The sequence below is a fragment of the Podarcis vaucheri genome, assembly GCF_965113315.1.
Source record: "Podarcis vaucheri genome assembly, chromosome: 15".
Taxonomy (NCBI): domain Eukaryota; kingdom Metazoa; phylum Chordata; class Lepidosauria; order Squamata; family Lacertidae; genus Podarcis; species Podarcis vaucheri.
The window spans coordinates 36,307,209-36,595,566 of NC_138753.1; the positions used below are offsets into that span (position 1 = coordinate 36,307,209).

At 46.2% G+C, this 288,358-nt stretch overlaps 5 protein-coding genes and 2 long non-coding RNA genes across 13 annotated transcripts; 3 read left to right on the forward strand and 4 right to left on the reverse strand.

Moving 5' to 3' along the window:
- Positions 1-19,324: 19,324 nt before the first annotated feature.
- Positions 19,325-25,486, forward strand: LOC309519493 (transcription factor IIIB 50 kDa subunit-like). 2 transcript variants are annotated; one of them, XM_082200556.1, is made up of 5 exons: positions 19,325-19,372; positions 21,395-21,557; positions 21,744-21,803; positions 22,480-22,801; positions 23,471-25,486. In XM_082200556.1, the coding sequence occupies exons 2-5, from the start codon at positions 21,404-21,406 to the stop codon at positions 24,177-24,179; spliced, it is 1,245 nt and encodes a 414-aa protein (XP_082056682.1). In that variant the 5' UTR covers positions 19,325-19,372; positions 21,395-21,403; the 3' UTR covers positions 24,180-25,486. The 2 variants fall into 2 exon arrangements, with proteins under 2 accessions (XP_082056682.1, XP_082056681.1); XM_082200555.1 differs by lacking the exon at positions 19,325-19,372 and adding an exon at positions 20,382-20,438.
- A 1,935-nt stretch (positions 25,487-27,421) lies between these two features.
- ADGRA2 (adhesion G protein-coupled receptor A2) lies at positions 27,422-143,045 on the reverse strand. Its single transcript, XM_082200242.1, has 19 exons — positions 142,499-143,045; positions 104,549-104,620; positions 58,242-58,313; positions 56,592-56,663; positions 55,081-55,152; positions 53,437-53,600; positions 52,435-52,648; positions 49,661-49,825; positions 42,632-42,827; positions 42,099-42,248; positions 40,613-40,774; positions 39,423-39,632; positions 37,853-38,057; positions 36,780-36,988; positions 34,829-34,956; positions 34,386-34,509; positions 32,605-32,750; positions 32,129-32,218; positions 27,422-31,005 (listed from the first exon to the last, which is right to left on the reverse strand). Exons 1-19 carry the CDS (start codon positions 142,702-142,704, stop codon positions 29,766-29,768), a joined length of 3,897 nt encoding a protein of 1,298 aa, XP_082056368.1. The 5' UTR covers positions 142,705-143,045; the 3' UTR covers positions 27,422-29,765.
- An 11,975-nt stretch (positions 143,046-155,020) lies between these two features.
- PLPBP (pyridoxal phosphate binding protein) lies at positions 155,021-167,570 on the reverse strand. The gene is made up of 8 exons (XM_082200654.1): positions 167,426-167,570; positions 165,005-165,112; positions 163,291-163,326; positions 162,691-162,766; positions 161,594-161,728; positions 159,577-159,719; positions 159,382-159,480; positions 155,021-157,137 (listed from the first exon to the last, which is right to left on the reverse strand). The coding sequence occupies exons 1-8, from the start codon at positions 167,519-167,521 to the stop codon at positions 157,000-157,002; spliced, it is 831 nt and encodes a 276-aa protein (XP_082056780.1). The 5' UTR covers positions 167,522-167,570; the 3' UTR covers positions 155,021-156,999.
- A 2,214-nt stretch (positions 167,571-169,784) lies between these two features.
- ERLIN2 (ER lipid raft associated 2) lies at positions 169,785-199,128 on the reverse strand. The gene is made up of 12 exons (XM_082200642.1): positions 199,056-199,128; positions 191,187-191,308; positions 188,196-188,277; positions 187,462-187,508; positions 184,675-184,736; positions 183,587-183,712; positions 183,143-183,216; positions 182,537-182,595; positions 180,797-180,888; positions 180,177-180,266; positions 176,264-176,343; positions 169,785-175,431 (listed from the first exon to the last, which is right to left on the reverse strand). Exons 2-12 carry the CDS (start codon positions 191,291-191,293, stop codon positions 175,243-175,245), a joined length of 1,008 nt encoding a protein of 335 aa, XP_082056768.1. The 5' UTR covers positions 191,294-191,308; positions 199,056-199,128; the 3' UTR covers positions 169,785-175,242.
- A 1,602-nt stretch (positions 199,129-200,730) lies between these two features.
- Positions 200,731-214,751, forward strand: LOC309519622. 5 transcript variants are annotated; one of them, XR_014213896.1, is made up of 5 exons: positions 200,731-201,052; positions 201,430-201,488; positions 201,630-201,755; positions 202,828-202,888; positions 206,593-206,778. It is a non-coding gene; the product is annotated as an uncharacterized lncRNA (long non-coding RNA). The 5 variants fall into 5 exon arrangements; XR_014213894.1 differs by lacking the exons at positions 202,828-202,888; positions 206,593-206,778 and adding an exon at positions 214,261-214,751; XR_014213895.1 differs by lacking the exons at positions 202,828-202,888; positions 206,593-206,778 and adding an exon at positions 214,261-214,751 and having other exon boundaries at positions 201,692-201,755.
- A 39,716-nt stretch (positions 214,752-254,467) lies between these two features.
- ZNF703 (zinc finger protein 703) lies at positions 254,468-258,663 on the reverse strand. Its single transcript, XM_082200458.1, has 2 exons — positions 258,136-258,663; positions 254,468-257,182 (listed from the first exon to the last, which is right to left on the reverse strand). Exons 1-2 carry the CDS (start codon positions 258,424-258,426, stop codon positions 255,725-255,727), a joined length of 1,749 nt encoding a protein of 582 aa, XP_082056584.1. The 5' UTR covers positions 258,427-258,663; the 3' UTR covers positions 254,468-255,724.
- A 6,304-nt stretch (positions 258,664-264,967) lies between these two features.
- On the forward strand, positions 264,968-275,834 carry LOC309519629. 2 transcript variants are annotated; one of them, XR_014213906.1, is made up of 4 exons: positions 264,968-265,211; positions 265,412-265,512; positions 273,457-273,685; positions 275,623-275,834. It is a non-coding gene; the product is annotated as an uncharacterized lncRNA (long non-coding RNA). The 2 variants fall into 2 exon arrangements; XR_014213907.1 differs by having other exon boundaries at positions 273,469-273,685.
- Positions 275,835-288,358: the final 12,524 nt, after the last annotated feature.

Genomic DNA, 288,358 nt, shown 5'->3' on the forward strand with positions numbered 1-288,358 from the left:
CATTCAGTACCTAATTTGGAATTCAGCCTTATCTGTTGCTAGTTAGGAAACAATGGCAATGTCTGAGATATGGTTTATCTGATTTCTAGGGGGGAAAACACAACCTTAAATCTCTAAGGGATGTAACAACTCTTCAGTATAGCAATAACCTGTAATATTAGCCATTATAGTTAATAGTTAACTTTGTGACTTCAGCCTGAAGGAAATAGCACCAGCAAATGGTATCTAAAGTTCTTTTCAGGTCAGACTAAATTCTAGAGATTGTCCTATCCATGCTATTTGATGAATAAGTAGAGGTGACTGCCAACCATTAGCTGTGAGATGCAGCATATAAAACAGGGTAAGGCTCAACTATTCATTAAGATATTATTCAGTGCTTTCCTTTTCAGCGACCTGAAAATAAAAAAGGAACCGATTCACTTCTCCACCCAGTTGTCACAAGTCTCAAATGAGTTTGTAACCTGCACACTTAACCCATCATTAGAATTCCAGAGAACATCCCTCCACCTACCAAAGCTAGGGAGAAAAAAAAGCGTAACAACGGGCTCTAGCAACAAGGTAAAATGTAAGATTAGACCAACAACAGATAAATTAAGGGGATATGAATTTGCTGAATTAATTTTTAAAAGGGATACAAGCACGGGAGATGTGAGGAAGTCAAGAAAATATGTGATTTTAAGATATAAAATCAAGAAAGAGGGATTTTTTGTGTTTTTTCTATATGTGTTTTTTCTTTTTTCTTTTTAACTTGTAATGTATGTATTTTTGTATTTTTTGTGTTTAATGTTGGTATTTTTTGCATGTATTTTGGGACTTTGTATTCTATGTGTTTTTGTTTTTTGGATTTTTCTTTTATATATCTTCTTATTGTTAAAATCTAATATATATATATATATAGCGTAACAACAGTATTTAAGCATAGCATGCCCTTACCAAATGTTTCAATTACTGAAGTCACAAGATCTATACAGTACAGCATGTTTTCAGCTGGTATAGCATGAGTGGCTGGCTCAAATTTAATTTCTTCTAGGTATTTAAGTCAAGCCACTTTTACTTAGCCTTTGCTCCCATCTCTAATACAGGAATATTGTAATAATACCGATCTACATTTTAGGCTATCATTAAGGTTTACAAGAAAATAAAAAGTGTGATGCAAAAATAAGGTACTATAGAGATTCTTTGTAACTGCTACTTAGAATACAAGTGGAGAACCTTAAAAAAATTTTGTGGTTTATTTCCTAACAGGGCTCCAGCAAGAGATAGCTCAGTCATCAGAGCATGAGACTCTTAATACTAGGGTTATGGGTTCGAGCCCCACATTGGTCGAAAGACTCCTGCATTTCAGGGAGTTGGACTAGATGACCCTTGTCGCCCTTTCCAACTCTACAGTTTTATGATTTTACATGTGGCTGTTCAAGGCCTGTAGTGTTAGTGAGGAAGATTCACCTAAGCACTTACCATATTTTTTGCACCATAACACTCACTTTTTTCCTCCTAAAAAGTAAGGGGAAATGTCTGTGCGTGTTATGGAGGGAATGCCTACGGATTTTCCTCCTCTAAAAACTACGTGCGTGTTATGGTCGGGTGCGTGTTATAGAGCGAAAAATACGGTAATTGCTATGGGAGAGAAAGGTTTCTGAGAAGGGTAGTCTTTAACTCTAGCCCCAAATCTCCCCACTCCTCCAATTTGGAGGTCCTTGCTAAATTCTGACACATTTGGTTTTAGTGTTGCAAGGAAGCTCGGAATCCACAAATCTGCAGAAAAACATACCTTTGCAGAGTCCTGCTGTTTACAAAAAATGAACCTGGCTTGCCAATGTTTTGCCTCAAGTAGCAAGGAAGTATAGTCCCTAGCCACTCCACAGCCTGTTGCTGTTCTTCAAGTTTTCACACAGGTATCTCTCAGGTGCTGTCACAGCCAGATGGCTGGGAGTTGCATGTGAAGGAGGCAATCAAAGGCATCTCTTCATTAGTGTCTGTGTCTATAACTGTGTGTCAAAGGCAATACAGTACCAACAGCAATAAACTGTTATTGGCTGTTCTATCTACACTCCCACTGTTTTCCTCAATTATTGCCTACACACCTGGATGGTGTTTCACCTGTCATCTTCTTAGCAGTAACAATATTTATAAAAAGATTGAACTTTATCTCTTTTTCTTGTGCACACCCATCCTACCCTAGGTCCCTATTCCCACGCTATTTACTATAAACTGTCAAGGCCAACAGGCTAATCTGCTCACTTTCATCCTCTAATCCCTCACTCCCCACCCCAATCGACACACACGATATTCTGTAGGAGAAACAGAGATCCTTTGATTTTTAATATTATAATAAGAAGGAAACAAAAGCAAACATCCATCTAGTCTTAAATTATGGAATTAAAAAATGGTGTAAGGTTGTAAATTGTTTTGAGAGCTGTTGTTCCAAAACATAATCTCAATTTGATTTTTAAGCTAGTACCTGGAAAAGTAAACCAATTTAATTAATAAAGTGATATCTTTAACCCTATCGAGCTATTCCAAGATTTGTGTGATTTCCCCCCAGGTTTGTGGGCTCCCTCTTTTAAATTGACAAACTAATGGGCAAGATTCATCTAATGAGCCCAGCCAGCATTTCAGCTTGCCAGACACAACAAGCCTCTCTCTACTTCTCCTGCACTTTATTTTGGGATTTCTCCCAACCCCCTCAAAGGCAATTTCCACGGTGTGTGTGTGTGTGTGATTAGATGAATCCTGTCCTTACCCTGAAAAATCCATAAGTAAAAATAACCCATCATACATCTGAAGTAACCAGTACGGAAGAATGTGAGCATTTTTAAAAGGGGGCTCTCTGCCACATGCATGGGAAAGTTTTCAGTGGGTGGCCTCTAATTCCTCTTAATTTCTTCTTCACTGGAGTAGAACAAAGCCAAGAAGTATCAATTTATTTGCATCTGCCTCAATTATTTTGACACCTTCTTTCTTCTCATGGTAGGTGCAGTATGTATGGCTAATTAAGTGGTTATTTCGGTGAATATTCTCAGAAATTTATATTAGATTTTAAACACAAAAAGTTAAACTGCAAACTTACTATTTGATATCTGAGCCCTAATGCAATAATGCAAAGCTACCCTTTACCTCATGGGATGCGGGTGGTGCTGTGGTCTAAAGACCACAGAGCCTAGGGCTTGCCGATCAAAAGGTCGGCGGTTCGAATCCCTGCGACGAGGTGAGCTCCTGTTGTTCAGTCCTAGCTGCTGCCGACCTAGCAGTTCGAAAGCACGTCAAATTGCAAGTAGATAAATAGGTACTGCTCCGGCGGGAAGGTAAATGGCGTTTCTGTGCGCTGCTCTGGTTCGCCAGAAGCGGCTTAGTCATGCTGGCCACATGACCTGGAAAAACTGTCTGCAGACAAATGCCGGCTCCCTCAGCCTGTAAAGTGAGATGAGCGCCGCAACCCCAGTGTCGTCCGCGACTGGACCTAATGGTCAGGGGTACCTTTACCTTTTACCCTTCACCTCAGAGCAATTGTTCTGACATTTCAAGAAAGTTATCGTTTATGAAATATTTATAGATAGATAACTATTTTCTAAGGAATGCATGTTCACCCCCTTAGCCCACATCTTCACTGCCTTAAAAAACAAACAAAGTGGGGACAGGGTCCCCAACCTCCATTTAACAATTATGCCTGTATAAAGATCACACTCTTGTTGTAGGGTGATGTGATCTGCCAACATAGCAACTTTCTCTTTTGCACTGCCACTGCAGTCTCTTCTCCTCCCATCTGCCAAAGAAACTGACATAATGCCTGCATAAGCACTTTAGCTTACAGGGCTCAATATTTTGTTTTACTAATTTGATTCTGGATTTTTATCAACAGTATAATTTTCATTATTTGTATTCTACCCTCCATTTTATGGTTTTCACTTTGTAACCCACCCACCCACATATCTATAAGTTCATAAAATAAAACACCATGCAGTATCCTTTACAGTTCTTACTCATAGTCACAACCACCATCGTCACAACGTTCATTGCTCAACTGGAATTACAGATGTCTGTACCAGGTGTGAAGTGTGTTCATAATGAGATGACACTTGAAACCAGATCCCCGTAGGAGCTTGTAGAAGTTTAAATTACTGCAAAATTTTGAGACACAGGCACTTGCTGGAGATGCACATCATAAAAGGAACTCAGCACATCTAACAAACTCAACATAAATGGTTTTTTTCTGCTAAGAATCTACACAAACTGGAAGTCAGACAGCCTAGATAAATTATATATGTGTTGCTGTATTGTTTTTAACACTCGACTGGGAGCCACCCAGAGTGGCTGGGGAAACTCAGCCAGATGGGTGGGGTACTACTACTACTACTACTAATAATAATAATAAATAACAACAACAACTTTCAGAAAAACTTCACTGTGCAGAAATATTGGCTATGCAACAGTTAATCATCACTCACTAGTCTAAACTATGATGAAACTACAGAATGGTTGCTTTACCAGAAATCTTTTTAAAACAAAGCTGGGAATTCATATACAGCTTTTGAAAACAGTGAGTACTTCTTTCGTTCACCAACATTTAAATTATATATGAACAGGACAGTTCAACACATTATGCACTGCTGCTAAAGATTCCTGCACCAATTGCACCAGAAGTAATGCATAAAAGTGCACATATATACTTTCCAGACATGGACACAAGGGTGTTTAAAACACCTGTATTACTTTCACACTCAGAATAGTTCTGTACCAGTTTCCTGCAGCAACAGTAACTTGTTGTAGTTTAAATTAGTTTAGCTTACCAGGATTCTATTACCAGTGGCTGCAATGCAGTATGGATTAGTTGAAAAGGAGCTCAGCTGTGAAACTATTAGACTAATTATAGTTGTGTTTTGCCTTGCTCTGAACTACTTTCTAGCTCTCTGTATCCCATACACCATTTAAGTTGTTCTAGTACTTGTTCTTGATCTACCTCCAATCTGGCCTTATGCGAACCCAGATTATACTGTGCCATTGCCTTGGCAACTGTCCTGTCATAGCTAGTTCTACAGTAAGCCAGCAGTTCCGGTTCTGTATGCAAGCACTCTTTGACCTTCAGACAGGCAACTGGATTTCATTACATGTTATCTCAAGAGACATGGACTACTTTCCCCGATAAAGTTTAGAATTCCTAGGTGTTGAAAGCATCTTGAGCGGTGAACTCATAGCAGCTCAAAGGTCAGGGCACACACCAATACAATGTCATTATGCTGCAATGTGTACAACCCTGCAGTAGAAAGGTTCTTTCCTATGGGTATGTTCAGCAGATGAGCCTCAGAAGTGCATTTCTTCCAAATTCATGAAAGAAACCAGTTCCAGTAGAGATAAGGATTACAGAGCTTCAGAAACAGGTTTAGCTATGAATCTCAGACTTGCGATTGACCTTCTTTGGTATTTAGGGAATCCAGAAAGCAAGTTACCATAAATATTAGTAAATCACCTCACTGCCATGCCCTGATAGATAAATCTAATGAGCTTATTATAGCTTACTTGCCTAGATATCCATATAGTAGGATATATCTGGTATATTTATGCTTTAATAGAAAAAGAGCAAATAACACATCTGTGTAATTTAAGAAAGCTAACATCTAGAGGAGTTTTTTTTACCAAAGGCTACCAAGCAAGTCTCAATAGACAAACTAGTTAACAGAAGAATGTCCTGTCTGTCTTACACAGAGGGTGCTTAGTTTTTTATAATCTAATACTACCATCTAATGTGAAAACAGAACATACAATTTTTAAAACCAACCCATAATGCAAACTAAAAAGTGCTGGTAACACTAAGTCAGTGGTGGAGTGTCTCCAGGCCACTGGGAACATGTGCGCGTATACATGGGCGTGCCCAGGGGGAGAGCACAAACGGAGTCCACCGCCGTGATACCAGCTCTGAGCGGCAGCTCCTCTCCACAAGCATTGGTTCCTCCGATGTTGGGAGAGGAGCACCGGGCTGGGACACGCTGCAGGCATTTGCTACACACACCCTCAAAAATCCATGCCCGGGGCCATGGCTCCTCTGGCACTCCCCCATGCTGCGCCACTTCACTAAGCACAGAACAGCCAACTGCAAATAGCAGAGACCAAGGTCAAACAGTCCAGTTGCAACTACACACGTCAAGTAATTTAGCATTTGTTTCCTTGTTTCAGTCTCATACTATATCACTTGCGTCACATGGGGCTACTGATGAATAGCTAACAAATTATTTGCACAGCATTGACAGAAAAAGGGCACCAAGCTGGTTCCCCACCTGAAGGCAGATGTGAAAGCGAAATATGTTTACATGAAACCATGAACACTGCCACACTTTAAAACTGCATGTCATGGATTATTTATACCAGTTCACTGGTGTTCACTGTTAAATACACAAAGAGGGAATGAATGTTCATTGATGGTTCGGCATAATATAAATTTGCTGAAATGAAGTCAGATGCTTTCTCAAACATATCAATATTTAAGTACACTGAGACAACAGGCTAGCATGTGTGTCTTCTCTGGGTAATTATTTTTTAAAAAACATTCTATGCTGTCAGTTGCTCTCCACAGCATGGACAGAAAAAGGTATGTGATAGCAGATTCTGCATCAGATTCTAGAAACTATTTAATACCTCCCATTCCATTATTGGCATGCATTAATTTCTACTGGGTATGTACTATGATCAAAGTACTTTTCACTCTTCTGTATACATGTAGCTACTCCAAAACATGAAGTCTTACTTAAAAGGGCTTGGGAGCATGACACTCAGATAATGGGTGTACCTGAACTTGTAGCAGAACAAACTAGGAGTCATGTGTAGCTATATCTTAGCAGAAAACAATGAAGCCATAATTAAAGCTGTTTCTCAAATGTGATAAACGGCTAGCAATATAAGTCACTATTCATGCAGTATGACCAAGTTTAAAATAAACACACACACACGTTAAATCCATGGCTTAAAATGACAGACACGTGAATGTGGTTGTTGTTTACACTATAAACAGAACTGTTCCTATACAAAAGGAGACCTGTCTCAATTACTTCAAAAAGGAACATCAACAGCAGCTCAGCAATTCGTCAGTGGACATCCAAGAAGAGGAGTTCATCCTTCTTTATATCCATGCCAAAGCCAAGAAGATTCCTCAGGGGGAAGGCGGTCATAAACTTTCCAAATTCATTCCGATGTTGATTCTCTCAGTGCTATTCTTTGTCAGCAGAGCCATTTCAATTTTTGCACAACTGAAACTGACTGGATTCAGAAGGTTTCCAGGTTCTTCTTCAAGTTGTCAAGTTGGAGCTCACTCTGACAAAATGCACTTACCTGAAGACATGAGAACCAAAGTGTAGAAGAACAGGCTTTATTCTAGGGAGGCTGCTCCTTACCTTATGTACACTTTTGGGATTTTCCAACCAAGCATAGTACATTTCCTCCACATAGTTTGAACTAGTCCCACTCAAAAATGGCTCAGCAGCAACAGGTGCACTGTAGCACCTGATTTGTTGAAACGTCCTTGGTGCTGCTGGCTTGTTCTGAGAAATTGTCTTAACAGTCTGTGAGGCTGTCAGAGGCCTCAGTTTAGTAGCACAAGTCCTTAAGTGAAACATTTTTGTTATGAAGCAGACGGGCTCCTGTTGGGAAAGAAGAAATAATGATTCAGTCAGAAAAAATGCACAGGTTGAAAAGATAATCATTTATCTGATTAATCAAGTTTATCTGTTGCAATATCTATACTAAAGTTCCATAGCAAAGTTAATATCCTGATGTTCACTTAGTACAAAGTAGGACAAGCTAAAACTTGCTGCTGGAGAAGAGGAATGAAAGGTACAATCCCTTGCACAGTTTAGTACACTGTTTTAAGGTGCCTTAGTCTTTGTTGTATTGTGATCAGTGATACAGGAACACTTTAGACAATTTAAATTCCAGATAAAGGAATAAATTGATGAAATGGACCAACAATACTGCTCAGTGACAAAGCCAATAAGTCAAGCATTATCACAGTGAATGATCGTGAGAAAGACAACTTCTAAAATAAACTCTGGAAGATATAGCACTACTCAGCCAGAAAAGAAGCCCTGCGGGATCAGATCAAGAAACTATTTAGTTCAGCATGTTACTTCCAACCCTGGCCCACCCTGTGCTTCCCAGAGAATAAGAAGCTACTTTATACTAGATTAGATGTATTGATCTCGCTAGTTCAATACTGTCCAGTCTCACTGACACCAGCTTTCCTAGATTTGGGGCAGAACTCTTTCACAGCCCTGCCATTGTTTAGCTGAAGATGCAAGGCACTGAAATTGGCATATGTCTATCAAAGGTACTGGCATTTAGTTTCCACAGCCTGCAGTTCTCTCCTGTCCCAACATTTTCCACACAGTGTTTGAAACTGAGATATAAAAGCTAGGAGCTAAACAGCACCTTAAACCTAGGTTATGGACGCAACAACAGAATGTCTAGGTGCGCTTTTTTATAACATGAACTGCAACTAAAATTCATGTTCATTTTTCACATGGTCTAGTCCTTCCCCTGCCCACCCCCCAATATTCTTAAGAGGGTCTCTTCTCCAGTCTTCAGAGAGTAGCTGGAAGTGGGGAGGCAGAAAAGAAGAAGAGGAGTTTGGATTTGATATCCCGCCTTTCACTCCCTTTAAGGAGGCTCAAGCGGCTGACATTCTCCTTTCCCTTCCTCCCCCACAACAAACACTCTGTGAGGTGAGTGAGGCTGAGAGACTTCAAAGAAGTGTGACTGGCCCAAGGTCACCCAGCAGCTGCATGTGGAAGAGCGGAGACGGGAACCCGGTTCCCCAGATTACGAGACTACTCCTCTTAACCACTACACCACACTGGTGTAGATCCTTCTTTCCTTCCACTCTGCAGTTTTAATCTGAAATCTTTGACGCAGTACTGCGCTCAGAGCTCAGAAACTGCTCATGCTAATGAAATTCCCTGTCACAAAATTCGCCTTAGAACAGTGGGAGTTTCAAATACTGTTTCTATGTTATCAGCCCAAGTTTTTCCTGCAAAGGCACTATAGATGTAGTTATTGTAAAAACACCATACTACCCCTCAGAATGCATTCCACAGTTCTCTGCTTACATCAGCAAGGTCATCACAATGTCAAACTTTGGAAGATCCAATCTCTAGGACAGGAAACCAAGTGCAGTAGAATGCTCTTTGAATCAAATAATGCTGAGCAATGAGGAAGAGCAGAGTAGCCAATAATGTATTTAACTAATTACTCCTTTAAAACCTTCACTATTCTACTGACAAGACCTGCATTTTGAACAGCTTTGTTTTCTAAAAGGTGGAAAGTAGCAAAGCAACCCACGCTGGACACAGATTAGTTTTGAAGATTTGCTCCTTAAGAATAGCTCTCTGCCAGCCTGAAAGTAGATTATTACTAATGGCATCTACAGCACAGAATTCATGTAACATCTTTAGGGTAACAAAATACAAAACAATTTAATTAATGTAATAATGAAAACTAGCTATTTTATTCAGTAACCCTGCTTGAACAGGAAACAAAAAGGGAAACATTTTATGAAGATAACTATAGTATAGATTCTGATGCTGTAAATGATTTCATACCAGTTTTAAGACGGGAAATGCAAAACACTGAACAATACCCTGCTACTGTAAGATTTACAAGAAAGAGGTTCAGTTACATAAATTCTTATTGGAAGTATTACTCCATTCCTATTTATCAAACACAAGTTTTACTAGCATAGTGTTCACCTCTTCCTTTAAAGCCAATTGTGGCTGTATAATTCACCCAAAGTAATTATACTCACAAATCATTGCTTAGTTTAGACAAACTGTACACCTAGGATCTCAGTCTGTGACAGTGGAATCTTAGGAAAGGGGTTTGAAAATTGGGTTAAATTTTAGGATTAAAGGATTGAGGATGGTGTGGAAGAAGTGGAAGAAACTGCATGGATAAAGAAATGAAGGACTACCAGAGTACTTCCTTCCGAGTAAGAATGTGTGGCTTCCTTTTGATATCGGTTAAATAACACCAACAACAAGTGTCACAATCTCATTCAGTGTACTATTTATTCAATAAAATTTATATACTGCTTGACTGCAAAGCAACAGAGGCAACCTCAAAGCAGTTTTAGAACAATGATACTTGGTCACTTTACACAGTGCTGGAACAAGATGTGTCAGCAGCGCATGGCAAGAACAAGTTCTTTTTATAGAGTGAGGAAGGGCAGCACAAAGTCAAAGAGCTAGATCTTTTCAGCAGCATAATATATGCTAACAAGTTGCATAAAGTCAATTCAGCCATCCAGCAGTTCAATAAACTTTGTCACAGATTGACCCATGGTCATTCTGTCCTCCTTATTCAACTAAATAGTTTCCATATATGATACTTCTGCAACTTTCAGAGTTGTATGTATTAATTAGGGTAGAAGATCACTAATAATGACTTCCTGATTTGAAGATGTTTCTGTTGTTTCTAGTTACGGTACACTTACGGTATTCAACTGTGTCAGGGTCGATAGAAGTTTTTTTAAGTGGAACTTAAAATGTAAGTCACATTGTATTAAATTCAGATCAACTTTAAAGAACTTACATTTACGGTTGATGATCATTTCATGTGGGGTATCCATTCCTGCCCCCTGCCCCCCCAGTGGTGCGTATATAAGTGCAGCACACCCTGCCATTTTTGCGAAGTGTTCAGTGACGTTTTCAGATCATTTCTGGGTTCGGTGCCGATCATGCACCTTTTGGACACACATCAATCAGTTCTTTAAATTGAATCAATGATTAACCAAGCAGAAAAATTTGAGCTAATGTCCCCAATTTTTAAATGCTGCACAAATATCAGTACTTTAAAAAAACAAAAACAAAAAAACTCCCCTGCTTTTCTATGAAAAAGGAAGCACTTAAAATCCCTTGCCATTACAGAACGAGGTTTATGATTCTTTGGATCCTGCTATAAGTACATGACCTATTTGGTGCCCTTAAACATATAGATAAAGCTAAATAAATAATTATTTTGCTCAGTTGCTCCTTGCTTCCAATAGATATGGTAAGTGTGTAACACACACGAGCTATTTGATAAAAGGTTTTCTTTTTTAAGTAATCACTTTTATTAGTTGCAAGACAATCTTTTTTGTTCTTGCACCCCACTTAGCAAGCATACGTATTCTGAGAATTATGACTTACAAAACTGAAGCCTTCGTTTTTAAAGAGGATGTGTGTACTTACAAACAAAATAATAATTAAAATTCATGATTTAAACCCATATTTCCATAATCTGGTAATAACTGAGCTGCGCTTTTCCTGGCTAAGCTATTTAGAATGATGAAATTCATCTAAGCCAGGAACAGCTTATTTTGTGTGTTCTTGAACAACAGGAGTTTTCCCGCCTTACAACTTGGCTTCAACTGCCCAACACAAGCTGAAAAACACTTGGGCACCCATCTCTCCCTCTGTCTTCACAAAGGCCTCTAGGACAATTTCTAATTTCCTGATATGTTGACAGGGGTGATCTTATGAAGACACCCCCTCCACCTACCACAGTTTTAGTGAAGTTGGCTGGAGAAACATCCCAACCCAGAGCAAAGTAGCCCCAACTAGCTTCACAAAGGTGGGGAGGATCTTCATGTGGATATTTAGCCAGGAATATACTTTTCTTCCGTATCATGGCTGAAAAACCTCAATCTAGTCCCCCCCCCCAAAAAAAAAGTCTGAAGATTGTAATGTATATAATAGTTATACTGACCTTTTAAAACTATATTCTTACAGCTTCTACAAGCCATCAATGCGAGTTATCTGGGAATATTTGAATAAACAGCCAACCACTAAACAAGCCAAACTTTGTTTAGTGATTGGTTAAGTAAAATAACAGCCGCTGGTTAAGCAAGAGGTTGGTGCTATGATACATTATTTAGAATATTTATTCTAAAGATGTTGTTGAAGTATCAAGAATGTGCCAATGAGCCAACAAAGGAGTGGCAGCCTACCTTTTAAAAACAAAGTGTACAAGTTCAGTGAGTTGTCATCTCTTGTATGGTCAATTCACAGATAAGAGAATCAAAAAGGCTAGTGTACCTCCACACTTTAAATGGTAAAGGTAACTACTGTGAACTGCAGATTCCTGCAGCAAATATAAAGAACACACAGTACATGTTCCTGAGACCCTTCAAATAGGCAGATGTTTCCCAATGGATGTACACAGGTGTTCGAGGACACATTATTTCAATGCTTGCTGCAAGAAACACTAGTGTATGTACAGCAATTATGCTTGGCATGTAAATGTACTCTTACAGAAAGAGAATCTGGTGCTTCAGTTTTACTTCACTCACTTAGGTTTTATTACCCAAGTCATTTTGCAGTGCTCTAGTCCTCATTGATGTCCAGCAGGACATGTCTCTTATATGGATAACAAATTATGGTGAAAGAATAATGCTCTTCCGCTATTTTATCTCCCATTATATCTGTTTTATAACAAATTCTGTGTCCATGCAGAAATATATTTGTTAGGATTTCTTTCAAAGCTCTGCATCTGAACAAAGAAGTCACAAGTCCCTCTTACTGAAATGTGTTAACTTAAAGAGTTATAAATTTCATGGAGGCTGCCTGCAGGAACAAATGCAACCCTCTACTATCAGCTCAGAGTGAAACTTTTGAGAAAACTCTATGCCTAAATTCCTTCCTTCCACAGACCTGCTTTTGAGCGAAGATGAGGACTCAGCTTTTCTTCACCCCGGATATGTATTAGCTGGAAGCATTCCTGAGAGGCCTGAATGTTTTAAAAATGTGATAGTTGGTCACGTAACCAGAAGCAGATATGTGTCAACGGCAGAGGCCTTGGTATATTTGCCCAATATACACCAACAACAGGCTGTTATGAGAGCAGGAAAAAATACTTCAGCCCAAAGTTGGAAGTACAGTTTGTATGAGAGAGAAGTCCCTAGTTTTGACTATCTAAGAACTAACTGAAAACTGTCACAGAACTGACAGAAAAGTTTACAGCAGCACCTAAAAAAAGTTCCAAATTCAAGATCACATTGTACATTGCTTACAGTGCTTCATGAACCATCTTGTAATCAACCGAATCAGGATGGAAAATGCCAGGCCAACAGATTTCTTCTGACATAGATTTTACATACAGAACTGTATTAAAATTTTGACCACAGATGCAGAAGGTGGTTGACTCCTCAGACTGAATTATTTCTAAATGTTAAAAGAAGGCGGTCATCTCATGATAGCAACACCTAAAACAACACAGGACATCTCAGCTGATCATAGCTATGATGGGAAAGTGCATTATGTGACAACTTCCTTCTCCATATCTCTGGGTACTGGGCCCCTCTAAGCTCAGAGGAAGAGGTCAAATACAGGGTTCCCAGACTTATAGTGGTTTGTGAGCATGAAACTGGAGAAAGCCAGTTCAAATCTGTACTTAGGCATTAAACTTATTAGGCGAAAAGCATAACAGCTGAAAAGGAAAAATAATAATCAATGACTACTTATTCACTTCCAAGCCCCATTTAAAAGGCTGGTGTTCATTTTTAAAACCCTAAAAGTTTGGAACCCAAGCACTTCATGCCTGCTCCCATACCAGCCTGCCTGTCTTCATGATAAGGTACCGGTAATTTGCCAATGACCTTCTCCAAATGCCACCTCCAACAAAGGGTAGTTACAAAAGAGGCCTGTCAGCTGGCACCCCAGCTACAGAATGGACCAGAGGATGGATGTGGGGAAAAAAAACCTGTATCACCATGTTCATTACCCTTGCCTAACCATGCTACAAATCACATTTCAGGAGGCGGTTTGGGGATGGGGTGGGGTTGGTGACTGAACAAGTCTACAACCCTGTGCACGCCCACCTGGAAACAGGTCGTACAGCGAGAGCACAGTGGGACTTACTGAAGAAGTGTGCATGCACAGGAAAGCTCATACCAGTAACAAACTTAGTTGGTCTCTAAGGTGCTACTGGAAGGGATTTTTTTTAATTTTGTTTCGACAGTGGGACTAAAGCAGACATGCATAGGGCTGCGCTGAAAAAAAAGAAAACATTTAGTAGTCCAAAGTACCTTCCCCCCTTTTCTTTTTAAGAAAATCCTTTTTTCAAAGGGTAGTTTTTAAAACAAAACAAAAAAGGCTTGAAGCACCCCCCCCCAAAACCCGTCGTTGTTTCCTACCCCCGCCCCCAACCCCTCATGCAGACGTAATGGCTCTTGGCTTCATTGTCCGGGGTTTGAAGAGGGCTGTAAGGCCAGAGGCAAGGCAGCCAGACACCCCCATATCCTCTCCCCGCCCTCCAACCAGCCCGCCCGGCTAACACAGGAAACGAGGCAAGTCGGGAGAAGCCGGCAGCCGCCCGAGCCTCCTTCTCCCTCTCTCTGCCTCCCAGAGAGAACTCAGGGGAGTCCCGGCTTGGCGCGCGCTCCAGCTCCCACGTGGGCTTGAGGGGGGAGGGGGCGCTCGCGCTCTTCCCGTCACCCCCTTCTCTCTCTCTCTCTCTCCCCCCCCCCCGCTCGCCCGCGCGACCACGGTCGGTCACCCCATTCCGAACAGCGTCGCGCCAAGGACACTTCGCTCCCCGCTCCGAAGGCCAGGAAAGGCGGCGGCGGCCCTCCTCACTTCGCCTCGCCGCCCCCAACTCCCCTCAGAAACCAAGGCCGCGCCGCCTCAGGCCCGCCGGAGCCCCCGCCATCGACACTCGCCCCTCTCTCAGGCCGTTACCTGCCAGCGCCTCGACGTTCTTCCCCCGCCTCACGGGCTCTGAGCTGCGCTTGACAGCGCCAGTCGCTGGCCCCACCCCTGTCGTCCGCCGCGCGCGTCACCCGGGCTGCGTCACCGCGCCACGCCGGTACGGCCTCGGAGAGACGAAACGTGCAGAGCTGCACCTAAGCGCTGAGTTTCCGAGCCCGTCACTCTTGTGACTCTCCAGGTTCAGATCACCACCCCCGGACCACTGGCCAGGGGATGGGGCTGATTTGGGGGGGGGGGGGTAGGAACAGTATCTTGAACGCCCTAAATTCCCTGGCCCTGGCCTGGTTTCGGATGTTATGAACGGCATTGTATTTGTGTAAGCTGTCCTATGACTTGCGCAAAGGGTGGGATCTGATTAATTAATCAAGTAAAATCAGTCAGTATTTTACTAATAATTATTTAAATTAATTAACCACTATTATTATTAGTAGTAGTAGTACTGCATCCAGTGGGGCTCCCAGAAAGTGTAGTTAATTACTTAATTAGTTACTTAATTAATTACTTAATTAGTGCTGCAATCCAAAACTACACTTTCTGGGAATCTGCATTCAGTATTATTACGATTATTTAAATCTTTATTCGTTCCTCTCCTCTCAGAAGTGACCACGTAAAGCCGCTTTATAGAAGCACTAAAACCGAGTATCACAAGCAACCCATGAAAGAACCCGTAATAATACAATTCTCAACGGAATCTTTCTCCTGGGCAGAATTTAAGAGCTGCCCATGGAAAGCCCGGAAATGCCATGGATATGTCTACCCTTTTTTCATCTCCGTGGAGCCAACCCGCTCCCTCCGATTGATCACATGAGGGGGAAATAAAAGCCCCTCCTTCCTTTCTCTGCTCCCCGCCGTATCCGCAGTTGTAGAGGTAGAAACAACTGTGAGGGATTCCTGAACCCTCATTTACGGTACTGCAGCGCGCTCAGGTGTAACTCCTGCTGTGTTAAATGGTGCTTACTTTCTGCAAACGAACTCCGGTGATCTCTCTTGGAATCAGCCCCGACTGCCGGACTGGCATCGTGTCGAGAAGGATAAGGATGAGACTTGGCTGCTGCAAAACGCAGCGGCTATATTGTTTATTATTATTATTATTTTATTTTATTTTATTATTTTAAATGCACTGTATTTTTATTAAAGATTTTCTTGATTTACAGAAGTATGTGCAATGTCTCTCTCTCGTATTTTTCCCATGTAACATTTTTACAAATCAGTTTCATTTGTTGAGACATTAGGAAGAAAAGGGGGAAGGGGGTGGAGGGGGGGAAAGATGGGTGGGGGTGGGGTCGGGTGGCGATGTTTCTATTTTACTTAATATATGCAGGGTTTGGTGTCAGCGTTAGCGGTTATATTGTTGATGCGAAACAGAGTATTGCCAACACATGACTGATGCTACCCGGGCAGGTTCAAGGTCCTAATTTATAATGCCAAATTCCTGCAACCACCAAGGGCTTTCCAGTATCTCCTTAAAGACTCACAGCGTCCACACATAGAGATTGCTTTCAGGAAAATGCGCATATATTGTTTTAGCGCACTACATTTGCACGCCACTTTTCCTCCAGAGAAGGGGACGCGGGTGGCGCTGTGGGTTAAAGCCTCAGCGCCTAGGGCTTGCCGATCGAAAGGTCGGCAGTTCGAATCCCCGCGGCGGGGTGCGCTCCCGTCGTTCGGTCCCAGCGCCTGCCAACCTAGCAGTTCGAAAGCACCCCCGGGTGCAAGTAGATAAATAGGTACCGCTTACCAGCGGGAAGGTAAACGGCGTTCCGTGTGCTGCGCTGGCTCGCCAGATGCAGCTTTGTCACGCTGGCCACGTGACCCGGAAGTGTCTCCGGACAGCGCTGGCCCCCGGCCAATAGATGTGAGATGGGCGCACAAACCCCAGAGTCTGTCAAGACTGGCCCGTTCGGGCAGGGGTACCTTTACCTTTACCTTTTCCTCCAGAGAGTTCAAGGCTGGGCTGGGCTGAGAGGTAGCGACCGCTCAAAGGCACCCAGTTCCGTGGCAGCCAGGCCGGGTTTTTTCGAATCGGGACCACCAGGCTATAGGGCTGCAGCCTTGCAGTACAATGCCATCCATGCACGTCTCCTAAGGAGTAAGTAAGCCTAAGGAATAGCTGTGACCTGGCCGCCGCTCTGCTAGCCAAGACTGCAAAAAGAGCCCCCAGGTCTGGGCTGTGCACAAAAGAACCGTCGGCCTAGGTCGCGCCTCGGCCCGCCCATCCCGTAAGAGTGACGCGCCTGCCCGGGCTGCTCACCTTGTCCTGCCCGCCGCGTCCTCACGTGACTTTATCCCGCGAGCGTGGGCTACAGTTGCAGCCGCTTGTTGGCATGCGGCGGGCTTGCAAAAGGGGTGCGGCCGCTGGTGCAACAACAACTGGTTTCGTGGGCAAGCAGAAGTCCCCGCCTTGCACAGCAACCTGCCTGGCCTTGTTTGCTCCGAGTCGCGGGCAAGGCGGCCTCGCCCCATCGTCCCAAAACGACTTTCGACCTCCCCCACCCCCTCTGGCGGCCAAAAAGACCAGACACGATATAGCAGTGAACTTAAAAAAATTCCTTCCAGTAGCACCTTAAAGACCAACTAAGTTAGTTCTTGGTATGAGCTTTCGTGTGCATGCACACTTCTTCAGATACCGTGTGCATGCACAGAAAGCTCATACCAAGAACTAACTTAGTTGGTCTTTAAGGTGCTACTGGAAGGAATTTTTTATTTTGGCTATGGCAGACCAACACGGCTACCTATCTGTAACTAGCAGTGAACTGTAAGGGATACGCAGAGATCTAAATAGAGACTATTATTTTTACGGCGCAGCAGCATCCCATTTCGTGGATTTGCTTTTGATTCAGATTTGTCATGGCTAATGGCACGTACAATAAAGTTATTTGGATTGGAAGGGCTAGCTGGCTTATTTTGGCAAGAGCCACAATCATTTCCAACAAAACTACGTAATGCTCAGGCCACAGTAAGCGGGTTTCTCTTAAGTTGCCACAGAATTTGTCCCCCCCCCTTCTTTCTCCAGACCTACGTGGCTGCTGTTCTGGGTTTGATTTCTTCTTGATGAGCCAGTTATTTTCATGAGGATTCTGTACTAGTTATGATTTTCGTTATTTTTATATAAGGCTACAACCTGTGTCAACGTGGCTAGATCTGCAGAGTATGTCCCCCTGCCCTCCAAGATTTCAAGCATTGCTTAAATGAGAACGTTTTTGAATTTGTTGTATTCTGAATGCCCATCACTGCTGCACTCTCATAGATGCTGTGTGTAGCAGCATCTTAGAGCTTCAGCTGTATTTTGGAATTCTAGGGTCCCCTGCTGCAACAAAAATCAGATATAAGCTGGTTAACACCTTTGTTCAATGGACAAATTTATAGAAATGTGATGTAACAACTTTTAGGGAGAGCACCAAGTGTAAAGTAAGGGCGCCATCTGCTGGTTTGAGTTTTGCTCATCCCTATTTTGTTCATAATAACGTAGCATTAAATTCCCTTGTGTGCAGTGCATGGCTCATAACTATATGGTGTGTGCATATGTAAGTTTCTATAGTCCTCCATTCCTTTCTATGAGGGTTGCTGAAGGTTGAGGGCTTGTGCAAGTTAGGCTAGGAATGGAAGAGAGTGTCTTGTAATACTTCTCTTGGAGATGCCACAGGTCCCATAGCACAGATGTGCAATTACATCCCCACAGTAAAACTTTCAGGTTCCACTTGCTGTTGCAAGAATTGTTGTTTACCCATGTTTTAGGTTTACCAAATGGTTTAGGTTTTAGCTGTTTGACTGTTAATAAACATCAGTTCCCCCAAAGTGGAAGCATTTTGCTGCTAGGATTATTTTATCAGGTCTGGGAAATGTGGTGCCAGTTTCACAACCACAGCATGCGCAACTGCACAGCACTGAAGCTATTATCAAAGTGCTAAACGATCGGTCTGATTGTTCTATCCAGAATATGACATTACTTTGACATAGCACTCTTGAAACACCCTAAAATAATAGGGCACAAACTTGCTCTCTGCTTCCCTAGAGGGCAAGACTAGATTTAAGTCACAGAAAGGTAGATTTTGGTTGAATCCAGATTAAGGCTGCAACCTGAGTCAACATGGCTAGATTTGCAGAGTATGTCTCCAGTCCTACGTGTTGATATTAATATTTCCCCCCGTTACATAAGGAGCTGGTGTCTCCCCCACTCAAAAATCTACAAGTATTCCAAGGGGAACTTATTTTAAATGAAAGATCAGGAAAGATAGGGTGAAAATGAGACAAAGGGAGGCTGCTAATGGACGATTTACTACAAAGATGGAAAAGGAAGTCTTCAGCTTTCCTGGTGTTGTTGTTTTTTAACTTTTTTATTAAATTCCAAGAATAAACTCCGAGAAAATGAGCTTAAAAGGCTGGAACTTCAGCTCATTCCAGTTGATCTGACAACCCCTCAGTCCAGACACAAATGCTCCGCCTCGCCGCATCTCTAACGCCCTCGAGCTGAGCGGCTCTGGCGGAACCTTTGTCCTGCGCTCCTTTGTTTCTTTCCGGAGGCCGCTTAGCGTTGGAGCGTGTCTGGGCCCGATTGCCCCGTTACCATGGGGATTGCCCGGAAGGAGCGTGTGCGCTCTTGAAAAAGCTCCCCCGGCTTTTTCCGGTGTTGCGAAATCGGCGGCGAGAAGGTAAGTCAGCCCGCGTAAAGGGGGAAAGAGGCTCCTGGGTGGCTGTCTAGGAGCCAGGCCGGGTTTTTTGGGAGGGATATGGGATTATTTTGGAGGGCATGCAAGCCGCGAGTGGCGTGGGCAGAAACCCCCTTCACCTGCCGCTGATTCTGTGAGCACCTCCAGCAATCCTCCTCCTCTCCATTGTTATGGATCATGGACTTAGGGGACTCAGAGTCCCATGGGGAGTTGGGAAGCAAAAGCCAAACCCCATTTCAGAAGACCTCTTAAGGCTTCAGGGAAGTTTTTAACGTGTGATATTTTACTGTATTTTTGTTTTTTATGGAAGCCGCCCAGAGTGGCTGGGGAGGCCCAGCCAGATGGGCGGGGTATAAATAAATTATTATTGTTATTATTATTATTATTATTATTATTATTATTATTATTATTATTATTTACATCACCATTATCAAAATCACACAAGTCAGTTTCCCCCTCTTTTTTTTCTGTGTCCCCTAACCAGCCAGTAGTTCACATCTCTTCCCCGCACTCCAGGTTGCCCTGGCATTATTCACTTGCCTTTAGGAGCCTCTGGAAAAACAAAGGAGGAGCTTTCCACAACAACTTTGTCTCCGTGCCCTTTTTTAAAATTACGAAGCACTTGTTTAGCGAATGGCTGTGGGGCAAGTCTTGCCAGGCCACCAGAAAAGTGTTTATGGTGCTAGGTGTTTCTTAGCACCAAACTCTAATGGAAATGCTGGTGATGCTTCAAATGCAAGAGGAAAAACCGCTAGCCCCACATCCAGGCTCCCTCCAGTTTTGGACAAACTGTGACACCCCCCCTCACCCCCACCAATACAGTCATACCTCGGGTTGAAGTGGCTTCAGGTTAAGCATTTTTGTGTTGCGCACTGCGGTGACCCGGAAGTAACGGCGCTCGTTACCTCCAGGTTTCGCCACTTGCGTATGCACAGACGCTCAAAATGAGGTCATTCGCAGAAGCGGAGAATTGCGACGTGCGGACGCAGGTTGCGTTCACTTCAGGATGCGAACGGGGCTCCGGAATGGATCCAGTTCGCATCCAGAGGTACCACTGTAGTCTTTAAATACAGTAGTTTCCAATGACAAGACAGGATCAGGCCCTATGTAATTTGAGCTGAGTACTTTGAGAGCGTTTCCTTCCCTTCCTAATCAAAGCTGCATTCTATATATCAGAACTGAAGACAGAGCCCCCGCAAATCTCTGGTAGTCTTTGTGGCTCTTTTCAGAAATGTAACACTGTACAAAATCCTCAGACTGATTTTGTGACGATACTTTTCAAATGTGAGAGTATGGTAGGCCTTCAAGCTAGGGGACACCTTGATTTTGAGGGAAATAAAAAGACTTTGTTTTCCTGTCTTCTCCATACTTTTTGTCCTATTATGTCTTCTAACATTACGGCAGTGACTGTGGTTTTCGAATAGAATTTGATATACTTTAATACTTAGTAAAATGATAAAAAATCAACAATTCTGTGGGTAATTCCAACTGGTTAGGTTGATACTATTCTTTGAACCGCCCTGAAACCCCCCGGGTATAGGATGGTATATAAATTCTATTATTATTATTATTATTATTATTATTATTATTATTATTATTAATACAACCAATTTCATAGAGTTGTTGTAAGAATAAAAATTGGGTGGGGAGAGAACCATTATACCACCTTGAGCTCTTCAAAGGACAGGTGGGATATACGGTAAATGTAATACATGGAAGTACAGTGGTACTTCTGGTTACGTACTTAATTCGTTCTGGAGGTCCGTTCTTAACCTGAAACTGTTCTTCACCTGAAGCACTACTTTAGCTAATGGGGCCTCCTGCTGCCGCTGCGCCGCCGCTGCACAATTGCTGTTCTCATCCTGAAGCAAAGTTCTTAACCCAAGGTACTATTTCTGGGTTAGCGGAGTCTGTAACCTGAAGCGTATGTAACATGAGGTACCACTGTAATTAAATAATTCCAAAATATCAGTGACCAACTGTGGACTTGATTTATGCTTTCAGGCTGCTAAAATGTCAAGCCAAAAGAAGTGTCCAGACTGTGGCTCCTTCGAAATTGTAGAGGACTCTCATTATGCTCAGAACCAGCTGGTGTGCGCAGACTGTGGCTTCATTCTGACTGAAGGGCTTCTCACAACCACATATGCAGATGAAGAACATTTACAAGGTGAGGCAAAGAATAGCAAAATAGCTCAAAACTCTTTGTATTTTACAAAGACATAGGATTTGGGATATTACTTGCAAGCAGTTCTCAAATATAGACAGGCCCTACACCATTCAACGGTTTAAAAATGGGTGCATGTTTGAGAGCTTGGACCAAAGTTTGGCTGATATATGTGTTTTTATCTCGTAGAAGTCACATATTCACGGAGTACTGGTCAGAATGAGCAAACGAGCCGTTGTGTACAGCGAGGTAAGTATTCTGCATTACTCCTTTGATGCTTTGTGGAAATTAATATGCCTGTCATCCACAAGAGCTGCATTTTTTCACTTTCTAAAAGGAAAGAGAAATTTGCATTTTTAAAACAGTCTTACCTATTTGCTGTGGGGCCAACATCAAAACAACCTATTTTAGAGTTTTAGAGGTGCACAGAGTCCAGAGTTCAGTTTGATTGCCTGATCAAATCCCACCTGAATCATTGACAGACTGGTTAACCATGGACCAGTCTGTTTCTGTTACCATTAAATGGCCATTATAATTGTGTGTACAGCTGCAAAAATTAAAAATCAATACATAACTAAAAGCCAAATTAAAATAGAAATATTGAAACAGCAATACTAACAGCCATTCTCAATTAGAGCCCCCAAAGACTTTCATTGGAAAAAGTTCTCCATAATATAAAAAAAAAGCCAAAGTAGGCTTGGTTTGGACACTCCAGTTACACTACCACAATTGAAAATACGTTGTCCATGATTGCCACCCATCTAACCTCTGAAAGTGGGAGCATGTGAAACAGAGCCTCCACAGATTATCTTAGTATATGGGCAGCTTCATACAGGCAGAGACCTACCCTGCGGTTAGATTTGTCACTGATAAATGTGTATGTGGAAACATTTCTTAAGTACTGCTGTGGTATTTTCCCCCACAGGAGTCAAACGTGTTCGGGATCTCTGCAAAGTTCTGCGGCTTCCTTCTCTGTTTGAAGATACAGCCGTGTCCTATTACCAGCAGGCAATCAAACGTCCCTGCTTCAGTTTAGTCAGCTTGGCGAAGAAGGAGATGCTTGTGGGCTGTTGCGTCTTTGTGACCTGCCGCCAGCACAACTGGCCCCTGACCATGGGCACAGTCTGCCTGCTACTCTATGGAGACAAGGAGTTGTTTGCAAAGACCTATCTACGCTTCCTGAAGGAACTGGCACTGGATGTGCCTACTCTCAGCTTGATGGATATGGTGAAAACCCACCTAAACGGGTATGTTGAAGTTCTTATGATCTTTCCTTGACAATACTTCTCAAAGTTGGTGTGCAATTTCCATATTTCAGAGACAGAATTTACAAGTATCATACGGACTGTGTGGTATATTGATTGGAAGGCTGATGAAACAGCAAGCTTCTTAAAGTTCAGCAGGGATCGGTGTGGTCAGTGCTTGGATGTAGGAACCCTGTGTGTGCTGTGTGCTTCCATCATGGAAGAAATGGGTATTTTCATATGTGCATGTATACTCCAACTCCCTGATTTCTGAGATTTCATCTGAGGCACTTCAGGCAGGTCCAGGCTTTTCTCTTTAGCCACAGGGGCAGCAAACTTCCTTTTTTAAACAAATCATTCTCAGAATTGCTTGGAAATCCTTCCCATTATTATTAAGGGCAAGAAGCCAACAAACGGAATTTTGTTGAGCACAAGTTCGGAAGAGTGTAAATTCAGCCCTGTCCATATAGTGCTGGTTAATGGAAGATGCTTGACTTTTTGATTCAAGCTGCTCAGCTTGCCTTTTTGGTGTCCTTGGAAAATGCAGGGCCTTCTGCCCTTTGCCCTTTCACAGAATGCTTCTTTTTGCTCATGTCCCTCTTTCACCTATTTGTCTTCTCCATCCTGCCACATCTCCCAATCCAATGGCTTGTTTGATTTTCATCTTTCCAGCTTCAAGATTTTCCAGAATTCACCCAGCGTCCCGACTAAGTTTGTGGAAGAAAAGGAGCAGCTGGTGGCAAGGACTATCGAGATGGTGGAACTTGCCAGCGACACGTGGCTGGTGACCGGCCGGCACCCCATCCCCATAGTGACAGCAGCAGCCTTCCTGGCTTGGCAGTCTCTCCGGCCTGTCGATCGCCTCACTTGCACCCTTTCTCAGTTCTGTAAGCTTGCTGGTATGGAGGCTCCCCGGCCAGCCCACCAGAGACTGAGGGAGCTGCATAACATCCTCCTGCAAATGGCTTCTCAGCTGGGCTGGTTGCGAGTGCTGAAAGTGGACCGTCGGAGTGTGGCAAAGTACATTGGTGACCTGTTGCGGCACCGCCGTGTGCTTCTACAGGCTGCCTTCCGCATCGTGGATACTACGGAAGACCGTGACCTAGAAAACTCAGCAGCTGCGCCGCTGCAGCTAATCGATGAGAGCGCTGCAACAGTAGAAGAGGCCTCCCTTTCAGGAGAGAAGCAGAAGTTCAGCAAGCGGAAACCTTTGCTCCCACCCTGCGTCTTGAACCCTGCAAAGAGGCTACGAACTCCTCAGCTAAGCCTTGAAGATTCTGCTATCACTGGGGATGAGCCCATTTTAGACAGTGAGATAGAGCAGTATATCCGGACTCCAGAAGAAAAGGAGATGTTTAGCAAGGCTCAAGCGCGCCTGTGACCTCAAAGCTGCAAGTGATTCAGACAGGCGTGCAAGCAATAGCCTTCTGATACATATTTTGCTCTAGGAGGCTTAGTTTGGTAAGAATAGAGTATACACTTCCAGAGTTAATGCTAAATACATTACTTCTGGTAAATGAGCCATCATAACCACTAGAGGATTGTGAAAATTTGTGTCCTGGGCTTTTTAGACTTGTCTACTGTCTGAAGCAAAGGGATTCATTGGTTGCCAGATGTGATTCCCCCCCCCCCAGCTCTCCTGTCCCACTAAGAATCTCCTGCATCCTTCAGGCATGGCTCCTCCCACCCTACTGTGGTAATAATTGAAGACAGGTTTGGGTGGCCTGGATAAGTTTGGTTACAGGTAGGGACCACTAGTAACCAGTTGGCAAGGTTGATTATTTTCTTTCAACTCTGACAAGAGGTATAGGAAGTGGCCACATTGCAGTGGTTTGCATGCTGTTTAGGACAACTTTTGGTGTAAAGATCGGCAGGCTTCCATGCGTATCTCGGTGAGAAGTAGTATCCACTCTTGAAGGGTTGGGTGGAGGCAGTCAGCCAGCCTGAGCAAGAAATACCTCTTTGAGTTGGCGTTTGACTTGAATTAATGTTTGTCTGGTCTACTTATGGTCCTCATAGTTAGGCATGGGAGAGTGGAAGAGTAAAAATCTAATTGCAAGTTGTTTCAGACATTCATGCTTTAAACCTAGATCCAGAAGAAAAAGTTGTGGCTTTGCAAGCATCTCTTTATAGAACATGGTGTGGTGGTTCCTGAACATCATACCCGTGTCACAAGAGAGGTGATGAGTCAGTCGCTCTTATTAATGGAGCTGCTTAATTAATTTTTGTCCCTACATGCATGTTGAGAGACAAGCTTGTATGTCACATTAATGACATATGTGATTTGTTCAGTTGCTCAAATTGTTGCCACACAATTCTGTTTATTGCTCTGTAACTGTGGCCAAACTCTTGTTACTGCCAGATTTGATTTTAAAAAAATGACTTTATGACCAACCAGATACTGAACTGTGTGAGGTATCAAGAGAGCCAGAGGAGTAAGAAAGCAATAGATAACTTTTTGGATGTTGCAAATCTTTAATATATTAAACAAGAAACATCTGCTAGAAACACTTCATTTTTATAAAATGCAAAAGCCCTATTAAATGATTTCTTTGGCACAGTTGTCTCTCAAAAAAGCTCTCTGTTCTTTGGCACAGTTGTCACTCAAAAAGCTTTCTTTTGTGATATGTCATTTGCTCATAATGTAAACAGACAAAATAAGGTAATAATACAAAGCTTTTCTGATAATACTGTTTTCAGTGTAGCAAGCATATATAACAAGTTCAGCATCGGCAATATCATGTGGGTTGTAGTACTGACATATAAATGATTTAGGCCTTTATTTAAATATAAAAAATATAAAACCAAGAAGGAATTTTCAGAGGTAAGGGAAAGGAGAATAGATCTGCTCTCAAGCTAAATAGGAGGAAGCAATTGTGAAACCATTGTAGTTGCTAAAGAGGTGATGGAGGAGGAGAAGGAACAGTTCTTGGAAGATTCAGGGATTGGGAGGTAATAAGTGCTTCATGGCCCTTTAAGGGCTCCAACTTTCCATGCCAGCTCTTAGAGCCACTGTGGATCCTACTGATTGCCTATGGCTCTGCCTGTTTGACTGGTGGAACCAATAGCATGAGGACCAAAACAATCCTTGCAGCTCCTTTTGAGGTAGGTGGTGTTTTACTGACAAAGAGACTGCGTATGCCTGCCTGTCTCTAGGAGTACATTGATCTTCTGTCATGTTCAGAATAAAGACTTTATTTTTAGTAATCACTGCACAGTTGATTTCAAAGGAGCAGTAAGAATTTTCAACACGTGTGCGTAAAAATTATACATTTATTTATAGTACCCAGTTTGTGTCTTCCCTCAAGGCTATGGTTCTGTTGTGGAGATACCTCCTGGCATCCACCCCCTGCTTGCATTCATTGCTGTTACTTACTGTAGTGAATGTGCTTTCTCTTCTAGCAGCTGTTTGTTATTGCCTGTGATATAAATTGCAAAAAGTGAGAAGAGGGGCCTGTGCAGATTTCTTGCACACACACCCTTGAAAATGGACAAATATATTCTTCAGCCGCTTCTGACACACAGGTGCCCTTTGTGGGAAGTGCTTTTCTATGCATTTACCCCACAGACGTTTCAGTGCTACCTTTCTAGAAAAAGAGGTGCCGGAACGCGCAATGAACACCTCCCTTGTTCTCTTAGAATGGCAATGGAGCCCACCAGAGAGGTGCCGCAACCGAGTTCCAGCTGAAAAAAAAGCCCCAGATGTTCATCTGGCCTCGTGAGACACACCCACATGGGTAGGGCTGCTTGCATGAGAAAGGCCTTTAAAGGTTATGCTAGAATCGTGGGGTGAGCTCACTGTAAAATCCCTCCCACCATGTTCCTGTAAATTCTTAAGGATACTTAACTGTGGCTCTCGGCTGACTTCCCTCCTTGCAGGATGCCTACGTCTTTAGGAGCTGGATGCTCCTCCCCTTTCCCAAATATGGAAAACCCATGTTTAGTCCTCCTACATCTGTGGCTCTCATAAGATCTCACTGTTCTTGCTCAGTGCTTGTTAGTATTGCATAAATGATGCAGAAGAAGGTGGCAGCATGTCCTCGGAGGTCAATGGGGCCGGAGTGTGAGGAGACAGCATTTCTAAGCGCCTGTCTGGATTTTTCATCCAGTCATCAATACTACAAATTCCTCTGTCGTCTTTTTAGCTTCCCATATGTTTGCGCCTCTCACTCTGCTGCTTTAAGCAACTTCTACACCCCCACCAGTGTTACTGACAGCACTCATCTGGGTATAATAATGGTTTATGGGTGTGAACAGAAAACCCTCACAAGTCTTCTCTCTCTAAACAATGCACAACAATGATCCTAAATAATAAAAGAATCTCTCTGCCTGGTCGGAATTTATAGCGGGTTGGCTTGTTTTAATTCTGCAAAAACGTGGGTGTGATTTATATGATCCAAGTGCTTTGCCAATAGCCTTTGATCGCCCACTGAAATGTTCCTGTCTCTGTTCTGTTGGCCAGTCTGTGAGCCAATTGCACAATGCGTTCCATGTTGATTTAAATTAATAACACACCTTCCCACACCCTGAAACACGCACTTTTCTCCCAAAAACTTGGAAATCCAGATGTTTATCAGTAAGTAGAAAGGAGAGAAACAGGAAAGAAGAGAACTTGTCCCCCCCCCCCCCCCAAAGCAAGCTGTAGTCTTTGCAGACTTGAGTAGATTAAGGACATATGTCCTGTCTCCGTGAACAACTCTTGGGTTCCTTGTGCAAGAGCAGTTAAATGATTGGGTGGTGTTGGCCTTCTTAACATGGATAGAAAAACTGCCATACAGTGTGCCATACAAACAAAGAAGCTATGCTCCCCTTTTTCTTTTTTTCTGCAAGGCCAAGTACATGCCATGAAAGTGAGGTAAGCACACTTGTAGCTGATACTTTGCTTGATTGCGTTTTGACTATGGCTTTTAAAATAAACACTTACGTTAGCTCTGTAATTCGGTGGGCTAAATATGGTCACTAAAAAGCTACATTTGCTCCCTCTTAGGGTGGGGGGAAATGGCTTATTGCACTGCGTCATGCTGAGGACCTCTTCTCACTTTGCATCTCAGTGTGACCTTCAGAGGTCATGCACCTTGCACCAGGTTTTGTAAGGCTATGGATAGGGAGAAGAAGAATGGCGCAAAAGGTTCGGGCCGCTGCTTCCTAATGAACTACATGTTTGACACGAAGTGGCTAAGGCCAGGTGTGAACAGACATCTGCCTTGCAGAATCTATCCTGACCCCTACTGGATTTTTTCTTGGTCTACCAACTGGAGCCAGTCTAGAGTCAAATGCAAAATGATGACTCCGAAGGTGGCACCAACTGCCTGTTGGTACCCTACAAGCACAAATCTACTTGCAATCTATCAGGAACTTCAGCAGCCTAATTCAGAGGCAGGAGGAGTGGCGGTCTTTTTGCTGCTGCTATCATTAAACAATTCTAAGACAAAGCTCATGTCGGGGTATTGCACATCATCTTCTTTCCCTGACCCTAGTCTTCAGTTGCTTCAGACCCCAAGACTCACCTTTAACTACAGATCCACTTTGATTTGACCCTCTATGTGCCCTTTTATCTTTAGCGAATCTGCAGTTGACCCAATTCCTCCTCTGAACATTTAATGCATTTGCCCCCACCCACTGTTCTTTTTAACAGGAAAAAAAAAAAACTTTTTAAAAGGTTGATGTCATTGGTGCAACCCACCTTGGCAAATCACACCTTGACCTCAGTCAAGACTGACAATCTTTCCTCTTCTTCTGAACCTCTCTCATTTTTCCTTGTCTTTTGAAAGCGTAGGTACAGTTTTACAAGCTTGGAAGGGGGGTGTCTGAGGTCAGCCAGACTAGAAAACAACACATTCTCACGGCCAGTTTTTCCCATGTCTAACAAGTGCAATTATCTGTGGGATTGCAAAATACAATGCAAGAAGTCCTCTGCCTGGCGTGGGCAAGGAGTGATCAGCCTGCTGGCAGGGATTGCTGCTTTTGAGAAAGAGCCCAAGGACTTAGTTGGCTACATGGAGCTCATTGTTGACGTAGCAGATTCAATAGGAGTTTGATCATGCGACTGCTCATTAACTTGATAAAACACCCATAAAAAGTGGACTGTCCCCGCCCCCCTTGGAACTAAGCAGATGGGAATGTCTCAAAGGTGTTTAAACGTGCTCCCCCCCCAAAAAAAAATACTTAAAAGGAGCAACATGGTTTGAGCCACCTCCTTGGTCAGCCCCATGAGCACAATGATGCCTTACTACCATCAATTCTGTTAAAAATGACCAACTGTCTCCAGCTTTGGTGGTTTGTTGGCTGCATGAGCCACAGCGTAGCCATGAGAATTGGCCTTGAGGTATGTTGGAGGAGGGGGGAGTGGAGAAGGCAAGAGCTCTTTGACACAACATTGATGGCTTTAACATAAAGTGTGTAGGCACTTCAGTTGGATAGCAATTTTGCCTATACATATGTACATACAATGCTAGAGATTTCAGCTTATAAACACTGCTTTCCTTGGTATGCCATACCAAAAAAATAAAATAAAAAAGCACCTAGGATCTAAGTGACATGCAGAAGGGATATAATATAGATTGCAATGCTCCAGAACAAATGATTGTCTTTCACCATACAAATTAGGCCACCGCTGCTCGTTCGGTGGGGACAGGAAAAGATCCCCAGGAACAAAGAGCAGCCGAGTCACCTGGTGCACAGGATATCGGTGATGGAGAGCATGGTGTGGTTCCTAGGATGTGACGCACATACCCTCTCCCTACCCTGCCCCCTTGCAACTCAGATGTCAGGTGACCTTTCCTCTTGACTGCAGGGCAGGGGGTCTGCGAACGTGGTCAAGCAGACACTGCCCAAGCCCCACATAGTGCACACCATCAGCCTCTGCAGCTTGCGTCAGCAGGCTCTGGCAGCAAGATGCCAGTGCCTTGCTAATTCCTGCCCGAGGCTGGGGAAACCTGCTCCAGCCCCCTGGCCCTTTGACCCTTCCCTACACAGTCGTCTCGCTCTTCCAGAGACCCGTTTTCATGCCGGCTGCACTGTCAGCCCCGGTGAGGTTTATGTCGTACTCGCTGCCCTTCAGGCCCCCGTTCTGATTGGCCGTGTTGAGGGGGAAGGAGCGCCTCTTAGTCTCTTTTTCCGCTGCGGCATTGGCCTGGTGCTTGAGGTTGTCTCTGCTGGTGCTCCTCCGCTGGCCTTGGCTGAAGTCGGCCCCGTGGTGGTGGTGGCCGCCGCTGCCGTCGCTCAAGTCGGACTGCGTCAGGGCCAACTCCAGGCTTGGGACCACCCCGTGGCGCCGATTGTTCAGAGGGCTGTTCCGACTGCTTTGGTAGCTCTCCGAGTGGCTGGTGGGGAGGCTGCCGCTCTCGCTGGTCGGGTGCTCTGAGGAAGGCCCCCGCAGAGCCTTCAGGCGCTGCTGGTGTTTCCCTTCTCGGTACTGCTTAGTCCTGCTCTTGTGGTGTCTGCTGCGGCCGTGCAGGTTGTTGGCGTACCTGGCCGGCGGGGTGCTCTTGCTGTTGCAAGGCTCGGCGTCCTCATAGCAGGCCGTCTGCGAAGGGCTGCCATCCGCCTGGCCGAGGGCCACTTGCAGGTTGTTGAGTTTGCAAGGCCCCGGGGCGGAATTGCTGCTGCTGGGGGAAGAGGAGGACTTGATGGACTGAGCCGCCTCGGGGCTGCAGCCAATGAAGACCTGGGAGCCGTCCTCCACTCCCGCCCCGGGGTGCACGTAGGCTTGCATGGGCAAAGCATTCCTGTAAGAGGGGCAGCAGGCGAACCACGAGCCCTGCACGTCTCGGCGGCGCGCGCAGTGGTGGGCAAAGATGAAGAGCCCCAACGCCACAGCCGTGACTCCGTAGAGGCAGCTGAAGGCCACCTTCAGGAGGAACCAGCGCTGGGACACCGCCATGGCCCCGAAGGTCCAGAGAGTGATGTACAGGAAATGGGTGATGACAAGAGCCCAGAATTGCACCCCTAAAGAGTAAACGCCGTCGACGTCGGCACTGTGCGGGGCAGAATTCAGCGTGACCAAGATGGACCCCGAGTCTGTCAAGAGGTTGCTGCTGCCACCCAGCCGCTGACGCATTTCCAGGGGTTTGGGTGCCTCTTTGGGGTTCTTGGCTTGACACTGCAACCGGATTCCCGCACAAAGGAAGTAAATCCAAGTGACGAGCAGGACGAAAGCCGCAGGCACGTAGAAGGCCCCAATGCTTGGCTGACAAGCCAGCCAGCAACTGCAGGGAAACGGGGAGAGGGGGAAGGTTCAGCAGAACTATCAAGTGGGTCTGAAGTAACTGGGAGAATGTAGGGTGAGTCCTGGGAGATCAACCCAAAGGTCTGCCACAGCAATGGAAAGCCCATGCCCCTCCATTTGTTGCTAATATGGTTACCAGATTTTTTTTCAATGAATCGGGGCACTTTTTCTTTCCTTTTTTTTTTAGCTGAGTCAGTAGTGGGGATGGTGAGGCAAAAGACCCTGGGCCCAAGCACACGTGCATATTGTATAAAGGTGCAAAGCCCTTCTTTTGCACCCTGTGAAACATAAATGCGCAGTTTTAAAAAAACTGGGCAACGGCCGCCCACCCGCAATGCCCGAGCCTCCCCCAATCTCCTTTCCCATTCCCCCTTTCTTTCGACTAATTGGGGGAAGGCTTGGGAGTCATGGGCGGGTGGCGGTTGGCCAGTTTTTTTTTAAAAAACTCTGCAGATTTATGTTTCACAGGGTGCAAAAGAAGGGCTTTGCACCTTGCCTGGCAGAGAAACCGTGCACCTTGCGCCCCTCCTGTGGCTAATAATTACTGCATTGCTTGGCTGTTATGTATTTCCCAAACAGGAGTTAACCATAGGAGTGTTACAAAGATTTGGTGCCTGGGCTTAGCATAGCTGCCTGTCAAGTCCCATGCTCTAGTAGGGTGACCCTATGCTAATCCCTGAAGCCTCTTGCCTTGCCTTCTCCAAGCATGAAACAGCGAGAGGAGAAGGAAGAGTAACCACTGTAGGACTTTTTCTCTGTGGGAGGTGAGATTTGAGTCCAGAAGCAAGTGAATAATCTCTGCCGATAGAGGCACACTAAGAGCATTCAGCCCAGCAGCAGCTAATATGCTGGCCTCCAGATTTTTTTTTTTTTTTTGGGGGGGGGACTACAACTCCCATCTTTCCTGATCATTGGCTATACTAGCTGGATCTGATGAGAGTTGGAGTCCTGCAATAGGTGGAAGGAGCAACATTGGCTAGTCCTGATCTATCCCAGGAATTGGCACTTGTGAGATGCCACCAGTTTTCCAAAGTCCTGCCCATAAATGGGGTCCTAACACGTGAAGCCTTGCTGTATAAAAAGGAGCATTTTGGATTACTTACTAGGAGTCATGATCCCCGTAGTTATGGATATTGACTGCTGCTGTAATCCCACAGATGATGAGGGGGATCCCACCAGCTATCAGGTAGAATCTGAAACACAAAGAAAGTCACCACTGTTGATCTCCTGGATGTGGGAATTATACCTGCAAACCTTCCATGGGCTGGAGACGGAGAGAATAAGTCCCCCTCTCTTGGTTCAAAAAGGAGCAATCCACTCCCCAAAGGCACAAGAGTCGCCTTGTAAGAATCGCTGCTGGATCAGGCCAGTGGCCTGTCAAGTCCAGCATCCTGTTCTCATATTGGCCAGCCATTGAGCACAACAGCACTCTCCCCTTTGGTGGTTTCCAGTAACTTGTATTCAGAAGCATTACTGCCATCATGACTAGTTTCCTCTTGAACCCAGTTTTGTAAACTTGGAGCAGGGGCGTCTCCTGCAGCCTACAGCCCCCTCCCTACGAGACCTTCTTCCTCGGTACCGTAGCATTGGGCGGGGGGCTGGCTGGGGGGCTTCCCCTTCCTGCTGCTGTGGTGCCTTCCACGTGGCCTCCTTGTAGATCACTCTCACCATAACCGCCATCCACAGAAGAGTCGACAAGGCAGAGTAGTGCAGAATGATGCCAACCTGTACAGAGTAAAGGCAGAGGACACAGTCATCTCCTGTGGGTCAGTTGCTCTCAAGGGCTGGGAGACACTTGCCGGATCTGGGACGGAATGCCCCATGACAACGGCGCTTCCAAGAACGCTGTCGGCAATGATGCCATCTCCGTGTTATTTATTCCATTTACAGTGATGCCCTGCAAGACGAACGCCTCGGAAGACGAAAAACTCGCTAGACGAAGGAGTTTTTCGTTTTCTTAGCCGCTTCGCAAGACGCATTTCCCTATGGGCTTGCTTCGCAAAACGAAGCTTGCCCTGCAAGCTCTGGGGATAGCGGGGAAGCGCAGCGCGTCTTCCCCGCTGTCCCCGGACCTCTTTTGAAGCAAGGGGCGGCGGGGAGAAGATCGCTTCTCCCCGTTGCCAGCCCCACAATCTCCGGGGACAGAGGGGAAGGCACGCGCAGACCTGATTTAAAGCAAGGGAAGGGGCAGCGGGGAGAAGCGATCTTCTCCCCTCCGCCCCTTGCTTCAAAAGAGGGGACAGAGAGGAAGGCGCGCGCACCTTCCCCTCTCTCCCCGGACCCTTTTTGAACCAAGGGGCGGCAACGGGGAGAAGCGATTCTCCCCGCTGCCCCTTCCCTTGCTTTAAAACAGGTCTGGGGACAGAGGGGCAGGCAACGGGGAGAAGCAATCTTCTCCCCACCGCCCCTTGCTTTAAACAGGTCCGGGGACAGAGGGGAAGGCGTGCGGCTTCCCCTCTGTCCCCGGACGGTCTCCATAGGAACGCATTGATTGATTTTCAATGCATTCCTATGGGAAACCGTGCTTCGCAAGACGAAAAACTCGCAAGAAGAAAAAACTTGCGGAATGAATTAATTTTGTCTTGCGAGGCACCACTGTAATAATGTGATGCCATGCCCACGGGGCATTCTTACAGAGGCAAAAGCAGCCGGCTGCCGTTTCCTTTGGGTGCAACACCAGTGTGCCACTGGAAAGACAACTGCGTGCCCACACGATGAGGTCCTCCTTGCCACACTCAGCAGTGACTACATTATTACATGAGCACTGTTCCACATCATTTTATATTTTCACTTACATACGTTCATTCGGAATAAGATGGGTTTATGAAGCAATTCTATATCCTCCCACCACACTGACGAAGAATTCTACAAGACAGTGGTCTATATCCGGAATCACTGTTCAGTGTTGGATATCATATTTGCTGAATACACAAAGCTTCGCAGCTTGTCTTTCATCGTACAAAGTCTGGTGCCTCACTTCATTTAAAGATTTTCAGACTAAAGATTTCATTTTGGACTTGTTATGGTTTGAAGGAATTCTATAAAAGATTGCTTATTGCGCATGTAGAAGAAGAAGAAGAAGAAGAGTTTGGATTTGATATCCCGCCTTTCACTCCCCTTCAGGAGTCTCAAAGCGGCTAACATTCTCCTTTCCCTTCCTCCCCCACAACAAACACTCTGTGAGGTGAGTGGGGCTGAGAGACTTCACAGAAGTGTGACTGGCCCAAGGTCACCCAGCAGCTGCATGTGGAGGAGCGGAGACACGAACCCGGTTCCCCAGATTACAAGACTACCGCTCTTAACCACTACACCACACTGTACACGGTCATCGTGTTGCCTAGACATTGCTGACATACTCACCGCTTGGCAGATGACCACGTAGTTGGTAAGGGTGACGCCCCCCGCAAAAACGGCCGACGTCATGGCAATGTGAAAGCAGAGGTTGAGCAGCATGTGCCAGCACTTCCGGGAGATGTGAATGGTGCTGCGGGAAAAACAGGCACAAAAGGAAGGTGGGTGCACAAAAGGAAGGACCACAGGCGGGCGGTGGCTGGTGCCCATTGTGGCAGGTAGGGCGGAAGGCAAGGTACACCAACAGCAGGTAGATTCACGGCCAAGGACAGTGAATTCTGGATCGATCCCCATCCCCCCCCCCGCTGAGTCCTACAAAGGTGACACTGAGACAAAGGAGGAGGTGGGAGAAGCTGGCAGGCAGTGACACCTGCTGGCCTTGTTGCAAGTAAGAAGCCAAGGACATGGGGGCAGGATGAGGCCAGGCGAGGGAGATGGGGCAGGATACTCACCTGTGGTTGATGATGTACGTGATGATGGTGGCGAAGAGGCACAGGAGGAGGAGGGCAGTACAGCTGTAAATGACAGGGTGCAGCACTTCAGCTGGGCTCGGGGACTCACGTGGAAAGTTGCTCAGTTCCTGTGTTTGAGAATAATAATAATAATAATTTATTTCTTATACCCTGCCCATCTGACTGGGTTACCCCAGCCACTCTGGGCAGCTTCCAACAAAACACAAAGCGGGGAGGGAAGCCTCAACTATGAAACACTTCCCAAAACAGGACTGCCTTCAGGTGTCTTCTAAAAGTTGTGTAGTTCTTTATCTCCTTGGCACCTGATGGGAGGGTGTTCTGCAGGGAGGGCACCACTGCTGAGAAGGCCCTCTGCCTGGTTTCCTGCAATCTCACTTCTCACAGGGAGGGAACCGCCAGAAGGCCCTCGGCGCTGGACCTCAGTGTCCGGGCTGAACGATGGGGGTGGAGACACTCCTTCAGGTATGCTGGGCTGAGACTGTTTAGGGCTTTAAAGGTCAGCACCAACACTTTGAATAAGGTCCAGCAGAGTGCAGTGGTTAGAAATTAAGGCAGCTTAATTTAAATTAAAACACTGAGGGGGATCTCGGTGTTCCAGCTCCTGTGGAGAGTTCACTACCTGCATGGCAGCCTTAGCTGAATATGTTGGGAAACTGTGTACGTGCAGCTACTCACACAGAGTCAATTAAGGTTTGGCAGACAGCCAGAAGGCAGTCTGAAGGAGTAAGTCTGCCTGGTGATAACAGAGACATGGAGACAGCTTCCTGATTGGTCAAGCTCTCTCAAGGGAGTAATGGCCTATTAACTGGAATGTGTTAGTTCAGTATTTCAGAGTTCAGTAGTTCTGTGTCAGTGTAGGAGTTGTGAGTGGTGTATGAGAGAGCTAGCTAAAGATCCATGTTCTGTTCCTGTATATAGTCCACTGTATATAATAAACACCTAACTACAAGTTCCTGGTTCCTGCTTCGTCTATCCTGTCTGCAGCCAAGTCACCAATTGCTTCCGTGGATTCTGTGTGTACTCTGCTAGGTCTGGCTAAGGTCCTGCAACTAGTCAGAAAGTTGCGAAACACCAAATAGGTTTTGCCAATAGAATATACCGTATTTTTCGCTCTATAACACGCACCCGACCATAACACGCACATAGTTTTTAGAGGAGGAAAACAAGAAAAAAAATATTCTAAACGAAACAGTGGATGTATGATTTTTGTGGTTCATGCTGTGGCCACAGACATGTGATCTGACGGTGAGTTTGGGGTAGCCCAATGCAAAAATCCTGAGGATCCATGTGGATCCTTTGTAACCACGTTTTAAGTGGGGAGGGAAGGAAAAGCACTCAAGGGACAAGGAACACGTGTGGGGTGGGTGGAGAAGGATGCTGTTAATAATGCAGAGAGGAGAAGGCTCCTCTCCTCTCCCGCTTTGCTCCTTTAAAGCAAGCAGGTTCTGCTTCTCTCCCTCCTCCCCGGCTCGCTGAAAAACTTTGCTGCTATTTAGCCAGCTGAGTGGGGAGGAGAGAGGGACAGAGACCCTGCTTGTTTTAAAGGAGCCAACAGGACAGGAGCCACTTACACTCGTGTAAGCGGCTCCTCTCCTCTCCCGCTTTGCTCCTTTAAAGCAAGCAGGGTCTCTGTCCCTCTCTCCTCCCCACTCAGCGGCTCTTCTCCCGCTTTGCTGTTTCAAAGCGTGCCATGGAGGAGGAAAGGAAGGGGAACCATGAATCCTCTGCTCACGACTGCAGCAGATCCCCCTGCCACCTGTAAGCATTCCCTCTATAACACGCACAGACATTTCCCCTTACTTCCTAGGAGGAAAAAAGTGAGTGTTATGGTGCAAAAAATACGGTAGCTGGGCAAAGCAACCCAAACCTCCCTTGGGCTGGACGGGTGCTGGATTAGGTAGACCAGCCCACGCCACCCCCCAGGCCTCACCATCAGCACAGCGACGTTGCCAAGGTGCCGGCAGCTGACGGTGGTGACGTTGGGCTCCAGGCCAATCAGCTGGCAGCCTTCAGCTCTCCAGCCCCCGTACCCAGCGAGCACGTCAAAGTCCCAGGAAGCGGCCATGCGGTCGGTGCCCTCGCCCAAATGCCGCAGCGAGATGATGACGGGCTCACTGAAGTTGCTCGCTCCACAGCCATCTGGGGAAGACCAAACGAGGAATGGGCAAAGAGGCTGCAAGCTGCCTTCAGACTGAGTGGAACAGATGCTATCTTGCACAGCAGAAAGGGACAGAGTAATATCCCTCCCCTAACGCCCCATACACCCTAACAACAACAACATTATCTGAAAAGAACACACATATATATTTCCGGATCAGTTGCCTGCTTCATTTGGTTATTCCTTTCCTCATTCTTAAAGGAAAGACACACAGTATGAATGCTGGCTTTCAGACATGGGTTCTTAAGCAATGCCCTTTGAGGCAGGAGTAACCAGGGTGGAGAGCGGGCGGCACTGTGGTCTAAACCACTGTGCCTCTTGGGCTTCCTGATCGGAAGGTCGGCGGTTCAAATCCCCATGACGGAATGAGCTCCCGTTGCTCTGTCCCAGCTCCTGCCAACCTAGCAGTTAAAAAAGCACACCAGCGCAAGTAGATAAATAGGTACCACTGTGGTGGGAAGGTAAATGGTGTTTCCGTGCACTCTGGTTTCCATCACGGTGTTCTGTTGCACCAGAAGCAGCTTAGTCATGCTAGTTGCATGACCCAGAAAGCTGCCTGTGGACAAACGCCGACTCCCTTGGCCTGAAAGTGAGATGATCGCTACAACCCCATAGTCGCCTTTGACTGGACTTAAACTGTCCAGGGGTCCTTTACCTTTTACCTTCCAGATGATTTGGACTACAACTCCCATCATCCCCAGCCAGTGTGGCCTGTGTTTAGGGAAGATGAGCTCCCCACCCCCCAAAAACCCATCTGAAGGACCCCACGTTGGCTAGCCAAACCAAAAGAGGCAGACCATACAGCCTGTTCCACACAGCCACTGCCCGGGCACTGAGATCCTTACGTGTTCCTGCATAGATCACCGGAGTGGCCACACTGCGCCTTTTGCCATCATCTGCCAGGTGTGAAGAGTTTCCAGTGCTGCAGAAGAGCTTGCCGTTGCGGAATGCCAGGAACTGGAGCTTGTACTTGTGAGCTGAGGGGTAAGGAGGAGCCGACGGGCAGAAGAGACCAGGAGGCAACTGAATGGAGGCCAGAGCAATGCTGTTCTGATGGGACAGGGAACAAAGGGGTCACCCAGCAAAACAACAACAACCCAGTCCCAGCTTGGGGACACACGCAGGAAACTTGACTTCTACCAGTTCAGTTTCTTGTCCACGTTGCCAGGTACAGCTGGAGCAGCCCACCCCCACCCCTTCATTCATTCATAAATCCATTCCTTCCTTTCTTTGCATTAAGTTACAATGGGTTGCGTCCAATGCCAGTCCCACACAGACTAATTAAAGATAATAGGCATGTCTAACTTGGGATGCAGACGGTAATGTGGTCTAACCACAGAGCTTAGAGCTTGCTGATCAGAAGGTCGGCGGTTCGAATCCCTGTGACGGGGTGAGCTCCTGTTGCTCGGTCCCTGCTCCTGTCAACCTAGCAGTTCAAAAGCACGTCAAATGCAAGTAGATAAATTGGTACCACTCCGGTGGGAAGGTAAATGGCATTTCCATGCACTGCTCTGGTTCGCCAGAAGCGGCTCAGTCATGCTGGCCACATGACCCGGAAGCTGTCTGCGGAGAAACGCTGGCTCCCTTGGCCTATAGAGCGAGATGAGCGCGCAACCCCAGAGTCATCTGCGACTGGACCTAACGGTCAGGGGTCCCTTTACCTTTACCTTGGGCCCATTAATTTCAAAAGGTCTGTTCTGAGTAAAGCTAAGATGGCTACAGACCATTTATTTCTCTGTTTATTTAAAAAAACAAACTGCATGAGAATTTGTTTTTAAATATGTGTTTCTCAACAGATTTCCTCTCAAACTTTTCTAAACACATTTCACCCTAACATACAGGTTGGTACTCTCCTTAAGCCCCAAAACTGTGTTGCAAAAGTTGGAGTAGTGCGACATCTGAAAGACAGCTACATTCTGCTCCGTACATAGCATGGCAGGGGGAGTTTTGAGAAATAGCCCAGCTTAGTGGCAGACCTTCTGCTTTGCCTACAGAAGGTCCCAGGTTCCATCTCTGACATCTCCAGGGAGGGCTGAGAAGGACCCTGTTCTGAAATCCTAGCAAACTGCTTCCGGTCAGTGTAGACAATACTGGTCTCAATGCGCCAACCGTCTGACCCCGTATAAGGAAGCTTCCTACGTTCCCAAATCCTTTCCCCTAGTGTTATGGTGCTGACCCAAATGCCTCCTTCTCAACTCAGTGGTTGCTTTTTTAGGTTGTGAGACCTGATCATGGATCTCCCACTTCAGGTCTGGTTTGAGTAGCAGACTCTCTGAATTCAGTTCATCTGCACTTGCCCTGCCCATGCAAGGGCTGCCTGGATTTCTGCTCTGCTTACTGCATCCTATAATACTTTGCCAAGATCCTTTCCTCTCCTTTATCCACCCTACTTGACCCTGCCCTTCCCCACCTCACCTTGATGTGAAAGCTGGCCAGGGAGATGTTTGGCCGGCCCGTGGCACACCGGAACTTCAGCTGCTGGTCTGCCAGGGACTCAGCATATCGCTCCTGCCGGTGCGGCCGACTGCTGAGCACCACCTCGCGCTTCTGAAAGGCTGTGCAGCTCAGGCCCACATAGCTGTCTGGCTTGATCAGGTAGGCCTCAAAAGCGATGTTCCTCGTGTTCTGCCAAAGCAAAGGTACCTGACTTGTGAGACCCAGGATGCCTCCCAGGAAGCGGTGGGCAAAGCTGTCCTTTCCACTTTCCCATTTTTTCCTAGTCTTGAGCTTAGCTCTTCCCATACATTTGCAATTTATTTATATATTTATTTTTTTAAGCCCTCCCGAAAGTTCATTGCATTTTAGTGCATATTTTTCCTAATATACGGGATGTTTGTATGCAATTTTGCCTAAGACCCACATATTTACACAGTGATTTCCCCCAATATAACACATTTTCTGTGCATTATTTTCACTAATATACCCATTTCTATGCATGCTTTACCCCAGTATGTGCAATTTTTTGGGGGGTAGACATTACTTGGTGGGACAGCTGCATTGCAAAAGTGCAAATTTTGAAGGAAGGCGGTGTTTCAGTTTTCATATTGTTTCAGGAAGTGTGAATAAGGTAAATTCTCATTTAAATCATATTTCTCCCCCATTTTTTACTCCCAGGTAAAGAGTATCATTGTTAGGCATGGTGGCACAGATCCACACTCTTGTGTCCGTCCATCCCCCCTGTTAACTTGCAACTACCCCCTTTGTCTCAATATGAATATTTCTTACTACCCACACCTTAATATTATTCCTCCGATTGATTTGTTCCAAGCTCAACTAGTCCCTTAATAAATTGCCCTGCAGTGACCTCCTCCATCCCTCATTCCCTTGCTCTCTCCAAGCGTAGCTGGTGGTACCAGTCGCCATTTCAAGTTCCCACAATGCTACCATGGCCGCTCCAGGGCACTGTGGGAAATTCAAAATGGCAGGCAGCTCCCACCCAGATAAGCCCATGGACAGGTTGCTGGATGGGTAACTGAGCTGACTGTCAAAGGGCTTGGTCCCCAGCAGCTGCCCAAGAATACTGGGTGTGTCCATGCCTCCCATGTTTCTTAGTTCCAAACAGCCCGCAACCCCCCCCCATCTGAACATCTCTCGGTGTGACCTACCACGGCTATGTACTGAGAGCTGGTGCTGAGAGTGTAGGCGGCAATCTTCTCTAGCGAACGGACGATGCTGGTGCAAGCCTTGTCCTCAATCTGAGCCATCCACAGAACGTGGTCGTCCACAAGCATCATGTTGCTGGCCATCTCCACAATGACGTCCGTGAGCTGCGGGAAGGCAGACAAGGGTGAGATCTTCCCAAAAACCCCAGGGCTGCAGCAAAAGAGATTATTTAAATCAGGGACGGAGAACCTGCGGCCATTCAGATGTTGATGGATTTCAGCTCCCAGCATTCTTGTGCCATGCTGCCTGGGGCTGGTGCAACTAGGAGTCCATCAGAGTCTGAAGGCAGTGATAGAAACTGGAGTAGAAATGGCTTCTAGGACCTGGGTGGTGGGCGCCAAAACAGAATGTCTAGTGGCCACTGGCGGGGTGGGGGACGGGGAGATCAGCAACACTTTTTATTTATTATTTTGATAAGCATGAATTAATATGCAATTCACATAAGCAACACATCGTTAATATCACATTTTTAGCAGAAATTGTTCATACATGTTTAATTTGGTGTTTACAATAAAAATACAGTGGTACCTCAGGTTACAGACGCTTCAGGTTACAGACTCCGCTAACCCAGAAATAGTACCTCGGGTTAAGAACTTTGCTTCAGGATGAGAACAGAAATCGTGCAGCAAGCAGCGGGAGGCCCCATTAGCTAAAGTGGTACCTCAGGTTAAGAACAGTTTCAGGTTAAGAACGGACCTCCAGAACGAATTAAGTTCTTAACCTGAGGTACCACTGTATTGGTACCATACTTCAGCTCTCAAAACACTCTACTCTTTATTGTTAAACTCCTTAACATATTGTCTATCCTTAAGATATACTACGAGGCTTCAAAACACATACATTTCAGTAATCCTTGAGTGTCAGCCAGGCACAAAAAAAAATTGGCACCCAGACTTTTTGAGGTGCTTGCTCATGGAGAATCTTTAGGCGCAAAATGCGCCTGATGCCCTGCTAATTTCGAAGCCTGTCTAGAGGACCTCAGCTTCCCCACCCTGCTTTAAATGCAAAGAGCGCTCTGGACAATGCACAGAACATGGAAGCGACACCACATCCACCCAGCATTAGAACCCTGCTCAATCAAAGAGACCAGATGGCTTTAAGAAGCCTGCAAGCGAGGCCTGAGCACAACCTGGCATTCCCAACAACTTGTGCTGAGAGGCATCAGGGCCTTGTCCACTATTGCTCCAATCCACCACTACGGAAAGAGGAATGCAAATGGATAAAATTGATGGTAATTGCAGCCAGATAGGTTATAGCGAGCAACTGGGAAAATCCAGAAGAGCTAGGGGTGAACCAATTCTCTAGGGAATCCTCTGTGTTTTGAGGCACAGAGGAAAAGACAGGAATCGCAGGCAAGCAGCTTACTCCCTGCATTGCATTTGGGGAAAGCAAAGAACGTAGGAATGCGGTTACACATGACTCAGTTACCTGCTTAATCTGATCCACGTAACCAGTGAACTTCTCAATCATCTGGGAAACGTAGATGACATCCATCATGTCCGAGAAATTTGCCGCCTCAGCTGTGTAGACACGCAGCTGGTGTGCCAGGGTCAGGGCGTTGGAGGCGTTGATGGGCATCTGGGAGCACAGAAAAGGGGTTGGGGCCCATGTCAACATAGTGCTTGATACATAAAATAAGAGAGGTAGCCCAGGTGTTATGCTCAGTGGCAGAGCACCCACTCTGCAGGAAGGTCCCAGGTTCTACCCCTAGTGCCTCCACCTGGGAATACCCCCTGCCTGAAACCCAGGAGAGCTGCTGCCAGTCAGAGCAGGGTATATAAGACAATATTGAAGGGCCTCCACATTTGCTTCTCTGGGCCAGGCCAACCACTCCTAACATAGAAAAGGACATTGAAGGCACGGCTGGCTGGGAGCTGGCATAGCCATGCCAACTGTGCAGCTGCAAGGGAGGGCAAGGCAAGCCCCTGGCAATGACAGGGGCACCCCGAGGAGCAACCCACCAGCACAAAGGTGTAGAGGACACGGGTGATATCGTTGGTGTACAAGCAGTGGGAATAGTCCCCTTCCTCCCAGCGGCCTGTGCGGTCACAGCGCCTCCACGCTTGCTTCTCCAAGCCAGGCCCCCCGTTCCCAGAGGCGAAGGGGTACTGCAGACATGACTGGTAGGCGGTGATGCCAGCCAAGGTGCGTGGCCACCTGCGGGCAGGGGGGGAGAGAGGCATGTCATGAATTCTACACAATATGATCCAGAGCAGAACTCCAACGTATCGTTAGCAGAGTAAAAACTTAAACACGTTGCAGAATTCCAAAAAAATAGTCCAGAGGCAATTGCATTTCATCCAGCAGAGCTTAGTGCTACTGAAGGCAAATGAGCATAATGGTCACAAATCCAGTACATTCAGGATTGGCCCTGTCCATAAGAAATCCAGTTGCAGCAGACTTAATTTAAACTTACAGTAACTTATACAGTCATACCTCGGGTTGAAGTAGCTTCAGGTTAAGCATTTTCGGGTTGTGCTCCACGGCGACCCAGAAGTAACAGAGCACATTACTTCAGGGTTTCGCCACTTGCCCATGCGCAGACGCTCAAAATGATGTCACCCACATGCGTGGAGGTGGCAAATTGCAACCCACAGACGCGGGTTGCATTCGCTTCAGGATGCGAATGGGGCTCTGGAACGGATCCCATTCGCATCCAGAGGTACCACTGTAATAAGTATAAACCTTAACGCTAAGCATCCTATCTACAGAACACCACACCAGAAGGAAAAGAGATAGAAAGAGAAAGTGAATCCCAGGCTCCTTCTGGCCTTACTATTATAGTCAGCATAACCTTGACAGAAAGAGATAACAGAACCAGTTTAAGCCAGCTGTACTCAGCTTCTCTGAAGGAATAACCCAAACATCATGAACCTTCTGCTTGTTTCTTTCACGCAGATAAGCTTCCAGAACCCTCTTGAACTAATTAGAATAGGAAAGACCTCTACACACCAGACTTTCTGTACCAAGAAATGCAAACTGACAAGGTGGCCATTTGGAGGGAGTGCTTCTGTAATGGGAGCCCCATCTGGCGACTTGTCTGGAGGGGAGACAGGAGGAGATTGCGCAGTTGAAGGGAGCATGAGACGACAGCAGGGATGGGGAAGGTGTGACTTGTCGGTTGGGAGACCAGGAGGGTGGAGGGCACAGGGGATTAGCTGGGTACCGATGGGTTCAGGAAAGCCCTTTCCAACCAGATGTTCTCTAGGCGTCGCTAGGCTGCAACTCATGTTACCCCTGACCATTGGCAATGCCGGCCAGGGCTCATGTGAGTGGACAGCCAGAACATCTGGAGGGCAGCAGAGGCAGAACCCTGCTGGATTTGACCAAAGGTCCAACTAGTCCTTTTCACTGGCCAACCAGATGCCTATGAGAAGTACAGTCCTCTTAACTGAGAGAGAATTAAGGGCCTCGGACGTGAGATCTCCAGGCTGATAGTAGATTAAGACTGATGGATACTTGTGGAGGCTGAAGCCGGGAAAGGGGGGGGTGGAGTTTGGGAATCCAAAGGGTTCATAACTACAATTTATTTTGTTTTTACTTTGTTTGTTATTGGTATGTAAAATGGGAAATTTGTGGAAGGGAACTTTTGTTGACCTCAGGAAAAAACGTTTTAAGAATAAGAATCAATGTATAAGTTTGAGGTTTAAGTTTGGATAAGGTAAAATTTGGATTTTTAAAATGAACTAAATTAAATGAAAATAAGGTTTGCAAAAATAAATCTAAGATAAACTATTAAGTTAAAGTTGAGAAATAAGTAATAAGAATTTGCTGAGCTAATAATTAGAATTGGAACACAAGAAGGGGAGGTGCGAGGAGGTGTGAGAAACAAGTTAAAAGAAAATAAGCAATTGAAATTCTACGTGTTTTTAATCGTGTTTTAAGTTTGGAAGTAAGTGAGAAGAAAATAAGGGATTGAAATTATACCTGTTTTTTTGTTTTTGTTTTGTTTGTACTATTGTGTATTACTGTTTTTTCTTTTTATATATAATTTTTGAAACCTCAATAAATATCTTTTAAAAAAAGAGAGAGAAGTACAGTCCTCTTATGGCTGCACCAATCTGTTTGGATGCTCCCCTGAATTTTAAAATAATAATTCAACATATGGGGTGGGTGGGGATAAGAGAGCGAGCTACAGATCCTTCTCCCCCTCCACATTACCTTTCCATGTGTAAGATGGTTGGTGGCTGTTGGCTCTTTATGGGAGATGTGCTCAACTGTACAGTTCCCCCATCCACAGTCTGAGGACCTTTCCACACAGCCAAGGTAGTTGTGGATTCTGTGCTGCTCATACAGGAATGCTTTTGCCCACAGCTCCATGAGGTCTTCTTCATCAATATGCCACCCCATATTAACTGCTACCCTTCTGAACCATATTTACCATTTCCACTGGCTTTTTTCTGTACCGGATTTTTCATGTGAAACAGCAAATCCAGATTAAATGGGGAAATTAATATGGGATGCCCTATTCGTTGAGAAAGTCAACCTGTGGGTGCTACACAAAACTCACACGCACAAGCAGCAAGGGAGGTGCAGTGGCCACACAAGGAAGGGTCTCCTCAGTGGTGGCTCCCTGGTGGGGAATGATCTCCTTAGGGAGGCACGGCAGGTGCCATCACTATCTGCTTTTAGGGGCTAGGCAAAAAACAATTATTTTGCCCAAGCTTTTGACCTTTCACTCTTTTCTTTCTTTCACTCTTTTCTCTTTCTTTCTTTCTTTCTTTCTTTCTTTCTTTCTTTCTTTCTTTCTTTCTTTCTTTCTTTTAGGGGCTGCCCTGAGTTGGATCTCCTCTTTTATAAATATTATCATGGAGTGTTTAAGGTTGTTTCTACTCTTGCATTTATACTTGGTTTTGATGTTTGTTTCTGTAAGACATCTTCTGTTAACCTTTGTGAAAAAGTGACTTATTATCATTATTATTATTACCACCACCACCACCAACAATTCCACAAGAAAGTTCTGTGCACTTGCCCTGAATCTCCCACATATATCTCCCCCTTGCCCTTTAAGGGAGGGCTACAGCTATGCTATATGCAGAAGGTCCCAGATTAAGTCTCTGGCATCTCCAGGTTTAGCTAAGAGAAACCCCTGGAGGGCTACTGCCAGTCAGTGTAGACAGTACTGAGCTGGTTGGACCTTGATATAAGGCAGCTTCCTATGGCAGGGATTCTTTTTCCTGCCTCTCCTCGTCCGCATTTGGAATAAAAATACTGGTCAGTTAATGAATGTTAGAAAGATGTTGGATAGAAACTAAGCAGTTTCCAGCTGTAATGCTTTAAGAGATATGAAAAAAGGATTATAAATGGGTAAAAGTTTAATGGTAAGGATTTGCTGAACTAACAAACTGAAATGGAATACAAAGAAGGGAAGTATGAGGAGGTCAGAGGAAATAAGGGTATGGAAGTTATGTTATTGAAAATTAATGTGTGTTTTTAACTGCTTATTATTTTGTATGTTTATTTTTATTTTTTCCTATATTCAAAAATTTTTCTCAATAAATATCTTTAAAAAAAATAAATACTGGTCAGGCTGCTCCCTGATAAATATCACACAGAGTAAACGAAGGGAAGAATGGGGGCATTGCAAGCCAGTGAGCATCAAGGAAGGAGACCCCCGCTGCCTGCAACTGAATGAGAGGGTGGGGTTGGGAGAACAGGGAAAGGGATAGGGGATTGTGTCTCTAAATAGGATGAGGCCCCACAATGGGGGGGGGTGACTTTCATGCTGTGCCACAGGGTTTGAAACAGAGAAGAAAAAATGTCTGATGCCAAATGTTTTATGGAGTAATTTATTTGCCTCCCTGGAACTCTCTGCTTGGTCCAGCTGCTTCAACATCTGGCTTGCAAGACTCTTCCTATGCCTTCTCCCTCCCATGCCGGCGGGAACAGCTGGATGAAGGCATAAGGCTATCACATGGCTCCCTCCACACACACCAGACGCAGACATGATACAGCACACCCCTTGGGCTGCCTCTGCAAAGACAAACCCAGTTCCTCCTTTGTTTTATTTATTTTTTTAAAATAATATTTAATAAGGTTTTTTTAAAAACACACACACACACACAAACCCAGTTCCTCCTTTGGTTCTCGCAGCCTATTGCCCCAGAACAAAACTGGCATATGTGGTTGAAAGCAAGCTCAACCCAGGAGAACCCTAGGCTGTGTACACACCAAAACCTTGAAGTGTGTGACTTCTCCTGAAGAACCATGGGAACTGTAGTTCCAGCACCCTTAGCAAACTACTGTTCCCAGGATTTTTTTTAGGGGGAAGCAGTGTGCTTGATGTGTGCTTTAAATGTAAGGTGTGAGCTGCAAAAATGTTTATGCCCTCCTCCACCATCACCGAGGTCTCTGTCTCCTCCCGTTAGCTCCATTCGATTAGGAAATACCAGAGGCAGGGGCAGGAATGGAATGGAAAGAGGCAGTGGCTTGTATCTCATCCTCTGTTTGTTGCAATCAGCTCTGTTTGCCTTCCACTACAGTTCAGCTTCCGCTAAAACTTCTTCACCTCACTATTTGCAATGGCTAAAAGTGATGTAATTGATTTCAATGAACGTCAACAGAAGAGAAACGTGAAAAAAATGCCATTTTTTCCAGACTGGAAAAAAAAATACACCAATGGCAAATGGTGCTCATAATGGCTTGCATGATTTACATTTCTGACGTCCGAAGAACGTGCAAATTGAGGGAATTTCTGCTCCCTGCTGGACTTCTCCAATATTTCTGGGCAGGGGATGCAATCTCAGGTCATCTCATCGGCTTTGGTCCTTTAAGCTCTTTTTTTTGGTCCCAGGCAAGAGAGGACCAAACAATGAGGACATCTAAACCATTTCTCATCCATTCTGGGATTTAATCAGTCTCTTTCCAAGTTTTCCCATGGGATGGGAATCCTTCTGCTCTCCCCCACCCCTTCCAAATGCCTGCAGCGCTGCAAAGCTCTTCTGTGCTTTCCTAGGGTGTTGCATTTGTGTCACGCACTGGAAGGATCAGGGGTTTTGGGTGCTGCTCTTCCTTGTCTCTAACCCCAGGCCATATCCTGCTCATGCAGAGTGCGGAGGCGGAAGGGGCCGGGATGGGGGGGGGGCGGAGGGAGAGAAGACAGGCCCGCTGTTAATTTAAGCCACATTGACTGCGCAGTAATTTATATTCCATCAAGACCCTGCCAAGGTTACAGCGGGCTCCATAAGCCTTTTTTCTCTTGCCAGAGAAATTCCAACACCTCTGCTTCTGGAGCCTGTCTGCGCTGCCAGAGCCGGGCCTCTCTCGGACAGCCTCCCTCGCAACGGACCCTTAATCATTCCCAGATCCCGGTTGCCAGAGAGATCCTCAAGCCCATCCCCTCCCTCCCCTCTCCTCTGTGCAAGAGGGGCTCTGGGAGAGCAGGGATCAGGCATCCGAGGGCTGCCTGCCCCCTAGCCGAACCCTCCTGCTCAAAGGGAGCTGGAGACATTGGACCCTGCGGGGCCAAGAGGCAGCAGCGATGGCGAAGAGCAAATGAATTCTACCATCCTTCCCAACAGACAGCACATCTGTGGAAGCCCACCTGGCAAGCTCTGGAAAGGGTAGGGAAAAGGTGGAGCTAAGCGGCAGAGCAGCTGCCTTGAACGCAGACCGTCCCAGATACAACCCCCACCATCCCAAGGCAGGAATGGGAGAGCTTCCTGCCAGAAACCCTTGAGAGCTTCTGCCTGTCTGTGTAGACAATACTGAGATAGCTAGGTGAACGGCCTGACTCCTATAAGGCAGCTTCTTGCGCTTCTGCGGAAGGGATTCCCAGCTCTTTTCTGATGTGGTTGGCACAGCAAGAAATAAACAAAGCAATGACCTCCCCCCCTTTCCCCAGCAAGTCCAATGCATCAAGCAAGAAACAAACACTTTTTAAAGTTACCCTATTATTATTATTTTGTTACGCTGGCTTTCCTTGCAACTCCACCAGGAAGACAGGAGAGGGCGGACAAGAGAAAGCCCAACAATATTAATTTAAGCAGTTCCTGCTTGCAGCCTTCTTAAGGAAATCAGCCCTGAGTGCTCACTGGAAGGACAGATCCTGAAGCTGAGGCTCCAATACTTTGGCCACCTCAAGAGAAAAGAAGACTCCCTGGAAAAGACCCTGATGTTGGGAAAGATGGAGGGCACAAGGAGAAGGGGTGACGACAGAGGACGAGGTGGTTGGACAGTGTTTTCGAAGCTACCAGCATGAGTTTGACCAAACTGCGGGAGGCAGGAGTGCCTGGTGTGCTCTGGTCCAGGGGGTCACAAAGAGTCGGACACGACTAAACGACTAAACAACAACAAGAACAACAACAGCTTGCAGCCTAGGAAATCACCCTGCCATAATACCTCTTGCACATTACAGAAGGGCGAGGTTCTAGCTTCTAGGTACTGGCAATACTGCTAGGAACCAGACTGGTATTTCAAAGGTTGGGATCATAATAGTAAGTCTGTTTGTCATTCAGCCACAACTTTCATTCTTCTTTTGAAAGTTTCCTAAAACAGGGCTCATTACATAGCCCTACATTATATGGAGTTAAAAAAGATCTCCCGTGCAATGGTACTTGGGACCACATCAGCCCTGGCAGTTGCCTCGGCCACCATGCAAACACACCAGATGAGATACCAGTCCTCCACATTTGATTTAGCGCATCCCTTCTTTCGTCCATCATGCAATCGTGAAGTCTAGAAACCTGACTTAAAAATAACAGCAATGGAAGTTGGTGTTCCTTACACACGGTCTCGTGGAAGCGGGCCCGGCACATATCAGCCTGACTGGGAGTCAAACAACTTTTATGTTGGAAGAGGTTTAAGAAACGCCCACTGACGGATTCTGCTAGCGACTGAGGCAGCCACGAAGTGAAGGGCTGCCCAGACTGAAAGGTTTAGCAAGGCAACAAGGCCTGGAGAGGGGGCAACTTACGCACGAGCAACCCCATACCCATTACACCTGCCATTCCAAGGCCCTCTCTGGTCCAGATCCCCATAGACTCTCCTACCTGAAGTCTCCACGGTTGTTGGTGACGCGCTCAGCTGGGCAGTATGAGGCCGACGTCTCCAGCACAACTATTTCGACCTTCTTGCTAACGTTGCCCTGAGCCGTGGAGATGGTGCACTCCCATTCGCCGCTGGCTGAGACATGGATATTGGACAGGATAAGCTCGCTGGGGACAGAAAGGGCTTTTAGAAACCATACGAGACTGAATGGTTGATAGCTTTTAGGAAACAGGTATGAGGGATTTCACAACTCTCAAATTCCAAAAATGAGGGGTGCTAAAAAGCTATAACGTGCCTGAAGAATTCAAAAGGCATAGTATAATTAATATAATTTAGCTTTGCTTGGTAAGTAAAACGTGTGTAAAATCACTAAAAATGATTGTCAGGTACTTGCAGTTATATTATATATTAATATTATTGGGTTTTGTTTTTATTTAGCATTACCTGACATTTTCTGAATGTAAAATTAAAATTCTTTGGTTTTTTGAAAGCAGTTTCTGTGCTTTTTCATGAAAACGTAGACTTACCAAGATACATGTTGTCCAATCACAAAAATATTATCGGATTTGAATTCCTCACACTCAAAAGAATTTATTTTTTTTTTAAGACCCCTCACTGAAGAAATGTGCAAAAATTAAGTTTCGCCCCCTAAAATGCAGGAGAATAACTTCCTATCTACTTTTGGTCCAAACTTCTAACGTTTCTTTCACACTGTAGAGCCTGTTGTATTCTGGAACTGTGGCTTTTTGATCAATATGCCACCCCAAATTTAGCTTTTTCATCAATATGCTGCTATGTCACACTAAAGTTACTGTAAAATGGCAGGGAAGAACTGTATGCTGGGATACCACCCCAAATTGAGTCATGTGAAATTACAATGTGAAAATACCACAATTTTCCAAGTTAACAAGGTTGCAAATTGATTCCCCCCCCCCCCCTGGAAACAATTAACACAGAAATGAGTTCTAAACATCTTCTAGATTGCACTAGATTTTCAGGAACGGCTTTTATATCATGTGAAAGATCACATAATATGCGGAAATTATCAGGTGAGAAAACAACAGGAAAAGAGAATTAAGTGCTGTCTGAATACAGTCTAACTTAGTCTCCAATCAACCCAAGCATACGGAACTGAAACAAGGCAGCTTGACACATGAAAATAAATACAGTAAGACACAGGAATTAAAAATGGCATATAAAATCAGCCAAAATGTATTGAGGTTCCTTAAAGAGTAGGGATAGGAGAGAAACTCAATTCAGTTTGCATTTAAAGGCAAAACTACTGTATTTGTGTTTTCTGAAAAAAATGTGTGTACTGAAAACACAGCCATCCTTTGAGACTTCTCCAAATGTTTCAATGCAGCTCTCCATTCAAGTAGGGTGGTAAAAAATGCATATACTGGGGTAAAGTATGCATGGAAATTAATATACAGCATATGACTGAAAATAACATACCAAAATGCATGATAATAGGGGGTAGTGCTTGCTGAAATTAGTCAAAACCACATACAAAATGTTTTATTAGGAGAAATTCACACAAATATGCTAACAGATTTCCACGACGATTTTTTTTTTTAAAGTCACAAATAGTTGTGGAAATGTGCAGAACTGGATTTAAGACTGGGAATGTTAGAAACATGAAGAACTGAAATAGAAAGATTTGTCCATCCCTCTTAAAGGTTAACAAATTTATTATGGCACAGCTTTTCATGGATTCAAGCCCATGAAGGCTTGCATCTGATAATGATAGCTTGTGCCATGATAAATTTGTTAGCAAGTTTCTCAGGTGCCTCAGGAACGCTTTTGATTGCTTTTTGCTTTGTTGTAAGTGACAAACCTTTTCGTAGCAAACGTATTTGTTGCAAGAGGCAAAGTTTTTTGTCTGCTGCAAGACTGGGAACAACAACACGTTAAAATAGTGTGATTAGCTGTTATTCCTCTGTTGTAGGGACTTGGGTTAGATAGCCGTTGGGTCCCTTCCAACACTACAATTCTATGATTCAGAATATTTTCAAAAGCTTGGGAGATTTTTTATTTGGGGAAAAAAAAAAGGATTTACCTGGCATAGAAATGATCACAATGTTGGCAGCAAGTGGGTCTCCCCAGTGCCGGATTTACATATAAGCTAAACAAGCTATAGCTTAGGGTCCCACTCTCTTGGGGGCCCCCAAAAAATTTAAAGGGAAAAAGAACTTGATGTACATTTCCAAAATATAAGATAAAGATAAAAATAAAATAAAACCTACATATAGCAACAGTGTTTTGTGTTGTGTAGTCTCCTATTTGTTAAGTGCAAATGGCTTTAGATACCTGTTAGGTCCATAAATTACCATATAGCATATATTCAACACAAAAAAACAGCGACAATTTGCTGTTGACAAAGGACAGCTGGACATATAAAGGGTCCCATTACCTTCAGTAGCTTAGGACCTCATCAAACCTAAATCCGGCCCTGGGTCTCCCAGGGGTGTGATACCCAAAAAATGAGGTGCTGCAACTTAGAATATTCTCTCTTGATCTTTGCCTGTTACCTGTCTAACCTTGGATGGGATTAGACTTCCATGCAACCTGTCAAACCCTGAACTGCTTATTTGTCCTGATCTGTATCCTTCCCAGGAACTTTGGGAACTACAGCTCACCTCTCAACAGAGCTGCAATTCCCAGCACCCTTCACAAACTACAATTCCCATGATGCTTGTGGGGAAGCCATGTGTTTTAACTGTATGGCGCAGTCGTGAAGTTTCTCCCTTTCCCCAAGGCAGCAAAACCCCAGTACCTCGTGATGAAGGTGCAGTCGTGGACAAGGCTCTCCTCCAGGATGATGCCATTCCGTTCATCCCCCTGCACCAAGGCGCGGTTGTGGTACCACAAAATGTGTGTGCTGTTGTCCAGGTAGCTGGCTGTGCACTGGAAAGGGAGGCGATCGCCTTGGAAGACCACTTGCCGCAAGGAGGGGATCAGCAGGTGGGTGTGCAGCTCTGGGGTCCCTTCTGCGAGAGGGAGAGCGAGATCCCACTCAGGTTGTGTAGGGAGGGAGAGAAGGGTGCTGAGACCAAGACACCAACTTGCACACAGGTGCCTCTAACACAGTTATGTCTTGCACTTAAGGTGGAAAAGTGATAATCAGAAGTTTACATAAAGGAAAGCTCATTTAGGCAACCAATTATAATTACATAGAATGAGCAAATTTCCCTCTGCTTCTGTCAGCTATGGAGAGTGTTATGTACTGAGCTGAATCCTAGAACAACAGAATCCAGAATGCAGCCGTCTGATTGGTCCGCAGGAGCCACCCAATCCAGCTCCAGGTGGAAGTGAATCAGTGACCTGATTGGCCTGCAGGAGCAGCCAATAAGGCTTCTGGAGGAGGTGAATCCACAACCTGATTGGCCTACAGGAGCGGCCCCGAATTAGCCAATCATGCAGGTCCCGTTGCGTAAATAATGTATATATAGCTAGACGTTTTGGGGAAAGTTTCATTCATTGCTACTATGAGCTGAATAAAGAGCATGAAATTCACACTCGACTCCAAGAAAAATACTATTTATAAAGGGAAGCCTAGGGGTGCCCAAAGTGCCTCAACGAGGCCTGAGCATGAACTGAGCTCGCTCTGTTACGGCAGGATGCTGCCCGTTTTCAGGGTCAGAAGGAAAGCGGGACGGTGTGTTCTGCAAGACGACGTGGCTGGCGAGCTGGAACAGGGCCACTCCCACCCTGCACAGGTTCCTGCCGGTCCCACTAGTAAATGAACACACCCTGCCCGTCCAGCTGGGGGCCTCACCGCAGCGCATCTGGCTTTCCCGGATGTTGCGTAGCAGCTTCCCGTGCAGGCTGCCAGGGTAGATGCACAGCGTCTTGTCGGAGATCTGGATGGAGCGGTTTTTGGACCAGGCTGAGACCCAGCGCATGTTGCAGTCGCACGTCAGGTATTCGGTGGCAAAGTCACTGGAAGGGAAGGAAGAGAGCCACATGCTGGGATTAAGCAGAATTGTTGTGCGGGGAAAGGGGTTGTAGAAGACAACAAGAGGAGGCCTATGTAAAGAGCTCTGTGTGGAGTGAGCTGTTCTACCTCAAAGATCGGATGGGTAGCGAACAGTCATACCTCTTGTTACGTTCAGTTCAGGTTACGTCTTTTCAGGTTGTGTCCCGCGGCGACTCGGAAGTACCGGAAAGGGTTATTTCCGGGTTTCGCCGCTGGCGCATGCGCAGATGCGCAAAATGAAATCACACGCACAGACACGGGTTGCGTTCCTTTCAAGTTGCGAATGGGGCTCCGGAACGGATCCCGTTTGCAACCAGAGGTCCCACTCTATTCTGCTTTCAGAATTCCAACCTGGTCCAACCAAAATTTGCATATGTGTGTGTGCACTTTTCTTTGATGAATGCTTTTGGGGGAATTTGCAGGGGGGGGTTTGAGAAGTGCATTGCAGAATTTTGATAGGTGTGAACCTTGAAGGGAAGCTGTGTTTTGCCTTGTGTATTAGTTTGTGAAGCATGAACTCTGGAGGCATGCATTAAAATGAGAACTAAATGGATTTCTACCCACCCCTTCCCTACTTTGGAGTTGATAATGGCTCTAAGAAACGGCCAGTAAGGAAGTTTGGCACTGCCAGTGGTGCCCATACATCGGCTGCTGAACCATCTTGTCTCTCTCCCTCCTGGTAAGTTGTTTATGTTGCAATTACTCTGTTTTTCAGGTTTTTATATTTTGTAAACTGCTTAGAAGCCAGCTCTGGTATTATGTGGCACAATATTTAAATAATTATAATAAAATGGCTATGAAGAATTCTCTTCCCCCTGTGTTGTATTTGCAGCATTTTAGACATGTTCTGCTTTCTCCTAGCTAGTGCTTCCATTGCCATTATGAAAATGGGTTTAGGCGCCCATCAGTTTACCATTGTACTATCAATAGGGCTGATTCTGCTTCACAGGAAAGCTGAGCGACCACCTATGGCAACACAGTTCAAAAGATGTCCACCACAGTGGAGGCAACACATGAGTTCAGGCTCCCATTCTCCACTCCTTGCAGAAGCTGAAAGCATGTCCCCGTGACTTCAGAGACAACCACAAGAGGTTCTGAGGAACACCCTCATCTTGCATGGGGAAGGGGGATACTCTCATCCTCTCAGCCCCACCCTGCTTAGGACAGCAAAATAGCACGATCTGGCACCAGCCCTGACTCACATTCAACCCAATCCCAGCACCAAATGCTTAAACAGCAATTCTCAAGCTGTGGGTCCCCAGATGTTGTTAGACTACACTCCCATCATCCCTGAGCTCTGACCTTGCTAGCTAGTGGTGATGGGAGTTGTAGTTCAACAACATCTGGGGACCCACAGGTTGAGAAAGGCTGGCTTAAGACGAAACTCAGTTGCCTCTTCCCTGCCTGCCCCTTCTTTCAACATTCAGGAGGGGATATACTCACAGAACTTTCAGAGACAGCAGCTCATCAAAGACCCCACTCTGGATGCTGGAGAAAATATTCCCTGACATATTCCTGTGGAAGAGGAGAATGAACAAGTTGTTTGAGTGGGCCAGAGTTGGCCAAGCATGCTCTCTCACTTGATGGCATGACGGGAACATGATTTCTGTTACAGTGTTGGTGTTTGCATGTTCTGGACAGGGATAGCCTAGCTCTGCTCACCTCAAGGTTAGATTACTGGGATGTGTTATATATGCAGGGCTGCCTTTGAAGACAGTTCTGACACTGCAGCTTGTGCAGAATTTAGTGGCAAGATTGTGGACTGGGAATAGGAGGACTGATCAAATAACAATGATCCTAGCACAATTGCATTGGCTGCCAGTTCATTTCCAGACTCAATTCAAAGTGCTGTTTTTGACCTATAAAGGACCTTAATACCATAGGGACTGCTTCTCCCCACATGAGCCTAGCCAGACCCTGAGTTCATCATCTGAGGCCCTTCTTCATGTGCCCCTTCTGATGGAGCTGCAGAACGTGGCAGTATCAGAATGGGCCTTTTAGTGGTGGCTCCTTGGCTGCGAAATGTTCTTCCAAAACTGCCACCATCATTACCAGTTTTGAATAACCAGGGCATTCCTGTTCACCCAAACATTTGGGGCTTGACTGAGTCACAGGGTATGATTATATCCAAGCTTGAATTGGTGTTTCTTTTTTGTGGGATGGGGTAGGATTTGTTCTTTTTATGCTATTGCAAGATGAATGCTTCTAGTTAATTAATGTTTCTTAATTCATTTTTATATATTTGCTAAATTTTGTATTATGTATGCTTTTATAATAGTAAGTTGCTTTGAGGCATTTTTGCAGCAAGCAACAAATAAATGGAACATAACATGTGTTTTATCATATGGGCCGTAGCTTGGAATTGCTGGCCACATCCTCTTTGAAAGGAACTCCTCCTCATAAGCAGCAATTCAGTGTTGTCTGGCTCAATGCAACCAAAGAGTCAAGAACCCAAGAAGAGCCCCGTTGGTTCAGGTGAAAGGCCCACCTAGTCTACTGTCCTTGTTCTCATAGTGACCAACCAGATGTCAGTGGAAACCCCAGAATCAGGACCTGAGCACAGCAGCACTCACCCCACCTGGGATTCCCAGCAACTCATATTCCTAGACCCACTACCTCCAACAGCAGAGTGAGAACATAGCCATTGAGGCTAGCAGTTATAATAGAAGACCAAAGCACAACATTTTGCAACTTGCATGGACAGGAGGTATATCTATGACAGCAGGGGTAGACAACTTGGTGCCCTCCGGATGTTGTTGAACTCCAACTCTCATCGGCCCTAGAAAATATGTGGTCAGAGATTATGGTCATTGTAGCCCAGCAACAACTGGAGTGCACGAAGTTGGCCACTCCTGCTTGGCAGCCAAGGAATCGGTCTGCTGAGCAAAGATTCAGTCACTAACACAAATGCGGAAGACTTTGGGCCAAAGGACGCCCCCACCACGAATACTCACAAGCGGATGAGGCTGACCAATCCCTGGAAGATGCCAGAGCTGAGACACCCAATGCGGTTGTTGGAGAGGTCCCTGTTGAATAATCAGAGGAGGCAAAAGAGCCGTGAGAGGACGGTGGAAGCCACGGGCAATGCGAGGAGGAAATGCAGCCCACAGGACCCCGAGGTCAAACTAAAAGGGGCATGTTGGCTCAATGAGTAGTCCATGGGCAAATAGCAGCCGCTGCCATGTCACCCTGATGTTTTGCAAGCTGTCTTCTCCAGGATATCTGCTTTTTTCAGTGGTGTCCAAACTTTCTTCAAAGAGGGCCAGTTTTCATGAAGTGAAGGGCCATGAGGGCTGGCCAAAGTTGCTGACCTTTCTTTAGAATTGAAGTTGTCGAGCTTTTTTAGGGTTGAAGTTTTTTTAGGGTTGAAGTTGTCAAGGTTTTTTAAAGGATTTTACCCCCAGGAAATAAACTACCACAGGGGCAGGATTAAACCGACTAGCGGGCCAGATTAGGCCCCCAAAACTGACTTTGGACATGCCTACTGCTTAGCAACATGGAGAGGGTGTGAGAAATGATGTCACTAGAGGTGGATTTTGTTGAGCATGAAAATCTAGGTCTCTTCAGGAGCCATTCCTGAACAGGGTATCCTGACCGCTGGAGGGTGTGGGGCTGCAGATGCCAGCCTCTACACCTGGGTGTGCCATCCTCACTCACACTTCTCACAAAGGGGCTTATAAGCCTCCCCATATTTGGGAAACCAGGTGGAGACATTGGGGGTGGCACTCATGTAGTTGGAATGCTGTGTACAGGAATAAAACTGGAACGATTTGTTCTCGTGTGCTAGCATCAATTGAGATTCTAGCTGGGAACTCACTGGATGGTCAGAGTGATGTTGGCAGCAGCAGATAGGAGGAGATCTACCATGGCAATTCATGGGGGTGAAACGACGATTGAATGGGGCCATGCCAGAGATGGCCAAGGGTGGAAGAGAACAGCCCTTTGACATTTACTTTCTCCCTCCCTGCCATAGTCTCCAGTGACAGAACAGGTAGACAAACTGAAATGGGTTCAGAGAACAGCAGCAAAGATGGCCAGGGATATGGAAATCAGCGCCCTGATGTTTTATGACATGGTAATATATAAATACTTTTTGATATACTTTATATAAATAAATACTTTAAATGCTTAAAGGGATAAATCTAATCTCATAGACAAGAGTTTGGAGGAAGTAATGGAGGAGGGAAGGCTGGAGGGGGGGAAAGCATGGTAACATTCTTCAAATACACAAATGGTTGCCACGAAAGGCTTGTTCACGCATCACACCGAACTCAGGTACAAGCTGTCTCTACACATGTGCAACTGTTTGTGTGAAACAGCATACACTTGTTCATTGGCACAGCTCAATTACTGTGCCCACTGATAAAGGAATGTGCCCATCAGCATGTTGCATGAGAAAAACTGTACACGGGTGCAGATATATTTGATTGTACACTCATTGAAGATCACGTGGGGAGGGCAAAGGTTTGTTCTCTGCTGACCCAAAAGGCAAGATTGGATCTAAGGGGCTTAAATTCCAAGAGGCAGTTCCAGCTGAGCATTAGGAAAATCTAATGGGCTGCTCTAGAGTTGGGAGGGGGGGGGGCTTTGAGAGTGGTACTTACAAGCGCTTCAGGTCCGAGAGGCCTAGAAAAGCTCCAGGCTGGATGATGCTAATCAAGTTGTTCTTCAGGTCTCTGGAAAAAAAGGAGGAAGCCACAAAAAGGTGTTAGGAAGGATCTGAGTGCCATGTTCCCGATGGGAACGTTCTTACTGAGGACTGGGTGGAATTCCTCACTCCGTATCACTGCAACCAGGCTGAGCCCAGAGGTGGACCAGAAAGCAAGGAAGCCAGCGGTAGCAGAGCTGGAACCAATGACAGGAGGAGCCAACTAACTCACGTTTTGTCCCCATCCTTCTCCCTGCTGTTTCCTAAAAGGGCAAAACTGAGATTGAGGAGGAAGCTGACAGCCAGGCCCCTCTTGGTCTGGCTTAAGAAGGCAGGCAGACGGAGTCTGGCAGACTTAGGCTGGGGGGCCATTCACCCAAACGGACCAGTCTCCACAGGCAATGCCAACATTTTCTGTATATACATATATCTAGCCATTCTAATCAACCAAGTGGTTTTAAAAACAATTATTACAGATTAAAGCCCATATAGCCCCCCCCCACTTCCAGCAGGTGGTTGTCTCTTGTTTGCTATGTCTACAGTGCCATGATTTGTGATTTTGTTTCTTTCACTTTTTATTTTTCCTGGCAAAAAGGGGAGATGACAACTGCATTTTTAAATGAATGAATGAATTCAATCTTTGAAGTGCTCCCCCTCCTGGCCCATGACAAAAAGCAACTACCGCATTTTTTGCACCATAACACTCACTTTTTCCCTCCTAGAAAGTAAGGGGAAACATCTGTGCGTGTTATGGAGGGAATGCCTACGGGTGGCATGCCTACGGATTTTCCTCCTCTAAAAACTACGTGCGTGTTATGGTCGGGTGTGTGTTATAGAGCGAAAAATACGGTATTTTTTAAAAAAAATTAAGGAGAGCCCTGTTGGTTCAGACCAAAGTCCTTGTGCAGCTTAGCAGCATGTATCACACAGAAGCCCAAGGTGCCTATGGGTTACCCAGGAGGAGGACACAAGAACGTGCTGTTCTTCCCCTGCAACTGGTGATTCAGAATCACGACGCTTCGGATTCTGGCAGTAACATATAACCAGAATGACTAGTAGCCATTGATAGCTTATCAGTCATGAATTTATCTAATCTCCCTTTAAGGTCAGTAGCATCTTATGGTAGTAAATCTGGCTCTCTGTCTGCCTGTCTCATTCATATGTATGTGTGTGATTTTTTTTTGGGGGGGGGAGGAGGTGGGTGGATGAGCAAAATAAAACCCTGAAAATGGTGGAGGTAGAAGCCAGTTTCCCACAAATTAATCAGAAGAATGGTGCCAGTACATTTTGCCACATATCTCAGGTTCTACAAACACTGGAAACTTTGGGCCATATCCAACCAACTTGTACTCATAGTAGACTCGTTGAAAACGACGGGCCTAAGTTAGCCATGTATATTCATGGGTATATTCATTGGATAGAATCATAGGATCGTAGAGTTGGAAGAGATCCCAATGGCCATCTACTTTAACCTCCTCCATGGCAGGAATCCTGGGTGGGCTCAAACCACCAATGTTCTGATTGACAGCCAAACACACTGCCCCATTGATAACCCTGTGTGTGTGTTTTTTTAAAAAAATAAAGGTAGGAGTCCGTGGGTTGTAGTTCGTCCAGAGTGGATCGGTCTTCCTTCCCTTGCTCCCCACAGACACGTGTGTGTGTGTGTGTGTGTGTGTGACACAGTGGTCTCATCACCTCCTATCTCACCTATTACCTGTTTCTTTTGCATCAGGAGAGAGGGATGGGGGAAGGGGAAGGGCGAACACTTGTGTGAGGGGGAATTGCAGTTAAGCACACGTTCACTGATCTTCTGGATAAGAAGCCAGAGCAACCCCCAGGCTCCTGTTCATCAGACAGCAACTTCCCCCTTTCCTTTCCTTTGCAATATAGTGGTGGATTTCCACCGCACGGAAATTAACTTGATGGGTAGAGCCTGAAGGCGCTCACTACCGTTAACCTCAAACATCAAAGGATGTGTACAGCTTCAGGAGGTTCGTTATTGTTTTGTAATTCATTAAAAGCCCTTGTCTGGGTTCTTCTTGCCCCAGTAATGGTGGCTTCTTTTCACCGCTCAGTGTTTACACTGTGTAATAAAAAAACAAACAGCAACAGGGACAGACTACCCAGCCCACCCAAGCGCCCAGAAGATCTCGTGTTTTAGCATTATAAGAGAGGGAGGAATACTTCTGTCTACTTTTTATGCCATGATATAAGAAGTATGTATGAGTGGATCTTTTTTCCTGGATTAGATGATCCTCTTAGTGACCAGTGGTGTCCAAACTTTTTGAGCTTTTTTTTACGATTTTACCCCAAAGTTGTTGAGGTATTTTTTAGAATTGAAGTTGTTGAGGTGTTTTTTTTTTATTTTACTCCAGGAAATAAATTGCCACAGGGTCCGGATTAAACCGATCCGGCCCAAATGCCTTCTAAATCCGGCCAGGATGGTCCACCATTCAGCGTGTTTTTCAATGAGTTGGGCCTGCCTGGTATTTGTACATGAGTAGGATGTGTCCTTTTATTTAAAATGCATCTCTGGGTTATTTGTGGGGCATAGGAATCCGTTCATATTTCCCCCCCAAAATATAGTCCAGCCCCCCACAAGGTCTGAGGGACAGTGGACCAGCCCCCTGCTGAAAAAGTCTGCTGACCCCTGTCTTAGTCCCTTCCAACACTACAGTTTTATTATTCTATGATATTGCATTTATACCCCCCCCCAAAAAAAATCGCATTGCATTTCCTTTACACTGAAATGAATGGGGTGCAAGAATGTAACAACAACCTATTTTACAAGATGATGCAAGTTAAACTGACACAGCAGATGGTGATGCAAAGAGTGTCGTTTTCAGTGGAAGGTTAACTGCAGCAGAATGGGAACAGTGCTGCATGAGGTAAATACAGAGCAGACTAGAAAATGATGCATCCTTATCTCCCTAGTGACGCAGCATGCAATTCAGAGAAGGGCACCTCATGATTACAAAGCTGAGCAAATCCCTTCCATCCATCGCCACCTCAGTGTCTCTAGATTCAGGGCCAAAGTGCAGGCACTTGGCTCTGCAAGTTACTCATTTCAGAAACTCGCTAGCGATAAGATCTTCCTTCCAGACATGAACCTACTGCCGTTCTCTCTCCTGCCCCCGAGTCTCTACAGAGTTTTGCAAAAAGAGGAGATGAGCAGAGTCACGCAGACCACATTGTGCACAGCTGCTACCCTAAATCATACTTTAAAGGGGGAAAGAACAAAAGCAGCAGGAGAAACCATCCCCATAATCCCAAACAGACAGCTGGAACTAGAAATCAGGGTTGGCAAGCACTAAAAAAGCTCTTCTTCAAATGCTGCCTGCCCTGCCTCCCAAACGTCTGTGCTGGGAAAGCCGTTTTCCCTGAGATCATAGAGAGCCACATCATTCAACAATCCTCAAAGGGAAACAGGGGCGTGCTTGCAGCATCCTGGACTAAGGATCATTACACAAGCTCACCACTCCATAGTTTCATGGAAGTGGGACCTTAACAAAAGGGTGCAGCACAGAGTGCTGACATTCAAGGTCCTAACCAGTCAGTCTGCCCATTTCCAGGAGACTCCATTCCACCACTACTACTTTTACTCTTTGCTTGCAACGATCAGGCAGCAACTCCCATCAACCCCAGAAAGTGTGGGCAATGGTATGGGGTGATAGGATTCAGAGTCCAGCCACATCTGAAAGGCCACAGGCTCCCCACCCCCATTTTTAATGCATGCAGAATAGACCTATTTTCACCTTCTAAACATGTCCGCTGGACATCTGTGAGCCTTTGTGGATGGTCTTGCTGGCCCTGGCCCTGATCTCCCCTCTGTAGTTGCTGTATTTGGGGCCAGGGAAGAATTTGCCTGCAGACAGATTGGGCTGGACTGGGTTTTTTGCCTACCTCATTGAAACAGTCACAACTTGCTGGTGGAAAAAGGCAGTGGGTCACATCCTTAGTCTAATAGAAAGGTTGGGTGGGTAAGGAGCTCCACACACCCCTCTTTATAATCAAAGTAAGAAAAGGGGAATCTCAGATCAACTTGCTGAGAAATATCCAGCCCAGTCTTTCCTTCTTGTACTTGAATCAGAAGACAGGCGTAGGACCTATCAAAGCCCACCTGAAACGTGATGTCTAGCTGCCACTGTTGCTACTATTCCTCAGAGGCCACAGAGGCAAAATACTACCTTACTGGCAAAATAGATGCTTGGGGAAACGACAGCAATAGGAGCAACTCAGAGTGGAACGGGTCTTTGACAGTCCAGTGGAGAGTCCCTCCTTGCCCCTTCCTAAGGATGGAACCACACACTGCACAATTCTCATGGGCTGTGCAAAGGGGATCAAGGAGAACTGTTCAAATGCCACAAGCGGCCTCAGGGCAAAGTTGTTTCTTCAGCTGGGACTATCTCATAAGCATGTGATAACTCTGAATCAAGGGCCCTTGTCAATGCAGCCACAATAGACCTCTGTCTGGAGTTCAGCTTGGAGGAAGCTCAAAGGCTTTCATTAGCTCCACTTCAAAAGATCCGGTGGCTAAATCACAGATGCAGGAGTCCGCTATGGAGCTGCCAGAGCCAAGGGTTCAGGGTGCCACTCACAGCCTCTGCAGCGACAGGAGCAATAGGGAGGCTTCTCCACATTTGACAGGTGGAAATAGATAGCCTTGTTTGATGACACACTTCTGCTGTGTCCAGAAAGCAAGGGTCCAAGCGATTTCCTCTTTGCCCCACTCCATTCCAAGGGAAAACCCACTGTTTACAAGAGAGCAGAACTAATGGCAATCCAGGGAAATATAATTTGCTGTTTGCTCCAATTGGGTGCTAAAGAATGGTTCCCTGAGGAATGCAAAAAGCAGTTTCCCCCCCTCTCCATGCGGAAGATCCCAGGTTCAATTCTACCATCCCCAGGCACGGCTGGGAGAGAACATCTTTGCATACAGTGCTCTGGAGGGTTGCTGCCAGCCAGAGCGGACAATGCTGAGCTAAATGGACCAGTGGTCTGAGGTTAAGGCATTCAGGTCCCAGACCATTTTGGGCTCAGGAACAAACAAGCAACTAGTGTAGCTCACTCAAAATTGGCACAGTAGCGTCAAAACTCCTTGCGCCCATCAGTATCCTGGCTGCAATATTTTGCCCCATGTAGCATTTCAAAGCAATTTAAGGCAGCTCCATACATTAGATTAAACATGGATGTACAAGTAACATAAGCATCTCTCTGAACACCCATACACAACCGCCTGTCTGAACCAGCAGAGCTCACAACAGCCACATCAAGACATGAGTACACACTCTCTGGCAGCCTTCCTCACCCCTCCAGATGTTGTTGGGACTCCCAACTCCAGTCACCTTGGGCCATGCAAACAGGGAATGATGGGAGTTGGAGTCCCAACAGTGACTTGAGGACACCAGGTCAGGGAAGGCAGCTCTGTGGGAAACTCTGATATAACCCCTGTGTCCATACAGAAAACATGCTTGCTGTGTTAATGGTGGCACTGCCCTGTGTTTTCAATGGATCTGACTCCACTGGGGTTAAAACAGCAGTCTCTGGAAATTTAGCAGTCCCTGCTTAAGCATGGGGGGGTATGGAAGGGCCATGTCTCACTGAGAGAGCATCTGTTTTGTGTGCAGAAGGTCCCAGGTCCAAGCCCTGCCATCTCCAGCTAGGGTGGGAAAAGCCTGAGATCCTGGACAGCTGCTGCCAGACAGTGTAGGAAATACTGAGCTAGATGGACTCATGGCCTGATTTGGTATAAGGCAGGATCCTATGCTCATAAGGAAAGGAGGAATGTCATGGATCAGCTGGCCGGGGGGGGGGGGGGGGACGGGACGACAAACCCTCAGCTTCTTTGTAAACTTCTGGCTGCTGAATTTATTGCATGCATCTGGAAGGAGCAGCTGGGAAAGGATTCATGAATTCAGCAGACGCAGGAAGGAAATCTATCCAGATTTTACAGGGAAGCAAGCAGGAGAAGGGGGTGGTTCTGCTGATATATGGTGGTTTCTTCTCTCTGCATAGTGACGTTTGTATCAAATCCACCTGGCATTGGAATGAGTTCTCTTTTTCTTTTCTTTTTTGAGGAGATATCAACCACCCCCGCAAAAAAATAATAAAAGACAGGGAAAGGAGGGATTTTGATCTCAGTGGAAAGCAGAGAATTCTTTGCAGCATCGTTTTTGTCTCATTCCCCTGGTACATGATGGACAGGGGCAATGGCAAAGCAACCCCCAAATGTAGCAGGGCTGAATTAGCACATTTTTGAGTAAGTGAAGCAATATATGTGGCCACTAAAGAACAACTTGTCCTAGAACTAGCTATCTGCACCACTAGTGATGGGTATCACTAATAGAAATGGGGGAAGGAATTCAATTAAGTTTGCTGTTAAAGGCGAAATCTGCACTTTCCAAAATAGTATTACAAACTGAAACGCAGCAGCCCTTCAAAATTCACACATCTGTGAATTCTGCAATGCGTTTCTCCAGTCAAGTAAAGTGTACAAAAACGCACGTGCTAGGGTAAAGCATGCCTAGAAATGCATATTGGTGGGAAATGCTTTGCACAAAATGTGTGTATTAGGCAAAATTGCATGCAAATTTTAGGAGAGATTTGCATGAAAATGCTGATAAATTTTCATGATGATTATATATTATATTTTATATATATGAAAAACGTCTGTAGAAACATAAAGAACTGACTTTAAGATTGGAAACATGAAAAAAGGAGCAAACCAAAATTGACACAGCTACTCATCCTGAATTACCAATATGTTTTTATGACAATGGTGTTGAAGATGATTACATTTTTAACAATACATAGTGAAATGTAAAACAAGCATGAAATATAAAATACTAACTAACCAAATAAAAATAAAATAAAATAAAATGAACAGTCGTGATATGAGTAATCACAGGATGAATTTTTATGAGGGCTATTTAAATAAATTGCCAACTGATGTGAAAATGGGGGGAAATGATCTAAAGAACGGAAAAATGATAAACAGGAAGAAAGTTAGACTGACAGACTGGCCTGTCTCTCTACACAGCAATACAGTGGTGCCCCGCAAGACGAAATTAATTCGTTCCGCAAGTTTTGTCGTCTAGCGAATTTTTCGTCTTGCGAATCACGAAATCCCATAGGAATGCATTGAAAATCAATTAATGCGTTCCTATGGTCAAAAAAAGTCTAAACAAAGCCAAATTTGGTACAACAACAGTTTATTAACTGCTCTTTAAAGTCACACATACTGTAAAGAGCAGTTCAAAAATTGAAGGGAAAATAAATTAACTTTATAAACAAAACATGTCTTTGTTTTTAGACAAAGGAAAAAAGTCGCGAGACGTTTTTGTCTTGCGAAGCAAGCCCATAGGTGAAATTCGTCTTGCGAGGCAAATCGAAAACGGAAAAACCTTTCGTCTAGCGAGTTTTTTGTCTTGCGAGGCATTCGTCTTGCGAGGTACCACTGTATTTTGTTAGCGGCCACACTTGTAATGACTATCCCTAACAGCCAAAATATCCCCCTCTGTCCTACTGATCCCCAACACTGTCACAAACACAGAGCTGACGAACAGACTGCTGAGCCAAGCAGACCCGGGCTGTGGCCAAGGCATTGCAGCAGCAGCAGGTTGCCGTGTTTACTGAAGCAAACGGTGGGTTAGGACCGACCTCAAATGCTCAGGCTAAGTGGCTTTTTCCTTGCGTCCGACTCAGTGGCCCAGTGCCACGTCTCAGAAAGCTGATGTTATTGCTGCCAACTACTTCTGCAGCCAACAACAGAAAGCACCCAAATGGAAAATGCAATGCGGATGTCCTCCTAGATCTATTGGGTGAAGCAAACGCAAACTCTGAGAGCCCAATGTAAGTCAGGACTGTGCACAGAAGGTACTGTGGATTCTTTCCCTCTGAAGCCATTCCATCTTCTTCCAGTGTTTGCCATGTCAATGACCAACATACATATGCTATCCTGCTTCAGGTGAGCTGCCTGACTTCTTCATTTATTTATTTTTAAGTGTTCCATATGATAGGAAAAGGGCTGATCTCATGAAACAACCTGCCACACATCAATAGACCAGCTAATGTTCCTGGAAGCTCTTCAAAGGATGCCACTGGGGCATGAGTCAAAGGGTACAATGGGCACATGACACGGGACAAATAAACTCCGGGCCCATGCTGCCACCCTGGGCATCCAGAAGCAGGGCTGGATTCAGGAACAGCCCCCAAGTGACAAACCCATTTTTTTAAAAAATGCTTTTAAAATTAAATTTGAAAAATATGAGGGTAGATCGGCACTGCAAACTGTTCAAAAGAGATAGTCTTTCAGTACTATACATAGCTCAAATCAAAGAAGAAGAGGATTAAGAAGAAATGTATACAGCTTAAGCATCAGAGTCCTTTTTATCTCTTTTATCTTTTTTTACAGGGTTCAGTAAGTACAGTTGGAAATACTTGTGGCATAGACTCACATAAGGTCTAATATTGCTAGGAAGAATTCCATATACCCACATGCCTAGCTGGGGTTGCTGGCACTTCAATTCCTTCATTGATAAATTTAATAAAATCAAACCATGTAAAATAAAATGGGTTTTTTTTTGGTCACACTTTTGGTCACACCCTCTTGGGTTAACAGATAGGGTTTTTTTGTTTTGTTTTTTTAAAAGACCTTATTGTACCAATATTCTAAAGTGGCATTTTCCAAATACTTCCAGATTCGTGTAGCAGTTAATCTTGGCACTAATAACAGGAAGCTGATTAAATCTTTACTGTTGCAGTCATTTTACCCGTCGCAGATATTTGTAAGCTATCGGAATGGAATCAGTGATGGCGGTTGTTCTTTTTTCCAATCAAGTGTTATACAAATTTTGTGAAATAAATAAGTAATTTTGGTGTAAACTTGAGAGAAAGCATAACCCCACCCAAAAGAAGCTGGGAATTCACCCTGCTTTGCATCCTCTTTGAATGTTTTTGCCTGTCCCCCACCCCGACCTAACACTGCACAAGGTCTGGAAGGGAGGGGGTGTAAGAGGCCTCCCTCATTTTCTTCCTCTCTGCTGTTTTCTGCTGCCACTGCCAGAACAGCAACATCCAGGTGAGCAAGTGAGGAGGAAAGATGGGGATGGAAGACCATGGATGGGTGTAGGTTTGTGGGCTGGCTGGGACAAAAGAGTTAACTTATTTTGTATTAAAATGTGCATCAGCAAGGAATTATGGGTTTGTAATTCTTATCTTGCAGAGCCCCTCTTGAGAGATATGTATTTCTGAGCACAAGTAGATTTGGGTTTAGCAATTTCTTGGTGTTTGCTACAGCAGAAGAGGCTCTGTTTCAAGCATGCAATACTGGAAGGCAGCTGCCCTGAAATGAAACAATGCTGAGAAGTCAGTTTAAAATAATTACTGGCAAGGATGTTGGGTGTGGCAAAGGTTGAGTAGCCCTACAATCACCATACCCACCACTCTTTACCTGGTGAAGGTAATAGTGCATTCAAGACTCCAGATGAAAGCTCTGAGCCTCTTATCGATCTCCAGATGGTATTCCTCAGCCTCTTCCAGATCTAGAGATGGAGTTCCTTAGCCTTTTCTAGATCTCAATACAATCTTTTATCTTCCTCCAGATCTCAGCCTCTTGTAGGCTCATTTTGCCTCACAAACCTGAACGCTTACAGAAAAGGGCGATGAGGTGCACCCCTGTTTTGTCAAGGGCTGGAGATGGATGAAAGCATCCAGCTGCAAAGAAAAAACCATATCCACTGCATACGCGGTGAGACCCCGCCAACACATATGCTCGGCAAGGAGTCAACCCACAGCAGCCCAGAACAAAGCTTATCCTGTTCCCTTGCAGATCAAGACTCATTTCCTTTGCGACAAATAAAGGCCTTCCCACCCACCTTGCTTCTGCCTGAAGTTGGATGGTAGACTTCAGCTAGCTGAAGGCCTCCTTTGTCTTCTGGGGACTGTTGCCTCATTGACCTACCGAGCCACAGCTGCCAGCAAAAGAGCAATTTTAACAGCAGGTGGGTTTGGGTTGTTGGGTGGGTTTTTTTGGTTTTTTACAAGGAAGGTTACAATTCTCTAAGGAGAAAAGTATCCAGGCACTGCTGGTTTTACTAAGTTGCTCATCAGCAGGCCCACCTAAAAGGCATTTAAAAAGTGGGACGCTGCAGCCCCTTAGAGAAATGAAAGACAAAATGGTGTGCTGTGATCCACAGTTCCTGAGCCAGCGTATCACCAAGCAGATCTCCATCTCCACTGCAACTTGGAGGAGACTTAGTGTGAGCATGGAGGCTCCCAGGGAGTAAAGTGCACCTATTTTGCTTCTCTCTGTTTCTTTTGGCTTAGTGTGGAATTGCAGCTAAGCCAAGGTTTGTTCTTGGTTAAGGAGTCTAGAGCTTAACTAGACTCAGGCAACATAGTAAGCCAAACCTTTGCTCAGCTGCTGTGCCAAAATGGGCTTGGGATGAGCAAAAGTGAGTGCAAGCTGGTCTCTATGGATCAAGAGTTTTATGCAGTCTTGGAAAGCCACAACTTGTCTTACAACAATGTGTGAAGCAGGCCACTGAGGAGACTCACCTCTGAGTAGAGATACATAAGTTTGCACCGCTAGTCGCAGATGTGGAAAGAAATGCTGTAGTTATGAAAAACAAATTTAGGAAGAGATGTTTTAATTGTTGGCATCCTCCCTAAGGGAGCAATAACATGCCAAAGAATATTAGAAATGAAACAGAAATAGTTTGCTTTTCTATAATTTACTGCTGCCTTCCCCAACCTGGAGAAGGACAGCAGCCGAGATTCCTGGGGGCTGACAGGAGTTGTAGTCCAAAACAGCTGGAGGGGATCAGGTTAGGGAAGGCTGGTTTACTGAGATCTGACAGAAAACAGATCCCCTGCATTTTGCAGATGCTACATTCCATTTTGAAGAAAAACTGTCTGGCAATCTGTTATTTAATTTCATTGGAGGTAGTCATGCTTAAATGTTCTGATGCCTGTTTATTTTACTTATTGACATAACTTTTTTAAAAAGAAAATGTAAGCTATGGATGTGGAGACCTCTTAAGATACTGTAACCACATTTTGCATGGTGGTTCCTGAGCAGATTTTCATCTATGTTTGGGTATGATTGCAGACAATGCTGAATCAAGATGGCAGACTGGACCTTTCAAAACTGTGTTGATTTTTGTGAGGTTTCTTAGAAATCCTGAGCAACGTCAAGCATGAAGCTGCTAGCATCTATTAAAGAACTGGGTTGTGCAGCTGCTGCCAGGGTAGAAGAAGGATCCTTGTCTGTGGCAGCCCAGGTTCTGTGAGGCTCCTGGAAAAGAGGCCATAAGTGGGGCCTTCTCTCTGTGTGGGCCAATTTCTTCCTTGCCATTGTCATTTTTTTGCCCCAGAAGCCAAACCATGCAAACATCCAGGGTCAAAAAATAGTGCTCCACCTCCTCACTCTGCTTACTATTTGCATCTTCAAGACAGGCTGGTGAACAAGCAGTGATGGCAATAGGACCAGGAAGCTCCATGGACTGGCAGTAGCTCCCCCACAGGGGTATGGACCTCAGTAGATACTTGCCTCCTGACAATGACCCTTTGTCTTGAACTTCCCTCAAGGTTTCCCATGGCTGCCAAAGGTTTGGGGCCAATAGGCACTTTTGTAATTTTGAGGAAGTACTGTGGGCATCAGTCACAAAATGGCTGTTGTAGGGAGTGTGGCATAACACAAAATGGCAGCTGTGAGGCTGCATCCTAATGCCCAAACCAATCTAAGCAGGAAGAGAAGTCTCCGATGAATTGTCGATTTTTGAGGGAATGTTTATTATTACTTTGGTGTTGTTGCTGCTCTCCTAATAGACCAATATAGCAACCTCCAATCTTCAAAACTATTCCAAAGGGAGGGTGGATGAATTAGTTCCTGATTAGGATGGAATCATATAATCATAGAGTTTGTTCCATTGCTGTTAAAACTGACAGAGTAGAGGAGGGAAGAGAACTAACATTGGGTTCTTTCTTCTTTTTCATGGGAACTGATGTGCAACAAAATCCCATTTGCAAAGAGCGTCAGAAAAACACTCCTTGTGGCTAGGTGGGCGGTGGTGCTGAAGGGACAGCTCCAAGTCACCTGGAGAAATTATGACTAGGTAAATAGGTGAAATCATAAGAGAGATAAAACACCTACAAAAATTGGGTGAGGTATAGCTGTGGAATAAAAGACAGTACATTTTATTCCTGGTATGTTTCTAGATCAGGGGTAGCCAGTGTAGTGTCTTCTAGATATAGCTGGTCTCCAATTCCCATCAACCCCAGCAAGCTTAAAAATGTAAAGGTAAAGGACCCCTGGACGGTTACCTGTAAGTCCAGTAAAAGGCAACTATGGGGTATGGCGCTCATCTCACTTTCAGGCCAAGGGAGCCGATGTTTGTCCGCAGACAGTTTTTCCGGGTCATGTGGCCAGCATGACTAAGCCGCTTCTGGCGAAACCAGCCGTACTTATTTATATACTTGCACTTTGAGGTGCTTTTGAACTGCTAGGTTGGCAGGAGGTGGGGCAGATCAATGGGAGCTCACCCCATTGCGGGGATTCGAACTGCCAACCTTCTGATCAGCAAGCCCTAGGCTCTAAGGTTTAGACCACAGCACCACCCGTGTCCCCAGCAAGCATGGCCAACAGTAAAAAATGATGGGAGTTGTAGTTTACCACATCTAGACAAACTCTCAAGGAAGACTGCCTTTAGAATTTTGAAGTTAAGAAATATTGTTCCATTCTTCAGCAATATCAGCGTGTATTGGTTTAGGCAGAGGATGCTGATAGCACTGCTGTAACTATTCATTTTGTTTTCTGTATTATTGCTCACTGTGATTAAAGACACCAACCACACAGAGAGTCTTATGAATGAAGTGGAGGAAAGCTAAATCTTCATGCCATTTCTTACATTATGGTATAAGCCAGGAAGGTAAAGTTAAGTGGATCAGTAATATATTTGCTGCATGCTTTGACATGAGTCCAGCTCAACCCATGTTTACCACACAGCAGTTTTGCAGTAGCCTAAAAATATCGGTGGATTAGAATACTAAACAGGCAATTTACACAAGGGCTAGGCAGACTTCAGTCTTGTAAGATCTGGGGTTTTGTGTTTTTTGTATGTTTTTTATATATATAAAAATGCCAAGATCCACAAAACAGAACCTGATGCAAGAGACACACTTAGAATTAAAGAATTCTGTGCCCAGGAATTTGTTCTGAGTACCAGAACTGAATGGAGATCATATTTCATCCACACAAAAATCCACTCTTGATAACCTTCCCCAATCACTTTCTCCATTTCAGCAATATAATTAGGGAGGGGGGGGAGTTATTTTGTTGGTATTGTTGAAGTCCAAAATCCTTGCCAAACTACTGTAAATCAGTCAGAGATCAACCAGTTGCCTATCCATGACATACGGTATTTTTCGCTCTATAAGACGCACTTTTTCCCCTCCAAAAATTAAGGGGAAATGTGTGTGCGTCTTATGGAGCGAATGCAGGCTCCATGGCTTCAGGGATAGCTTCGTGAAGCCTCCGGAGGGCAGCAGGAGCTCCCGCTACACTCCAGAGGCTCAGCGTTGCTTTCGCTGAAGCCAGGAGAGCAAGACTCTCCTGGCTTCAGGGATAGCCACCTGAAGCTAGGAGAGCGAGAGGGATCAGTGCGCATCGATCCCTCTCGCTCTCCTACCTTCGCTTCGCTGGAGAGGCACTGCGCAACTTTCCCTCTCTGCGCAGCGCCCCTTCAGCGAAGCGGGAGGAGAAATGGAAGGGGCTCCGTTTCTCCTGCCGCTTCGCTGAAGGGGCGCTGTGCAGAGAAGGAGAGAGTTTTTCCCCCTTGTTCTCCCCCTCTAAAACAAGGTGTGTCCTATGGTCGGGTGCGTCCTATAGAGCGAAAATTACGGTACACAGAAATCTGTATAGATCAAACCAGCCCACATTCTAGTACAGTGGTGCCTCGCAAGACGAAATTAATTCGTTCCGCAAGTTTTTTCTTCTTGCGAGTTTTTCGTCTTGCGAAGCACGGTTTCCCATAGGAATGCATTGAAAATCAATCAATGCGTTCCTATGGAGACCGTCCGGGGACAGAGGGGAAGCACTGCACGCCTTCCCCTCTGTCCCCGGACCTGTTTAAAGCAAGGGGCGGCGGGGAGAAAATTGCTTCTCCCCGTTGCCTGCCCCGCAATCTCCGGGGAGAGAGGGGAAGGCGCGCGCGCCTTCCCCTCTGTCCCTGGAGATTGCGGGGCTGGCAACGGGGAGAAGCGATCTTCTCCCCGCCGCCCCTTGCTTCAAAAGAGGTCCGGGGACAGCGGGGAAGTCGCGCTGCACTTCCCCGCTATCCCCGGAGCTTGCGGGGCAAGCTTCATTTCGCGAAGCAAGCCCACAGGGAAATGCGTCTTGCGAAGCGGCTAAGAAAACGAAAAACTCCTTCGTCTAGCGAGTTTTTCATCTTCCGAGGCGTTCGTCTTGCGGGGCACCACTGTAACTATTTAAGCTGCATGTACTGGTAACAAGAGTGCCATTTTCTTCACTTGCTCTTCACTTGTCTTAGTTTACGAATGACTTTATTTACCGTAATTTATTTCTCTTTATTTCTAACAATATTTCTGCCTGCCTTTGAATTCTCTTCCATTTGCTGTCAATCAGTTATGTTCCAGCGAAGAAGTTCAAGTGCCTCTCTCATCTCATCCACTGGCTGCAAAAGTTGCAAGGATGACGATGGGATTGTTTGTGATGCTGTCCTTCTTAAATCATTCTTATCTTTGTTTTTGTTTTTAATAAGCTATCTAAGCTACCAGACATCTTATGAGGTTCCTGAATCTATGTGATGTGTTGCATAGAGAAATAATTCTTACCCTGAGCTAAGTGCAAATACACTTAACACTGGATGACCCCAAATTATTGTAGTGCATGAGAGAGAGAGAGAGAGAGAAATGCCTTTATCTACAATCTCCATTCCATTCAAGATTTTGCAACCTCTGTCATATATGGACATAAAATATATATGAAGAGCTTGATGGACCAGAACAAGAGCCCATGTAAGTCCAGCATCCTGTTCTTACAGTGGTCACCAAATCATGTACACAGTGGAAAGGCAACTGAGGGAAATCCATACAGGTATTTTGCCTGCCTGCCTCCCTCCTTCTCTGGATAAGGCATTGCTGTTGTAGGTGACAGACACTGCGGTGGCTGGCTATCTCAACTGTCGGAGGCAGCACACCTCTCAATGCCAGTTACTGGGAACCACAGATGGGGAGAGTGCAGGCTTTCCACAGGCATTGGGTTGGCCCTTGTGAGAACAGGACTGTCAGGTGTGCATGCAGGAGCCAGGCCCTGTGACCAATAGGACTCTGCAGGGCTGGGGCCTTCCTAAGTTTTTTCTGAAGAGGCAAGGCGCGGCCACACAGGTGAAGCTGATTGGTAACTCACTGTACCTGGTGGCAAGAGCTGAGAAGGGATGTAAGGTCAGCATTTTCTCTTTGGCTCTTTGCCACAGCAACATGTTCCCTGCCTTGCTGCATTTGACTCCTTGCTTCCTGAACCTCGGACCCTTGGCTTCTTGACTCCTGGCTCTTTGACCTCGGACTCTTGGCTTCCTGGCTTCTGAACCCCTGTTCCTGCTCCCACCCTGCCATCTTCTCCCCCATCCTGACGTCCCCTGCCGGGACTTTGATAGCCTGTGAACCGGACCGTGACAAGGCATGATCCAGCAGGGCTTTTGTGCTCTGCTCTTCAGTGGGAGATAATCAGATCTGAGCCTTCACATGAGGGGTTAAAGAATCCTGCAACTGTCCTCTTCCCTACCAGGCTGGCTGGCAAAGAGATCACAGAACAGGGCTCATATTCTACCAAAGAGCTGAATTTGGACAGAAACCAGAGACTTTCATAGTCTGAACATAAACAGCCCGAGATAATATAAACTCCCCCCTACCCCAGTTCCCTCGGGACATCTGTGTCTCTGGGACTTTAACCCAACATTCCACCAAGAGCATAAACAAGGGACGGCCCCAGGAGCCGACCAAAACAGCGCAAGCTCTGTTCAGCTCAGCCCTCACTTCCCAGGAATGCTAGAAGCAAGTGCAGGGATTTGGAACCAAGGAAGAAAAGGAACAGGCAATGGGCAGAAACAAGGAGCTGCATTCAGAAGGGCTGGGGTTAATGACAAATGCCATTCCTAGACCAGCTGCGAAAGGAAGCAACAACAGGCGAGGTCCACAGCTGGCATCAGCTGGCACATGCCGGCAGACTGTGAGACCGTCCGGCCAAGGAATCCGAGTCAGCGATCTTAACAATGTGAAACCAAACGCCACTGGCTTCTTAGCTCATGTCTTAGTACTTTGAAAGCTAAGGAGTTCCTCGGGATTCACATTGCATGTCCTGGGGTGGGGGAGGACAAGAGGGCAGGCGGAAGGAGGGAAAGAGGCAATCCAGTCCAGTGGCTGAAGAGACGGACTTGGAACTGGGAGATAAAGACCAAGGAGTGGGGAGCCTTTTTGCATTTCCTTCTGGGCAACCTTCTGGGAGCCAGATGCTAATGGTGGGCGGAGCCAGAGGCAAAAGAGGGTGGAACAATTAATGTAAATGTTGCCTTTTTACAGTAGGCTAGTTTCTACACACAGAGAGATGGTCACATTCCCCTTGTCCAGTTTTTGATTTAGCTCAACCATCAGTGTGGCGAAGGCTGGTTTGGTCCCAGATTGGCCAAATTTGAATCCAAACTGGAATGGACCTAGATAATCCACATCATCACAAAATGCCTGCACTTGCCCCACCATAACCCTCTCTACAACCATCTCTAGGAAAAGTCATTTCAAACCAGTCGGCACTTAGTCCAAAATAATGCTGTCTCTTTCAAGGAGATCATACAATGAAGCATTTAGCATGCTCTGAGTCCAACCAGTTAGCCAAGAAGGACTGGGGTCATGCTCAGGTGTACAGCTGCCCGCAGTTTGTCCACAACATACAACAGATTGTGGCATTTGACACTTTGATCAGAACTGCAGCAAATGTGTGGTCAAGATCTCTCCAAAATCAAGCAACTTTATCTGTCAAATGTGCAGCCAGCTAGTCATGGCAAATTGCACACAAAGTCCATGCATGTGTAAGCTGGGCAGACTGGGGTGATCACTGCCTTTTCATGCTTCTTAAACTGTCGTCCACACAGGGCATAGGAACACAGGAAGCTGTCACTAGTTCATCTAGCCCAGTATTGTCGACTGTGATGGCCTGGGACTCGGACTCGGAACCAGAGGAGACGCAGTCTGCACCGGATCCTTTGCCTCCGGCACCATCTGAACCAAGTCTGTGGCCTGATCCTGAAGAGTCACAGTCTGCACAGGTTCCCCTGCAACAAACACCAGCTGGGCCGAGTCAGGGGCCTGAGCCTGCCCTGGCTCCAGATGTGGAGATGACCTCGTTGCCTTCAGCTGGGCCATCACTTACAGCTGCTCCTCTACCAGTTTGGTCAGGGGAGGCTGAAGTGGCCCCTGGGTCTAGTAACCCACCGACGTCTCCCGAGCTGCAGAGACTAAGGTCTGAGAGAAGGAGAGACCTGAGTACTCGCTGGAGGAGTGCTTGCCTTTGGGCGAGACAGGGAGGTGAGTCGCCGGGAGATCAGGACCGGCTGCTACCCCGACAAAGATAAAAGGCTGTAGGACCCCGCCCCAGGTTGCGGGAGCTGTATGCTACAACCTGCCTGAGATCCTGTACCTGTCCCTGCCTGGTTTCCTGCCTCGTGTCCTGTCTTGGCCCTGTCAGACTGACTTCCAGCGGAACCTTCAGTCTGGACCAGTCCTGGACCACGTTTCACAGGTTACCCCCAGGGCCAGCACATTGACACTAATTGGCAGCAACACTCCAGGATTCCAGGCAGGGTCCTTTCCCAGCCTTACCTGGAGCTGTGGATTAGACCTGGGACTGCCTGCTTGCAGAGTAGGTTCTCTACACCCTTTCCCCAAACATACATGCAGTAGTGGCATGGGAGCACTTTAAACGCACATTTTGTGGCATCCCAAAGCATTTGTTTTCAGGCCAGAGAATCAAGCCGCTTCTGTCTTTCCTCACTCTCATTTTATTTGGAGAGTTCAATCATATGCAGATGACAAAAGGGGGGGGGGAGAGTAGCATCCCTGTGGCTAACTAGTTGATTTTAGCATGAACTTCCCTAGGTAAGAGCCTACTGCGCCAGATGCATGAAGTCATCCGGAAAAAAATAAAACAGAGCAGGGACCAAATAAACAACTCAACAAGCACATCACAATTCAGAGGGCAAGAATCCTAAAGGAGCACATAAGCTAAACATGTGCTCAAGCAACAATCAGGAATATTGAAACAAACTGCTGGAATGTTAAATGCAAATGCAACACATAAACAAATTGTGAATGGTTACACATTAAGCTTATTCAAATGCTCAGCAATGTTACACTACTCGTGTATTCTGGCTCTCCAGCTGCTCACTGTACTTAGCCTTTGCCTTACTTTATTTTTTTAAAAGAATTTTAAGTATAGAATCCCTATGAGCCGAGATAAATACAGTCAAGAGGAGACTGAAATGAGGCCTTGATGGTTTCTCTGTGTTCCCGTTTTAAACACAGAGGGGCAAGTCGGTAACCAAAGCTTCTAAAGGTCACTTGCTGCTGGTGGCTAGTCCTACAGTCCAGAGGGCTGCTGACAATATTAGCTTCCTTCTGACGGTAACCCATCTGTTTGATGTCTGCAACATGATCCTGCAGCTAATGATCATTTTATTAACCACTCCTTAACACCATTACTCCACGGAACATTAATGTGTGACTGAGCTGTGCAGCTGACAGCCTTGTAGGCACCAGACCGCTCTTGTCACCCCAGGGGCTAACTTGGGATGCGCTCCTGATGCTGCTTACAGAGACCAATTATAGCAGGGGTAAGGAACCTTTTTCAGCCAGAGAGCCACATTCCTTTGTAGGCAAACTTCCGGGGGCCACATGCCACTGGTGGGGGGGGCAGAGGCAACAAATGTGAGGAACGACAAATGTGCCTCTTAGCCTTTCTTAGCCCAAAGAAACCCTTCCAGCTGCACTGCAATTCAGATACAGTGGTACCTCGGGTTACAAACGCTTCAGGTTACAGACTCCGCTAACCCGGAAGTAGTACCTCGGGTTAAGAACTTTACCTCAGGAATCTCTGATCAGAGATTCTTAGAAGACTGGAGTAAATATATGAACTATCTGAAAAGTAATTGTGATGAACAGTTCACACTAGTAGGACTGCAAGAAGTTTTGTAAGGTGGATTATTTGAAATACTGCAAGAAAGACTAAGCAAAGAATTATTAGTTAAGGATAATTAAATGTAATAGGAAATTAAGAAATGCAGAATAAGTGATAAAGAACGGAAAATCATCAGAGGTGTTGACAGAAGTCAAAAATATTGTATAAGATGTGAAGATATGTTGTATGACTGTTGGAACTGATATATATGTTAAAAAAAATCAATAAAAGTGTGTGTGTGTGTGTGTGTGTATATATATATATGCAGGTTTTGGTGTCTTCGGGTGTCTTCCCGTGTAAGAGTCGGGGTGTCTGGGCGACGTTTCGACGAGGTCTCACTCGTCATCTTCAGGCTGGTGCTTTCGGCTTCTTGTTACTGGAACAGAGCAGAATCTGGTGTTTGAGTTCCTATAAATACTGTTGAGGGGTGTGGTGTATAGCCTCCAACGTTCTGGGCAGAGAGGAAGTTCCTAGATTAGTGTGCCTTTTCTTCTTTTGTTCCTTAATTACTTGAGGGATATCTTGAGTGATTTCATGAGTGATATTCTGAATACCACTGGGTGGGTCATTAAGTGTAGATTAGTTGCTAAAGCTCTCGTGTCTTGACCTCTTGAGCTTGTGAAGAGTTTTTCTGAGAAGATGGCTGTGCTGCATTTAGTTGTGCTCTGGCTTGGCTTCGTGTATAGGGGCGAGCTATGGTTTTGTGCCTTGTGCCAGCCAGATCTGTGTAGGGATTGCAGGGGGGTGCAGCATCCGGAGGTGCCACTATAGTTTGGTTGCTGGATGGAGTCTGTAATATGTCTGTGGAGAGGGTCTGGGTTTGGGTCTGGTGTGGTTGATTGGTGACGGCGTTCTGTGTGCCTCTGGTTCTGGTGTCGGTTTTTGTGGGGAGGGCTAATTTCCAGATGTCTGGCAGGCGGGACGTGTCGTCACGCTTGTTCATGTTGTGAGGGTGTTTCTCTATCTCGATGGCTTCCATGATTATTCTCTTGTGGTGATGTTCCATGTTAAAGAGCAATTTGGAATCTGCAAAATTAATTTCGTGTCCTGTTTCTTTCATGTGTTGGAAAAGAGAGGAAAAGAGAGGAAGAAACACCCCCCAAAAACCAAGACACAGAAGAAAACAATGGCATGGCCCTCCTTCCTTATATCAAGGGCACTACAGACAAAATCAGCAAAATCCTCCATAAACACAATATCAAAACAGCCTTCTGCACCAACCAAAAAATAGCCAATATCCTCAGAAACCCAAAAGACAAAATCCAGCTGGAAAACCAAGGGGTCTATGAAATACCCTGCAAAGTCTGCCCAGCCACGTACATTGGACAAACAAACAGACGAATAAATGCACGTATCGCAGAACACAAGAATGCCGTTAAAAAAGAAGAAAAAACTTCCTCTCTTTTCCAACACATGAAAGAAACAGGACACGAAATTAATTTTGCAGATTCCAAATTGCTCTTTAACATGGAACATCACCACAAGAGAATAATCATGGAAGCCATCGAGATAGAGAAACACCCTCACAACATGAACAAGCGTGACGACACGTCCCGCCTGCCAGACATCTGGAAATTAGCCCTCCCCACAAAAACCGACACCAGAACCAGAGGCACACAGAACGCCGTCACCAATCAACCACACCAGACCCAAACCCAGACCCTCTCCACAGACATATTACAGACTCCATCCAGCAACCAAACTATAGTGGCACCTCCGGATGCTGCACCCCCCTGCAATCCCTACACAGATCTGGCTGGCACAAGGCACAAAACCATAGCTCGCCCCTATACACGAAGCCAAGCCAGAGCACAACTAAATGCAGCACAGCCATCTTCTCAGAAAAACTCTTCACAAGCTCAAGAGGTCAAGACACGAGAGCTTTAGCAACTAATCTACACTTAATGACCCACCCAGTGATATTCAGAATATCACTCATGAAATCACCCAAGATATCCCTCAAGTAATTAAGGAACAAAAGAAGAAAAGGCACACTAATCTAGGAACTTCCTCTCTGCCCAGAACGTTGGAGGCTATACACCACACCCCTCAACAGTATTTATAGGAACTCAAACACCAGACTCTGCTCTGTTCCAGTAACAAGAAGCCGAAAGCACCAGCCTGAAGATGACGAGTGAGACCTCGTCGAAACGTCGCACAGACACCCCGACTCTTACACGGGAAGACACCCGAAGACACCAAAACCTGCATTCCTATACCCGTGAAAATCTACGAAAGCATATATATATATATATATATATATATATATATATATATATATATGCAGGTTTTGGTGTCTTCGGGTGTCTTCCCGTGTAAGAGTCGGGGTGTCTGTGCGACGTTTCGACGAGGTCTCACTCGTCATCTTCAGGCTGGTGCTTTCGGCTTCTTGTTACTGGAACAGAGCAGAATCTGGTGTTTGAGTTCCTATAAATACTGTTGAGGGGTGTGGTGTATAGCCTCCAACGTTCTGGGCAGAGAACCACACCCCTCAACAGTATTTATAGGAACTCAAACACCAGATTCTGCTCTGTTCCAGTATATATATATGAACTTTACCTCAGGATGAGAACAGAAATTGTGCGGTGGTGGCAGCGAGAAGCCCCATTAGCTAAAGTGGTGCTTCAGGTTAAGAACAGTTTCAGGTTAAGAATGGACCTATGGAACAAATTAAGTTCTTAACCAGAGGTACCACTGTATTTCTTTCTATGCATACAGATCTCACCATCCTCACTCCAGGCAAGCCAGAGAAATTTTCAGAGTTCACTTTCCAGCCAGCCCAAAGCCCAAAGGAGGCAGCAGTGCAAGCCCACTGAAGGATTTGGGCCCAGGGAGCATCGTAAGGGTCAGACAAAGAGGAAGCTTGAGGGGCACATTCAACCACACAGGCCTAAGGTTCCCCATCCCTGAATTATAATCAGCAATCAAGAGTTTTGCCCAGAACAACTATGCACAGATAATTGGCGTTCTTGGTGTACAACCTAGTTTTTTGGGGGATGGAATAGAAACTGCAAACACTCCTGTCTGTAGGCAATACATCATAAGCCTTAGTAAACCTCTGTTAGGTCTCTGGCCAAATCCAGTCCATAGACAGAATTTAAGAGTAATATTTAAAGAGTAATAGCCAGCTTTCCAATCTGAAGAAAGTTCCTGATGTGGTAACAATAAAAGCAAAATGTTTAAAAGCAAAAAAACCATAAAAGTAGCAGATTAAAACAGCAACAAAATAAAAATAAATAACCATAAAGATATAAAGACAGTGTACATCAGATAAAACAGTAGTGTGCTGAGTGTGAAAAGGCCTAAGGTAACTGTTCAGTTTATTAAAGAAAAATACAAAAAATAAATAAATGCCAGGGCAAACAGAAAAGGTATTAAACAGCCATCCAAACTTTAATCATGAGGACACCAGATGCTATCACCACTGAAAAAGGAAGTCAACACTGACTTCCACAGTTGCAGTCAACTTCACATTGCAATGGCAGGACCACTCGGAAGTACAGATCTTAGATTTCATGGTTGGAGTCATAGTTCCAGAATATTATGGGGGGAATGATGTTATGATGACCCCAATCCTTCCCAGAAGGTTGCACTAGGGAGCAACGCCTTTCCCCCTTGGCCTCTAGCCTTTGGGCACCATAGGGTGGTGCTGTGGTTTAAACCACTGAGCCTCTTGGGCTTTTCGATCGGAAGGTCAGTGGTTCGAATCCCCACGATGGGGTGAGCTCCCGTTGCTCTGTCCCAGCCCCTGCCAACCTAGCAGTTCAAAAGCACGCCAGTGCAATTAGATAAGCAGGTACCGCTGCGGCAAGAAGGTAAACAGAATTTCTGTGCGCTCTAGTTTCCGTTAGTGTTCCATTGTGACAGATGGTTTAGCCTTGCTGGCCACATGACCCAGAAAGTTGTCTGCAGACAAACATCGGCTCCCTTGGCCTGAAAGTGAGATGAGCACCATACCCCATAGTTGCCTTTTACCGGACTTACTGGTAACCGTCCAGGGGTCCTTTACCTTTCCATAGATTCTAACTTGTCCCCTATGCTGTTTACTTTAACCAGCTGACAGCAAATGCATTAATTCTGTGACCAGCACCCCTAAATTCTCTTCTATGAGGCATAATGGAACTGCAGAATTGAGAGGAACAGGAGAAAACTGCTCGTCACCCCTAGATTGATTGATTGATTGATTGCACAGGCCTTGAGCAAGATGGGCTGAGAGATGGGTGCTGGCCCTTTGTCCATGCCAGGCATAGGCAAACTCTGGCCCTCCAGATGTTTTGAGACTACAATTCCCATCATCCCTGACCATTGGTCCTGTTAGCTAGGGATGATGGGAACTGTAGTTCCAAAACATCTGGAAGTCCGGAGTTTGCCTATGCCTGGTCCATGCCTTACCCTAGATTGGCACACCAATCCAGTTGCCAACCAATGCCAACAGCAGCATCTAGAGATGCACATATTTCTGTCCTTGCCACCCTCCTCCTTTTCTTATGGAAATGTGATCTCTTGCCTTCCTTGGGGATGTTTTGTAACCTGCTGAGATACAAAATGCAGAACCTGCTTTGACATTTTCCCTCTCCCGACAATGCATAAAGAACACATTAGCTCTTTCAAGGGAGATGGTACACCTCCCCCACTTCCTACACAGGAAAACTAATGATGGCTGTTGCCCAGACTGAGCCGCCAGCCAGGCACTGTTTACAGAGGGCGGGATCCATTTACTAGGAAAGCCATTCTGCTTTCATACTCTGGGCATTTTGACACCAGCCTCTTTCAGGGATACAGTAAAAGAAATGCCTTCAGCGGTACTCATGTTACTGCCTCCTCCGGCTCCCCCCTCTTCTCCCTAATTTCCACATTTGGGGCCTAAAACAACAAAAACGAGCTCGCTGTAACCTGAATGCAAGCTCTCAGTTCTTTCGCCAGGTATTACGCCAGACTTTTAAAAATACTTCCTCAGCATGGAAAAGAAAAACAGGAACTAAAGGGCTGTACCTTGCTCAGGTGTGTTTGTGTGTGTGTATGTGAGGACTAAACCTTTGATGACTGAGCACTTAATGACTAGCAGCCGAACAGGGTGAATTGCTACCATCTATTACTGTACTGAGCTTGGCTGAGCTGGTTGTAGTGGCACAGAACATTCACTAACTCTCCAACTGAATGAGGTAAGGGAGCGGGAAGCTAGCGCAGTGTTTGCAAGTCCTGGTTCTCGGAAGGGGAATTCATTAGCTAGGGTGGAAGCAAAAACCTCACCGCAGGCACAAGAGAAAGGAGGAGTTTTTCCGGACAGACTGTGCTCCTAAGCATTGGGGATTGGTCCCAGGAAGTAGAGTAAGGGGCAGAGAGTCACAATGCAAAGTAGCTTAGACAGTGGGGCTGAAGGAACAGGAACCCGAGGGAAGTATATGTGGAAGGAGCCTTGAAGATAAGGGCAGAGGATTACAGGGAGCTTAGGCAAAAGAGAGAGAAGGCAAAGATCTAAATTGAGAGGGGCTCAGAAGAAACTCCACAGTGCTTAACGTCAGGCGGGGGCTGTATGCTCCTGAGGTAAGAGAGAATTGCAAGAAAGACTGCTTAAGAGAATTGTGACTAAGGTCAAATCCACAGCATATATTTAAAACACTGTGCTATCACTTTAACAGTGATGGTTTTCCCCAAAGATTCCTGGGAATGGGAATTGTTAGAAGACTCCGAGTGCCCTCACAGAGCTACAACTCCCTGGGTAGCTTAAGAATCAGTCCCAGGGAATTCTGGGAATTGTAGCCTTCTGAGGGAATACAATCCAATCATCATCATCACTATCATCTTCCTCAAAATAATGCAATCCCACTGGAAAGGGAAAAAGCTTCCCTTGCCACTGCCTTATGAGAATTATTTAAAGTAGGATTGTCGTATGTCAGAATTTTCTCAGACATATCTGGAATACTGCAGTCAGCAGCAGTGTCCTTGCGGAAATCCAGGAAATGTCCGGGAAAATCCGGATGTATGGCAGCCCATGTTTTTGTTGTTTTCCCATAAAAATGGCTTGACACCTTTTTTTTAAAAAAAAGAGTCAACTTTTCTGTCTGGCTTTGCAGTGTTTGAAACATGACAACCCTATATAAAGCGGTTCACAAGATAAAATCATTAAAATTATTGTAGAAGGTCACATCTGCATGTAACCTTTAAAGCACAATAATACTACTTTAACACTCTCCAAGTCTGGCTTCCCCCAAAGGATCCTGGGAGCTGTAGTTTGTTAAGGGTGCTGAGAGTTAGGAAAACCCTTATTCTCCTCACAGAGTTACAATCAATCCATATTCCCAGGGAATTCTGGGAATTGTAGCTCTGATAGGAGCTTCCTTACAACTAACAGTGCTCCTAACAAATCACAGTTCCCAGGAATCTTTGGGGAAAGCCATTGCTGTTTGAAGTGGTGTAATAATTTCTTTAAATGGTATGAATGTGACCAACGTAACACACATCACACATAAACCGCAGCCAGCAGTCGAGACCACCATAAGCTTAGTAAACACTATTTCAGCCCAGCATCACAGCACAGATTCACCAGTTTCGAGCACAGTGCAGCTGGGAGGCAGATTTCACAAATCTCTTGCTCCCATTTACAGTGGTACCTCGGGTTACGGACGCTTCAAGTTACGGACGCTTCAGGTTACAGTCTCTGCTAACCCAGAAACAGTACCTCGGGTTAAGAACTTTGCTTCAGGATGAGAACAGAAATCGTGTGGTGCCAGCACGGCGGCAGCAGGAGGCCCCATTAGCTAAAATGGTACCTTAGGTTAAGAACAGTTTCAGGTTAAGAACGGACCTCCAGAACGAATTAAGTTCTTAACCCGAGGTACCACTGTATTGCATTGAAGGCCAGCTCACTTCTAACACACACATGCACACTCCTTGCAATTGTTCCCGAGTTTATCTGCACCGGACATCTGGATACTATCAGCCACACTTACTTACAAGTTCAGTGTGAGAGTTCACAGTCGTCACTCTCCATCAAAATTAACCCTTTAAATCACACACAGGCTTCTTTGCAACTCCCCTTAAAACCTACGCAGAGCGGAAGCCGAACATCATGAGCCGAACGGCAGCTGTTGCTCTTTTTAGAATCTGCTGCTCTAACCAAGTGCTGGAGCAGTACTTCACAAACTCTGTCCATGTGTTAAGCTAGGGAGCACCATGCTCCCACACATGTCTGTCTCTGTACATGGTCAGAGGTATTCTGTAAATGACTTTCTCGAAGTGGTTGCCACATTTAGCTGATGTTCTGCTTCCACTCTAAGTAGTTCCACTCTGCAATGAGGATGGGAGGAAAACCTGAGATATATACCGTATTTTTTGCACCATAACACTCACTTTTTTCCTCCTAAAAAGTAACGGGAAATGTCTGTGCGTGTTATGGAGGGAATGCCTACAGGTGGCATGCCTACGGATTTCCCTCCTCTAAAAACTACGTGCGTGTTATGGTCGGGTGCGTGTTATAGAGTGAAAAATACGGTATATAAAATTTCAATCCTTTTTAGGATTTAATTGGTGCGCTCTCTCTCTCTCTCATTTCCTCCAGCTGAGACTAATAAAATCCAATTGGGGCATGGGCATAAAATGAATGTGATTTAATATTGGGAACTTTACAGATTTTTGTGCCTGATCCGAGTTATTTCTTTTTTGTTTATCAAGTGCTTTTGGAAATTTAGCTGCTGCAGCACCATCCGGAGTGGTGCAAAACAGCTGCCTGACCATAGAGCTTATCACAAAAGGAAGTGTTGCCCCTGAGTAAAACCGTAATGAGGGCATGTGTGCGTGGAGGGAATCCTAGTGCAGGAACTTGCCCTGGAAATCTGACTAGGACACATGCAGTAATTACTGAGAGAACAATGGGGTTAACATTTGGAAAGAGGCAATTAGCAAACAGGAAATGCCATTTAGTTTGCAATGGAACAGAAACCCCTGTCTGCTCTTGCGATCCCAGACATGGGTGTGGGATCGTGCATTCGGAAGGCCAAAACCCATATTATACAAATGGTAATTTGCATGTATGAAAATGTATGAGGTTGTGCGGGTGACCACACCAGAAGATTCCCACCCACTTGTCCTGCATCTCAATGCAAAACTTGGAACTAGGCTTCCAATGGGCGTATCAGAGTCAAGGCTGTCAAGCAATTACATACCTTAACGGCACAATCCTATGCATGTTTACTCAGAAGCAAGTCCCACTATGTCCAACAGGGCTCACTTCCTAGGAAGTGTGTTTAGGACAGCAGCCTGGCTCCTTGGTTCTATGCATATCTATTCATAAGTAAGCCCTATTTGATTCAAGGACACTTTCTTTTTTTTATATAATATTTTATTAGGTTTTATCAATAGAAAGTTTAGAAAAATACAAAAACAAAAAAGATACAAAATTACAAAATACAAAAATACAGACATTAAACACAAGGAAAGAAAAGAAAAAACACATATAAAAAAAACCAAAATTGCCCTCTTTCTTAATTTCTCATCTTTAGTTAACTTATTTTCCTGACTTCCTCACGTCTCCCATTTTTGTATCCCTTTTAAAAATTGGTTCAGCAAATTCACGTCCTATTAGTTTATCTATTATTAATCCCATCTTACATTTTACCTTGTTGCTAGAACCCCTTCAATTCATTTCAATGTCATCAGCATTCAAAAATTTTACAATATTTCTGCAAATAAGTTTTAAATTTCCTCCAATCTTCTTGGTTCAAGGACACTTTCTTCCAGGTAAGTACAGTATGCATAGGACTGCAGCCTGACAGAGCAAGTACCGTATTTTTTGCCCTATAGGACTCACCGGCCCATAGGACGCACCTAGTTTTTTGGGGGGGAAATAAAGGAAAAAAATTTATTCCCCCCCCAGCCGTGGATATCTGCCCAAAGCACGGGGCGCTCTGCTTCAGTGCGCCCCGCGCTCCAGGCAAGCAAGCTGCTATCCGCAGCCTAGGGAGCCCGGCGGGCTTCCTGAAGTGTGGAGAGCTTCCTGAAGCGTGGAGAGCAAGAGGGGTCGGTGCGCACCGACCCCTCTTGCTCTCCACGCTTCAGCGAAAGCCTGCATTCGCCCCATAGGACGCACACAGATTTCCCCTTCATATTTGGGGGGGGGGAGTGCGTCCTATAGGGCGAAAAATACGGTATGTACCGTACGTTTCCGTGTATAAGACGAGGGATTTTTATTCATAAATTATGTTAAAAATGGGGGGTCGTCTTATACACAGACAGTGCATAGAGGGGACTTGGGATTAGTTCCTGCCACAAGCAGCTATTGGGCATGCAGCAAGGGCTGGCTTTGATTGGCTGTCGCTGCGGCAATTGGGTGGGTGATTGGCAGTTTCTGCCTGCAAGGGGAAAGACAATAGGTGGCTTTTGCGCTGCGTACGAGTGGCTGCGTAGGTCAGGCAGGTGAGCGATTTTCGGCAATCCTCCCCCCATTTTCTTAATTTGGAGTCCCCCCAAATATGGGGTGTCTTATACACGGGGGCATATTATACATGGGAAAATACGGTATGTTCACTCAGAAGTAAATCCCACTGAGTTCTGTGGAGTTCACTTCCAAGTAAGTGCGACCAGGACTGCAGCCAAAATCAGTCAATTAATTAGGGCTGTATTCAAAGCTGTCTGTCCTCTAGCACAATGGCAAACTTTTAATGTTCTGCAACAGAGGAATCCAGTGCCACAATTGTGCTAACGGAAACACATTGTGCAACAGATTGTGCAATCTACTTATGGTATGGAGCAACCTGCTTATGCCTTCACTTGTGCAACAAGCTTCCAGGAGAGCAAAATGCTACACCAGCGGAACGAGTATAATTTAACTTAATTTAACTTATTGGATACAATCCCTAACTTTTAACCCAATTGTTTCAGTGTATTTCCACATTACAGAACATAAAAGAGGGTTGCTGTTGTTGAATTCGAAAGGAAGAGGGCACTCATCTCTCCAGATGTTGTTGCACTACAATTCCCAAAATTTGTTTGTTTGTTTGTTTGTAGGGTGGGGCCTCTTTCCCTTTATTTTTCTTTCTCATCTTATTGCACAGATGTCATGGAATTGATTAGCCTGGACTAATTAAACAGAATGGAATCAGAATGTGAGCTGTAAGTTCATCTGTATATTGATTTAAACCAGGGAACCGCTGGCCCTCCAGATATTGCTGGACTGTTGGCTATGCTGCCTGGGGCTGAGTCCAGCAACATCTGCACTATGACAGATTCTCCACCCGGGATTTAAACAATGTTTTAATCAGTTTAATGTGTTTAGGTTATGTTAATGTTGTTTCTATTGTTGTAGTAAGTAAATGAATGAAAAAGAGGAGGGGGGATTCTGTCTAGAGCAGGGGTCAGCAAACTTTTTCAGCAGGGGGCCAGTCCACTGTCCCTCAGACCTTGTGGGGGGCCGAAAAAAATATAAATGAACGAATTCCTCTGCCCCACAAATAACCCAGAGATGCCTTTTAAACAAAAGGACACATTCTACTCAGGTAAAAACACACTGATTCCCGGACCGTCTGCGGATCGGATTTAGAAGGTGATTGGGCTGAATCTGGACCCCGGGCCTTAGTCCCCAGATGTTGTTGAACTACAATTCCCATCACCCCTAGCTAGCAAGGCCAGAGCTCAGGGATGATGGGAGTTGTAGTCCAACAACACCTGAGGACCCAAGGTTAAGAAACACTGGGCTAGAGCAAAGATGGGGAGTCTACTACAAATACCATCATCTCTGACCACCAGGCATCTATCTAGACACAATCTCAAATGCTATGCTCTGGACACAGCCCTGCAAATAAGAGCAGAAGCACTGTGAAAGAGTTTACCCAAAACCCACTCAGCAGGGCTGGTCTAGGAGGGTGTCATAGTCAACGGTATCAAAAGCCATTTCACATGTTGCTTTTTTTTTGTTACAGGGATAGGTTTGTTGTCAGATCCCTGAGAGAAGAGCTAAAAGCACGGGTTCCCCTGCCCTGTCAACAAAATTCTGTTGACAGCCTCACCCCAGGGGTGGGGAATCTCAGGTCTAGCAGGCAAACTCCAGTGCTCTTGGCAGCAGCGAGCCAGCAATAAATCACACCAGGCAAGTGAAGTTAAACAGGATCTACACAGCAGTGTCAGACCTAATGAGCACAGCAACTTATCTCCAGCTGGTATTGTCCCATGAAGCAGCTCCTTAGACTGAAAGTCCCAGCCTACCCACAGGTGCCAAAGCCCCTTCCTCTCCAGGATTCCCCCCCCCAAGCAATTAGAGACTGCGCCTGCATAAAGCTAACTTCTCCCTCACCATTTTCACACCTCTCCTAGTTCTGGGAGATCAGGGAGGGGGAGCCTGTTGCAGCAGGGAAGGAGGGGGAGACACCCACGACTCTTCACAAGCCTGATCCATCTCTGCCTCCTGGCCTCCTTCCTCTCCTGCTTCAGCTTCTGTCTCTGATTCTGGACTTCTCTCTGCCACAGACTCTCCCCACAGACACTTCCCCTTCCCAGTCTTCTCTCTGGTCTTCCTCTGTATGCTCATCATCATCATCATCATCCCACCATCACTCCCTGGGCTCTGAGGCTTCTTCCCTTGGGGGTTCCCCAAGCTTCTTCCCACCGTTACTCCACATCCAACCAGTTCATGGTACCTCTCTGCTTGGCTGCCAAGACTCAACTCAGGCCACCACCCTCACCAACCCTGCCTCACTCAAGGGCCACATTCCTTCACAGGCACCCTGCCAGGGCCACATGCCAGTTGTGGGCTGGGTTACAGTCAAAATGGGCTGTGCAACAGGCATCACTCTTACCATGTGCAGTAGGCTATAGGCCATGCAAAACTCTTTACATGCACACACACACACACACACACACACACACACACACACACACACACACTTGCCTCCCTAGTCAGGCAACCAAGAGGACACATTCCTGCCAGGCAAAAGCACTCAAAGATGGCTCAAAGGAGAGCCATGGGGGGGGGGAAGAGATGGTCTGGGAAAGGTCCCAAGGGCAGATAGACCCATCCCTGCCTTAACTAGTTGCTAAAGTACACATACAGAATTATGCAAGACTCATCTTTTCCAGCGGGAGAAAAACACCTCTGTTCCTATTTGCATCTTATTTTAAGCTCAAGCTTATTGCTTTATGTTTTAAACAGCTTTAGCTTGGCACTGTCATCTGCTCTGAAATTACTCCATGTGGACCTAAACATCCAAACCCATCCCTCCCTCCCTCTTTCTTTCTGGAAAGCAAAACGTACCAATTAGCTGCCATGCCACACACACAGGAAGGCCAGCTCCATTCAGCTTTTTGCCAGCTGCACACTCGGCACACAGAGGGGAAATTCTTCTGCATCCCATATGGTAAAAGAGCCTTCAAGCCGCTGCAAAGGGCTGAGCCAAAGAAACAAGGGACTGCACGGCGCCAAGCCTCCACTTCATCCCGACCCAAAGGACGTGTTGACTTTGGCATTTTCAACTGTGTGCTTTACTTCTATTCTCTGCCATAGCAGCAGGTGGCCAAACACCATGGGATGTTTGCACTGAAAAGCCCTAGGGAGAAAACAGCTTGCCTTGATGGACTCTGTCAGGTTCCTGAAATGAGTGAGCCAGTTTGTTTTCTCCAGGGTGCCCCCTTCCCTCCCTCTTTCTTTCTCATACACACACACACACACACACACACACACACACACACACACAGTTGCAGACAAACTAAAATATATAACATTTCACTTGGATCCAAATTCACTTAGTTTTGGAAAGCTACACAAAGCCATCAGCTCACTACCCCAGGGCAAAGAGAGGTCCCATCTGCACTATACATTTAAAGCAGAATCCTACCACAAACGGTCATGGCTCCCCTCCAAAGAATCTGGGAACTATACTTTCTTAAGGGTGCTGAGAGTTGTTAGGATGTCCCATGTCTCCTCACAGAGCTACGATTCCCATAGTTCCCTAGGAAGAGGGATTAATTGTTAAACCACTCTGAGAATTGAGGTTTTGTAAGAGGAACAAACAGGCTATCCTAAAAGATCTCAGCACCCTTAATGAGCAACACTTCCCAGTCTTCTTGGAGGAAGTCATGACTGTTTAAAGTGATGTGATAGGATATTTGGTGCATAGTACCGCTGGGACTAGAATCATGCTTGGAGAGGAAAAGGTGCCTAAAGAAGAGTTTTCCAAGGAATAGGTAAAGGTAAAGGGACCCCTGACCATTAGGTCCAGTCGTGGCTGACTCTGGGGTTGCGGCGCTCATTTCGCTTTATTGGCCAAGGGAGCCGGCGTACAGCTTCCGGGTCATGTGGCCAGCATGACTAAGCCGCTTCTGGCGAACCAGAGCAGCGCACGGAAACGCCGTTTACCTTCCTGCCAGAGCGGTACCTATTTATCTACTTGGACTGGTGTGCTTTCGAACTGCTAGGTTGGCAGGAGCAGGGACCGAGCAACGGGAGCTCACCCCGTCACGGGGATTCGAACTGCCGACCTTCTGATCAGCAAACCCTAGGCTCTGTGGTTTAACCCACAGCGCCACCTGCGTCCCACCCAATTCTGTTTTCAGTTCTGGGCATCTGGAGTACGGCATCCCATTCTAAGCACCTGGAGTGCTCTATCCAGTTTTAGGTGCCATGTTTTAAAACGTACATTGACAAACTGGTGCCTGTCTAGAGGAGGAGGAGGAAGGGGTGGGGTTTAGAAACCAGTCACTGTGAGGAATGCTCAAAAGACCTGGGTAGGTTTAGCCAGGGGGAGAGAAGAACCAAAGGAGGCATGATAAGTGTCCACATATATCCAAAGGGCTGTCACTAGAGGGCAGAACTAGAACCAGCAGGTAGAAACTGCATTGAAGGGAAGGAGATTTCAGCCAAACGTTAGCCAAAAACGCCCGAATTGGAATGGTTGTTTGACAGTGGAACAGATTATCTTGAGAGGCGGCAGGGGGTTCTTTGCAGCAGGTACTGAAGCAGAAGCTGGACAGCCATCCGTCAAGGTTGCTGTGGTCAACTCTGCATGATCAACCCTGCATTGAACAGAGGGGTGAGTAGATTGCCTCCAAGGTCTCTTCATATGCTCTAATTCTATGAATCCATAAATGAAATGCAATATCTGCTCTGTCTAGTATCCTGTTTTTGACAGTGGCCAGGAACCTAACACAAGCAAAGCCACAAAAGGAAAATCTGGGTCCTTGTTTTGATCTTGCCAGAATTTAACCTGCCCTGGCCACATCCCAGGGGCTGCATTCAACATTTTCTGCCTACTAGTGCAAGAGCTGCTGGTTGAGGTTCAGCGCCGTGCAAACATGACAGCTGCACTAGCAGGAGTGCATTGTGCAACAGATTGCACAATCTATTGTGCAACGAATCTACCAGCAACCTCCTTGCGCAACAACATTCCTCTGTGTGCAAAACATTTCACCAGTGGGACAAGTATACCACTGATAGACTTTTAACTTAGTTCTACTCTGCATACAACCCCATATGTCTCTCACCACCACCACCACTGCTCCAGCTAAAGTGCACTGCTAGATAGAGAAGACAATATGGTGGCTAAGAGCATTATCCTTTTGGACTGGAAACTGTGGCACAGCCTTGATGGAAATCTGTAGATCCGAGATCTTTTTGATCAAGCAGTGCTTGAACAGAGACATAAGCATAGAGGGCTAACCCTAATAAATCTGAAGAGAAGTGGCAACATTAGAGCTTTGCGGAGACTAAGCAAAGAGGATAGTGATGGCAGAGCCACAGGGATCAGTGTTCTGCCTTCACAGCCTCCTTTGCTTAGTTGTCATAAAGACCTAATCCTCAGGGATTAGTGTCTATAAATGAAGCTTGGAAGCTACAGAGCAAAGCTGAAGTGAGCTATTTCTTTTCCTTCTGCCCTCTTCTTTGTGTTTCTTTTGATTTTATCGCCTTGGAACGATGGGGGTATAGAGTGGGGGGGAGAACAAGTTTAATATCCTAAAATTGAGCCAAAAGCAATATTTGATCTCATGACTGTACTCGCTCCATTGAACTGTTGACATTGTAACAGCAGCAGAAATAAGAGCTGGAAGCCTCGAGACTAACATTGAAAGGAAACATCTGTCTTCAGCTAGGCCAGGGGTCCCCAAACTAAGGGACGCGGGCCGGATAAGGCCCGAGGGACTCATTTATCCGGCTCGTGGCAACCCCCGCCATCCGCTGCCACCGCCTGCTCTTACCGGTGCTGCGCAGCTGCCCACTTCCGGGTCGGAAGAGCACCGGAAATAGCTTGTGTGCATGCACAAGTGTTATTTGCACATGCGCAAGCATGATTTCCAGTGCACATCCAGGTCGGAGGAGGCCCATGCACATGCATACAAGCTGGTGCTCCTTCAACCTGGAAGTGCGCCGGAAATAGCATGTGCGCACGCATATGGGCACGCGGTCCCCTGCCCTCCGGCCCGCCGCATGATTGGCGCTGGAGACACCGGCCCGAGGTGCGGTAAGTTTGCTGACCCCTGAGCTAGCCTAACAGGGATGATGGGAGTTGTAGTCCACCACTATTTGGAGGGCCACAGGTGCCCCACCTCTGCCTAAGCTGCTAGCTGCTCATCAAGTGAAAGGAAATGATTGGGGGGGGGGGTGGAAATACCGTATTTTTCGCTCTATAACACGCACCCGACCATAACACGCACGTAGTTTTTAGAGGAGGAAAATCCGTAGGCATGCCACCTGTAGGCATTCCCTCCATAACATGCAAAGACATTTCCCCTTACTTTCTAGGAGGAAAAAAGTGAGTGTTATGGTGCAAAAAATACGGTACATCTTAAAAAGGCCTGCCTGCATCTATAGAACTGGCACTCCCATATTTTCCCTGTCCAGCTACGGCAAAGAGTTTTCAACTATTTGCAAACTGAATCAGGGTTCGCGCAAATGCATGTCCTGACAGGTTTTGCCCTCAATTTCCTTCCAAGAAGCGTAATCTATAAAGCCATTTATAAACTCAGATGCACAGTTCCTTTAAAACGTTTCTTCCTGGTAAGAAAGAATGATCAGGCTGGAGGTCTATTGGACTTGGCTGAGATGGCAATGTTGACAAGTTTAATTAGAGAAAAATCATTACTGACAGTGCCATTTTTCTAGAAAAAGAGGTGCCGGAGCTCAACAGGTCCCTTAGGTCTCTAATAATGGCAATGGCACCCATTTGAGAGGAACTGAGTTCTGGCTGGAAAAAAAGCCCTGCAGGATTATTGTAATAACCTGTGGTTCTATAAGAGTATATATTTAAAGTAGATGAATAAATGAGTAAATTAAATTAATTGGGAATATGCAGAAAACATAAAAAATTAATGAACCGTAGAAAAAAGGGGAAGGAAGTCGAGTTTTGAATGATCGTAAAATTATTGAAGTGTATAAAACTGCAAATCATAAATAAAATAATTTTAAAAAAGAAAAAAGCTCTGCTGACATTTATTATTGCGGTGAGAGGGGGGCTAACTTCTAGTACAATGGAACATGAACAATAAGCAGGTTTAAATAATCACTGGATGTATTCTATATAACTAGTATTATGCTAGAATCCTAGAAATCACTGGATTTTTAATTTTTATTTTTAAAGTCAGTGTCTTGGAACTACACTCAAAAGTCTGTGTTTCTTAAATACCCCTATTTTCAGCCGTTCCAGACTGAATGCTGGTAGAAAGCTTTTCATCCAGAGCATAGTATGCTTTCTGTTATATGTGACAACACTCCATTTAGTTCCAGGAATGTATACCTTTCTCTTCCCAGGTTCACCTAGTTTTGAAGCCCACAGACTGCTGCAGAACTTCATCCTGCCTTCGCTGTAGCAGCCAGTGGTGCAGCGCTATGAAACTAGGCTCTCAATAGTGGTGCTTACCAGGATGGAGGAGGGACAGGGCGGCAACCAGACTTAAGCAGTGCAGGTGCACAGGTGAAAGCACCCGACTGGTTCTGCCCGTAAGCCTGCACCACTGCGTCTTCACTGCCATCATGCCTCACACACACACACACCATTCCATCCCACTAAGTGTGTTTATATGTGTTGGAAGCCGCCCAGAGCGGCTGGGGCAACCCAGCCACCAGATGGGGTAGGGTATAAATAATAAAATTATTATTATTATTATTGATTGGAAATTTCTTATGGACTTTTTGCATGAAAGAGTAATGAACTAGTAATATCTGGATTTGAAGATTGAAAAAAATAATGGTTTATAGAAGGTAAAATGGCTGGATGTTAAGGTATGAATATTATATGTAGCTGCAGGGCAGAGAGCAGGAAGCCCTTTTATTTTTATCTTTCTTTAACCTTTTCTTCTCTCTACTCTTCGACTCTCTCTCTCTCTTTAGGTCTTTCTTTTTTCTTTTCTTTTCTCCTTTCTGCCCTTGTTCTTTTTTATATTGAGTAGCTGTTTAATGCCAGTATATTATAAAAAGATACTTGATACTGGGTATACATTTCTGTATATCTCTGAATAAGCATAAATAAATATTTTTTTAAAATGTGTAGAGGGGATGAAAGTGCAGACACTGCTTCCCACATCCACAGGTTCATCTGAGGTCTGGTCAGAACCTATGCACACATGTGTAAGTGTGTGTATGTAGTTTTTGTAGATGAGAGTGGGGAGTCTGCCTTCTTCAGGGTTTCAAAACACGCAGAGAAAACAAGCACACATAGGACTCCACGCTGGATGTGGGAAGAACTGTAGCTCAGAGGCAGATGACGTGCTGTGCAAGCAGAAGGGCCCAGAGCCAATTGCCCGAACCTCTAGGCAAGGCTGGGAAGGACTGGGAAGTTTCTGCCGGTAAACTGTAGGCAATACTAAGCAAGGCTCACTGCTGTCCATGGAGGCACAGGTCAAATCTGTATCCAGGGCAGCTGTTTACCAGCTCCATCTGGTACGCAGGCTGAGACCCTATCTGCCTGCAGACTGCCTCGCTAGAGTGGTGCATGCTCTGGTTATCTCCCGCTTGGATTACTGCAATGCGCTCTATGTGGGGCTACCTTTGAAGGTGACCCGGAAACTACAACTAATCCAGAACGCGGCAGCTAGACTGGTGACTGGGGGCGGCCGCAGAGACCACATAACACCGGTCTTGAAAGACCTACATTGGCTCCCAGTACGTTTCCGAGCACAATTCAAAGTGTTGGTGCTGACCTTTAAAGCCCTAAACGGCCTCGGTCCAGTATACCTGAAGGAGCGTCTCCACCCCCATCGTTCTACCCGGACACTGAGGTCCAGCACCGAGGGCCTTCTGGCAGTTCCCTCACTGCGAGAAGCCAAGTTACAGGGAACCAGGCAGAGGGCCTTCTCGGTAGTGGCGCCTTCCCTGTGGAACACCCTCCCACCAGATGTCAAAGAGAGCAACAACTACCAGGCTTTTAGAAGACATCTGAAGGCAGCCCTGTTTCGGGAAGCTTTTAATGTTTGATGTATTATAGTATTTTAATATTCTTTTGGAAGCCGCCCAGAGTGGCTGGGGAAGCCCAGCCAGATGGGCAGGGTATAAATAATAAATTATTATTATTATTATTATTATTATTATTATTATTATTATTATTAAGGCAAGACCAATGGCGTAAAGCAGTTTCTCTTACACTGGGAGCAGAGACAGAGAGCATGAGCCAACTCGTTCCATATGTTAAATGAGCCACACATCTCAAACATCATAAGGACGTAAGAAGAGCCCTGCTGGATCAGCCCAAAGGTCGATCGAATCCAGCCCTCTGTTGTCACAGGAGCCGACCAGATGGAAATGGGAAGCCCACAAACAGGACACAAGCACAACAGACTCTCCCAGCCATATTCCCCAGTAGCTGGTATCCAAAGGCTCTGATCCTGGACGTAGTATATCATCATGATGACTAGTACCAGTCATTGATAGCCTTATTCTCCTTCACTAAATTGTCTAATCCCCCTTTAAAGCCATCTAAGATGGGGGCCATTGCTACTTCTCGTGGGATCGTTCCTCTTTTTTGTTATACGGAGCCTAACATCAGGCCCCAATGTGCCCTGTGCCCATGTCCACTCAAAAAGAGAGAGAGAGAGAGTGCATCTTTTCCGTTTTGGTCCATTGCTTTGATTCCTAAAAAAAACCACAATACCGGCCTGTTATCCATAAAATAACGAGGAAGTAAATAAGATTCTCCATCCTTTAATACTGAGCTGTGCAGCCTCCCTTTTAGCCTTCACCTCCTCTGTCATCAAAGAATGGTGGGAAATTGTAACTCTGGTTATCATTAGGTCCTTTTGAAATTCTGGCCAATGATTTAGCCCGAAGGGTCAACTGCAAAAGCGAAAACATTGCAAATTCCAGGCCCCAGTCTGATACTTGGGAGAAGAACGGGGCAAAGTCTCTAGCAGAAGGAGGGGAAAGGAGCGGGGGTGTCACAGCATGATTAGCTTTCAGCGGTCCAGCGCGAAGTGTCATGGGGAGCGCATAAGGCAGGAGTCGGCTCACAAAGGGGGAGTCCTCCTCTCTCTTAGGTCAGGGGTTCAAGCACAGCTCAGGTTCACAGTGACGGGATGTTTCGTTCCCATCCGCTGGTTGCTTGTCAAGCCCGCGCGGAGCAAAGCAACAGGGTGCAGCCTAGTTAGAAGTGTCTGCGACACAAAGGCCATCATCTCAATTGGCACTAATTGACCCTCCTTGCTGGTGCCATCAGCAGTGAAGCCAAGAGGTGAATGAGTAAGCCACAAAGAAGGAACTCTTTCCCAGTTCCCTCTCTCTCTCTCCCCTCTCATTCACACACCACAGCCCTCACCGGTAGTAAAAATGAAAGCTGATTCTAGGCCATTTATATCTGTGCTTTTACCAAAACAAAAAACTGGAGCCACAAATACATTGGAGATAAGGGAGAATTGTCAACAGGTGCCTTTTTCTCTCTTGTAACAGTGGAGCTCAGGGACGTCCAGTGAAGCCAACTGCTACCCCACCAACACCCCTCACACCAGCTTCCTCAAATAAAGTCATGATGGGAAAGGGCTGAGAGGGCATGGGGCGAACCTACAAGTGTCCTGTCCACATTGACAGGCCTCAGACATGGTGCCACAAAATAAGATAAGACGGAGCATGGCTCAACTCCACAGGTACAGGACTAACTCCGGCATTTGTTGTGGTGATTTCTTCGTCCCCCCTTGGCCTGCTGCAAAATCAGTGCTCCTCCTGACAAATTCTAACTCGGGACACTCCAACTTCTTGTACCAAGTGGGCCGCAAGAATACTTCGACTCAGAATCCAATGGCCACGCACTGAATTACATTTCCATTCTGTAAATTAAAGTGTTTGCAATGTATTTAATATTATTGCATATATAATTATTGCATTTAATTATATTATATATAATTAAATACACATCTAATAGATTTAATATAGTTAATTATTATCAAACTACAGTGGTGCCTCGCAAGACGAAAAGAATCCATTCCGCGAGTCTCTTCGTCTTGCGATTTTTTCGTCTTGCGAAGCAAGCCCATTGACGGATTAGCGGATTAGCTGATAAGCGGCTTAGCGGATCAGCTGTTAAGCGACTTAGCGGCTTAGCGGATCAGCTGTTAAGCGGCTAAGCGGCTTAGGATCAGCTGATAAGCGGCTTAGCGGCTTGGGAAAAAGGGGGGGGGAGGAAAAAAAACCTGCAGGAACTCGCAAGACATTTTCGTCTTGCGAAGCAAGCCCATAGGAAATTCGTTTTGCGAAGCACCTCCAAAACGGAAAACCCTTTCATCTAGCGGGTTTTCCGTCTTGCGAGGCATTCGTCTTGCGGGGCACCACTGTAATTTAATACACACAGAGAGATATGTGCTTTCATTAACAACGCATGATGGAAAAAATATTTTTTTTAAGGCTTTAAGATGTTTGTTCTTGAATGTTGCTGAGGGCAGCCAAAAGATATTAAGCCATGTGACTAGGGATGCCCAAATCTATCAATTACAGTTTCTTGTTTTCCAGTCTTGATTTCAAACCTTCTCATTTCCCACGTCAGTTTGAAATGTTTCATTTTATTTTTTTTAAGTCTGCAGGAAAATTCATCAGCATTTTAGTGTGAATTTCCTCTAATATACACATTTCTCTACGCAGTTCACCTTAATAGAGTGCATATTTGTGAGCAATTATCATGAGCAGATGTGCACATTTTGCCCTGGCATATGCATTTTTGTGTATACGTTTGATGTTTTGAGAACTGCATTGCAAAATTCGGAAAAATGCACATTTTCAAAAAAAGACTGTGTTTTGGTCCACGTATTGTTTCAGAAAGTGCCAATTAGAAGTAGTAAAGGGACCCCTGACTATTAGGTCCAGTCGTGGCCAACTCTGGGGTTGCGGCGCTTATCTCGCTTTATTGGCCAAGGAAGCCAGCGTACAGCTTCCATGCCATGTGGCCAGCATGACTAAGCCGCTTCTGGCGAACCAGAGTGGCACACGGAAACGCCGTTTACCTTCCTGCCGGAGCGGTACCTATTGATCTACTTACACTTTGACATTCTTTCAAACTGCTAGGTTGGCAGGAGCAGGGACCGAGCAACAGGAGCTCATCCCGTCGCGGGGATTCGAACCGCCGACCTTCTGATCGGCAAGTCCTAGGCTCTGTGGTTTAACCCACAGCGCCACCTGCGTCCCAATTAGAAGTAGGCCTGCCTTTAAATGTGAATGGAATCAGATCTCACCCATACCTGCATACATCTCCTTTCCCCAATGAACCAGTGCCTACTTTTCTCTCTGCAGTTGCCACGCAATCCCACAAGGATAGGACAACATCTCTGGTCTCGCGCAATCCTTTTCTTCACCCCTCCTTCTCCACCCCCCTCCCCACTGAGCTACACAGAGCGCTGCTTCTGGCATGCACAAGCCGCAATCCAGAGCGGAGAGGGCAGTGGGGCAGCCAAGGCATCCCTTGACTGACAGCTCCGGTCTCCCAGCGTAATTTGAACATTCCAGAGGTGACCGCGGGGTTAATGCCGTCTTGAGCAGGCTGGGATCAGGCCTGGCTGTTTGTTCAGGGCTCCCAGAACAATGAGACTTTAAAGAGATTTTCAGCACCCCGGGGTCCAACCCAATTAGACACAGTTTTCCAGGTTGGCAGTCAAAAAGTGGGAGGAGGAAACTAGGTTTTAAAAGAACACGCTCAGGAGTCAAGTTCAAGGGTTGCCTAGCAAGCTCTAAGCTGGGGAGAGAGGAAATGGTGTTGGGGGCGGCGGAATCTCTCTTTCTCCCGAAAGTGTCATGAGTGTCCATTTGCTAAAACTATCGCTTTGGAAGCCCCAAGACAGGCAGGGCTCTCTTGAGGCCCAGCTCTCCAGCTATTTCCTCCAGCTGCCGCCTCGCCCTTGGGGGAGCAGTAATCCCTTGCCATTAATGAGAGCTTTGTGCCAGGATCAAGGGGTGGGGACGACCCACAACTTCAAAAAAAATAAAAAAATAATAGTGGGGTGGGGGGAGGAGAATGAAACAAACAGGCATTAAAGAAGCAGCATCAAATACGGTAAATCCAGGCCTTTGCAGCCTGAGCGATGCAAGCATGTCCCCTTCAACAGTAGCTGGGAAACCATTTTGCCCCCCTCCCCTTTCCAAATGTATTTATTCTATTTCTTTCTTTCCTTCCTTCCTTCCTTCCTTCCTTCCTTCCTTCCTTCCTTCCTTCCTTCCTTTCTGGTACTCAGGGCTCTGTACGTCTCCCTCTTGCGCCTTGATTTCTCATAACAATCCTCACAACAAGGTACAGTGGTGCCTCGCAAGACGAAAAGAATCCGTTCTGTGATTCTCTTCGTCTAGCGGTTTTTTCGTCTTGCGAAGCAAGCCCATTGACGGATTAGCAGATTAGCGCTATTAGCGGCTTTTAGCGGCTTATCTGCTGATCGGATCAGCTGATAAGCGGCTTAGCGGCTTAGAAAAAGGGGGGAGTGGAAAAAAACCAGCAGGAACTCGCAAGACATTTTCGTCTTGCGAAGCAAGCCCATAGGAAATTCGTTTTGCGAAGCACCTCCAAAACTGAAAACTCTTTCGTCTAGCGAGTTTTCTGTCTTGCGAGGCATTCGTCTTGCGGGGCACCACTGTAGAATAATATTCTGAGACCGTGCGTGTCAACAGGCTCAGGGTCACCCAATAATCGTTGCTTGACCTGATGCTTGAGCACAGGACTCCCTGTCTAAAATTCAACATGCTAAATCAAGTGTCTTCAACTATTTTGGACCCAGGACCTACTTTTAACTCAAAGATGCATTTGGCAACCCGTTTTCTTAACCTTTTGCCCATACATTGGCATGGTGGCAGAACTCGTGTTGTGACGCACCTTGGATCAGGCGATGAGTGACCCACTAGCACAGGCATAGGCAAACTCGGCTCTCCAGATGTTTTGAGACTACAGTTCCTATCATCCCTGACCACTGGTCCTGTTAGCTAGGGATGATGGGAGTTGTAGTCCCAAAACATCTGGAGGGCCGAGTTTGCCTATGCCTGCACTAGCAGGTCCACTCCTGACCCACCAGTTGAAGACCAGTGCTCTTTATCAGCATACCGTACTTTCAGAACAGAAAGCGTCCCTGTTGCAGATGTCCATTATTTGCCACATTTACACTGTTTTGTTCTGGGTTTATTTATCTTTTCATCTATTTATTTTTAAAAGTGTAAATAGCACTATGACTAATCTGCAGCAAGCCTATCTATTCCCTCTCAGCCCTATCTCCCTGACACTGGACTACACCATGCAGGCTCTATAAAGGCACAAATATATACCGTATTTTTCACTCTATAGGACGCACCTTTTCCCCTCCAAAATTTAAGGGGAAATGTTTGTGCGTCCTATGGAGCAAATGCAGGCTCCTTGGCTTCAGCGAAAGCAACACGAAGCCTCTGGAGCACGGAGGCTACGTGTTGCTTTCGCTGAAGCCTTTAGAGCGCAGCGTGAGGTCCTGCTGCGCTCCAAAGGCTTCAGGGATAGCCACCTGAAGCCTTTGGAGTGCAGCGGGAACTTGCGCTGCGCACGGGGATGAAGGCTCCCTGTGCCCTGCAGAGGCATCGCGCAAAGCTAGACCAGCTAGAGGGAGCGCTGCGCAGTGCTCCCTCTAGCTATTCTGGCTTATGGATGGCCCCGCGAAGCCTCCGCAGGGCACGGGGATGAAGGCTCCCCGTGCCCTGCAGAGGCTTCGCACAAAGCTAGACCAGCTATCCCAGTGGCTATCCCAGAAGCCAGAACAGCAAGAGGCTATCCCAGAAGCCAGATCCCTCTTGCTGTTCTGGCTTCTGGGATTCAGAACTTTTTTTTTTCTTGTTTCCTTCCCCCAAACTAGGTGCGTCCTATCGTCTGGTGCGTCCTATAGAGTGAAAAATACGGTAAGAGGTTTATTAGGCAGGCTTATATATGCCTACCCAGCAGGGGTCTTAACACAGGTCTGCAGCAGCGTTTCTCCTAGGGCAGGGGGTGGGGGGAGTGGGGGACGGGGCTGGATTTTCCCTAAGCAGACTGTGCACTATTGGAACTGCACCAGTTCCGATCTCTCTCTACTTCGCTTGCACGCTTCAGCCCAGGCCATGAAAAGATGCATTTTCAAAATCTCATTCAATAATATATCAAGCCACAGTCGCAAATTTGCTGGTGGTACACAAGAGGTTAGCTTATGTTCAGTGTCTAGGAACAAAAACTCCTCAGTATATTCTACCCCCCATCCCCTGACGTACCTACCTACCAATGAAATCCATATGATTTGGGGACACGAACACATAAATCTCTCCTTATGAAAGCCTTGAGCCATAGAGATGCCTTTCATTAGGAGATAAGAAAGCTGACTTTGTTGGAGGGGACAATGTTGCTTTTCAGACTGGGCCCCACAGATTGGTCTCCTCTTGCTTCCCCTCCGCCAGAAGAGCAAGGCTGATCTCTTTTAGAGCACAGCCTGCCCCAGTCTGCTTCACTCTGGATTAATTCTGCACATCTCTGAGTCGAAGCAGATGTGGTAGATCCATGTGCGGATCTCCCTGGTTCTTAAAAAAGCTTTAAACAACTGCCTCTAAGTGGGTGGGGAGGTGTTGGATCAGAGCACAGATGCTGGGGGAGGGGAGATTAACCCCTTTGCTGCATGCCATTTCCCTGGTCTACCACTCCCTCCCACAGCTGCCATAACCTCTGCTAGAGTAGGAAAACACCTGCAATGTGCTTGTGTGTGTGTGCTTCCCCCCAGGGGACTCAGCAGTGGGCCCCTCCAAACATCCTGTTTATCATGCACTCACGATGATCTGTGATCAGTATGGTATTGGGGAAGTTACACACAACCCTGCTTTAAATACCATTTGTGTTTGCAACAAAGTTTTGGAGTGGGACCACTGCACTGCTTCCCGTCAATGCATGTCCCGTAACTTCCTAATGAACCCCTGCAACTCTTCACACCTCAAACATTTTTGTTGTTGTTGTTGTTCCATTTTTGTTGCTCTGTAGTGCAATAGTCCCCACCTCCAGACAGGATTATTGCAACAACAAATGGGGAAGCGGTACAGAACAACTAGTAAAATGGAATTGTGTGTGAATGGTCCAGTATAAATCCACCAATACAGTGGTACCGCGGGTTAAGTACTTAATTCGTTCCGGAGGTCCGTTCTTAACCTGAAACTGTTCTTAACCTGAAGCACCACTTCAGCTAATGGGGCCTCCTGCTGCCGCCGCAGCCCGATTTCTGTTCTCATCCTGAAGCAAAGTTCTTAACCTGAAGCACTATTTCTGGGTTAGCGGAGTCTGTAACCTGAAGCGTATGTAAGCTGAAGCATATATAACCTGAGGTGCCACTGTAAAGGACTATTATTGCATCAACAGAAGACTCTCGCAAAACCCCCGGTTTGGAGGGGTCCAGTTGCTTTTTGAGGGGTGTGTGTGATTTAGATTAGGTACTTATCTTAGCTGCTGTCCAAACAGGAAAGGAGATTATAACTAAACATCAGGGAAAACTTTCTGACAGTAAAAGCATGGAACAGCCTCCCATGAGAGGTGATGGACTCTCCTTTCTTGGAGGTTTTTAAGCAGAGGTTGAATGGCCATCTGTCTTGGATGCTTTAGCTGAGATTTCTGCATTGCAGTGGTGTTGGACTAGAAGACCCTTGGCTCTCCCTTCCAACTCTACAATTCTATGTTCAAAGTTATTCTCTGAAGCGGTAGAGGTTGGTCCAGTAGGAAGAATTCCACAGAGGGCACAAGCAGCCTGAATAAGGGGCTGGTGTTTGCATGCCAAAATAAGCTGCAATTCACGCCAAACCATGCACTCCCATCACTGGGACTCTGCCATCTACACGATGGCTCAGCATCATGTCCAGCTGACCCCTTGGTTTTTTGGACAATGAACTTTCAGCACATGATACAGTGGTGCCTCGCAAGACGAAAAGAATCCGTTCTGTGATTCTCTTCGTCTAGCGGTTTTTTCGTCTTGCGAAGCAAGCCCATTGACGGATTAGCGGATTAGCGCTATTAGCGGCTTTTAGCGGCTTATCGGATCAGCAGATAAGCGGCTTAGCGGCTTAGAAAAAGGGGGGAAAGGAAAAAACCCCAGCAGGAACTCGCAAGACATTGTCGTCTTGCGAAGCAAGCCCATAGGAGATTCGTTTTGCAAAGCAGCTCCAAAACGGAAAACTCTTTCGTCTAGCGAGTTTTCCGTCTTGCGAGGCATTCGTCTTGCGGGGCACCAATGTACTCCCAGGTTGATACCCAGGATATAAGAGGGGCGGGTGGGCAGAGTGTTTTGTGGTACCTAAAAGGCTCACAACTTAATTTATTGCACCACAACCTTTTGTGGGATACAGTCCAGCAACTTGGAAGGAACCACATAAACAACAGTTCAGACTCATTGCGCAGTACAGATCTTTGAAGCTGTGGCCTCAAACGCATCCTTCATTTGCTTTACTAAGAATTCCAAAATGTAACAGCTTCCACATTCTCTCTCTCAAGTCACTCTAGTTCTTGCTGTGGCAATTAAAATTCCTACACACACACACACACAGCCCAGACTTCAGTTTTGTTGTATTTTGGTCACTAATTCCTCAGCCCTTCATTAAGGGCCCAGAACTGCCCAGAGTACACAATGGCACTTACAGCTTCTCGAGAGCATGAAGTCCGAAAAAAGAGCCATTCTTCAGAGTTGCTATCTTGTTGTTGCTCAAAATCCTGGGGAAAGAAGGAGGGGAGAGAGAGGGGGGGGGTTATTCATCCTGTGTTAACCAAGCATCCAGGCCTTAAAGGGGTGGACTAGGTGTGTGGTCCTTAGTGATGGATTCCTTAGCCACACCCCAGTTAGCAAGGGTGGGCAGGAGAGTAGGGAATGGTACAAAGGCTATAGGGTAAATGTACGGCATAGCAGTCTATAGGAAGATGCCCCACCCAGCTACTTAACAGTTATATATAGGCCGATTTGCAAAGTGCTCTTCCAGATGTTTGCTTCCACGTCAGCAGAAGAGTGATCCATAGCAACATTTTGCAGCCACAGAACTAGGAACAACAGACACAGACTTCTCTATAAGATTGAACAGTGAATGCCCAGCAGAGAAGAAGGGTCTTCTTAAAACTGAACGGTCTTTTTAATGGACTCCAACAGCCATTGACAACTAAGAAGCTCCAGTCTAGATATGTCAGTGCTTCCTGGTTTTAAAACTTTATGCTGTAAATCTTTATGCTGTCAGCTTTTACAGGTCATGTTGTCTGATTTCACAGGAAAGTCTTGCTCTCATCCCCTGCTGTACATTGTAAAGGCCTTTGGCTATACACCAGGCATAGGCAAACTTGGCCCTCCAGATGTTTTGGGACTACAACTCCCATGATCCCTAGCTAACAGGACCAGTGGTCAGGGATGATGGGAATTGTAGTCCCAAAACATCTGCAGGGCTGAGTTTGCCTACGCCTGCTATACACAATAAAATCGATTGGTTGACTTTCATTGACAAGCTGTTGTCCAGCTATTGGGAACTACAACTCCCATCAGCCCCAGGCAGCACAGTCATGCTACTTGGATCTGATGGGAACCTGTAATCCAAAGCAGCTGGTGGGCACCAGTTTGGCAAAGCCTGGACTACACACTCCCAGCACATATTCATGTATCCCACCCAGTACTTCCCCTGTATCCATTACCGCATTCAACACACATCTGCTGGGAATGCTTATGATCGTAGCGGTGGCGGTGGTTTTAAACGCTTATTGCTCATGGTTTCCATTCAAAATATAATGTACACTTGTAAAGCAGTGCGGAATGGAAACAGATTGGAGTACAGAGACGTTGCAGTTGAGGAATTCAAACTATGTCTGGGTGGCCTGTTGCCATCTAATGTATACAAGGTTCAAAGTATTTTTATAGTCTTGTCCCGGAGCCAATGGTTGTCATTAGCATCTGTGCCTAAATGGTGGTCCCAGATGAGGGTGAGCTTGCCCATTCAGCCCAGAAGATTCATGCAGTTAGTTCAATGGGGCTTGGATGGGCATCGCAGTGCAGGGAGGGGGGAGTGAAAATCCATCGGCAAAAGATGGGAACAGGATGCTCACAGGCACAGATGGATCAGAGATGGATTTCTGTTTTACTCTCAGGTTGGATTTTTGAAAACAATTTGTCTCTCAGAAGGTTAGACATTTTCTAATGGTTTAAAACTATAAACATCTCCCAATTCCTCTGTCTCTGGAACCCTAGAATTACAAAAAGGTTTCAGAACTGTAAAAAAAGTTACAATTTTCTGATCTTCCCCCCAAATTTATGTTAAGTAGTGTTCCCACTCATTATTATTATGTGCGTATGTGGCTAATATTACTAATCTGAATTTCCTTTTTCCTATATATTGTTGTTTCATTTATTCATTCATTTAAATCCTTTCTATTACAATTTCAGCTGGGAAAAATATTACCTTCAGTTTGTTGAATTTAACTGGCTAGAGATCTATTATCTAGATAAGGATATGCTACTGTATTAATATAAATTATTGCAATATGTACCATAATTCTTTTATAAATAAAAGGTTGTGATCATTTAAAATAGTAAAAGTTTGCCTGGCCTGTATCCCATTTACTGATTAATTAACCAATTACATTGAAATAAATGGACATATAAATCAAGATCTCGGTTTCTTTCAGTGATGCTGGAAGAAACACAAGATAATCAACTAAAAAGCTAGCATAATTAGAAGGAAAGCTCCCTTGCAGCTGTTGTCCTCTGAGCTTGGAAGTAACAGAGAGCCACCATGACTCACCCGTTGATACCTTCCTTCTGCATGAATTTCTCTTAATCCAAATTGGCAGCCGTCACAGCCTCATGTGGTGGGGAATCCCACACTTGAACTATGCGTGAAGAAGTAGTTTCCTTCATCTGCCCTGGATCTCCCAACATGAAGCTTCCCTGGATGACCAAGGGTTCTATATTATGAGAGAGGAAGGATCTCAACAGGTCTGCTTAAAAGTCCTTCTCTGCCTTTCCAGCATCTTTTCTACCATAGCACTGCTGCCGGCACCTTAGTTCAGGAGTGGGCAGGGGAAAGTCCATTGTACCAAGTCAATGGTAGTTCATCAATGGTACCAGTTCATCTAGCTCAGCAGTTCTCCAAGATTTTAGGCATGGGTCTCTCGCAGCCCTACCTGAAGATGCAACTTGGGTCCTTCCGCATGCAAGGTAGATACTGTACCACTGGGCTACAGCGCTTCCCCAATCGTGTGGTGGCAAATTGTGATGGGGTAAAGCCAATGCACAATGTGCTACATGTATACTCTCCCACTGTCCTTGTGAAGCCGGAAGACTCCTGATTTCCTTCTAATTGCGCCTGGTATAAATCACTATTCCTTATTCTGCCCTTGAGGAATACCTTGTTAACATCTGGTTAGCGCACATTGGTGTTCTTTAAAATTAATATAAGAGGGGCTAACAACATTAACTTTAATTGTATGGCACAAAAAGGTAAAAACCATTTCCAGGCAGCTAGTCCTCAGGGTGCTTCAATGCTAGTTCTCCACACATCCAGCCATATGCCAGAGCGCTCTGCTCAACCACGCTGCTGAGATCTGCTCTCTGTCCAGCAGAGTTCCTTCATCTCACAAGCTTGCAGTTCAAGTGTCCCTGTCCGAGTTCAGCATTTTGGCAGCAGCCAGGGCTGAGGGCTTTTCAGACCTCTTTGTCCCAAAGTAAACAGTTTAGCTGACCACAAAAAGGGCCTTCTTTTGGCCTCAGGCCCAACGAGTAGGAAGGCAGCCATGCTGAAAGGAGGGGGAGAAAGGAAGAGCAGCCACCAATTCTCCCGATGCTCATTAAAAGCTTTTTTAATGAGCAATTAGCACTCGCAGACACTGCCTTCCACCAGAGAGGGCCATCAAGCAGCCCCTGAGCTTTAGACAGCTTGCAGTCAGAAGCCACTTCAGACTCTTGACGTCACCTTTTAAGCAAGGGGACTTTCTCAACAGGCTCTATGGCAGCCATCACAGCGATGCCACTGCGTCACTGTGCAAAGAGAGAAGCCATCCCCTTGGGTCATCCCAGAGGAAACAACCTTGGCTCCCATCAACTGGCTTTCGGGTTGTACTAGTAGGAAGGTTCAGGGCGGGGGCTTTCCTACTCTCAACTACAGCAAAAATCTGACAAGGTACATGCAGGTAATACTGGTGGCTGCTTAAAGATGCACTCAAGAAAACGGTTTTTCAGGTATGCGTGGAGACAAAAATTTCTTTAAAGGCCCCACATTGGTGATTACAGGCTTCAACCTGTAATCAAAGTAATAAAGGGTCACTAAATGCAAACTATGCTAGCAGCAATTGAAAGCAAACACTTATTCCGGGAGGAGGGTGGCCAAAAAACACCTCCTAGATATAAAGCAGGAGAGGGCAACCTGAGGCCTGAAGGCCAAATGTGGCCCACCATAACTCTCTCTCTCTGACCCTCCCAGCTCCCCCCAGCCTGTCCAGATTACACAGATCACTGGCTCTCCTCCACCCCTTCCTTAAGCTGTCCTTGAACTGTGTACATGAGCTGACAAAATGCCTCTATAGCTTGCCTAGGAAGAAGATGGGGAGATGTGTGCATGAGAGTGTAGAAGCCTCTTCCTCTTTGTGTGGCTGGAATGCCACCTATTGTACATAAGTCACATCCAGTGCTCTGCCCAGTTTTGCCTTTGGCCCCTGACCATTGGTGGCCCCCGCGAGGCTTTCCACAAAAGAATGTGGATCTCAGGGGGGGAAAGGTTTCCTGCCCCTGAGACGAAACCTTTGCTCTGGGAGCCTATTCCTTTTCTGATATAAGGAAGCTGCCTTATACCAAACCAGACCCTTTGTCCATCTTGATCAATATTGTCTACAGTGACCAAGCAGAGGCTCTCCAGGTTTTTCAGACAGGGGTCTCTCCCAGCCCCGCCTGGAGATGCTGGGGATCAAACCCCAAGATCTTCTGCATGCTCTGCCAACCAAGTTCCAGCCCTCGTCAGTCGCGATTGGCCCAGCTTCAACTTCACGTGCCTGCAGCATGTATCTTAAAATATAAACTATGCATGGCCCCAGAGCAGCTGGCAATAGGTGGTGTCCTGTCTGGCAACTGCAGATGGAATTTCCTCTCTGAACAATAGGAAAGCCTGACCTCTATTTCCCCCTTATTGGTTATGCTAAGTACTTCCTTTGCCGCTGACACATGCGTAGTTATGCCTATCGCCAGACTGTGAAAACATCTTCCTTTGTTGGGTCATTCGAACACAGGCCAGGGAACATGCCCACCCCCCAGCCAGGCCAAGTTACCTACCATCCTCTTTTCCCTGAGCCAGCAGAATAAAAAGGGCCAGTCCCTTGCCTTCAGGTGCTCCCTTGGAAGCCATCAGAAGATGCTTTTGACTGAGTCAGACCATTGGTCCATCTACCTCAGTATTGTCTAACCTGACTGGCAGCAGACACCCAGGATTTCAGGCTGGGTTCTCTCCCAGCTGCAGCCAGAGTCTGAACCTGGGACCTTCTTCATGAAAAACTAATGCTCCATGGCTGAACTCCTTCCCAAAGTCCAGAATGCTACAAAATGACTACTAACCACAATTTCAGAACGGCACGAGTGCCTTTCTTGACCATCTTAAATTCAAATGAAGAGATCTTCCACAGTTTAGGGTGTTAAAGCACACAGTGGCATTTCAGGAGCATAATGCATGCACGCTTCTGATCTAAAACGAGTAATGAAGGAAGACACTCTGCAAATGAACCTTCACATGCATTCAAAAAACACAAGAAGGGATGTAGAGGAAGCCTTGCTGACCATGCCCCCTGGCAGCTGCGCATTCAGCATTAGTAAGAAAGGGGTGGCGCCTGTCAAGGGCTCCTTCGCCGGATTGGCCAATGTCCCCAAATGGACTGAAAGAGCCCTGTGCAAACGCAGTTCTTTTAGCACCAGCATTGAATGCTTGTTGACCAAGGTATGTGGCAAGCAGACGCATCGGCAAGGGATGGGTGTGGCCAGCAGGTTTGCACCCACTCTGACAGGTCCAGGGAATCTGTGGCCCTCCAGCTGTTGTTGAACTCCAGTTCCCTTCAGGTCCAGCCAGCCTGGCCAAAGGTCACGGGCGATGGGAGCTGGAGTCCAAGAACTTCAGGAGGGCCACAGCTAAAAACGGCAAGAGTTATAGAGCAACCACCTTATTCAGTTACAGTCAGCTTTGGATAGCTAAACAAATCACTTGTGCATCCATATCAGCCTCTTAAAGCAGGGATAGGGGAACTTTTTCAGGCTGAACACCAGGTTCCCTCCAGCGCGACCCACTTGGGGGGGGGGGAGGCAACATGCCAGAAATGGGTGGCGCCAGAGGCAAAAGTGAGTGGAGCCATGTGTTATGTACTGAAGTTCTCACCCTGGGCCAGCAGGGGAATACTGTAGATAGTTTTCACTCAGGTCCACATATGCAAGTAAGGGATTGAAAGTGACGTTCAGTGACTGGCTAGTTACAGAAAATGGTTACTGTTGCGTTCTAGTGGAGTTTTATATAAGCAGGCTGGCTGAACCCTTCAGTTCAGTTCTGTTCTGGCCTGTGAATAAACAAGAGCTGTTTGAAGAATCGCTGTGTCGTCTGATATGTTCACCCAGAACTTAACACCACGAATGTAAATTTCCCCTTTGTACAGTAGGCTACTTTCTACACACACACACAAATGTCCTCCATCCAGGCAAGCAAAAGTCTTGATCCGAGTTCAAGGGCACTTTGCAGCCAAGGAAGGTGGTGAGGGGCGTGGCTTGTGCAGAGACCCAGAGGCCAGGCATTTGGCCCCTGGGCCTGAGGTTCCCCACCACTATCTGAAAGCTGCCCCACCCCATGAATGCTCAGCAATCCAGCCATTGCAGTGAAAACAGAGAGAACAGATGTACCAGGTGTACCGCTGCATACACAGATGGGAAGACATGTTCACAAGGTGGAAAGTGAAAGCTTTGCCTGGTTTTTAGATAACTTTGGGTGATCCAAGTTTCTTCCATAACATCCAGATCACCTCCCAAAAAAGGCAAGGACCCAGGCAGCCGAGATAAAAATCAGCATCCTGACTGATCTGCTGCCAGCGTCCAAGAGAAGGAATCTGCATCTTTATGGCTTGGAAAGAATATCCTTGACCCTCTCATTCCCACTAAAGCTTCAAGCTCAGACCGTTTCCCCCCTTGTATTCTTCATCAGAGATGTAGCTTTGGATATCCCTCAGCTTCCCACAAACCCTCTTCCACTGTTTCATAGTATCACAGAATTGTGGAGGTGGAAGCGACCCTAAGGATAATCTAGTCCAACCCCCCAAAATGCAAGAATAGGCAACTATTCCATATGGGGATTGAACCTGAAACCTTGGTGTTATCAGCACCAAGCTCTAACCAGCTGAGCTATCCAGTCAATAAGATGAGTCCAATAAGCCATGCAATTGCCATTTTTTGCTGTCTGTGCAGACCAATGGAAGGATTCTTGCAGCTGGAGTACGGGATGCAATACTGCAGGTGGTGGTTAGAGGTTGCCAGGAGCACCATATTGGGATGCTTCCAGACAAACTTTTCACTGAGCACTATCCTGAATTGTTTGCAGGGAAACCGGCTATTTAATGAACATTCATTCTGATTGGTTTGCGGGGAGGTTAGACAGCACAGAGTCAAAGTGTTTATCCAAAAAATCCAGAGCATTTCCCCATCAGTTTCTTAGTCACTGCTGGTTTGTTGTACAAGACGCCCCCCCATCCCATCAACAGTAATAGTGCAGCCTGGATGTGCCAGTATGTGACTGAATCCCCACCCGAAAGCAGCGGCATTCTGGAAGCCCCCTTTGCCTTGCATTAAGCCTCAGCCGACCGGTTACCAGAACCTTAATAGCTTTTGTGCCATCAGCTGCATTGACTTTGGCAGTAAACAAAACCCACCCCAGCAATGTTTATGAGGCCAAAGTGTCAAGTTAGAGGTGCAGATAGCAGGGGCTAAACAAAATAAGGGCAGGCAGCTCTATGACCTGCATGGAGGTTAAGCAAGACAACTGGCTAAAAAGGGTTGCAAGGCTGGGAGAAAGAACTCCACTGAGACTCCACAAATTCATCTCCCCCAGCAGGTTTGTAAAAAACAGATTTTTCCAGCTGCACCAAATTCCCCATCAGACACCCCACACCGGAAAAACCAGGGGGGAGCTAAGCATAGCAAAACCATTTCCGACCTGGGAGGAGAGGGGGTTGCGGGCAGAAATCCCTCCCACATCCCACGCGGGGGCTGGCCATTGCCCCCGCGAGATTATGGAATCCCCTAATCGGCGGACCGAGGAGGCGTGGTCTAGCCTATTTAAGGCTAGGCACGCCCGGGGACCGCCCTCTTTGCCCCTTGCCAGCTGTGCGGTTTTTTCCCATCCCACCCACCCCTTAGGTTTTAGGTAGCGTTGACCTTGCTATGGACTTCGGTTGGTTGCCGCAAGGGGCCTGGTAGGAATTTTTCCAAGTCGGCACACTTTGAGCCTTTTGGTTTTTTTGCCTACCTCGTAGCAAACGTCACAACTTAATCGGTGTTGGCGGTTAGGCATTGGCAGGGGTCAACTGGTATGCAAATAAAGGGGGGAAGGAAACGCCATCACCTTCCCCAAAAAGAAAAGGGTAGTCCGGTAGAGGACTCCGGGGGGCGTTGCCTTGTCCGAAACCTAGGGAGGTAAGGGCCTCCGGCACGCCCCAGAGCGGTGACACCCGTTGGGATCCTAGTTGGCGTACTTCAACAGGACCCCCACGGCTTGTGGACAACCCTTCCCGGTCCCCATGCCGGGTAGTCGATAGGAGCCAATGCCTAAGGCCAATACCTTCCAATTCTGTAATCAATAAAGTTGTGGCCTTTTATGCCCATTAACCTTAAATACTGTGTCCAGTGTCTTCATTTCACATGGGGGAGGGGACTTGCCACGCAACACTTTGCTCCTGCATTAAGCTTACACCCTGTACCTGGGGTTGGTTTCTCCATAGCAGACAGGCCTAACTAATATCCATTGACACTGACAATTCATTTATGAATTTTTCTCAGTTCAGTAAGTAGCAGCCACAAAACAAGGAGGGCTTTGATGGTATTGAAGGATATGGCAAAGCATTATGGGTCTGCAGATGAAAGTGAGGATGAGGTGGTTTATATGGCAGTTTGTTTAAAGCAGTACATTCCACCCTTATATAATTTCATAAGGTAAAGGTAAAGGGACCCCTGACCATTAGGTCCAGTCGTGGCCGACTCTGGGGTTGCGGCGCTCATCTCGCTTTATTGGCCAATGGAACCAGCGTACAGCTTCTGGGTCATGTGGCCAGCAGGACTAAGCCGCTTCTGGCGAACCAGAGCAGTGCACGGAAACGCTGTTTACCTTCCCGCTAGAGTGGTACCTATTTATCTACTTGCACTTTGACGTGCTTTCGAACTGCTAGGTTGGCAGGAGCAGGGACCAAGCAACAGGAGCTCACCCTGTCACGGGGATTCGAACTGCCGACCTTCTGATCTGCAAGTCCTAGGCTCTGTGGTTTAACCCACAGCGCCACCCGCGTCCCTATATAATTTCATAGATTCATAGAATTGCAGAGTTGGAAGAGACCACAACTGTCATCTAATCCAGCCCCCTGCAATGTAGGAACCTTTCACCCAACGCGGGGCTCAAACGCATAACCCTGAGATTGAGATTCTTTTGCTCTACCAACTGAGCTATACAGGCTACAATCTGTGAACATGTTGTCCCTGTCATGTAAACAGTTAGCAAACACAACACGCCTAACATGCCTAGTTTCCTTCCCATGTTTCAAGCTGCACATTATCAGCTGTCCAAAAGCACCAGTTTTCCTCCAAACTCCAGATTTTGTGTCAAACTGTACACTGAAACGAAACCCTCACCCCTGACCTGTTGCTCTACCAGGGGCCACACTGACCAGCGCTAATGGGAGTCAGGAGTCTAGGGGCACCAGGTTGGGAAAGCTACCCTATGCCTATCCGTTTCCAGCATCTGCCTGTGGGGTCTCCGTTTGTATGACAACACACAGAGAGCGAGAGGGAGGGAGAAAGAGAGAGAAAGCACGCAGGATTTTGGCTCATTTGTTTAAAAGGGGAACTATGTTAATCAAAAAAACATGGACTTGAAAGATAACAGCAGCAATGGGGAAACTTTCTTTCCAAGGCGCCTAAACAATTAAGGGGCCTCAGCAGTCCCACTTTCAAAAGAGACTCAGACACATCAGATGCAATTTCACTTGGAACACAAAATGGAGCCGGAGGTGGGGGGGGGGGAGAAGAGGTGGGGGGAGATTTAAACAAAACAAAACACCAAGTCGGGTTTGCCAAGTGTCAGCGCAGAGACAGATCCTGCCTGTGCCTTGAAAAAGGTCCAAGGCAGCGAGAGAGGATGGAGACCCAGCATTTCCTTCCCGGATCCGTCCACCCATCCTCTTATCTTGCAGGCAGGACAGGAGGGGGAGCAGAATGAGTCGGGGAGGGGAGGTCAGAATGCACTCATTATGTACCCTCTTGGCTTGCAACTTCTATGCAGTTTTACTGACCATGGAGGTCATTTGCTCTTGCAAGCAGCAGAGGAGGAGTTCCTTCCCAGCCCCGGGGCCTGAGACTTTGAACCGGAGAGTCAAGAGCGAGGATTGAGCTTCAAGCCTCCTGCGTGCAAGGATACGGTTCCTCCTTCTTCCCCCAAGCAAGGCTTTCCTTAATGGAGTCCTTTTAAGAAGGCAGAGGCATAGTTTCTGGGCTGATGCCTGGCAGATGTAGTTCTAGACCAGAGCTGGGAAACATCTTTCAGCCCAGGGGCCACACTCGCACCCTTCTAGGGGCCACATGCCAGTGGTGGGCAGGGCCAGTTGCAAACATGGGCAGAGGAATGAATCAAATCCTGCTTTCATGCAGTAGGCTAGTTAATAATGCAGAGCTCGCTCTACCCTCCCCACCCAGGTAAGCGAGAAGCACAGCCAGGGCTCAAGGGCACATTTCAGCCAGAAACAAACCATAAAGGAGGGTATATAAATGCAGGGCCAGTAGGCAGTGCAGCTGTGTGGATTATGGGGAATTCCAAGGGCCAGATAGAAAGGCATGGAGGGCCGCATTCAGTTCCTGTTTCCACTGAGTCAGGATTGTGTGCGTGTGCTTTTAAAATCCTCTACTGATAAGCTCTTCCCCTTATCTACTGAGCTTCTAAGGTCATGGCTTTGTATGCAGAGGGCACTGCATTTCCAGACCCCAAATGTCTAGTGCTGAGTGGACAATACTGAGTTAGATGGGTTAAAGGTCTATAAGGCAGCTTCCTATGTTCATAATATCCAGCTACTTCACAGGAAAAGACACCACAGGGTCGGATTCATTCATGGGTCTCCACAGACATGTCAAATCTGCTGCTTAGCTTCGGTTTCTAAGATTAAGTTATAGAACTACAGTGGTGCCCCGCAAGACGAATGCCTTGCAAGACGGAAAACTCGCTAGACGAAAGAGTTTTCCGTTTTGGAGGTGCTTCGCAAAACAAATTTCCTATGGGCTTGCTTCGCAAGACGACAATGTCTTGCGAGTTCCTGCTGGCCCCCCCTTTTCTAAGCCGCTAAGCTGCTTATCAGCTGATCCGATCAGCAGATAAGCCGCTAATGGCGCTAATCCGCTAATCCTTCAATGGGCTTGCTTCGCAAGACGAAAAAACCGCTAGACGAAGAGAATCACAGAACGGATTCTTTTCGTCTTGCGAGGCACCACTGTATGACATTTGCCTCCAGGTGCTACAACCAGAGATTCCAACAGGTCAGTCGTTCCTCCATTCCAGTATCCTGTATCCTTACTCAGAAGACACAACTAAGGATGTTGGAGAATTCTGACAGAAACGGGAGCAAAAATTGTCCCGCAATTGGAACAGAAATCACTCTAGTAAAAAATGATAGGTATATACTCTGTTGTTGCTCCTTTCAGTTCGTAAATGATATCTAATAGATTATGTTCCCACACACACACCCAATTGCCATTGTTTGTACCTTTCATTGAAATGAAAAGGGCAGAACAATGTAATTTATTTAACTATTTGCATAAATTACGTAAGTTGTGTAATTTTACCACAGCAGACAGTGAGACGAATAATGCAGTTTGTGGCAGAATACAAACTGCAGCAGAAAGGAAACAGTGCTGCGTGACGATCAAAGGGCAGAATAACCCTAGCCACAACCAACCAGAATTGTACCCATTATTCCAATGCGGCTAACACCAGAGATTTCCATAAGTCTTGAGAGATTCAAGATACTGGCAGTTCTATTTCCAATCAATTCAGTCCATGGGATTCTCCGTTTTCACAGCTGCCCCACATTGGGGCAATGTTTTATTATCACTCTCTACCATAAGCCCCAAGATCCCTTTCTTGGTTAGTCATCACCAGTTCAGACCCCAGGAATGGCAGCTGGAGAAGTCCCCATCTGGCAGGCAGACTCCTAGTGTGAGCTAAAGCAAAATGCACAATAAGACAAGGAGATAATTCCTTATTCTTCCCGCATGACCCTTCCCCAAAACTAGTCAATTCTAAGGACGTGGAAGAAATTAAGTTCAGTTTGCAACTAAAGTCAAACTGACCTAACTGGCATTCCCTGAAGCAATCGGGAAACTGAAACACAGGCATCCTTTGAAATCCACAGTTCCCTGAATTTTTGCAGTGCAGTCCTCCAGCCAAGTAACGTGTACAAAAATGAATATACTAGGACAAAGTGTAAATTAAAATGCATTGCAAAAATGCATTGCAAAAATGTGTAGAACAGACAAAGCTGTGTAAAGTAGGATAAATTTACACTAATATGCTGGTACATTTCCACAACACTTTTTTTTTTTTAATTAAAAAAAAATCATAAACTGGTGTCGGTTTTAAGATTGGAAAATGAGCATGGAGTCGTTCTTTACCTAATTTCAGCCGCTAGTAATTAACATCCCTAGTAATTTCTTGTTACTATTAACAGCAGGGCAGAATCACAGAGCAGACCCAGGACACCAATTTTCTGGGCTGCAGGGCCTTGTCTAAATGGGTCTCCCGCCTGCTCTGCTTAGCTGGTTTCCTGTTATTGACTAGCTTCTTGTTTTGTTTATTTACACAGGACTTGTCCAGGTTGGGTCGGGCCTAGGACTAGGCCCAATGTTGCAAAGGGATGAAGAAGTTTTGTTTTTTTCTGGGGTGGGGTGTGAGGACAGTGGGCTTGCCGGAAGCTGCATCCAGCCTGCTTCACTTGAAAACCAAAACCATTTCCCTTGCTGGAGGACAGTTCAGGTGTTCCAGGCTGCATCTGCTCTCTGGGCATGGCAGAGGACAGGATCCAAATGGTGGTGCAGATGTCTTTTATGAAAAGGGCAATCTGTTCAACAAACCCTAAATTTCTTCAGGCGGCAGGGTGAAGCAGCTGCCTCAGGCAGTGGACATCCAAAGGCAGTGCCCTTTTGGGGCGCCCCCATCTGCCCTGCCACCTCAACCACTGGTAGAGAAGCAGCGTCGGCTTCCGGCAAGATCTTGAAGAAATCTTGAGCACATGAGATCTTGTGAGACTTCAGCAAGATCTTGCAAGTTCTCGCTGGGACTCGTCATCACTGCTTCTGCTCTATGGTCGGTGCCACGCAACCCAAGTTAGGGAGACAGCAGTGTGTTCCTGTTTTGCCTCAGGCGACCAAATGGAAAGCACCACCCTTTCCTTGAACTGGTTTACTTATTCAATTTAGATCCTGCTTTCAGAGTGGCTGGGAACCAGCTAAAAACCACACCAATTAACATTTGACACTGCAGGAAGCAAGCAATCCTAGGCAAGAGAGTGTTAGCAATAAACAATCACAAATACAGTGGTGCCTCGCAAGACGAAAAGAATCTCTTTCGCGAGTCTCTTCGTCTTGCGGTTTTTTCGTCTTGTGAAGCAAGCCCATTAGTGGCTTAGCGGATTAGCGCTATTAGCGGCTTAGCGGGCTTAGCGGATCAGCTGTTATGCGGCTTAGCGGCTTAGGATCAGCTGATAAGCGGCTTAGCGGATCAGCTGTTATGCGGCTTAGCGGCTTAGGATCAGTTGATAAGCGGTTTAGCGGATCAACTGATAAGTGGCTTAGCGGATCAGCTGTTATGCGGCTTAGCGGCTTAGGATCAGCTGATAAGCGCCTTAGCGGCTTGGGAAAAGGGGGGGGGAGGAAAAAAACCTCGCAGGAACTCGCAAGACATTTTCGTCTTGCGAAGCAAGCCCATAGGAAATTTGTTTTGCGAAGCACCTCCAAAATGGAAAACCCTTTCGTCTAGCGGGTTTTCCGTCTTGCGAGGCATTTGTCTTGCGGGGCACCGCTGTACTTAAAGATCCTGCAGGCCAGCTTCCCAGAGTCATGGTGGGAGTAGCCATGTCCTCTCCATGAATTTGTCTAATCCAGGGATCAGCAACCTTTTTCGGCTGTGGGCCGGTCCCCCGTCCCTTAGACCATGTGGTGGGCCAGACTATTTTTTTTTGGGGGGGGGATGAACGAATTCCTATGCCCCACAAATCGGGTCCTCCCTTAAAGAGGGCATATACTGTAGTGAGACCTGGACAACCAACTCCCTGTGTTGTGGGTGGGTACGATTGGTCAGCCACAACACCCGATTGGTAGGTCCCTCATAGCTGGGTGCAATCTGGCCAATGGGACACAGTCCAAGTGGTCTGAGGGACCTATCTATGCACATGCACGTGACCCAGAGCTTCCTCTTTCGGTGCCTGCATTCGGAACACCCACCCACCTCTCCCGACTTTTAGGACTTTGCACTTGACCTTGCTAAGCCGCTGTGTGTCCTTGGGATAGGGGCACAGCAGGAATTTCCCCCACTTGTCTGATTGGCTGTTGCCATTTGGGTTTCGCCTGCCACGTAGCAAATCGTCACAAGTTGTAAGGTTGTGGATAGGCACTGGTTCAGGTGATAGGGATGGGAGAACGCTCTCGCCATCCCTATGTGAAGGGTATTCCGTTAAAGGAATTCAGGGACTCGATGGTTTGGTCAACCCCTGAGAGAGGGTTGAGCCTGTGCCTGAGTCCAGGGGGACATTTGGGTGGTGGAGGTAGCCTGTTCCCGGATTTCTGCTTTTCCAGGTGCTCACCCTCGGCTGACCTATGCTGGAACCCTGGGTCAGCGCTACCTGCACGGGTGCAAGGAGCTAGTCGAACCAGAGCCTATGCAACCATTCACTTTCTGTAATCAATAAAGTTGTGGCCTAAATTCTGCCAAAAACCAAACAAAAAATTTGAGTCAAGTGTGAATTTATTTAGGGGGAAGGTTTCTGGGTCTGAACATGCAAATAACCCAGAGATGCACTTTAAATAAAAGCACACATTCTACTCATGTAAAAACACCAGGCAGGCCCCACAAACAACCCAGAGATGCATTTTAAATAAAAGAACACATTCTACTTATGTTAAAACACACTGATTCCCGGACTGTCCACGGGCCAGATTTAGAAGGCGATTGGACCGCATCAGGCCCACGGTCCTTAGGTTGCCTATCCCTGGTATAATCCCCTTTTAAAATCATCTAAGTCATCACTACATCCAGTGGTCATGAGTCCCATAGCCCGCCCCCCCCCCACTTAGTGGTCCATCAACCAGGCAATTGCTTCATCAGGAAGCTAGCCTGGCTTATTTTAACACTTGCTAGGCCCAGGGGTTCAGGATGCTGGCCTGCCTTGATTAGCTTTTAGCACATGCTGGACCCAGGGATTACAGAGGTCTGGCAGCCACAATATGGTGTAGATGTGGCCCTGCTGTCAGAAGCAGAATGATGAAGTAGATGGAACACCTCTGCTTGGATTGGGCAGTGCTCTTGTTATGTCACTGCTCTTCCTCCATTGCCAACACCACACAACATCCCAAGGTTTCAAAATAGCACATCTCGGTTTGGGCTTTGGTGGAAAGAAATGCCCACTAATTCTGGGGTGTAGTGACTGTTGTTGCTAATAATAGCTTGGTTGAGATACATGGTCATTCCCACATGAACAAGCAGTCCTTAATAAAAGATACATCCTTACTTTTGCTTGCAGGATCACTACTAGTGATAAGCTGCCCAGACATTGGGCAGATATTCATTTTATTTTATTAAGATTAAACAGTTCGCAGACGCAGGACATCAGCTTACCTTTCCCGCAAAGTAGATCTTCCATTGTAGAGAACAGAGGAAACTGCTTTTTACCAGCAGTGTTCATCCATAGTTTTGTAAAGTCGGGTTTTATAAGCCATGCATGGGAGTTCACCCCTTGCCCCCATCCTTTGCTGTTGTGGGCATCACCTTGCCAACAAAGGTCCGTATAGTTAAAGCTATGGTTTTCCCAGTAGGGATGTATGGAAGTGAGAGCTGGACCATAAAGAAGGCTGGTTGCCGAAGAATTGATGCTTTTGAATTCTGGTGCTGGAGGAGACTCTTGAGAGTCCCATGGACTGCAAGAAGATCAAACCTCTCCATTCTGAAGGAAATCAGCCCTGAGTGCTCACTGGAAGGACAGATCCTGAAGCTGAGACTCCAATACTTTGGCCACCTCATGAGAAGAGAAGACTCCCTGGAAAAGACCCTGATGTTGGGAAAGATGGAGGGCACAAGGAGAAGGGGACGACAGAGGGCGAGATGTTTGGACAATGTTCTCAAAGCTACCAACATGAGTTTGACCAAACTGCGGGCGGCAGTGGAAGACAGGAGGGCCTGGCGTGCTCTGGTCCATGGGGTCACGAAGAGTCGGACACGACTAAATGACTAAACAACAAACGTTAGCAGCACTAAAGTGTCCTCTCCAGGGCGCAAGCCTGGGCAGTATATTTGGAGGTTCTGGGCTGCCAGAAGACAAGTCCCCTCCTCTCAGCCTCACTGGTGTGGTCCAAAGGAAAGCACTGGCAACAGTTTGGCTGCAGGAGGTGCTAAAAGAAGGTGTACAAGATGTCTTAGGGACTTCAGTCTGGATTTTTGTAAGATTTACTCCTTAGCCTTTTCCTCTCCCGAATATATCCAACAAGGTAGCAGATACAGATTTTTCCTTGGGGTTTGTTCCCAAAGCCTTTCTCACAAATGAGTACATCCACAAGACAGCAGAGGTTTAGGATCAGAGCTTTTCTACTCCTAGATGGGCTACCTTCCAAGGTTGAGAAGTCCCATCAGCCTCTCATTTTCCTCTACAGCATGGGCAGTAACCATCTTCTTGACTGTTGGACTCTATACAGTAGTACCTCGGTTTTCGAACGCCTCCATACTTGAACATTTTGGAACTTGAACACTGAAAACCCGAAAGTAAGTGCCTCGGTTTTCAAACGTGCCTCAGAACTCGAATAGGAAACGCGGCTTCCATTTCGAGTTTTCCGTATTGAGGCTTGTGTTTTGAGGCTTTCACTTTCGGTTTTCAGACGTTTCAGAACTCAAACGGACTTCCAGAACGGATTATGTTCGAAAACCGAGGTACCACTATATCATTCTCATCCACTCAATCTGCCAGAGCCTGTCTTCACATGCAGGGGAAGTCTGTAACTTTGCCCTACCTAAAGATGCCAAAAATTGAACTCAGAATCTTTTCCATGTAAAACCTGTGCTCTACAAGTTGAGGTACAGTTCTGCCATAAACTGCATTTTCATTGCATTCAAAGGCCAAACCACAACATTTTGTTGGGAAAATGATATCTCTCACTCCCCCCTTCTCCCATCACCTCCACTAGGTGCAGGGGATACTACTCAGTTGATTCTTTTATCCAAGCAAACTGTTAAGGGTGTAGGGAGTTTTTGGGAGACCCCTATTGCCCCACAGTGCTACAATTCCCAGAGTTTCCTGGGCAGAGGAATTGATTGTTAAGCTACTCTGGGAATTTTAGCTCTGTGAGGTGAACAGCGGTCTCCTAACTTCTCTCAGCACCCTTAGCAAACTCCTAGGGTTCCTTTTAGGAGGACACCATGACTGTTTAAAGTAGTAATATAATACTGCATTAAATGCATAGCGCAGATGGGGCCTAGGTGATCTCTGACGTCCCTTCCAAACTGATGATCGTTGCAAGAGGAATACAAGGGGTGGAGAGACCGTACAACAACTTTCAGCTACAAGTTCTGCAACACGTGGGCTCTGCTCTGACCACCCTCCTGCGCTGACCTCTTGGAAACACAAAGCCAAACAATAAAGTCATCGCCTAATTGAGCGAGGGCTGGAAATATCCCTCCTAACAATGTGAGGATTAGGAGGGGGGGGGGAGGAAACCAACCAAACTGAAATCTCCATCAAAGAAGGGAACTGTTCATCAGCCAAACAGAGGAGAGTGTAGTGTGATTCCCTCGGTAGGCCAGATCCGTACCACACACTAATGCACTATTATACTGCTTGAACAGTCGCAGAAAATCCTGGGAAGCCTAACGGTGCTGACTTCAGAGAGCTACAATTCCCAGCACCCATTGTTGTTGTTGTTGTTGATGATGATGCTCTATGGCACACACATATATATATATGGTGTGGATGTGAACATAGAGAGCTGACTTCTGTATAAACCCAGTGAGGCTTGACTTTGATCCAGTGCCATTCAGCACATCGAGCCAATTGCATCCAGCGCAGCCCTAACACTGAGTCACCTCGAGTTTCCAGCAGTTTGAAGCTAATGCCGCTTAATTGCTAGGCACAGAGGCACTTGTGACCGCACCACCAGAGCTGTGCACAATCAGCCACTATCAGATTGCGGGACTTGGGCTTGGCTGCTGTGCTCTCTTGCTCTCTCTCTCTCTCTTCCCCTCCCCCCGCCCCCGCCTTCTTCCTTAAATAAAATAAAATAAAATTCTCATACGAGGAGCTGAAAGGAAAACAGACAATTATTTTCTCAAGCACACTCGAATCCACTTGGATAAATAATAGCTCCAGAAACAGGGCTGCTAAAACAATAAACTTCCTCTCTGCGCCCAACCAAAAAAGGATGTGGAGTGATGCTTGCCTCCCTCGGTCAGAAAGCAGCCGATGGTATGGAGACGTGCAGCAAATGAAGAGAGAGAGAGAGTAAGCCCCCCCTACCCCCCGCCTCCCAAAAGCAGAAGATGGGAGTTGAGAAAGGAAGCAAGACAAAAAGAGAGAGAGAGTGTGTGTGTGTGTTTCTGCTTCAAGCTACCTCCCTCTCTCAGCTCTTTCTGTTGTTGCTAATACTGCAGTAATTAAAAGCACATGCTGAAGGTCTAACAGGATACAGGCCGCTTGGCGCATGCAGAGAGTGGACGGACTTTCTTAGGATGGTTTTGGGTGGGGTGAACTTATGAAAGAAAGCCAATTTCTTTATCCCCCTTTAACAAAGATTCGGTGGATAGGTTCTTGTTCTCCATTAAAACACGACAGTCGCAATGTCTGGGGTGAGGAAAGAATTCCTCTTCTACGCCAGCTGGTGAACAACCCCGGTTTGCGTGTTGCGAGGCAGGGAGAGAAGGAGAGGGCCCATTTTCCTGTTTGTGCAGCTGCGAGCTGGTGGGGGCAGGAGTTGGTTTGTGATCCTGAGCCACAGGAACATTTACTACTACATGAGGGGTCGGGCACCTCAGCCCCAGGGGCCAAATACGACCCGTCAGACCTTTCTTCCTGGTCCTTGGGACTCTCCCCGGACCAGTGGCGTAGCGTGGGTTGTCAGCACCCGGGGCAAAGCAAGTAATTTGCGCCCCCTAACCCGTGGATTTGCGCCCCCTAACCCGTGGATTTGCACCCCCTAACCCTAACCCCCAGATGTTGCACCTGGTGCGGCCAGCCCCCCCTGCACCCCCCACGCTACACCACTGCCCCGGACCACACCCCTCATTGCCCCATCTCCACATTCCCTAGTGCTTTTGTCTGTAAGGAATGCATCCTTGAACTGTGATAACCCCTCTTGCTTGTTTGGATGGGGCACACAGCAGTGTAAGTGTGAAGAAGCCTCTGGCTTTTCTGTGGCAAGAATGTCGCCCGTCAGGCAAAGATAAGAATTGCACCCGCAAGCTGCAAAAACCATAAAGACATATGTAGGGCAAAGAATGAAATACAGATGGACCCAAAATTAGCATTGTCATCAATCTTTTGTAGCCAAGATTTCAGAATCCCATATAAGGCAAAATGCTTAGATTTATTCATTCATTTACCGTATTTAAGTTGGGAATTGCTGGACGAAACCCTAAAGATCTATCGTTAGAAGCATGGTATAACAAAGTATGGGCAATTCTGTTGGAAGGAAAACTGACTAGTCAAGTTTGGGCAAAAAGACAACAAAAGGAAATAAATTGGATTAGGGAGATTTCCTACTACAGAGATTTCCACCTCTCACGGTGTGTGGGTGTACACGTGTGAATAGAACTAGATCTCCTTGGTTTTACCTGTGTACTGAGCTTTCTACCTCCTACATCCACCCTTTGATCCTGTAAAGAGACGTCCCTTTACAGAAGCAAAAAAGGTACACCCCGTATACAACCCAATAACCAAATCTCCATTTCCTTTTCTTACCACTCCTTCCCCTACTTCCAGATGATTGCAGCGAACTTTTCCAAAAAGGAAGGGAGTGAACGCCATAAGGGCCACCTTTGCTTTGAACAAGGATAAAGTTGTGTCTTAGCTGGTACAGGAGCTGGCCAATTGGTGCTGTGCTACAAACCAGAATAATAGGTCCTGTCTCAGCCCAATCCAAAAGAGAAGATTTTTCAAGTGCATCTAATTTTTGCGCCTGGGATGCTATGAGGGGCAAAGAGATGAAAAGAGACTCTCATATATATATATATATTCTCAACACCATGCATAATTGCACAGAAACACTGGAAAACAAGCATACACTGAGCCAGACAGAACATTGGCCTGTCTAGCTCAGCATTGTCTACAATGACTGGCTGCAGCTCATCAGAGTTGCAGGCATAGCGCCTGCCAGGGCTTGAAGCTGAAGCCTTCTGCAGATGTTCTAGTACAGTGGAACCTTGGGTTGTAAACGTGATCCGTGCGAGAGGCAAATTCGCAACCCACAGCGTTCGCAACCCGCAGCTCCGCTTCTGTGCATGCACAAAGCGTGATTTAGCGCTTCTCCACATGCACGAGCGCCGAAACCCAGAAGTAACCTGTTTTGGTACTTCTGGGTTCAGCGCGGTCCATAACATGAAAACGCGCAACCCACAGCGTTTGCAACCCGAGGTATGACTGTACTGATTTACAGCCCTGTAGCTTATTTCTCTTGGGAGAAAAGCAATGAAAAACCTAGACAGCATCTTAAAAAGCAGAGACATCACCTTGCCAACAAAGGTCCGTATAGTTAAAGCTATGGTTTTCCCAGTAGTGATGTATGGAAGTGAGAGCTGGACCATAAAGAAGGCTGATCGGCAAAGAATTGATGCTTTTGAATTCTGGTGCTGGAGGAGACTCTTGAGAGTCCCATGGACTGCAAGAAGATCAAACCTATCCATTCTGAAGGAAATCAGCCCCGAGTGCTCACTGGAAGGACAGATCCTGAAGCTGAGGCTCCAATACTTTGGCCACCTCATGAGAAGAGAAGACTCCCTGGAAAAGACCCTGATGTTGGGAAAGATGGAGGGCACAAGGAGAAGGGGACGGCAGAGGACGAGATGGTTGGACAGTGTTCTCGAAGCTACCAGCATGAGTTTGACCAAACTGCGGGAGGCAGTGGAAGACAGGAGTGCCTGGCGTGCTCTGGTCCATGGGGTCACGAAGAGTCGGACACAACTAAACGACTAAACAACAACAACAAAGCTTATTTCCAGGTGGGATTCAATCAGATGCTGGCAAATTCAGGTTGTGTGACTATAACTGATTCTGCAGCAAACCCACTTCCTTAATTGATTCTGGAACAAACCCACTTCCTTAAACGTTTGAACTTTTTGCAGTAGGAAAATGCATTACAAAGTGTCAGATTAACACAAGCCTTTGATACAACATCCTCACATCTTCCCCACAAATAAGAATGAAGGTGCATGAAATAGCTGACACCACCTGATCTCTCTACAAAGAAATCAGGACAAACACTCAACAAACTGGTCCCCTAAAATTCCCATTGCTAGAGCTGTAGTGCAACCGCAAACTACACAGTCTTCCTGCAATATGTTTTCCCTGCTTCTCCAACAAAGGCAATTGTTAGGAAGAAGGGATTTGCATCTGACCAAAATAGCCCAAGTTAACACTGTGTGGATGTGGCAGCAAAGGGAAAAGTCCACACACTTGTGACAGCAAAGAAGAGGAAAGATTAGGAGCAGATAGTTCCAACAGTTGCCTGCCATATCTGTGTATTCATTCATTCAAACAATTTATATACTACAATACTCTCCAAGTGGCTAACAAAGCAAAAAGGTTTGTTGTTGTTGTTGTTGTTGTTGTTTAAAATCCAGTTCAAGGTATAAAATCAAACTTCAGTTAAAATGCCTGCTGGATTTATTTATTTTTTTAAAGGTCTTCACTGGGTGCCAGAAATTCATTGGACTGATTCCAACTGGAAAGGAACTCCATATAATTGGGCCCACAATACAAAATGCTCCTGGTCAGTATGAGCAACACATCTGAGCCATTGGGAACCACTAACTGTGACTCCCTCAAAGACCTCAGTGATCAGGCAGAGTTAAAAAGGGTTAGGGGGTCCTTAAGGTATCTTGGACCCCAAGTGATAAGGGCCCTGAACATTAATGCAAGAGCCTCAAACCTGGCCCGGTCGTGTATGGGCAGACTTTTGAGCACTGGAGTTGTGTACTGGCAATCCCATTGGTGACCATCTATCCTGGGAGACAATTAAGAGTGTGCCTTTGGGGGTCAAGAGAGTTGGAGAGTTACAGCACCTGCTATGGCTGTAGAGACAGGGAAGAGGTGTGAATTGCCTCAGCTGAAACTCTATACCAGGCACGTCCAGCTGGTCAATCGTGATCTACTGGCCGATCGTGGAGTGTTCCTTGTCAACAACTCTGGTCCATTCCCCCTAAAAGAAGCTCAATGACAATGGGTAGATCACTGTCAGATTTATTATACCCAGAGTAGATTGCAGTCTCCAGAGAGTTGGATGTGGCTGCTCTATAGACACTGCCCAGGCTTGCTGCTAACTTCAGTGCTGCTAACACAGAGGTTTGACTTCACCCCTGGAGGCGCACTCCATTGTCTCTCGAGACGGATACTAACAGCAACAGGGGCACATGAAGGCATCCAGTTTCACTGGTGTAGATGTGCCATGGCATTTCTTCTCGCTGCACTCCTTCCACCCATCGTTCTTCTTCTGGTCACCACCGTGAATGATTGTCTCCAGGCACTGCAGTAGCCTGCAAGGGATTCCTACATGGCCACACTGATGTTGCCAGCCTTAATGTCACATTTGCAAACATCTTTGTAACGCAGAGTTGGTCTGCCAATGGGCCTGGTGCCTGAAGCCAGCTCCCGGCAGAGCTCGTCCTTGGGGGTCCTGCCATCTTCCATCTGTGGGCATGACCGAGCCAGTGTAGATGTTGCTGATGATAAGTCTGTCCCCATTCATGGTCAAACCACAGCATTTTGCATGAGCTGGAGCTTCTCACATGGATGCAGAAGAGCATTAGGGAAAGACTCTGCCAGAAGGAAAATCCACGCTTTTCCTGGCTTGGCAGAGTTGGAGCACAGAGAAAGATTTCTTCCTCTCCAGTGCAAGGCTCTACTACTCATTCAGCAACGACAGAACATTTCTTCTGCTGTGTGACAGAATTCCACAACACTTATTGAGTCTATGGTTTTGAAACTGATTTGAACATTTTAAACAGAACTATTTTAATATTTTGTTGGAAGCCGGCCAGAGTGGCTGGGGAAGTATGTATGTATGTATGTATAAATAAATATAATAATAATAATAATAATAATAATAATAATAATAATAATGTAAAATCTCTTCCAGCAGAGATTCAACTGGCATCAGCACTTTTTGACTTTCATGAAGACTTTGTTTATGCTGACAGGCCTAATCCTGTCATTGTAATAAATGCTCTGTACCGGTTTTAATGTACCCCCTCCAAAAAATAGTTTGTATTTTGCTGCTAACCACCCTGATATTTTATAACAGAGCAATATATACATCATGCATTTATAAACAAACAAACAATGTAAAAACCAACAGGAACATAGAAAGCTGCCTTATAGATTTCAGTTCTCACATAACCATAAGCTATGGCAGGGGTAGGCAACCTAAGACCCAGGGGCTGGATCCGGCTCAATCACCTTCTCAATCCGGCCCACGGACAGTCCAGGAATCAGCGTGTTTTTACATGAGTTTTTACATGTGTGCTTTTATTTAAAATGCATCTCTGGGTTATTTGTGGGGTTTAGGAATTCGTTCATTTCCCCCCAAAAAATATAGTCCTGCCCACCACATGGTCTGAGGATCGGTGGACCGGCCCACGGCTGAAAAAGGTTACTGACCCCTGAGCTATGGTATATGGCCAGCTGAGAAACCTCAGGACAAGAGGCCTTCTGTCTGGCCTTCAGGAATCTCCCCTGGCGACACACCCTCCTCTGCCCTGCTTCACACCCTCAAATGCTTTGGCAGGGCTGGGATGTGGCGTCCTTGGAGAATTGAGAAGAAAACACAAGAAGGAGAGGAAATGGCGAGTGTTCGCTTATTCGTCCCATCTCTGGAGCAGAAATCAATACAGCTAATACAATAGTTTTTTTGCTGTTGCAGTTGCTTTCAATCCACAAAAAACAACATAATTGATTCACACACATACACCCTTAAATTGTGTTTACTATGAACTGAAATGAATGGGGTGAAACAATGCAATCGCAATGTAACTTATTTATGGTAATTGACATAATTAATTACATCAATTATGGCGGTTAACTAATTTCACCAGAACAGACAGCAGGACGAAATAACGCTGTTTCTGGCAGAGGATGAACTGCAGCAGAATGGAAACAGTGCTGCTACATGTGACGAATACAGGGCAGAACAGAAAACCATGCCCTCTTTCATGCCTAGATAAAGCGTCACACCACTTGTCCCATTCATTTCCCCTCTGGCCACACCCACCAAAGGCAAGCAGCCCGCAGAAGGGGGCCTATGAAGGATGGGGGCCCTCAGGCTAAGAAAGGTGTCCCATCCCTACCCATCGTGCTTCTCTGGGTCAAACAGCTGCCTGATCATTAAGAAGGGCATTTAGGAGAGCTTGAAGGGCACTTTGTGAAATGACCCCCTGCCCAAAGACTGACTGCAAGCGGAGCCCAGACACACATCTTTTATGAGCAAGATCAGCCCTCCATCCAACAGTAAGGTCAAATTTGTGGCTTTGCATCCTCTTCTCCCTAAATTGTGCCCAGAAACCATTTCATGAAGTGGAACTGAGCTAGAATATTTTTTAAGTGCCTGTGGGAGGGTCCTTGAGGCTTGCAACCATTATGTGGCTACATGTGGCTGTTCTTCTGTGCCAGAACTTTTCTTTTTGGGAGTGGGGAGGTGTTGGCCAGCATTCACATTGCCCAGCAATCATGGTGCAAATGACTCAGGGATTTTCCTGAATCGGCTGTCTTCTGACATGCCAGCTCCCTGACCTCCCAGGATACAGCTGGTTAGGAATCTAATCCCTTCACCACCACAGACTGGCTCTTAGAACATGCAGGAAAAACCACTTTTGTTGTGATCCACTAACATTGCTGGTGGTGAAAGGTTTGCCCAGGTGGAAGCTGATTCCCAGTGCATTTCCAGCTGCACTGGCTCCCGGAGGAGTACAGGGTCAGATTTAAGGTGCTGGTTTTGACCTTTAAAGCCCTTCACGGCCTAGGACCCTCGTACCTATGGGACCGCCTCTCCTGGTATACCCCACGGATGACCTTAAGGTCCATAAATAGTAACACCATAGAGGTCCCTAAGGAAGCCAGATTAGCCTCCACCAGAGCCAGGGCCTTTTCAACACTGGCTCCGGCCTGGTGGAACGCTCTGTCTCATGAGACCACAGCCCTGCAGGATCTGATTTCTTTCCGCAGGGCCTGTAAGACAGAGTTGTTCCGCCTGGCCTTTGGCTTGGAGTCAATTTTATTCCCTCCCCCCCTTTCTTTTTCCTTTCGTCTCCTGTGATGAGGCTGCATTTTAATGTTTTAATTGTTTTAATGTTGTATTTTAATCTTGTTTTTTAAGTTGTATTTCAATCAACTTGTTTTTATTATTGGTTGTTAGCCGCCCTGGCAGGGGAGGGCGGGGTATAATTAAAATTTTATTATTATTATTATTATTCAGATGTGTTAATTTCTTGCCAGCCTGAGAGCCACATTCCCTTCTGGCCATCCTTCCTGGGGCCACATGTCAATGGTGTGAGGCCAGAGGCAAAATTGGGAGGCACAATAAATGTAATTTTTACTTTTGCACAGTAGCCTACTTTCTGCATAAACTCTTACAAGTGAGTTGCATTGTCGATGACAGCTGCTATGGGGGGAACCCTGACCAGCACAAGCTCCTATTGCACACCTTGCCTCAAAATGGTGGAGGATCAGGAAGCTGGGCCCATTTTACAGACAGAAGCATTTCATGCTCTGCAACCTACAGTGATCTTGTCCATGTAAGCACCAATGAGTCTTTCCCCCTATAATAAACAATTAGTTGGGCCCCAAAAGCCACATGGAGCCAGTCAGCATCTCTGTTCATTTTGGGTTCTCTCAGTTTTGCATTTTTTTCTGTCTTGAATTCAGTTCTCCACATTTCCACATCAGTTTGTGGTTTTCTTTTTAAGTCCTCATAAAAGTTTGTCTGTATTTTGGTGCAAATTTCTCTTAATATACATGTGTCCATGTGCAATTTTGCTTAATATACACATATCTGTAGAGCAGATTCCCCTCATGTATAATGAAATTTTGAATGTTATTTTCACTGATGTATGTCTGTTTGTGCACACTTTACACTAGGGCATGCATTTTGGTACACATTACTTCACTGCAGAACTGCACTGCAAATTTCAGAGAACAGCAGATTTTGAAGGAGGGCTGCATTTCAGTTCTTCTATTGTTTCAGAGAGTTAAATGCAAACTGAATCACATTTCTCCCGCATCCCTGGTGCCAAGCTTTAGAAGAACTATCCCTCAGTGGCAAGCTTGCTCTGGCACGCAAGAAGTCACACTATTCTTGCATCTTGGCCATAGCGGCAGAAGACCCATCATCAACAGTCTCTCAGGATTTGCAAAAGCCAATTCCTACATTTTCTCTCTCCCCACACACAAAAGAAAAGCTCATAGCCCAATAAACAAGCAAACATGCAAACAAGCAAGCAAACAAAAAAAACAAAAAAACAAACAGACGGAAATTCATCAAGATTGGATCGGGCAAGAGAAAGACACAAAACAGGCCTCAGTTCAAGTAGGCCTGGAAATTGGTCGTAAGATGAAGCTATCTTCTTTTCCCTCCCACCCCTCTCCCCGCCCACCAACAGTACCTAGCCCCTCCTAGACAATACGCAATTTCAGAGCAATCACGCTGCGCCCATAAACGAGGCCGGGCTCAAGAATTCCACATCTGGAAGAGGTTTGAGCTCTCCTGCGTGATAGACAGCACGGCTGGCTATGACCTTATACAGCTATCTGTCTCTTGTTAGGAATACAGTACTTTTTCCATTAAGCTATTAGCACAGAGGTCAGCCAGAGAAGGAGGGAATTAAAGCCTTGTTAATACATGCCCAGATAGGTCCAGCAACCTCACAGCAACTCCAGACAAGACATTGCAAGCTGCCTGATGGGCAGGACCAACAGCAGCGCGCCAGCCCTGTGTAGGCCCAGATCTTGCAGCTGGAAGAAGATTGTGGCCAATGTCTGTCCCCTCCATTGCAGAAAGAAGCTGCAATCCTCACAAAGATGCCTCTGCCACAAACACTTTACATCTTTTGTCAGCTACTAAAGATGTTCCTGCATGGGACGCGGGTGGCGCTGTGGGTAAAAGCCTCAGTGCCTAGGACTTGCCGATCGAAAGGTCGGCGGTTCGAATCCCCGCGGTGGGGTGAGCTCCTGTTGCTCGGTCCCAGCGCCTGCCAACCTAGCAGTTCGAAAGCACCCCTAAGTGCAAGTAGATAAATAGGGACCGCTTACTTAGCGGGAAGGTAAACGGCGTTTCCGTGTGCTGCGCTGGCTCACCAGATGCAGCTTCGTCACGCTGGCCCCTGTCCTCTTACGTGAGATGGGCGCACAACCCTAGAGTCGGACACGACTGGCCCGTACGGGCAGGGGTACCTTTACCTTTAAAGATACTCCTGTCTACCTTGGTCTTCGGATGTGAAGCATGTGTTTTTGTGGTCCTTCCTATGAATATTGTCATTATCCATTGTATCTGTTTTGTGCTTTTATTGCTGCTTTACAGTTTGTTCATTAACCATTATTTTGTAATTGTACTCTCCTTCATGCAACTTGCCTTTGAGTCAAGGGAAGGAACACCAGAAATTTTAAAAAAAATATTCTGGCTTATCATAGTTTATCTGGAATGAGCAGTGTATTGGTGCACCATTGGTGCCCGACTGATACCACTTCACTCCTTGCATGAGCAGGATGAACAAACCAGGAATCCTTGGCTGTCCATTGCATCCAGACCAGAGGCAGTGGTTTGTTCCCCTCTAACAAGCCTTGGGGATGCGGGTGGCGCTGTGGGGATGCGGGTGGCGCTGAATCCCCGCAACAGGGTGAGCTCCATTTGCTCGGTTCCTGCTCCTGCCAACATAGCAGTTCGAAAGCATGCCAAAAAGTGCAAGTAGATAAATAGGTACCACTCCGGCGGGAAGGTAAATGGCGTTTCCCTGTGCTGCTCTGGTTCGCCAGACCGGCTTAGTCATGCTGGTCACATGACCCAGAAGCTGTTCGCCGGCTCCCACGGCCAATAAAGCGAGATGAGCACCGCAAACCCAGAGTCGGCCACGACTGGACCTAATGGTCAGGGGTCCCTTTACCTTTAACAAGGCTTGGTTGCTAGCCAACCTCAAGCCAGGATTTGGTGTTGCCTTCCTGAACACAGCCTGTTAGTGAGTAACAAACCATAGTCTCATCCGCTTAAGGCAGATGAGTGAAGCTTGGCCAAAAGAGCCTGACAAGTCGAATGGGAAAGGATGGAGATGCCACACTGCTGTGCTAGAACTTCAGGCCTTTCCATGAAGCTGATTTGGCTGGCGATTCAGGACAGGCAGAAGGAAGTAACTTTTCCCACATGGCACAGAGCTAGCTGATGAAATTCACTGACAAACAGTTGGACCGTCGGAGCTTAGATGGTTTCAGTAGAGAAATAATGTTTATGGAGACCAGGTCTATCGGTGGCTATTAGCCACAGTAGCGAAATGGAACCTCCAGTCTACCACTGAATCCCAGTTGCCTTTTGGGGAAACAATCCAGATGGGCTGTTGATGGCATGTCCTGCTATTGAGCTTCCCAAAAACATCTTCCTAGCTATTATATGAAGCAGGATGCTGGCCTTTTAAGTTTGGTCCAGAAGGGCTCTATAATCTTTGTATAGAATCCAGGTTTTGGAAAATTGGAGTGGTGAAATATAATAGTATGAAATGGCCTCCCTTAATCAATATTCCTTTGTCAAATAAACACAAAATCATACAGCAAAGATGCTTTTTGAAGTCTCATCCCAATTTATGGCCACTATGCTTTCAAGAAACTATGTGTTATTTTTTTCTTTTCTTTTTTTTTACAATAAAAGGCACAGAGAATATCTAGTCTTAGCCAACATATTGTATTTGTAGGTGTGGCTGACTCAGAAATTAGCCACAGTTGCTGTTAAGTTGTGGGTGAACATATCAGACGACACAGCGATTCTTCAAACAGCTCTTGTTTATTCACAAGCCAGAACAGAACTGAACTGAAGGGTTCAGCCAGCCTGCTTGTATAGAGCTCCACTAAAATGCAACAGTAACCACTTTCTGTAACTATCCAATCACTGAACGTCACTTTCAATCCCTTATTTGCATATGTGGACCTGAGTGAAAACTATCTACAGTATCCCCCTGCTGGCCCAGAGTGAGAACTTCAGTACATAACAGGTGCTAAGAGTCTTTGACAACAAAAAAAGCATGTGGCTCTCACAGTTGGAGAATGCACTGGGCCACCTGTGCAAAAGTAAAGGCTTGTTAACTGGAAAGCAACCTGCAGCAAGAGGATTAGCAAGGATTGAGACACCCATGCCATGTAACTGAAATCGTAAACCATGTTTTGGAGTCATCCAGATAACAGCTTCCTGCCATAGTGCAGAACCAAAGCTGGGGGAAATGTACTGGAGGGAAACCAAGTTCCTTCTCCTCCACCCACTCCCTGCCATAGAGTCATTCCATGGCTTAAATGGCTTTAAAAGGGGATTAGTCAAACGCAGAGAGGAGGACGATGATACCAGTGGCTCTCCTATAATTATATACCAATAGCGAACTCATTTGCCACATGGGGATCCTTATGTAGCCAGAACAGAACCATCCGTGCCTCAATGCTTTGCAGAGGCGCACAAACCCAAAAGGAAGGAGGAGGGCCCTAAAACAGCTCAAAGGACAGGTAAAAGGAAGCATTTCTTCATGTAGTGCATAGTTAAACTTTGGAACTCACTCCAGCAGGAGGAAGGGACTCCTACCAACTTTATAAAGGGATTAGATAAATTCATGGAGGTTAAGGCTGTCAATGGCTATAAATGTAGAAACAGGGCAGAAAAGGAATAGAACAGAGACTGGGGGGGGGGGAGAATCTGTTTGTTACTCCCAAATTTCACCTTGCCTCCATTCTCATCACAGATCATCTCCACACTAAACTCTTACCATTCATGCTCTAACACACTCTGAAGACCATTTTCACAAATGTGCTTTAGAGGACAGAGGCACACATCTTGCTTGCTCTGGCTAAAGTTGGTTCTCGGCTGAGCAGAATTTCCACTGATTGCAACAAACATGAGTTTTTATTTTATCATTATCTTTTCATAGAATCATAGAGTTGGAACAGACCACAAGGGCCATCGAGTCCAACCCCCTGCCAAGCAGGAAACACCATCAGAGCACTCCTGACATATGGTTGTCAAGCCTCTGCTTAAAGACCTCCAAAGTAGGAGACTCCACCACACTCCTTGGCAGCAAATTCCACTGTCAAACAGCTCTTACTGTCAGGAAGTTCTTCCTAATGTTTAGGTGGAATCTTCTTTCTTGTAGTTTGGATCCATTGCTCCGTGTCCGCTTCTCTGGAGCAGCAGAAAACAACCTTTCTCCCTCCTCTATATGACATCTTTTTATATATTTGAACATGGCTATCATATCACCCCTTAACCTCCTCTTCTCTTTTAAATCCCTCTTTCGGAAACCCAAGCCAAACTGAGAAGTAAAGCAGCAATAAAAATAGGAACCGGAAATGAACTTGGAACACCAGAATAAACATACAATCAGAGGCATTTGAATAGCTGCTGTCTGGCCAAATGATCTAAGCTCAGAAACAATGCAGGGGGCTCTGATTTAGCCCTCCTATTTGTCGTGTTTTATATCTGATCTGGCCCTGCACAGTATCCTATATCAATTTTAAGGGTTACAGCAGAAGTCAGGCCTTGCAGAGCAGCTCTGGCTCCCATCAGCTCCATCCAGTCGGTTGTCCCTAAGGATGGGCAGATCCGACCATTTCAGTTTCTCTTGGCTTCTCATTTTCCCAATTTTAATTTTATTTCGCCACATTTCCACATCAGTTTGCCATTTTATTCTTAAGTCCTCATGGAAAGTTCATCAGCATTTTTGCAAAGTGGTTAGCATCTAGTGTGACTCTCACCTAACATGCACGTTTTTGAAAAGCGATTTCCCCCGATGCAATGCATTTTTGTTTTTTATCGTTGTGAACCCTGCAATCCCAGCTGACTTGGGGCTGGGGAAGCAGCAGTTACTGTCTGATGAGGGAGAGGATGCTGTCACAGGAAGAACCCTCTGAGGGAGAATGGGGTCCCTGCTCCTTTGTCTTTAGAGACTAGGGAGAGGAAAGCAGTCCCGTCAGGAGTGGAGGCTAGACAACTGCAGAGGGAAGAGGAAGAGGCTCTCTTTCCCGTCGCCTAGAATCTGGTCCTGCCCAGGGCCATCTTAAGCATATCTGGCACCATGGTGCAAAGCTCCCTCCGGCATCCCCCCCCCATTTCCCTGAGTTTTTAGAGAGGACGGCACTTCTGGTGGGGCTGGAGGAGGCGGGCAGCAGCTGGAGGGCGGCTCCTCCAGTGGGGAAGAGGTGGAGGCTGAACGTGGCACCTCCCGGCTCAGCTGGCCACTTTGTGCCACGGTGGCCACGGCAGACAGAGGCTCCGGGTGCAGCGCTGCTTCGGCGCAGCATGGTGGAGGCGGGCGAGGGTGGCAAGCTGATGCCAGGAGGCGCCACGTCTAGCCTCCGCCTCTTCCCTGGCGCCCTGCACCACTAAGCCCCTATGGGTAAGACACCCCTGATTCTGGCTGCACTGTTGGGAACAGACCCTTGGAGAAGTACTGTATGTGCCTCCATGTGGACCAGTCTCATAGGGAGAGAGAGTCTCTCGAGTGAGCATGCCCATCTCGCCTTTAAAAGATGGCGGGAGCAGCATGATCAGTTGCTGGTACATATTTTAAGCTTTCTTCCCATCTCAAATCCTCGGTGTCATTGTTGAACTCTTGTCGTGCCAAGTCTCTTATCTTAGGGTCTTTGTCGTCGTTCTTGAAACGGGACCCTGGACAGTTGTTTTCACCAATATATATGCACATATATTACCCCAGCACATCAAGTATTTTTGTGCACATTACTTGGCTGAAGAACTGCATTGCAAAATCCAAAGAAATGTGAATTCCGAAGGATGGCTGTGTCTCAGAAAGTGCAAACTGAATTGAGTTTCTTCCCCATCCCTAGTTGCATCCCAGCAAAATAGGGAAGGCCACAGGTTTCCCCATCCCTGCTTTCCCAAACGACCTTTAGATGATCTAGCTTCATCAATTTAACTATACTGTAATATTTAGGTTGCAATCCTATACAGTACTAAGGTCTCTGAAAGTAAGACTTACTGAACTCAGTATGGCCTGCCTGCCTTTGACTGGGGATATATGTGGCACTGTGGCACTGTGTGCTACATAATCATGAAGTCTTGTTAGCAGAACAGAAAGCTAGGAATTATTCCCTTCCTGTCCCCACCCACCCCTTTACAAGACCTGGTCCTGAGAGCAAGGTACTAATTTTTGTGTGCATCGCGCCGAGTTCACCAATGTTGAGCCAAAATTCAACTCTGATATTTCCCTGAAGTTTGCGAACACATTGAAAAATAAGCATGCAAGAACACAGTGGCATAATTTTCCATCCTCCATTAAAGGAAAATTGGCACAAAAGGTTGGTTGACTACTCCACCACCTTCCCCATTTTTGCAAGAGGAAGTGAGAAGTTAGCAACTGCCGTTTTTGGATATCATCTCTGATTTTCATTACGTGCAATCATCAAGTTTCAAAGAGGGGCAGAATATATTTCAAGCCATAAAAGAGTGACATCTAAGCTCAGCCAAATTGTGTGCATGGCCCTGGCACTTGCAGTCTTACAGCACACTCCTGTAACCACGAATGCTGCAAAGAAGTAAGTCCCATTGAATCCAGTGCAATTTTAGCCCCATACAAGTGAGATTAGGATTGCAGCCTTATTGCCCAGTACTCTAATTATTCATTATTTATTTCCTGAAACTTTTATATGCAGCACTTGGAATCCATCTCCCCAAATGGCTTTACATTAGTTTAAATACACAATAAATGATAAAAACAAAGACAACATAAGAAAAAACTACAGCAGTAGGAAACAAATTTTTAAAAAGCAAAACCCAAGAACTTTAGTACTGTACTGTACAGTGGCGTAGCGTGGGGGGTGCAGGGGGGGCCGGCCGCACCGGGCGCAACATCTGGGGGTTAGGGTTAGGGGGCGCAAATCCATGGGTTAGGGGGCGCAAATCCACGGGTTAGGGGGCGCAAATTACTTGCCTTGCCCCGGGTGCTGACAAGCCACGCTACGCCACTGGTACTGTATCCTATTTCCTAGCCCTCGACTTAGGGTTCCCTCCAGACTGGTGGGGTTTTGGGTGTGTGTGTTCTGCAACATATCACTGATGCAATAGTGACGCAACCATGGCAGGTTTAAACTGGACTGTCCACACACGGTTCCACTGCAATGCCTCCCCCATTATTGCCACCTGGTGGGCCACTCATGCTATATATGGTGCACCAAAAGTGGGAAAAGGAAACCAAATAAAAACACGGCAGAACATGAAAAGTTCAAGGTTTCAAACGTAAGTTGTGGAACATGCACTGGTTGGAAATGAGGCATGCCTGTGCTGAAACTTCTGGAAGTACAAACAGAACTGAAAGCAGGTTTGCATAGAATTGTCCCAGTACCATCATCAGCACAAATCTTCATAGCTGCACAATAAAAAGGACATATGGAGGGGACCTTAATTTTAATGTGCTTTAAATTTGTGCTGCAACATCATTTGTTAAGGGCGCTGTTAGAAGGCTCCTCACAAAGCTCCAGTTCCCAGGGCTCTTATCAAATGACAGATCCCAGGAGGCTTTAAGGGAAGGCATGGCTGCTGAAAGTGGCATAAGAATGCTTTAAATGGAGGCTGTGGATGAAACCAGAGTCCCTCCCAGACAGTACCAAAATCATGATGCGCACCTAGGATTCTGGGATAAAGAAGCAATGGCTGCTCCCAATCTCTGAAAAAAACAAAGTACGGCTTCCTGACGCACATGTTGAAAGGAAGATTCCAGAACTGTATTTCATAAGTTCCTGTGCTTCCATTCAAACCTTTATATGCATCGCTGGATCATTTGGAATGAATTGTTCGTGTTGAGCATTGAGTTGGTTTAGAAATCTTTTTAGACTATTGTGAAACGCCTCGTTGGCAACAACTGCCAAGACTCCAACGTATTTATTTATTTATTTATAAAAAACTACAGTATTTCCTACCTATTTCTCCAACAAGTCTCAAGGCAGCTAACTAGGATGGTAACAGAAAGAGAACAAAAGCACAATTGCTTAAAGGCTGGAGGACCTAATATACGCTCAAGTCAGCAATATCAAACACTTTTAAGGAGTTCCTGCAGCAAGAAAACTGAGACAGCAAAGATTAACCAAATGTCTTTTTAAAAAGTTGACAGAAAAAGCTGCAGCCCTCCAGAAGCTGTTGCACTCCAAATCCCATCAGCCTCAGTCAGCACAACCAATACAGTGGTACTTCGGGTTACAGCCGCTTCAGGTTACAGACTCCGCTAACCCAGAAATAGTACCTCAGCTTAAGAACTTTGCTTCAGGGTGAGAACAAAAGGCGTTCTCCGGCGGCACGGCAGCCCCATTAGCTAAAGTGGTGCTTAAGGTTAAAAACAGTTTCAGGTTAAGAACGGACCTCCAGGACGAATTAAGTTCTAACCCCAGGTACCACTGTACTCAGGGATGATGGGAGTTGTAGTCCAACAGCATCTAGAAGCATCAATGTAGTAGTCAGAGTGTCAGACCTGAGAGACCAGGGTGCAAATGCTCACTTAGCCATGAAACTCACTGGGCAACCTTGGGCCAGTCATTGCCACTCTAACTACAGGGTGATTGTGGGAATTAAAAGGGAGGGGAACATGTATGCCAGAAAATGTGAGATATAAATGCAAATAAATAAATTAGGGGTGCCATATTTCAAAAGGACACAAAAGTTGTTTGTTTGGGGCAAAATTGTTGAGCTTGCTTTAGTTTTGCCTGAAGCTGTTGAGTTTTCCTTTTTGCGTTCTCTCTCTCTCCCTCTCCCTCTCTCTCTCTCTGAAATTTTAAAGCTATTTTTAAGGAAATTTACCAAAATATCCAGCTATGTCCAGGAAATTAAGGACATATGGCAATCCTAAAACAAATTCCCCTGAACAAGGCCATCCGCACAGCAGAACCACTGAAATCAATGGAATTAGGAACCTATGTGGCAAATGGGACTACTCTGAACATGGCTGCATACACACCAGACATATAAAGCATATCCAGAGCTTTTTCCCAGGGGGAACTCACAGGAACTCAGTTCCTGCACCTCTCAGGTGGGTGCCATTGCCATTTTAAGAGAACAGGGGAGATGTTTGTGGTGAGTTCTGGCACCTCTTTTTATAGAAAAATAGCACTGAGCATATCTGACTCCACCAAGAGTCCTGGAAACTGTAGCTTGCTAAGCACGCAGTGATTTGTGGCTCTGTGAGGGATAAACGACAGCCTTTAAATGTATGGTGCATACTCAGCCAATGACTAACATTTGATATGACTGCTGTGGAATTGACAAAATGAGAGAATATATCTAGTTGAGGGATTGGGGGACGACGATGACACAGAGATAGACCTTTCAGGGTGCCTGCTTTCAAGGCACAAGAAGAGCTTGCCAGATCAGGCCAGGGGCCCATCTAGTCCAGAATCCTGTTCTCCATATGCCCCAGTGGGAAACCTGAAAGCAGGACATTCTCCTCTCCTGCAGCTTCCAACAGCCTCTGACACAGAGGTGTAAAACTCTGCCCTTAGCAAAGCCAAGGATGTGCCACTGTTGGAGCTGAATTTCCCCCCCTAATAAACGTATTTGTGTGTGTGGAATTTTGCCTATCGTGCACATTTTTGCAAAGCGGATTTCCCTACTATAATGCATTTTCGGTATGTTATTTTCAATAGCAGATACTTTTAAGCCTAGGCGCTGCAAGACTCAACTCTCTGTTTCAAGTTGTTTCCATCTGCCAGCGAGGAGCGAAGGACCTGGGCATCTCAGTTTACAGGTGGTGCCCCTGGGCGCAATGGCACCCATTAAGCCTCTGAACCCACTCATCTAAACTGCACTCACTGACACACAAGCACCGCTGCCATGTGGCGGCAAAGGGGGTGGCATTTTCCTCCCTTAGAAGATCAGGGTGCTTTCCAAATCTCAGATTAATTCTACTGGATCCCATTTTTACCACGATGCCTTGGAAAGGCAAAGTGTGTGTGCAGGGGGTGAGTCAAATTGAGGGAAGCGTGACCTGTTCTGTCCCATCTTGAGAGTCCCATGGACTGCAAGAAGATCAAACCTATCCATTCTTAAGGAAACCAGCCCTGTGTGCTCACTGGAAGGACAGATCCTGAAGCCGAGGCTCCAATACTTTGGCCACCTCATGAGAAGAGAAGACTCCCTGGAAAAGACCCTGATGTTGGGAAAGATTGAGGGCACAAGGAGAAGGGGACGACAGAGGACGAGATGGTTGGATGGTGTTCTTGAAGCTACCAGCATGAGTTTGACCAAACTGCGGGAGGCAGTGCAAGACAGAAGTGCCTGGCGTGCTCTGGTCCATGGGGTCACGAAGAGTCGGACACGACTAAACGACTAAACAACAACAACAACAACACTAATACATACAGTGGTACCTCTGGTTATGAACTTAATTCGTTCCGGAGGTCTGTTCTTAACCTGAAACTGTTCTTAACCTGAGGTACCACTGCCGCACGATTTCTGTTCTTATCCTAGGGCAAAGTTCTTAATCCAAGTTACTACTTCCGGGTTAGTGGAGTCTGTAACCCGAGGTGTTTGTAACCCGAGGTACCACTGTATGTACGGTAAGGTTACCAGATGTCCCCGTTTCCTGGAGACAGTCCCTGGATTTACAAATCAGTCCCCTGACAAAATCCCCTGAAGTTGAAAAATGTCCCCGGATTCATTGGGGGGGGGGATGGGGACTGGTAACCTTAAGATGGTGAGGGACTGAGGTCTCACAGTTCACCCAGTAATTCTGTAAGTGTTTTTTCTTCTTTTTTCTTTTAGTGTTCAGGCCTCCAGGACACCCCTTAACACCCCCCCTGCTTTGGCCATGTGCAAATGTACCCACATATGCCTATCCAACCACTGTGATCTATAAAGACTTCTAAATAAAGTGTGGTCCCATTATTATTCAGTAACCACAATCTTCACTCCCCGATGCGCCTGAGCATTCAGATGGCATGTCCCTCAGATGCTCTTTGCTATAATTTGAATAAATCTTGTGGAAGCTAAACATTGGGGCTTCTGGATCACCTGAAAGTCTCCCGAGATTATCCCCAGGTCCTAATAATAATAATGATAATAATAATAACAATACTGTAATAATTATCGGAGGATTAAGGTCAGAGGGAGGGGATGGAGTTGAGTTCTTTCATTTCATTTTTTTTGAATGGCAGATTTCAAAAAGTGTGGATTTCTACATTGCTATGTACTTTATTACCAAACTTATCAGTCACTTTAAAAAACACACCCAACAAGTAACTCTAAGAGACCCATGTACAACAAAAAACAGATCCGGGGACAATTTAAGCCAATGAAATTAAGTCAAAGGGATGTGTGTGTGTTTTTTCTTTTCTTTTTCTGTAAAAAAAAAAAAACTCGTTTAAAAATAAATGAATAAAAAAGAAATTAGGGTAAGTTAAAAGGAAAATTGTAACAAAGTTGGTTAAATATTTTTGGATATGGGAAGCAGTATAACCTCCGAGGGCGTTCAAAACGCTCCCCAACTGACCACCGCAAACAGATGTCGGACTTTCCCGCTACAGCCTTTCCGCTTTGCACACGCGCAGCCTCTGAGCATGTCCAGAGCGACATCACCGGGATCAGAGCCGGGGCCAGTTCTGGTGGGGTCTCTGCCCACCCCACCCCGTGAGATCTCCCGCCCGCGCGCAGTCCCCGCCGGCGCTACTCACAGGGTGACGGTGCTGTTGGGCAAGAGCCGGGTCGCCGGCGGCTCAGCCAGCTCCTCGCCGCTGCAGCTCACCCTCTTCCTGGCCGCCGCCAGCCCCTTGGCCCTCTCGCCCACGCACTTGCAGCCGCGCAGCTGGACGGGGCAACTGCGCGCTCCCCCGGAGCACCACAGCGCCGCCAGCAGGAGCAGCGCGGCCGGCCAGAGCATCCTCGACAGCTCCCGGCAGCGGCACCGTCCCAAGCCTGTCAGCCCATCCTTAGCCGGGCTGCGTCCAGTCCCCAGCCCGGGAGGAGCCCAACAGCCGTCGGGGCCCGGAGCGCCGCGCGAGGATCCCTCGAGGGGGCGCCCGGCTCGGAGGAGGAAGGCGCAGCTTCAGAAGCGCAGGCGGCGGCGGCGGCGGCGCGCTGACATGAACCGGGAGGACGTCCGCCGAGCCCCGGATCCGGCCCGGGGGCTCTTCCCGCCCGTCACACCTCCCTCGAAGGGAGCAACGGCCGAGGCGCGCGGCCGTCTGCCCGGAGCTCGGCTGCGTCCGGCGCCTGCCCGCTGCCCGGGGCTGCGCGCTGCATGGCCGAGGGGAACTCTGGGCTCCGGGGCGCCGCCAGTGGGGAATGTCCGGCGGCGGCGCTTGGGATGGGTTGGATCTAGCGGTTTCGGCTGCTCACATTCGCGTCCCTCCCCTCGGTTGCCTGCATGGCCATTCCGGCTTCCCGGCCACCGCGCGGCCCTAGCGCCTCCAGCGCCTTGTCCCTCCGCCAACGCGGAGCCTGGAGATGGATACGCAAGTTGTTAGTTCAGGACTCGAGCGAGACGGAGTCTCTTCCTCTTCTGCTGCGAGGGTTCAAGGAGGTTCCCTCTTCTTCCGACGCCTCCCCTTAAAAACAGTTCCTACTGAAAGTGCGTAACTGGATCGAGTACAATATATTCTCCCTTTACAATAGTTTGCATTTTTTCCCCAGACGCCAGACTAAAAGCATTGTTATTGCACGATCGTATCTACGCGGAAGCAAGCCCCGCTGAGTTCCGTGAGATTTGCACCCCGGGTACACGTGTGCTGGATTGCAGCCTCATGCTCACGATTTGGGGGCAATAAAGTGATTTGGGGAGCATCCCTCCCGCGCGCGCCTTTCCCCCTTGCAGTTGTGTGTGTCTCTTTTACGCGCGCTTCTCTAACGCTTTATTTGGGGGTTGTAAGCTCAGGGTAGTGTAAGTCCATTAAGGCAAATGGGGCACTGCCCCGGTGCCCCACCAGTTCCCGTCTGCCCTTAGCCAACCCTCCACTGTCCATCCTTTTCCTTCCATCCTTCCATCCAAGCCAGAGGATGCGGACCAAACCAGAATGAGTTGGCTTTGCCTGTCATTGGCTCTGGCTCCACCTACTGTTGGTCTCCTCGCCTGTCAGCTGCCTCCTCCCTAGCCTCGGTGTTCTCAGGAGGGAGGAAGAGACAAAACTAGAATTAGTGGGCTCTGTGTGCCATCGGCTCCAGCGCCACCTATGGTTCAGCTCCCTGCCTTTCACCCTACCAGCTGCAATGGGTACCAGCCGCCCCTGCCCCTGCTGCAGTTGCCTCCTGCCTTGTAGATCCTGTACTGAGTCAAGGGTTGGAGTATCAGGGGTCAGCAACCTTTTTCAACCGTGGGCCGGTCCACCGTCCCTCAGACCATGTGGTGGGCCAGACTATATTTTGAAGAAGAAGAAGAAAGAACGAATTCCTATGCCCCACAAATAACCCAAAGATGCATTTTAAATAAAAGCACACATTCTACTCATGTAAAAACACACTGATTCCTGGACCGTCTGCAGGCCGGATTGAGAAGGCGATTGGAAGAAGCAAAGATCACCAGTGTCAAAACAATGATTCTTCAACGTCAACTTCGTTGGACTGGTCATGTTGTGTGGGTGCCAGATTATCATCTTCCAAAGCAACTACTCTATTCCAAACTTAAAAATGGGAAGCCTAATGTTGGTGGTCAACAAAAGAGGTTTAAAGATTCTCTCAGGGCAAATCTAAAAAAATGTAGTATAAACACCAACAATTGGGAAACACTGGCCTGTGAGAGCTCCAATTAAAGAACAGCCTTTACCAAATGTCATGGACTTTGAAGGCACTCGAACTCAGGACAAAAGGGAGAAACGTGCTGAGAGGAAGGCACACTTGGCAAACCCTCACTGTGATCAACTCCTGTCCAAAAACCTATGTTCCCATTGTGGAAGGACGTGTGGATCCAGAATTGGCCTCCACAGTCACTTACGGACTCACTTTTAAGACCAGGTTCATGGAAGACAATCTTACTCGGCTGTGAGTGATCGCCAAAGAAGAATAAAGAGTAGATGATCTCTGAGGTGCCTTCCAATTCTTGACATTCTAAGATTCTCTAAAAATAAAAATGGAGCAATACATTTCTGCTCCCACCATTCTGCGCATGTTCCTTTGCTGAGCCCTCTTGCCTTCTCCCACTCATTGCCATTATTTCAGCTCTGACCAAATACACACCAGTCATTTAAAGCACATTTATACCACTTTAAGAATCCTGGCTTCCCAGGTGGTACATGACCCCAGTCAAGCTGGCAAAAATTTATCATTTGCCCGATAATAAATGTTGGAAATGTAAAGAGACTGAAGGTACCTTCTATCACCTTTGGTGGACATGCCCGAAGATTAAGGCCTTCTGGGAAGTGATCTATAATGAAATGAAAAAGGTACTTAAATGTACTTTTCCTAAAAAACCAGAGGCCTTCCTCTTGGGCATCGTCGGCCAATTGGTGCCAAAGAGGGATAGAACTTTTTTTATGTATGCTACAACAGCAGCAAGAATACTCATCGCAAAGTATTGGAAGACACAAGATCTACCCACTCTGGAAGAATGGCAGATGAAAGTGATGGACTATATGATACTGGCCGAGATGACAGGCAAAATCCGTGACCAAAGAAAAGAGACGGCGGAAGAAGAATGGAGAAAATTTAAAAGTTATCTTAAGGACTATTATAAACTTGAAGAATGCTAGAGTGTTGTGGTTTTTAGGAATAAAGGGATTCAGCGATATAAGGTTAGAATACAGAAATGACTAAGATGACAGAGGTTGGAAAGCCATAATTGGGAGTTGCTATAAAAATTATGGACATTGGGATGCAGAAAGGGAGGGGTACGGGGGAGTCCTACAAAAGAGGTGTATGAAAATATGTTATGAAACTATACGTGTTTGTATGTCTTTTTAAGTGTTTGTTTTGTTCTTTAAAAGTTTGTAAAATCAATAAAAAAAATTATAAAAAAAAGAATCCTGGCTTCCCTCAAAGAATTCTGGGAGCTATAGTTTACCCTCACAGAAGTACAATTCCCAGAAACCATATTTTTTTACTTTATTTTATTTTATTTTATTAATTTTTTAAAAGAACAGTTGGTCATAGTAAGGGCATGAAGAATCCATTTACGTTGTCCAGTCGTCAAATTTCATAGAACAGGAATGTAGCTCAAAAGAACCGACAACCATAACAAACAACAGTTCCCATGATTCTTTGGGGGTAAGCCATGAGCTTTAAATGAGCAGTTCTTTCTCCAGTCCACAGATTCAATGGAGTTGATGGTCCTTGTATGGCTTCTGGGCCAAATCTTTGCTGGGCACATGAAAATCCCCACAAACTGGACCCTCTGTTACAAGTTCTCCAGCAAGTGATGTCTGATGTGGATGTGACCTTTGGTATTTCTTGAAAAACTCCGAATTAACAATGCTAACTTGCCTTGACTCTTCCGTATCCTTCATTTGTCTGTTCTGGAACTCTCTTCTTTCACTCGGCTTCTCCACATATTATTTATTTAAAGTCCACTGAGACTTTTACTGCCTTCTTGTGTACCGCAGCCTGTTAGCTGTACTCAAAACCTCTCTTTTTTTGGCAGTGGTGGGCTGGACTACACAGAGCATTAAAGCACAGCCCGTGCATCTGGTGTTCCTCCTCAACCCCACCCCAGCTACTGAGGTTTCACTGGAGACATCCCCCCCCCCAGTTTATCTTTCCAGCATAAGGACTAGCACCTTGTTCATTAGTTTTGGTGAAAACCTCAGGGCACCAACTTTTATACTGGATTCCACTGCCTATGTTTGAGCAGTACAATCCAAAACAAGGGATGTGTCCTATTCACGCACAAGGGCACAATTTTGGAAGTTAACAAAACTTAATTGGGAACCACTGTTTTACCCCAGGCCCCCTTAAATCCATTCTAAACATGATTAATGCATCCCTGCCTTTTCCTCTTCAGGCAATTCCTAGGGGCAGGAGCCAGTTCTGCCTTCTCTGCAAGGCAAACAGGGTGGCTCTGCTGCCTTCAAATCCTAGAGGATGCTGGTCAGTCAGGGCTGCTGTCTCCAGAGAGTTGTGTGGTACCATCAGCTGCGCCTCCGCCGTTTCCTGTCAGAGCACCTCTCCAAACAAGTCGGCTCCACAGATGCAAACTGAAGAGAAACGTGAAACCCCAGGCCCATCCCTGCCTCAGGATTACAGTTCAAACGCTTCTTCCCAAAGGGGTTGAGAACCATGTAGCCCGAGTTTCCTTTCAACTCTTTCCAAACCCTCTCAACCCGTTCCCAGATAAACACAGACTCCAATACGTTGGAACCTCTTCTCCGGCAAAAGGCAAACAGAAAGGTGAACTTCTGCGGTGCTGAAATAACAACACTGGGCTCACGATCATCCAAAGGGCTTGAAGTTTCTCAGAGCAAGGCTGCTCAGAAAGCACTCTGGATTTGTTTAAGCACAAAGCGCTCTCTCTTCCTCACACACGCACACACATTCAGGTGATGTGAATGTTCTGCTTTATGGAAGATGTTCCTGCATCGAGAAAAATGTTTGTTGGCCTGGAGTTTTCCTGAACATTATGAACTAAAAATGCAATACTTCTCACCCTGGTGGGCAAGACTGTGATTTCTGAGACTGCCCAGATCCTAACTGCTAACGAGCAACCTGAAGGCCATTACTTCGCTTCTTCTTCTTACAAAGCTTCACCCACCCCACCCTTGGACTGGACAGCCCTTCAATGAGAGCAAAGGTGGGGGACCTGTGGCCCTCCAGATGTTGCTGAACTATCAACCTCGATTACCAGCCATGCTGACTGGGGGTGATGAGAAATGTGCTTCAGCAACATCTGGAGGGCCAAAGCTTCCTGGACCCTGAACTAGAGGACGCCATCGGAGGACCGTCCTATCTGAAGCAGGACACAAGACCACCCAAGACACGATGCAAAAGGAAAAAAGGGAAGGGATGCGGCGGGGAGAGGAAAACAAGCACAGTTGTTCTTCCACTGCCTTCAGGACAGAGCCAGGTCGTTCCCTCTCTTGCTTAGGAGGCCGGGGTGTGCAGCTTCATGGGCAGAGTCAGACCCCCCCCCCTGATCAAGTAAAACAATAGAAATACTTAACTGAGCAATCACAAGAGTTCTGCCCCCCAACCAAGTCTTGCCCCCCCTAACAAAAATCCTGCCTATGCCCATGTGCAGCCTCAAGGGTCCTGGTCAATAGCAGGAGCCAGATTGTGCCCCCTTCCCCTTTGCAACCACAAGGTAACTGCAGTGGCGTAGCGTGGTGGGTGCAGGGGGAGCCGGCTGCACCGGGCGCAACATCTGGGGGTTAGGGTTAGGGGGCGCAAATCCACGGCTTAGGGGGCGCAAATCCACGGGTTATGGGGCGCAAATTACTTGCCTTGCCCCGGGTGCTGACAACCCACGCTACGCCACTGGGTAACTGGCAGCTGATGTCAGGAAGGAGCCGATGGATGGGGCCATGCAAGCATCCTCCTTGCTTTGATTCTTTCTGGGAGGCAGGAGCTTGAGCCAAAGGTAGAGACCAGTGTGTGCCTTCCTATCTCTCTGCGCATAGCAGGGGTGGGGAACCTCAAGCCTTGGGGCCCAATGTGGCCCTCCAGGACTTTCTATCCGGTCCTCACAACTATCCTCATGACACACTATGCACTTGTCGTGCCCCCCTGCATGTTTTTGCCTGGCTGTTTGTTTTTATTTATTAAATTTACATTCATTGCTCCACCCACCTTTTCCACTGGCCCCACCCACATGTATCATGATGGAAGGTTGCCCTGCAGAGAAAGTGGTTCTTGGGACGAAAAAAGCCCCCCACCTCTGGTATATAGGAATCTTCAAGGGGGAGCAGTCTATTACACGAACAATCTGTAGTGGTTTGGTGCAAGCGCAAGTTGACCGCTTAAGTGCGAATTAAAGCCCAAATTCCTCTTACTGGTGGCCAATAAAAGCAGCTTCCACCTAACTTTGCTAGAGGAAACCCAACAGCCGCTGAATAAACGATCTCTCCTCAAAAGCAGACAAGGCTCTCTTGAAATCTGAAGGCACTATAAGCCAGTCTGCTGTTCCAAAGGAATTTCTTCTGTCTCTAATCCAGCAATTGAGAATACTCACCTGTTTCTGCACCCAATGTGTGGTGTTCACCTAAGGCATAAACACGTCCCCTCCCCAGCTCACCTTGGTTCTGGGGGGCTTCAGGTTCCTGCTATGTGTAGTCTGAGGGTTCCAAAACATTAGAAATATGGTCACAGCGTGTCTAAGAATCCTGGGAACTCCGGTGGAGAATGTGTGTATGAACTTAGCTTATCTTTTGGTTGCTGTTTTGTTGCTGTTGTTAATATTGTTTTATAGATTATAAAAATGCTGTGTTGGTTTGTTACCCTTAGAGCTTTGCTTTAATTGTGATGTGATTTTTTTAGTTGTTGCTTTGCTAACAGTGTTTTATAGATTGTAATTGTTCCACTGATGGCTTGTTAATTGTTCCATAGGGTTTATGCTGTATTTGTGATGTTCTGTTCTGCTCTATCACGTTACTGTTTGCATGCCACTTTGGGATTCATTTGAATAAAAAGCAGCAAAGAAATATAATAAATCAAATCAATCAATCAGTCACTCAAAATGCTAGAGTTCTCAGCACCTTTAACAGATCACAGTTCTCAGGATTCACTGGGGGAAGTTGTGTGCTTTGAGTGCAGCTCGTATTGTATATGCAGCCCGTGTTTCCTCATCCTCCACAGGATTAAATACACTACCGAGGTCCACAGATCCCAGGGAAAATCAATGGGATCCCCTCCAGATGTTGTTGAATTCCAGCTCTCATCAACTCCAGACAACATGGTGAAAGATCAGGAGTTAAATTCCTCAGAAGTTCTGAGCCTTTGGGCCAAGCTACATGTTGTGTCGTCGTACAGCAATGTGAGGGTCTGTTTAAAACTCTGAATAGCAGTCATGGGGAGGGTGTGTGTCAGGATCACAGCCAGTGTGACCTGGGAGGAAGAGCTTAACCCTTCCTCTTGCACCAAGCAAAACTCCCTTTCCCCACCACAGCTGCTATTTGGCACAAGAATGCGGCTGCCTTGGGTATTCAGGGGCGGCATGGCGTGGGAGGAGAGGGTTAAGTCTCATTTTACCCATATGCTGCAGTAGCTGCTATTCAAAAGAATTTCTATACCACCCTTCATTAATAAATAGTTAAGATAGTCCCTGCCCACTCACTTACAATCTAATAGACAACACACAAAAGGAAAGAGAGATGCAGAGAGGAGGGGGAAGGAACTTCGGCACCCACTTTTAATCTTGGCGTTTTTAATGCTTCTCCAAGGATTCAGCTACACAGCTGCAAATAAAACGTTTTAAATGTGTTGCGATGTGCAATATACAAATATGACACTAGATGGAGACAGTGAGCTACGCCAAATTTAATGTATTTTTCAAAACATTAAAAAAAAAATCATTTTCATGGGGTGTTGTATACAGGTAACCTCGGGTTACATACGCCTCAGGTTACAAACGCTTCAGGTTACAGACTCCGCTAACCCAGATATCGTGCTTCAGGTTAAGAACTTTGCTTCAGGATGAGAACAGAAATCGGGCTCCGGCGGCGCGGCAGCAGTGGGAGGCCCCATTAGCTAAAGTGGTGCTTCAGGTTAAGAACAGTTTCAGGTTAAGTACGGACCTCTGGAACGAATTAAGTACTTAACCCGAGGTACCACTGTATGTGTGTAGATTCCACTCTAGTTCATTGTACTGGTGCTATAACTAATTCTGCCCCTCGAGGCCTAAAATGGACATGACATGGGAAATGAATTACTGAATCTCTCCACCTTTTTATTTTTAAACTTCAAAGCAAATGCTGCAGTTTCCAACATTTAATGCTGCTATAGCCATAGTGCTGTGCGTGCGCACTTAAACCTTTCCCCTTCAAAATACCGTATTTTTCGCTCTATAACACGCACCTGACCATAACACGCACATCGTTTTTAGAGGAGGAAAACAAGGGAAAAAATATTCTGAATGAAACAGTGGACGTATCATTTTTGTGCTTCATGCTGTGGCCACAGACATGTGATCTGATGGTGAATTTGGGGTGACCCAATGCAAAAATCCTGAGAATCCCTGTGGATCCATGCTTTGTAACCACGTTTTTGCACCATTGCAGCCCCAGGCAACAGTGGGTGCGTGATTTTTTTTGGGGGGGGGCAGGCTGTAGCCATGGACAAGCTATGTGCTCTGATGGTGAATTTTGGCTGACCCAATGCAAAGATCCTGAGGATCCATGTGGACCCATACTTTTTAACCACGTTTTTGCACCATTGCAGCCCCAGGCAACAGTGGGTGCGTGATTTTTTTTGGGGGGGGGGACAGGCTGTAGTCATGGACATGCTATGTGCTCTGATGGGGAATTTTGGCTGACCCAATGCAAAGATCCTGAGGATCCATGTGGATCCATGCTTTGTAACCATGTTTTTGCACCATTGCAGCCCCAGGCAACAGTAGGTGCGTGATTTTTTTTTTTGGGGGGGACAGGCTGTAGCCATGGACAAGCTATGTGCTCTGATGGTGAATTTTGGCTGACCCAATGCAAAGATCCTGAGGATCCATGTGGACCCATACTTTTTAACCACGTTTTTGCACCATTGCAGCCCCAGGCAACAGTGGGTGCGTGATTTTTTTTTTTGGGGGGGACAGGCTGTAGCCATGGACATGCTATGTGCTCTGATGGTGAATTTTGGCTGACCCAATGCAAAGATCCTGAGGATCCATGTGGATCCATGCTTTGTAACCACGTTTTTGCACCATTGCAGCCCCAGGCAACAGTGGGTACGTGATTTTTTTTGGGGGGGGCAGGCTGTAGCCATGGACATGCTGTGTGCTCTGATGGTGAATTTGGGGTGACCCAATGCAAAGATCCTGAGGATGCATGTGGATCCATGCTTTGTAACCACATTTTAAGTGGGGAGGGAAGGAAAAACACAGAAGGCTAAGAATGCAGGAGAGGGCTATAACGTGAGGAAAGGAAGGCAAAAGTTTCCCCCCACCCACCCGCACAAGCCAGCCAGCGTGTGCTCTCTCTCTCTCTCTCTCTCCCTCTTTAAATGGAAGAAAGCATATTTGAATGCTGTGTGTCTCCAAAAACAAAAAGCAGGAAGTCAAATCAGAATTTTAAGCCGAACCTGTAATCTCTCTTCCCTTCACAAACATTGTTCCTCCGGAGCAGGGAGAGGATAGAAGGAAGGACGCTCTGCTTCCCCCTCAACTTGCCTGGAGGGGAGGGGCTTCCCCTGCTCTTTGTTCCGTTTGAGCAAACACAGTAACGAAACAGAGAGGGCGGGCAGTAAGACCCTGAGGCAGAATGCAGGAAAGCTGCCACTTCCTCTCTTCAGGCTTCCCTTCTCCCTGAAGCGCGGTTTGATTTTTGCCTCATTTTTCGGCTCCAGGGACCACACATTCGCTCCATAACACGCACAGACATTTCCCCTTCCTTTTTAGGAGAAAAAATCTGCGTGTTATAGAGCGAAAAATACGGTAATCTAAAACACTGCCTCCACCAAGTTGCTATTGGTTGGTTGTTGGCACCTGTCTGTCTTGGGAGACAATGCAAGCTAAATTTGACTGGAACCAGGCTAAAACCAGACTGATGGGGCAGAAGCACTTCTCTCAGCAGGGGTCCCTTGGCTTAGGAGAGACGCTATATGGGTGGGTATTCCAGCACTTTCAAAAGGCAGCCCTTCAAAGCCGTGGGTGGGAGAAGCATGTAAACCTTCTCTAGCTGGGACTTTAAAAGAATCTGAGGCTTTTTCTAATCCTTGCTTCTCTTGCAAGGCAGGCATTATCAAGTCCCCAAAAGTCACTTTGGGGCCTGAGGCCAGCAAACCTTGTCCTCACTTCTGCTCATTTGCTGCAATATTTCAGAGTTACCGTATTTTTTGCACCATAACACTCACTTTTTTCCTCCTAAAAAGTAAGGGGAAATGTCTGTGTGTGTTATGGAGGGAATGCCTACGGGTGGCATGCCTACGGATTTTCCTCCTCTAAAAACTACGTGCGTGTTATGGTCGGGTGCGTGTTATAGAGCGAAAAATACGGTAGTTGTTCTGTGGGCAACCTGGTTACGACACCACATTCTTTGCATCTTACGTTCTGGTTGGAGGCATCAGCTGTGGGCTTTTCAAAGCTGAGATTTGAAGAGTAGCTGGGAGTGGAACTTACTACTTCAAGCCACTGGCAGGACAGCTAGGACTTTGCACTTTCAGCTTGGCCTGTGGATTATATAACACACTGAAGAAACAGTTCGTTCCACGCATCATTAACAAAGGGTGCACTGAAGTCTTGGATTAAAAGAATAACTTGAAGAGTCTTTGCTTTCCATTTGGCCAGCATATGTGAAAAAGCTGGAACAGAAATGTAGTGCAAGGTGAGATATTAATTGCACCTTTACAAGCTCCGCCTGTCAAAAAACGTGTTTGTGTCGACTATAAGTCACAATGACCTCCAAGGCAGATGGAAGAATGGATAACTGAGCACTTCCACTTTTGCTGCATTTTAAAAGGACAGACTAGGAAGCAAAAAGAATGTACTGGTCAGTCTTGAGATGTTACTTTTCGTCCAGCTCCCTTCTCTTCTGTAGCAAATTCCCATACAAGCCCATCTTTTCCTAACCTAAATGTTGGGTCCAATTATCCTTTGGGAAGTTAGGAAACTCTGCCACCTAGTGTCCAGTTTATGAGCAACTCTGTCCTACTCCCTGAAAGTCTGACAAGACGGGGCGGCTACTCTGTAGTTCCCCAGATGTTGTTGGACTCTGCCTTTGGCTGCAGTCAGCATGACAAACTGTCAGGGGAGATGGAAGCTGTAGTCCAGGAACATCTGGAGGGTCACAGGCTAGCCACCTTCTTAAGATTATTAGGCTTTACGCGCACAAACTTTGTATTTATCGTTTGAGCGTGTTCAAGACTGAGAAGGTGGGACACCATACAAACAGGCATAGGCTAGCAAAATATGTACTCTTATTTCAATGCTTTTCCGCTAATACAGAGGGAGCCAACGGAGTGCCCTCTGAATTTTGCTGGACCACAACTCCCATCAACAACAACTATGCTTGCAACAAAAAGAGCAACAACCCAATACCCACCCTGCAAAAAAACACATTTTAAAAGGGCATAGGATGTCAATCAAATCAACCAAAGGCCTGGTTAAAAAGGAACACTTTGGCCTGCTGCCTAAAGGTTTATAATGAAGGCGCCAGGTGAACTTTCCTGGGGAGAGCATTCCACAGACGGGGAGCCACGGCAGCAAAGGCCAGTTCTCGTGTTGTACAAGTGTGTCGTTCTTCTGTTTTCAGCAACACTGAAGATGGCAAACCGATGTACAGTGGTGCCCCGCAAGACGAACGCCTCGTGAGATGAAAAACTTGCAAGACGAAAGTTTTTTTTGTTTTCGAGTTGCTTCGCAAGACGAATTTCCCTATGGGCTTGCTTTGCAAAACGAAGCTTGCCCTGCAAGCTCCGGGGATAGCGGAAAGCGCAGCGCGTCTTCCCCGCTGTCCCTGGACCTCTTTTGAAGCAAGGGGCGGCAAGGGGGAGAAGCGATCCTCTCCTCTCCGCCCCTTGCTTCAAAAGAGGGGACAGAGCGGTGCTTCCCCTCTGTCCCCGGACGGTCTCCATAGGAACGCATTGATTGATTTTCAATGCATTCCTATGGGAAACTGTGCTTCGCAAGAAGAAAAACTCGCAAGAAGAAAAAACTTGCGGAACGAATTTATTTCGTCTTGCGAGGCACCACTGTACACTCACCCCCACCAGACTGCTTTCTCTGAGGTGCACCCCACCACTTCCGCTCCCACAATGCTTTGCACTCTCCTTACTGCACATGACCTCATTTGAGAGCAGAACCCTTTCTCTCTTACGCAGCCCTCTCTTCTTCACCGGCTGCTGACCACTAGAGCCTCCTGCCGCTCGTTGCCAGACCAAATGGACCGGGTCCTGCTGCAAGATGGGTCCCCCAGGGTCCAGCGCAAAAGCAGCCTGGAGAGCATTCAGACCAGAGCAGGGTGGTCCGTTTTAGAACAGCTACATATTTTGAGCTGGACACCCGCCATCCCTCCAGAACAAGAGCTTCTTGGCCTTCAAAGGGCAATAAAATCTGAGCAGCCAAGCACAAACCCACCGGCACTGTTCTTTCCTCCCCCCCTTTGCAATTCACAACACCAAGAACAAAAGAAGAAGAAAAAATAACATCTTTAATAGCTTAGTAACTGGCACAGATGGTACAGTATTCTGATCCACAACTGGTTTTATTTCTTAACACACATGAAAACACTGCACTGCGGAGCTCGGGGCGGGAGGGAAGAAGTTTGGGCTGCATTTAGCATTGCACCTACGTAGTGGGACACTAAGTGGGCTGGGTGTTTGTTCTTTGCAGTGACATTCAGTGTCCAGGGCGAAAAAAACCAAGTCCCACTGCTTTGAGCATAGGAAACTGGCTTATATTAGGTGACGCCACTGGTTCAGCTAGCTCACTGGAGCCAAGATTGGCAGCAGCTTCCTAGGGTCTCAGGTATGCTATCCATCCATAGCTTGCTTTTGCTTTAAGTGGAAACGCCAAGGCTTTAACCTGGCACGTTCTGCATGTCAAGCATGTGTGCTAGCACTGAACTATGGTACCTGAGCCAAAGACGCACCGCTGGAGTAACCCAAAGACACACCAAACTCCCAAGCTATTAGGGAAAAGAGGACCGGGGGGAGGGTATATTTCTACTGGGGACTAAAGTCATTTGTAGCAGCAGACTGGGCCTTGAAGTAGATTGTCAACATGTGAGTTACAAAACAAGATTTCACTGTAAACATTTTCACCGATTGGGGATGCTGCAGAGGAGAGATGAATACTTAGTGAAGCAAGAGTGATGGCTGCTTTAAATGAACCTTAAGATATGTACAGTGGGGAAACAACTCATTACTTTCTGCCACTTGGGACCCAGCATCTGGGATAAGGATGCTTTGCATTAAAATTTGGGAGTTCACCATTTGCCCAGGGTAACCGTTTCTTCACACATGTGCTACTTGCCGGCTCGCTGCTCAAGCTGTCCTCCCACACCCACCCACGCCCAGGCGAGTGTGTGAATGACTGCTTGGAGTTAAGGTTTAGTTTGGCCTTCTGTCCGAGACTGCTCTACTCTGCAGTATTGCCTTTCCTCCGGGGCAGGTGGGGTTTAGGGAGTGTGGGAACGGGCATTTCAAGGAACTTTCCAGGCCCGACAGCCTCTCGGTCTCCCACATGAGGTAGGTCAGCCCCGTTTTTCTCATATAGGGGACACAGGCACAGTATGGTTAAGTGACTTGGCCAAGATCACACAGCAAGTCAGCAGCAGAGTCAGGGAATTTCCCGGCTTTGGCTAGCAGAACATACTGCTTTTACCTAGCAGAACTACTCCAACCATCAATTTTCCAGAGGAGGGGAGGGGGGGAAAGGGACATTTTATATTGTGAGAGAGAAAGCGATATGCAGTCGACTATCAAAACTCGTAGCAGCAGTCTTCGGAGGATGAGTACAACCTAAAAAAAGAGAAATCTTCCCAACCTGTGGCTCAAAAGCTGCCAGTAGCTTAAGCTTGCAAGTGCACCCTGACTCATCTCTTTCCAGTGTAGCAAGCAGCAAACCGCCCCTGCTGAACAGGTGCTTTTTAGTGTCATTAAAGGGTCTAAGACCTCGACCTCTGATAGGATGCTTGGTGGCACACAACACAGCAGTTTACCCATAAAGCATTTCAGTGGGATGGTGGAGGGGGGCTTAGTCAATGGAGCATGGCCATGGCACCCCCGCAAAGAGGGGTTTCCACCTCTGGGAAACCAAGTTTCCAATTAGAAATGTGTAATGTTCACAGCTGGAAATGTTTCCTGCCCAGACCTAGTAGGGCTTAAGTCAGCTGGTTATCCAGAGCAGCTATCTAAAGTCACTTCAGCTAAGGTACCAAAAGTCACTTGTCAATCACTGGTGCTCCATTTGCTGGTTTCTTTATAGAAAAATTCAATCTCTATGGATATACAATATTAAAATTACATGTGACGAAGTGCCTGCGACGCCCTCTGATTACCTGATGGTGTCCCACAGCTGTCAGCCCAAAGGGAAAGTCAAGTGCATAGTAAGGTCTATCAGAAAGGATTCCCCTCCCTCCACGGAAGGAATCGCTAGGGCCTTCTCCTGTTAGTGCTCTTTCACTGTCAAATTCTCCAGCTGGCCTTTAATCTCCCTCGGGGCTTTGTCGCTGGACGGTTTGTTGGGGTAGTCTCGCTCTCCAAAGATGGTGCTTCCGATCCGAACATTTGTCGATCCAACTTCAATCTGCAAAGCAGCAAAAAAAAAAAAAAAAAAAAGCAGGAGAAAGATCACGGGTGCTTTGGAAGTTGGAACTTTGATCTGAAAGGCCTTGGCTGTCCCATTTGTAAATTAGTAAACAAACCAATCCCTGTGTTGCAAAATATGAGTAAGCAATATCAAAAGCAACACGATGACCAGGAACAATTACAATGTGAAAAACTTTATGATAACTCAAAACATCAAAACTAAGAAACTGAAGTCTCTGAAAGTCCTTAAATGAATCACGGTGCCAGACTTTACCCAGCGGAGATCAAACTGTGAAGCTTTGTATAATCAGCAAATGTCCAGTTCTGATGTCCAACTCTGAACTCTGCTGAACAGTGTTTCCGGATAACAACTACTGTTTCGTTGAATTCTTCATCAGCCAATTAGTTCAACACTCATAAGTAGAAAGATATGTAGTTTCTTCATTAACCAATCTTTTTTCAAACAGATATAATATACATAAGAATGAAAAATACTCTGCAACAGTGCTCATGAGATTATGTAGTCCCTGTTCCAGAGTATTTTTCATTCTCATGTATATGTATATATAGACCCAAGAGACCGGTTTATAAAACCCGTTTGCGAATGGATCACACCTGAATAGGGTGGAAAGGGTGAAATGGCTGCTGAGCGGCACCGACAACTTTGTTACTTATAAAGTAGCACTCTATGCTCTGGCAGCTAAGAAGATCAGGAGGAAGGAACTAGACAAAATAGCGGTCAACTGCAAAGGAGATTCGGATATTTAATTTGACACATCTTACCTGAGAATCTTCTGCTATTCTATTCTATTTAATGCAACAAATAGTTTTAGTAGCCGTGACCGTGATTTTATTGTATGCCTGTGCCTGATGATTTTTATGGCTATTGTTGTTCTTTTTTTCCTTGTTTTTTCTTTTTGTTCTCCTTCTGAATGATGCCATGGCCTATGGCTGGTGCAACAAAAAATTTAATTGGAATTGGACATAATGGGTCGATGGCAGGATATTGGCTCCTTTTGGAGCTGGATTCTGCGTGGGGAGAAATAACACATGAAGATACTCTGTGGGGTCCTAAAGAGCTGCTGTTTCCCCCCTCCCTTTAGTGACTTTTTCCTGCTTCTGTTTCCCTTTCTAGTCCCTGGAATCTCTGTGGTGGATCCAGGGTGGATTTATTTTGATTTAAATCACTAGTCAGTAAGACTTGATTTAAATCTTTTTTCTTTTTTACAAAAAGACTCATTATTGCTGGTATAATCTTACTATTTACAACATAATTCACACTTTTGAAAACTGCAAAAACAAGCATCTGTGATAATACAGCAGGTACAATCCAATAGTTCTGCTAAGAAAGAACAGACCTTGCCATCTAAAAAGAAGGGAGAAATGGTGTAAATAAATGAGGAAGGACACAAGGCGAAGATGGGGAAAGGAGGAGATGTCAAAGGCTTGGAAGAAGAGGTAAGAGTTCAAGCCAACTGCAAGGAGGGAGAAGTGGGAAAAATTGGGAGGCAGAGCATCCCAGAGAAAGGGACAGTGGGAAAGAAAGGCTGTGTGCACACCATACATTGAAAGCACCCGGTCCCCCCAAAGGATCCTGGGAACTGTAGTTTGTTATGGGTGTTGGGAATGGGGGCTCTGCTATGAGGTAAACTACAGTTTCCAGGATTCTTGATGGCAAGGTTAGGTGCTGAATGTATATTAAATGTATGGTGTGTAAACACTCAAAGACTCGGAAGTGTGAAATAGGTGAAGCTTAGCCAGAACAGAAGTAAAAGCACAGTGGAGATCATGAGAGCAGATAAAGAGAACAAAATGAAGAGAGAAGAACCTTTCATTGGATGAAGGGATTTAAATACAAGAAGTAGCAGCTTCTGTTGGGTTTGGTAAGAAAACAGAAGCCAGGCAAGGGAGCAATGGAAGAGAAATGAAGGCAAAGAGAGACACGTGCAGCATACTTATCACTGCAACCCTGACCATGTCTACTCAGACGTTACGTCCTATTGAATTTAATGGGGCTCACTGCCAAGCCCATGGGTTTATGACGCTGCCTATGAGAAGCAGGGAAGCTGTCCACATGGGAAAACCAAGATTTACTCAAATGTTCCAGCATGAGCTTGGTTGCTCACTCAGAGGGCCAGACACTCTGCTAGGAGGGAGGGAGGGAGGAAGAAGTGAAAGGAGAAAGGCCCCATGATTAGCAACTGCAGAAAAAGAGAAAACAAAAGGCAATAGACTGACTTACTGCATGCTGGAAGTCTGTAGACATCCCCATGCTCAGCTCAACTTTTTCAATGGGGAGATTGAGCTTGTCGCACAACTCCTCCCGCAAGGATATCAACATCTGCAGGGGAGGGAAGACAACGCAATTGAACCTGGCCCTCTCCTTCCTTAAAAGACAAGCTTTGCATACGGGTATTTCCCCCCAGATCAGGAATACCTGGAAGTCAGGGTTGGGCCCCTTACTGAGGTCGTGCCCAAAGCTGCCAATTGTCATTAAGCCCACAAATTCCAGGCTGGGGCACTTCTGGAGGATGTGTGCCACTGTTGTTACCGTTTCTCCAGGCGGCAGCCCATGTTTACCTTTAAAAAGAAAAGCTCATTTGTTAATCATAGCATTTTAAGAGTTGGGAGGGACCACAGGGGTCATCTAGTCCAACCCTCTGAAATGCAGGAATGTTCTGCACAATATGGGGCTTGAACCCACAACCCCGAGATTAAGAGTCTCATGCTCTACCAACTGAGCTATCCTGCCTTGTTATACATTGCATTTTTATTGCAACCTCTGGGGGAGGACCACAGCTCAGTGGCGGTGCTTTGCATGCAGAAGGTCCCTGGTTCAGCCCCTGGCATCTTCAAGCAGGGCTGGGAATATCTTGTCTGTAATCCTAGAAAGATACTGCCAGTCATTGAGGGCGATACTGCGCTAGATGCACCAAGGGTGTGAATCAATACAAGGTTCCTCCAAAGTTCAGTCCAACCCTCTGTTCCTCCAAGGAACTCAGGTGATGTATATATAGTTCTTCCTCCCTGACCCTTCTATCCTTCCAGCCACCCTATGAGGTAGGTCAGGCTCAGAAAATCCAATTGGCTTGTTGGTCATTCAAGCAGCTTCATGGTGAATTTGCACCTGTGTCTCCTCTGTTTTGTAGGGACGCGGGTGGCGCTGTGGGCTAAAGCCTCAACGCCTAGGGCTTGCCGATCGAAAGGTCGGCGGTTCGAATCCCCGCGGCGGGGTGCGCTCCCGCTGTTCGGTCCCAGCGCCTGCCCACCTAGCAGTTCGAAAGCACCCCCGGGTGCAAGTAGATAAATAGGTACCGCTTACCAGCGGGAAGGTAAACGGCGTTCCGTGTGCGGCTCTGGCTCGCCAGAGCAGCGATGTCACGCTGGCCACGTGACCCGGAAGTGTCCCCGGACAGCGCTGGCCCCCGGCCAATAAATGTGAGATGGGCGCACAAACCCCACAGTCTGTCAAGACTGGCCCGTTCGGGCAGGGGTACCTTTACCTTTACCTTTTACTCCTCTGTTTTAAGGGACGCGGGTGGCACTGTGGGTTCAACCACAGAGCCTAGGACTTGCCGATCAGAAGGTTGGCGGTTCAAATCCCCGTGACGGGGTGAGCTCCCGTTGCTCGGTCCCTGCACCTGCCAACCTAGCAGTTTGAAAGCACCTCAAAGTGCAAGTAGATAAATAAGTACCGCTCCGGCGGGAAGGTAAACGGTGTTTCCGTCCGCTGCTCAGGTTCGCCAGAAGCGGCTTAGTCATGCTGGTCACATGACCCGGAAGCTGTACGCCGGCTCCCTCGGCCGATAAAACGAGATGAGCGCTGCAACCCCAGAGTCGGCCATGACTGGACCTAATGGTCAGCGGTCCCTTTACCTTTACTCCTCTGTTTTCGTCCAACTCTACACAGTCATACCTCATGTTACGTTTGCTTCATGATACGTTTTTTCAGGTTGCGTCCCGCAATGACCCGGAAGTACCGGAAAGGGTTACTTACAGGGTTTGCTGCTCATGCATGTGCAGAAGCGCTAAATCACACCATGCACCTGCGCAGATACGGCACTTCAGATTGCATGCTTTTCATGTTGCGAACGGGCCAATGGAACGGATCCCATTCACAACCAGAGGTACCACTGTAAACACTGTGCCTTGCTGCCTCCCAGTAGTGAAGGCAGCCTTGCTAGGAAGAATCTAGACCATATCCTGCCTGATCAGGAATCCCAACTGCTCCGAAAGCCAAGTGCATTCAGCTGCCTGTTCCTTTTCTGGATGTCCTGCAAGGCACGCAGAAGCCTCAAAGAGCCCAAAATCACCCTTCCATGCATTCACATGTCATACTTGTGTGCGCATGAAGGACGATCATACAAAGAGAGTGCTGCTCTTTAAAAGAAGGCTGAAATGCAAGCCTGAACCTTTGGCATGTGAGAGGGGAGAACAACATCAAATCTACTTACTATCTTCCCCACTGGTGTTCACTTGCACCATGATCTTTAGCTTCTCCAAAGACCCCTTCTTCTGCCAAGACCCGTTCACTCTGTCCGCCAGTTTTAGGGAATCCACCGTTTCCAGCATAAATAGGTTAGGTACCGCTAGACGACATTTAAAGAAGAATCTGAGCAAATATCCATTGCAGAAAGCATACCAGTTCCATGCAATTTCAGAGTGCGCCATATGCGCTGTACTGCCAAATTAGGGACCCTCGCATAAACTGTACGTTCTCTACCTGAGTAGCACAATGCTCCCTGCACCATACGGCTATATCAGGCAGTACCCCAACACTGGTGAAGGGAGACAGCTGGTCCCGCTTTTGGATAACTGGTTGAACAACAAGTCCTGTTGCTCCCTTACGGTTTCTAGATTATTAATCACCTCTTAACTAATGTTTTCAAAATGTATAATGCAAAACAACATCTTAGAACGGGGAAGAGAGAACAGAAACTGTCTTGTCCTAAACCAAGCAGGAGAAAAGGGCCCTTTGCCCACAGCACATACAAAAAGGAAAGAAATAGCAAAAATAGAAGCTGGTCTCTCAGTCACCTTCTGCCTGATCTTATGAATTAACTAAATAGGTTTATCAATTGAAGGACCAGACATACGAGACACCACTGAAAATTACCACACTGCATTCAGATCCATTAACAGAGCTGTGCAAAATTACAACTCAGGAGGATGAAAGTACAGCTGACCTACTGAAAACTAAGCTAAATCTTATGAAATGGCCACGACTGTGAAACTTAAAAATAAAATAAAAAATAGCGTGCCACATAGTCCAAGTTCATGTTTGCTAACAGCAGCAGCCCCTAGCACCTGGGAAAAATAAATCCCTCCAAGCCCCAATTTCAATTTTTGGAGAAATCACTGGTTCTATGTCCTGCACTGTGCAAATTAACTGCATCTCAAAATCAGGATCTCCTTAAGTAAGAGCTGGTAACAGTAGTGCATTCACTGAAGTAAGCACATTACAACCCCCTCCCCCAATGTACACAAAGGATTTCTTGTTGTCTCCCTGCCCCCCACCCCATAAGTGAGCACAAAAAGAAATTATTATTACCAATGAGTTTGTTGACATTGTTTTTCTGTAGGTGGCCTATGAAATGCCATTTAATCTCTGGACACGAAGAAAGAATCTGAGAACAGAGGGAAGTGAGTAGAATTTGAAATTAATTTTCATGCTAGGCATCCATAGAACACTTGCAAGTGAAGGATGATTTCACTTTTATTTATTTATAACTCAATTTTCAAGGCAAAAAGCCGTCATAAAGTGGCTCATAATAAAGACAAAGGATGGTCCCTGTGTAAGAAGAGAGGGGGAAATCTCATCCAAGGTCCCTCAAATGTTAAAATTATTTTGATGGCAGTTAACACACTTAGTAGCAGTTTGCTGTCAGTGTAAATAACCTCTGCTGGGACAGATTCAGCATATAGGCTGCCATCTGTGCTCGAAAATTATTTCAAATGACTGGGGCTCCGCAACAAAAAGAAGCATCTTGGCCAAGATTATCTGCTATTTATACATAAAGAACTGAACAGCTACAGAAAGGCAAACAGAGAGATTCTTCTCTGAACATGAGCTTACTAGTCAATTTTCTGAAACAAGCCTCTGCCAACTTGACAGAATGAGGATTTTATCTAGCACACAAAATGAACTTACTCTGGAGTCTGATGCCTTTTCTAGAAGTTCTTGGACCTGCAGAAAGTTAAGACAGGGATTAAATTTTGCCAAGTTTGCTCGGCCTCACCTCTAACTCAGCCACCTTGACTTACAAGTGCCTCTGTTCACATGCAATGCTAAACGCCATGGTTTAGTGCAGAGGTGGGGAACTGATGGCTGTCCACATACTGTTGGACTCCATTAGTCCTAGTCAACATGGCCACTAGTCCATGAAAATGGGATTTGTAGTCCAACAACATCTGGACAGCCACAGCTTCTCCAACCTTGGTTTAATGCAGAATGGACTAAGCACAACATTCCTCCCCCATCCTCCTTCCATGTGACCAGGAGGAAGACTTCTGCCACGCTTAGTTTCACAGTAAAAGAATGACGACTCAGTGGTGCATTCAAACAAGGGGTCCTGGTTTAAAACAATGTCAGTTTCATAATCAAAGGCTGGAAGCTGATTTGCTATAAAACTCAGCAGAGTTAATCTTAAAGGAGGATTCTCAGTTCAAACATTAACGCCAAGCCAAGTTTTTGGTTTTTTTAAGTAAAACTAATCTTAGCAGAAGTCCCTCCAAGCTGCAAAGGAGATAGAGAGGAGGAGGAAGAGATGGGGAAGTGAGCCATACGATGTCAAACTATGGGTGACATTACAAGCAAATGTGCAAAGCATTAAGACAGTGAGTTCCAATTACGCCTCAACAGAAGGCAAAAGGGTTAATGAGCAGCGTTTTACAAGAGAGGCAATATCCATTTGTAAAACTGCTAATAGACACTATTCTTGAGTACAAAGTCATGCGTCAGATTGGCAACTGCTCCCACAGTTATTCTGTCCAAGAAACTGCTTCAAACCACATTGATGCCCCTGTATCCAACATTAGTGCAATTATTTCCCCATGTTCACTCATTTGGACTATGCAACTCAAATTAACCAGCCGCAATATAACATTACTGCTGCACAGTGATGAGCAAACTGATATCTGCATGTCTAGCTTACATTTTAAAGACCTCCAGAAGCCATTTTGAAATAAATGAGAATGTAGGAAGGTGGTCAGATCCAGACTTATCTCTGCTATTGTCACAACGTTTCAGGCCTGCCTTCATGACATCAGATTGCACCTTGCTGGTATACATCATGGAAGAGGCTGCCAACAGCCGCGAAAAGGGTGACTTCCAAGCTCACTGGCAAAGGGATTGACAATCGAACCTCCAATATCACATTGCCTTTTTACAAATGATGCGACCGCACTTGGAATACAATTGCCACATCCCTGTAAATCCTGCTGCCTGAGGCAGTTGCCTCACCTTGCCTCATGGGTGAGCCAGGCTTGTCTTCCTCCTTCACAGACACGAAGTGTCCCTTATTTTTCAAAGTTTCAGTTTAGCAAATTTAGGATCATATGAAGAGTGTGATGGATCAGACCACTTAGCCCAGCACTTTGCTCTCAGAGCAGCCAACCTGAGGCCTATGAGAAGCCTGAAAGCACAACCTGAGCGCAGCAGCCTTCTCTCCATTTGCGAATCTTTTAAAGCCACTTAAGTTGTCTCTGTAACGTTTACTCCCCAGCTATGCCACACTTCTCCAGGGTGACGTGGGACTAATGAAATATTTTGTGACCATCTGGTTTGTGAGCATGTCAGCAGCTCCAGGCCTTATTTCCTTCTGGTCCTGAAACCCAAACAATGAGGAAACGGAGAGGACACTCACATAGTTTTCTCCAAAGCTGCGCTGCCCATGGTTGTAGGCCTCAATCACCATTTCTGCTGGCTTCGTTTTACTGACAGCTACAAGGCGAGGCTGTATAGCAGGCAATCCCTGTATTTGCAAAGAAAGAAATGGTCAGTGGCCAAGTGCACGTGGGGATGCTCACAACTCTGTGACTGGAACATGGGAAATATTTATCCCAGGCCAACAGGCACCGATAAGAGATTTCATATTATCTCATATCCATCTTGAACTTTGTTTTTTAAGGGAGACAAGTTCATATGTTCTGTTTTGAGTTAAGGTGGGAAAAACACAAAGGTTCATAAAGATTAACAGACACGTTATAGAATAAGCTTCCATGGATTAATAGTTCACTGCACTGAATACTGAAGTGAGAGGGAGGAAAAATGTTTTAAAACGAGCCTAAATGAGTATGAAATGCAATAAGTATTGACTATGACAACGCGAACACAAAGCTTAAGACAAGCCAAATGACTATCCACAACAGCAGCAACTGACAACACATCCATTTGTGAATCTGCCCTAAGCTGGGCTTCCAACCTCAATTATTTTATTTATAATAAATTCAATTAGAGTAACTTCGAATGCAATCCCATAGCTGCTGCCCTGGGAGTAGGACCCGCTGAACTTAACAGCATTTACATTTCACGGTTCTTAAGGCACGTTGGTTCTGACTTAATGATTCAAAGAGATCCCGAGTCTTGCTTTGTGAACATACAGCAGCCCCATCCACACTTACCTGGAAGAAAGTCCAACTGTATTCAGTGGTGCTTAATCCCTAATAATAATATTTTAATAATATTTATTATTATTATTATTAATCCCTACTTAATTGCTTATAGGAATTTCAGGGATGAGGGCAGATACAGAACAGGACAGGGCTCCTGCACGCTGAGCAGCTGTGTATAAGAGTGAATTTCAGCAGGTATAGCTTGCTGTGCATCAAGTCCCTCTTCTGCACATCTACTGAAAGGTACAGGAGTCCTGTCCTCTCCTCTGCATCCCACCACTTTAGCAGGACTGCATAGGGGACACAGCAGCTCAATGGCAGGGCATCTTTTTCACCTGCAAAGCCCCTGGGCTCATTCCCCAGCATCTCCAGGCAGGGCAAGGAATGTGGAGTGCTGCTGCCAGTCAATCAATTCCATTCAATTCACTGTCTATGGTCAAAGGCCTTCACAAGGAACAACAGAGGGCAAAAAGCAAGACATTTCTTCTATGAGCCTGCAGCGTGATTCTATGATTTACAGCATAAAATTGCCACACGTTAACGTAACACTGCCAGAGCAGATTTAGCTACCAGAGGTGTCATTTGCAAGTGTTTTTGCTTAAGAGTTCAACCATCACTTCCAAGGGGGATCAATCTGACACCTGATGGAGAACATAATTGTTGTAGTAATTCTACTGTCTCAAATATAGAATAAATTTTGATAATTGCACAAGGTAAACATACATACATAGGTATATAAACCACATGTCTAAAATAGTACAGGAGAGCAATCCAAAAGTCATCTTGGCTCTCCTAAATATTTCCTCTGCCTCCTTAATCCTCCTTGCTTGAGAACTCAGATAGCAATCAGGAGAAGTTCCTGAAGGGATTCCTCTCCTATATCTATGAACCTCCTTTGAATTAATTGTCATTGTTTGCCCAGATGCTCTGCATTGAGGGATGTCTGACAGGCATCCTGATGGTCTTATCAAATGCTAATGTTTTGTGTAAACTGTGTTTGGAACTATGCGAAACTTGCTAAATCCTCAGGAATATCACACCTTGGCCTGCCTGAGCCACAGTAACCCCACCTTAGGTGGGATGTAATTTCTGACTGTTTGTAGAAGGGACTGTCCTCCTTCTCCACGCCAAAACGCCATCCCCTTAAAAGAGATGTTTCTTCTTGGTTCTGGGTCTCTCTTCCCTCCTTGCTAGGAGGGGAGGGAACTCTGTTGCAACAGAAAAATATGAAGCTAACCACCCCTGTTTTTCTAGATCACAATCAACATTCATCGTGCATGATATCCACGACCTCCCTGCATGCCTTCCCGTTCCCTGTGTGCTACCCCCAGGCGTCCCCCCTCTATGTATGCCGAGGGCCTTTGCTGAAAAAGCCCTGCGCAAGGGGGGGGGGGGCTGCTGCTGCCAGTCAGTGCAGGAAACACTAGGTTAGGTGGACCCAAATTCTGATTTGGTATAAGGCAGCTGGCTATGCTCCTAAAAAATGGGGGGGGGGGGAAACCCGGTAATAAGTTATTCACGTTAAAAGATACACAGGCTATTAATAACAGCAGCAGCGAGCAACGATCCGCAGGCCACGCCAGGTCTCTCCCACCTGCCGCCTCTCTAGCAGGAACCGCCCGGCCGGCCGCCGCCGCCGCCGCCGCCCCGCTCCCCGCCCTCCCGCCTCGCACCTTGGGCCTGCTGGCCGCCGCCTGCTGCACCCGCTCCTGGACTGCCCTGAGCGCCGGTCCCAGGCCTTCCCCGGCAGCCATCCCCGCTCTCCACATTCCCCAGCCGCGCCGCGGATCTTGGGCCGGGCTTCCGCCACACACGCAGCCGTCCGCAGGCAGCCAATCGCCACTCCAAGCCCTGCTGGGCTGGCCAATGAGAGTCGGAGGTGGGGCCCGGAGGAGGCGGGCTCAGGCCTGCGGGCTGGGCTCGGCCCTCGGCCATTTTGGAGAGGTCGGGGACCCGCAGCTCGGGGCGGCCGAGGGAAAAGTCGCTGCGGGGGAAGGGAAGCGGAGGGGATTCTTTTCTCCCAGAGCGCATGCGCGGAAGGCGCCGCTGGCGCAGTGATCGCAGCACCGAATGCTTCCCAAGAGGAGGGGGTGTTTTTCGAGCAGGAATTCCGGAGGCGTCATGGATCAGTCCAGAACAGAACTCCAAAGGAAGGAATCTTTGGGATTCGGTGCCTGCAGCGCCGTGCACGCACTGGCAGCTGTTTCTGAACCCCCTCACAGGGCTGTTGTGAAGATCTGCATCGCACCAGCTAGTAGGAATACCACTGTCCAGGGATGAAACCCTCCCACCAGAATACTCCATTCCATCCCCTCTTCATTCTTCTTCTCATGAAACCCCACCAGGATACTCCATTCCACCCCCTCTCCATTATTCTTTTCATGAATCCTCACCAGGACACTCCATTCCATCCCCTCTCCATTATTCTTTTCATGAATCCTCACCAGGACACTCCATTCCATCCCCTCTCCATTATTCTTTTCATGAAACCTCACCAGGATACTCCATTCCAACACCCTCTCCATTATTCTTTTCATGAAACCTCACCAGGATACTCCATTCCACCCCCTCTCCATTATTCTTTTCATGAATCCTCACCAGGACACTCCATTCCATCCCCTCTCCATTATTCTTTTCATGAATCCTCACCAGGATACTCCATTCCATCCCCTCTCCATTATTCTTTTCATGAATCCTCACCAGGATACTCCATTCCATCCCCTCTCCATTATTCTTTTCATCAATCCTCACCAGGATACTCCATTCCATCCCCTCTCCATTATTCTTTTCATGAAACCTCACCAGGATACTCCATTCCAACACCCTCTCCATTTCCCCTCAGTTGGCACTCCTCGTTCCATTGCTAATGAGGTGGCTCCAACCTCAAGGGGTTGTCTTTGGGTATGTGTGTGTGTCAGTGGCAGATTTATAGGTATGCACGATATGCAGAGATTTAGGGTCCTATGTGGCCCAAAGGAGGACCCAGTCCAAGAAGAAGATACAAGTGATCCCAGTTAATACCACCTCCTAGTTATTGTAATATACGATTACGAGAACCTTCTAACTTTTGAAAAGTCAGAGAGAGATCGCCCTCTATAGAAACTTATACAGGCTCATGGCTGGTCTTGAACAGCAGGACTGGTAAGAAGACAACCAGCAGCCAATTGGAAACTGCAGAAGCCACACCGGACGTTCGGCTTCTGAAAATCATTTGAAAACCGGAACACTCACTTCTGGTTTTCGATCGTTCAGGAGCTGAAACGTACGAGTTCCAAGGCATTTGGCAACCAAGGTACAACTGTACGACTCTCAGATAAACACTGACAATTGGGAAACACTGTCCTGCGAGTGTTCCAGTTGGAGAACAGCCTTTACCAAAGGTGTCATGGACTTTGAAGACACTCGAGCTCAGGAAGAAAGGGGGAAGGCAATTGGAAGAAGCAAAGATCACCAATGTCAAAACAATGATTCTTCAACGTCAACTTCGTTGGACTGGTCATGTTGTGTGGGTGCCAGATTATCATCTTCCAAAGCAACTACTCTATTCCAAACTTGAAAACGGAAAGCCTAATGTTGGTGGTCAACAAAAGAGGTTTAAAGATTCTCTCAAGGTAAATCTAAAAAAAATGTAGTATAAACACCAACAATTGGGAAACACTGGCCTGTGAGAGCTCTAATTAGAGAACAGCCTTTATCAAATGTGTCATGGACTTTGAAGGGGCTCGAACTCAGGACAAAAGGGAGAAACGTGCTAAGAGGAAGGCACACTTGGCAAACCCTCACTGTGATCAACTCCTGCCCGGAAACCAATGTCCCCACTGTGGAAGGACGTGTGGATCCAGAATTGGCCTCCACAATCACTTACGGACTTAATGTTAAGACCATGTTCATGGAAGATATGGGGGGAAATGCCTAGCTCCTAAGTTATGCAAATATTTCGATATCCCTTATATAAATAATTCAAACCTCAGCAGAATGCGCACTGATCCCCCTCCGCACACAACGGATCTGCCCATTCCATTGACACTAATCTTAAAAGTGAAGAACATTTTATTCATTACAATATTGAAACATACAGGCTGGTTTTAATCTGATACACAATTGCTATTGAAAACATTCCAAGAGACTCAGAAAAGACAGCAGCATATTTGAACGGATGATGGCCAAGACAGTGATATTCACCATTTCACCCTCATTAAGAAAATCTGTTTTAAGAATTCACATCCTCTTTGCAAAGCTTGCACACAGGAAAAAGGAGGAAAATATATTCAGTGTTACTTTGTTCAATGCACATACAAAAAGGAATTATAAAAAAGTTATTTCCTAAGAGCCCAAAGAGCATTTCAGAAAAGGCATCTATCTCATTTTAACGAAGCAGCGATCACACTTAAAACAACAACAAAAATTGTTAAATTGCATTTCCAGTACCTAACAGGTTGGAAAGAATTTAATTGTTTTATCAAGAGAAATCTACACCTTAATTCTTTATTCACATTAATATTTGCTGCTCTTTATTGAATAGTGGTTTTAAGTTTTCTTTAGAGAACTTCTCTCTATATATAAAAAGAATCAAAAGACTTAGTTATTCTAATCAATCTTTTTACATCAGAGTCATATAAAAGAAGTCATATAATACACTTTGGCTTTGCTGGAATTTAGTTTTTGCTAGTTAAAAAAAGCTTGTGTAAGAAAATATCCCCCACCCTTTCAGCTGGACCAAAAATAAAAAAAATCAGGAACTGCATCTCACAAGTCTAATATAAACATTTTCCAACTTAATTTTTACATTCTTTTACATGCATAATGCTATCTGCAAAGTGTGATAGTATGAAAGCCAGGGGGGAAATTGTGTCTTTTTCTATTCCAGCATCTGACACAATACTAGACAGGAATCTTACTGCAAGGATGATGTGAAAAGAGCTACATACACACTTCAGTGTCTACCTATTCCACTTTAGCGCTTTTGAAACCATCCTTTAGTAACTTCCTGATGAAACTGATATGTAGGTAGATTCTAGCATATTCACATCATAGACAAATAGCCACTCAAGTTCAGCAATAAAGTAACCAGTCCAAAAGCAAGACTGGAGCAGATGTTTAAGCTTAACTCATTCTGGATTTTGGCTGCTCACTTAGTACTCTGATGCAAAAGGAAAATAGATAGGTTTGACATTATCAGCTCAGGTGTGTGCCACAAAAACAATTCCTAGCTTCAGCTCGGAGGCTAGTTGATGCATTTTGCCTGGCTGGTGGATCATGCTGGGGTGCAGGGAGAAAAAAGAGAAGGCAGCAAAGCAAATCATTAGACAGAAATAGATTTATTTATTAGCAAAGGTCCCCCTTTCTTCTCTCTCGTACCTTCTACCAAATTTCATTGTGAAAGTTTGTCTTCTGCCATCCATGTTTAATATTTAAAAAACACGGATGAATCACAGATACATTAACAACACACACACCCCTATATCAAGGTTGCTTCACGTATTAAGAAGTTAATCAGTACCTCCTGATGCTCAGGTTACGTGTGAGAAAGAAACGTGCTTTGAGGGAAAGGGAATCAAGACATACGTTGCAAGTTCCTATGACAATCAGACTCAACTTCCTGTTTCTCATGTTACAAGAGGCATGGACGGACAAATATCAAGTTATTTATTAAGGTGTCCAGTGGTTGGTAAAATCACCTTATGGACATTAAAAGACGCTACAATTTTCAAATCACTGCTGTAATTTTCAGTGATTCCAACAGAACAGCCCTCCTGCCCCAAGCAAGCAGCATGAACTCAAGATAATGTAGTTTTCAATCCCCAATGCTGTGCCTTAGTATGTAGTCCTATAATGGACGTGTGGGGCTTGCTAAACAGAACACCACACCACGATCTTTCAAGAATTTGCTTAAGAAATACTTGCATATCACATAGGTCAGCTTCTCCCTTAGCGCCTGCAATGCTTGGCACAAACCCACTAAAGTTCAAAACAGGGCTGGGTAACGATGGCCAAAGTTTCACAGACGTGGTCAATGTTTGCCTGGAATGTACCACTTGAGACTGCAGGTGAGGGATCACATGCTTGCTCCTCCATTAAAATTTAAACCTGCACTTAGAAGAATAGCATGTCAAGGAAAAGAATGTCGACTTCACATCCCCCTTGACATGCTAGGTGGGCACGGAAGGATTTGTTTTACCACAGGACAGAGTACAGTACAGCTTTTTCTGTTTTCAAAGTTAGGTGTTGAATATACATCACCATCAGAAAGGTTTGTAATGTTACACTAAAAGAGGTTACCAAGGACTGTACCTTTCATATTGAGTGGACCACACACACACACACACACACCTTGGGAGCATCAATAATCTGGATCTCCTTTCACTCCAAGAGGAACTGGGGGGGGGGGGCGGCGGCTCTATTTTGCACGTGGAAGATGCAAACAAGAAAGCAGTGGGGTGGGGGAAGCCAAGGAGACCTGTGGTTTGTAATGTGGGAACCATCAGAAAGAAATCTAAGGCACATCTGGCTAAGTGTCTGGGACTCTCTAAGCCCATTTGGGGACTGCAGACTCACAACTTATTGTTCCCATTTTACAAAAATGCAGTTTCGGGAAGCTGTCCTACTTGCATATTGAAAGGACAAGTTAAGAAAACAAAAGGAAGAAGTAGCCTGTGGTTGCTGTTCACTTCTAAAGTCATCTTGCAAGAGCACAGCACACCACAGTACAGTCTATCAGACTGTCCAAACCACCCTTTTAGACAGACCTATGGCAAGCATCCCATTAAGCCAGGAATTGTGACAACCAGACTGATTTTAAAAAGTGCATTCACATCAGCCCTGCTCCCAGATATCTGTAACACCTCATTCAAAAATTATTCCAGGGCATTTGCAGAATCAGAACTAGAGAGATAGCAAGAAGCAAAGCAGAAAGCTTTTGTGGTTTTCCCTTGCTATGCATAACAAAACAAGTTTTGAAGCAGAAGCTGGATAATTGTGATGTCCCGCCCAACTATGGGGCAGATATAGAGGAGAACTTAGCAAGATGATGCCTTAGCAAGATGATGTAGCTGTTGCTCTGTACTAACCTGGTATGGAAGAATGGGACTATGGTTGGAAGCAAAAATAGAGGAGCGATAAGTACTTTGGAGACCGGAGCTTAGTGTTTCTTTGCATCTCAGCCCCATTTATGAAAGAGGCCATGACATGTTTAAAACACAGAGCAGCAAGCTATAAGACACAATGAGTATTTTGAAAGCCAGGAACCTGTCGACAAGGGTGCCACTGGACAAGCCTGATAACAAACCAACAACTCCAAAATCCACTTATCTGTCATGTCAAAGAGAAGTTTCACACACTGCAAGAATGAAGGCCTTGACTACACAGCCAATTTTGCGTGTAACTAATCAAGGTTATGTAATAGGCTTCCAGGTCTTCTTACTCTGACTATACCCATTGGCCTTGTATTGAGGGTTAGTTGGAGCTGTGTCCAACTAACACCTACTCAAGAGAACACCCATTAAAATCGCCTAAGTTAGCTATCTCTGTTATGGTAATTTCAGTGGGCCCACTATGAGTAGAAATAGCACTGGATAGAATCCAAGGTCTACAAGGTGCATATGCTTAATATGATCTCTGGAAAATAGACGTCACCGAGTATCCCAACACAACAACGGGATACTAGATGTTGACCTCTGGCCACACTGTCTGGGGCTGATGGTAACTGGGAATTCAACAGTTCTGGAGGGTCAGTGTATCCCCATTATAGATCTCATACTGAACACACTTATAGCACAGTCTAATGTAAGATAGTACAGTCATCAGGGAAACAAAGCAAAGCCCACCTCTAAATCAAAGCCTGCCAGCTGCTTTGGAACAAACCATTTCTAGAACAAACACTAATGGGAGTAATCTAGAGGAAGTGGTCTGACATTTACAGTCTAACCAAGGGCATCATCTGAAGACGAGTTTACTGCTAATGGAAGAACTTGGATGCAACTACATAAGCTGAAGGCAGCTCACAGGGCTGTCCCCAGGACAAAAATCCACAACTGCATTGATGCCAATTCAAAAATAATTCCCCCAAAGCATCACTCAAAGGATCACTTCAAAAAGCAACCCTGCAAGAGTTAAAAATGAGGTCAGAATGAGTACAAAGTAATGCTATTCACCGCTGGAAACCTTTGCTATGAGCAAGCATGGGGTGGAAATCCACCAGATGCCTTCCTCTAGGAAGACACTGAAATATTTGGACTAGCACAGTTGCCCCCATGAAGCTGAGGGAAACAGAGAATCTGGCTTCTGGTTTACAATCTAGAACACAGGTGTGCAACTAGAGATTTGCCAAGCTGAAACACAAGCCATGTACGGTGGCCTGCTAGGGTCTTAGTAAATTAGTTGGAACTTGGTGTGTGTGTAAAACATTTAGCAGGCCATGGTTACATGGCTGGTGAGCTTGGCTTGATGGATGACCAGTTATGCATGCATGGTCTAGAAACAGGGATGCAAGCCAGGGTCAATTTGTGAATGCAGGGTGACCATCTGGCTGACCAATGCTCTCTCGTGCAGAAGTAACATTCCTGGAAAAGGTAACTTATTCCCCTGCGAGCGCTGCACTTAGACAGACCATTACTGTGGGGGCAAAGCCTGCATTCCACCCAACACTGGTCCTGTGATTGTCCCTATCAGCACATCAGGAGAGGATGGTGGACTGTGGGGTTCAGATGTACCATATGGATGCATCCTGAAATAAGCACCATTTGGACACCCCTTTAGTGTGCTGATATTTAATGCTCCACAACACAAGCCAAAATCTAGAATCTGTAGTGTCTCTGTGTGTTTTAATTCAAAACATAGCACCTTTATTTGAGGGTGGAATGGGGTCAACATATATGCTACAGGTAAAATCCAACGGTTGGACAGCATGCTCATGAATCCTAATAATCCAGGAAGGACATGTAGTTGGTTTCTAGCTGGTGTGCATATTATCAAATTTCGGCTACATCAAGCACTCAAAGACCAGTAAGAAAGGAGAGAAAGAGAGAGAGAAAGAAACTCCTTCCGATTGCTGAATTTGCTGGGTAAGATGCTTATCACCCACCTGTTGGACTTGACTTGTAACATGTGCACAACTGCCAGAGGAAAGAACAGTTTCTAGCAAGAAACGGCTTCCCTTCTTCAACTGCAATGAAACTGATTGGCTGCAGAGTCCATCAGGAAAATGCTGCAGCCTCTTAGTGTGATTCAGTGTCGCTTTCTCTATCCACACGAGCACAAACATGACAGTGAATCTGACTGCTGAGAAATAAGTCAGGAAGCTGTCCCATTGTGTGCTTCCAACAAACCAGCCTGCCTCCCCCCTCCCAACACCTTTTTTTTTTAAAAAAGCACAGCTTTGCCTGGCTCTTCTCCGACATCCCAGAAGAGAGAAAGAAATCACATTGAGGAGAGGCGCTAGGCGTCAGTTCCATTCATTCAAAGATCAGGTTGCCCCGTTGGCCAGACTCAAGATTCACAAACCCTCCCCTGCTCCTAGCCAGTTTTCATCTCTCTGCTCCTCTGTGGGTCCTTCTGAAGACTTTGTGGGAGTCCCAGCGTGGTCCATGAACATGTTTGGAATATCTTTGCCAAAGTAGATCTTGCTGTTGGTGGCAATTGCTTTGTACTTCATGAGCTGCAAGTATTCTGGAGTCAGTTTTAGCTGCAAGAAGAGAAAGCGCATCAAAAGCCCAGGGTTAGAGAGATCCTTTAAAATTCAAGAGCGTCAAAAGAGCCCTGCTGGATCAGGCCAATAGCCCATCTAGTCCAGCATCCTGTTCTCACAAACCAGATGCCCCAGTGGGACAAGCAGAACCTGAGCGCCAAAAACACTCTCCCCCTCCCGCAGTTTCCAACAACTGATATTCAGAAGCATACTGCCTCCGACAGTGGAGGTGAACTTGGGAGACCTAGGTTCTGCCTATGGATCAAATTATCTCCAAGGTGGCTGACGACAGATTGGAAACCATGCAAAAATGATACAAAAAAGGAACTGTGTGTGTCTCGATGGTGGGGCCGCTAAGTGAGATGCAGGGAGGGCATGACATTTTAGAGCAGCGATGAGGAAGCTATGGCCTCCAGGAAGCTGCTAGATTTCAGCCAGCATGGTCAATGGTCAGGGATGATGGGCGTTGTGGTCAAACAGCATCTGGAGGACCTCAAGTTCCCCATCTCTGTGTTAAAGCACTTCAGTCTTTCTTAGCTCAGTTGCAATCTGAGTAAGAACTAGGCCCAAGAGACCACAAACCCATGTCAAATCATAATCACAAAGCCTTTGCATCTACAGAAGCAGTAGCCAATATGGGGATGTCTTTGGGATGTTATTAGAGTAAGCTCCCAACATCCCTGATCACTGGCAGTGCTAGCTGGGATTGATTGCAGCTGTAGTCCAAAGCACCATGACAGCACCATGTTTGTTTCCCTGCAGGAGTATGAGCCATTGGGAACCTGCAACCCCAAGCTGAGGATGCCAGCTGTGTGGAAGAACAGCTAACCTTGTTGGCTTCTGCCATCTTCAAAGCAGTATAACATTCAGCATCTGCCCTCGCCTTCTCTCTAGCAAGGAATGCAGCATCTGCAGAAAGAGGAAGGGGAGATTTAGAAGTATAGGGAAGCTGTACAAGTCCCTGGAAAGCCCCTTACTTACCCATTTCCACCTTCAAAACACAGCACAAGTTTTCACGGTTGCAATCAATGCTTTACCAAAGTCCAAACTCCGCCCCCTGCAGCCCCAGCACAGTTTTGGATTGAACCAGAGCAGAAATGGGGAAATGACTGGGATCATAGGATATTAAAAGGGAACATGAAAGGAAGGAAGCAGAGCACAGAATTTCACTTGCGCCCATTCAGACTGGTATTGCTGGTGAGTCAGACTGTTTCAATACAGGGATGAGGAAGCTGGTGCCCTCCAGGGGGTGTTGGGCTACAACTCCCACCAGCCCCAGCCAGCATGGCCAAAGGTCAGGAGAAATGGAAGTTAAAGAGCCCAACAACACCTGGAAAACCACAGGTTCCCCATCCAGTATTAGTACCGACTGATGAAAATTAACACTTCTCTCTGTAAAACACGAAGGCTAGGATTTGTCTGGTAGAAACAGGCAAGAAGAACTGGCACACAAGAGAGTTCAGAGAATTCCATGCAGGCAAGTGAGAGGAACAGAGAAGGAGGGATGGAGAGCTCCAATATAGAGATGTAACTGACTGCTACAGAAGAGGCAGTTATCTTCTGCCAGACCACAACAGGCTAGTATTTTTGGGGGGGTGGGCAGGCTAGCAATTTTTGTGGGCTTATTTACAAGTGGTGGTGTTGTTGTTTCAACAATTTATATACCACTTAATTGCTGTGGTCTTTAAGTGGTGCACAAGCAACTCAATACTATGAAAACAAAAAAGACACAACAGAGATACTTTAGATCAGCCTCCTCTAACTTGGTGCATTCAAGATCATTCAGCCCCACTCAGTGCAGTTAAATGAAAACTACACAAGCTATGAGTAACCACCCCTGTTTCCCAGAGTGTTGAGTGGCATTATACCAGCTCTGCCCTTTCCAATCTATGGCGCCCTCCATTTCCCTCCCGCTCCCTCCTTTGTGATTTTCAGGAAGAAACAAACCAAAGAAGTTTCAACCTGCTGCATGAAATTCTAGAGACCCAGCCACAAACTCCGGCAGTTGATCAACGAGGTGTAAAACCTTGTTCGGAAAACTCTTAAGTGCAGAAAGCCCACGATTTTAAAAGCAACTCTTGCAAAACTGCTTTTTAAAAAACAAAAAAGATAAAAAGTGTGTGTGTGTGGGGGGGAAGCCTGTCACTTTTCCCCTGGAGTCTGTGATCGTGTTGTTTCAAAACACATCAATCCATTAGCTGGTCATTTCTGCTCACATACCAAGAGGGCAGCTGCAACCAACTCCAACAGCTGAGAGTGCCTGAGATTCAAAGAGCACACAGCAATCAACTTGTCAGAGCAGCTGGAACGGCTTGGGACAAAGCCAAACATTCTCTGCCAAGGGTTCGGCTGGGCCTCCCGGCTCCTAGGGGGCTGGATCGAGGGCCTGGCACCTGGCAACATGCCTTGATGAGAAAGAAAACCACCAGCGCTCTGCTGGGGACTGCCTAATGAGAGACTGCTGATCTGTAAACCACTAATTGGCTCCTCAGCGAGATGCTGCAAAGCTTGACAGGGCCTTTAATGAACCTAACAGGATTGAGGGACATGCTGCTCAGAGGCAGCCGGCACAGCCTTTCCCAGGTCCAGGAATCTGCCCGACAATAGGAATGACAGAGAGGAGGGGAAATCCTTCCACATCACATGCCTGCAGTTGTAATCAACTGGCAGCAGCTCTTTGGCTGAGGGCATGGGCGTAGCTCAGTGGCAAACGGTCCCAGGTTGAATCCCTGGCTTTGGGCTGGGAAAGTCCCCTGTCTGAAACTCTGGGGAGCGCCGTCTGTGAAAATACAAGGCCAGAACAGACTGTTGGTCTGACTCAGCACAGGGCAGCTTCATGCGCTCCAAGAACCGAACTGTGGCATGCATAGCACATGCTCTGCTACAGTGCATCAGTTCTATGTGCAGAGGACAAAGGTATCCAGGGTTGACATGTTGAACTGTGGAAGGAGAGTTGCAAATTCTACAGAAACGCAAACAAACACAAATACCAGGGGAGCTGAAACGTTTGGCAGATTTCTTCTAGCTTACAGAATCCTGGCTGAGGAAACTAAACAACCTCATGTGCAAAGAAACACATGGCTGGAAACAGGGAAGTGTGGAGGCATGCAATCAGTGGAGGCAGAACGGGGATTAAAAGCAATTCACTCGATGGTGCTGCTCCAAAGATGTTTCTCAACCACAAGGACTATTTCAGGTGTGGGGAACTTTGGGCCCTCCAGATGTTGCTGAGCTGCAACTCTCATCCTCCCTGGCCTTTGGCCATGCTGGGGCTGATGGGAGCTGCTGTTCAGAAACATCGGGGGGGGGGAATGTTCCCCACATGTGTGGACTACTTGAATCAGCTGCAATCTGGCGACATAAAACACTGAACGACTTTCGACCCAGGTACATAATGGACTGCCATCTTCAGAACTGGACTATTCAGCTCTATAGACCTGCCAGGGATGCCCCACTTGTTGTTCCAGCTTCTGCTCAGCGGCTGGCAACATGAGAGAGGGCACTTTCAGTTGTGGCTACTCGATTATGGAGTTCCCTCCCAAAGGGCATTTGGCTGTCCTCTATAAATAGGATCAAGGTAAGATGCTTTTTATAGGGACGCGGGTGGCACTGTGGGTAAAACCTCAGCGCCTAGGGCTTGCCGATCGCATGGTCAGTGGTTCGAATCCCCGTGGCGGGGTGAGCTCCCGTCTTTCGGTCCCAGCTCCTGCCCACCTAGCAGTTCGAAAGCACCCCTAAGTGCAAGTAAATAGGTACCGCTTTATAGCGGGAAGGTAAACGGCGTTTCCATGTGCTGCGCTGGTGCTGGCTCGCCAGAGCAGCTTCGTCACGCTGGCCACGTGACCTGGAAGTGTCTCCGGACAGCGCTGGCCCCCTGCCTCTTAAGTGAGATGGGCGCACAACCCTAGAGTCGGACACGACTGGCCCGTATGGGCAGGGGTACCTTTACCTTACCTAAGATGCTTTCTATTTGCCCAGGCCTTTGGAATGTGCCTTTTTTATGGTTTTGCTACTGTCACGTCTACTATTGATGTTTATATTTTGTTTTACCATCTGGCTTGGATGTGAGGTTTTAACAAATGGTTACTGCTGTTCACAGCTTTGTATGCAATATTGCATTGTCAACTGCTCTATGCTCTATTGGGAGGAAGGGCAGGATAAGAGAATGGCAAAATAAATAACCCACATACTTCTAGTCCCTGCCTGTCTTTTGTCAAGTACAGTGGTATCTCGGGTTAAGTACTTAATTCATTCTGGAGGTCTGTTCTTAACCTGAAACTGTTCTTAACCTGAAGCACCACTTTAGCTAATGGGGCCTCCTGCTGCTGCCGCGCCGCCGGAGCGCGATTTCTGTTCTTATCCTGAAGCAAAGTTCTTAACCTGAAGCACTATTTCTGGGTTAGCGGAGTGTGTAACCTGAAGCGTATGTAACACGAGGTACCACTGTATCCTGTGGTCCGTCTTCCCCCAACCTGGTGCCCTCTAGTGGTTTCAAACTGCAATGCCCACCAGTCCTAGCCAACATAGTCAATGCAGGTATGACTGGAGCTGATGTTAAAAAATGTGGAGGGCACTAGGTTGGGGAAGGCTGATGTTTTTAGATGCAAAGTGGCCAGATTCATCTTTATTGGACCTTAAAATATTCATCTGCAAGAAAGGAGGGATGCACCAGGCCCATACCTAAGCCTATTTGTGCTCTGACATCCTTGGTCAGATGGAAAATCTTTTCCATAGCTGCTTACCTTCAATCTCAGAGATTCGCTTCTCAGTTTCTTTTTCCATCACCTTCTGCCCGTATGTTATTTCAGCCACCTGAGCTATTTTTTCTGCCTCTGTATTAGGAAAGATAGACCAATGATTATGGGAACCAACTCCGATGGTCAACGTAGCTAATTTGTTCCTGGAGCAGCAAGACACCTGGCAAGCTCAACTCATCTACTTCAAAACACTGACTTGCCCCTCCTGCCATCCCTGCAGAAAGAACAAGGTAGCAAAAACCTTCTCTTCTCTTTTGGAATATGCTTCCCTCTTTGATTAAGACTAGCTCGTGGTACATTACCACTTGTCCATGAACAACTGTGATTATCTCACCAATAGGACAGTTTTCTCAATCCAAACTCTCTCGCTTTTTGCCTTGATAAGATGTGTGCAGGCCTGGTCTAGGAAGCAATCAAGAATCTCCTTGTGCACAAATTAGATGCTGCGCACACAATTTATTTAGCAAAGCCTTTTGTCATCACCTCATCTCCCACCAACCTCTTGATGAATCAGCTATGCCTGCCTCATATCCCCCTAGGGATGAAGACTCTTCCTATGTGCTATGCAACTCCATGTGCTGTTCTCTAAATAAATATCCACAAACCAATAAGAGCCTTCTTGCGTTCCGTCTCAGCTTCCTTCTCCACCACCTTCTGCTTCTGAGCTGCAATCAACAGCTTTGTCTTCTCGCTCTCCCTAGAGGGACCAAGACGGGCGAATAAGTAAAACACTTGCAGAAACAGCAGATGCTCCTGGAAGCAGGATACACCTGATTAGAACAGGAGTGGGGAACCTCAGGCCTGGGGGTCAAACACCACCCCAAGCCTCCCTATCTGGCCATGCTTTGCAACCTCTTTGTCTGTTTTTCCCCAGCTGGATTGTGTCCTTGAACTCTGATAATGGCTTTTGCTAGCCTGGATGGATGCTAGAGAGGTGTACATGAGCATGTGCAGAAATTAGCCTACTATACTGAGACATGCATTGTTCTGCCCCACTTCTGCCTATGGCCCTGCCTGCCCACCTGGATGCAGAGGAATGGTGGGAGGGAAGAAGGCTCAGAGCCTGGGGAGCGTTGGTGAGACAACGATGAGTGGTCCAGAGAGAGAAGACTCTGTAGCTGAAGAATGCCCAGACAATAAGCGTGCAATACTGAACCATCTTGGCTATAGTTACAGATAGGTAGCCGTGTTGGTCTGCCATAGTCAAAATAAAAAAAATCCTTCCAGTAGCACCTTAAAGACCAACTAAGTTAGTTCTTGGTATGAGCTTTCGTGTGCATGCACACCTCTGTATGTGCATGCACACTTCTGTATCTGAAGAAGTGTGCATGCACACGAAAGCTCATATCAAGAACTAACTTAGTTGGTCTTTAAGGTGCTACTGGAAGGAATTTTTTTATTTCATCTTGGCTATGACAGGCGAACAACTGCTTATCCACAAGGGCAGCCACACAATGTGCAAAAAGTTAACAGAGTGTGTCCTGCAGGAGAAGACCGGAAACCTTTCCAGTGCAGCATCCCGCCTCCCACATGGGTGAAAAATATGCTCCTGGCAAGCTCACAAGCAGGACATGAATGTGCTAGCCATTTCTGTTGATCTTACTGGGCACAGAAGTAGCATATAGTCATCATGACTTGTACTTACTTATCCTACAGAAATTGGTCCAATCCTCTTTTAAAACTATGTGAGTTGGTGGCCACCATCACAGCAGGTTACAACGAACTGCATAGGTTACCAAGGTGCAGTGCCTGGGTTTGCATTTGGCCATGGTTTGTTTAACCAAAACATGGTTTGTTTGAGTTACAGATAGGTAGCTGTGTTGGTCTGCCATAGTCAAAATAAAAAAATTCCTTCCAGTAGCACCTTAAAGACCAACTAAGTTAGTTCTTGGTATGAGCTTTCGTGTGCATGCACACTTCTTCAGATACACTGAAACAGAAGTTGCCAGATCCTTCTATATAGTGAGAAGGTGGGGAGGGGTATTACTCAGAAGGGTGGTGGGGATGGGAGATTGGCAGATAGCTGAGATGAGCCTGTTGACGACTCTTAACGACTGCAATAGGTCTTACAGGAAAAGGCAAGGGGTGAGAAGGTGAAAAATGGCTTAGTCATGTATAATGAGATAAGAATCCAATGTCTTTGTTCAGACCAGGTCTCTCCATGGTTTTAAGTTTGGTAATGATTACCAAACTCATACCAAGAACTAACTTAGTTGGTCTTTAAGGTGCTACTGGAAGGGATTTTTTTATTATGGTTTGTTTGAGTATGAGAACCTAGCTCAGGGGACTAGCTACACACCGTCACAACTGTACTGAAAGGGAAGGAGAGAATACCTGCTACTTACATGAGTTCGTAATTCCTCCGAATTGTCTCTGGGATGTTTGGCTTTGTGACTCGGACTGCCTGGAGAAATAAAAAGGGAGGATGATGAGGGAAGGAGGCTGCTGAGCAGCATGTGCTCAACTCAGTCCATAGCGACCTTATCATATATCCATCTGGAGCACGAGATGCTGCCTAATCAAGGAAAGACTCTCCATGATAAGACTCAATACAATCCACAATGGGAGGAGGCTGTCTCCACTCTCATTCTGTTAGCATGCAACTGATGCAGTCTAAAGTAGGAGAGTCTAGCAATGAGTCCCCAGCATGGATCCCCCAAAATTGGGGTGGCCCTTCTATTTGGGTGGGTGCTGTATGGCACCAAATTCTTTGCACAGACTTCTAAAAGATTCAAATTATCTGCTGCCCGTCCAGGCTCTGCTAACAAAAAGCCAGCACAAAAAGAAAAATTAATTCCGCTCTTCTGCTTGCTTGATGTTAAGATCTATCCAGCAGCACCAGGAAGTTTGATGAGCAAAGTGGGACAATGTTAGGTCTAGCTTGCAGCTCTTCAACCCCCTGTCTGGTACTGGACCAGAACTCCACCCCCACCCCTAATATTCTTGGTTACCTGTATGATGAGTCCTGGTGCCATGGATGTCAGGTCTTGCTGGAGAGCCAGTTTCAGGTTCTCATCAATCTGATCTGGTAAGATAATGAACCAAATAATTAGACAATTTTAAAGGATAATTGAGTGTGGTGTGTGAATTAGTCATGTTGGACAGAGTACCACATGCCTCTGAAGTGGAGCAGCTTTTCATTCATGGAATTATAGAATTGTAGAGTTGGAAGGGATAACTAGGGTCATCTAGTCCAATCCCCTGCAATGCAGGAATCTTTTGCCCAACGTGGGGCTGCAACACATGACCCTGAGAATAAGAATCTCATGATCTACAGACTGAGCTAACTCCATTCACTTGGACACGCACTGCCTAGAACGCATTAAAAAAACACAACCCTTAAAAAGATGCTAACAAGTGGGTACCACCTCCATTTTAGCGATCAAGGCACTCACCAAATAATTCAATGTAAACTTCCTGGAGAGTGTGGACACTGCAGAACTGGTTGAGCTCATGGTGGATCTTGTTGAAGATGAGAGCTTTGTCATAATCTGCAGTGAAGTTCTTCACTATGTCATATACTGGTGAGAAGAGAAAAGGGTGCTGTTAGCTCAGATCAGCCCTCACGCTTAACAACAGTAGCAGGTTGCAACATCAGGAGGCAGCACCCTGTAGTCTCTGTTTAACACTGGGGGTGGGCACTATTGACTGTGAGTAGACCTGGAGGCATTTCAGGCCAGGCAATGGAGACAGCAGGTCTGATGACTCCCAATAAGACCCAAGAAGAGCCAATCTCACTCCAGTTCTTCCTACAAAGCTTATGGGTCTGCTGCACTTTATCAGGGCTCTAATACACTATGCCTCACCAGGATTGGTGAGAAGACAAATATATTCTGGCCCTCTGGGAAGGCCCTGACTCCCTGGACAAGAGGGAAGCCAGCTAGGCCTCATCCATTGGACAAATATGGAGCAGCTCAAGGGACAAGGACACTCTGCTCTTTGGGGAAGGGCTCAGTAGTAAAACATTACATGCATAAGGCGCCATCTTCGGTCAGCAGCATCTCCAGGTAGTGGTGGGAATTGTCTTGCCTGAAACCCTGGAGGACCACTGCCTGCCAGTGTAGACAATACTGTGCTAAATGGACCAAAGCGCTGGACCCAGCATAAGGCAGCTACTTATGTTCCTTGCTGTCTGCTGCGTTGGTATTGCAGAACTGAAGGGAAGGAGGCTCTGGCCCCATCTATCTGTCAGAGGAGTAAGAGTTGCTGCTGTGTGGTGCATGCCTGCAATATGTGTGCAAGAGAGTATGTTCAAAAGTTGTTTTTTTGTTTGTGGTTATCATTACCTGTTTGATGCAAGCCGCCTTGAAACTCATTTGATTGAAAAGTGGGGCGTAAATCTTCAAAGTAAATAAAACTATGTTACTACTGGAACGGGTGTGAACGTTCTGTGTGGCAAATCCAGACCCCCAAACTCTTGCACACTCCTCCACGCCACAGCCCGGAAAAGGAAGCACAAGTAAGCAGAGCTAAATAAACTCACCGGCACTTTGGATTAGGAAGTTCACAACCTCAATTCGGTCAAAATAGATCATCACTCCTCCACTGCAGAAAAGAAAGTGTGAAGAGAGGTGAGTGTTTTGACAACACACCCTGGGGATGAAGACAGAATGTATCGAAGACTAGAATGTACCCAGTGCCTAACCAACAAACTGTAAAAAAAAGAGCAAAATCGAAACAGGGAGGATTTCTTATCTAGTTCTAGCACGTATGCAGGACCTATGGCAGCGTTTCTCAAACTTGGGGCCCCAACTGTGGTTGGACTGCAGCTCCCATCATCCCTGACCACTGGTCTTGCTAGCTAGGGATGCTGGGAGTTGTAGTCGAACAACAGCTGGGGACCCCAGTTTGAGAAACACTGATCTATGGGATAAAGAATTGTATGGATGTGGGAAGCTGTCCTGTGAGAGGCCCACCAGACTCCATCTCTGCTGGCTTCCACTGCCCAGAGACATTGTTACTACTCATGGCAGCTCTATGCAACCTCTTGCTTCAGAGGCAGCATGCCTCTAAATACCAGCTGGTGGAGAGCAAAAACAGAGCGAGTCATTGCTTTCATGCACAGCTTGTGGATTTCCCACCGGCATTTGGTTCATCACTGTAGCAGGAAACAGGATTCTGAACTGGATGGGGAAACTGGCTTGATCTGGAGAACGTCAAAAGAGCCCATCTAATTCTTTTCTTGCCATGACCAATCAGATGTCTATGGGAAGCCCAGAAGCAGGGCTTAAGTATGCACTTTTGATACTCAGTTTTGATACCCAGCAAGTGGTATTCAGTGGATTTAGAACATGGTCACCATGACTAGTAGCCGCTGATAGCATCCGCCTCCCCAAATTTGTCTCATCCTCTTTTAAATCCATCCAAGTTGGTGACCAACCTTGAGGGTGCAAATTCCATAGGTTAACTACACGCTGTGTGAAATTGTGGTTAAAGGTTTATTGCTTATTTTAAAGTGAATTGTTAGCTATTTAAGGGGTCAAGTCCTTTTGTGGCAACACAGAGCATGAACAAAGAATACAAAAAATATAACTGCATGCGTGATTGCTCTTTAAGCACACACTCAGCATTTCCCCCCAAGACGTCGTCCCTGACCTGGCTGTGTTGGTTGGGGAGGGAGGGTACCATGTTGTCTGGCCCTGGTGTAATGAGTTGCCCATGCTTTAGGTCACTTGAGTTCCTCCTAACAGACTATGACAATAAAGAGATAATTGTGTAGATCTACAGTTAATTTTATAGCCAAACTATTTGTTTGAGACATCTGAGTATTCAGCTATGAGAACTAAAAAAATATTCTCAGTAATGGGTTACTTCAGTTTTCAGAACAGAATTCACTGACTTTCATTTGTTTTCACAAGCACGGCTTCTGCTTTGCAGGCTGTTCCAACTAGTTCAGGCCACCACTCTAGTAGCATTCACCCCAAATGCTATAGAGGGAAAGTTTTGAAGTAAGTGAAGGATAAAATGCCATCTAGTGGCAGGTACAGAGAGCTTCACAGCTTCTTCTGAGAAGTAAAACTCAATAAGGACATCCCATTCAGAAGGAAAAAAAGTAATTTGCATGGAAAACATGGCGCCATCAGGCGCTTAATTGCCTAGAGAGGTCATACAATCACATTTCTTAAAGGATTTTCTGTAATGCATTGCACAAGCATCCTTAAAAGAGGTTTTAAGTGCAGGCAAACCAACATGGGGTGAATCCTGCTAAGTCACTGCGTGAGCGGAAACAACTTCCACAACTGCTTCCTGCAAATCTGGTCTAGGGGTTTCCCAAACTTCTGGAGCAGTTTTGGGGAAGTTCCATTTTTCTCAGAGAAGTCCTTCCGCTCCCAAGAACTTAGTTGAATACAACCCTATACTTCAGAAATTGCACTGTACATACAGAGAATTTGCTATCTGCTGTGGGATCCCAAAAATCTGAGCTTCCTTTTGAAAAACCAAAGCAACTCCCCATAACCTATGTTTCTAGCCCTTATGAATGCAAACAGAAGGTTAAGGGCATCTGGGGAAGAAAGGGGTGAGTAGGCTGTCCAAACAGGAACCTGCACAGCTATTTGTACAGTGGTGACTTGCAAGACGAAATTAATCCGTTCCGCAAGTCTCTTCGTCTAGCGGTTTTTTCGTCTTGCGAAGCAACCCTATTAGCGGATTAGCGCTATTAGCGGCTATTAAAGGCTTAGCGGATTAGCGGCTAAAAGGCTATTAGCAGCTTAGAAAAAGGGGGGGGAGCGAAAAAAAATCGGAACACTCGCAAGATCAAAAAACGGAAAACCCTTTCGTCTAGCGGGTTTTCCGTCTTGCGAGGCATTCGTCTTGCGGGGCACCACTGTACTTCCCTCACGTCTACGGCAATGACAATATAAGCAAACAAGGCCAATTAATGAATGTGCATCTATTTACCCAAACCACATGATTCGGCTTTTCTCAACATGGAAAGCTCGACTTCTGATGTGCGATATCTTGTTTTAGAGGTCTGGACTGTCCGTTTCTACTTTTTGATTCTAAATGCTCGGCTAAGCCTGCTTTAAGAACGCACTTCGCACAGCCTACATAGAGGTGTCATATACATTTCAGGATACGGCATAATAAGGCAATTTGGGGCAAGGTGCTTCCATTTACTGTCTCAGCAGAGCCGCTTTTCAATGCCACTGCACAGAGGCACCACAGAAGTCGAAGAAGGTCCAAAGCGGCATATATGGGAAGCAGCCTCAACCTGTGAGCTTGAGAAGGACATAAAGGCACCAAATTCAGTTCTGGGGCTACAACTCACCTTGTGCCACACGGAACATTTTTTACTTCATCTGTCTGCAATGTTGTCTAGAGAGAGGGAGAAAGAAAGCAAAAGGATTTGTAATGAACTGGATCACTTACAATGGCGTACGACCACATTCCCACCGGGGCAACATTCAGGAGAAATAAAGGTAAAAAAAAGGAAAAAGGTAAAGGACCCCTGGATGGTTAAGTCCAGTCAAAGGCGACTATGGGGTTGTGGTCTCATCTCGCTTTCAGGCCGAGGGAGCCAGTGTTTGTCCACAGACAGCCTTCTGGGTCATGTGGCCAGCATGACTAAACCGCTTCTGGTGCAACAGAATATCGTGACAGAAACCAGAGCGGTACCTATTTATCTACTTGGGCTGGTGTGATTTCGAACTGCTAGGTTGGCAGAAGCTGGGACAGAGCAATGGGAGCTCCCTCTATCATGGGGATTAGAACCACCAATCTTTTGATTGGCAAGCCCAAGAGGCTCAGTGGTTTAGACCCCAGCGCCACCTGTGTCCCTTCATTCAGGAAATATATGCCAGTGATGACCAGAGTAACAAGGTTGAATTTACACAGCAAGCTACATTCCAATAACAATAACAATTTATGACACTTTTCCAGGCTCAGAATTTGAACTTGCCATTAGGAAAAAAGACTAATACAGCATCCCAGACTACTTGGGTGCAACTGATAAGAACTCTATGTGCCACATTCCTGTAAGGAGATCATAAAAATGAAAAGTACCTGTACTGATTTATAGGAGGTTATGAAAGGGAGCATTAGGTGGAAGCCAGGGCCACTGGTGGACGTCAGCAGGGCTCCTCCCCTGTTAAAAACAAAGAGAGAAATGTGTGCATTTATATCAGGCAGTGCTGTGATCCTTGGTGCAGAATAATGGGAGTTTTAGAACAGGCCTAGCAGGGGTCTTAGTTTGGCCTGAGAGGCAGTTTCCCCTAAAACATGTTCTCTTTCTGCATATGTGATGTCAGGTGTGTGGCAGGTGAAAATGCATCTGAGAAAAAAAAGATTTGGGAGCCTGAATCCAATTGTCCGCTGGCAAGTGGAGATCGCTGATCAGTGCCGACTGCAAGTGCCTTTGAGGCTGCCCATTCACAGGTGCAGCTGGGATTTGTTTCAGAGGGGAAATGTCCATTTACAGGCATGGTTTGAATCCAAACTGCACCTGCAAATGGACAAAGCAGGACTCACTGTCACCGCCAATGAGCACCAAGAACAGTCAGTGAGAACATATCTTAAACATCTTCACAGGGTTCATTTCCAAGCATGATTCAAAGCGCTGGTGAGTCCTTTGAAAGCCCTAGGTGGAGCACCTAACTCCACATTGGCCTGCCACTTCAGGTCCCTCTGGGTGCTCCTGGCTAGAGGTGAGTTGTGGCACCCTGCATAAGGAAGACTCTTCTTAAGAGGTTTTCCTGGCACTGACTGTGCCACAGGCTTTATTCTCTTCCTGTTAATATCATCTACTCTTTTAATTATTATGCCTGTTGTACATTTTCTTGTTCTGTTTCACTGATGCAAGCTGCCCTGAGAATATTTATGCTGAAAGGCAGGATCCAAGTTTTTTAAAAAAATAATGAATGATGCTGCAAGACAGCCTCCTCCATTGGAGTGAACTGGGGAATTGGTTGACTGTCACATCCTAGAGTCTTGGCAACTTGAGTTCAAAATGAACTTTACCGTACAACATACACATTCTCAGAATCTGAGGATTCACAAGCCATACTTGTGAGCAGACACACTGAAATTAATGGGCATGACTCACTTAGGCCGATTAGTTTCAATGAGTATACACCGAGTAGAACTTATTTTGGTACACTCGGTACATCCAGATATAGAGATTTTATTGCTGGGGGGAAATGTTGGTGCTTACTCACAAAAAGGGGAAGTATAGTAGTTTATCAGTACAGACAAAAACTGGCAGAAGCAGACATAGAATAAACAGAGAGGGATCTGCAGTTCTATAGCACTCTTTGCTCTTAAGAGAAATACGCAGGCTTGAACACTGCCACTGCCACCTCTCCTGCACACGGTTCCTCTTTCAAAATCATTTGTTGCTCAAGAGACATTTTTTGTGTTTGCCTCTCTTCCTGAATGCGAGATTCACTGGGCTGCTGTATATATGGGGCTACTTTAGTTTATAATTCTTTAACTTACCCTACTAGGTTGAATGTGTATGTTCTTGGTTTTTTAATCATTTCTATTTTATTATATAACATATAATATATATATATATATATATATAACAACTGATTGGTTCCAAATTGGGAAAGGAGTACGGCAAGGCTGTATATTGTCTCCCTGCTTATTTAACTTATATGCAGAATTCATCATGCGAAAGGCTGGGCTGGATGAATCCCAAGCCGGAATTAAGATTGCCGGAAGAAATATCAACAACCTCAGATATGCAGATGACACAACCTTGATGGCAGAAAGTGAAGAGGAATTAAAGAACCTTTTAATGAGGGTGAAAGAGGAGAGCGCAAAATATGGTCTGAAGCTCAACATCAAAAAAACGAAGATCATGGCCACTGGGCCCATCACCTCCTGGCAAATAGATGGGGAAGAAATGGAGGCAGTGAGAGATTTTACTTTCTTGGGCTCCATGATCAGTGCAGATGGTGACAGCAGTCACGAAATTAAAAGACGCCTGCTCCTTGGGAGAAAGGCGATGGCAAACCTAGACAACATCTTAAAAAGCAGAGACATCACCTTGCCAACAAAGGTCCGTATAGTAAAAGCCATGGTTTTCCCAGTAGTGATGTATGGAAGTGAGAGCTGGACCATAAAGAAGGCTGATCGCCGAAGAATTGATGCTTTTGAATTATGGTGCTGGAGGAGACTCTTGAGAGTCCCATGGACTGCAAGAAGATCAAACCTCTCCATTCTGAAGGAAATCAGCCCTGAGTGCTCACTGGAAGGACAGATCGTGAAGCTGAGGCTCCAATACTTTGGCCACCTCATGAGAAGAGAGGACTCCCTGGAAAAGACCCTGATGTTGGGAAAGATGGAGGGCACAAGGAGAAGGGGACGACAGAGAATGAGATGGTTGGATGGTGTTCTTGAAGCTAATAGCATGAGTTTGATCAAACTGCGGGAGGCAGTGGAGGACAGAAGTGCCTGGCGTGCTCTGGTCCATGGGGTCACGAAGAGTCGGACACGACTAAACGACTAAACAACAACAACAACATTTTATTATGCTTCTTTTTATTTGATAATGTGCATTTGTATGTGTTGGAAGCTACCTTGGGAGGGCTTGACACTCCCTGGCAAGCAGCCTCCATATATTCTAAAGGGAATAAAAATTAATAACCTATAGTCTGTATTGATTAAATTGGCAGGGTATGGTCAGTGCTTACCTAAGAGAAACCATTGTTTGAAGTGGGTTTCCAGTTCTGTTTTGCAGGGCAAGAACTAGGAACAAGGAATAAAGGCAGTTGCCTTATATAGTGCAAGTTATACCACATCAGAGCCCATCTAGCTTAGTATTGTCTACACTGACTGGCAGTGACTCTTCCTAGGAGCCATTTGATTCATTCATCATGGCAATAGTGCTAAACAGGAAACAAGTTGAAGCTGCATGGAAGAGGGAACTATTTTGAGTGTTTAAGGGCTTCCCCCACCTTCTGATCCTAGAAACCATAATCTGGAGAGTGGTATAAACTGACATACACACATCTGCAGAAAGTGGAGCTCCCTCTAAGCGCCTGCACGTACCTGTAATAAACACCAATGTGCCCTTCTTCGATCTTGTGTATTGCAGAAAAAAGAGCAGCTGCCACCAGGCTGGCAGCTAGAGCTGCTATGGCACCCAGCTGAGTCATCCCTGAGAGTATAATCTAGACAAGAAGGAGAACGGCAGGGAAGGAAAGAAAAGAAAAAAAAAGAACAATGAGTCCTGCAATACTTTAGAGCTCTGTGTGGAAACTAGACCCATTATTCTGAACCTTTGGGGACAGGATGTCCTGCCTTAGAGCGTTCTATATTAAGCAGTTAAGAATGCTGTTTGCTTGATCATATCAAGGTCCACTTTGTCCTATCCTCCTTCCCTGCCCAAATGCCGTATCGCAAGCTCCCAAACAGAGCACAAAGGAACAGGCTAATATCTCCTGTTTGTCCCGAAGCTCTCAATTCTTTTCTATGCCCTGGAACACTGAGATTCTGTTTCATCCACCACAGCTGATGGTCCTTTGTTGTCCTATCCTCCAGGAGTGTCTTTTTTTTTATAATAATTTTTATTGCATTTTTTTTCCAAATTGCAGATAAAACAGAAAAGAGAAAGAACATAAAGAATAGAAAGAAAGAAAAGACAAAAAATCACAACCATTTCAACAACTTATTTCAAATTTCTATCGGACTTCCCCACATCTCCCACACAATGCATTCTTGACAATAAAGTTATCAGCAAATTATAACCTTGTTTCATGTGTTTCTTTGTACTTTCAATTGCAGTTTAAGTTTAAATCTCTTATTTTCCACTTACTCTAAAAATATAACACATTATCATTTTTACCCATTTAAACTTTGATTTTTTCATAAATATTATCCACTTTCATATATACTCCACTTTCGTTGCTGGGGCTAACATTCCAAGTCATGCGGCATCTTAAGATTCATATAACTTATAATACTTTTGCAGATAGTCCTTAAATTTTTTCCAATCCTCCTCCATTACTTCTTCTCCCAAATCTCGGATCCTTGCAGTCATCTCGGCTAGTTCCATGTAGTTCATCAATTGCGTCTGCCAGTCCTCCAGTGTGGGCAAATCTTGAGTCTTCCAATGCTTAGCAATAAGGATTCTTGCTGCTGTAGTAGCATACATGAAAAAAGTTCTATCCTTCTTTAACACCTTCTGGCCGACAATGCCCAGAAGGAAGGCCTCCGGTTTCTTGGGGAAGGTGTACTTAAACACCTTTTTTAACTCGTTATAGATCATTTCCCAGAAGGCCTTCAATCTTGGACAAGTCCACCAAAGGTGAAAGAATGTCCCCTCAGCTTCCTTACATTTCCAACATTTATTATCGGACAAATGGTATATCTTAGCCAGCTTGACCGGGGTCATGTACCACCTGTATACCATTTTCATAATATTTTCTTTCAGAGCATTGCATGCAGTAAACTTCATACCGGTGGTCCATAACCTCTCCCAGTCTTCAGACATGATATTATAACCAATGTCCTGAGCCCATTTTATCATAGCTGATTTAACTGTCTCATCCTGAGTGTTCCATTTAAGCAGCAAGTTATACATTCTCGATAATAACTTGGTCTTTGGTTCTAACAACTCTGTCTCAAGTTTCGATTTTTCCACCTGGAATCCTGTTTTTTTGTCTAGCTTAAAGACCTCATTAATTTGGGCATAGTGTAACCAATTTTGCACCTTATCTTTTAGTTTTTCAAAGCTCTGCAACCTCCAATTACCTCCAATGTTTTCTATTATTTCCCAATATTTCGGCCAGCAGGCCTCCATATTGGGTTTTTTCCGAGCCTTGGCCTCTATTGGTGATATCCACCTTGGAGTTTTGCTTTCCAATAAGTCTTTGTATTTTTTCCAGACCATATATATTGCTTTTCTGACAATATGGTTTTTAAACATTCCATGTGTTTTTCCCTTGTCATACCACAAATACGCATGCCAACCTAGCGAATTATTAAAGCCTTCCAGATCTAGGACATCAGTGTTTTCTAACAGAATCCAATCTTTCATCCAGCAGAAGGCCGCAGCTTCATAATATAACCTTAAGTCTGGCAGGGCAAACCCCCCTCTCTCCTTTGCATCAGATAGTATTTTAAACTTTATTCGGGGCTTTTTGCCCTGCCAGACAAACTTAGAGATGTCCTTCTGCCACTTTCCAAAACATTCCACCCTGTCCACAATCTGCAAGGCTTGAAACAAAAACAACATTTTTGGCAAAACGTTCATTTTTATAGCTGCAATTCGGCCTAACAAGGATAGTTTCAATCTTGACCAGATTTCTAGGTCTTTTTTTATCCTCCAGGAGTGTCTTGCTTGCCTAATTTGTCTTTTGATTCCCTGCTTCAAATTCCATCTCCTGAGAATCTCGGATGTGTTTTTTTTTTTTTGTGTGTGTGTTTTTTAAAGACAAGTGTCTACTTCTCACAATGTGTGGGCAGAACCTAATGAAACTGCACAAGCTGGAAACAGGACTTCCAATAACCAGGAGCTAAGGTTTCTGAGCAGCCTTCTCCAAACTTGGGTTCTCCGATGTTGCTGAACTACAACCCCTGCCCCCTCCCTGCACAAACACACACCCAAACACACACACACACACACCCCTGATTGTTGGCCATGCTGGCTGGAGATGATGGGCATTGTACTCAACAACATCTCAAGACTCATGGTTGGGGGAAGCTGATCTAGATCATAAGCCTTGTCCCTCCTCCCAAACAGCTAGCAAAAATGATGCACAACCCTCACTTGCCAATCAACTTTGCCAAGTCTGTTTAGATAAGATTATTGGGAGGGACACTTCAGAGGAAAGGCTGTAATCCTAGGGTGTTTTTCAAGCACTCCCTTCGGAGCTTCCAACATACTAGAAGCTACATATCCAAAGGAATCAAGAAATAAGGGCTATCGAAAGAGATGTGCCATAGTCCATTTTGTGCAACTTCAACTAAAGCACACTAAATCCATATAGTAAGAGCTGCAATACTGAACAAAACAAAAACTAAAAGTGGTTCCCTCAATAACCTTCTTTTTAAGGTTAATTTTAAAGGCTAGTGACAACATGCCATTGAACTTCTCTCGTGTAGAAGGGAATGCTTCTACAGTGATGTATATTGCAGTACACATGTGCATAAACTTAAGGAGAAGTATGATATTTCCTTGGAATTATGGTCTTGTCTATGTGCATTTATATAGAAATATAACTGATTGGCCAGAACCTGTGAAATTAATAATCTAATATTTCTTTAATCAGGTGAGTAACCCTAACTAACTAAAAGCCATTAATTAAAAAATGTTGGGTAACAAGCTCCAGATTCACATTTTCTCTCTGTTTTCTCCTCCTCTCCACCACAGCAGCTTACATCTATCTTCCCCAGATGACAGATGCCCAGGTTGCAAGTTGAAAATTGTGCATATTGAAAATAGGAGCACAGAAAGCTGCCTTATACTGAGCCAGACCACTGGTCCTTCTAGTTCAGTAAATTATTGTCTACACTGACTGGCAGAAACTTATTTAGATTTCAGACAGGACTCGCTCCCTGGCCTACCTTAAGATGCAAGGGACTGAACCTCGGACCTTCTACAACACAAAGCAGATACTCTGTGACTCTTCCCCTTGGAGATTCTGCCTGTAACAACACTAGATCCACACACAAAAACTGGCTGCAGTTATGTCTTCTGCTACCCCCCTTCCACTCTTCTCACATCACTGGCTTCACTCCCTTTCGCCTCTGATCTGCTGCGGAGGCAAGGAATACTACTGTTCTCAAACAAGTTACAGTGCCCTACGTCTACCCTTTAAAAGCAAACCCTACTGAGTTCATTGTGGTTTACTCCTAGGTAAATGGGGTAGGATTGCAGCCCTGAGGCAAGATCTCTGGGTCATATCCTGGACGACCCTACGTCTTCATGATGCCATCAGAGAAAAGCTCTTTCTGCTCGCCCCTCATGAGGTGGGTGGCCCCATTGGAATGAGCAGGAAATGTACAAGAGCATTGTATCCATGCACCATTCATCTTACACAGGACTTCCCAACGGATTGTGCCCAAATTTCTCACATCCATCAGATGGACACTGCTTGTCTTGAGGTACAGGATGGACGCTATTTCAGAAATCAGCATGCTACCAGCAGTAGGCAGCCACAATGCATAAATACCTACATTACAGGTGGGGAACCACAGGACTAGGGACCAAAAGTGGTCCTCCAAACCTCTCAATCTGCCCCATGGGACTCTCCCCAGACCACATTCCTCCCCATACCTATTTGAGAGAGACTCTCAGGTGTTTTTGGCTGGCCGAAATATGTCCTTGAACTCTGATAATGCCGGAGGCGCGTGTGCACGTGATTGTTATTGCCATTATTAGTACACAGAGGAAGAAGAGCAGTGCGCATAAACGCTGGCCTACTGAGCAAAAGTAGTATTGGAATGTTTTTGCTTCTGGTCCCACCCACCACTGGCATGTGGCTCTCGTAAAGTTGCCCAGAAGGGAATGTGGGCCTTGGGATTCACCTTTGGTCTACAGAGAAGCAACCCGATTACTTCTATGAATCAGCCAAGCCAAACACTGTTAGCAAGGCGATACATTCATCTAAGATTTTGGGCATCACATGGCAGGACATAGTCTCAAACAAAGGTGTGCTCTCCAAAGCCCACATTCCCAGCATTCTATCTCAGCAACATGGCTTGGTCATGTACACAGAATGAAAGACAGCAGGATCCCCAAGCGATCTGGCCTCAGGCACCAGGCCTGTTGGCAGACCAACTCTGCATTATAAAGGTGTCAGCAAACCTGACATGAAGACTAGGAACATTAACCCTGCTGTGTGGGAATTCCTTGCAGTGCCTGGAGGCAGACTGTCAGGTCCTGTATCCACAGCAATGACCAGAGGAGAAATGACCGCTGGGAGGAGCGCAGAACCCCAATGGTTTGACTTTACCCCCAATGGCGCACTCTTCCACTGTCTCCTGAGACGGATGGAGGCCAACAACATATGTGAGCAAGGCAAAGCATTCTGCTGTGAGAAGCCCACAGACACTTTAGGAAATTCCTTAAATAACTTTATTTCCTGTTCTCTTCTCATTAAGATAAGAATTAAGATGAACAGAAAACAGGAACACAGGCTATGCAACTCTGCTGTTTGTTAAAGGAGGACACAAGAGTTACATGATTTCTTCCCAGGATGTGTCTGTGTGCAACAGTGAGAATGACTTCTTTTCTAGAAAGCCAAGAGGTGAGAACTCATGTTACTTCAAAACACCCCAGACCACCCAGCATGTTAGATATCCAAGAGCCACAATGGTGATTTCTAGATGCAGCTACAAGACAGTACCTGGGATTTGGTGCCTGTGAAAGCTCTTCACTGGAGAAGTGACAATTCACAAAACAAGAAATGGTTTTGACTAGGAAGTGGAGTGGATAGGAAAGGATACGCAGTCTGCAAAGCAGAGAAAGGACCTTCCAGAGCAGGGTGGTCCAACATGTGGCCCTCAGCAAAATTTGGCACCCTACCCCTCAGCCCTTGGGCTGCCTTTCCAAAAGCACTGGGCTAGTTAGTGCTTTCCCAGCTTTAAGAAAGAGGAGGGAGGGCTCTAGGACACTGCCAGAGCTTCACGCCTCCTTCCCAAAGCCTGCTGTTGCTTAGCTGACTTGAGAGATGGGTGTCCTTGTCAAATGTTGGTCTCACTCCCCTACCATACAGGACAAGGCCTGCAGGTTCCATGTCCAAGTACTCTTGTGACTCACTCGGTATGAAAAGTTGAACCCCACTTTGCTTTACGGTTCTAACCCAATCTGCTGAATTTTCAAGGTGGTGGCCCCAGGAGGGCAGGTCTACCTTGGGGTGAAGTATGATATAAGGAATGTCCACATGACATTAATCCACAAATCAAAAGACAAGAGAAGCAGCTACAACACATTACGGTGCTTCATATATCAATAATGTTATTTGCCCTTTCACATAGCCCACAATTCCCTGCATCTCCCACCAAAGCAGGAGAAAAACAGCTGAAAAGTATTTGAGATCTCAAAATGGTCAAGGGGTGAGGTAACTCCCCTATGAGGAAAGGCTGCAATGTTTGGGACATTTTGGTTTAGAGAAAAGGCGAGTGGGAGGCGACGTGTTATAAGTTTATAAAATTATTCATGGCATAGAGAAAGCGGATAGAGAAAGGTTCCTTCCCCTTTCTCACAACCCATGAACTCATGGACATCCAAAGAAGCTGAATTTTGGAAGATTGGCTATGTTCTACCTCCACCGTCAAGAGACAGTATGCTTCTGAATACCAGTTTCTGGGAATCACAGGTGTGCAGAGTGCTGTTGTGCTCAGGTTCTGCTTGCAGGCTTTCCACAGGCATCTGGCTGGCCACTGTGAGAAAAGGGTGCTGGACTAGCTAGAGCCTGCTGGATCAGGCCAGTGGCCTTCTTAGCCAAGTCCAGAGCTCTAAACGCTGTGGGCAGCACAGCTTTAAGCACACCTGTTTACCTACAAACCTACTGAACACCTGGGACTTATTTACAAGTAAATATGCACAAAACAGAGCTGTAGGGGGTTGGGCAGATTCTCTCCAATGGCTACAGCATTCAATATGACATTAATTACTGGAGCTTGACCAAGTCCTCTCCTTTAAGCCTTTTCAGGAAATGGCTGGTGCCAGACACACAAGACTGCCAGCGTGGTTGAGCAAACTTGAGCACTGGAGAAGGACTGAGGAGGCCAGGCTCCAAATACCGCTCAGACACAAAGTTCATTGGGTGACCCTGGGCTACCTGACACCAAAACACAGCCCTAGGCTACCTCACAAGCTCGTTATGAGAAGGGAGGAGCTCATCTAGAACCTTCTTTTGTGTGTTGAAATACTTTCTTTTTTAAAAATCTCCCAGTCTTTTAAAAAGTTTTGAGTTCTGGGAATATAAATATACATACTGTATTTTTAAAAACCTGCTATTTTAATCTATTGAGTTTCACTCTGGTCTGCCCCGCCCCCCTTGCCTGGCGTTCTTTGGATTTCATTGCACTGTAAAGGTACCCCTGACCATTAGGTCCAGTCGTGGACGACTCTGGGGTTGTGGTGCTCATCTCGCTTTATTGGCCAAGGGAGCCGGCGTACAGCTTCCGGGTCACGTGGCCAGCATGACTAAGCCACTTCTGGCGAACCAGAGCAGCACACGGAAACGCCATTTACCTTCCCGCCGGAGCAGAACCTATTTATCTACTTGCACTTTCGAACTGCTAGGTTGGCAGGAGCAGCAACAGGAGCTCACCCAGTTGTGGGGATTCAATCGGCGAGCCCTAGGCTCTGTGGTTTAGACCACAGCGCCACCCACATCTGTACTCTGCTAATAATCAACCAGTTAGCGAGGCAGGACAGAGATGGGGCCCTCCTAAAAAAATTAAATAAAAGGCCAACAAGTTTCGGGATGTAAAAAGCGGCTCCCTACGTGTCAGCTGGGTAGGAAGGAAAAGACAAAAAATTCCTTATTATTGTTACTGTTATTTAAAGAAAGCAGAGTGCAAGGGCGTAGCAGGCTTTATGTTGGGTGGGGGGCAGAACCGAGTTAATTCTTGACTTGGGGAAGCGGCCGCTGCCCCCCCTGCATCCCCCCATAGCTACAGCCAATGGCAAGGTGGCCCTTAAAAGAACAGGGGAGGGAGGGCCGGGGAAGGACCCTGGGGATCCTGGCTTTAGAGCAGGGAGGCCTGGCTGGAGCGAGCAGAAGCAAGACGGACCCTGTAACCGGGCGAGAGGGGTGGGAGCCCGGCTGGGAGGAGGAGGAGGAGAAGGCCCTGCCTAGTCGAGGGGCCGGGGAGGAGGAAGAAGGCGGCCAGGGGCCAAGGAGGGCCGGCCTGGGAAGCGGCCCACCCCCCGCCCCCCGCGCCTCAGCCGCTCGCACTCACCGCCGCCGCCGCCACCTGCTCCTCCTGCACCAGCTGCTGCCGCGACTTCCGCGTCGTCGCTCCCGTGACGCCATCAGCCCCCGACGCTTCCGCCCCTCCCCGCCTTTCCCTCCCTGCAGTTCCTGCGCCGGCTCCGGCAGAGGGCGCGAGAGAGCCGGTGCCGGGTTTCGTTTCGCTTTCGAAGAGCGTCACTTCGGGCTCCGCAGCTGGCTAAGGCTGATGGGAGTTGTAGTCCGAGGGCCAGGTGGAGAAGGCTGGTTCAGAGAGGCAGTGGGGGTTAGTGGTTAGATTTCAGAGCAGAGCCAGGGAGAAGAAGGGTGGCCGGTTTCTAAAAATAGGAAGCGCTTCACGGGGGGGGGGGGGAGGAATTTCCATAAAATTTTGCCAGTGCCAACACCCAGATGCAAATATAATTTGAATATAAATCCAACGAAACGTTTCATTTGTAACTGAAAATAAAACATTTTTTTTTAAATGCAGTAATGTCAGCAGGAGGTTTTTGTCGGGAATCTCAGACAAGCTATGAGACTTCAGCCCGTAATTGCCAGCTTGGAGTTATACAGTGGTGCCTCGCAAGACGAAATTAATTCGTTCCGCAAGTTTTTTCTTCTTGCGAGTTTTTCGTCTTGCGAAGCACGGTTTCCCATAGGAATGCATTGAAAATCAATTAATGCGTTCCTAGGGAAACCGCCTTCAGACCAGGTCCGGGGACAGTCTGTCCCCCGACCTCTTCTGAAGGCTGGGGGGGGGGGGACAAGGGCTTTTCTTCCCACCCCCAGCCTTCAGAAGGCTGTTCTGAAGGCTGGCGGTGGGAAGAAAAGCCCTTCTTCCCACCTCCCGCCCTGCAAGCTCCGGGGACAGGAGGGCTTTGCTGCCGACCGCCAGCATTTTAAAAGCCCCTGCTGTCCCGGGGAGATTTTAAAATGCTGGGGGTCGGCAGCGAACGCTTCGCTCCCGCCCACCAGCATTTTAAGATCGCCCGGGGCAGCGGAGAAGTCTCCGCTGTCCCGGGAAGGCAGGCGGGGGGGGGGAGCAAAGACTTTTGCCCCCCGCCGGCCTTCAGAAGAGGTCCAGGACCTCTTCTGAAGGCCGGCTGTGGGCGAAAGTCTTTGCTCCCGACCGCCAGCAATTTAAAACAGGTCCCTGGAGATTTCCCTATGGGCTTTCGTCTTGCGAAGCAAGCCCCTAGGGAAATTCGTCTTGCGAAGCGCCTCCAAAACAGAAAACCCTTTCGTCTTGCGGGTTTTCCGTCTTGCGAGGCATTCGTCTTGCGGGGTACCACTGTATAGGAGAACTGCCAGCCACCACGTCAAAATATGGGGACGCTACAAACTTGGAAGTGAAATCATTTGTGGGTGGGATATATTGAACCCACAGCTCATTTCTAATCTCAAAGGGCTCTCGGAGTACTAGTTTGGAGGATCATATTTCAACTAAGCCAGTGGTTCTCAAACTTTTTCCCTCCAGGCCACCCTTTCAGAATAAAAATTTGCTTGTGCCACACTGATTTTTTTTAATTAATAAGAAATACATTGGAAAACAAACCAAAACAACTAGCAGCACTTGATTTATAAGGTAATGCACAGCTACTTTATAATATGACCGTGGGGCACCCAGAAAGTATAACACAATGCAGCTAAATAAGAACATGAATCATTCCCCAAATACAGTATTGATTGTCCTTGAATCTTGCCTCCACACTTGCCACCCTCTCCTGCCCCACCAGTGTGGTGTGCCACATCCTTCGAGAATCACTGGAAAGCCACTGGAAGTTTCTTGGCTTGGTGGTAACAGTGTTCCGTAGAAGTGAAAGATGGACCTAGAGTGCTTTATCTTGCTTTAATTTCTCATCGTTCTACAGGACGAGCAGACCACATGCCTGCTGCAGATGCCAAAGGCATTAATTCCTGTTGCATTTATTCCTTCTTTTGTAGGGCGGGTAATCCTGTTTTTGAGAAGCCCATCAGTGGAAGTGTCTCTATTGCCCAGGGAGAAAGGTAAAGGTAAAGGTAAAGGTACCCCTGCCCAAACGGGCCAGTCTTGCCAGACTCTGGGGTTTGTGCGCCCATCTCACATTTATTGGCCGGGGGCCAGCGCTGTCCGGAGACACTTCCGGGTCACGTGGCCAGCGTGACAACGCTGCTCTGGCGAGCCAGAGCCGCACACGGAACGCCGTTTACCTTCCCGCTGGTAAGCGGTACCTATTTATCTACTTGCCCCCGGGGGTGCTTTCGAACTGCTAGGTTGGCAGGCGCTGGGACCGAGCAGCGGGAGCGCACCCCGCCGCGGGGATTCGAACCGCCGACCTTTCGATCGACAAGCCCTAGGCGCTGAGGCTTTAGCCCACAGCGCCACCCGCGTCCCAGGGAGAAAGGTATTTGTCTGCAATTGAGCAAGGTAACTCACAGGAGCGTAGAGAGCAGAGGAGAAAGGGTGAGTTGGAGAAAAAGTACCAGCTGATAACAGTGCAGTCCTAGCATCCTTGTATATCTGTACAGTTTTTATTTTCTTCAGAGCTAGAGTGGTGTAGTGGTTTGAGTCTTGATCCAAGATCTGCTTCCAATCCCCATTTAGCCACAAAGCTGCAAGGGTGACATTAGGCTAATCACCATCCCTCTTCCTACCCTACCTTCCAGGGTTACTGGATCACAGAGGGCAAGAAAAAGGACCGTGTACGCTGTTCTGACCTTGAAAGAAGAGGTGAGCTAAAAATGTTACAAATTGAAAACGGGTATACCTGGTAAATGTACTCACTTTTAAATAACACACCCCCTAAGAGGCATGCCCCATCATCCCTTGAAACCTGAGTTACCTTTTGGATCTGTTCCTTAGGACAGAGAATATTCAGCATGTGATTCTGTGCTAAGCCAGGGTGAGAACTTCAGTCCATAACAAATGGGGTGAAAACCGTTAGATTTCAGATCTGTGCAAATCTTCCTGCGTAACTTTGCAGGCGGGGGAATGCATTGTGTAAGTGACTCAGGCAGCCTCTCATCTTAATACTGATACAAATCTGAGGTCACTACAGAGGTGCGATGTCATGGGAAGACTTTGGCAGAAATTCCTAGCCTCTTTTCTTTCATGGCTAAAAATTAAAAACAGTAAAAATCTGTAGATGATTAAAAAGGAATAAAAATATGTTTTCTATTAGAATGTATGCTTGGTCAAATGGAGGAGCAATAATAAGAATGTCAGATCATGCAGAAATATATTAAATATTGTGTGTGTATGTGTAAGTGCTGAAGGGACTATAAAGAAACATAGGGAAAAAAGACCTATAAAACGTCAATAAAAGAGAATAATTTTATATTTAGACAATATAAATCTCATTGAGTATGTATGTGTGTGTACTTTATACACACACAAACATAACAAACCTGTCAGAAGAATTCTGTGCCAATTTATAAAAATGAGTAATGAAATATCTGCAATATTTGTCAATCCAAATTTTACAGCTCCAAAATAAGTGTTAAAAAAGGTGTCTGGAATGAAATACGCCCTGCATTAAGTTTTTAAATACTTGCCCAGATTTAAAGCCTCAATAAAATGTATTAAATCTTTTAAGATTTTTAATGAATCTAGCACGTGTTTCATAAATCACAGAGCTTGGCTCAGCCCCTTTGTGTTTTAATAACTGTAAGCTAAGAAATTGCTCTGAGCTAAGACGAAACGCATTCCTATAACGGAAGGGGAAAACAGGGTTTTTTAACAACAACAACAACAACAACAAAAATCCTTCCTCATTGCTGAGACTGACTTTGGCCTCCTGCAGATCAGAACCTTTCTGCTGATCCATGGTTAACAGCATCAAGATGTGACCTAGTGGTGCGAAGGTAAATATTATTAGTAATAACTCCAGAAATAAAAGAAATCTACGAGGAGACATTAGCAGAGCCGCCGTGCCATCACCTGATACATATCTCAGGGTACTATCATTTTTTATTCACGTGCCACACAAGCGTCTCAAGGTATATTAAAATCAGCAAAAAAGGGAAAAGGTTCAAAATTCAAAAAACAAGAGGCATATTTAAACAAAACAAAGCAGAAACAATACAAAACAGGCACCCAGCAGAGACCTAGAGAGTAGACAAGGTTAGGATTGCACTGTTACTTAAGTCAATTCGTTGTGATGGGTTTCATTGGCCACACATCCCTCTGCCCCATGCTTGATGCCCTCTACATAGGGTAAAGGGTAAAGGCACCCATCTTACTTTATTGGCCGAGGGAGCCAGCGTACAGCTTCTGGGTCATGTGACCAGCATGACTAAGCCGCTTCTGGTGAACCAGAGCAGTGCACGGAAACGCTGTTTACCTTCCTGCCGGAGCAGTACCTATTAATCTACTTGCACTTTGACGTGCTTTCGAACTGCTAAGTTGGCAGGAGCAGTGACCGAGCAAGGGGAGTTCACCCCGTCGCGGGGATTCGAACCACCCACCTTCTGATCGGCAAGTCCTGGGCTCTGTGGTTTAACCCACAGTGCCACCTGCGTCCCTCCACATATTGGAGGGCAAATGCCAGCAGCAGGACGCCTGTTGTACTTGTGTAGTTTCACTTTACACAAATAGGTCAAACACCATCAATAATAACAACAAAACAGTCAAGGTATGAAAACATAAGACGCGTTTTCTCCTGCATTTTCTGACCGTAAGAGCTGCTTGACTGTGGAATGGTTTCCCTCAGAAGGTGGTGGACTCTCCTTCCTTGGAGATTTTTAAGCAAAGGTTGGATGGATGGCAATCTTTCATGGGTGCTTTAGCTGAGATTCCAGCATTGCAGGGGGTTGGACTAGATGACTCTCGGATCCCCTTCCAATTCTACAATTCTGTGTAGCTGCCTCAAGACCCATCAGGGGAAAAAGTGGGGTCTGTGTGTGTGTTCAACTATTTTATTCTTGTTTTCATTATAGTGTATATTGCTTTGAGAAGCTTCGCGGAAGGAATTAATAAATGCAATCAATGATAACATTTCATTTGAACCAATCGGGACCCTGAGACCATCATGTGAGGTGCCTCTTTGTGTGCCCCCTCCATAATAATAATAATAATAATACTTATTATTTATACCCCGCCCATCTGGCTGGGTCTCCCCAGCCACTCTGGGTGGCTTCCAACAAAGATCAAAAATACATTAAAATGTTACACATTAAAAACTTCCCTGAACAGGGCTGCCTTCAGTTGTCTTCTAAATGTCAGGTAGCTGTTTATCTCTTTGACATCTGATGGGAGGGTGTTCCACAGGACGGGTGCCACTACCGAGAAGGCCCTCTGCCTGGTTCCCTGTAGCTGTGCCTCCATGAAAAGTCTAGAGGGTGGCGGCATGAGAACAGGCTTTTTCTGCGGCGGATCCCCGTCTGTGGAGGTTCTCCTGGCACCTTCATTGCATATCTTTAGGTGCCAGGCGAAAACATTCCTCTATAATCAGGCCTTTGGCTGATTAATCAATCTATGGCCTTTTAAATGTGCTTGTGGGAGGAGGGGTTACTGTTCTGTTTTTGCTATGTATTTCGTGGTCTCATTTTGTGTTTTTATGCTGCAAACCTCCCCGTGATCTTTGGATGAATACAAATTTAATAAATAATAATAATTAATGGAAATAATTGCGTTCCACTTTTAATTTGTACACCACCTCTCTGTATCGCGATGGACAAGGCGGTTTGCAAGCTAAACAAACAAACAAAAAATGTGCAAGATCACAGATCACATCACCCAACACAAACCAAGAATGTTTCTCCTGTTGATTTATGTGACCTGCCAGGGTTATACTAGGTAAGATGTTCCCGGAGGTAATCTGGTCTCCAGCTATTCAGGGCTTTATATACCAGTAGCAATAACTTTAACTTGTCCTGGTAGCATATCAGCAGCTGAGGCAACTCTTCCAGCACTTCAATAACTTTTTTTTTTAACCCCCTCCCAAGACACACCTTGCTGTTTTGGAGCCAGTGAAAAATCACTCTGTACTTTTTACGAGCCAACAAACCGAGACAAGTTCAAAGGTCTTTGAAATATTCTCATTAACACTATTGACTCCAGCCTGTCTGCAGAGGCAGGGCCAGAAAGCAACCTCCCCCCCCCCATGCATAGAGGTGCAATATTTTATTTCTTTACCTTTCATTGGCCTGCTCAAAACTCCAGCGACAAAGGCATGGGAGGGGTGTGACTGGATTCAAACAGGTGGACAGACACTGCCCTTGGCAGTTGCTTGGGTTCTTTGTCTATTGTCTTAAAGGGAAATCAAAGGTTCTTAGCTCTTTGCCCAGGGAATCTGGTGGTTGTGTTAAGCTCTGCAGGAGACACGTCCCCACTCTACAACCCTGCACTAAAGTGCTGTGTAAAAAGTCTGTCTAACCTCATTAACTGCCACAAGCAACAATACGGAGCTGGCATTAAAGGCAATTTTGAGCTGGTTGGTCATTAATCACCACTTGACAGTCATAAATAGTGGTGACCCCCCCCATCTCTTTTCAGTTTAAGGTTACCTCTACTTAGACTGGTATGAGCTCATGGAGGCAGTGTTTGTGAGAAGCTGTGGGTCGTTAGCTGTTAATAACGTTAATAGCACATGCACTGAGGGACAAGGAAGTTCTGAAACAGGGTCCAACTCCTGGATGAACTTTTAGGGCCTTCTTGGGACCACGGGGAAAGTAATAGGAGGGAGAAGGGAAATGATGAAGAGGCAAGGGGTTTCTTCAAGGTCTCTGCCGCATGCTGAAGAGCCTAGCCACTTTTCAGTTTCAGCTGAAACGGAATAGACGCTTGCCTCTTCAGCAGAACAAGGTGCCGCAGGCAGACTTTAAAGAAACGCCACATTCTCCCCTCAGAGGGAATGCTGTGTTCTTATATCACATTCACAAAGGAAAAACTGAAGCAGCCACTGACTGGAGTGCTAGACCGGGGCCAAATTCACACTATGTACCTAAATTAACTTTGAATAGTCATGGCTTCCCCCAGAATACTCTGGGAGCTGTAGTTTGTCAGAGGTGCTGAGAGTCGTTAGGGGGCCCCACTTCCCAATTCTCAGAGTAGTTTAGCAATGAATCCTTATTCACAAAGAACTCTCTGGATCTGCCACTAGCTTGGTGGTATTTAGACAAACTTAAAGTTAGCTATGAACAGAATGGTAATGAATTAGCTTCTTTTGTAGAGGGATGAATCTAAACTGGAATGAGTTGGTGTCTGGAGCAAAGCTAGTTGCTTTTCCAGCACCAGAGGGGGGAAAGGTTAAGAAGACGCTATCATATTTTAAAACGTAAATTGCTTGGAGGACCTGTTGCTCAGAAAGTGGAGAATATACTAGGTGGCTAGGATGGAAACGTAGAAACTGGCTTAATCTACATGTGTTAATCTACGTGTTAAGCCAGGTTTTGAGGCAGGATGCCACTGAAACACATTTTTTCTGGAGCAACTGTGTGTGTGTGTGTGCTCTGACTAGCTTCTGCTGTGCTTAGGGGATTCCTGAAGGATCTAGGAAGCATCCAGAAAGGATGGTGGATGGACCATAGGTCTGATCTAACAGGTCCCCTCTTACATTCCTGTTTAGGTTTTTATACTTTGCATTTGTTTGGAGATGCTAATAACAAAAACTACAGCTCAGGCTGGGTACCTGCTATACCTTTGAAGCACATTTTCATCACCGCCACTAGGAATCCTGGGAACTGTAGTTTACTATTTTTTAAAAAAAATAAATATTTATTAAAGTTTTCACAATATTACATAATGAAAAAGAAAAAAGAAAGAATACAAAATAAAAAACAGTTAAAAACAATTCCATCTTTTTCTCACTTATCTTTCATTTACTTGTTTCCCGGACCTCCTCATACCTCCCTTTTTTGTATTCCAGTTCAATTTGTTAGTTCAGCAATTCCTTTCCCTCCTTATTTTATCCTTTAATCTTAATATGTTATAACATTACATTTTTACCTGTTAAAAATCCAGTTTTTTCATATTCTTTTATACCATTACAGCTAGAAACCACTTAACTTCAATCCAACATCATTCTAACATTCATTAATTTTGCAAGTAGTTTACTAAGGGTGCTGGGAATTGTAGCTCTGTGATGGGGCTGAAGTACAGTTCCCAGCGTTCTCTGTGGGGCAGCATTTGCTTTGAACGCACTTTAAAGGTTTGGTGTGCGCACAAAAGCTTTGTGTAGAAAATGTTCTTGCAAAGCAAATAGTTTAAGTTGGCTCATGTAAGGAAGAGATAGATTATGCTGATAAGGGGGGGAGGGAGGGAAGGAGGCAGGTAGATACTGTCATTTTTAATTTAATTTGCACCCCCTCCAAAAAACCTCTAAGGTATTCTAAGTGCTTGCTTCCCTTTGATTTTATGGAAAGTTGCCACTTGCCCATAAACATTCTCCAAAAAAACATTTTTGAAATATGTTAAGAAGAAGAAAGGCAGATAAAACGAAGCCCTCTTGAGACTTCCTGTCAAAAGAGCCACCTTTTAACTCCATTTGATCAGGCTAGGCATGCCTGTAAATAGTAATCACGCTTCTATAAAGTATTTCATCTTCAAGGCGCTTTACAAACAACCTATTTAATAATTATTAGGTATGGCTATTAGGGAAGATTAGGAGCGCCTCGTCTCCTCCTTCCAGCAATTTTGCCCAAACTCATTGGAACGGAAATGTGCCATGAGACAGGAAATTAAAGGCCTTTTCAGAAAACGGGGAGGGAGCGCTGGGTTTTATTCTTAGCACGTATTGTAAGTGGGGCTCACCGCAACGAAATGCACGATGTTTCAGCCAGCCATACCCTTTTCCAGGACATTCCATTCCGTTCCCCACACCCAGTCAGCCAGCATGCTATGGCTACTGAGCATGCCCAGTCCTCATTGGGTTGCTTTGCTGGCATTTGAGGGAGGGAACCAGCCCAGCGGCAGTGAGGGAAAGAGCCGCCATTGAACAGCCATCACCATTGCCACCAGAGAGGGGCAGAGAAGCCCTTTCGCCTCTTGCTCCCTCTGTGGCAGCAAGGGCTGTCACATGAAAGAGGGAGCATGCTTGTTTTCTCCTGCTCCAGAGGGTAGGTGAAATATACTTGGAGTCGAGTGTGAATTCCATGCTCTTTATTCAGCTCATAGTAGCAATGAATGAAACTTTCCCCAAAACGTCTAGCTATATATACATTATTTACACAATGGGCCCCACCTGATTGGCTAATTCCGGGCTGCTCCTGTAGGCTAATCAGGTTGCAGATTCACCTCCTCCAGAAGCCTGATTGGCTTTTCCTGCAGGCCAATCAAGTTGCGGATTCACTTCACCCAGGAGCCTGATTGGCTGCTCCCGCAGGCCAATCAGGTCGTTGACTCACTTCCACCTGGAGCTGGATTGGGTGCCTCCTAGGGACCAATCAGACTGCTGCATTCTGGATCCTATTGTTCTAGGATTCAGCTCAGTAGGACTTCAACCAATGGCTTCAAGTTACAAGGACTCTCCTTCCTTGGAGGTTTTTAAGCAGAGGTTGGACGGCCATCTGTCATGGATCCTGAAGAAGAAGAAGAAGAGGAGGAGGAGGAGGAGGCGGAATTTGGGTTTAATATCCCGCTTTATCCCTACCTGAAGGAGTCTCAAAGCGGCTAACATTCTCCTTTCCCTTCCTCTCCCACAACAAACACTCTGTGAGGTGAGTGGGGCTGAGAGACTTCAGAGAAGTGTGACTAGCCCAAGGTCACCCAGCAGCTGCATGTGGAGGAGCGGAGACGCGAACCCGGTTCCCCAGATTACGAATCTACCGTTCTTAACCACTACACCACACTGGCTCTCTAGCTGAGATTCCTACATTGTGGGGGGTTGGCCTAGATCGTGGGTAGGCAAACTAAGGCCCGGGGGCCGTATCCGGCCCAATTGCCTTCTAAATCTGGTCTGCGGACGGTCCTGGAATCAGTCTGTTTTTACATGAGTAGAATGTGTCCTTTTATTTAAAATGCATCTCTGGGTTATTTGTGGGGCATAGGAATTCATTCCTCCCCCCCAAAAATAGTCTGGTCCCCCACAAGGTCTGAAGGACAGTTGACCAGCCCCCTGCTGAAAAAGTTTGCTGACTCCTGGCCTAGATGACCTTTGGGGTCCCATCCAACCCTAAAATTCTCTGTGTCAAAGTCAAAAGCTCCTGTCACCCCTAATGATTGGCCATGCTGACTGGCAGTGATTGGAGCTCACAGGTTCCCATCTCTACTTTGGAGGAGCGGCTGCCCAGGTTGGAGGGTTACAAAACAAGCAGATGGCAAGGCAGTTAAAGGAGGGGAAAAGCTGAAGAGGGAGCCCATATCCACGCAGGTGTCCTAAGCAGGGGGAGGCCCTAAACCAGAACACCCTGATCAAAGAGATAATGCTGACAGGAGGGATTAGGATCCAAAGGAGAAGCTTCAGGCAAAACCTGATGAAATGACAGTGGGGATTAGAGCTGGAAAATAACCTGATACAGAGGAGTAACTTAAAGGAGTGTTGTTGACCGTGAGAAGGGCGAAGGGATGGACGGACGATCCAATCAAAGGAAAGGGAGTGGAAGGGAAATTAAGTTTCCAAATCACACTTCCCGCAAGCACTCAGCTGGCTCCATAAATAAACAAATCACTTAGGCAGGTTGCAATCCCTGTACACTACACACTTCCTTGGAAGTAGGCCCTGCTGAATTCAGGCGTACGATTGCTCTGTTTGTAACAATTAAAGGTAAAGGGATCCCTGACCATTAGGTCCAGTCGTGGCCGACTCTGGGGTTGCGGCGCTCATCTCGCTTTATTGGCCAAGGGAGCCGGCATACAGCTTCTAGGTCATGTGGCCAGCATGACGAAGCCGCTTCTGGCGAACCAGAGCAGCGAATGGAAACGCTGTTTACCTTCCCGCCGGAGCGGTACCTATTTATCTACTTGCACTTTGACATGCTTTCGAACTGCTAGGTAGGCAGGAGCCAGGGACCAAGCAACGGGAGCTCACCCCGTCGCGGGGATTCGAACCGCCAACCTTCTGATCAGCAAGTCCTAGGCTCTGTGGTTTAACCCACAGCAGTCCCTGCTTTAAAATCATTTGAGCATTGTACTGCACCGCTTGTACTCCATAATCCAGCTTTATAGTGTGGCTGAAACCTTTAATCAGTTCTAGGAGGAAGAATACTCTTGTGGTTGCAGGCTATCCGTACGCATCTGGTTGGCCACTGTGAGAACAGGATGCTGGACTAGAGGGGCCACTGGCCTGATCCTGCAAGTCTGACCTTAGATACAAACTAAAACCTCTCTCATTGACTGTACTTTAAAATATTACGTGTGTCAGGGAACTGACTTCGGAGCGAGAGGCGAAGGGGAGGCTCCCAGATGATGCTGGCGAAGGACCCAGCAGCAGGGGAGAAACAGCTCAGTAGAGGGGGAAGCCAATCAGTGCAACACCAGGGATAAAGGGGGGCAGACGGGGGAATTGGAGAGAGGGCTCCAGGACTCTTCACTGGACATCAGTGAGGAGAGCCCAGGTCCTCCGCTACCCACGCCTTCCCTGCGCAGAAGACTCCCGCGCAGTGAGAGGAGGAGGAGACTGGGTGTCAAACAACTTTTATGCTGGAAGAGGTTCAAGAAACGCCCACTGACGGATTCTGCCAGTGACTGAGGCAGCCGCGATGAGAAGGGGCTGCGCAGTCAGAAAGGTTTAACAAGGCAAATTAGCCGAGAAAGGCACCAGTTTACGCACAAGTAACTCATACCTATTACAACGTGCTACCTTGGGATTCTCCCCCCCCCCGGCATGTTGGAAGGTGGAGTAAAACTATCCCAAAATAAATAAAGAATTCCCATGAATAATGCTTTTGCAGCATACATCCCATATAGATTGGGCAAAGGCATATGTCAGCTGCCATTTAAATAGGTATAGAAGAAAAGTCTGATTCGGCAAAGCAGTTCATTCCTAAATGTGATCTAGGAATCTGGCCTGTTTCTGCAGTGTACCTGCGGCTTTGGGACCTGGCACAGAAAGGAAACACCTGGTTTCAAAAGGGGGTGGGGAGAGAAATCAAGGTTTTGTAACACAGAATACCTCATAGGTGTTGCGGCCTCACAAAGTTGAAAGGCAGAAATGAGAAATCGTGTTTCACAGGATATTAAGTGCCAGGCCTTCCTTATCCAGTCTCCTGGGGCAAAGCCAGTGGGAGAACTGCAAACACGTTTCTTGGCTGTGAAATTTCAGCAGAGATTTGCTCCTACTTCTCCTTTCCATTCCCACGTGGGTCACTTCCAGACCATTATTGAACATTTACTTTAATTAGCTGGCACAAAATTTTAGGGGAGGTTAGACCTTGTGACCTGTTTGTGGGTCATGGGATGTTGCATCAAGCTAGCGCTAGCCAGTCTCCTCCAGCACCATAATTCAAAAGCATAAATTCTTCGGCGATCAGCTGGAGGAGACTCTTGAGAGTCCCATGGACTGCAAGAAGATCAAACCTATCCATTATGAAGGAAATCAGCCCTGAGTGCTCACTGGAAGGACAGATTGTAAAGCTGAGGCTCCAAGACTTTGGCCACCTCGTGAGAAGAGAAGACTCCCTGGAAAAGACCCTGATGTTGGGAAAGATGGAGGGCACAAGGAGAAGGGGGTGACAGAGGACGAGATGGTTGGACAGTGTTCTTGAAGCTACCAGCATGAGTTTGACCAAACTGCGGGAGGCAGTGGAAGACAGAAGTGCCTGGCGTGCTCTGGTCCATGGGGTCACGAAGAGTCGGACATGACTAAACGACTAAACAACAACAACAACATCGCTAGTCAGCACTTTCCAGTGCTTTACCTTATTTACTGTAAACTGTCCTATTTTGTGGTGGGAAACACTTAGCTGTGCAAGAGCTCCAAATAGACTTTAGTTGCACCACCTGAATTTGCAAGTATCTGATTAAATCCTTATCCGTTTTCCTGTGTCCCAGAGTGGGTGAATGTGGCAAGCCAATAGGCAACAGCAGTTGGGAGGAGGAGAACCCGCTAGTAACAAGATGGCGGCAAAGAGAGGCGGCCTCAGTCTGAAAGGGAAAACTGAGTCTTCGCCCAAGGAGGCTCAGTGACTTTGCATTCAAATTCCTGTGGGGTGGGGAGTGAGGGTCAATGAATATGTCATTTTCAGTTTCTTTCAGGTGACATGCACTGTACATTTAAAGCACTATGATACCACTTTAAACAGTGATAGCATCCCTCAAAGAATTCTGGGAGCTGTAGTTTGTATAAGGATGCCTCTTTCCCTCACAGAGCTACAATTCTAGATCTCCAGGCAAATCTGAGAACTGTGGCTCTGTGAGGGGAATGGGGGCCTCCTAACAACTCTCAGCAGCCTGTTGCAAACTACAAACTACAGCTCCCAGAATTCTTTGGGGGAAGCCAAGACTGTCTGAAGTGGTAATACAGTGGTACCTTGGTTCTCAAACGCTTTGGTACTCAAACAACCTGGAACCCAAACACTGCAAACCCGGAAGTGTTCCAGTTTGCAATCTTTTTTCGGAAGCCGAACATGCTCCATTTTGAGTGTTATGCTTCTGTTTTGAGTGGCACACTTCCCTTTTGAGTGTTATGCTGAGGTCTGTCTGTTTTTGCTATTTCTTTTGTGTTTTTGTTTTTGCGGCTCTTTTTTGTTTTTATGACAGTGTGGAACCCAGTTTGGCTACTGATTGATTGATTGTGTGTCTGCAGTACATTGTTTATTGCTTTCATTTTATGGATCAATAGTCTCGTTATAGTAAAATCCATGTTAAATTGCTGTTTTAGGGTTTTTTTTAAAAAAAGTCTGGAACGGATTAATCCATTTTGCATTACTTTCTATGGGAAAGCGCGCCTTGGTTTTGGAACACTTTGGTTTTGGAAAGGACTTCTGGAATGGCTTAAGTTTGAGAACCAAGGTACCACTGTATAGGGTTTTAAATGCATGGTGTGAATGTGGCCTCAGTTCCTCATTTTTTCCACTTAAACTCCGTTCTCTACGTTTCCACAGCAAAGTTGTCCCTCTTTAGTTGCCCTGTTGTGCAAGAGTGCCCTTCCAGGTGGCATCAACGTGCTAACACTGGGGGAATCATCACAGAACAACTAGTAAAGTGGTCCGGTAGAAATATACCACCAATGCTCTATTATTGCATCAGCAGCATGTTGTAGAATACAGGTATGAAGACAATACCAGTCTGAAGGGACCCTCGATCCCCATGTCATACACGTGCAGAAAAACACAAACCCCCAGCCCTTTGGAGGAGACCCAAGACAAAGTTCACAAAGCAGGGTGTATCACAACTGGAGGAGAGGAGAGGAAAGCAGGATATGCATAGCAAATATAGAAAGAGCTGAGCTCGCATTCTTCCTTTATTAGGAACAAGGGACTGTCCAAGCTGCCTCCGCAGTAAAGAGGTAGGATTGGAGCTCTGAGAGCATTCCGCCATCCCTCCCCATCTCACACACAGTTTGCCAAGAGGAGCATCTCCGCGTCCTTAATATGTGTTAATACTTCTGTTCCTGATTGATGGGTTTATCTTTTTGTGTGTGTTTTCAGCTGCTTCCTTTATCTCCCCTGTTTTTAATATGCCTTATTCCTGTAAATATTGTTCTTTTATCTGCGTAGCTCTTGTTCAGACAAGCTTTTGGCCTATTAGGTTAATATGTGCGCTTAATATGTGTTAATACATCTGCCGCTGATTGATGTTTTTATCTCTGTTTCGTGCGTTGCTTTTTCCTTAGCTGCTCTTGTTTTTGAATGGCTTGTGTGATCTTTTTTTCTTTTTTTTAATGGTGTTGCTCTTTTATCCATATTTTACTGGTGATTTGATTGAACTTGTATATCTGTTCTTGTTAGCTGCCATGGGGGACATTTGAGGAGGGGCAGGATACAAATTTAAATAATAAATCACCTGGGAACACTTCAATAGGTTGTAGCCAATGCTTCAGAGTAGACCCATCGCAATAAATAGGCATGGCTAACTTAGGTCTGTTCATTTCAATGGGTCTACTCTGAGTATTACTTAGTTGGCTGCAATCCAGGGTCCCCCTTATCAAAAAATGGCAGGGCAACCCAATAAATTCTTATTGTGCCTTCTTGATGATTCGTACTCATAATGCTGTCAGGGCAGTCACACATGATTCCACAATCAATACTGTTTGCACCTGCAAAAAAGCTGCTTTATTTCCAGGCAGGACACAGTCTCTTTCCTTTTTCTACCATAAATGTGCTGGTCTTTTTTTGTCCCTGCTTTTGTTACACTGTAGCTCCTCCAGAGAGAAATTACACAGTTGCATTGGGGAAGCATTGCAGAACAAATTAAAGCATAAGACATCCACTGCTAATGTACTGTTATGGTATCAAGAACACAGCTGCAGTAAAGCACCAGTCCAGAGCGACTGAAAGTTAACTTCCAAGATAATATTGGGACTTCCAACCCAATCAATCAATCAATCAATCAATCAATCAATCTTTATTGCGGTCAATAGACTTCCAACCCATTTTTTAGAATAGTGGAAGTTCCAAAACCAGGCAGAGGGCCTTCTCGGTAGTGGCACCCGCCCTGTGGAATACCCTCCTATCAGATGTCAAGGAAATAAACAACTACCTGACTTTTAGAAGACATCTGAAAGCAGCCCTGTTTAGGGAAGTTTTATTCTGTTTTTAGTGTTCTGTTGGGAGCCGCCCCGAGTGGCTGGGGAAACCCAGCCAGATGGACGGGGTATAAATAATAAAATTATTATTACTAAATGTAATATTTCTAGATGTCTTAACTGTGTTGTAATATTATCACACTTTAGTTTAAAATAAATAAAACATCTTTTTATAAAAACAACTATATATATATATATATATATATATATATATATATATATCAGTTCCAGTTTCAACACAACGTTTTCCTCACACATGCCTCTCTAGAAATCATTTCCGCAGCAGCCTGGATAGGATCCACGTAACTTAGGAATTGGCCCCAAGTGTGAAAATATTGTTAAAGATGCCACAACCCGGAGTCTTTCCGGGGGCGGGGGGACCTTTTTCAGCTTGAGGGAAACCTGAATACTGAATGAAATTGGGCTGATTCAGAAGGTGGGTGGGGAATCTGGGTTTGGGCCAAACCAGGTCAAGACAGCCCCAGATCGCCCGAGCAAAGCAGTGCTGTCAGGGAGAAGGGGGTCTGCTTGACCAGCATGTTCCCTGGAGGAGGTGCTTTGGAAGAGACCCCAATAGGGTCAAATCCTCTGCTCACAGCGGAGAGTACAGGAATGATGTACAACACTTGTATAAGGCAGCTTCCTATGTTCCTATGAGAGTGCTTCTCTTCTCATACATTGACCCTGGGCTTCCTAAAGGCAGCTGGGTGGACACAAGATGTGGTTTAGGGCCCTCGTATTTACGAGACCTCCTCTCCTGTTATGCCCCACAGAGGACCTTAAGGTCCATGAATAACCATAGTTTAGAGGTCCCGGGCCCTAAGGAAGTCAGACTATCCTTCACCAGGGTCAGGGCCTTTTCAGTCAGGGCTCCGACCTGGTGGAATGCTGTGTCCCAGGAGACTAGGGCCCTTCAGGATTTAACCTGATTCAGTCGGGCCTGTAAGAAAGAGCTATTCCACCTGGCCTTTAATTTGAATTCAGCCTGATCTTTTATTTCCCTTCTCTTCCCTCCCCCTCCCCTTTTATGAAGATCACCTGCTCTGAGACCCCACAGCTAATTCTCCCCTGGCCTCCTCGCTGGCCCAAGTAGGACCAATTCAGCCAGTTAGCCCTGGGGATTATCTAATGGATTTTTGAATTTTATTGTTATTCATGTTTTTATACCGTATTTTATGCTGCTTTTATAATTAAGTGTTTTAAAGTGTTTTAAATTTGTTGTTAGCCGCCCTGTTTTTGAACTGGGAAGGGCGGGGTATAAATAAAAGATTATTATTATTTATTATTATTATTATAATATGCTGGTCTAGTTGGACCTTTGGCCTGACCCAGTCGGACTCTTCGTATGTTCCTATGATTATGCATAGCCATGGTTTCTCACGCTCCCATCTGAAGCCCATATGTCTTGTCACAAAATCATAGAATTGCAGATTTGGAAGTAACCATGAGGGCCATCTACTGTAGTCCAACCCCCTACAATGCAGGGATCTTTTTGCCCAACATGGAGCACAAATCTTCGGATTACAGCAAAAGTTCTACTTTGATCAACTCCAATACAGTGGTGCCTCGCAAGACGAAAAGAATCCATTCTGTGATTCTCTTTGTCTAGCGTTTTTTTCGTCTTGCGAAGCAAGCCCATTGGCGGATTAGCGGATTAACGCTTTTAGCGGCTTATCTGCTGATAGGATCAGCTGATAAGCGGCTTAGCGGCTTAGAAAAGGGGGGGGAGGGGAAAAACCAGCAGGAACTCGCAAGACATTGTCGTCTTGCGAAGCAAGACCATAGGAAATTCGTTTTGCGAAGCACCTCCAAAACGGAAAACTCTTTCGTCTAGCGAGTTTTCCGTCTTGCGAGGCATTCATCTTGCGGGGCACCACTGTACCTTTTTGCACATATCACCTGAGTAAAAGGACTCGCCGCTTTGCTCACTGAGTCACTAACCCACTTGGATCATTCCTGGATTCTAAGCAAATATCCTCACGAGGCTTCAGCACGCCTCCCGGGTATGCCAGAAAGTAAATGCCGATGGAGTGTTTTGCCGCTGGGGATTTATCCTTGCGGTTCATAAAGGAATAGTTCTTGCTTTCAGCTTCAAATGCCTCTCTGACATATCCCAAGACAGACACCTAGGAAGGGAGTGGTGATTTTCAACCTACCCCCCCAGCACAATTCCATCTCCCACATTGCTAAACGCCCTTTCAGAAAACCATTATTCCATCCGACAATATGGTGAGAGCCTTCAACCCTCTCCCTGGATGCCTTTTTTGACACCATTTTGAAAAGGAAGTGGGGGAGGGAGAGAAGAAATACTTAACAAATTAACCGTCTATCAAACATTATTTGCGGATGATGGTGCCGAATTGTGTTCAAGTATGTCCAGCCTCATTAAATGTCAGCATTAACAATACAGCACTTGGCAATCAAGGCAGAGCCGTGGCTGTTAGTCATTAATCACTCTCTGACAGGCCTGAAGTGGAAACTAGGAAACTGCTCACATGTGTTCTGTGTACCTATTTACTCTCTGCCGCAATCACGGCGTGAACCGTTTGCTTTGACTTGCTGCCTACCAAAAGCTTAGCCATGGTGATAAGGAGAAAGGGCCCTTATTTCATTTCACTGGGATTTATGGGGCGCTAAACCTGTGTGTGTGTGTGTCTCGGGATATAATAAATGAAAGACTTGTTTACTACTGTAAACAGTTTAATAGCACATGTATAGCGAGATTGTCACTTAGGCTTATTTTTCACAGGGAGGGTGAAACACTGTCTGGGCTGTACTTAGAAAACTAACCAATTGGTGGAAGATCCTAGCCAAGCTTATATATATAATTATTTTTTTAAAGGGGGGTATGGAGGAATATTTAATTATCTGAGCCTCTCTAGACTCCCCCCCCCCCCGTTCGATGTAACCTGGCAACAGGGTGTTAACAGGCGACACTCATTGCCTTTTATTTTCTTTGGATTGATGGTCGCTTTGGGTTACAGGCAGCTCAAAAAGGTTGAAAACCTCCGGCCTAAATGATCCTGGAAGTCCCTTCCAACTCAGTGTCCCCCTGTCTCCTCCCTGGATGGCAGCCTTTTTATGGTCCATTCTTAAAGGTTTGTGCTCATGGAGGTATTGTGGTGGTTATAAGCTTTGCAATTCCAATTCAGCACTGTTTGCACCTGCAAAAGTTTTGGGACTGCCATTCTGCTTCCTTTCCAGTGCCCCATGGCTTCCTGCTGAAATCCTGCAACTTTTCGCACCACAGATACACTGGGGGTTTCCTTTGCCCTGCCTTTGTTGTGATGAAACGGGAGAGCTCCTCTCCGGACATCAATAATGTGGTCACTTTGGGGAAGCATCGCGGAACGAGTCAAGCAGAATGATGTGTGGACTGTCGCACACTTTTTGGGTGTGAATGACACATTGCAGAACACACCGCCAAAGAACACCAGTCTAGAGCAGCCATAAGTCTGCACGGATCCTGCTTCCTGTCCAATAGACCCTTCTTCTGCTGCTGTTGCTTCTGCTGGCTGTACATGGACAGATTGGTGGAATGCCTCCAGCTCTTCGCTTGGGCTTCAGCAACGCTGAGGGATTTGCTTGGGTCCTGGCGGAAGCCCTCCCGGATGAGCCCAGCGTGTTTAGAGAGGGGATGGGAAGGGGGGAGGCCGAGGCCTTGGGAGTTTGCTGTGGGGAATTTGCCCAGAGGCTTTTCCTTCACTTAATCTTCCAGACGCCAGCCCAGTGGACAGCTGCCAGGATGCCAGGTCATCTTGTCAGTAAATAAAAAGGAGCAATGTTTCCAGCTCCAGATCCCATTTGTAAAGGGAAAATGATTAATGGCACTAAGAAACCACAATTCATCCGGGGAAAGAGAGTAGACTTGCCTCCAAAAAAGTCGTGCATGGGAATCGGAGCTCAGATTGGCTCCCGGGGGTTGGGCGAGGGGACGCTAATGGCAAACAGAACCCATCTGTGCCGAGGCAGAAGGAGAGACGGCTTGCAGCAACAAAAGCTATTTGGGAGGAATATGCAGAGGGAACAGGGATGGGCAGACTCCAGGAGACAGGAGAAGGGAGAGGAGAAAATTGGGAAGCTCCCTGGACCCCCAAGCCACTTAAAGGATAGGCCCAGAAGGCAGCTTAGCGCATGCCCCATTGGGCACAGATGCTCTTGTTAAAACTCCGAAGCCTGTGAGCACTTTCTGAAGTCCTTTCGCATGCTACTAGGACCAGTCTCTTCACCTCTGAACGTCATCAATGATGCACAACTTAGCAGAGTAGTTTTCCTAGGCAACGATCGAGACTGCTCAGTCAGGACAACGTTCAGGAACAAAGCTGACGACTAGTAACTTGATTTTGTAGTTTATTATATACGGCAGTAAACTCAGAAGCTATATACAAGTTACTATATACAGACACAAACTTCATCACTCTCCAAGCACTCCAGAGTACTCCTAACTAGCCAAACAATGTCATAGGTCATGCTGCCTATATGGGAGACCTCAGCCAATCACCGAGCTGTTACTAGGTCCTCTTACCTCCAGGCAAATTTCTCCCGTGCTCTGTCTCCGTAACCTGTAGTCAAAACACTAATTGCTCACTTGCCAAGCTGCACATAGACTATGAACTCCAACAGCTCTCTCCCTCCAGGAGGTGCCCACTCTCTCTGCAAGAAGCCAGTCTTGCAGGGTGCACGCCTTACCCAGTTCTTGCACCATCAGTGCAATGGCAGCAAGAGCCTGGACCAGTGTTGGAAGATGGCATTGTCAGGCACCCGCCAAGTATGGTGACCCAGTAAGGGGCTGGCTTCCAAACCCTGGAAGTCGGTGGCCCGGTTGCTGCTCCTCTTTGCCATTGCTGCCTGTTCACCTGGCCTCCTTGACTGAGCAGAGGGAGAGAAGAAGCAGCGATCTCCATGCATTTTGTTTTCCCCTCTGCTTTCTCTGGCGCAGTCTGAGCCCATAGGGCAGCATCAGTAGTGGTGGTGGGGAGATGGGCACCCCCCACAAAACAACAACAACCCAGGAACGTACACTGGCGAGAGAGTGCGCCACATGCTCAGTGCCTGAAATCAGCTGTCCCAGTGTGCCTGAAATGATACTAGAAAGGAAGCCTGCTTTTGTAGGCCACAAGGTATCTGAAGGAAAAGCAATATGTTTTATCAGGGGAAGGTATGCCAACTGTTGGGAACATCTGTTGGGAAGTGTTCAATTTCTAGTCTTTAGTTTCATCCCAAGAACACAGGGACAGCAAACTGTCAAGTCATTTTCTAGAAAGAGATGTAACAAGCGAATGTAATGTGAATTTGAATTCAGGTTTCTGATACTCTAATCCAGCCTTTGCCCACCTGGTGGCTTCTTGATGTTTCGGACCACAACTCCTGCGATGGCAGCTGTCGTTCAAAACTTTGGGAGGGTACCTGGTTGGCAAAGGCTGCTCCGATAATTGCATCGCATCTCAAGTGTACCCTCATCCTAAACTTTTTTCTGCATGTTAACTCTGTCCACATTGTGGCTGTCAGCAAACAACGGATATTTCCATGATACGCTTCTAAGTGGAAAGGATATCCCTCGAATTCTGCTTTGGTTTTCCATGGGTGATGCAGAAGTTCAGCTTGCTAGCACTTCACAACATAAGTCAAATGAGTTCAATGGCTGAAACAACTCAGTATCCTGAATAGGCAGCTGATAAGAAGACCCACACATTTCCTCTGCAGAATAGATCAGGTATCCCCAATTGTTTTGGGCCTGGAAGTGTAAAAAAGTGTTGTGGGGACCATAGCATTTCAGAGAAGAAAAACCGGTCATGCGCCAAACCACTCCCCTCCCCAAAAAACCAGGCAAAACACACACAAAAGGAGCAAATGCCAAGGTCCCCTAATAGGCAGTTCCCTCCCAAATGAACAACCCCCACCACTAGAGGCAAAATCCCTCAATTTAACTTATAAAAATGAGATTTGAGAAGAGCAGGGGGCCTCTGTGGGTGCCAAGAGGGGTGTCTGAAAGTGCTCTGCCCATCAGCATCACACCGATGACCCCAGCGCTAGGCAATGTTAACAAAGTGGCCAAAGATATTGCCCCATGTTGCCACACTATGTAAAAAGCATGGATTTCACTGACAATTATCCAGGGTTAATAATTTATAGCCTCTAGTTACCCATGGGAAAGAGAGGGGAAGCTGAATGTCATCAGTAAGCTAATGATGCTCAGCACTATCTCTTTTTTCCATCTCTGGATCCCAGGGAAGCAGCTGAAGTCCTAAGCCAGTGCCTGGAGGCAATCCTGGGAAGAATGATGGGAAAGAAACTGAGGTTAGATCACAGCAAGGTGGAGGTGTCATGGGATGGAAGGAGGCATGGAGCTGGTTCTGGATGGGGTGGCACTCTGAGAAATCAGGTTTGGGACTGTTTCTGGACTTGAGAAGTTTCCATTTCTTCTGCAAGAAGTAGGGTGTTTAGCGTGTCTGTAGAACTCCTTTGCTTCTGAATACAGTGGTGCCCCGCAAGACGAATGCCTCGCAAGACGAAAAACTCGCTAGACGAAAGGGTTTTGCGGTTTTTGAGCTGCTTCGCAAGACGAATTTCCCTATGGGCTTGCTTCGCAAGACGAAAACGTCTTGCAAGTTTGTTTCCTTTTTCTTAACACCGTTAATACAGTTGCGACTTGACTTCGAGGAGCAACTCATAGCACGCGGTGTGGTAGCCTTTTTTTGAGGTTTTTGAAGACTTTGGTGATTTTTGAAGCTTTTCCAAAACTTTTCCGACACCGTGCTTCGCAAGACAAAAAATTCGCTAGACGAAAAAACTCGCGGAACGAATTAATTCCGTCTTGCGAGCACCACTGTATTAAGCAAGTGCCACCAGCATTTTGTTTCAAATTCCTGCTAAAGACTCTTCTGTTTACACAAGCCTTTTCTGATGTGTTGCTTATCCCACTGTTTATTGTACACCCACTGCCTAGATACTTTGTTAACTGTGCAGCATACGAAACTGTCGGTGTTCTTGTTATTTTGATTTCTTACCTGCCCTTCATCGTGAGTTTCCGCGGCCAATTACAACAATTTAAAAGCACAGTATTTTTTAAAAAACAGTCGAAACAGATTACAACCAAGAGAATAGGGTGGATCGTATTATATGTATGTGGGGTCCAGTGCTCTCTCAGATCAGCTGGGGAAAAGGCCTGCAAGGCAGGGAGCAAGTCTTCTAGACAGCCAAGACGGTCTATTTCTGTTATGTACTTATTCTTATAATTGCATTTATAATTATAATTCCATTTACATAACTGTTTGGGTTTTTATGTTCTCGGTTGACATTTGTGTGCTGTACTGTTATCCTCCCTGTGGCTTTTTAGATTCTAGTTTAGATTTTTCCCAAAGTTGTTGAGAAATTGGATGTTTTTGAGCTATTTCTGAGGAAAATTGGCAAAAATGACAACATGGGCTGCCACACATCCAGATTTTGCCAATTTCTGCCCGGACACTGCTTGCGGCTGCAGTATTCTGGATATGGATAGAAAATTCTGGACATAGTGGTAGCAACCCTAGTGGTAAATAAATAAACTTCTCAGTTGTGTAATCTGTAGCCTGACCTATGTATAGGTAGTGCAGTCAATATTGGTATAAAGCTTTTGGCAGAAACCAAGCTCAGCGTCTGAGTGCCGTGTCCCACGGTGGGAGCCACTGCAAGTGGGCTGCCTGGGGTTGTGTCAGATCTCTTTTTAATAAATCTATTATTTGTGTATTTTAGGTTGCATTGTCCTCGTTTTTAATGTTCAATTTGGTAAGTCGCTTTGAGTTTTGCTCTTTTGAAAAGCAAAGCAGAAAGTGACTAATCGATATAATAAAATATATAAATGTCCGGAAGTGAATTTCACCTGGATTTGGACGCCAGCCAAGATGGCCGTCACCTGCACTCGGCTCCATAAGCCAACATCAGCTCTACTCTTGTTCTGGTTTCAGAGCTGTATAATTCTTCTTGTCAGACTGTTGAGTGGGGAGCTGAGAGAAAACAGGGGCTGATTAGCTTGGAAATGCATAAAAAGAGTTCTCCAGCATGATTCCTGACTGTAATCCAAGCAGCTGCGTTCTCTCTGCTTTGGCGTCTAAAGCCCTTGTGTAATTTTCTGGGTTTGAGGAAGGGCTAGTGGTAGAGATCTATCACGGCCTAAGAGTTTGGGGTGGTTTTTTTTTTTAAGGCAGAGGGAGGGTTCTGCTCTTAATCAGGCCACCGAAAGTTACAGCGTGGTTCAAGGCGAACAAATAACACAAGGCAGACCTAACAGGGAACCAGGGCTTAGAGCTGAGACAAAGGACAGAGTTCTAGCAAATGAGGCAAGCTAAGCAGAGCAAGTTTCCTTTAAGATGCTAAGCCAAGGGTCTAGCATGCAAACTAGGCTGTTTGTGAGGGATGAGCAAATGCATAGCAAGGCAACCCGGTCAGGATTCAAGAAGTCTCCCTGAGAATGCATGGAGTGAAGAGTGGAGCCAGGCATCCGAGTCCCACCTCAATGTCCCTATCCCTGCCGGCTCCACAAACTCTGCATGCTTGACTGAATTCTTCACAGAACCTTCCATGCAAGCAGGAAGACACTGCTGTGGAAAAGGCTGCCTCAGGAAGTGGTGGACTCTCCTTCGCTGGAAGGATTTGTGCAGAGGTTGGATGGCCCTCTGCCAGAGATGCTCCAGTTGTGGGATGTGAAACTTACAGCAGTCAGGCAATAAGCCTCAAATAAAATTTAAGATACTAACTGATGCTAAAGAAAGAGGTGGATTTGCCCTGCCAGACCTTAAACTTTACTATGAATCAGCTGCTTTTTGCTGGCTGAGAGAATGGCTGCTTCTTGAAAACACTGAAGTGTTGGACTTAGAAGGTTTTAACAATGTATTTGGTTGGCATACATATTTGTGGTACGATACGGTAAAAGTACATAAAGCGTTTAAAAACCATATTGTTAGAAAAGCATTGTTTAATGTTTGGATAAGATATAAGGATTTGTTAGAAAAGAAAACCCCAAGATGGTTGTCACCAATGGAAGCGAAGGCACAGAAAAAACTCAATATGGAGGCCAAATGGCCGAAATATTGGGAAATTCTGGTGCAAGATGGAGATAGAATAAAATTGCAGAGCTTTGAAAAATTGAAAAACAAAGTGCGAGATTGGCTCCATTAGTATCAAATAATGGAGGCATACAAATTGGACAAAAAAGTTGGTTTCCAGGTGGAAAAATCAAAATTGGAAACAGAATTGTTAGATCCAAAAACCAAGAATTTGTCAAGAATGTATAACTTGTTGTTGAAATGGAACACTCAGGATGAAACGGTGAAATCAGCTATGATTAAATGGGCACAAGATGTTGGACATAACATAATGATGGCTGACTGGGAACGGTTATGGACCACAGGTATGAAATTTACGGCATGTAATGCCCTAAGAGAAAATTTAATGAAAATGATTTATAGGTGGTACATGACACCAGTTAAGCTTGAAAAATTTTACCATTTGCCCGATAATAAATGTTGGAAATGTAATGAGACTGAAGGTACATTCTTTCACCTTTGGTGGACGTGCCCAAGGATTAAGACATTCTGGGAGATTATTTATAATGAAATGAAAAAGGTATTTAAATATACCTTCCTTAAGAAACCAGAGGCCTTTCTCCTGGGCATGGTCGGCCAATTGGTGCTAAAGAAGGATAGAACTTTTTTTATGTATGCAACAACAGCAGCAAGAATACTCATCACGAAGTATTGGAAGACACAAGATTTACCCACCAGGGAAGAATGGCAGATGAAGTTGATGGACTACATGGAATTGGCGGAAATGACTGGCAGAATCCGAGACCAGGGAGAAGAGTCGGTGGAAGTAGACTGGAAAAAGTTTAAAGACTATTTACAGAAATATTGTAAAATTAAGGAATGCTAGAAGAATGTTGGAATGAAGTGATATGGCTTTAGTAGAAAGGTTATAAGGAATTAAGTACAAATAGATTAATAGAGTATTAAAAGAAAAATAAGGTTGAAATGTGTTAAGATAATTATAGGATAGGAAACAGGGGAAGATGGAAAGGAATTGCTGAAATAATTAATAGAAGTGGAATACAAAAAGGGAGGTGTGAGGTCGTGGAAATATGTGAAAGAAAGATAAGACATTGAAATTTCTTTTCTTTTCTTTGTTGATGTGTTTTTAAATTGTTTTTGTTTTGTCTTGTTAGTTTAATGTTTTAGTGTAAGGTAGTGTCTTTGTATTGTAATGTATTGTTTTTTCTTTGTTCTTTTTTGTAGTGTTTAAATTGTTGTAAAAGCAATAAATATTATTAAAAAAAAGAAAAGAAATTTACAGCAGTCAAGTACAACATTCCTACAGTGGACGTGTTAGGGGATGTTTTGTACCACTCAGGAGAAGACTTCCGTTTCCTCCTGAGCTGGGACAACCTTCCACAACACGTGACTTGAAGAAGATGTAATGCTGTATTATAATAAGGAATGTATGTCTAAAGTATAATACAAAAAATTATTAGGGAATTACAGACACTTATAGAATGTATATATAGTAATCATGCTTAAGCAAGAGCAATGTAGAGAAGCCAGAATGGGGGTGGAGGGAAGTTAACTCGGATAAAATATAGATTTAAAGGAGAATAATATTGTTAAGCTGTATTGTGTTTAAGACATTTGGGGAAATTTAATAAAAATTATTGGGGGGTGGTGGTGGAAGAGGGTGGGGTCTGTAGTAGTAGCACGGAGGAGCACACAGCCTCCATGTTCTGATCAGTGTGTGTTTTCCATTTTGTATGCTCCTGTGTGTTTGGAGAAGTGACTGCTTAGTCGCAGTCACTTGGGACTAACTTCTTTATGGAATAGTTCTAGTTGTTATGTAACCTAAGGCTTGGACTAGATGACTCCCATGGTCCCAACTCTACAATTCTGTACTCTTGCTCTTCCCTGCTGTTACCAGTTGGTGTTATCACTTCACCCTGGGGAAGCTTGCAAGGAAGCAGATTTCAGTTCACCATTAGGAGGGATTTCCTAGTGGCAAGAGCCATTCGACACTGGAACAGATTGCATCTGGAGGCAGCTCTCCTTCGCTGGATATATTTAAGCAGAGGGAGCTTGCAGTTGCCTCCTCCTGCATGGCGGATCCTGCACTGAGCTGTGGGCTGGACTCTAAAGCCCCTTCCTTACCAACTCTATGATTTTACATGCTGCAGTGAAGTTAACACTGAACCCAAAACAACCTGTTAAGCCTTCCCCTGCCAGGCCGGAGCCCCCTCTTGATGCCTGCCCCTTCTGCACCTCAGGTCCACATCCTTCACTCGCAGGCACTGTTGCTCCTGTGCCAAGGGGCCCCCTCGGCTCCCTCCTGCCCCTGCTTCAGGACAGAGGCAGCCAGAGCTCCCACAGCACTGCAGAGGGTCTGAGGGATCCAGTCCCTGCTCTTTTGTTTCCCCCAGTACTAACCTTGGGCTCTGGGAAGGCCTTGAAAAGCTGTGCCACAACTGCAACAAGAGAAGGACACACTCTCACATGCACATATTCAGGCGTGCACAGACAAATGTAGATAGATACATGCATACCACCCTATTAACAACAAGAGTTAGGGGGAAGCATTTTAGTTTTCCTCAGTAATGTTTTAATAGGATATATTTTCTCCTTCGACTTCACTTGTGGATTTTAAGTGACTTTCCTAACTGTATGAAACTACAGGAAAATCAGTTCTGGCACTGAAAACAAATTCCTAGGCTGAGCATGAGTTCAGAGGCACCCGGGTTCTCAATTCTAAGTGCAGGCCTGCCCCACTGAGCCCCCAATTTGCTACTGCTTCAAGGAGGTGAACCGTGGGGATGGGCAAATCTGTCATTTCAGATTTTCATGTTCCCAGTCTTAAATTCAGTTCTCCATATTTCCACACCAGCTTGCAAGTTCTTTTTAAAATTAAAATTCCCCGTGAAAACATGTCAGCAATTTAGTGTGAATTTCTTCTAATGTGTACATTTTTGCCAGCAATATTGCCAAATACGTACATTTTCACAAGCAATTTCCCTCAATATAATGCATATGTTTTCACTAATTTGTGCATTTTTTATGCACACTTTACTTGGTTAGAGAAATGACTATTACTTGGTTACAGAACTGCACTGCAAAATTCGGAGAACTGCCAATTTTCCCCTTGGTCCCAGTAAAAAGAAGTGGGGGAAGATATTCTGTAAGCCTAAAGTCTGCCCACCCCTTTTGAAGAGCATTGGTAGTGGGGGTGAAGAGACCTTGAGATGAGAATAAGCGTATTGCGTTTGTCCCTGTTTTAATCTGTGAAATGTGCATATAGAAGTAATGCTACTGTGAATTAACACATTGAGAGGAGTCATCCTAGCTCTTCCCTGCTGGAAGGTCATTCTGGAAGGTCCAACACAAGAACAGAAAAAGCTACATTTCCCCAGCTTCTCCCTACAAATAAATCAGGACTCCAGAACTCTTTCAACTTTGCAAGTCAATCTGTTCTAATAAGGAAGGGAATGAAAGGCCATGTCCCTCTGGAAGCCACCACTGCAATAAATCTCCAATGTACAAACACACCCCCGATTCCCAGATGCATTTGTTTTCATGGTATTGTTTTAACAGAGGAATCATGCTGCAATAAACGCAGCTCTTGTTAGATGGTTGTGTCCAACATACTGCTGGCAGATGCGACGGGGGATAAAATAATGCAGATGGAGCTGGGGGTGGGGGGAGCCTGATGGGAACCAGCCCATGCCCAAAGGCCTAGTGGCTGGACTCAGGCATAGGACACATTTGGACAGCCTAACACTTTCTTGAGCCATGTATCCTGCTTTACAGAGGGCAGTCCTCTGTTTGAGGGATTCCTCCATCTGAAGGACTGTGCCAAAGGATCAGTTTAAAGGTGAAGAACTCTAAGAAAGGAGAGCAGGAGCCCGACAAAGGCACTGAGGTCACCTGGTCACACACTGCTCCTTCATGGTGAGATGTAGTACATTTCTTCTGAAATCACAGTAATTCATTCTATCACAGCATCTCAGCATTTTAATAACAATATGCACATATTATACAAATGCAGTATGTCATTATTCATTTATTTATTGCTTATTGTTGTTGTTTAGTCGTGTCCGACTCTTTGTGACCCCCTGGACCAGAGCACGCCAGGCACTCCTGTTTGGTCAAACTCATGTTTGTAGCTTCGAGAACACTGTCCAACCATCTCGTCCTCTGTCGTCCCCTTCTCCTTGTGCCCTCCATCTTTCCCAACATCAGGGTCTTTTCCAGGGAGTCTTCTCATGGCCAAAGTATTGGAGCCTCAGCTTCAGGATCTGTCCTTCCGGTGAGCACTCAGGGCTAATTTCCTTCAGAATGGATAGGTTTGATCTTCTTGCAGTCCATGGGACTCTCAAGAGTCTCCTCCAGCACCATAATTCAAAAGCATCAATTCTTCGGCGATCAGCCTTCTTTATGGTCCAGCTTATACGTCTCCTCTTTTTTGGGCAACGCAAAAGCCACCAAGCACCATATCTTGGGTTGGTTTCTGGTCTAGGATCAGCACTTGAGCAGCTGCCAAGACCTGAACAATAATGGAGACTGCCCTTTTAATACTCCAGAGTGGCACTATATCCATTTTCCATGTCCCCCCCAACCCCAGCTGTTTTCCATATGTCAAACAAGTAGCTTTTCATGCGTATTCCATGCCAGCCACACCCACCGTTCAACAACATTTTTGCACTAGTGCAAGGGGATTTCCCCACATCTCCCCTCCCCACACTCCATGCCCTCCCCATAACTGCTGTGGAGGGTTGGGGGAGCTCCTAGAACAGATTTAGGGAGCACACAGAAGGAGCTCATTCCATCGCATAAGAAGAGATCCTCGCACTGATGGAACAGTCTGTTTAACGCTAAGCTGAATACAACCCTATACATTTAAAGAACTTGGCCTCCCCCAAAGAACCCTGGGAAGTGTAGTTTGTTTAGGGTGCTGGGCAGGGGTAAACTACAGTTCCCAGGATTATTCAGGGGAACCTATGACTCTTAAAGTGGTACAAATGTGCTGTGGGTACATATGAACCCTACAAATCTACCCCCGCCCTCTCTTATCCCCTCTTACCAAAGTTTAGATTGTATGTTCCTCTAGGCAGGGATCCATGCTATTTTACTTTGCTGACATTCTCTCTCCCTTTCTCACCCCCCCTCCCCTGCCATCCATCAGCACATGAAGCCATGAGCCTAAACAGCTGTCTCAGGAAAGGATTTTGCAAAAGTATGTCCGAACTCATTATACATCAGGCCAAACAATACCCAAAGTGGCAATTGAGGGCAATTTCAAGGTTGTTGGTCATTAATCACATGCTGACAATCCTGACAGGGCCAGTCACTCCAAAGAGTTCAGCTGTCTGGGGAAAAGCAAGAGAAGAGCTCAGGGACAAGAACTCACCTCCCCTGAGTGGCTTTCTGCTTGCAGCAGCAAAAAATAAAAAAATAAAATAAAGGATCAGGGTAGCCTTTGCAATAAGCTTGCATTTGGCCTCCCAGCATGCTCTTCATTCACAAGGGCGAAACTAGGCTTTGTTTCACCCAGGTCAAAGACCCAGTTTGGCACACACACCATGTGCATTTGTGTTACACACACACACACACACACACACACACACACGCTGGGAGTCTCAATGGCACTCCTCTGGGGGCTTCACCCGGGGCAAAAAACCTGGCAGCACCCCCCCCCACTGCAAGCTACAGCACCCTAGGGCTAGGGGTAGACAAAACTGTCTCAATCTGGGCTGTGTCCTTTGCACACCATGAATCTGTTCTGTCCTAAATCTGTGTGGATTTTAAAATCCTAGAAAAATTGCATGCCTACAACAGATTGAAATTGCTTTGGAAGTGCCTATGGGGTATGCTGAGGCTGTTTCCCCCTGGTTCTTTCTTTCTTTCTTTCTTTCTTTCTTTCTTTCTTTCTTTCTTTCTTTCTTTCTTTCACCATTTGCATCAGCCACATTGGTTGAACACTTTGGACTAAGTAGTCCTAGACTGGTTGGTTGCACAACTGCATTGCACAATTCTGATAATTGCGAATTTTAAGTGCCAGCTGTGTTTTGGTTCCCATACTGCTTCAGTAGGTGTGAATTTCATAAAATTTCACCAATCTTGAAAGATCTTCATTGGCTCCCAGTATATTTCTGAGCACAATTCTAAGTGTTGGTGCTGACCTTTAAAGCCCTAAATGGCCTCGGTCCAGTATACCTGAAGGAGCGTCTCCATCCCCATCATCCAGCCTGGACACTGAGGTCCAGCACCAAGGGCCTTCTGGCGGTTCCCTCGCTGCGAGAAGCCAAGTTACCAGGCAGAGGGCCTTCTCGGTGGTGGCGCCTGCCCTGTGGAACGCCCTCCCAGAAGATGTCAAACAGATAAACATAAAAGACAACTGAAGGCAGTTCTGTTTAGGGAAGTTTTTAATGTCTGATGCTCTTTGTTTTTAATATTTGGTTGGAAGCCTCCCAGAGTGGCTGGGGAAACAAAGCCAGATGGGTGTGGTATAAATAATAATAATAATAATAATAATAATAATAATAATAATAATATCAGCTTTAAAGGTGAACTGATTTGGATTTCTCCCCCATCTCTACAGTGGCAAGGAGCCAGCTTCTACCCTCCCAAAAGAACTACCCCCCTCAGCTCCCACCTGTGATTGCAGAGCTGAAGTGAGACCCAGTTTGCCATCAGCTGGGAGGCCAAGGGCCACTGGAAGGAAGAACCCCCAACCTACCAGGAGAACCATCATGTCAAGGGGAAGAGCAGCCTTGCCCCCATTCATTGACCAGAGAAGGAGCAGCTACCCCAGAGCTTGCTTTCTCATCCACTCCCCATTCCCTTTTCCCTTTGTACTGTAGTGCCTATGAGATTGTCAGCCTACAGGCCGGGACTGTTTTTTTCTTTCGGTATCTCCGCAGCACTTGGAATGATAGAATCGTAGAGTTGGGAGGGGAACATGAGAATCATCTAGACCAACTCCTGCAAAGCAGGACTCTTTAGCCCAGTGCTTGAACCCATGATCCTCAGAGCGAGTGGCTCATATTCTACCAACAGAGCTATCCCAGCTCCGACAATTTTAGGTGTTCTATAAGTTGATGATGATAACACAACAACAAAAGGAAAGTGCGGTTGGGAACATGAAGGTGGCATATGGGCTTCCTATGGGACCCTTATTGGGGGCACTTATATTCATGTACCTATTTATAATGAGCCAGACGTAGAACTTGCGTAGATGAGCCATGAATTGAAGCAGAAATGAATACTGGAGGGTGATCAGTAGCTGCCGCCTTTCTTCTTGGTGTCCTTTGAAAAACTGGAAGACAGTCAGCATGCCTCCTCTTGATCTCGTCCCTGGCGCAGCCAACTTATATCCATTTCCTTTAACCTTTCGTCATAGGATTGGCTCCAGTCCACTCTTATCCTTGTAGCTCTGCCCTGATCCTTTCCAGCATGTCAGCACCCTTCTTGAACGATGGCACCAGCAACACAGTATTCCTAATGTGGTTGTACCTTATTGCTGACTGCAGCATATTGGTCCACTGGGACTTCTGTGATATGTTTGGGCAGGGATTTCTGTTTCAGGCTGTGCTCCTAGGCATATTTAACTGGGAGCAGGCCCCATTGCCCTCAGTGGGACTTACATTTGAATAAACACAACCAAGTGGCAGGTCTAGAAACAGAACTTACTTGGCTAGTCTGGCTATTGCTCCTTGCTGTGTTGGTGACATTCCTTCTCCTCTCCTCCCCTCTCCCCGACTCCTGCAAATTGATCTTAATAATAGCAGAAGAAGCAAGACCATCAATGTGAGTGATGATTTACATCACCATGAAAGTACATCATCCCAAGCAGTTTACAGTAAAAACAACTGATATACTGTAGGACAGACACCAGATGGGAGGGAAGGGAAACAGAGGCTGGAGTAAACTGATGTAGAATAACATATTAATTTAAATTGCAAATATTTCAGCTTAGCTGTAGTCTTAAATCCTGCCCCTAAAATAATTGCTGGGGGTAGGGCTAATTCAAATTAGGATCCATGTATGCATGTATGTGTGGGCTTTAATCCTTTTTTTCTCCACTGTGATTCCTGTTCAGATTGCGCTTGTCATACGCATGGGGGAAAATGTCTTTGCAATAGAAATGTCAAGGGTGTGGGGCCCAATGCAGATTAGGACCACACTGTGTGGGAGGTGGGACAAAGGATTAAAGCCCCCTGATTCTTTTTCCAACGCTAGGGTTCCAATCCAGACTGAGCCCCCTGCGCTGGCAATTTGTGTGTATGTTTCTGCACTCAAGGGCAGAACTACACAGTTACAATCACATGTAATTCGGCGGTTAGTTACAGTAGGGCAAAGATTGGGGAGTTGTGGTCCTCCAGATGTTGTCAACTCCCACCACTTAAATTTGGCTCTGCTGGCTGGCATGATAAAAATTGGTGAGATTAGCTCTTCTAGCTAAATAATATTTACTTTTATTCCATCCTATACATCTTATAGGATTGGGCGGTTAGTCTGGATGTCATTTCTGGGTTGCTCCCAACCCATAAGTTCCATATCCATAAAATAGGGTTCAGTAGAGAACGGGGCTGCTGAAGTCACCAAACAAGTATCTTTCTTAAGTCACTGGCTCTAGACAAGTGACTTAAGTATCTTTTTGCCTGACTAAAGAGTACAGAAACTGCTCTCTGGAGGTGCTTGCAGGAGGAAGGGCTTCCCATCTTCCTCCCGCTGGTGGTGAAGCCTTCAGTGAGTGTAACTGAGCAAAGACACTGGACAGTCATCTTGATTGGAGTTAGGAAGACTCAGGGGTCTGTCTTGCCCTCTGTGCTGAGTCCAAAGCTATGGCTTTGGCTCCCCTAGAAACCTAATGGCGGAGCCAGAGCTGTTGGGCAAGACTTGGCCAAGAGCTGAAGCAAGCATGTCAGTTTTTCGAACAGTGCTCAGCCCACTGTCTAGGCTTCAGTTCTTTTTCAGCTTTGTGTGGTTTCGCCTATGGGATTTATGCCTGAGCAGACATTTGAATCCGGGTCCAAGGTCAGCATACTATCCAAAACACCAGCAGTGGGAAAGCTTTTTTTCTGTCGAGGGCCACATTTCCTTGGGGTAGTCTGTCAGGGGCCACATACTAATGTCAACGGGACCAGAGCATATTCTTCCTGTCACTTCCTTTCCTCCTGTTTGTTCTCCTCCTGGCAACAAACATGAAATTACACCGAGGGCCACTTGAAATTGAGCCAAGGGCCACAGGCTGCCCATCCCCATAGGAAGCCGTGCTGCGCACAACACATGAAATACATCTGGGGGAGCTCCATTGCTCAAAAACAAATTCCTTTAATTCACACTGTGAATTCCTTTAAATGCACACTGTGCGTCCCATACCTGGTGGTTCAAGCAGATTTTTTCCTTCTCTTTCAAACCTGGACACCATGAACAATATCCCTCCCTGTGAGTAATAGATCTGGCTAGTAATGGCTAAGCAGACCCAAGCAGAAACCCAGACATGAATGAATGAATATAAGCTTCTCTCTATGGAGGCAGTGGGGGGGGGGAAGGCTTTCTTCTCTGGGCACTCCCTACAGCTCTGAGGCACTAGGCTGGGGAGATGTCCTGATGAACATGACAAATGGGGCCTGGATGCAGATCAAAGGCAAGCGAGGCTTAGCTTGATCTCTGCATGCCTGCACGTGTTTGCACAGAGAAAACATTTCGCTTGGATGTTTCCATTTCAGCAGGTCAGTGGAAAGAATCTCTCTCCAATGATAGATCTGTTGAGGCCATGCAAGGGCCCAGGTGCTAGGAGATGCAGATGGCAGACCTCAGAACCTATGCAAGCAGCCCGAGGAATAGTGGGGCCAGTCTCCATAAGTAAATCAAAGAGCTTAAAGAAAATCCATTGAAAGCAAGGGATTGGTGGAGAGTTTCTTCCTAGAATTGCATGGCATGGAAACAGCAGGATATGATTTGGATTCCTGTGCAAAGTGTCCACGGGACTCACTGTGATACTTCAGTGCATGGGTGCGCATACAAGCTTATTAATAACTAAACAAATGCAAACAAATACATAAAGTTTTAATAAAGAAAGGCTGTAGCTCAGTAGTAGAGTACATGCACCGCACACAGAAATTCCCAGGTGCAGACTCCAGATACAGCTAGGTTGAAACCCTGGTTGAAACCCCAGAAAGTATCCTCAGTGGTTCAGAATCCCAGGAAATCATGCGATCATGCAGACTCTATTAAGTTGGGTGTTATGCTATGTATTGCAGCTCTTTGCTCTGAGTGTGTCTGTGATGCTTGCAAACATCTTCATTGTGGTTTGCTGTTATATCTGAACTGACAGACCATCGGCAAACAAGTTAGGACCATTGCTCCATCTCAAGAGGCTGCTCCCCCATGAATTTTAAAACTTCCAAAGCTGAGGGCTGAGCAGATGAGCACCTCTAAACCATGGCTTGCCTTTTGTACACATTGAAGTGCAAGCCACAGCATGGGTTCTCCACTACAGTCAGCGTAAAAACAATGGGTTTGTGTTATGTGTGAACTCAGCCAATATCTGGGTGCTGAACTGCATTTGCCTTGGTGACCCACCAATTGTGCAGTCTTGGATACATAAAGGCAACTCTGCCAGTATAACTTAGTAGAAATGCAGATGCAGGGAATCTTTTTGGGTCCAAGGGCCCCATCCTTCTGGGGGCCACATGCTACTAGTTGGTGTGGTTAGAAGCAAACAAGGGGATGTGACTGTTACCTTTGTACAGTAGACTACATTCCAGCCATGTAAAAGCTGAGAGACTTTCAGACACACAGCCACAGCCACAGCCACAGCCACACCAATACCAATACCAATACCAATACCAATACCAATACCAATACCAATACCAATACCAAACAACTCTCCATCCACATAAGCAAGTGGAATCATCACAGTTCAATAATGGAAAAAAATTCAACCAGGTAAAAGTAATCAAGGAGGGTGCAAACTGAGGAAGGGAGTGGCCTCTAGAGAGTCCTATGGGCCAAACAGAGAGACTTGGGGGGGCACACCTCCCCACCCTAGGAGAAAGATAAAACCAAGGACGAGCTATGATGGATAGATGTTGAGCTAAATAGACCCTTTGGATTGATGAGGCAGGAGTGGATTGCGGGCGAAGGGTTTTCATCTGCCTTCTCCGAAAACCATAAATAAAGCCAAGCCTACTGAACTGGAAGATGTTAAAGAGTCAAGTTCCATCCGGCTCGTCTCACCAAATTTATGGCGCTGCGGATTTCTGAACAAGATCTAAGCAAGGTCTGGACTGTGTAGTCTTCTGCTGGTGCCCAAAGAAAGCACGGCGGGAGGGGGGGAGAGAGAGAGAAAGAGAGAGAGAAAGAGAGAGAATGCTATACTAATGGAATCATATTTATCATCTTTAAATACGTTACACATATGCAGGTCCATGTTCGTCCCTGAATGCATAAACATCTTTTAACTAACTCAGCTCAGGCTAGGCCTCTTTCAGCAGTAATTTATATTTAACTTTTTCCATATGTGGAGCCTGTCGCCTTAGTGTCATTTCCGGAAAAACATTAGGGGTTGGGAAGAAGAGAGAGTGAGAGAGAGTTATTTGGGGGGGAGTGAGTGAGGGAGCTCCATGTTCTAGCCTGCTGGAACAGGCCCACTGCCGCTCCTGGCACCGCCAACAAAATCTACCCAGCAGAGCCAGCACTCATTAATCATTTGAACTACTTAACTGCCAGCTCCTTTCAAGATCTTTCAAGAAGTGTTTTCACCCAAAATAGAGCTTGAAAATGCGCCGGGGCCCTACTTTCAGAACCTCATCAATCTGGCTATTATGGGGAGTGTCAGGCAGCCCCTGACAGACAAGGCTGCTCTGTTCGAGGGGCCCCGACTCCCTCAACCTGTCATATCAAGGACCTGATCAAATCGGACAGCTTCATTTGTACCTACAGAATAGATAAAAGGGCTGTTCATTGAAACAAATGGAGGGGAGGAGGAACGGGGAGGAGGGTGAAGCCTGAGCCCTCTGTGCAGGAGGAAACGGGGCAGTCCAGCACAGGGCAGAGAGTGGAAGGCGGCTGGCCAGCCACCCAGGGTCCACATGTCTCTGCTGGCACTCAGGTCATGCTGTCTAGCCATACGAATCTAATAGGGGCAGAAATAATAACCAAACCTAACCCTTATATTACTTAGGAATCTTTCGGACGACCTGTTTATTCAGCATTCATCCAGATTTGCTTGCACAAAGCCTACGTGGAGGTTGAACTATGGCCCCATCCATTATGTATTTAGAGCATCATCATAGCACTTTAAACAGTCATGGCTTTCCCCAACAAATCCTGGGATCTGTAGTTTGTTAAGGGCGCTGAGAGATGTCAGGAGACCCTCTGTTCCCTTCATAGAGCTACGATTCCCAGAGTTCGCTGGGAAGAGGGGTTGATTGTTAAACCGCTTCAGGAAGTCTCAGCCCAGAGACTTCTTGGACAGCTCTGTCCTAGGGTTGGTGTAGCTTAGCACCTGAGCCACAAATCAGAAGGCCTCCCTGGTTTCAACCTCACCTCTGCTATTAAAGCACAAAGTACATAGGGACATATGGAGCTGCCTTATACCAAGTCAGACCATTGGACCATCTATTGCCTACACTGACTGGCAGGCAACTTTCCAAGGTTTCAGACAGAGCCCTCTCCCAGTGCTACACAGGGTTTGAACCTGAACCTTCTGTGTGCAAAGCAGATGCTCTGCCACTGAGCTGTAGGCAAACAACTCTATCCAAGTCTCAATTATCCACCTTCTCCATCAGCAAGATGGGGATGGTGTAATATCAAATTTATCCTACAGTGTTGTTGTAAAAATTACCTCCAGATAATGCATGTGAAATGCTTAGAATATGTGAAAGGGCTGTATACATATTGTTATTCTAGCCACACTACGATGACTATTATTATTATTATTATTATGTATTTTTGGTTTCTATGGAAGCCGCCCAGAGTGGCTGGGGAAACCCAGCCAGATGGGCGGGGTACAAATAATAAATTATTATTATTATTATTATTACTACTGAATCATAGAGTTGGAAGAGACCACAAGGGCCATCAAGTCCAACCCCCTGCCAAGCAGGAAACACCATCAGAGCACTCCTGACATATGGTTGTCAAGCCTCTGCTTAAAGACCTCCAAAGTAGGAGACTCCACCACACTCCTTGGCAGCAAATTCCACTGTCAAACAGCTCTTACTGTCAGGAAGTTCTTCCTAATGTTTAGGTGGAATCTTCTTTCTTGTAGTTTGGATCCATTGCTCTGTGTCCGCTTCTCTGGAGCAGCAGAAAACAACCTTTCTCCCTCCTCTATATGACATCCTTTTATATATTTGAACATGGCTATCATATCACCCCTTAACCTCCTCTTCTCCAGGCTAAACATGCCCAGCTCCCTTAGCCGTTCCTCATAAGGCATCGTTTCCAGGCCTTTGACCATTGATGATGATGATGATGATGTTCAGAGGCATGTCAGTGTGCAAAGGATGGCAGCCGTACAATAAACACATGGCTACCTGCCTTTGTGTAAGAATCTACCTTTGTATGGCAAATCCTTGTATCCAACATTAGTCATACTTAAGAGTAGACCAACTGAGATTAATGGGCATAAGTTAGTCGTGTCCATTAATTTCAGTGGGTGTATACAGAGTATGAGTAACTTGGCTATAACTCCAGAGATATTTGGTATCCTAATTCATAGCTTAGCATAGGGCCTGTGTTGCACATGAGATTTGTGATACAGAAGGTATTCTTGGCAGATCCTACATCCCCCACCTCAAAGGGAGATACAGGGGTACTTCTAGTTATGAACTTAATTCGTTCTGGAGGTCCGTTCTTAACCCGAAACCGTTCTTAACCTGAGATGTGCTTTCGCTAATGGGGCCTCTTGCGGCCACTGCGCTGCCGGCACACGATTTCCATTCTCATCCTGGGGCAAAGTTCTCAACTCGAGGTAACTCTTCCAGGTTAGTGGAGTTTGTAACCTGAAGCGTTTGTAACTCAAGGTACCACTGTATTGACTGGCTGCCTGAAAAAAAGAGAGTTATCTGGAGCTCTATTAAGAGTTATTTGGCACCCCCAACTGTGGATCAGGCAAATTATGTGGAGTGGGGGTCTGGGGACGAGAAGAACAGGAGTTATCACTTGCATGTCATTTGACCTTCTTTTGAGGGTTGGTGGGGAGACTATGGTAATCATTCTTTTAACAAACTTGCTGCAGTTATTCCATCTTAGTCATGCTCCAAAGCTGAACGTTCTCCGAGGTTCCAAGTGGGGGAAACCTTCAGGCCCCCAGATGTTGCTGAGCTACAACTCCCATGCAAGCATGGCCAGTGGTGATGGGAGCTGTAGTTCAGAAACATCTGGAGGGCCAAGGATTCCCCACACCGGTTCCAGGGTTTTACTCCCACGCTCCCAGGTCCTCTAACTTTTTACTGAAATTTCATAGCTTTTTATACCACAAATGTTCTGGGTTATTTTGTCCCACTTCTGTTGCCCTATAGCCCTTCTGTACAGCAATAATGTGGTAGCATTGGGGAAGAATTGCAGAATGAACTAAAGCACAATAAATTCACCACTGAAGCATCATTTTTTATCACAAACATGTTGCAGAACACACCTGCAATAAAGCACCATCCTGAAGGAGTCCTTGCTTGAGGTTTTAGATGATGTTTCTCTATGATAGGGATGAGGAACTTGGGGTCCTTTGGATGCTATTGGACTCCACCTTCCATCACCCCCAGGCAGCATGACTTAATGGTCAAGGACAATGGGTTTTGTAGTCCAGCAATACCTGGTGGGTCACAGGCTCCTCATCCCTGCTCTGTAAGCACCTTCTTAGGACCACTTGCAGTATTGTGTTCTCAGTTGCATAGGTTGATATGTGAGAAGCTGGTGAATTTGGTAAAGTAGTTGGACTCTGATTTTGGGTCACCTCCAGCTCTATGATTCTTTGAAAGTGGATCAATCTGGGAACAGTCAGGGTATGCTAATCATCTTGCAAAGAAATGTGTAGTCATATATTAAGTTACAGAGGACCCCTGGACTATGCCATTCATTCATTCATTCATTCGGTAAGTAATGAAGAGGAAATTATTGGAGAGTGATAATGGCATGCCATAAAGTTACAATGTGTTGTTGTGTTTAGTGAAAGACTCCCTGCTAAAGGAACACTTCCAAAGCAGCTCTGGCCCAGTCCGTAGCTACGAGAAGAGTTAAACGCTACGGAGACTAGTTCTCTTTCCAACTCACTTTCCAACGTGCTGCAGTGATAAAGACTTGCCCTTTACTCCCCACTCTGGGTTCAAATCTTTCAAGAGAAGACGACTTATGCAGTTCCTTTCTGCTCTTCCAATAAAGCTTAAACAGCTAGTTCAACTTATGCCCACGACAAATCAGAAGGTGGCTAGCAAACATGGATCTTATTTGATACATGCTGAAGAGTGAAATCTCTCTCTCCAAATTCTAGCCTTTTTCAATCTCTTTTAGGGATATGGAATATTATGTCAATTTTGGCTTCTTTTCATTTCTCATTTTTTCAACATTCAATTTTGAAAAGTTCAGCTTTTTACATATTCTTGTGGATTTTTTTTAAAGTTCTCATGAAATATCACCAGAATTTTAGTGTGACTTTCTCCTAATATATACATTTTCTTCCTAAGTGCACATTTTTTTTCAAACCAACTTCCCCTGACAATGCATTTTGTATACCATTTGCAGGCCTGTGAAGAGGCATGGGTGTCTCCCCTTCCTGTGGCGATGAGCTCTCCTCCCCTCTGGTCTCCCAGAACCAGGTGAGGCATGAAACAAGAGGAGCAAAGACAGGCACGTGGGCACAGTCTCTGATTGCTTGGAAAACACCCTGGAGAGGAGGAGACATAGCCGGTTATGGGGAGGCAGGGACCTTTATTCTCTGCAACCGCTTCATGAGGGCAAGACCTGAGTTGCTGTGCACATCAGGCCAGACACTCCTGTGCAGATCCTGCTTTGCTAATAAAGAGTTAACTCCAGCTTGCTTGGTTTAATTTACAGCTGGCTGGCTTGTGTCACCCACTGACTCTTGTGAATGATTAGGCCTGGCACAGCCTTCCTCATCCTGGCAAGCATTTTGTACTGCCCATCACCCCAGCCAGGATGGCCAGTGGTCATGGGATGATGGTACTGGGGTCCCACAACATGTAGAGCTCACCAAGCTGGGAGAAGATGCTTTAGCAGTTCACTGGCTTTGACTGAAACAGACCTCAACAAGACAGTGCCAATTATTCTCTTGCACATCCCGTCCCATGAGATCACCGCTGGTGCTTGTAATGTTGGGGAGTACATGTCTTAGGGACGAGGGTGGCGCTGTGGGTAAAACCTCAGCACCTATGGCTTGCCGATCGCATGGTCGGCGGTTCGAATCCCCGCGGCGGGGTGAGCTCCCGTCTCTTGGTCCCAGCTCCTGCCCACCTAGCAGTTCGAAAGCACCCCTAAGTGCAAGTAGATAAACAGGTACCGCTTTATAGCGGGAAGGTAAACAGCGTTTCCATGTGCTGCGCTGGTGCTGGCTCGCCAGAGCAGCTTCGTCACGCTGGCCACGTGACCCGGAAGTGTCTCCGGACAGCGCTGGCCCCCGGCCTCTTAAGTGAGATGGGCGCACAACCCTAGAGTCAGACACGACTGGCCCGTACAGGCAGGGGTACCTTTACCTTTACATGTCTTAGAGCTCTAAATCAGTATCTCCCAAACTTTCCTTTTTCTTTTTTCTCCATGGGCTGCTTGAAAATTGCTGATCGTCTTCGCGGGGCACAATGCTTTTCCTGCTTGTTGTAATAATTGTAATGCACGATGCTGTATGGTTTTTAATTGTATTTTTATTGGTCCCTTTATTTCTTACATCGAATTTTATTGTATTACAGTTCAAACTGTAATGCCACGTATAAGAAATGAAAGAAGCAATAAAATGCAATTAAAATCAATGTGAATATTTGATGTGATGGATGGAAGCATTTGGAACAAAACTGGGAGAAATTTACTGAGGGGTCTCTGTTGGTAGGTAGGACCAGTTGCAAAAGGCAAACCATCTGTGTAGAGGGGGGAGGGAATGCCTGTACTCAAAGCACCCTACAGATGTTGTCTCAGTTACTGACAAAGATCCCTTAAAACCTGCAAAACCTTAAAACCTTCTTCTCCTTCACCCTTTCCCTCCCAATCATAACTGCAGTTCCAGTCTCTTTTTTTCCTCCAGCTGATCCCAAGTAAGCATCACCAAGATTAGTTGCAGATATGCATAGGACTGCAGCTTTTGGAAGCTTCATCCCATGTAAAGGTAAAGGTACCCCTGACCATTAGGTCCAGTCGTACCCAAATCTGGGGTTGCGGCTCTCATCTCGCTTTACTGGCCAAGGGAGCCGTCGTACAGCTTCTGGGTCATGTGGCCAGCATGACTAAGCCGCTTCTGGCGAAACCAGAGCATCGTACGGAAATGCCGTTTACCTTCCCACCGGAGTGGTACCTATTTATCTACTTGCATTTTGACGTACTTTTGAACTGCTAGGTTGGCAGGAGCAGGGACTGAGCAACGGGAGCTCACCCCATCGCGGGGATTCGAACCACGACCTTCTGATCGGCAAGTCCTAGGCTCTGTGGTTTAACTCACAGCGCCACCCGCTTTCTGGAAATAATCATACCAGGGACAAAATTTCCTTATTGTGGCCAAATTATTCTGTTGCTTGATATCATATAGGCACTGTCTAATTAAATTATTTGCTTTACTGAAGCCCAGTGTTAATAACTGTTGTGGTGATAAACCAGAAAAGTGAAGCTTTTGGTTGGCAATTTTAGTCCATGCGCTCTCATGGCAATCTTGCGATACTAAGGATTTAAATTTAGCTGAAGCCAATTATTCAATGTCCTACACCAAATCTGTAATTCAACAGATTTGAATTAGCCTCCAAGCACAATGAGGCATTTGGAACACACAAAAAATGCCTTAGGAACTTAGACTGAACAGTTTCTGTAGATCCAATGTGAGCGCCTGTCCAAATCTGAGCCCCATATAATAACTGTGCTAAGAGTTTCGCTTTAAATGTTTCAAGTGCTGATGGTATGTGATTGCCACCTTTTGTATGGAAAAAGCGTGTCAAAATTTTGGCGCTTCGAGACGCTTTTTCCTTTGCATATTTCTGATGTGCTCCCCATGATGCTGTTGCCTGAAAAATAAGGCCAGGGTATTTAAAGACTTTAACTTGTTTGATCAACTGATTATCCATATACCATCTACGGGCCCTAAGCAGGTCCAAAGTTTTTGACAGGTCTTGGAGGCACAGCTCAGCACAAAGAGTGGTTTATTCACTTAAGGTGTACAGCAGGGGATGAGGGGCAACAGACCTCAATCTCCCAGGTCAGAATGCACCCTTCTCTACCCTTCGCTTGGGGATAGGCCCTTCTTCAGGACATATCTCTCCCTTGTCCTGCTCTGTGTGCTCCTTGAGTACATTTACTAAGCTGAAATGCTTTGCACGCATGGCCAAGGACCAGGGATAATGGGAGTTGTAGTTCAGCAACATTTAGAGCACTGAAGGTTCCTCATACCTGGTGATGATGCCTCCTGCTTCTTGGGATGGAGGGATGGAGATGTGTGTGTGTGTGTGTGTGTGTGTTTTGTGTTCAAAGTTAAAAATCACCTCCAGCCTTTCTCATCACTGGCTGGAATGTCCCCAGAAGGAAACGAGGTCCTTTAGCTGATAAAGGTTTGTCACTCCTGATATATGGCTTATAATGACTTGCCCTTGCTTTTCTGGTAAGTGGCTGGGACTTTCTTTTTTTGGTCAGCTGTCAGAATAGTTTACTGATATTATGTTCTATAAAAATGACTCAGCAGCCAGCAAGTCCCTGTGGTAAGGTAAGTCGCAGACTTCGCTCTCCTATGCTACATCCATCTCGGAAATCACAGTTGTTGCTTCTATCTCCACTGAGCTGCTCGTTGTCTCTCCAGTGAGTTAGAAAGGAGCTTGCAAGGTCACAGGAAGGCAGAAGCGGTGGCGTAGCGTGGGGGGTGCAGGGGGGGCCGGACGCAACATCTGGGGGGCGCTCGCTCGCACTCGCAGCTCTCTGCCCCTACCTGGCTCACTCACTCTCTCTCACTGCAGTGCTGGCTGTGCGAATCCGATCCGAGCCGCTGGGTCGCCACCCACCATGGAGGGGGTGGGTGCCAGGCGTGCGGTGCGGAGAGAGAGCGAAGGACTATCTGGGGGAGGGACAGTGCAGCGGCCGCCCAGCGCAGCGCTGAGCGCGGGAGAGAACCACACCAGACCAGACCAGGCAGCAGCAAGAAGAAGCTGGCAGCGGCGGCAGGTTAGGGGTTAGGGGGCGCAAATTACTTGCCTTGCCCCGGGTTAGGGGGCGCAAATTACTTGCCTTGCCCCGGGTTAGGGGGCGCAAATTACTTGCCTTGCCCCGGGTGCTGACAACCCACGCTACGCCGCTGGGTAGAAGAATAACCTAAGGCAGGAGATGAGGATGTGCTTCTGCTTCCTCCTTTTTAAAACCCCAGTTAGGCTGTAATCCCATCCCTACTTAGCCACGGGCAGAAGCAGTCTGTGGGGTGGCACGGATCGGACTCCGCTGCTCGCTTGGCTCCCCAACATCGTGGGTCACTGCTGCCTACCAAGAGGGAAGCTCAAGGCACAAGGAGCTCGTGTGGTGTGGCATCCAGCAGCCAAAGCAACAGATGGGCTCCACTGCCATGTGCCAAGCTCCCCACACCTCATCCCTATTGGTAAGCAGCAGCAACTCATGGTGTTGGGAAGCTGGGAGTGTAAAGGATTAGTTTCTGGGCCCACTTCAAAGTGCTGGCTTTGACCTATAAAGCCTTAAATGGCTCAGGACCGCAATACCTCAAGGACCGCCTCTTTCCATATGAACCTACCTGGACCCTGAGATCATCTTCTGAGGTCCTCCTTCATGTGCCTCCTCCTCAAGGGGTCCAGAGGGGGTGGCAACACAAGAACAGGGCCTTCTCTGCAGTGGCTCCCCATCTATGGAATGCTCTCCCCAGGGAAGTTTGCCTGGCGCCTTCATTATACACCTTTAGGTACCAGGCAAAAATGTTCCCTTTTAACCAGGCCTTTGGCTGATCTGATTGACATCCTATGCCCGTTTTAAAATGATGGGGTATTTTTTTTTTGGGGGGGCTATTGGGTTGTTGTTTATATTAATATTATGCATTTTGTGGTTTTATATTTTGATTTTATTCTGTGAATCACTCTGAGACCCCCAGATACAGGGCGGTATATAAATTCAATAAATAAATAATAATAATAATAATGGAGTCCCACCCATGCCACCTCACTGGCCACTACTGCCTGGGAGTAAGCCCCACTGGATTCAATGTGACTTATCTGTGAGTAGACAAGAGTAAGATTGTTCTATTACTAAATGTCAGACATGTACAGGATTTCACTGATTGTCCCCGAAGTGCTGTTGTCAGATGCTACCTATATGTTGCAGAGGTGTTTTTTAAAATATATATATAGAGAGATAGTTTTAATTTTATTGCACTGCTGTACTATTTTATGAAGTGCTCTTCCCTGCTTGATGTCTGTGGGGTTAAGGGTGGGGTGGAAATATTTCAAACAAATAAATAATAAATGTGTAAGCATCAACTCGGTTATTAACCTGAATAATCCCATTTTACAAAGAATTTTAACTATGGGGTTAAATGTATGGAGGATGAAGCTGTCAATGGCTACAAGTCGATGACCATATGCCACATTCATATTTGAGAGGTGGTATGCTCCTTCATAGGGACGCAGGTGGTGCTGTGGTCTAAACCACAGAACCTAGGGCTTGCCAATCAGAAGGTCGGTGGTTCGAATCCCTGCAACGGGGTGAGCTCCTGTTGTTCGGTCCCAGCTCCTGCCAACCTAGCAGTTTGAAAGCATGTCAAAGTGCAAATAGATTAATAGGTACCACTCTGGCAGGAAGGTAAACTGCATTTCTGTGCGCTGCTCTGGTTTGCCAGAAGTGGCTTAGTCATGCTGGCCACATGACCCGGAAGCTGTACGCCAGCTCCCTCGGCCAATAAAGCGAGATGAACCCCAGAGTCGGCCACGACTGGACCTAACGGTCAGGGGTCCCTTTACCTTTATGCTCCTCCATATCAGTTGGCTGGGAGCAAAAATGAGAGTGGGTTTTCGCTCCCCGCTGTCCTGCCTGTGGGTCTCCCTGAGGCTCCTGGCTGATCTGGTGTGAGCAGAAAGTAACCATCTGCAAAGTGATAAAATGTATAGTTGTTGCTTCATCCAGTTTTGTCTATGACGTCAAACCCTGGCTTATGGCCCTCAGAAGATTGCCCAGAAGGAAATGTGGCCCTCAGTTTGACAAAGGTTCCCCAACCTGATCTTTAGAATGCTGGAGAGGGTTAGGCATATCTACTAGGGGGGTGTCTACATTAAGGAGAAAGGGCTTTCTTTGAATCGCTTCTGGCTTTTGCCATATTTATTGGCCTGTAAAGTTTCCTGTGTAAGATAAATCCCAGTATAGTTTTTCTTCATAAATGACCCAGTGCAGAAAATACTGCAAGCTATGGAAGGCTGTTTTCTTGTGAATCGCGTTAAAGAAATATCCTTTCCAAATGAAGTGTTCTGCTAAATGTTTCCACAAGAAGTTCTTTAGCGAGCAGAGATATATGCCTCCTCAGTTATTTGCTGTGAAACTAAACAGAGAGCTAACTGCTTGCCATACATCATCATCACCATCAGACAACATCTCTTTCCGAACAATAGATCTGTCTGAAAGCAAACGTCAGCAAAGCCCTGTGGAAAATCATAGCGGTACTATCCTGGCCATTGTCTTGGATGAATGTTTTGGAGAACAAAGAGATTCTCTTCAAGCCTTTAGTGGAACCTGGGCACTGAGAACAAAGGCAGGGAACCTGCAACCCTTCAGATGTTGTTGCATTACAGCTCCTCACATCCCTGCCCATTGCCTATGCTGGCTAGGGAGGATGGAAATGAACAGCTGGAAGGCCATGGGTTTTCCTCCCTCCTCGAGTGACATACAACAGGCAGAGCTCATCCAGGAGGTGCTTGGCTGTAGGCCAAGCAGCAGAGCACATGATTTGCATGGAAAAGATTCCAGGTTCAACACTTGATGTTTTCCAGGTTAGAGCTGGGAAGGAGCCTCCTCTGAACCCCCAGAGAGTCCCTTCCAGTCAACGTGGACAGTACTAAATGAAGCAGTGGGCTAGATCACTAGGAGGCAACTTCATATGACCATACGTTCCACACTAAGATGAAAGGATGAATTCAGAAGCGGGAACAAAATGTTCAATATTTATTTCCCACACTTTTAATGCAACCCTTGCTCCTCCTCCTCTGGTCTCAGGTGGTTCTTCCCTCTTGCTCTTCCTCCCTCCCTCCTGCCCATTTTATCACCATAACAATCTGGTTAAAGAGGGTCAGCTGAGAAGTGGCGGCTGTGGCTCACTGGGTGTCCTTGGGCACGATTCTCTCTCTTTCTGTTTCAGCATAACAAGGTTGTTGCACGGGTAAAGACAAAAGTGGCAGAGGAGGAGAGGAAATGAGACAGAACCACATATTCCTTCGGTGCTATAAATACTGGCTTGCGTCCAATGTTAGCCCTACTCAGAGGAGACCCATTGAAGTTAATAGGCAGGACTAACTTATGCTCATTAATTGCAGTGGGTTTACTCTGAAGAGAGCCTGGGGTGGTACAACTTGGAGTCAAAATCTGCAGATGGCCTGCAGCAACCCTGAAGACTTGTAGAGGCTCCAGCTGCTGCTGCTACGTCCATGAAATAAAGGAAAGCCTCCATTTCAGAGGATGGTAGATGCTCCATCCCCTTTCACGGCACTTGGTTGTTGCCTCCCATTTTTTTTTGCAGAGACATCAGTCTTCCTTAAAAGGGCCAGAGTGGAATTCATCCAACTGAGACAATAGATCTTTGATGCTCTTCTCATCCTCTTCTCTGCCACCAGCCTCCCTTCATGATGGATTGATGGAGATGTTTTAGCAAGGATCACACACCTTGAGAGAACAGCTTGCCTGTGATGGCGTCCAAATCATTCACTTGCCCACTCCAAGTGTACAATGTTGCCTTTGTTCAGTCTGGGCTGCAAAACTGAGTTCAAGAAAGAAAGAAAGAAAGAAAGAGAGAAAGAGAAAAAGTCCCTGGTCTTTTGTGCAATCCTCTGCGACAAAAATCTTTGAACGTTTTATGTTTAACTAGAGAGAGAAAAAGGTGGCGAAGGGTCTTGACTCCTTTCTCCCTGCTCCTTGCACACAAGTGCATGCAGGCACATGTTCGTGCCCCCCTGCACACGGGCCTGAGCAGCGGCTGCAATAAATCAATAGGAAAATAGAGGCTGCCAGTTAGACTAAACAAGTGCATTTGCAAAGCTTGCTAACCCTCATTAATCACTCTGACAGCCCTAAAAACACATTTCCCCTTTAATGACTGTATTTGGATAATCAGTGCTTTTTCCTCCTCAGTTAGAGTTTGAGTAACGGACAGCTGGTGTTATTGCAGCCATTCATGGGGGAGCATGGGGATCGGGGTCAACCGGGAGTCAACTGCTGAAGGTCTTTTGCAGTCCCAGGCTAGAACTAGGAAAGTTGTTGTTATGCAGCAAGGGGAACAGCAGCTCACTGCCAATAAGAACTGGAACACAGACTTCGCCGCGTCCCTCTGCATTATCCGAACAACTGCCCCCACTGGGCTAAAAAGGCAAGTTGCAGCTGGCTTGGATAAATCTCTCTCCTGCTTGCCTTTTCCTTTGTTTCCAGGCCATATTCAAAAGCCCTGAAGTTTCCCTGGCTTAAATGTCGCAGAAGCGTTAATGCACCCCCGCATACATGGAAATGGTAATTCACGAGCGCGGAGCTTGTAAATTAAGCCATACATTACCCAAATGCACCCAGCCATATATATATTTCACCCAGAAAGACAGGAAGAAATCAAATCATACTGAAAACTCTCAAGTACAGGTTGTTAAGACAGAATGATTAATAAAGTGCATCCCGGCGCTCTTATTAGAAGATGAATTCAGCAGTAACCAAGGCATACATCCGACGGGAAGTTCTTTAATACATTGGCAGCGCAATCACTCTGCAGCAGATAAAATTGCAGAGCATTGGCAGGTTGCAAACGATGCTTGACAGCATTTTTGTGTGCACATTTTCTTTTCTGCTTGGTGATGTAGGCAGAGGGGAATGGCAATGAGGAATTTGTCAGGGCAAAGCAAGGTCTGAAGGAGTGTAGCTGTTTGGCTGGGATAAACTAAACTCAAGGGGGTAGCGATGATAAGCAGAAACATTTGCTCACACAGTGACCTTCCATAAAGTGTACATGAAGGGCAACACTCAAGGGGAAGCCAAGAAGGAGGGCAATGTTACAGCAGCTCAACCCAGAAGTGCTCCCCGTCTCTCTCCACCCTGCAAATTCCCCTAACCGAGAGCAACATAGGAAGCTGCCTTGTAGTGAGCCATGCCACAGGACCGCCTAGCAATGTGCAAAGGATGTGGCATGCACCAGTGGCATCAATGGTATGGCAACGATGCTGTGCATGCTTTTGAACATGACAGGTACAAGGCAAAGAATGTAGGATGCTACCTTCGAATGACTCCCACTTCCCAGTTCACTATTGCTGAGACTGAATAGCAGTCACTCTCCAGGGTATCGGATGGGAGCAGGCCAGGGACTAATCCTGGCACCTTTTGCATGAGAACTTGTGCTCTGCCACTGATTTTCAGTTCCTCCCCAAGGTGCAAGGAGCAAGAGACTGCATCAGTTCACACTGCACAGCAGCCAGTTCAACATGGGTTATTTTCGTAACACACTGTACACATGGGGGGAGAAGCTTGATAATGGTGTGGAGAGAAATTGCCCCAGCTGCACAATGGGGCTGCTTCCACGTGGCAGCGCCAGGAATAACCTGGCCTCAAAGCAAACACATGCTTGTTATACCTGCTCTCCCAGTGATTTGCATGTTCTCGGGATGTTAAATGGATATTTTAAGCGTTTTGAAGATTATTGTATTTTATGGAGTGATACATCTCTGTTATTTGTAAACCAGTTTGGGAGGATGAAAAGCAGCATAGAAGTCTTTTAAACGAATAACAAATACATATTTATAGTCTGCCTTTCCTCCATGGAACTCAAGGTGCTGGTCTTATGGTTCCCATATTGCTTCCCATCAGGACATTGGCCAAACTCAGCAAGGCTGCAGCACCTGTTGCCTATCAGCACTCTAGGGAGGTGACTTAAGAGGCTGGGTTTTCCCACACCAACCTTAGTTTGACACAATTTTCTATTTACCAGGAAAAATATGCCACCTGAATTGCATTCAAGGGATATCTACTTTGCTTATAAGGAATGCAAACTGGAAGAAAGCTGGAAGTAGGGTGTTTTCAGTACTCAGACTCTACATCAATCTTTCCTGAGCCTGGTGACATCTATATGTTTGGAACTACAACTCCCGTCATTCTTAACTAGCACGACCTGTGCTCAGTGATGATCAGCGCTGTAGCCAAAAAGTTCTGGAGGGCACCAGGTTGGGGAAAACTGCTCTACATAAACAAAACTAGTCCAGGTTTGCCCTGTGTAATGTGAGTCCTGAATTATCTATTTCTTAATCACTTGTGTAACTTGAAACAATATTTCTTTTTTGCTGCTTATTTTTTCTTTCCATTCCAAGTTTGCTTATGAATTGGACTTATTTCTGATATTTTATTCTCTTAGACACTAAATCTGCCCACCACTCCACACAGTTTTTGCATACAAGTCCTGTGAAATATGATTTAATACAATAACAAGAAGAATTATTGAAGGCTGTAACTGTAAAACTCAGGATTCAAGAGGCTTGCTTCAGAATAAGAGGTTGAACCATACTAAATCTATTTTCCATTATTTTTCTGAAAGTAAAACCACTTTGGACTATCCGTAGCAAATGTGACTCAGACCCTCTTTTCAAACTTGCAATGTAGAATTATGTTCTGAATGTGCCTTCCATATTCTATTTCCATATCTCCGTGTTCCAAAGGGGTAGCATTTTTACAAAGAAACAGGAAATACCAAACAAGACCTCAGCTCACTAAGCTGGAATAACCGATTGGCCATGATTCTGGCATACAGCAAGAGGTTACAAGAGGCATTTGTGCAAACAGGAAAACAAAGATGAAGAAGGCTTTTTAATCTCAGAATTTGAGAACTGCATCACACCGCTGCATGTGACTGATGGAAGCTATAGTTCAAAACAACTCGAGAACACCAGGCCGAAAGAAGGGAAAATGTACAAGAGTCTATTTGATATGATTAGAACTTGGGAAGTCAAGTAGAGACTGCCTTAGGTTCACAGTGGCAAAATGGAGATGTGCAGCTTACTCATTGATAACACCTGTGTTCTACACAGTTTTTCCTCTATATACAGAGAAGGCATCCATGTGGGAAAATGTCCCATAGTCCTGGATTTGGCTTTTGAAATGAAAAGAAGTAGCAGCAAAGAGGTAAGCCAGAGACTCATGTTTCTACTTTCTTCTCTTCTGACAAAATATCCAAAGATATTTGCCCAAGGAGCTGCAAGTATAGCTCACCCAAACAACTTCCTCTTTGGACTGTGACATCAAATATGTGAAAAGCTGATACACAAAGCACACCTACAAAAGAACGCAAGAAGAGCCTAGTTGCTGGATCAAGTCAAAGTCCCATCAAAGTGCCTATGCACTCTAACCCTAACCCTCCACACTTGCAATTTTGTGTTTGAAGGAAATGCTACTTGATCTCATTTCTAGTTTCATGGTCTTGGAGCAACTTGTTTTTACAGCTTCGTAGCATGTCAGAGGTAAACAAAGAAGAAGAAAGGGAGCAGCAACAATACTACTATGGCAAAAGGTTATTTATAGCAAATTAAATCCTGGTACCCCAGAACAAGCACGTAAAAACTAACCTGAGTGATAGAACAGGATGCAACCAACTCATCAGAAAAAGGAGAGACTCCCCACTGCCCCCCCAAACCTTGCAGACTACTGCTTCACATAGGAACTTGTTTCTGTATTTTCCTTTCAGAATGGAGGCAATAACCTTATTTGCCACCCCAGAGATGACGCTGAGGAACAGTGGGAACGGTATTGCTGTTGGTAAACAGTTTGCCATTTGACATCTATAAGCCCACAACAGCAAAGCTCCAATTTCCTATGAAGTGTTTTTAACCTTTTGGTATATGTGTGTCCTTTGGAGATCTTGGCCTATATTATCTCAAAACTCTATTATAGTTAAAGAATACATCTCCTCCTAGACACTAATCTCTTTTGCTTTCCCTGGAACACTTAAAGTGGAGCCCCAAGGAGCCAAATAGCCTTTCAGTGCTCAGCACTCCCATTCAGCCATGTAGAGGAAGGGCTATCACTCTGTGCGAGGGCACCTGCTTTGTATGCAGAAGGCTCCCAGTTTGATATCTGGCATCTTCTGCTAGAGTTCCCTGCCCAAAACTCTGGAGAGCCACTTCCAGCTACTGAGCTGGAGGGACCAATGATCAGATTCAGTGTAAGGCAGGTTCCTACAATCCTATCCAATTGATATTTCACAGAACTAGAAATGGGTTTCCAGGCATCCCTGCGGTTTTGCCCTCATTCCCTCGGAACTGCTATGCAAAGATTCTGTTAATTCAGAAAGACACAGTGAAAACAAAGCAAGACACGATCAGCTTCAGCTTGAAACCAGATTTTATGTTTCAAAAATAACTTAGTTCTGCCTGAGATGATGAGGGGCGAGAGCTGGTTTGGCTCCTCCATCTCTGCCCTTGATTCAGTAGGGCTTGCTTCACACATGACGGAGAAGACAGAAAGTCTTTCTGCCCGGCAAGTCACATGGTTTCGAGCGAGGAAGAGGATTTCACCAACATGGTATGTAGGAGTCGTTCCCCACAAATGGCTTCCTATGTGAAAGGATGAGCATTCAAGCCTGCCTTTCTGGCGGCAATGATGCCACAAACAGGTAGCTTTGTGGCGCTGAGCAAATCCCCACATGCCAGCCGCAAATCCTTCACCTAACAGATAGAACCATGTCCTACCTTGAAGGCCTGTTGTAAGGGCAAAAGCAATGACTGAAATTTTAAAATTCTATCTCAATTCGACATCAGGTCCCCTGTAGCCACAGTTTGGAACTGAACTCAGCTCAGAGGTTGTAGTTCTACACAAGCTTAGCTCAGCACCTGTCTTTCATTTATACTAGTCACTGAAGAAAAGGAACATGATATCATGCCTGTCTACAATATCTCAATTCATATCTTTTGGACTTGGAAGCCAAGTTTCAGTTTTTAGTGCATAGGAACTCCGCTACAAGCATTCAAGAAAGTGATTTGGGATGGTGGTGATGGAAGGATAGATATAAGCAACTACTTGCATAAGACTTGTATATCTCAACACCAATGCATGAGTTTTAAAAAGCTAGGTGGCTTTCTGACTCACCAATCAGCTTAGAAAACAAAAATTGCAAGACAATGTGCCAAAGAGCATTAAAAACCGATGAAAACTGACTAGGCCGAGTAAACAAAAACCCTTCACCTATTAACAGAATCCCTGCATTAATGACGGACAATTGTCTCACTGAAAGAGAGAGAGGCTGTGCCTGGTGTCAGAGCTTAGCTACTCCATTGGGATGTGGTCTGTAGCTGCCAGCTGGCTAAATAGGGAAAAGATGGAGGTTGTGAACACACCATACGTTTAAAGCACATTCAAAGCCCAATAATCTGGGCAGCTGTAGTTTGTTAAGGCTGCTGAAAATTGTAGCTCTGTGGGGGCAAACTAAAGTTCCCAGGATTCCTGCGGGGGAGGTGCCTTAAAGACATGGTGTGCACACAGACAGAGACTCTACTAAGTGTCCTGCAGCCTCAGCAGGTGAACAGGACAAACATCAGCGAAGCCGCTCGATTTAATGTGCAGTATAGTTAATGCACTCTGCAACATGCAGAGCTCCCTTTCTCCTCCTTGGCACAATTCAAGAGTGTCAGGACGTTTTGGGGGAGCATATCCTCTCACCCTTCTTTCCTCACTATGTTCCATCATGGAATGTGAGTTCAGAGCAGGATGGAGATATGGAAAGCATATACAAGCTTCCTGTGCCCCTGCACTGCGGGAGAGGCTTTCCATTATGCCCTTCTGTTCCTGGACTGAGACTTGGGGTTGCACCCAACTAAATCCTACTAAATCAGAGCAGATCCACAGAGCAGACTTCAGTTAGTCGGGGCCATTAACTTCAATGGGTCTAACATTAATGAGCAGGCCTAACACTGGAGGCCCCCCACCAGATTTTAAACAGAGGACATGGATATGCCAACTAGTACCATGGAGGGTAATGAAATGCAGGTACAGTGGAAATGCAACAACCACAAGGAAAGCCAAACCAAGCTTACTCAATTCACCAGCATTCCCACCTGACTCAAATTCCATGCTACTTTGCTTCCACTGCTGCTAGGAGAATAGTATGTCTAGGAGCAAATTTCGCCAAGCGCACCTTTCGAGACCTCAGCTGCAAAATTCAACTACGGATGTCTGCCGGCTCTTCATAGACCGAAATAGGGAAACGGCGCCCCCAAATATTTCTGCCCAGAGCAGCTGGTTTGCAAAGCTTATGCAGCACTGTTTTGCAAAAGGAGAAAGGGGGGGAGCCACCCCCAAGTTTGAAAGGCCACCTGGCTTAGTGCCATGTATCCCAAGAGGCTGAGCGATGGAAGACCTTCTGGGAATTTGAGTAAAATCAGATGATAGTGCGAGGCAATTGCCCCTCGTGTTTTGCATCTTTCGGCAGATTTGCAAGGGAAAGTAATCGTAACCAGCGTTCGTACCAAGACACACCATCAGCTGGATTTTTCTCTACCACTAGATGGCGCTGCAGCCTTTCGGTGATCCTTCTCCCAGGCAGGCTAGAAAATTACGCCGCTGACTCCTCCGCTTTCCTTTTTGTGAAGACTCCTGACACAGTCCTTCAGTTTGCAGATTTCCTATAACGAGGACTTATTCGCGGAGGCAGTGCGTCTTGAGGAAACACTTTGGAGGGAAGCTGAAGCAGGCTATACATGCAGCAGAATCAAGTGGCAGAAAGGGCCGTAAGGAACAGGTGACAGGTGTGCGGAGGTGACGCTCCGGGGGGAAAAGATGCTGCTGCTGCTGCAAATGCTGGCATATCAAGGAGAAAGAAGCGAGCTCAGACTGGTGCCTATTGTGCCGCTTGCTGGCAGGTTATTTTTTGAAGTGAAAAAGGTGACCCCTTGCAGCCTGAAAGGATAGTCTACCCTACAAATTCAGGACTATACCACCTCATTGTTCCTACCTGGGGAGGCAGAGAACAAGAATGCCTCCTCCTGCACGAGAAAGAAAAACCTTCAGCTGCTAACGCCTTGGAAATTAGGAGCATGGGTAGCTGCTTTGTTCTGAGCAGACCTTTGATCCTTCCAAATCAGTATCGTCTCCAGTGACATGGCAGTGGCTCTCCAGGGTGTCAGACAGGGGATCTGCCCTGCCCTACCTTGAGATGCCAGGATTTGAACCAGGGACCGCTTGCATGCAAGACCGATGCTCTTACCACTGAGCTAAATCCCCAAACTAAATTCCTCACCTTCATATTCTTGCTAATCTTTAATGTGTCCTAAAAAGGCCATTCACTAGAGGAGTTTCACACCCCCCCCCACAATTTTGTTTTGGTGCTGTGGTTCATACGGAAAGAATGCGCACAACACACAGGCAGCCGAAGGGAGAATGCAAGACAGCACAAACTACAGGGTAGATATAGCCAAGTATTCATTTATTAACAAAATAAGACTTACCAGGATGGAGCTCTTATCACCCAAAATGATCCGCAGCCTTCCGCGCTGCGTTAAGACTGGGGATGGGGTGGGGTGGGGCTCCACAACCTAAAGACAGTTCCATTCCCATAGGTCAAGATAAATTGGGGGATTAGGAAGGATTGAATGGTTTTTTTTTGGTATGTAGATTTGAGCCTGCAGTTGAGGATGCAACCGGCCCCTTGGGGCTAGCCAGACTCTTTATAAGGATCCAGCTTGAACTAGGCTAAGCAAAAGTTATTTTGAGTTCTTCATTTGGTGCATGTTGGGGGGAAAAAGGTCTTCAGTTCCAGTCCCTCGAGGGTGCTTGCCAATTTTATTTAAATCCAGGTCTTTTAAAAAAAACAAAACACCAAAATAAACAAAAGAGCCACCTCAAAAAAATTGTGATAGGTGTCCCTATGATGGATCGACTTGCTCAGCACTCTTTCTGGGCTTCAAGTATCATCAGCAACATCCAAGCACCAGGATAACTGGCACATCAGCCCTTGCCTCCATACAGGGCACCCACCAACTCTCAAAGCTCAGAGCACCTGACTTTATGGAGAAGAGAGAGGGCACCCGACTTAAGATGGAGTAGTCCTCAGAACCAAAGCCGGCGGCAGAGGCTGGGGTCCTTCCTTGCTTACAACCCATCAGCAAAGTGCATCTCACCACCACATGGCAAGTGACGCTCTTGCCATCCTGCAGCTAGAACAAAGCCACAGAACATCTCCCAGCTGACCTCCCGCCGCCCCTTTCCTTAGAACACAATACACAAAAGGACAAAAAAAAATATAATTACATTTCTGATAACTGTACAAAAGGGGGGAAAACTATTTCCTTTAAAAAAAGAAAAGAGAGGGGGGAAACAAAGGAGGGAAGGATGCATTTTGTTGAGAATCATGCAAATGGTTTATGGGGGATCAAGAGATTTTTTTTAAAAAAGAAAATTATAGGGGGTTAAAAGAAAGATAAAAGAAAACACAATTAAGAGCCCCCACACAAGCAAAAAGAGAGAGAGAGATTTAGGTTGGGTACTGTTATAATCAATATTTTTTTGGGAGGGGGACACAGACTTTTTGCATACCATTGATTCATTGGTGTATTAATGCACTTATAATTCCCAGCGTTAAGCTAACATACAGTAAATAAATACATAGTCCCAGGACGAGGGCAGGAAAAGAAGAGGGAGAGGCGGCAGACACCGGGAAAATATAGTTACTGATATCCAAGTGCAGAGGCTGAGGTTAGTCTTTGGCCATAAAGGGCATATGGAGAGTAGTAAGGTCCAGCTGCGGGCAAAGAGGGCACAGGCAACGCCCCGGCCGTGGGCAAGTGGCTCTTGCCATAAGGGTGGTACCGGTTTAGTCCCAAAGTGTGCGGGCTTCTCAAAGACAGCGATCCTGGCAAGGAGCTGGGGCTCCCGGGGCCGGTGGGTGGGAGATGCAGGTGGCAAGATGCCGCGGACCCCAGCCCAGAGGTAGGGTAGCCAGCCAGGAGTTTTTCTGCCCCTGGCAGTGTCGTGTGGGTCCGTAAGTGGGCCAGCAGTTCCTCCGAGGTGGCAAACCTCTTGTCGCAGGGTCCGCTGGCAGACACCCAGTTGCATATGTGGGGAAGGGCGTCGTTCTGGAGCATGAAGCCGTACGTGTAGAGCGGGTGGCCCGGCAGGCTGGGTGTGGCGCTGGAGAGGGTGGTGTGCAGAGGGTGTGTGGGGTACACCAAGGGATATCCGCTTTTCAGGCTGCCCGGGTCGTGCACGCAGCTGGAGCAGTTGCTAGTGCCCAAATGGGAGGCGCTGTGGTAGCTCAGGCAATAGGGGTCGCGGCATAATCCTTGCATGAAGGAAGGGGGAGAGGCCCCCGTCAGAGGGCTGGAGCTGGGGGGCTTGCCCGGTAACCCCAAGGCGCCAGGCAACTGGCTGCTCACCAGGCTAGGCTTGGTAGGGTCCAAGCTGGGCACAAACTGGGACGGGTAGCCAGCATAGGCCCCGACGATGGAGCCGTGGTAGCCGATGCTGGAGGGCGGCAAAGGAAAGACCGAGTGTCCCGGCTTGTATGGGGACACCGGAGCCACGTGGCCCGCGCTCAGGGCCGGAGGCTCCGACTTGCGCCCGGAAGCGGCCTCGGTATGAGCTCCGGGCTCCGCGCTGCCCGCGCCGCTGCCCGCGCGGCTGCTACCGCCGCCGGCTCCTTGCGCGCCGTCGGGGCTGGCCTTGGCGGACATATCCATCTCCTTCTTGTCGTCGGCGCCTTTGCAATCCGCGTGCTGCGGAGAGCTGCCCCTCGAGCCGCCCGGGGAGGAGGAGGTGGAAGAGGACGAGGCGGTGGCGGCGGCTGCTCCGTGCGGAGGGAAAGGAGGGCAGGCGGCGCTGGGCACGCGGAAGCCCGTCTTCTCCGCGCCCGGCCCGGCCTGGTTCGGCTGCCCGCCGCCGCCGCCCTCCTTACGCAGATCGCCGCCTCCGCCGCCTTTGGAATAAGGCTTGAAGCTGGACTTGTCCTCGGTCGGCGGCTCGCCAAGCTGCTTGAGGGCGCCGCCGCGGCTCCCGGACTCCTTGTCCGGCCCGGAGAGCCCGGCCGAAGCGCCGGAGTTGAGTTTGGAGGCGGGCGGAGGGTCCGGCTTGCCGATCTGCGAGCAGGTTTGCGCCAGCAGCGCCAGAGGGCTCTTCTTGGCGTCCAGCTGGGGAAGGCAAGGCAAGGAGGGAGACAGAGAGGCTGGTTAGACCACGCAGAGCTGGACGCGTCGGGAGGAACTGCGCCCCCACCCCCAATACAACACCCACCCAAAGGACAGGCAAGGACTCGGAAAGGCCCCCGGGGCGCACCGCGGAGATCCCGCAAACGGTGCCCCCTTCCCGGCCCTAGTTGCAAAAACACTCCTGCCCCGACTCCCCTACTATTTTAGGCTACCCCCCCTTCTTTTTAGGAGCGCCACCCTTACGGAAATTCCCTCCGGCGGAACCGGACGGAAGTTTCCCCTCCTGCAAACCCCACAGACGAGCAGATCCGGCCCGGGTTGGTTCACTCTCCAGACGGGCGCTCGGCTCATGGAGGGTCCGAACCCGGGTGGAAGATTCTCCCAGGAACCGAGAGACAAGCAGCCTCGGCGATTCACACCCGCTGCCTACCCCCCCACCCCCCCAACCCCGCTCCGTCCCACCCCGATGGATCCCGCGATCACCCGCCTTTGATCCACAAAGGCTCCGGGCGCGCGCAACGATCGCCCACGAACCTTGCCTCGCAAAGTTCGGCCCGGGAGATCGAGGAACGAACAAGCGATTCCTCCGCCGTCGGAATTTGTGTTAAAATCACAGAACTCAAATAACTCTCTTTGCTTGGGACTCTATTTAAAAGGAAAGTCCGGGCGAGGATTTTCTCCCGTCCGGCTCTACAAATTCCGAGAGAGAGAGAGAACAGACGGACTTCTAGTCCAAGCCAGGGCGAGAGATCAGGGTGGGGCTCCCCAAGGGACCGCGGACCGACGCGGGGGAAGCGGGGCGCAGCTCTGGAGGGGCGCAGGTGAGAAGCGCCCGGAGGTGCCGGGGGTCCCTCCCGTCGCCCAACTCGCCGTCGGGGGAGCGGCGTGTGCGGAGAGGGAGAAGCGAAAGCAGGAAAGAGCTGGCTGGCACTGACCTCGATGGGGCTGACGGGCGTGGAGGAGAGGGGCTGCAGGTATTCCGGGTGCAAGAGGTGTCCGCTGTGGGCGCTCAGCATCTTCAGCACCCTGATGGGAAGCCGGTTCGCCTGGCGCAGGGGGTCCTCCGGGGACAGGTGCGAGAGCGCCGGGCACGCGGCTCCCGGAGCCTGGGCTGGAGAGGACGAGAAGGTGGCGGCGGCGGCTGCTACGGCGGCGGCCGCGCTCTTCCCTCCGCTGCTGGTGGGCGATGTCCTTGCGTTAGATCCAGCGGGCGAGCCAGCGCTCATTTGGGGGAGCGGGCCGGGCGGGGGTGGGGTCGGGCCGGGCTGGGGAGGGGGAGGGAGAGGCAGGAGAGGCGAGCTCCGCAGCGCCCAAGCCCGGGCGCCTGGCAGGAGCGGCGGCAAAGACGAGCGCACCGGCCCCAGCGAGACTTTAATGAAAGAATAATAATAATAAAAATAATAAAAACCTCTTTTGGAAAAAAAAGCCCTTCCCGTTCCCGGAGCCGCACGTCAAATAGCTCCGATCTTGCAGCACACTTCAAAGGCACCGGCCCTGCCCACCAATCGGGGACGTGCCAAGGAGCTCGGGGAGGGGCGATCGGCCGGTGGGGGGAGCTTAGCCTAGTGGGAAGATGTGGGGCTTAAAGGGATCTCGCGCGCTCTCGCGTTTTGGCACCTCGCGGATTGCCGAGGAGCTGCGTTTGCGAAAGGGCGCTGCGCCCTCGCCCTCGCCGGATTGCGCCCAGGGGCGAGGCTGGCTCCCCCCCACACTTTCAAAAGGAGGGGGGGAGAAAGGCAGTGGGGAAAAGGGTGTGTGTCTATGGAAAACATTGCACTCACCTTTCTTCGCTTAACTGAGCAGCAAAGACTTTTAAGCTTTACCTTCTTTCTTTTTTAAAGGAGGCGGGAATTCAGGAAGAACAAAAAACATGTAATATTCTTTCGTCACTGGAGAAGCGGGTGCGGGGAAGGCACTTACAGTACAGTACAGTGTACTTTAATGAGCTGCCTGTGCACTGAAAGTACATGGCTTCCCCCGAAGTATCCTGGGAACTGTAGTTTTGTGCTGGGTGCTGGGAATTGTAATTCTGCTAGGGGTAAACTCTGGTTCCCAGGACACTTTTGGGGGAAGTCATGTGCTTGAAGTATGGTGCGTATGCAGCCTTGCAAGCCTTTTCCAGCACATCCTTTCTATGGGTTGTTTCCAACTAAGCTCAGAGTAGACCCATTGAGGTTAATGAACCTCAGTTAGTCAGGTCCATTAACTTCAAGGGGTCCACTCTGAGTAGCGCTAGCACTGGAGGCAACCGGATGTTGTGTTTATTGAGTTGCTCTCTGTTTGTTTTGCTGGCACTGTAGTTGTTTTGGGCTTCCTTCCAGGAGGAAAAGCAGGAGATAAGCACCGCATGAAAAAAAGGAAAGAAAAAAATGAAAGGTCACGGGTCTAAAATATGCTTTTCGGAAGCCAGTCTGTTGGTAAAATAGCTAAGAATGTGGAATGGTGAGCTTCAAAATTAAGAACATAAAAAGACTGAGCCCTGAAGGATCAGACCAGTATCCTGTCCTCTTGGGAAACCCTCAAGCAAGGCCTGCTTGCAACAGCAGCCTTCCGGCCACTTGTGCTCGGGCCCATCCCATAATATGGATTCACTAGAGGGCCTTTAGAATCAGCCACTGTGGTCTCTGCATTATGGGGCCATCCTAGGCACAGGAACACAGGAGCCTGCCTTCTGCCTATCCCATGGGTAGGCAAACTAAGGCCCGGGGGCTGGATCTGGCCCAATCGCCCTCTAAATCCTGCCTCTGGAGGGTCTGGGAATCAGCGTGTTTGTACATGAGTAGAATGTGTCCTTTTATTTAAAATGCTTCTCTGGGTTATTTGTGGGGCATAGGAATTCATTCATGCCCCCCCCAAAAAAAATATAGTCCGGCCTCCCACAAGGTCTGAGAGACAGTGGACCGGCCCCCTGCTGAATAAGTTTGCTGACCCCTGGGCCCTAGCCAGACCATTGGTCCATCTAGCCCTCCACTGTCCACACTGATGGGCAGCAGCAGCAGCTGTGCAGAGTTTCAGGCAGGGGGCATTCTCAGCCCTTGCTGGAAAAGCTGAAGATTGAACCTGGAGCTTTCTGCATGCACCTGCCCTTTGGAACCCCCCTGCCTTATGGACACCAGACAGCACCTTTTTGTTTTTGCTCAAGCCTATCCAGACATGTAGATAGAAGTCACCTGTGTTGTATTTCTTTCTTGCTACTGTTGTTTTTAATCATATGGATTTTTTTTTAAAAAAACTTGGTTTTTAAAAAAACTTGGTTTTTTAAATTGATAATTTTATTTTTTTAGTTTTGTAAACGGATTTGAGGGTTTTTGTTTACAGTCGAGTGGTATATAAAACTTGTTAAACGAAATAGATGGACATAAAGGAAAAGCAGATGTTGTGCCTCTCAGCTACCACATATTTGCTTGAAAGAAAGTCTCACTGGTCAGACCTTCAAACTTCAGCTCAGGTACCTTGATTTGTTTGTTTTTTAACCCACTTCCCCCTTTTTGCCTTCTGTGGCAGCCAAGCAAGAGTGTCAGCTTGGTGCCATGGGGCTGTGGGTACCATGCATGGCCCTGGCACCAAAATTTGTGGGTGCCCGGCCCCTTCATGGGGAATTTTGTGGGTATTTGGGTACCCAGGGCTCTAGGGAGTTGGTACCTATGTGGCCAAGTGTCCTGCTTTACAAAGGGCAGTCCTCAAATGGCATCCTCCATTTGGAAGGCTGTCTGGTCCAAGCCCAGTTTAAATGGAAGGAGCCATAAGAAATTAGAGCAGGGGCTGTGAAATTGCCCATCAAGGATTAGCACTTGAAATGCAGACTGTGCAGGCACATACAGTGGCACTCAGTCTCATAAATTCTGAGCACATTATAAAGCATGGGGAACTGTCATTTGCTAAGGGTGCTGGGAATTGTAGCTCTGTGAGAGTAAACTATAGTTCCCAGGATTGTATGATGGACGCAGTGTGCTTCAAATCTATGCTGTGGATATTCTGTAATATTCTACAGCCTTTTAAATGCGTCGGCATTTTCTGTTTTGTTTTAATTATTAACTTGTTTTTATCCTATATTTTATTCTGTGAACTGCCCTGATATCTTATGAAGAAGGCGCCATATGTAAATCTGATAAATAAAAATAAAATGGCCTGGCCAGAGTCTACCCCACTATGGGGACACATATTTCTATTTCTGTTTGAGTAATTCTTTCCGGATTTGCATCTAGGTGTATAAAGTAGCATTTGCAGATTTTGTGCAAAGCTGCGCCCTCCTTTGTTCGTGTGTTAATGATGCATAAGCAGACTCAATGCTAGGTTGCAGGGATCTGCGGAAATGGTTGCCCACCCCCCCTTTGGCCTCCCCACTCATAACAACAACAACCAAAGATGAGCAATTCAGACAAATTTAAAACACTCCTGAAAATTGGGTCTCACTGGGTTCCACCATTATTAGGACAAAACAGGAATCCCTGGTCTATTGGAGACATTGGCAAGTACTTCCCCTTTTATGGGGAAAGGAGTCAGCAGATGCGAGCTCTTGTCTTTCTTTGGAACTGATTGGGCTTTTTCCAGAAGGCTCTTTTCCAACTTTGGGAAATGTGGCTGTAGAGATAGCTATGGCCCCTACTATGGGGTAGATTTGCAGCTACCTAGACTCTCCATGGGAGGGTGGGGTGACCTTTGTAAAGTTTACAGTGAATGGGCAGTGCTGTGCAATAAACACAAATCACTCCACCCACAGTAATTAGGCTTGGAAACAATTTTCAGTTGCAGCCAATGGAAGGCTCTTTTCATGACTAACTGGCGTGTATCCAGCAAAATCCTACTTGGCTTATGTCCAGTCATTTCAATGGGTCTACTCTGAGTAGGACTAAAATTGCACATAACCAATGCAGGAGCTACCTTTCGGTACACCAGACTGCAAGCTTGTCTTCGAAAGGAACCCATGGAATGGGAGGTAGGACTTTACAGTGCTGATGAGACCAGAGAATTTTCAAGGAAATGAAAATTCACTTTAGGTGGCCATGAATACTACCAAGTTCTTACCGTCTAGCATGCAATACTTCAGGGCTGTGGGGAGAAAAGCAATCACAAGTTGTCGGAGAATAATTCAGTGCAGAGATAGAATCAAGTAGCGGTCAGGTAGATTGATGAGTGTTGCCGACAAGTGGAAAGCAGGCATGAATGGCACCCAGAGCAGCAGAGAATATTGCCATAAATCTAGGCGGCTGGGATGTCTCCAAAGGCAGCTTCACACACAATCATTTCAAAGTGATGGCTGACACCACAAAGCCACTGTGAGATGTCTGAGTTGCAAATGCTTCTCAGGTATGTGTCCAGACACAAGCTTAGCAATTCCTTCAAAGTCACAGCTGAGTCAAGTGGCCGTGGAGCTAAGATTTCAGCATGTGCCTGATATGAGTTAGAGCACTCACATAGCTGAGGAAAAGTGGCTCTAGCAAACTAACCCCCACCCCCCCAAATGATGAGCTGTAACCAGTGCTAGTCATACTCAAAGTAGACCTGTTGAAATTAAGAGGTCTTAACTTGGACCCACCAGTTTTAATGGGTCTCCTCTGAGTAGGAGTTTGTGGCTACAACCCTGTTGTGTTCATGGATATTATACAGTAGGACCATAGCTGCAGGGTTTCTTATGGGAAACTGTGTTATTATAAGTGGATCCTGCAAGAAAATGCTGCTGAATATGCTTACTTCCTAACAGTAGTGCTCCTATCAGCCATTCACAACAACCAGCCACACCTTCTTGCAAGTTGTTCTGTTCTATTCCTTTGTCCACATTTTCATTTTTTGCTCCCAGCTGACACTCAGTGTTCTGTGACCGCTAAGCATGAATAGTCCCCCCTTGGGCGATATCTCCCTTGCTTTTCTGTGGCCCTGTATTATCCCCAATCTTGTCTACACAGCATTTGAATTTGCTACTTGATGGGGATGAATGTTGTGGTTGTATTGAGAGCTGGCCATTGGCTGCCTGAAGCAAACAACAAGATGGTGCCATGGTGCCTGGAAAGAGGAGACTGAGAGGAGATACAGTAGCCATCTTCAAATATCTAAAGGGCTGTCACATGGAAGAGGGAACCAATGGCTTCCAGATAAAAAATGAGATTCTGACTAAACATCAGGAAGAACTTTCTGACAGTGAGAGCTGTTCGACACTGAAACAGTCTCCCTCGGGAGGTTGTGGACTCTCTTTCATTGAAGGTTTTTAAGCATAGTGTGGATGGCCATCTGTCATGGATGCTTTAGCTGAGATTCCTGCATTCCAGGGGTTTTGAATAGATGGCCTTTGGTCCCCTTCCAACTCTACAATTCTACAATTCTCTGATTCCTCATACAGAAGCCGACCAGGCGTCATTATTGGTGACAGGACAGAATCCTGCACCACAAGAGAGGGCAACAAGCTGCATGGCATACAAAACCCCCAGCATCCAGTAATCAAGATGTCCACCTCATGGGCCAATCAGGGCCAACCCCTACCATTACAGTCAAACAGTAGGGCCGGCCCTGATTATCATGACATATGATGCCATCAACCTACGGGGTGCTCTATGGAGTTGGAAAGATGGGCAAGTTCCTATCTCCAAAGGTTTCTATCAATCTAAATGGATGGATGGGAAAATAGGGGGGGGGGAGGAAGGAATCTGGACACATGTGGTTATATTAAAGGTAAAGGTACCCCTGCCCGTATGGGCCAGTCTTGACAGACTCTAGGGTTGTGCGCTCATCTCACTCTATAGGCCGGGAGCCAGCGCTGTCCGCAGACACTTCCGGGTCACGTGGCCAGCGTGACAAGCTGCATCTGGCGAGCCAGCGCAGCACACGGAACACTGTTTACCTTCCCGCTGGTAAGCGGTCCCTATTTATCTACTTGCACCCGGGGGTGCTTTCAAACTGCTAGGTTGGCAGGCGCTGGGACCAAACGACGGGAGCGCACCCCGCCGTGGGGATATATTAGTTGTCGCCAACTAAGTTCTTCTTAAAGTAGACCCGTTGGAACTATTGAACCTGAATCAGCCATGTCCATTGACTTCAATGGCTCCACTCTGAGTTGAACTCACATTGGATACACCTAGCGGTACCTGAAGTTCAATTCCAGCTGACAATGAGAATTAAAAGGTGGCCTCCGGTGGTGCAATATATCTTACTTGGCAGATATATCAGAATATAAATGGTAAAGCTGGAGTTGAATGGCAATGAGACATACCTTTAAGTATACCTTTATCCTTACGCAGTAGCAGGCTGGTGATAACTGCTGGGGTGATTTTATCAGTACTTGTAGTTTGGCAGGGAACAGTTTGCAAGAAACAGTCCTAGATAGCACAAATATTCTGGCATTGGTGAGCTACGTGAAACATGTCTCAATGTAACCCACAAGTGATGACATCAAACTTCTTGTTGAATTATAATTCAGCTGTTTCACATTGTATTCTTCCTCTGAAGTTCCTTTGGCATATATGTGTAAATAAATCTTATATTACAAAACACCAATCAGTCTCCAGTAACCCAATTCCAAGGAAACCAAATCCCAAAGTAAGTGCTGGAACCTCAGCAGTCGGATAATTGAGGTGTGCAAAGCAATATATTATTTTCAATTATGGTTAGCCTGTTTCCCCCAAGGGAGGCTTCTGCAATTTTATATTTGGGAACAAATTCACTGGTTGAATTTCTGTGGGCTTGAAGTCCTTGAGTCCAGCCCTCAGGCCTTTCTCTACATGTTCAGTTCAGTGTGTTCTGCGTGATTACTCTGAAGCAGACTTTGCCAACTTGATGCCCTGTAGATGTTCCTGGACTACAGCTCCCATCAGCTCCAGCAGCATGGTCGTGTTGGCTGGGGCCGATGGGAATTGTAGTCCAAAACATCTTCAGGGCACCAGCCTGGCAAAGGTTGCCCTGAAGGACATGGTTTGGAGAATCATGGCCTCAGTCAGATGAATTCTCATGTATAAAGGAAGCATTATATCAGCCAGCACAGACTGAACCAGTCTGTCAGTCCGTAGGGTGGAAAATTGAAAGGGTTAGTACATGGTATGTTTGGGGTGATGTAATTGCTACGATATTTAAAAATAAAATTTAAAAAACCCCATGGCTTATCTGGAACAAATTACCCGCTGAAACCCCAGTAAACCTGCCTCTCTGATTGGCATGCCACACCACTAACAGATTTATAACTCAGATTGTTTGACAGTTTCCTACTTCCTTTTATGTATTTCTAAGCGACGGCGTGGAATTTGCCAATGGAACACCACACGGCAATTGTTGGCTGAGCGGCTGGGCAGGATGGAGATGAAAAGGCTTCCAGGAGAGCTTTCCTGACTGTGAGTAGACACATCGCAGACCTACGAGCGTCCATTCCTAGGAACCAGAGCCTTGCCATTTCTTCCCTAAATCGCAGAACACAGGTTTTAGGTTACCGCTACCTCCTGAAGAAAAGAAAAGAAAAAAAAAGCCGAGCGAGCAAGCTGTATAATTAATCATATTAGATCCTGGCAGATGCTTTAGTTTGCAACAATGTTGCTATTATTAAGCATCTACGGCCGCCCATTACAGCTGGGACCCACGTGCTCAGAGTTCTGGGAAGGAGGACTTGGCAGGCCTCCCCTGAGCGAAGTAGGCTTGTCACATGGCATGCTTCAAGTACCACTTTCCCAACCACAATCAATCACTCTGCTTGTCGGATCTGTCAGTTCTACCTCATTGCGAGACCTTTCTCTGAAACTGACCGCAAGCCTGATTCGAACCGAACGGCGGTGATGGCAGGGATGGGAGTTGGCTGTGTGTGTGTGTGTTTTCCTCAAAGGGGAGCCATTCAAGTTCAGGAGAGAAGCAAGAACAAAGCTGGGGAGGGAGGGAGGGAAGGGAAGGGAAGGAAAGGAAAACAGCAGCAAAGCAAAACATAACAATTGCTTAAGAGTAATTCAAGTTGGAAGAAAATGACAAAGAAATATGCATGCACAAAGGTGGGGCAGGTAATGAGATGTGAATGACTCCTTTCACAGGTACGGATGGGTGAACATGCCCCATTTTGGTTTCTCCCAGTTTCTGATTTTCCCAATGCTTCAGTTCTTCACATTTCTGCATCATTTTCCTACTGTATTTTTCGCTCTATAAGACGCACCAGACCACAATATGCACCTAGTTTTTGGAGGAGGAAAACAAGAAAGAAAATATTCTGAGCCTCAGAAGCCAGATCAGCAAGAGGGATTGCTGCGCAGTGAAAGCAGCAATCCCTCTTGCTGTTCTGGCTTCTGGGATAGCTGCGCAGTCTGCATTCACTCCATAAGACGCACACACATTTCCCCTTACCTTTTAGGAGGGAAAAAGTGAGTCTTATAGAGCAAAAAATACGGTAACTAACTAACTAACTAACTAACTAACTAACTAACTAACTAACTAACTAGCTAGCTAGCTAGCCAGCCAGCCAACCAACCAACCAACCAACCAACCTAACTCATTGAACATTTTCAGCATTTTAATGTGAATTCCTGCTAATATGCAAATTTTCACAAGACAGTGCCTGTTTCGGTTGGAGAACTGTAGTGCAGAATTAAGAGGAATACGAATTTCAGAGCCTGACTGCAGTTTGGCTTGTGTGAGGAAGTCTCAGGAAGTCTCAGTTAAGTGGATTCACCTTTAAATGTGTGTGCTGAGCCAAATTTCTTCCATTTACCTGTCACCTCCTGCTCCACAAAAAACCTAGAGCTAACAAGAGCAAAGACAGCAATGATTATGATTCTGTACCATTTCTCTATCATAATGTAACTAGGAAGCAGCAGATGGACTTGAGGCATGGAAAGTTTTGAATCTACTAATGCCTACATCTCTAAGTCATGCTGGCTGGATGACCAAAGGAGATGGGTTCTGTGCATGGGCAGGAATCACACAGGATCTTTTCAGGTCATTTTCATAGCCTCTGTTCTTGCTGCTGAAGAGATAAGTCATTGTTCAGTTTTGTTTTTTGTTTTGTTTAAGCAGCTTGTCTCTTCAGCAGCTGGAACAGGGATGAGATGATAGCTGGTGATGTAAGAGGATTCCAGAGCAATGAGAAAATGAATGGTGGAGCTGGCCCAAGACATTTTGATGCCTGAAGTGAAGCACCAAATGATACCCTCCCTATGCTAGAGAGGTGGTGGACAAAATGTAAACAGTCTTGTTGCACTAGTTCAGATGTAGCTTCTTGACTTTATGTATTCCCCTAAATCCTGGCTCCTGAAACAGAATGCTTCACCATAGCAGAACTGACACAGTGGGATATGAAGAAGTTTCATCAAATGTGATCAAAGGCTCATCTGACAATCCCCTTTCAACAATAAAATATGGACACAATCGAAAGCGTTTGATATATGGTTTTAAATCTTAGGCTATTACATATTTCTTCAGTCATGAGTTGCGTTAGCCACTGCCAGAGGTTGGATACTGGGTTTCGGGGCAGCTTTACGACATTTGGCATATCAGACAAGAAATGTATTTGGGAGTTTCTGGGCTGTCAGAGTTCCTAAGATATTGCACCCTATTTTGTGTACGTGTGTGTGTTTCCTATTGCCAAAAATTCCTCTAGCCAACTTGCTCTTCCAATGTGGTTTATTTTAGCTGTCTACTTTATTCCAAAGTCCCTTCACTATCTGAGAGTTTATTTTGCTGAAAGCACCCAAATGTATAAGAATAATTAAAGCACCCTTGTTTTGATGGCTCTCAGGGACATTTTTCTTAATGAATAAGTCTGTCCAAAGCTGGCAATCAAGAGGAAAGGTAGTGAAACAATGACCAGGGACTGTCGCTACTTTATTGGCAAGAAAGCTGCCAGCTCAAGGTAGTTTCAGCAGCAACAAACTGTCATCAGGAGATCAAAGATGATGATGAATGCTGTTCAACAGACTATTATGGGGAATTATTATTTCTGATGATTCCTTCGTTTTAAACAAAAAAATCCTTCCTGTAGCACCTTAAAGACCAACTAAGTTAGTTCTTGGTATAAGCTTTCGTGTGCATGCACACTTCTTCAGATACACGTTTTAAACATACACTCTGCTTCTGCTATCCTGAGCACAGCACTAACTATATGGGCAATTCATCCAATAACCTCATTGGTAGAGCATCTGATGCAGAGAAAGATACGTATAAGCCGGCTCACCCTTTTCGTGCGGCGGTATTGCAGGATGGAGGAAGGAATTCAAGCCGGCTGTGCCCTTCCAGATTGGTGGAGAGGGCATAAGCCCCACCCGCCCATCAGGAACTGTATCCTGGCCTGCTCCCTGCTTTGGCAAATGGGGATGCAGGCCAGGGCTTGGACTGTGCCAGGGGCAGAGCCAACACAGTCAATGGTGGGCTTCCCTCATTTAAGCAGCCAGCACCTGGGGGCTCAGCCTGTTTGTTCCTGTGCCGGGTTTCCCTGCCCACCTACCCTGGGTTTAAGCTGATAGTCAGTGACTTTCCTGTGGCTACAGTGGTTGCCATCCTTCAAGGGGCCGGATAGGAATTTGCCCACTGGGCTAATTGGCACTGACCTGGTGGCTTTGCCTACTGGATAGCAATCATCACAACTGGTTGGGCATTGGGGCAATCCTTTGTTTTGGATGGAGGGGAGGTTGCAGTGGCGTAGCGTGGGGGGTGCAGGGGGGGCAGCCGCACCGGGCGCAACATCTGGGGGTTAGGGTTAGGGGGCGCAAATCCACAGGTTAGGGGGTGCAAATTACTTGCCTTGCCCCGGGTGCTGACAACCCATGCTACGCCACTGGGAGGTTGTAGTCTCTGCCTGCCCCTCCAAACGCTGGGGTATCCCATGAAAGGGATCTGGGGGGAATGGTTATGTCTGTATGCCCAGGCGGGGGCCAGGGCTGAAGGCACTCCCCCAGATGGCGGTCCCTGTGGGGGGGTCACCCTATTGGATGTAAGTTTTAGGAGCCCCCACCTGGATCGACCACGCGTCACTTCTGGCAGGTGGGCTGGAAGTATTTTGATTACCCCATGCCCAAGCCAAACCTCTTTCATCCGTATTCAATAAAATTGTGGCATGTTTTGACCCCAAACCAGTCTCATTGGTCTCTTGTTATTTGGGTTGGGGTATGCGAAGTCCGATGCCTGGTCCTACTAGACAGCTTTTTATAGTCCTCGTGGCTGGGGAAGGGCTGCACTTCAGTGGCAGAGCACAAATAGCTTCAATCCTTGTCATCTCCAGGTGATTTTGGGAAAGACCCTGTCAAAAACCTTGGAGAGTCAGTCAGATAATAATAATGTAGATTTGGAACGACACAGCTTTCCATATTCCTGTTGCATACTTTTGTGATTTCTTGGAAAGAAAAGGCAACACAATAGAAAGTGCCTTTAAAAAAAGAGTATATGACTTAAAAGGAAAAACAAACAAATGGATAATGGAAATCAAATCAAACCCAGCATTGACTCAACAGAACATAAGGCCTTTCCCCCACCCCAGGTTCTTAGACATGATCTTTCAGAGTGATTTAATGACCGATTTTCTAGCTCTGAAAGATTGTTATGCATAGGGGAAGGCACAGTGAAGGACTTAGCCCATTTCCATGTGCTAAAAGCACTCGTTGCATCTCACAAGTCTGTAATTTGAACATAAAAAACTCAAGGTGCACAAATGGCACACTTGGATTGTTCAAACTGCTTGTTTCCATTTTCTCATGATACACCATTCGCATGTGAAGACAAATAGTCCTCACAAGACTTATTTTTTTTTTAATTGAGTTTATATCCTGCCTTTCTCCCAAGGCAAATTTCAACATTTAAAAACCTCTTGTCAGAGTGGCACATGCTCTGTTTATCTCCTGCTTGAACTACTGCAATGCTCTCTACATGGGGCTACCTTTGAAGGTGACTCAGAAAATACAATTAATTAATCCAGACTGATGACTGGGAGCAACCACCAGGACTGTGTAACTCCGGTCCTAAAAGATCTACATTGGCTCCAAGTATGTTTCCAAGCACAATTCAATGTGTTGGTGCTGTCCTTTAAAGGCCTAAATGGCCTCAGCCCTAAAGGAGCATCTCCACCCCCATCGCTCAGCCCGGACACTGAGGTCCAGCTCAGAAGGCTTTCTGGTGGTTCCCTCCCTGCAAGAAGTGAGGTTACAATGGACCAGGCAGAGGGTCTGCTCGGTAGTGGAGTGCCCTCCTATAAGATGTCAAGGAAATAAACAGCTATCTGACTTTTAGAAGACATCTGAAAGGAGTCCTGTATCGGGAAGTTTTTAATGTTTGATGTTTCACTGTGTTTCTTATGTTCTGTCAGAAACCACCCAGAGTGACTGGGGCAACCAACTCCGATGGGCAGGGTATAAGTAATAAATACGAATACCAGTGCTTTTTTTGAGGGGGCATGTGCAGGGGGACGCATACCCCTAAACATTTTGTGAATCTAAGGTTGGCCTCATTGGGGGGCAGTATTTCAATATGAGTAGGAAAATGAGAATATCCCTAAACATTTTTTTTTTAGAAAAAAAGCACTGACTAATACTAATACTGATACTGATACTAATACTAATTGTTTGTTGTTGTTATTAAATACAAAATAATCAACATGAATTAGCCTTCCTTACAACTAGTCCAGGGGGTGGCACCCCTACCTTGTCCTTAGTTTCTGTGTAGCCCAGGAAGGAGGGTAGTACTAGAAGTACCTAGGTCTGCCTGCCATTGACTCTAGCGCCACCTACTGTTGACCTCCTGGCTTACACCCTACCAGACCCAATGGACTTTAGTTGCCACTGCCATGGGAAATACTGTAGCAGTTCCTTTGTGCATCATTGGCTAATGTGATATGCCTGAAGTCGTCTTGGATGGAAAGCCACTGTGGCTCTTCCCCTTATAAGGGGTTCCAGAGTTGGGGCATGGCAAGGGCATTTGCTTCCACCTTCAACAAGAACTGCACCCCCTCCAGCCCCTCACCCGACTGTTTGCCCTGGTGGTTCCTTGAAGGAAAGCCACTTTCCCCAAGTACATTTCAAGTACAGCTGAACCATATATACTAGAGAACAGAACAAGGCTGTGATTTTTAGTGTGCTTACTTAAAAGTTCGCTCTACCAAAATCAATAGGACTTAACTTCAGAGAAAAGACCTTGAGGATGGGAGCGGTAATGTGAAATATGTTGTTATTTGTCGAATCATGTGAGGCAAAGCTTGCCTTGGGCCTTGTGGGAGGGACCACACACTGTGGCTGCTCTCCAGACCATAGCTGTCAACATTTCCCCTCTTTTAAGGGAAATTCCCTTTTTCTGAATAGGATTCCTCGCAAGAAAAGGGAAAGTTGACAGCTATGCTCCAGACCGCCCTCACCCCTTTGGAGACGGGAAGGATGTTGGTGTGGGAAGTAGTGCCAGCTCCAGGAACAAAACAAAATGGGGCAGGGCATGGAAGTGATAAAGTGCCTTCAAACAAATCCCTCACTTCCTTTCTGCCCTCTGCCCTTGCTCAAATTCCCCTGCATTTCCTGCTTCCTCCTCTTCTTCCTGCAGACAGTACAATCTTCCTCCCTTTGCACTTTGGATCTGGCTTGAGGCTTGGCTGAGCAGCTCCCAGTTCCAGATCTGAACTCTGCTGCCCCCCACTTTCCCTTTTCCCCATGTAAGGAGGCTCCACATGTACATACACGCAAACACTCTCTCTCTCACGTGTTTGCAAGCCTTGGTGTTCTCCTGAGCCTGCTGATACCCCTTTTCTTTCTTCTGCGTGGTACCGTTTTGGGGACATAATGATTGGCATGTGAGCCAGAACTTTGGTGGTATTAACAGGAATGATAAAAAGAAAGAGTAGGGAGAGTGCTGCTTGGGAGGACATATTTCCTACCCATTATGTTCCTATTAAATTCCAGGCCATAAGAGGCCTCATGTACCTTAAGGCATAAAACAGAAGGGAATTTTTTACCTGGCACTGTTTCTCCCATCAGGCCTGTGATGGACAGGGATGGGGAAAGCTGCACATGGTGAAGTTTTCTGTTTTGCGGAACAAACGGCCTCTTTGGCTACCCAGTGTTCAAACTTTCATGCAGTCATTTGGGCTCCGTACACTGAAATGCAATCCCGCCCGATGAGGGACTTTGTTTTCTCTCTCCCTCTCCTTCATTTAAGATCTTTCAGCAACTTGTAATTACATGTTGGTGAGATTTCCGTGTTGAACACATAGATTAGGGTGTCCGTCACGCCTTGCACATATTTCCGGCCTTGTTCCAGTAGTTTAAAGGCATTCCACACACAAAAAATGGGCTTTCAAAAGGGCTTCTCCACCCACCCCAATGATAACCAATGTTTTGTTTTGTTTTTTCACTTGAAAGAATGAAAGAGAAAAACACACACACACACAGGCTGTAAGTGATGGCAAGAGACCACTGGAAAAGGTCCATCAATAACAGACCTGTCTGCAGAGTCACTAGCACAGGAAACATGTCAGTAATGATGGATAAAGGAGTAACACTGACTTCCCCAAGTGATTTTTGTGGTGGCCAATGCCCTAACTCTTTGAAGGAAGCTATCATCATCAGTGGCAAACTCATGTTTTCTCATTACACATATCCTAAAACAGTTATTTTTATTTATTAAAAAAAAGCCTTTTGAAAAGCCAGGATATGATGGACACTTTGGCTCCATGCGCCGTATGTATTTAAAGCAGTATCACACCACTTTGAGCAGTTGTGGCTTTCCCCAAAGAATCCCGGAGACTTTGGTGTACAAAAACAACATAGAGCTAGTGAAACTTTGTAATAAAAGCAAGCAGCACGATAAAAGAACTGAAAAAGGTGAAAACAGGAACTGAGGAATAACAGGGCCTGATCTTGTGGGTCTGGGAAATCCTGGGCAAAATGCTATGTCTGAAGCAACTAATAGATGATGCTTCACATTCCGCAGGGACCATGGGAGAAGATGCCCGTCATGGTATCCTGTTGTCAAAGTCACACCTGTGCTTTTAAAGAAACACTTTGTTCAGAAGGGTGTTTTATTTTGGCAGGGCATATCCTTTCTTCTTTCAAATCTGATCTTCATATATTGAGGAAGGAAGAGATTTCTGTTGCAAATTTCCTGCAGGAGACTTCCTGGTCTTTTAATCAGCTACTTCCTATTCTGGGTCTTCCTGATGCTTTCCGCTTAGTTCTGCTCATGATTTTCCAACTGCCCATCATAATGTGCCATTCCTGTTCACCCCATATATTTCAGGATCTACCCCTGAAGGCTTCATGACAGGGTTTCCCAGTCTCTTCCAGACTTCTTCCCAAACTGATTCTTACGCTTTGTTCCATTTCTCACCTTTTCAGTTTCCACTGCAGCTGATGTCGAGGAGGCAAGCTCCTGGTGCTCACCCACTCGCCATTCCTCCCTGGGGAAATGGTCATTGGTCAGTGATGGAGCGCGTGCTTTGTATGCATAACTTACCAGGTTCAAGCAGAAGAACATAAAACGAGGCCTTCTGTCCAAAGTCCCACCCAGTTCATCCTTCTGGTCTCACAGTGAACGGCCAGTCAGATATGTCTGGAAAACTGACAAGTAGGTTGGGTGCACAATAGCACACTCACACCCATAATCCCCCAGCAAATGGTACTGGAGGTACCACATAGCCATGATGACTGGTGGCCATTGGCAGCTGTATCCTCCATGGACTTGTCTAATGTCCTTTTAAAGTCCATCAAGTTGTTGGTCATCACTACAGGCACCAGGTGTGATGGCCTGGGACTCGGGCTCAGACTCAGAGCCAGAGGAGTCTCGGTCCGCACTGGATACTTTGCCTCAGGCGGCAGCTGAACTGAGTCTGGGGCCTGATTCTGAAGAGCCCCAGTCTGCACAGGTTCCCTTGCTACCAGCACCAGCTGGGCCGAGTCAGGGGCCTGAACCTCCCCTGGCTCCAGATGTGGGGATGACCTCGTTGCCTCCAGCTGGGCCATCACTTACAGCTGCTCCACTACCAATTGGGTCAGGAGAGGCTGAGGTGGCCTCTGGGTCTAGTAACCCACCCGCATCTCCTGAGCTGCAGAGACTCAGGTCTGAGAGAAGGAGAGACCTGAGTACTTGCAGGAGCAGTGCTTGCCTTTGGGCGAGACAGGGAGGTGAGTCATCGGGGGATCAGGACCAGCTGTTACCCCATCAGAGATCAAAGGCTGCCAGACCCCGACCCAGGTTGTGGGAGCAACATGGCTGCTTGCTGGAACCTGCCTGTTACCCTGTGCCTGACCTAGCCTGGTTTCCTGCCTTGGCCCTTTGGACTGACTCCTCGTGGAATCCTTGGATTCGGGACTGGACCTGGACCGCATTGCTCGGGTTAACCCCTGGGCCCAGCACACCAGTGGATGGAGTGGATGAGACCAATAGTGGGTCCCGTGATCAAGAAGGCAGTTTTTGCATGTACTGTAGAGGAAAATGAGGGGCAGATGGGGCTCACCACCCTGGGAAGGTAGCCCACCTAGGAGAAGGCAAACTCTGATCCTAAACCTCCACTGCTTTGCAGCTGTACTCTTTTTTAAGGAAGGCTTTGGGAGCAAACCCTGAGGAAAAATCCATACCCGCTGCCTTGTGGGACACCTTTGGGAGAAGAAAAGGCTAAGGAGCAAAGCCTACACAAATCCAGAGTGAGGTCCCTAAAATGGTTGGATGACATTTGCATGCCTCCTTCCAGGAACTCCTGCAGATGAGCTGGTGCGAAACATATTGCTCTGCTTTCCTATGGACCACATCAGCAAGACTGAGAGGGGGGCTTGTTGTCTGGACAGCTCAGGACTTCCTTACACACTGCCAGGCTTGCACCCCAGAGAGGTCACTTGGTTGCTGCTCATGTATCAAAAACAACACAGGAAGCAGCAGTTATCGAATCATAGAATGGTAGAGTCGTAAGGGACCCAGGGGTCATCTAGTCCAACCCCCTTCAATGCAGGAATCTCAGCTAAAGAATCCATGACAGATGGCCATCCAACCTCTGCTTAAAAACCTCCAAGGAAGGAAAGTCCACAACCTTCTGAGGGAGGCTGTTCCACTAGTGAACAGCTCTTACTGTCAGAAAGTTTTTCCGTTTGTTTAGTCACAATCTCCTTTCTTGTAACTTGAAGCCATTGGTTTGAGTCCTACCCTCTGGAGCAGGAGAAAACAAGCTTGTTCCCTCTTCCAGTGTGGTTGCTGGAGCCAGTATGGTGTAGTGGTTAAGAGCGGTAGTCTCGTTATCTGGGGAACCGGGTTTGCGTCTCCGCTCCTCCACATGCAGCTGCTGGGTGACCTTGGGCCAGTCACACTTCTTTGAAGTCTCTCAGCCCCACTCACCTCACAGAGTGTTTGTTGTGGGGGAGGAAGGGAAAGGAGAATGTTAGCTGCTTTGAGACTCCTTAAAAGGGAGTGAAAGGCGGGATATCAAATCCAAACTCTTCTTCTTCTTCCATGTGAAAGGCCATACGATATTTGCAGATGGCTATCATATCTCCTCTCATTCTCCTGTTTCCCAGGCTAAACGTGCCCAGCTCCTTCAAGCGCTCCTCGCAAGGCTTGGTTTCCAGACCCAGAGTTACCTGTCTCTGCAGCCACAGCAGGCCCTGAAATTCCCCAGCACACACTCCATAGTCTCCCAAGACAGACTGATTCCAACAATCTGTGTGAAGTACTTTCTTCTCGGTATGCTCTCTCCACGGAAAGTCTGGAGGATGACAACATGTGATTAGGTCTTCAGCTTCAGCAAAAGGAACCTGAAGCCTGTGGAGTGCAGCGGGAACTTGCGCTGCGCTCCGCAGGCTTCAGGCGGCTATCCCTGAAGCCAGGAGAGCGAGAGGGGTCAGTGTGCACCGACCCCTCTCGCTCTCCAGGCTTCAGCGAAAGCAACACGAAGCCTCCGGAGCGCAGAGGGAACCCTCCCTCTGCGCTTCGGAGGCTTCGCGTTGCTATCGCTGAAGCCAAGGAGCCTGCATTCACTCCATAGGACACACACACATTTCCCCTTAATTTTTGGAGGGGAAAAAGTGCGTCCTATAGAGCGAAAAAGACGGTATATGGGGTGGGACTTACCAGGGCCTTCCCAATATGTTATTCAAGTTGGGGCCCCTCTGTGTGTGGGGCATGGGGAAGAGTCTTCAGGGCCAGAGAGGCCTGGAGGGCTGCATTTGTCCCCAAAGGAGAATCCCGGGAACTGTAGTCTGCCCACAGAACTACAATTCACAGAAGGCAATTTTCAAAAGAGAACTGGACTGTGTACATTGAAAGCACACCCCCTTCCCAAAGAATCCTGGAAACAGCAGTTTACCCCACACAGAGCTACAATTCCCAGCACCCTTGGCAAACTACAATTCCCAGGATACTTTGGGCGGGGTGCGATGTGCTTTAAATATATGGTGTGTATGCAGCCTTAAAAACTGGAGGCGGGGATATGGCACCCTCTGTAGAGTCTGTTGCCTAAAGTGGCAGCTTCATGTTGATTCATAGCAGCGCTGGCCCAGTCTGGCTCAAATTAAGTCCTGAGTCAGGGCTGTCCTCCACTTAGCTTGGACGGCTGAACCCCAGGCAGGAACATCTCATATATCAAGCTCCTTTCCTTAATGGAACGAAGATGACTCAAAGGCTTTTTAGAAGGAGTGGTTTCATTTGCTCTTGGATGTTTGCTTCACATCTTTTATTTTATGGGTAAATCATCATCTATTAGGCCTCCTTTAAACAAGACGATGGGAGCCTTTACTCAAATCATAACAGACCCTTTCAGCTGACTGTGTGGAAGAAAATGTGTGTCAGCGATTCCCACCAGCCTCTCCAACTCTCGACGCAAGTCCTACCTTGCAAACTGGAAGGGGGCCTCCCTTCTTGCCGCTGAGCAAGTGCATAAAGAGGATCTTATTTATTGCAGGAGACATGTTTTAAAACAACTGACAAAACGGCAAGATGTAAAATGACAAGCAAAAGGGATTTCTTTCCCCCCCTTTTTTTTCAAAAAACCGCATACTGCATAGATTTCTGGCATTGATAAAAATAGTGTTTTATTTTAAAGTTGTAATTAGGGTTCTTTCTTTCTTTTTCTTTTTCTAAAGAGCAATAATGTAGCAGGAAAGCAAGGAGACATTTGGGTATTAGCTAAGGATGCCGAGTGCAGTGCAGTGGAGAGCTGAGGCCCCAGATTCTTCTCTAGCTTAGCTTTCAACCCAACTTGGAGAAGAATTGAACTATGGAATTCTTTCCCACAAGAGATGGCCACCAACTTGGATGGCTTTGAAAGAGGAGTAGACAAATTCATGGTGGATAAAGCTCTCTGTGGCTACTAACCCTGATCCGTAAGTTCTACCTCCACGGCTGGAGGCAGGAAGCTTCCCAATACTAGTTGTGGGTGGAGTGGGGTGGGGAGAATACTGTTTGCTGGCTTCCTATGGGGAAGGGGTTGGCCACTGTGAGAACAGAATGCTTGACTAGATGAGTCACTAGCCATCTTGTACGTCCACCCAACCTTGCCTCCAATCCACTAGCCTTCTTCACAGCAATGCTGGCAACAGACAAACCTCCTTTATTTTCCTCGTGGCTGGAGTCCCTCCGCTGCTGTTGCAATTTAAAGAAAGGGGGGGGGCAGGATGTTGGGAGATTTGGGTGTAATGGAAGAGGGATGAGTGCAAGAAGGGAGATGCTTTGGTTGTACAGTAAGAGTTGTAAGTGTCGGTCCATTCACAGTGGCTCAGAGTCAAGCGCTCAGCCATTCTCCAATGTTTTGGCTTACGAGGGGTAAGAAGTCACTCGTCTCAAATATTAACTGATAGGCACTGGATCACAAGTTGTGCAGTTTCAATTGCCTCGTTGTTCTCTTCTCAGCCCAGTGACTAACATTAAAGAACTGTGTGAACATCAGTGGAGGGAAAGGGGGAGGTGAGATTTATCCCCCCCCTTCTCTTCCATTCCCTTGATGTGTGACTAACAGCTGTTTTTCTTTGTGGCAAACCAGTGGGATCTTCCTGTTGTTGATGTAATGGAGATGCTTCCTGGTGTGAAATTCTACAGGATGGATTGCGCAAGGGGAGGAGAACTTCAACACACTTATCAAAGTGCTTTCCAAAAAAGAAAACCACTCTTCTATTCTGTAGGGACGGGCAACAGATCAAAACACACACCGAGTGGCTGCCATCAGGTCAGAGTGACATGAGTTAATGCCTTTTTGGTGTGCTCTTTTTTAAAACAACAAGAAGAACTTTTATGAGCAAAATGATGCTTTTTGTGGAAAATGCAATCGGATAACTGTAATTTAAGAGGCATCCCCACTTCCCAGGAAGGGTGTAATTGCTACTTTTCACTGTGATCTACACGTGTAGCCATCAACCCAATTGGTCTACTAGGACAATGAGTGCTAGACACCCCATGCATGGCAGATTTCAGAAAGACTTTCCCCATTGCAGCATACAATTAAAGAATTATTGATTTTGGAGAGATCTCACTGAACCTAGCTATAATCTAAGGGCTCATCCATAATGACATATAATGTGGATAGCCACATTATTTCTCCACAGTCCATAGGATGTTCTCCTGGTCTACCCATTGCCTTCCTCAACCCAGATTTTCTCATACCAATATACTCCAAAAAGGAGAAAATCTGGATTGTAGGAGGGGAAAGTGTGTGTGTGCGGGGGGCAGTTATCTGGAGGAGATCAATGTATGAACAGTGAAGAATTAAAGGAGGTATGGAAAGCTCACTATCTATATTAAAAGAAAGTATGGATGAGCCTTCAGACATACATGTTGATCTACTGCAAATCACCTGGAAAGCTACTAGTAGATCCCTTGCTATATAGAATCATAGAATCATAGAGTTGGAAGAGACCACAAGGGCCATCGAGTCCTACCCCCTGCCAAGCAGGAAACACAATCAGAGCACTCCTGACATATGGTTGTCAAGCCTCTGCTTAAAGACCTCCAAAGAAGGAGACTCCACCACACTCCTTGGCAGCAAATTCCACTGTCGAACAGCTCTTACTGCCAGGAAGCTCTTCCTAATCTTTAGGTGGAATCTTCTTTCTTGTAGTTTGGATCCATATGCCTCCTTCAGGCTCAGAACCAGCATGCCTCTGAATATCGGCAATAGTGGGAGTGCGCTATTGCCTTGTTGCCTTGCTTGCAGACTTCCCTAAGGCAACTGGTTGGCCACTGAAGGAAGCAAGATGCTGAATTAGATGGCCTCTGGCCTGATCCAGCGGGAGCCTTCTTTGGTTTGCTGCACCAGGTGGCTTTTTCAGTTGTGGTGGCATTGTCCGTTAGTTAATGAATTTTGGAAACAGTTTGGTATAGAAATATCAGGAATTGTGGGTAGGAAGGTGGGAATATCTAAATTAATGGTTCTTATTGGTCTGAGTAGCGCCGAGTTAAAAACAAAAGAGGAATGTAAATGGGTAAAATTGATGGGAGTTGCAGCCAGACAGGTTATAGCGAGTAATTGGAAAAATCCAGAAGAGTTAGGGGTGAACCAATGGAGGAAAAAACTGAATAATATTATAATTTTAGGATATCTGTGAAGATACACAGGATGAAAGGGTTTAAGGTCAGTGAGAAAGAGGAGGATTGGTTTGAGAAGATATTGAATTATTGGGGTAGGTTTGAACAATTTGGGGCAATTAAAATGTTAAAAGTTAAACCTTGTGGAGGGAGGAGTGTTAACATATATAAAATTGTACACATGGTTGATTTGAATATGTTATTATTGATTTTGTATACCCAATGTATAAGCCGCCTGGGGGGTTTCACTGTTTGCGTTTTGGTTGTTGGTAAAAAAAATTAAAAAATTAAGCGTTAAAAAAAAAAGTTGTGGTGGCATAACTGAGAATCCAAAATTAACCATGAAGCTGTGATACAACCACCTTTTAAAGTGCTGAGACTTTGAGGAAACAAGTAAAGCCACAAGATTCAGAATGAGACACTGAAAGCAAAAGAGGCAATGAGGTGATGGAAAGCAGCTGCCATCTTGACGGTGAGCAAAGCCAAAAGCTTGAGGGGAGATGGGGTGGAGGGTCATATTCAAGAAGGGCTTGGATTTGTTAGGCGCAGGGAGTCACTTACTACTACTCTTCCTCCCACCCACCCCCCATTTCTCTTTGGCGATATTAGTTAATTAAACTATGCAAATTAAAGCATCTTATAATTTATATAATATCAACACCACAGCCTTGAGCCATTTGGCTTGCATTGTCTGGCACGTACGTTACATAAAATGTTTAGAGCGGCTCTCATAAAAATGAAAAGAAAAAGAAAAGAAAAGAAAGAAAAAGAAAAGGGCTGTAAATCAGGTTTAATTTATTCATTTTCTGTTTCATATGAAAGCATGCCAAAATCAGATTATTTATGAGCCCTTCATAACAATAGTCATTTTTATGGGATGCATTGACAAAAAAGAGGCATTTTGTGGTGTATGATTCTCCTCTTTTTTCTTTCTTTTGCATTTTTGAATGCCTTTTCAGGAATAATTTTTTGGGGCCACCTAATTTCAAAGAAAACGTTTAATCATTGATATAGTCAAAATAATTCATATTTAAAATCCTGAAAAACTCATGAGATATATTTAAAATGGCAAAACAACAACACATTAGATCTTTTTGAGCAGACTGTGTGTAATCCAGTTTAAATGGCAGTGCATTTGAGGCTTGATCTGGCCCAAAAGGTTGTGTGGTTCCCATGCAGAGAGATCAAAAAAGCAAAGAAGAGGCCTATTGGATCAGTCCAGGGTCTGCACTACAGCACTCTCCGCACCTATGAATCCCAGGAACTGGAATTTGGGGGCATACCACCTCCAATGCTGGGCATACCACAGTCCAACACTCTAACCACTACACCACACTCCCTCTTCCAGGCCAAATGGTCTCTCCAGGCCACACTAGGCAGGCAGAACCTTTTCCTTCCCTCCTCTCCTCATATTGAGGAGCATGCCTCTGCTTCAAGTGTGAAGGGAGGGAGGGAGGAGGAGGAAGAAACTGTTCCATTCATTAGCACCCTGCAAACCAGCACTCCGTACACACTTCTAAAACAATCGCACAGACCGGCCCCATCCCCCCTTTTCAAAAATGTCACATCTTTTCAAGCCATCTTTTGTTTATTATCCTAGTGCAGATGGAGGCAGAAGCTTAGAACGGCGTCAAATGTTTTCCATGATGAGAAAAGGCCAATGGTTTGGCAGCAGTTTGGAAGGGGAGGGGGGCGAGGAGAAAGAGAGAGAGATGTGGAGTTATTGAGGCGCCCACAAAAGTATCCACTTGTGACATATCTGAATGGGCCGTTTTCAAATCCCTCCCAGGAGGCTGACTCTCATTGAGGCCAGTTGGCCCTCACAGACAGCTGGTGAGGCTGACTCAAACTTAAGAGAAATAATCCTTGAGGGGTCAACCCGCTCCATGATCTATCATAGGGACACAGGAAGCTGGCTTAAACCAGGTTGTCTATCTCAATATTGACAATTATGACTGGCATAAGCTCTCCAAGCTTCTCCCAGCCCTATTCTGGAGACACCAGGGACTGAACCTGGGAGCTGAGGCATAGCAAGGCCAGCTGAGCTATGGGAACATCACTTGCCCCTCAGGGTAGCCATTCCTGGTGACTGCTTGTGCCTCAGTACCAACTTCTATGCTCTCAGGATTCTTTAAGGAAATGACCATCATTCAGAGGTAAAGCTCATGGCTTTGAATCCAGAAAGTCTAACAAATCTCCAGTTTGAAAGAGTCCAGTTACAATAGCAGGCGATGGGAAAGACGTCTGCCCTGGGTCTTCAGAAAGCTGCTGCCATTAGATAGTCCAGTGTGAAATAAGGCAACTGCCCACATTCTTTCCCCCATCTCTTTGTCTCTCCCTTCCTCTTCCCAATATTTGCTTAGACCAGCCGTTCTCAACCTTGGGTCGCCAGATGTTCCTTGAACTACAACCTCCATCATCCCCTGGCCATGCTGTCTGGGAATGATGGGAGTTGTAGTCCAACAACATCTGAGGACCCAAGTTGAGAAAGGCTGGCTTTAGACTGTAAGCACTTGGAAGGCAAAGATCAGTTTAGTTTCACTGGTGTGATTCAGTGGTGTGATTCAGTGCCTATTTCCCTAGGTCAGGGAGGCTTGAGCTTTGAAGAGAGCTGTTGCTTCGGTGGAAGCAGGTCAGATTAGGATCTTGTATAGGAGCTGAAGGCTATGCCCCTAACTGGCTCTCAGTCACACCCTGAGCCTTGCTTGCATCTGTTTCCATGGTAACACCCACACCATACATTTAAAGCTCATTTAAATGAGCTACAATTCCCAGCACCCTTAGCAAACTGCAGATTCCAGGGTTCTTTGCAGGAAGCCATGGGCTTTAAATGTTTGGTGTAGATGTGATCTTACCCTTTTTTGCAGCCTCCTCGGCTACTAGCTGGACACTGTGACAGTGGCTCAGAAGTTCCTGCTGTCTCCTCCGGTCCTGGGGGAGAACAGTGGAGTCTGAGAGATAGCCAGGTACCCTGTTGGGATGCCCAGACTCACTGGTTCCTCAGGATCACTGGCAGTGTGGTGATCTGACAGAGGCTTCTGCTCCCTTGCACTCTTCATATGAGCAGACTTCAATTTAGTGGTCTGGGCAGGGCTGAAGCCTGACACAGAGGCAGTGTGGCTCTGAATGTCAGTTGCTGGGGTTCCTAAGTGGGAAAGAGTTCTACAGTGGTACCTCGGGTTATATACGCTTCAGGTTACAGACGCTTCAGGTTACAGACCCCACTAACCCAGAAATAGTACCTCAGGTTAAGAACCTTGCTTCAGGATGAGAACAGAAATTGCACAGCGGCAGCGGAAGGCCACATTAGCTAAAGTGGTACCTCAGGTTAAGAAAAGTTTCAGGTTAAGAATGGACCTCCGGAACGAATTAAGTTCTTAACTAAAGGTACCACAGAGCCTAGGACTTGCCAATCAGAAGGTTGGTTGTTCGAATCCCCACGATGGGGTGAGCTCCTGTTGCTCAGTCCCTGCTCCTGCCAACCTAGCAGTTCGAAAGCACGTCAAAGTGCAAGTAGATAAATAGGTACCACTCCGGCGGGAAGGTAAACGGCGTTTCCGTGCGCTGCTCTGGTTCGCCAGAAGCGGCTTAGTCATGCTGGCCACATGACCCGGAAGCTGTACGCCAGCTCCCTCGGCCAATAAAGCGAGATGAGCGCTGCAACCCCAGAGTCGGCCACAACTGGACCTAATGGTCAGGGGTCCCTTTACCTTTACCTGCTCCTCAGCTTCCCATAGGCACCTAGTTGGTCATTGTGAGAACAGGACGCTGGACTAGATGAGTGTTTATTGGTCCAGCAGGGCTCTTATGTTCTTTGTAAGTCACCATGCACACTGCTGAATTGTACAGGGAACATTTTCCTTGCTGGAGCCATTGGATAAATGGAGAGGAAGACACTCCCCCAGGAAGAAAGGGGCTGTTTTCGAGGTGAGGCCTGGCCAATCCAAAGGACAGCATTGCCTCTCTCTCCAGAAAAATTAGCATACAGGATCTGTCAGTCACTGAGAGCTTTCAGTAAAAGGGCTCCTTGTCAGCTTTCCTGCCTTTGATGTGACTGGGATGGAGGTGCTCAATTAAAAGCCTATCAGTCTGTAAGTAAATCAAGGCCTATCAGGCTTGTCACATCAAACAAACGATTATTACACTAACCCGCCCACGCCATTTATCTAGCTGTTCCTTCTTGACAGCTCAGGGTCAGGGCACTGTAAATCCTGCACTGGATTCCAGCCACCTGGATCAGGATTAAAGCCACCATCCAACATGCCCTGCTGCACCCAATTATTTTCCACCACCGCAATCAGGGTGCGAGGAGAGAAGGAACACATTGCATTTCCAGGCAGTCAGGAAGACAAACAAAAAAGCACACGGGTGGAAGAGACCAGAGAACAAGAAAAGCTACGTGTTAAATGGGCTTTATGTAATCACTACTCTGACTGACGCATCAATATACGTAGCAGATTTTCTTAATTCCATTCAAAAAGGATCACTTTGATTTTTTCCCTCCTTTATGAAAAGGAACTCAAGTACCCAGCAACCACAGAAGCTGGGCAAATCTCCCATGGATCTCTCATTTCCAAAGTGGCCAAACCTTCAAACATTCATTGTTTCAGTTCCAGCGGGTTATGGAGGTTAGACACTTTTAAGAGTCACACTGAAGGCAGGATTTCACCCGTTTCAGTTTTGGGGCACCACAGTGGCAAGAAAAGCACACCTGGCAAAATGTTTGCTTCCATGTCAACGATAGGGAACCTCAGGCTGGGGAAGTGAATTGGAATTGAACTGGGAGCCCCCCCCAGGCCTTAATGTCAGGACCTCGATACTCTCCAGAGGCCACACCTCTCCGTGGCCCTGCTTTGTACCCCATGTGTTTTTGTCTGGCTGGAATGTGTCCTTGAGTTCTGCTGTTGCCTCCTGCTTGTCTGAATGGAGGATAAAGAGTTTGCTCTGCTGCTTTTAGCTTCTGGCCTCATGCATCTTGAGCATGTGTCCCTTGGAAGGTTGTCCAGAAGGGAATGTGGCCCTTTGGCTGAAAAAGGTTCCCCACCCCTTCTTTTATGCCACTCTGAATGGTACAGGTACTTTCATGCTCTGCACCTGCCTTTTGCTCTGGCCCAGATAACAATGATAGTGAGTGGGAGGAGCCATAGACACAGTGTTGAAGGAAAGTATTCAACATCACCCTGAGCCAGAACTTCGTCATTTGAACCATAAGTATTGCTACCACAGCCACATACCATTTTGGCTAATGCGATTTGTATTGTGCAACCCTAATTATATTACGGGATGCCACCAGAAATCTCCCTCCCACAATATAAGGAATTTGAAATATCCACACAAACACAACTTGTTCTGTTTTCAGAAATGTTCTTGGCTGCCATTGATTTTTTCTTCTTCCTTCAGCTGGAGACACCTTCACCTAGATGATGCACACCTTGATTCCATCTCAAGCGTGGCTCAGCTTGTTTTCTTTTGGAGTGCTGGCTGACATCATGCAGTAGACTTCATGTTCTGATTTTCAAGGGGGGGAGTTTTATTTTCTAATAATCAGGGAGTTTGGGATTGTATGCACATTAAATTCCTAGTTTCTTTGTGTTGTGGATGTATTTTAGTCAGTAAAACCCAAGTACATATAGACAGACAAACAAATAGAAGCCTGGTTTGAGTTTCCTCCCACCCTTACGATTAGCATCACACAAGATGGGAAATGGGGAATGAACCCTTTTTCCCTGTGTTGCATTCCTGTAACTGATTCAGTTGCCTTCATCATGCTTAGAAGGCAAATTACTGCAAAAATGAGTCTCTTCTTGTGGCAATTCCACGTGTAACATAGAACTGAGAGATGGCTTTAAATGGGGTACATGGAGGGCAAGGCTATTACAGTGGTACCTCGGGTTAAGTACTTAATTCGTTCCGGTGGTCTGTTCTTAACCTGAAACTGTTCTTAACCTGAAGCACTGCTTTAGCTAATGGGGCCTCCTGCTTCTGCCATGCCACCGGAGCACATTTTCTGTTCTCATCCTGAAGCAAAGTTTTTAACCCGAGGTACTATTTCTGGGTTAGCGGAATCTGTGACCTGAAGCGTATGTAACCTGAAGCATCTGTAACCCAAGGTACCACTGTAATGGCTACCAGCTATGATAGCTCTGTATCCCCTCCAGTGTTGGAGGCAGTATGCCTCTGAATACCTGTGACATTAGGACCATGGAAGATCAGAGTTGTAAATCACTCTAGAAGCTAACACTATTATTAAAAGAGAGACAGAAGGTTCCTAGGAGGTTGATGAACCCAGTGAGGAGGACACAATGGAAGGGGTGAGCCACTAGGTTCATCCTTTCTCTGCCTGCATATGTGTGGAAACACCAAAATAGAAATGACTGTGGGGGTCAGTGGTTCCCAAACTGCCCCTACCCCCATGAACCACCTGAACGTTGCTGAGGATTTTGGAGGATCACTTCATTATTTTTCTGCCCATTGCAGTAACTATAACATGCTGTGGCAGATACTGCGTGATTTCAATAGGATTCAAATGGTAATACCTGTATATGCAATCAAAGAAATAAAAGAAGCAATAAAAATACGATTAAAAAGCAATTCAAATATTTAGGGCGATGGATGGGCTGCTTCCTATCTTCAACCACAAATCCACAAACATGCTATGGTTCACCTGAATGAAGCTAACAGACCACTGATAGTCTGCAGACCACAGTTTTGGAACCCCTGTACTAGATTATATGGCTGAATGCTTGGATCTCACCAGTTCATTTACATAGATGCCAACAGTGGTAAAAGATACTTCCACAACACACAGAAAGCTGGAACAGATTTTTTTTAATAATAAAAAAGCAGGAAGTTACTCTTACAATTGATAAATGACGATAAAATGTGTAGTTGTTGTTTTAAAAAGACGCTTGCTTGTCTTGCAAGTCTAATCATTCAAAGGTGAGACCTGAAAGTGACTGTCAAAGAGCAAAAAGGAGGCAGCTTAGTGCGCTGGCATATAAAGGGGAGAACATAGAGGAGGGCTGAAGAACAAAATCGGCCTGTTCAAGGCTTGGGGTTTTGTTTGAATCCTTTCTTTAGAAGCTTATGCCTTTCCATGAGGCCAGGCTCGAGGCTGCGGAGGGCTTGTGATTATCCTCATAAATGTCCTAGGCCCTCTAATTACAAAAAAGCACGGTTCTAAGATCACATGGAGCCAGCAGACAGAGCATGGAAATACTTCATTTGGCCTGCAGCAGTATATTATCTGGTCTTTGCCCATTGTTGGATGAAATCCAGATTGCATCCATCCTAGATGTGGCTGCAGATGACAGATGATTGCTTTTTATTAACATGTCTGCCACGCCCCACGCCTCGGCTTTGCCATTAAGGTTTCCAGCCCCAGAATCCCCACCAGCGGACCCCAGGTGGAAGTGAAGAAAACTAGGTCATGCATTTTCACATTGTCATTCAAAATCATATCCTTACGGATGCTGAAAAGAGCAAGGATTTAGATGGGCCAATTTGCTATGCTTCAAGGCTTAAAAGTAATATTAAGTACGCTTCAAATAAAACCAGAAGTTGCGTGGGGTGTTTGTGCGCTCCCTACAAAACAAAATAGTTTGGCCTCAGATTCAGGGCATACAAACAAAAGTTATTGTCCACACTGCAGACCACGGATATGTGGAATTCTCATCCTCCTCATCAGGCTTAGCTGGTGGCCAGGGATGATGGGAGTTTTCGTCTGACTATATCTGGGGACCCAAGTTTGGAAAACACTGACTTAGACAACTATAGAAAGGGCTGAGAGTGTGGGTGGGGAACCTGTGGCCTTCTAGATGTTGTTGGACTTCCATCTCCCAGGAACCTCAGCCAATGGTTAAGGATGAGAGTTGTAGTCCAGCAATATTTGCCACAGCTTCCCAACCCTTGGCTTACATCAATTTGTGGAGAATAAGATTCAGGGGCTATTAGGTATGACGTCCATAGAGAATGGACACACCCAAAGGAAGTGTAATATAGTAAAACTTCATCTTACCTGTGTGTGACTTGCCTGATTTCAACCATACACAGATACAGGCTGGCTGGCTGAAACTCAAGCAGACCTGGAGTGAAAAGAGCTCTTAAGCTCTTGGCCTTGTCTCTTGTGTTTGCCAGTGAGACAAATCGCAGACAGTATTTGAGCTACAGAGCTGATCCAGCTATCCTTGTAGACCAGGTCTCTTTGCCACCATGCATGGAAGGGCCATAGTTCAGTGGCAGACCATCTGTTTTACATGCACCACCCCTGCCACTGCCACCACCACCCTGCCCAGTCTGCCTCTGCCCACTGCCTTAGCCGCCCACTCACTGCTGCCACTGCCTGCCCACCACCGTACCTCAATGGAGGCCTCGTGACAGTGGAGGATGCTTTGGCCTTGTTGTGGTAGCAGTGGTTGTGGCAAGCCAGTGTAGGTAAGGTGGCACACAGGTGGGGGTGGTCCAGGTGGCCTGGGTGCCCTTACATGCAACAGCAGCAAGGGTGGGCAACACTGCATTGTACACACATCTAAGGGGGAGGCTTCCTCCACCCTCTCCGCCCTCTCAACATTGTGTGGGCTCCATCTCCTGCCAACAAATATTGACAGGGCAGAGGACACCTTGGCTCTATCGTGCTGGTGCCTATGATCTGGGGTATTCTCATGCTCTGGCCACACACACTCAGACTGGCTATTGGCTTCTTCTAGAGAGGAAGGGATAGAAAGGACTTCCTGTTCAGTC

Bases quoted from the DNA above. Each gene is read 5' to 3' on its own strand.
- LOC309519493 (XM_082200555.1), top strand. From the start codon at position 20,397: ATGCGAACGGGGCTCCGGAATGGATCCAGTTCGCATCCAGAG. The intron at 20,439-21,394 runs GTACCACTGTAG...TTATGCTTTCAG, and splicing joins GATCCAGTTCGCATCCAGAG to GCTGCTAAAATGTCAAGCCA. The intron at 22,802-23,470 runs GTATGTTGAAGT...TCATCTTTCCAG, and splicing joins GTGAAAACCCACCTAAACGG to CTTCAAGATTTTCCAGAATT.
- ADGRA2 (XM_082200242.1), bottom strand. From the start codon at position 142,704: ATGCTCTGGCCGGCCGCGCTGCTCCTGCTGGCGGCGCTGTGGTGCTCC. The intron at 55,153-56,591 runs GTGAGTATTCGT...CCTCTTCCACAG, and splicing joins TTGGTCAGCCTCATCCGCTT to GAATATGTCAGGGAATATTT. The intron at 39,633-40,612 runs GTAGGTCACACC...TTGCTTTGGCAG, and splicing joins GCTCTCAGTACATAGCCGTG to AACACGAGGAACATCGCTTT.
- PLPBP (XM_082200654.1), bottom strand. From the start codon at position 167,521: ATGTGGAGAGCGGGGATGGCTGCCGGGGAAGGCCTGGGACCGGCGCTC. The intron at 165,113-167,425 runs GTGCGAGGCGGG...TTGCAAATACAG, and splicing joins CGGCGGCCAGCAGGCCCAAG to GGATTGCCTGCTATACAGCC. The intron at 163,327-165,004 runs GTGAGTGTCCTC...AACTTTCTGCAG, and splicing joins GCAGCTTTGGAGAAAACTAT to GTCCAAGAACTTCTAGAAAA.
- ERLIN2 (XM_082200642.1), bottom strand. From the start codon at position 191,293: ATGACTCAGCTGGGTGCCATAGCAGCTCTAGCTGCCAGCCTGGTGGCA. The intron at 188,278-191,186 runs GTACGTGCAGGC...TGTTTTTAACAG, and splicing joins CACATTGGTGTTTATTACAG to GGGAGGAGCCCTGCTGACGT. The intron at 183,217-183,586 runs GTGAGTGCCTTG...TTATCTTACCAG, and splicing joins AGTTTACATTGAATTATTTG to ATCAGATTGATGAGAACCTG.
- ZNF703 (XM_082200458.1), bottom strand. From the start codon at position 258,426: ATGAGCGCTGGCTCGCCCGCTGGATCTAACGCAAGGACATCGCCCACC. The intron at 257,183-258,135 runs GTCAGTGCCAGC...TGCCTTCCCCAG, and splicing joins CGCCCGTCAGCCCCATCGAG to CTGGACGCCAAGAAGAGCCC.